This window comes from Ictalurus furcatus, chromosome 5, assembly GCF_023375685.1.
Source record: "Ictalurus furcatus strain D&B chromosome 5, Billie_1.0, whole genome shotgun sequence".
Lineage (NCBI taxonomy): Eukaryota > Metazoa > Chordata > Actinopteri > Siluriformes > Ictaluridae > Ictalurus > Ictalurus furcatus.
The window spans coordinates 20,031,981-20,319,067 of NC_071259.1; the positions used below are offsets into that span (position 1 = coordinate 20,031,981).

At 38.1% G+C, this 287,087-nt stretch overlaps 13 protein-coding genes and 1 non-coding gene across 23 annotated transcripts in view; 10 read left to right on the forward strand and 4 right to left on the reverse strand.

Annotated features, from left to right (window-relative positions):
- ythdf1 (YTH N6-methyladenosine RNA binding protein F1) overlaps positions 1-9,610 on the forward strand; it is a 15,541-nt gene extending 5,931 nt beyond the window's left edge. Inside the window, exons 3-6 of the mRNA XM_053625079.1 lie at positions 914-993; positions 1,454-3,082; positions 7,818-7,862; positions 8,023-9,610. Coding sequence (XP_053481054.1) covers positions 914-993; positions 1,454-3,082; positions 7,818-7,862; positions 8,023-8,049 — 1,781 coding nt within the window. The 3' untranslated portion in view covers positions 8,050-9,610. The remainder of the gene's footprint in view (positions 1-913; positions 994-1,453; positions 3,083-7,817; positions 7,863-8,022) is intronic.
- Positions 9,611-21,317: 11,707 nt separating this feature from the next.
- Positions 21,318-29,794, forward strand: gid8a (GID complex subunit 8 homolog a (S. cerevisiae)). 3 transcript variants are annotated; one of them, XM_053625080.1, is made up of 5 exons: positions 21,318-22,593; positions 23,145-23,298; positions 27,145-27,341; positions 28,277-28,474; positions 29,478-29,794. In XM_053625080.1, the coding sequence occupies exons 1-5, from the start codon at positions 22,261-22,263 to the stop codon at positions 29,649-29,651; spliced, it is 1,056 nt and encodes a 351-aa protein (XP_053481055.1). In that variant the 5' UTR covers positions 21,318-22,260; the 3' UTR covers positions 29,652-29,794. The 3 variants fall into 3 exon arrangements, with proteins under 3 accessions (XP_053481055.1, XP_053481056.1, XP_053481058.1); XM_053625081.1 differs by having other exon boundaries at positions 22,567-22,593; positions 23,112-23,298; positions 29,478-29,793; XM_053625083.1 differs by lacking the exon at positions 21,318-22,593 and adding an exon at positions 22,618-23,051 and having other exon boundaries at positions 29,478-29,793.
- A 2,731-nt stretch (positions 29,795-32,525) lies between these two features.
- Positions 32,526-45,791, forward strand: slc17a9a (solute carrier family 17 member 9a). Its single transcript, XM_053625084.1, has 13 exons — positions 32,526-33,213; positions 39,400-39,597; positions 40,181-40,320; positions 41,103-41,202; positions 41,633-41,757; positions 42,067-42,172; positions 42,259-42,355; positions 42,480-42,567; positions 43,490-43,524; positions 43,826-43,941; positions 44,192-44,247; positions 44,411-44,440; positions 45,001-45,791. Exons 1-13 carry the CDS (start codon positions 33,080-33,082, stop codon positions 45,168-45,170), a joined length of 1,395 nt encoding a protein of 464 aa, XP_053481059.1. The 5' UTR covers positions 32,526-33,079; the 3' UTR covers positions 45,171-45,791.
- Positions 45,792-52,387: 6,596 nt separating this feature from the next.
- Positions 52,388-67,274, forward strand: dnajc5aa (DnaJ (Hsp40) homolog, subfamily C, member 5aa). Its single transcript, XM_053625085.1, has 5 exons — positions 52,388-52,718; positions 61,363-61,494; positions 61,783-61,996; positions 62,386-62,557; positions 64,526-67,274. The coding sequence occupies exons 2-5, from the start codon at positions 61,385-61,387 to the stop codon at positions 64,633-64,635; spliced, it is 606 nt and encodes a 201-aa protein (XP_053481060.1). The 5' UTR covers positions 52,388-52,718; positions 61,363-61,384; the 3' UTR covers positions 64,636-67,274.
- Positions 67,275-67,621: 347 nt separating this feature from the next.
- tpd52l2a (tpd52 like 2a) lies at positions 67,622-83,213 on the reverse strand. 3 transcript variants are annotated; one of them, XM_053625086.1, is made up of 8 exons: positions 83,041-83,213; positions 82,522-82,613; positions 81,955-82,103; positions 81,675-81,734; positions 76,556-76,603; positions 71,087-71,188; positions 68,795-68,831; positions 67,622-68,692 (listed from the first exon to the last, which is right to left on the reverse strand). In XM_053625086.1, the coding sequence occupies exons 1-8, from the start codon at positions 83,057-83,059 to the stop codon at positions 68,651-68,653; spliced, it is 549 nt and encodes a 182-aa protein (XP_053481061.1). In that variant the 5' UTR covers positions 83,060-83,213; the 3' UTR covers positions 67,622-68,650. The 3 variants fall into 3 exon arrangements, with proteins under 3 accessions (XP_053481061.1, XP_053481062.1, XP_053481063.1); XM_053625087.1 differs by lacking the exon at positions 81,675-81,734 and having other exon boundaries at positions 83,041-83,204; XM_053625088.1 differs by lacking the exons at positions 76,556-76,603; positions 81,675-81,734 and having other exon boundaries at positions 83,041-83,205.
- Positions 83,214-88,853: 5,640 nt separating this feature from the next.
- trnae-cuc (transfer RNA glutamic acid (anticodon CUC)) lies at positions 88,854-88,925 on the reverse strand. Its single transcript has one exon. It is a non-coding gene; the product is annotated as a tRNA-Glu (tRNA).
- A 2,703-nt stretch (positions 88,926-91,628) lies between these two features.
- Positions 91,629-93,987, forward strand: ppdpfa (pancreatic progenitor cell differentiation and proliferation factor a). The gene is made up of 6 exons (XM_053625089.1): positions 91,629-91,804; positions 91,950-92,033; positions 92,967-93,073; positions 93,217-93,294; positions 93,430-93,517; positions 93,626-93,987. The coding sequence occupies exons 3-6, from the start codon at positions 93,019-93,021 to the stop codon at positions 93,750-93,752; spliced, it is 348 nt and encodes a 115-aa protein (XP_053481064.1). The 5' UTR covers positions 91,629-91,804; positions 91,950-92,033; positions 92,967-93,018; the 3' UTR covers positions 93,753-93,987.
- Positions 93,988-107,595: 13,608 nt separating this feature from the next.
- On the reverse strand, positions 107,596-153,769 carry nol4la (nucleolar protein 4-like a). Its single transcript, XM_053625090.1, has 11 exons — positions 152,658-153,769; positions 134,135-134,287; positions 130,369-130,480; positions 128,915-129,024; positions 120,062-120,215; positions 114,479-114,783; positions 113,999-114,184; positions 113,474-113,662; positions 112,840-112,959; positions 112,236-112,425; positions 107,596-112,139 (listed from the first exon to the last, which is right to left on the reverse strand). The coding sequence occupies exons 1-11, from the start codon at positions 152,997-152,999 to the stop codon at positions 111,922-111,924; spliced, it is 2,079 nt and encodes a 692-aa protein (XP_053481065.1). The 5' UTR covers positions 153,000-153,769; the 3' UTR covers positions 107,596-111,921.
- Positions 153,770-174,851: 21,082 nt separating this feature from the next.
- Positions 174,852-197,859, forward strand: dnmt3ba (DNA (cytosine-5-)-methyltransferase 3 beta, duplicate a). 6 transcript variants are annotated; one of them, XM_053625092.1, is made up of 27 exons: positions 174,852-175,824; positions 180,993-181,065; positions 181,378-181,512; positions 181,582-181,727; positions 181,885-182,089; positions 182,860-184,619; positions 184,771-184,930; positions 185,728-185,796; positions 186,064-186,128; positions 186,346-186,477; positions 187,767-187,847; positions 188,290-188,439; positions 189,066-189,173; positions 189,254-189,386; positions 190,492-190,611; positions 190,787-190,831; positions 190,922-191,001; positions 191,121-191,233; positions 191,329-191,512; positions 191,750-191,834; positions 191,939-192,084; positions 192,227-192,317; positions 193,199-193,347; positions 194,700-194,785; positions 194,873-194,942; positions 195,033-195,151; positions 195,328-197,859. In XM_053625092.1, exons 2-27 carry the CDS (start codon positions 181,020-181,022, stop codon positions 195,470-195,472), a joined length of 4,623 nt encoding a protein of 1,540 aa, XP_053481067.1. In that variant the 5' UTR covers positions 174,852-175,824; positions 180,993-181,019; the 3' UTR covers positions 195,473-197,859. The 6 variants fall into 6 exon arrangements, with proteins under 6 accessions (XP_053481067.1, XP_053481068.1, XP_053481069.1 ...); XM_053625093.1 differs by lacking the exon at positions 180,993-181,065 and having other exon boundaries at positions 181,368-181,512; XM_053625094.1 differs by lacking the exon at positions 180,993-181,065.
- A 2,304-nt stretch (positions 197,860-200,163) lies between these two features.
- mapre1a (microtubule-associated protein, RP/EB family, member 1a) lies at positions 200,164-207,052 on the forward strand. The gene is made up of 8 exons (XM_053625098.1): positions 200,164-200,384; positions 201,916-202,038; positions 202,213-202,358; positions 202,504-202,699; positions 203,423-203,461; positions 203,601-203,686; positions 205,731-205,883; positions 206,140-207,052. The coding sequence occupies exons 2-8, from the start codon at positions 201,918-201,920 to the stop codon at positions 206,188-206,190; spliced, it is 792 nt and encodes a 263-aa protein (XP_053481073.1). The 5' UTR covers positions 200,164-200,384; positions 201,916-201,917; the 3' UTR covers positions 206,191-207,052.
- A 15,116-nt stretch (positions 207,053-222,168) lies between these two features.
- si:dkey-16n15.6 (organic solute transporter subunit alpha) lies at positions 222,169-227,264 on the forward strand. Its single transcript, XM_053625099.1, has 7 exons — positions 222,169-222,551; positions 223,891-224,042; positions 224,155-224,228; positions 224,355-224,510; positions 224,645-224,756; positions 225,894-226,146; positions 226,234-227,264. Exons 1-7 carry the CDS (start codon positions 222,482-222,484, stop codon positions 226,647-226,649), a joined length of 1,233 nt encoding a protein of 410 aa, XP_053481074.1. The 5' UTR covers positions 222,169-222,481; the 3' UTR covers positions 226,650-227,264.
- A 4,239-nt stretch (positions 227,265-231,503) lies between these two features.
- Positions 231,504-234,393, forward strand: suv39h1a (SUV39H1 histone lysine methyltransferase a). Its single transcript, XM_053625101.1, has 4 exons — positions 231,504-231,706; positions 231,849-232,523; positions 233,650-233,796; positions 234,204-234,393. Exons 1-4 carry the CDS (start codon positions 231,530-231,532, stop codon positions 234,351-234,353), a joined length of 1,149 nt encoding a protein of 382 aa, XP_053481076.1. The 5' UTR covers positions 231,504-231,529; the 3' UTR covers positions 234,354-234,393.
- A 7,476-nt stretch (positions 234,394-241,869) lies between these two features.
- Positions 241,870-250,863, reverse strand: gpr173 (G protein-coupled receptor 173). Its single transcript, XM_053625102.1, has 2 exons — positions 249,610-250,863; positions 241,870-244,492 (listed from the first exon to the last, which is right to left on the reverse strand). The coding sequence occupies exon 2, from the start codon at positions 244,243-244,245 to the stop codon at positions 243,082-243,084; it is 1,164 nt and encodes a 387-aa protein (XP_053481077.1). The 5' UTR covers positions 244,246-244,492; positions 249,610-250,863; the 3' UTR covers positions 241,870-243,081.
- An 11,270-nt stretch (positions 250,864-262,133) lies between these two features.
- foxp3b (forkhead box P3b) lies at positions 262,134-272,627 on the forward strand. The gene is made up of 12 exons (XM_053625103.1): positions 262,134-262,449; positions 264,168-264,328; positions 264,609-264,711; positions 264,938-265,070; positions 265,307-265,405; positions 265,521-265,608; positions 267,159-267,221; positions 267,484-267,622; positions 267,815-267,891; positions 268,028-268,129; positions 270,589-270,710; positions 271,910-272,627. The coding sequence occupies exons 2-12, from the start codon at positions 264,179-264,181 to the stop codon at positions 271,959-271,961; spliced, it is 1,128 nt and encodes a 375-aa protein (XP_053481078.1). The 5' UTR covers positions 262,134-262,449; positions 264,168-264,178; the 3' UTR covers positions 271,962-272,627.
- The last annotated feature ends 14,460 nt before the right edge of the window (positions 272,628-287,087 follow it).

Sequence of the window (287,087 nt, forward strand, 5' to 3'; positions counted from 1 at the left end):
AAAAAATTACGATCAGAAGTAAAATACGTCTAAAGGCAGCGAGTAACAGAAACCACAAGGTGCAGAGAAAGTGAGTTTTTATTGTTAATTTAGGACTGTAGTTTAATTCAGTGCTTTGTGCATCCATAAAAAATAATGCTATCTATCTATTTTATATATATATATAGATATCATTTTAGTTAGTTTATATTTATATTATATATAAGTACTTATGCATTATTTTTTTATGGATTCAAAAAAAGCACCGAATTAAACTACAGTCCTAAATTAATAATATATATATTTGTGTGTGTATGTTGGGTTCTTCTCTGTTTTGGACAAACAGTTGTGTAAAGTTTTAGTCTGAAGTTTATATTTGTAATACTCAGTTTGTGGATTTTATTTTAAATAAATAAATAAATATATATATATATATATATATATATATATATATATATATATATATATTTTTTTTTTTTTTTTAAAAGGCACTGAAAGTTTGCCCTGCCCCATCCGATTAATCAATTATTCAAAAAAATTATCAGCCAACTAATTGATTAAGAAAATAATTGTTAGTTGCAGCCCTAGTTGTAATTTGTAATTGAGGGTGGAAATAAAAAGTTATGATTTATCTTGGTCACAAAAACCTGCTATTTTACCAGAGGTGTGTGGTTTTTTTTTTTTTTTTTTTATAAGCGATTTAAAGGGGCTGAAAGGGCATTCAAAGTGGTGCTGCATATCATTGACAACAAGAGTCAATGTTGATTTGAATTGCCTTCATCTATCATTCCGCAACTTAAAAATATGTTTATGCAGAGTTGGGATTAAGACACGCTGTGTGCTCAATAAATGCAAACTAGCAGTAATAAATAGTAAGTAACTATTTGCTTGTGACACCCTTTTTGTCTGTTTGTTTTTGGCTTAATTTTTTCAGTGCAAAATGGCTCACTCCACCAAAAGGAAACGGTCCATGACAACGACTTTGAACCATACCTCACTAGCCAGTCTAATCCGGTGAGGAAAATTGTGTGTGGGTGTATGCTTGCTTTCTGTATGTACCAAAAATTGTGTAAAAGAGAGGGAAATTATTTTATATAGGGCAGTCATTATGCTATATTACCCACGGATCTTGATGACAATTCCTAGAGTTGTCCTTGGTCCCTAATTTGCCCTAGATCAAAACCTTTCTTAGTTTTTTCAGCATGTGTGAGGCAGCTAAATCATTTCACATAAGCTTACATTATGAATTTCTGTTTCTAGAAGTCTTATGATGTTCAACAATAAACGTTGACTATATGATTCATCATCTTTACCAACGACTGCCGAGAAGCAGCTTTAGTTATTGGTTGAGAAGTTGATCTCTCATCTAATCATCTTATATATTACTAAATTGCTTTTTTTGTTGGTGTTGCAAGGATAATGCTGATTATCATTATTATTACAAAGTTCAAACTACATCCTTTCTGCATTCCAGAACAACAGCTACCAATCCATGACTGACCCCTACTTATCAAGCTACTATGCGCCATCCATTGGGTTCCCTTACCCCCTTAGTGAGGCTCCCTGGTCAACTGGCGGTGACCCTCCAATCCCTTATCTTGCCCCCTATGCCCCACTTAGCAACGGAGACCACCATTTCATGCATGACACTGTGTTTGGACAGCCAGGGGGATTGGGTAGCAGCATCTACCCCCACCGTTTTAACTTTTTCCCAGAGAATCCTGCCTTCTCAGCTTGGGGCACCAGCGGCTCTCAGGGCCAGCAGACTCAAAGCTCAGCCTATGGTGGCAGCTACAGCTACCCACCCAGTTCTCTGGGCGGCACGCTTGTGCCTGACGGGCAGACAGGCTTCCACAGTGACACCTTGAACAAGGCACCAGGTATGAACAGTTTGGAGCAGGGCATGCTGGGGCTGAAGATCGGGGGTGATGTTGTCACCGGCACTGGCTCGGCTGTCAAGACTGTGGGTTCGGTCATCGGTGCCAGTGGTGCAGTAGCCACTGGCAACGGTGGAACCCCAGTAGGCATGCCAGCCCCCAAACCGACCTCGTGGGCAGCCATCGCAAGTAAGCCAGCCAAAGCGCAGCAGTTGAAGGTCAAAAGCAAAGCTGGGATGCCTGTGGCAGGAGGTGCGCCTCCACCACCACCCATCAAACACAACATGGACATTGGCACCTGGGACAACAAGGGGAGCAAAGTGGCATCACCTTTGCCTCCCCAGCAACAACAGCAGCCGCCTTCGCTCTCACATGGTCACTTGCCCCCTCACCCTCAGCCACCCATGCCCTCAGCCCAGTCACTGGCACAGCATATGGCTCTGCAGGCTCCACCTCCTCCTGCTCCTCCACAGCCCTACCAGAATCATACACCGGTTCCGCCCCCTCAGACACGATGGATAGCACCACGTAACCGGAACCCAGGTTATGGTGGAGGGGGCAGCATGGATAGCACTGGCCCTTCCAGTGGTGGCGGATTGGGCAACGGTGGAGGAGGAGGAGTGATGGGCCCTAGCTCTAGCTCTAGCATGGGCTCAGGAGACCCACACCCATTGCTGGAGAAGCTGCGTGCATCGCATAGCTACAACCCGAAGGACTTTGACTGGAACCTGAAGCATGGCCGTGTTTTCATCATCAAGAGCTACTCAGAAGATGACATCCACCGTTCAATCAAGTACTCCATCTGGTGCAGCACAGAGCACGGCAATAAGAGGCTGGACGCAGCATTCCGTGCCCTCAATGGTCGGGGCCCTGTCTACCTGCTGTTTAGCGTAAATGGCAGTGGGCACTTCTGTGGCGTGGCCGAGATGCGCTCACCAGTGGACTACGGCACTAGTGCCGGTGTCTGGGCTCAGGACAAGTGGAAGGGCAAATTTGACGTTGACTGGCTCTTTGTCAAGGATGTGCCCAACAGCCAGCTGCGCCATATCCGCCTGGAGAACAATGACAACAAACCTGTGACCAACTCACGTGACACCCAGGAGGTACCACTGGAGAAGGCCAAGCAGGTGCTGAAGATCATTGCCACCTACAAGCACACCACATCCATCTTCGATGATTTCTCACACTATGAGAAACGACAGGAGGAGGAAGAGGTGGTGAGAAAGGTAATGCATTATTGTTTTTCTTATTTTTTGTGTTTTTATATGTGCATCATGCAAGGGTAAAATGTATAAAAAATACTTGGTTTTATTTATCATTGTCTAAATTGTCATTTAAATTCCTTCTCATGAGCAGGACAGTTAAATATAAATCTACATTTAATTGTATAGGTTGGGGGGGATGTTACAAGCACATACTGTTTTATTCTCATGAGGGCAGTCTTGAAGCCAGCATGACCACTATCATTTGATCATTTTCTGCAAACCTGCCAACCTTTAAGTATTTTGTGTAGGAGCTCTGCATTTTAACATTGAAGTATGTTGCTATGAGTTATCACTTAAAGATCCAAAAAATTGCTTCTCTTTTTTGCCAACTAAAATGGCAGATAAGCAAATCAGCATGTGAATTGAATGACTGATGTTTGCTCAGGTGTTTTGAACTTTCCGACATTAACAAACACCATTCCCCTCATCTCACATTTAGTAATCTCTCCTCTCCCCTCATCTTTCCTGCTTGAAAGATGCACTGATGCAATGTCCTAACTTTCTGTAAGGGTAAATTTACCAGTGTATGTTTGACTTGGCTACCATTAGATAAGTGTATATAGTTAACATCAGTGGGTGTTTTTTTTGGGGGTGGGGGGGGGCGGTTAGGATGAAACCAAAACTGTTTGGTGATAAATAGTCAAAAACAGCACTTTCTATTCGGAAAGCGATAAAGAATGAAATAGGCATATAATGATGTATAAAATCTAACATGCTACAAATAATTTTAATGATCATGGTAATTGGTAGTGATAATTAGAAAGTAATTGAAAACTGCTTCCTCTCATGCACCAGTCAATGTACCCATGTTCAAACAGCATGGCCAAGCGTGCATAAGCGTGTGTAAGTGTGTGTTTACAGAGTTTTACAGTTACCATCAGGCAAGCAGTAGCTCATTTTCCCTAGTGGTTACCGTAAACCTGCATACACTGTGTAGGCAAAACAATGCAGACACCTGTCCAGCACACCTACACTCTCAATGGCGCGAAAAAGCAAAAAAACTTTGAGAAAGTGACAGTCAGGGTCTGAAATCTTTTTTCATCTGGAACTTTTTTCCTTCACCTGCCACAGTGGCTGGTAATTATTTTTAAAAAAAAATTTTTTTTTACCGGCCACTCAGAATTTCTACCAGCCACCTCACAAAAACAGAAACTAACGGCGTTGTTTTAAATTGTATAATTGGTATAAACAAAAAAGTCATTTTTTAAAGTAATCAAATTAAAAGTCATTGTGGCAGCGGGGCGTGATCGCGTGTCAGTTGTGGAAGGAGAGGAGGCGAGGCAGGTCGAACCGGCAGGTAATGCGTGATGATTCTCACCTGCATGTAATTAGTGAAAGTTGATTTGTTTGTGTCTCTTTGTGCTTTCAGTTGCCTCCCGTAGCCGACAGACTGACAACCAGCACAGAGCTGTGTGTGTGTGTGTGTGTGTGTGTGTGTGTGTGTGTGTGTGTGTGTGTGTGTGTGTGTGTGTGTGTGTGTGTGTGCGCGCGCATGCATGTGTATGTAGAAATTAAAACCGGTGGAAAGTAAAAGATAAAGAATAAAGCGCCTTTTGAGTTTTTCCAAGCCTGCCTCCGGCTTTCTCATTCCCTGCCTGAACCTGGGAAGTGTTACACTCCTCTGCACACACGCATTCATTAAATTTAAATAAATGTAAAACACTCATACAAATATTTAATCATACATAACACATCAATCCTTTCCTTTTACATGCTAATGACTGTTTCTACAAGCCGTTAGGAACGCAACAGACAGTTAGCCAGTTTCACATTTCCGAGTTTTTGCTTTTTCTTCGCTTCCACTTTCAAAGTGATGTTTTATGTTTGTACAGCCAGGTCACAAACACTGAGGGAGGACTGGGTACAACTAAATTACGCAAATTTAGAAATCTATTTTTCTAAGACCCACTTGTGCGTGAAATGCACCCACCAACGTGGCGGATGACCAGACAATTTTACATGCCACTGCCGACAATTCACCCGCATTTGGCGGGTGCTAATTTCATACCCTAGTGACAGTTCTGTGCGTGGAAACGTTTTGTTGAGAAGAGAGGTCGGAGGAAAATGGCCAGATAGGAAGGATATAGTAACTCATATAGTCACTCTTTACAACCACGGTGAGCAGAAAAGCATCCCAGCATGCACAAAACATCAAACCTTGAGGTGGCTGAGCTACAACAGCAGAAGACCATGCTAGGTTCCACTCCTGCCAGCCAAGAACAGAAATCTGAGGCAATCATGCGCAGAGATCCCCCAAACTGGACTGTTGAAGATTAGAAGAAGGAAAAAAACCCCACCTTCTCTTTTTCAAGTCTCCAGCTGTTCAGTTTGGGTGAGTCTGTGCCCATGATAGCCTTGTATTCTTGTTCTTGGCTGACAGGAATGGAACCTGATGTGGTCTTCTGCTGTTGTAGATCATCCACCTCAAGGTTTGATGTGTTTTGCATTCTGAGATGCTTTTCTGCCCATGATTATAAAGGGTGCTTATTTGAGTTACTATAGACTTCCTGTCAGCTCAAAACAGTCTAGTCATTCTCCTCTAATCTCTTTCATCAACAAGATGTTTCAGCCTACAGACCCTTTGTACACAGGATGTTTTTTGTTGTTGTTGTTTTTTTTTTTTTTTTTGCACCATTCTGTGTAAACTCTAGAGACGTGTGTGTGTGTGTGGAAATCCTGGGAGATCAGCAGTTTCTGAAGTACTCAAAGCAGCCCATCTGGCACAAACAGCTATGCCACGGTCACAGGGATCACACCTCTTCCCGATTTTGATATTTGTGAACATTAACTGAAGCTTTTGACTTGTATCTGCAGGAGTTTATGCACTGTGCTACTGCCACATGATTGGCTGATTAGATAACTACATGAATCTGCTGGTGTTCCTATTAAAGTGGACAGTGAGTGTATATATGAGCCTGTCCCATTCTGAAACCATGGGCATTAATATGGTTGGCCTCATTTTACAACTATAACAGCCTCCAATCCTCTTGGAAAGCTTTCTACAAGATTTTGGAGTGTTTGTGTGCGCATTTGTGCCCATTCAGTCAAAAGGTCATTTGTGAGGTGAGGCACTGATGTTGGACGAGAAGACCTAGATCACCACGTTCCAGTTCATCCCAAAGGTATTCAGTGGCGTTGAGGTCAGGGCTCTGTGCAGGCCACAGGCGTTCCTCCACACCGAACTCATCAAACCATGTCTTCATGGACCTTGGGGCACAGTCATGCTGGAACAGGATGGCCTTCCCCAAACTGTTGCTACAAAGTTGGAAGCATACAGTTGTCTAAAATGTCTTCGTAAACAGTAGCCTTAACGTTAACCTTCACTGGAACTAAGGGTCTGAGCACAAACCCTGAACAACAGCCCCAGACCTTTATCCCTCCTCCACCAAACTTTACTTTTGGCACATGGATTGCACTAGGTAGTGTTCTCCTGGTATCCTATTCTATTTCCAGTGTTTGTCTATGAAGAATGTATGGCTATATGCTTGATTTTATGCATCTGTGAGGGTATGGCTGAGACACCTAAACTATAACAAAAATTAGGAGGGGTGTCCACATATTTTGGTCATAAAGTGTAGATCGGTTCTTACCTTATGCAAGTGATTTGTAAAAGGACTATATCAACAATATACGTGTTCTTAACCCCCGCCAGAACTACGCATTGTTATTCATCATGGTTGGCAGGTTTGTTTTTGTTGTTATTTGCCGAAACTATAGTGTAGGGTCACTGCCATTTGTTTTCTATTGGTTTGAATTCACATTAAATGTGAACTCCACACAAAGCAAACTTAACTGCTACTAAAAGCGAATTATTCTTCATGTCCTTAATTGGAATTTCAGTTACTTATTTGTTTACATTTAGAATTTGACTGAAAGGATGTATTAGGGAAAAAATGCAAAACTTCATTAAACTATATGATGCTAAGTAACGACAGAAGAGTCTCTGTCCCTGCAGTGATTTCAGTAGTATATGGCATTCTAGCTAAAAGGTGGGATTGAAATTTCTGTCAACTAAACAAATGGCTGGTAGTTGAAAACGAATTTTGTTTTGTTTTGGCCGATATATAAGTGCATCCCAATGCAATATTAACGTAGACAAAGGGATAGCAAGCAGACTGAACAATCTAGAGTTGTGTCTCAGAATGCCGACTTTTTAAGTACTTTGTTTATTTTTTAGCATGATTTCTTATAAAACAGTGTTCGAAATACATTCCACCAGGTAATCATTTGGATCTTCTAGATCTGTAAATACTGAGTGTATGTTATGAGTTGTAACTCAATCAGAGCAATGACCGAAAGAGACTAATTTGCATCCCAGAATAGTTTATGTGAAATCTCTAACAATTGACATGAAACCTGCCCACCAGGGTTGTTTTGGCCCTGACCTGCCCCCATTTCATCTTCCTGATGCAGAAATAGTATGCTGATGTGTATTTGAACAATGCTGATCACGTAGTATTCATGTGTGTACATGTTCGCATGTGTATAAAGTGAAAGGTTCAAAAAGAACCCTATGCAAATGTTTCTAAGCTTTTATTATTATTATTATTTTTTACATGTATCTTTAAAAAAATTGTTTCCATTGTAATTGCTGCCCCAAGTTGAGTTACTTACTTAAGATGAAATGTTTTTTCTTCTTTTCTGGGACACATTGTGTCAGTAATGCTATTCATACTTTCTTCATTTCTATTGACAGAACTATGAACCCACTTCCTCCCAGAATCGATCACGTCTGGATCAGGTAAACAGTTTAAATTGGGGGTTGTAGGGGGAGTGTGGACCTTCGTTGGTGAAATACGGATGTCTTGTATTGGTCATGCAGTACAAGGGCCATGATCTAATGAACTGTGTATGGCAGCCATCACCTTTGAACACCTTCCATCTTTTTTTCCTTCTTCCAGGAACGCCAAAATCGAAGTAAACAATAGAAGACTGCACCTCATCCCAATAGCTTGATCAACTGTTTTAGGACTGACCATTTGAAAATGAAATTTAAAAACAGGACACGAGAAGAAATTTTAAAAAAAGAAAAATAAACAGTTGTCTATTTAATTCTGGGGACTTGGGCCAGCATCAAACTCAAGGTTCTGCCCTACTGGTTCTGGTTCCAGCTCCTTTGGAGATGAAATCAATTAGCGCCTATCAAATGATGGCACCATGATCATCTTTGTCTCTCTTTGGTCATTTGGTTTGGTTTCTACATACCTCCCTCCTTCCTTACTTAACTGACTTTGGCCAACAGTTATCTGCACTTTTTTTTTTCTTTTCTCTTTTTTTTTTTTAACCATACCTGCTACTGGCTGTGAGCGTCAAAGTGAGTCAGTGACTGTTGAAAACCCATGATGCGTGTTTGTAAGTATGTGTTGACATGGTGGTTGGTAAAGTGAGGAAAAGACTAATTTGGAAGCACCGTAGACTCCTCCCCAGCATCAGTCACTGTACTTGGCCAGTTGAATTTTGTACAATCAAGATGTGCATCTTTGTTGTTGGTTGTAGGGATTTGAAAGGCGTTGACTGAGGAGTATATGTGCCACTGCATATAAGGGACAGAGAAATGTGTCTTGATACACAATGATGTTGCTGTAAAAGAAAACTATATTTTTGAATTATGTAACACTCAGCTTCTAACTTTTTTTTTGTGGTAAGTCCTATTGGTCAGATGATGTTGCTTTTCATTTACTTTTCATGCTCGGAGCCTTAACATTTTAAAGCTATTTTGTCATCAAAACCGTTAAATAATTGCTGTACTATACCTCAACAGCATAATCAGGGAAAAGACGTCCCGTGCACCCTCAACCCAAGGGAAGTCAACATCATCACTGGCTGAAGTGAAGAGGAAAAATATTGTCTGAGTTATGGTTCTGAGCCAAGTGCTATGATTTGTTTTACTCTGCTTATGGTTCGAAAGCAGCATTCTAACTGTACTGTTCCACTGATGTCCAGCAGAGGCTGTTGTTTCTTTACTCAAGCCAATTTAAGAGAAATGTAGCATTCACTGCTTACTGAAATCAGTTTAGGTGCATCACTTCCAGTAGGTTTGTTTCTCATCCTTTCTTAACAATTCAGTTTATTGATCTTTTCTTCCCCTCATCCTGAGTATAATGCTAAGCTTTAATGTAGGAGCATATAATAACTGAGAACGCCTCAAATGTGTAACCTGAAAAATTAATGTTACTGATTTACTGTTAAAAGTAGAAAAAAAAAGAAGCAAAAAAAGAGTATACGGTTTCTGTGCGTGATTTTTTTAGGACCTGCTTGCTGTTGTGCGTGTGTTTGTGTGTGAAAGAGGGAGTCTATCATGTGAGGACTTGAGATTTATATAATCATATTACAAATGATTTATGAGAATATATGAAATACTAAAAAAAAAATTACAAGGCAAACATTTTAGTCACCCCTGAAATGAATATGCATTGTATGGAAGGTCACTATCTATCACGTTCTTAGATTTGATCATGGTCATTATTAAAATAATACTATATGTTGTAACTCGTGTTTGAAGGTCTTGTTTTTACTGATTTGTCATTTGTAGGAGTCCCATCATCTCTTTTTACTTATTCTAAACTGTCGGGTGTGTGATGTAATCGTGTGCAGAAGAAGCTAAATCAGTGTGCATCTCTACAATGCTATGTGAAATTCCTTTTCCCCAAAGCAGCACTGAAGTCATTAAGTGTAACGTAAAGGCAACTTTAATGCAGTATCGGACAGACCAGAAGAGCATTACTCATAACGAAGAGGAAATACATTCCATTAGCCACTCGGAAATAATACAATATTTGTGTACCTCATTCGTGTCTTAACAGTTAATCAGATAAGCCTTAATGTTGGTAATAAAACATGAAATGTGATAGTGGTCAATCAGTGTTGTGCAAATAAGGTCATGTTAACAGGACTGCATTAGTTTCCTTTCACTTTTAGCTACATTAGCAGTTTGTCCCTTTTTAATATACAGCCAGCTCCAGAATTAAAGGCAGCCTTGGTAAAGATGTGTGAAACAATGTTACGAAAAATCATCGTTGTGGTTCATTTGTTTAACCTCACACTGAAAATATAAGAAGTCTAACCTTTAACTGAAGTAAATTTACATTATCAAGAATATATACATATATGTACAAAATTATTGGCACCTCTGCATTTAGTACTTTGTACAACCCCCATTTGTCTACCCAAGTCTTCTATAATGATTGATGAGATTGGAGAATACAGACCAAATATGGCTCCAGGATCCTGGACTCGTCTTTTCTGCTCAGCCCACCAGTAGTTGGACTGTAATGTCAAAAGATTGCTTCTGTGGCCCTTCAAAAAATTTCTGTGGTTTCAGATGTATGTTCTGAATCTGTGTCCTGCTGAAAGATCCAACCACAACCTAGTTGCACCTTTGTGGCAGAGACAGCTAGTTTTTCATTTAAAATCCAGTATTTCATGAAGTCCATGATGTCATGTATCCTGACAAGGTTCCAAGTGCCTCTGGACGAAAATAGCTCGTTCTGCAGATTCTTCGACATACTTAACATGACATATTTGGTTCTCTTTTTGTTTTGTGTAACCAATTATCCTTTTTACATCAAGCTGACCTGGAGTGTTTGTTGCCATAAAGATCTACGTTTGTCTCATCTGACCTGAGAATCTGCTTCCTGTCAAAGTTCTAGCAGACGCCATGGATGTGGCATCAAATTGCAGATTGGATATCTCTTGAAAATCTCCAACCTTAATCCTTAGAGAAATCTTTGCCCGCTAACATCCTTCTCACTGTATGTAGGGCGAAATACACGTGAATCCTGTTCCAGCAAGGTTCATTACAGCTTTGGTTGGTTTCAACTACTTAATTATTTTTCTCACAGAAGATAGGTGTATGTTCAGGCGTGTAGCAATTTTATAGCCATTGTTTGAATTTCCAGCTAGATATTCAGTGAAACAGGAAGTCATGGATCACTTAAGGGTTCCTAAACATTCAGTTGAACTTAAAAGGTAAAATTTAAATAGAAACAAGTGTCAATTTATTTTGTTCATAAGAATTTATAGGGTTGCCAATAAAAGTGAAACGTTTGGGTTTTTTTTTTTTCTTTTGTGTTTTTATTTATTTATTTTTAGAATAAATTTACTTCGATTAAAGGTTGGATTCCTCTGATATTTCAAGGAGAGATAAAGCTAATTAAAGTCATTTTTAATAACTTTTTCTTTTCCATGGGTGCCAATAATTCTGGAGCAGACTGCAGGTCAAATGAATATATATATATATATGATAAATCAGAAATCTTGTTTTTCCTGCACTGCATTGTCATGCAATTAGATTGTGCAGTTTGCATATTTATTGTCTTCCTAGATATTAGCAGGATCCTCTTTCAAGCCACAGCAGCCTGTCTGAGCATGTTATCCTGGAAATTATGTAATTATTTTTTTTAAATTAAATATTCCATATTGTCTCTTATTCTTCACCTCTTTGCGCACCGTTGAATCTGTGGGGTGTTAAACCAATTAAAAAAAAACCCGGATAGCTGTTGGGGGCGGGGGGGGGGGCAGTCGATCACACAGTCTAAGCTAATACTGCAGAGTTGCCATCATCAAAACACTGACCTTGTAAGCTTTTCTTTAACAGACATCAATTGCATTCAGTAATTGTATACATTCTGTATACAAAGAAAATGAAAGTGAAAACTCGATATTTGTGAGGTATTTCATTTATTTCACAATTTCTGTGCGACCTCTATCATGTTACGACCAACAAGAAGGTCACAGGCTTTTCAATGAGACAAGTGCATCCAAAAGACAAAGGAAAGTAAACGGGAATTAGAGAGGGCAGACAATCATTTACCACATTTTATTTACAAAAAAAAAGAAGACATTAATATTATGTGACACTGGTGTGCTGGAAGGATATTCAGTGAAATATTTTATTTAGAAGAAGAAGACCTTGATAGTATGACATTGGTGTGCCGGAAAGATAAGAAACACATTCAGCAATCTTTAGTCATATTCACTTAAATTTCTGGAAAGGTACAGAAGCAAAATGAAGGCCAAAGCCAAATATTTCATCACTGGACAAACTGGACCAAAAAAAATATTCATTAATGTATTATTATTATTATTATTATTATTATTATTATTATTATTATCATTATTATTATTACTGCAATTACAATGCGTTTTCGGGATGTAGCATTACCCTATAGTATTGAATCTATTCGCCTATATACGTATATTTATTCTCTTCTCCTGCATACGGTGAGAAAATCAGACAAAACGCCAGTAGTCTCTTTAGCCTTCTAATGGACGCGCACGTCATTATCCATCCAGCCATTTACTGTAAACCTAATCTCAGGCCATTTAACACAGAGCTATAGGGCTAAAGCTCAACCATCTGATGCTCATTAGCCATCTGATGCTCTATGACACGTTTTACTGTAATGTTAGCAGACTTTAAAGAGCAAAGCTTTCAAATGGTGGAGCTGGATATAGCTATCAAAGCTTCTATTTCTATCATGCATCTGCCTCAAACCCGCTCTTGGGCAACCAGCACCAAACATAAAAAACCCTGCTATCGTAAACGTGTACATTCGTCGCGTTATAAATGTCTACACGTCGTCTTCTCTCATTCCTGTCCAGCATCCCGCAGATGAATCCCGCAGTTTTCGAGGAGCCTCTCTTGGCATTCACCGCGTGCCTTAATTGTATCGGATATTAAATCAAGGTCCGCCGTGAACACGCAGAGCTGGAGCCCGGGGTCGACAGGAAAAAGCTGCAATCTGCCGCATTAAATCGCTGACGATTAAAAATCGTATCACTCCGTATCACTGCTCGGTCATATCCGATGCACAGCCCGTCGAATGCAGGCGCATTGAAAGCAGGCCGTCGGCCTTTTCTGATCACCCGTCAATTCACTGAATTGTGCAGCTCGCATCCAAGCTGCCACCGCTATTGTCCCTCAGTCAGCCAAGCTTTTTAGACACCCCTGACATTCCCTACTGCAAAACCTCAAATCTCCGACATACCAATTCATCGACGCGTTTTCTAAAGGCCTGAAATCGCAACTAATGTAAATACCCAATTAACATTTAAAGAACGCATTAAGGGCGCGCTATCCACTGTCGCATCTGCAACCTAATCACAGACATTATTAATATAATTCTCGGTCCCTTTGGTGTCTGTAGCTTGGACCCTTCTGTTCATTAGGGTGGTAAACACGAATGGCTCATTTCTTAGCACCCCTGTAGGCTATACATCCTTCTATTCTTCACAGATAAATAAGTAAGTAAATAAATAAATAAAACCCATTCAAAGCCCCTCCCCAGAATTTTATCCCAGAAAAAAAAAATCATAAAAACGTCACACGGCACAGAGTCGGTCCTCAAAAGCAGCTCCGTAAACAAAGGTTCCTTCGCCGAGGATGTTTTCCCCACAACCTGCCCGTTATCCCTTCATCCCCGCTGGATTTGCGCACTTCATTTGAAGCGAACAGACACAAAACGTAGCTTATTCCCTTCGTGATCAGCCTCTGCCGCAACGTTCAGCTCTGTCGTCTGTGCTCAGGTCCAGTGTTGCAGAGATTAGCGCTTCCTTGTGCGCTCACCCTGCTCTGCTGATGATAAGGCTCGGCGCAAAGAGGATTACACTGGGACAAGGTGACGTCATGACATGGACCGAGAGTCCCTCCCCCCCTCCCCCCCTCCCTCCTAACCCGTTATAACCAAATCCCCATCAGGAGAATATGCCCTTGAAAATCAGCGACACTGACATTCACGGAGGAGCAAAATCACTTGATTTAAAACAAAAATAAATATTTAAAATAAATAAAACCCAAAAAACGGGAATAGTAGCTAGGTTATACAGTCTCTAAATCCAAAACACCACACTGTCTCTGCTGCCTCTGAATACAGGCTACAAATAACCTAAATGTATTGCAATCAACCTGAGCTCATCAACTCTAATAAAGAAAATAAAGAAAAGTAAATATACGTTAAAAAAATCGTAAAATTGTGTTTTACTCTGTAATCATTTAAAAAAAAACAAAAAAAAACAGCCCATGATTTAAGCATATTGCGGACAGATTATAGGCTACATATAGGTTAGATTATGCAGCATTGATTAAACGACGCAGAGTCAACAAGAAGCAAAATGGCGCAGGCACCTGCTCATTCCTCAAACTGCGACCTGAGCTCATCCTTTTCCTTACACCGAATAACGAGCCTTGAGATGACCGCGCGAATATCTCTATCCCTCTATCCATCTCTCCGCCGGTCAGTACTACCTTATAGTCTACATGCTAGGAATATTCTTACTCCATTTATTCGGATTTTGAAGCGTCCCCACCATCACGGCCTTCTCCTATTCCGTTAGGAAGGTGCAGCTCGTTGAAGTGTCCGGAAATTTGCTAAAACGTGGTGCGGTTTCTTCGTGTTTTTAGGGGGGACTGTCCTTTTATGGGCGATGGAGGGAGGAGCCCCCCACTTCCGTCTCTCCCTCTGCATTACAATACGGCCGCAGCTCATTCATTTCCATTCATTTGGCCGCTGTGCTGTAAGGCTCTTTGAGTGGACAGTCCGAGCGGGGGCCTCTCCATTACAACGAGCCGTGACCACAAAACAGAGCTGAGAGAAAATGCAACAGCTCGCCTTTAGTCATGCAGAGAGATATGACTGTGCGGTATTGTTATGGACGAGAATAATAATTTTTTAAAAAACCGTTAACGAGACATTAGAAAGAGAGTTCAGCTGCAGTAACAACCGCTTTGACTTCTTTCTGGGAAGGCCCAGGTGTTTGACCTATCAGCTAACTTATTTGGTCAGAAAGACGAGATATTTTTTCCCCCACACTCTGATTGAATTATATGCCACTAAGCCGTTTCATGGAATTTAATTTATTTAATTATTTTATCTAAGAAACTGTGACTAAAGATAGCGTTCACTCAAAAATGCAAAATTGCAAAACAATACCCTGCATTTGCAATTACACAAAAATTGAAAATATAGGCTATTAATAAGAGAATTTAAGTCCCTTTCATACTATTCCAGGTATTATCTTCTAATTTTAAATTGGGTCAAATTGTCGACCCAATTAGACGAGATGACAATCCCCAGAAGTGGACTTTAAATCCATTCTGGTGTTCCACTCCTACTCCCTGTCCCTTATCACATCTCTCTCCCATCTCTTCTTGACAGACCACCCATCCACCCCCCCCCCACACACACACACACACCCCCCCCCCACACACACACACATGCCTTCCACCCTCTGCATCCTCTGTTCTCCAATCTTCCTCCCACGTGTGCATTTCTGAGTAGCACAAGACCCACTCTGGCCCACATGGTCTCAGATGATTGGCTCAGCTGCTTGATTCAAGTTTACTATGGCAACCGTGATTCAGTCGCCCAGCAACGGCTTTTCTTTCACCCCACTAACAAGTCGAAGACCCCCCTTCCCCATTGCCAACAGTCCACGGTGCAGCGGGTGGTGTGAGGCGTAAGGATGACTGGGCCGGTCTGATCTACACCCCAGTATGGATTATCTGGAGAGTGACATAAGAAGGATAGTAGCAGAAATGGTGGGCTCTAAATTATAAGACTTAGCGATTACATTAGAACCTGAAACCAGAAAGAGTAGAATTTTACATTTGTTACTCTAACTCAGAATTACTATAATGTTAATAGTGTCATTCAAAGTTAATTTTAGTCACAAACTTTTATGTGGGTTTGCATAACTGGTCAATAATGCACATGACTGTCATATAAAATTTGGCATCAGTTAGTACATTCATTGCTTAAAAAGTGTGTGTGTTATTTCTCCACTTCAGATTTGGACAAGCACAGATGCAGTAATGACATCATATGTCCTGGACATTCTTTTGGTCTTTGTTTCTTGGTAATTTGTACTGACATGTCTGCCTCACACAGATTTTTTGATGACACATTACGTTTCTGAACATTAGCTGCTTTAAAATTATCCAGAAATTCTGTGCATTTTGAGCATAGTCTGTGCTTTGATGCTCTGTTTTTATTATTTACCATAATAATGTTTTCCTTATATGAACAGATTACCTGCACCCTGCATCTTAAAGACATAAATTAGGCCAGGCACCCCCTCAGGGTGGAAGGTCATATGCAAATGTTACTCTGAGGGTGTGTTAGCATCTGTGTGTGTGTGTGTGTGTGTGTGTGTGTGCAGATGGGTGTGCCTGCCACACTTATTCATGCTTTAATTTCCATATATTAATATATTAGTTACCCTCCAACCCAGGGATCTACCCATCTATTTCTCTTATGCTTTGTTCTCTGACACCATCCCCCTGTACAGCACTCTTGATATGAGCAGAGCTCTTAATTGTGATCAGTGTGTGGATTGTAGTTACTAGTTTGTTCAAATAATACTATAATAGTATTTAAAAGTTTTTGTTTCATTACTACTTCATTTCTCTGTAACCTTCATGAAACAAGGATAGATGGTTTAAAATTCACTGATCACACTTCACAAAAAATGTGCAATGTTTAGAAACATTGTTAGTAGCAACAAATTGGAGCTTCTATCCCCCATTAAGCAGATGTGTTTCTTCAGAACGCTTGATTGCATTCCATCAACCCCCTCCTTATGAAGAGACAGTGAGGGTCTAATTTCTAAACACAGACATTTGCATTTGAAAATGATGACTAATTAATCTGGCTCATTTAGGGTATTTCTCACAAGTGGGAAGAATATAGTCATTTATTACATTGTCTATTCAACAGAAATCAAATCAGCATAAAAAGCCAATCAGCCTCCTGTTTCCCTTTTCTGTAATTAATAGAAAAATGAAAAGAAAAAAAGGGAATGGTATGAAGTGGACATCAAGGAAGCTCTGTAATCACATATTTGACACATTTCACTTTCACTTTCTCTCTCTCTCTCTCTCTCTCTCTCTGTCTCTCCATGTACTATATATATATATATATATATATATATATATATATATATATATATATATATATATATATCATATGTTCTTGAAGTTACTGTATAAAATCTAATCACTCAGATGTCTCCATTGTGACATGGTTGCACTGTTTTGTTTTGGGTTTTTTTTTTTTTTTTTTTTTTTTTAAAAACAAACATGTAAAGTATGCAGTATCCTACAGCAATGTTGCTAATGTGATATTTACTGTAATGTTTGTTCAAAGTAATGGCATGTTGTACTGCATTTTCATACAAAACATGACTATATACTGGTAGCAGAATATTACTCTCAAAACACCAATTTTACAGTTATAGCCTACTGATTTACTCTTTATTGCTCAATATATTTCTATATATTTTAAACACATTGCTTATTGCTGTTCTTACTCGCCTCCATGGGAAATCCTTCTCTTAATTTCAGCATTTACTAATTTTGACTGTTTAAGTTCTCTCACACACTACATGTTCGATCCATATTTAACTAATTATTTAAAATTTTCTGGTTACCCATCTTTTATCATATTCAATACAAGTACTTGTCCACACCCACTAATATAAGGCTGTGCCTGCTAGTGATTTAGATGGATGGGTTTAGACTTTTTGCCATGGATGGCTTGTTTTTCAGTGTCGTGGGACCCAGGCTTATGAATTCACTCTCACGGGACCTCTGTAAAATCTCACCTTCATCTTCTTATTTGAATCATAGCTCAAAAATGCAGCTTTCCTGTCAGTGCTCTTCTCACTGTGGAACTCACTACCCAGGTCTCCTATAGCTGGAAGAAACTCTCATGGGCCCTAAACTAAAACGATGGGAAGGGAATTTGATCACAAAGACTGCAGGAGGCCTAGAAACTTTTGGAACACCCCTTGGCTATCACACTTCTTAATGGTCTTCTTAATGCTGTATATTATCTTTATATACCACCTTTCTCTGTTTATGTAACCCCTATCCGTGCACCTTGCCACTTGAATAGTGCCTGTACCGGTGTAACTTTCTGTGCTGCTCACTTGATTTCATTATATCTTGTTTGATAAGAGGATTGATTAATTATTTGTTGTTGCTGGATTTTAAGTGACTTATATAAGGAGCTATATGAATACAATATCTATATTCTTCTCCTCCTCATTATCCTTCTTCTTCTTCTTCTTCTTCTTCTTCTTCTTCCTCCTCCTATTCATATGATTATTATTAGCAGTAGTAGTATTAGTATTATCTCCAATTTTAGTTAAAACCTTCTCAGGCTCGTTCTAACACGTCATGCTCCATCAATTATGTTTCAAAAAAATCTCTGCAAAGATAGAAAGCTGGTCTACAGACATCAATTAAGTTGCTTTGATCTGGGATGTTGTTTTGAAGCTAGTGAAATCCGTTATAATCTTTTTTTTTAGCCTGAAGACTTGAGCAATATGACAATATTTTTCAACGACAATAACAAATGTAGGTCACCACTACGACATCATCTAATCCCCTGTCCTATATTCCTCTGTATCACCTAGATGATCTACCCCATTAATACAGTGTTTAAAACAGACTGTTGGTGTTCACACCCTGATTTGATTGGGCAGATCACTAATCTCTGAGTAGCAGCGGTTAGCTATAGGCTATAGCGAAGCAGGACAGTGAGACTTTTAAAGCGCTCAGGTAGAGTTGACTGTTTTCTTTTGTGAAACAATGAACGCAGGTGGAAACAGTTTGCCCGGTTTCAGCCACTGATCAGCCCTTAATATGTGTTTCTTCAGGAACAGAACTACACACGAGTTCCACCGTAACGAACAACAACGAAATTCGTCTCCTGACGAATCTAACGAACGGATCCAACATCGTCCTGTATCCTCCACAGTAAATCCCGAAGGCTCGCGTCTGACCGTTAACGCGCGCGAGCGACCGCGCATGCGCGCCCTGAACGCCGCGCTAGAGGATCTAGCGATACAGTTCAGAGGAAATCACAGCAAGAAACTGTCAAAGATCCCCACACTGCTGCTGGCCAAGAAGTACATCCTCATGCAGGCTCACGCCTTGGAGCAGATGTGCGAGATAATCGAGCAACGAAACCTCGAATAAACTGTCGTATCATCCGTGTTTCTACCGCATGATCCGAGGCGAGAGTCTGTAGGTCCTGAGCGACTGGTTTCTGTTTTTCATGTATTTCTGTACATCTAAACAACTTTCATTATGTACGCTATATGGAGGAGAGCATATTCATTTTTATTATTTGATACATTTAATATGTGACACATTTTCAGTTGTGACAATTTTAATCTGTGACACTACCCTTAGGCTATATGTTTTAACCCCTTACATGCTTTGTTTATTTGTAGGCTACTATAAACAAAACATGAATAAAACATTCGTCTGAGTCATGTGTAAACCCCTTCTCTTTTTCCATGTGTGTGAATCAGTCTAATACTGATACAGAACAGATTATATCAGAATTATCTATGAAACAGATAGATTACAGCATATATATATATATATATATATATATATATATATATATATATATATATATATATATATATATATATATATATATAAATTATCGCTTACAAACATACCATTATCACTTGGGTAAGTGAAATGGAATCATAAATAGGCTTCTCTTTTAAGTCATGCTTTTGAAATTTTCATACAAACTTCACAAGGATTATCATTGTGCTTTTATAGACGCTTTTTTCTAGGCCTATTTATAAATGCTAAGAGCCCAATTTAAAAGCTTATGTGGATCACGTGGTAAACAAAACAACATATCCTGTCTGGTCTCCCGTTCAAAAATAGTCTATATTCCTGTCATTTATAACATTGAATGTGACTTGATAAAATATAGGGTAGCAATGTTTTTTATTGTTTCATCATAAGGTATAGCCTATATGCCTGCATTTTCTACAGAAAAGATTTTAATTAACTCATATTTCGTATGATTTGATTTTGAAACGGAAAGCAAATTAAAAACAACCGCATTGTCTCAGTGTCCGCGCCGAATTTAATAAATGCGAATAATTGGTTTTAATGATCTTAGTAATACCATGGAGGAATACAATATTAAAATAATTTCCTTTTGGCAGATCATGTGGCCAAATTAAAACAAACAAACAAACAAAAACTCATATTATATAGATAGCCTAATATACAATATATACAGTGCCCTCCATTAATGTTGGCACCCTTGGTAAATATGAGCAAAGAAGGCTGTGAAAATGTGTCTTTATTGTTTAATCTTTGGATGTTTTATTAAAAAAATTCACAAGAATACTCTGCTCTCATGAATATCAAACAATTGCAAACTGTTTGATGCAAAATATGTTAATTATAGGTTTGTAGCAATTATTGGCACCTCAATGAATTCATATGAGAAAAATATGTTTGAAGTACATTCCCATCGATATATTTTTAAAAAAATGTAGAACACCTGAGTGACGAGGAACAGGAAATTGTTCAACCATGATTTCCTGTTTCACAGGGGTATAAATATGAGGTAACACATAGGCCAAATTCCCTTAGTCTTTCATAACAATGGGTCAGACCAAGGAATATAGCTGTAACGTGCAGCAAAAGGTCCTGTAGGTTCATCCTTTACAACATCAAGAAAATCCGACCCTACATCACCGAACAGGCTACACAGATACTAGTCCAGGCTCTTGTTATCTCTAAACTGGGCTACTGCAACTCACTGCTTTCAGGCCTCCCAGCCAGCTCCATCAAACCCCTTGAGATGATTCAGAATGCTGCAGCGCGCCTTGTCTTCAACCAGCCCAAGAGAACACCCCTCTTCATCTCCCTCCACTGGCTTCCTGTAGCTGCCCGCATCAAGTTCAAGGCCTTGATGCTCACCTACAAGACCTTGTCAGGAACAGCACCCTCCTACCTCAACTCTCTCCTGAAGGCCTACGTTCCCTCTCGCAATCTGCGATCGATTAGCGACCGACGTTTAGCAGTTCCAACTCAGCGTGGCGCAAGGTCCCTTTCCAGAACCATCACACTAACTGTTCCTCAGTGGCGGAATGCACTTCCTATCTCAATCCGGACCGCAGAATCTCTCACCATCTTCAAAAAACAGCTAAAGACCCACCTCTTCCATGAACACCTAACCAACTCATAATAAAAAATTTTAAAAATAATAAAAAAAATTGCACTTACACCTCTACTCTGCACTTTGCTTCTTTTGGAATTCAATTAATGGATCTTGTATGGTAGCACTACTTGTACTGTTCTCTGCTTGATATATCGCTTTGCTTGTATCTTTCTCATTTGTAAGTCGCTTTGGATAAAAGCGTCTGCTAAGTGAATAAATGTAAATGTAATGTAAAAGGTTGCTGAGTTTCACAAAATGGGAAGTGACTATAAGAAAATAGCACAAGCATTGAAAATGGCCATTTCCACCAACAGGGCAATAATTGAGAAGCTCCAGTCAACTGGAAATGTTATGAATCAACCTGGAATTGGATGTGTGTCTATATTGTCTCAGCGTACTGTGAAGAGGATGGTTTGTGTGGCCAAAAATTTTTCAAGGATCACAGCTGGAGAATTGCAGAAGTTAGTTGCGTCTTGGGGTCAGAAAGTCTCCAAAACTACAAACTGAACCCACAGACATCACCACAAGTTGTTTGGAAGGGTTTAAAAATAAAAAAAAGCCTCTACTCTCATCCAAAAGAGAGGTAGCCATATGGAAAAGTACCTCATGCCCATGGTTAAATATGATTTGGGGCTGTTTTTCTGTCAAAGGACCTGGACATTTTGTTAGCACATGGCATCATGGACTCTATAAAATATCAACAGATATTAAATGAAAACCTGACTGCTTCTGCCAGAAAGCTTCAAATGGGCTGTGGTTGGATCTTCCAGCAGGACAATGATCCAAACCATACATCAAAATCAACACAAAAATTGTTTACTGAACACAAAATCTGCCGTGGCCATCCCAGTTCCCTGAGTTGAAACCAATAGAAAACCTGTGGGGTCAACTGAAGAGGAAAGTCCACCAGTGTGGACCTCGAAATTTGAAGGATCTGGAGAGATTCTGTATGGAGGAATGGTCTCGGATCCCTTGCCATGTATTCGCCAACCTCATCAGGCATTATAGGAGAAGACTCAGAGCTGTTATCTTGGCAAAGGGAGGTAGCACATAAGTTTTGACTAAAAGGGTGCCAATAATTGTTCCACACCTATATTTAACAAAGATTTTTTTTTGGATAAACCTGTGTTTTGTTTGCAATTGTTTGATATGCCTAAGAGCAGAGTGTTTTTGTCGAGGCTTCTTTGCTTATATTTACCAGAGGATGCCAACATTAGTGGAAGGCACTGTATACAGGACTGGTTCAGAATCCCTGTATTTCCCTACTTCAGCACGTCTGCTTTTAAACAACCATTATTCAGTGCGCTTGAGAAAATAAAAAGCACCTCACAAAGGATTTGGCAACCTGAACAGCTCTGCCACAGCAACCATGACATCACTGTCCTGGCCAATCACAGAGCTCCTCTGAAATCTCGTTCTGAACGACCTGTTCTATCGCGTGATTTCAGCCTCAGGCCCAGCGCCATCGCCAATACTTATTTTGTAAGTATTTTATCGGGAATAAACGTGCTTTTACATATTTAAGCAAAATAAATGGACTCTTCTCAAGATTATTCATCTGCATGAGCATTTTGTTTCAAGTCATCTGGGCGTTATCGTGTCGTTTCAGTGACAGGCGTTTTAAGTTTCAGGCTCGATTGTTTTGCTTCCTCTTGAGGCCGCCATTATTTTGTACACCACGGAGAATAATAACGAATTGATAGCTTTGTCGCATTTTTATTTTTAAAGCATTTACACACTTTTCGGCGATACTAATTTTGAATTTAAAAACGCATTGTCCTGAAATGAATTGTAGTTAACCAGCGTTTAAGTGATACGAGGCTGAAAACACCGCGAAAATCCGAAACGCCGCCTCACACTGCTGTAGCTGCCGTTTCATTCGTTCATTCACTGCTGACCAACTGTTGCATGTAGATGACAAGAAATCCCAGCTGTCTCAGGTCCTTAACAGGGTGTCGCATAGTTTTAAAGCAGAAGCATTTCTTCTTCTTTTCTTCAAGATGGCTGATTATCTCTTTCGACGTTAATTGCAGTTTAATAGGAGAAACTACTCCAGTGACGGATCCATGATGAGCTATGCGGAAAAGCCTGAAGATGTCACAAAGGAGGAGTGGATGGAGAAACTCAATAATGTGCACATCCAAAGAGCAGATATGAACCGCCTCATCATGAACTATTTAGTAACTGGTATGTAACTTTAATTTGCACATTCGTGTTTAGGAGTTGTGCCACAATTATGCATGGTTTCATAATTTATTTGATAGAGTTGCTGTGTGGCAAACTTGGAAAAGCCTTTACATAGCCAAGTTTTGTACAGTTTGTTGCTTCATATAGTTCTGAAAACTACATTACCCAAAAAAATTAAATATGTTTATCTTTTGCAAGTAAAACTGTAGCGCTTTGAACAGTCCCAACAGAGGACGCGATATTCAGAGGAGCTTGCAGTTTATCACAATTACCACAGAGTTTCCGCAGATTTGGGCCAGGAAGCGTCACGTGACGTTATCACAAGGCGCATTCAGCCAAAGCTCTCTTTGATTGACGTCCGTCGAAAATGAGTACAGCTAAAGGTCTCGTTTACCAACAAACATCACTGCAAAAGCCCATACTAAACAATTTTGTGCAATTGCAATTTCACTAAAAACGCACACAAAAAAACTCTGTAAAGTGCATCACACATTTTGATAAAAGCCGCCACAACAATCACCAAAAAAAACCCTCTGCGGATTCCTGTACGGACTGTTTATGGACATTACCCACCAAAAAATTAAACGTTACGTTCCAGTTCTACTGAAAGACGCCCTGCATGCCTCTACATTTATAAGCTAATGTACTTATGGAAAATTGATATTACTTCCAGATTTTCAAGAATTATACATTTACACCAGGAAAGGCATCATCCACAAAAGGAAATGCTTCTTCCGAATCACCTGAGTGAAAGTCACTCGAGGCATTTAAATACATTTCGACATTGCGATAAAATCTCTTTTATAAGTGTGACCTGGCCAAGAAGGCAGCAAAAAAACCAACTAAACAACAATTAGACACAAGAACAGTTAACACATTGAGAAAAAAGGAAAATAAATGAAACAAATAGAAAAAATAAATAGTAATATATTATAAAATTTTGCTGAAGCAACTTCCAATATTTCTATACTCAGTTATTTACAAGTGCCATAAATTCAACCAGTGACGGGAGCACAGCAAGTTTTAAGTGTGCCTGTAAGTTGTTCCACGTTATTGAGGCATTAAAATTAACCCCCCCCCCCCAGCTGAGACCTAACACACGGAACAGAAGTTGAATAATGTCGTTTGAGCACAGATTATAATTAGGGATGCACCGAATGTTCGGCAACTGAAATTAAGTGAAAAGGACGAATAAATTTGACCGAACAATGACGTGTTTGATGATGCGACAAAATAGCCTAGCAACCAGAGTGAGACGCGCAAATGTCACGACCTCGGTGAGGAGGCGCGCGCATGCACGAGCTACGTGCTTGAGCTACGTGCTCTTCGGATGTTTACTGTGGACACGTGCGTTTGTTTTGTTTCTGTTCTGGAGCATGTTTCTGTCACGTCGCGAGACGTAAGGGAGTAGAGTACGGAAGCAGGTAAAGACGTATTTATTTAAGGGCAGGCAGACAAATCGTAATCCAAAAAACTTATTCAAGACAGGTAAAGGGTTATCGGGCTATCGGCAAACAGGCATAAATGGGGCAAAGCAGGAATCAAAGTCGCGGTCACAGAAAACGGGGTCAAAACAAGAAACATGAACTAGTACTATGGACTGGGAGTGGAAAAACCAGCGGGGACTAGATGAACTAATCTATAGTTTAAACTAACTAAATCTATCAAGGAACATAACATTAACAACGTATCTAACTATACTATATCTACTATAATACTCTGCGAGGTGTACAGGGACACGAGCGGTATATATCCCCAATATAATCAGCTGTATATAACCGAATAGAACCATTTTTTGCACTTTTTAATACACTTTTTGTTGTAGGCTACAGAGTGTTGCATTCTTTCAGCAGTCAGTTATAGGCCTAACATAGGCTATTCAAGGGGGGTCAAAGATGACCGCATCAAAATATCTTTATTTTACTCATTTATTTATTTAAAGTTATATTGTGCCTTGTTGGTAGCCTATGCCTGCTGGAATGAAAAAAACAGTTCGGTGTTAAATAAATATTTTGAAATTGTAGTTTTTGTAATTGACTTTTCTTTGAAAAGCAAGACAAAATAGTAAAAAGCACATTTTGACTATTTAATTTATGCAATGGTGAAAAAAATGGCAAAATAAATGGAAAAAAACGTGTTCGGTATTCGGCCTTCGGCTCTTGGCCAAGTTTTTCATTATATTCGGCTTCGCCCAAGAATTTTCATTTTGGTGCATCCCTAATTATAATGTTAGTTTTTTACAGCGATGATGGATGACAAGTAAGTAGGTAACAATGAGCAGTGATGTGATGAGCAGGAGTACCTCAGACATTTTGACAGCCGGGTATCTGATCACACACACAATTCATTGTGTATGTCCAAAAATGTGATTAAATCGTGAGGAAAGCACACATGGGTAGCAGCAGCCTGTTTTTATCACTGCATTAAACTGATTGATTTTCTGATGTGATCTTTACAGGCAGACCAACAAGACAGGGTTTGAAAGTAGCCTATAAAATTAATTCCATGTAATTTTGGTTAAATATATTTGTTTTGTTAAAGTATGGATGTCAACATATGTTATTGAGAGAAAAGCTCAGTTTTTCCTAAAACCAGATTATTATGGCAGAATTCAGCCGTAGCAATAGCTGACGGTTTCTGCAGACCACCGCACGCATATGAAGTGTTGAGCTCATAAATTTCACTGTGACTGAAAGCACTGGATGAATTTGAGCTCTTTGATGTTAGCAGGCCATTTGTACATGCTATACGGGTTTTCCCTACCATAGAAAGGCTTAGGCTTTTCTAAAAAGTGTTTTTGCTGAGCGCCTTAAGCCGAACCAAAGTAAAAAGGCATTTAGTTGACATATCAGAATGCATTTAAAAACAACGGTAAGAGTTCAATGCACAGAAAAAAAACCCCGGAGAACTGGCTTGATCTCAAGCAGAAAGGTAAGCTCGCAACAAAAATGAGCAATCAGTGTTTGGACCCACATTTGTGTAATTGGTGTATGACAGATGCTTATCGGCAAGCTAATCAAACTGCTGATGGGATATTTCTCTCTACCGTCACTTTGAGATGGTAGTGACAACCATCGACTTGGATAATCAAGTTGCAAACCATCTATAAGGTAACTTCAGTGCATAATAAATGAAGTATAAGCTTTTTTGTTGTTGTTGTTGGGGAGTAATTCTTGTGGATGCAATAGCAGAGATAGCATAGCAAAAGGTATGATTAATGTTATGATACAACTAAACGAATCGCTAACCTAGCTAACTTACATAGGTATTCATGTACTGAATTAAGTTACGTTAGCCAGCGAAGCTAGTTACTTGACGTTAGAGAAAGATACCTCGACTGAACTAACATTAGTATCTAACGTGGCTTCGTAGCTAAACAAAGTTAAGCTGTGTCCACACGTAACGTATTGTTCTGATGAAAACCGCTGGTCAAAGTTACTTATTTATTTATTTATTTATTTATTTATTTGAAATTTATAAATGCTAGGATTATTATGTAAAACTGAAGGTAGAAACATAATTTAAAGGTGATACATATTTTAATGGGTCTACATATAATTTCATTAATTCTCAGACATTTTGGTTAAATGAATAGACTTTTGGCTGCAAGTACGATAAGCGTTGCCAGCTTTCCATCTCAGATATGATAAGGATAATGGTCAAAAGCAACATGGAGGAAACTTGAAACAACTTAAAATTTCCTTTGAATAATTTCAAAACACCACCTTTCCCTGGAGCTCAGACTGCACCTAAGCCTTCTGAAAACCCTGACTATCATCAGTTACGTCATATATTTGTGTGATGATAAACAGATGACCATTAGATTGATATGTTTGTGTTTCACAGAGGGTTTTAAGGAGGCTGCAGAGAAGTTCCGGATGGAGTCAGGAATTGAGCCCAGTGTGGATCTGGACTCGCTCGATGAGAGGATAAAGATCAGAGAGATGATTTTGAAAGGGCAGATTCAGGAAGCCATCTCTCTCATTAACAGCCTTCATCCAGAACTCCTAGACACCAACCGATATCTGTACTTCCATCTTCAGGTAAACATGTTATTCTTTATCATTAACAGCAAACTCGAGGACTATAGGCCTAATACAGAGCATCTTTACAAAAAGTAGTATTGAAATGGACTTTGAAAATAACCTTCCCTGTAGAGTATGGTAACAGCACATATATTTTATATATATATATATATATATATATATATATATATATATATATATATATATATATATATATATATATATATACATAATATATATTAGTATGTATATGTGTGTGTATATGTATGTATGATTTTGTTTGTTTGTTTGTTTTTGTTAAACATCTTACATTTTACTAAGATTACTGAGACTGAGCTCAACTGAAGCAATGTTTTAAAGAAGAGTGGGCCAAAATTTCTCCAAAACAATGTGAGACTGATAAACCCCCATAGAAAATGTTTGCTTCTGGTTATTGTTGCTAAAGGTGGTTCTACACATTACTGAATTATAGGGTGTATTTATTTTTTCCCCACTTGGTTTCTGAATGTTGGTTTACTGTTTTTTTTTTGCCGGGGGGGACAGGGCGGGACTAGATATTGAAATCTGTTTTTTTGCTGTCACCTGAGGTTATTTGTTTGTTTATAGAAGTTGGTGAGGACCACCCAATTTGTTATTTAGGTCCTGATAAAATTCTAAATATAAATAAAAAGTGTAGAATTGAAGGAGGGTGTAGTTTTTCTTTTTCCTGTGATTGTATGTATTTCTACTGTGTACAAATTGTTTGAGTATAGTAATTTGGTTCAAATAAAAATCACTTAATTTCAAAGCTTAGTAGTTAAAAATATATTGCACTGTTGTCGGCCAATATTTATGGTTTCAGTATCGGGAAAAAGTAACATTTGGCCGTCTCTACTTTAGTGTGAGCGTAGAGATAGGAGAAAGTGCGCTTGAGCTAGGTCTGAAATGCTGAAGTATGTTTTCCTCTCTTGCAGCAGCAACATTTGATTGAGCTGATCCGTCTGCGGGAGACTGAGGCTGCACTGGAGTTTGCACAGTCGCAACTGGCTGAACAAGGTGAAGAGAGCAGAGAGTGTCTGACTGAGATGGAGAGAACTCTGGCCCTGCTTGCTTTTGACAACCCAGAAGAGTCACCTTTCGGAGACCTTCTTAACATGATGCAGCGACAGAAGGTGTGTGTGTGTGTGTGTGTGTGTGTGTGTGTGTGTGTGTGTGTGTGTAAAAATATGGTAAATGGTCTGCCCTTTTTTTTTTTCTTTTTTTTTTCTTTTTTTTTTTTTTTTTTTTTAACCTTGGCGGTTCTACAAAGCTCTTTACACTGTGTCTCGTTCACCCATTCTCACACACTCGCACACCAACGGTAGCAGAGCCGCCATGCAAGGTGCTAACTTGCCATCGGGAGCAACTTGGGGTTCAGTGTCTTTCCCAAGGACACTTCGCCAACCCTACGATTAGTGGACAACCCGCTCTACCACCTGAGCTACAGCCGCCCCATATTTAATGTATATGTAATGTACACCATATAGCCAAAAATATGTTCACTTCACTGTTGCTAAGAGGCCCTTTCATGTTCCAGCTTGACAATGCCCCTCTCCACAATGCGAGGTTTATAAAGACAAGCTTTGCCAAGTTTGGAGTGGAAGAACTCTAGTGGCCTGCACAGCACCCTGACCTCAACCCCACTGAACACCTTTAGGATAAATTTGGAATGCCGACTGCACCCCAGACCTCCTCACCCAACATCAGTGCCTGACCTCACTAATGCTCTTGTGACTGAATGTCAGATTTCCACAGCCATGCTCAAATCTAGTGGAAAGCCTTCCCAGAAGAGTGGAGCTTATCATAACACTACATCTACTACACGTGGACTACATCTAGGATGAGATGTTGAACAAGAACATATGGGTGTGACAGTCCATTGTCTACATACTTTTGGCTATCAGTCAATTCATAGTGTTCCTGTAATGCTTATGCTACACATGGGGGACACCGTATATAAAAACCATGCTGTAATTTCTGTAAAAAAAAAAAAAAAAGAAAGAAAGAAATAAAAGACTGGGGTTGGGTCTGTTAATGGAATAGGTATTTGAGAAATGTGTTGTGGTTCTTATCCACAGGGGGTCATCATTTAGTGTAGAAAGTTTCATGCTGTACAAAACATGTCTTTTCTTGCAGGTTTGGAGTGAGGTGAACCAGGCAGTACTTGACTATGAGAACAGGGAGTCAACACCAAAGCTTGCCAAGCTGTTGAAGCTTTTGTTATGGGCACAGAATGAACTTGACCAGAAAAAAGTCAAATATCCCAAAATGACAGACCTTAGTAAGGGCACAATTGAAGACCCCAAATAAGAACTGGAAACAACATGGACATCTGTGCTATACTGTAACATTTCCCCCATTTATAAACAGTTTGTGAATGGACCATTTACATGTGTGTGTGTGTATATATATGTGTGTGTGTGTGTGTGTGTGTGTATATATATATATATATATATATATATATATATACACACACACACACAAACTAGCAATTTGTTTGCGTAAGAGAACTAACTTAACTGTATATTGTATTATATTTTGAATGCAGATATGCTACTTAAACTAAATATATCAGAAATTAATTTAGCTGGACACCCATTTTCAGATTGAAAAATAATTCTGTACTATTGACCTTTTTTTTTATTTGCAAATAGCCACCTCATCTTGTTTTTATGTACTGGCATTTTATTTTCCGTTGAACCTTTTTAAATTGACATTCATATAGTGCTGCTTTTAGGCCTAAATCAGAAGTGTAGCATCAGCTACGGGTTGATTATTAGGGGTGTAAAGCTCAGATGATTGGGATGAATGCGTCGATTTAAAGGCAACGACTGAGGATAAATCAAGGCAACAATCAGTTATTATTAAAATTGATTAGAAATCGATTATTAAAAGGAGAGAAAACTGGTGTGTAAAAAAAAAAAATTCATATTTTTTGTAAATAAGCTTGTAAATAAGCTTGCAATGGGATTTGTTCAAAGCACTGATACTTAACAGCCCTTACTCCAGGCTCTAAATAAATTGGCCACATATTGATCAGAGATTACTAACTCGAATCTTATTGAAGCAGTTTCAGTGGTATCATAACATCTAATCATAGCCTAAAGAACCTAAATCATATTGTATTGTGTGGAAGATTGAAGTTTACACCCTTAGTTGTTATGAGTGTTGAGCTTAAAATTCATATTCTATATAGAACGGTTCCAGGATTGTTCCACGCTGGAAATAGACACTTCATTTGTCTGAATTTGTGCTTTTTATAACTGGTGTGTTGTTAATAGGGACACGGTCTTCTGATTTGTCCTGTTGACGCTGTGCCTTGTGTTGGTTGGCTAGGTTAAGGTGTGTGTATGTATGTGTGGGTGTGTGAGAGAGAGAGAGTGAGTGATGCTAGCCTTGTATTTTCACTTGGAATGGAAATGTGCCTGCATAAAAGGTGAGCACAGGAAAATGAACATTTCAAGCAGGTGAATGGGGGTGAGTTGTTTTTTTTATTATTTGTTTTTTTCTTCTTTTTTACATTTGTTGGGTTTTTTTTCACAACATAAGCTATTTTTTATTTAAAATTTACATATTTTTAAATGGCTGGAGAATTTGCTACATCACCCTTTTTATTTTAGATTTGTACATGCTACTGAAGTTTATAGTTTATTTATAGTTGTAATTTCTACATTATTTATTCAACAGCACATTCTTTGCCCTCTCCTGTTTTTAAATTCAAATTTTCAGGTACAATAAAGTATTTCTTTGAAACAAAAATGTGTGCCCTGCCTCTTTCGCGCCGCATACTTCAGCAGTAATTAAGACATAAGTATGCAAATTTATGGCTCCAAGCATGTCCTACCTGCCATTCCTGTTCAGTCTTACTCGCTTTCTAGTGTTTTTCCTGTTCAAATTCTGTTTGAAAGCTTGGCTATTCGGCTAATCGGCTTAACGCACTGCGGCCGCACAAACAGCAAACAGCATTGCTATTGAATGGAAGGTGAAAAACATGAGCACGTGAGCGAGCCCGAGAGAACAGGAGCAAACAAAAGTCCAGGACTATGGCCCAGGTAAGTTGTAAAAGTTACATATGGTTTAGAAAGACTATAGATTTAGTAGCTATGATCACCTCAGATTCCTTTTCTTGACTGACAGGAGTGGAACCCAATAGCTCATCTAGCTCAATGTTTTGTGCATGCTGAGATGCTTTTCTGTTCACTATGTTTGTAAAGAGTGAGTTACTATATCCTTCTTGGCAGCTTCGACCAGTCCGGCCATTTTCCTCTGGCCTCTCTTCTCAACCAGGTGTTTCCACCCCCAGAACTGTCCCTCACTCAATGCTTTTTGTTTTTCGCACCATTCTATGTAAACTCTAGAGACTAGTTTTGTGTGAAAATCCCAGGAGATCTGCAATTACTGACATAGTCAAACCAGCCCATCTGGCACCAACAACCCTGCCATGGTTAACGGCACTGAGATCACGTTTTTCCTCATTCTGATTTTTGATGTGAACATTAACTGAACCTCTTGACCGGTGTAGGCATCATATTGTGCATTGTGCTGCTGGCCCCTGATTGGCTAGTTGTATAACTGCATAAATGAGCACGTGTACAGGTGTTCCTGTTAAAGATGGTGGTGAGTGTAGTTAAGCTGCCATTACATTGACTTTTGGCCTGTGTGAAATTGTTGGTCATGAATTGTTCATGATCAAAAACCTTGTCAAACTACTGTTTGTTTTTATGTATGTGCTGGGGCATTGTCATGCTGGAACATGTTTGGGCCTCTTAGTGCCAGTGAAGGGAAATTGTAATGGAAAAGCATACAAAGACATTCTAGACAGTCGTGTTCTAACAGTTTGAGGAGGAACCACTTGTGTTTGTGAGGGTCAGGTGTCCACATACTTTTGGCCATATAGTGTTATAATTAGCCAGGTTAGACTAGCACTAACAAATTGGCTAAGCAACAAGTCAGTTTCTAGCTAATGGTAAATATTGGTTATTTACAGAATATTTTACTTCTGATTAATTCATTATGAAACAGCATATCATGCATATATTATTTCAGGCAAAACGGTACTGTTGCTTAAAAATTAAAATCACCTTCTCACTGTTTTAGATAAAGTTATGTGTGACATAAAAACATGACATTAATTTCATCAGAAAAAAAAGGATTTATTTTAGTTTTTAATACTTCAGTACATTTAAAAGTAACAATGATTTTTTTTTTCCCTCAATGGATACTTCCACTGTTAATTGATTATGATTTTACTCATATCTATACTTTCACTTACGTATAATTTGTCTTGCATTTTCTGCTCTGCGTGATTCTACAGAAAATATGTGTATTAAAAAACCAACAGCAGCTATGCTATGAATACGTAGGGTTATGTACCCATCCATATAAATCAACTCTTAGCTGTTTAACTCAACAAAATGACTGGGCAGTTATATACTTTATAGTCTACTTGTATTTTAATAGGTTGTTATGTATGTACCAACACATTCTTCAACCTCTCCTCCCGTTTTTAAAATTCAAACTTTTAGGTATATTGTTTTTCTTTTAAACAAATATGAAACAGAAATGCGCGTGCCCTGCCTCTTTTATGCCCCATGCTTCATCTATATTTAAAGATATGCAAATATGTGGCGCCTACCCTACCTGTCGTTCCTGCCAGAGATACTCGCGATGTGATGTTTTCCCCATCCAAGATCAGTTTATTACCTGCTTTAATCGACTTAACTCGGTACCGCTACTAAATGGAAGTTCATGAAACTTTATGGATTAGAAATCAGAAAGGTTCACTTCACATCTGGTTAGAAACATCTGTGAACATGTGCGCGCGCGAGCTCGAGAGAACAGGACTGAGAGAAACTTCGGGAATATGGCCCAGGTGAGTTGTGAGCCAACCAAATGTAACCTGCTGCGCAATTTACGCTTGTAAAATACCGTATTTACGTTTTAGAAAGACTAGGGAGCGGATATGCTTTGTGATCAATTTTTTTTTTTTTTATCATGAATTGTTATAGTAAATATAGAAGCACTTGCCAGAGCGAGGTTTAGTTAAGATCATGTGGAATCATGTTAATTCTTATAGGCTGTGGAATATGTCTCACTACACCGAGGTTGTCAGTGTGTTGGTAGTGGAGACCGGGGTATAATATCTGGGTAAAATAAAAACATCTAAATAAGGAATATAAAGAACCCCAGTACATTTTAAGTTTGTAAACTGTACAGATGGTTTAAATATTTAAACGTTGTACATTTTTCAACACTGTAACATTATGTTGCTGTGTGTGTGTGTGTGTGTGTGTGTGTGTGTGTATATATATATATATATATATATATATATATATATATATATCTATATATATCTATATCTATATATATATGATATATATAGATATATATAGATAGATAGATAGATATATAAATTAGCAACCTAATATTGGCAACCTTAGTAAATATGAGCAGAGAAGGCTGTGAAAAATTCTTTATTGTTTAACCATTTGATCTTTTGTTAAAAAATAATAAAATAAACTTTGTTAAATATAAGTGTGCAACAGTTATCGATACCCCTATGAATTCCTATGAGAAAAATAGATTTGAGGTATATTCCCACTGAAATTTTAAAGGAACAGGAACAGGAAATTGTTCAACCATGACTTCCTGTTTCACAGGGGTATAAATATGAGGTAACACATAGGCCAAATTCCCTCATGGCTTCTACACACTTGTGGTCAGGTTGTGGTACCGTTCATATTAAACTCTCTGTCTTGTCATGGAAGTCGTAGGGTTTTCAAATTACACGAGCAATCAGTGACAGGGTTGAACACATGACAAAAGATTTCACTATTGACAAATCCCTGATCACTCTGCTTGGACTCCAAATTACGTTTCACAACAGAGAACACATGAGAAGTGATACAAGAATTACACTAGATCACGTGTGAGTGTACTTTCTCGTGCTGGTCAGGCCAGGGTTTTGAAAATGGCGGACCACAAGAAGCTTGTGATACACTTTCTTTGTGTGCTGATTTGCAGCGAGAAGTCAAAAAAGAATAAGAAAAGACTATTAAGGAGGGAATGGTTGGGGAGACGCAGGCAGCAAGGATTCCACAAATTTTTCCTCCATTTCTTCTGTCCAATGAGGCTTTCTTTATACTGCAGCCATGCTAGTTGATGTTCTATTCCAGGTACATCAGGACTCCTCCCACTGAAACTTCCCGGGCCATGCCCCTTTTCTTGCTCTCTCATTGGCTGTAGGTCAACGCTACAGTTATATTCAGTGAAAACACATTTCACATTACATGATTTCGAATCGCAGACAGGTCCAGATATTTAACATGCTAGATATCTCACTGACATTGGCGATGCTTTGGCACTTCTCTCAGATCACGTCTTTGATAATTCATACATTGCGTTTGTCATTCACGGGAGTGAGCTCTCTTGGCATTAGTCATTCATAACATTGGGTAAGTCCAAGGAATATAGCTGTGATGTTCGGTAAAAGGTTGTTGAGCTTCACAAAATGGGAAGTGGCTATAAGAATATAGCAAAAGCATTGAAAATGCCCATTTCCACCATCAGGGCAATAATTAAGAAGTACCAGTCAACCGGAAATGTTATGAATCAACCTGGAATTGGACGTGTGTCTATATTGTCTCAACACACTGTAAAGAGGATGGTTCGAGTGGCCAAAAACTCTCCAAGGATCACAGCTGGAGAATTGCAGAAGTTAGTTGCGTCTTGGGGTCAGAAAGTCTCTAAAACTACAATCGGAACTCATCTACAACACCACAAGTTGTTTGGAAGGGTTTCAAGATAAAAGCCTCTACTCTCATCCAAAAACAGACTCGAGCGTCTTCAGTTTGCCAGAAACTACTGGACCTCATTGTTGTTGATGCTCATCAGGCAGGAAAAGGTTACCAAACCACATCTAAAGAGTTTGGACTGCACCAATTCACAATCACAGATTGTGTACAAATCAAGGAAATTCAAGACCACTGTTACCCTCCCAGGATTTGTCGATGAACAAAGATCACTCCAAGAGCAAGACATGTAATAGTTGATGAGTTCACAAAGGAACCCAGGGTAACTTCTAAGTAACAAAGGCCTCCCTCAGATTGGCTAACATCAAGAGAACACTGAACAACAATGTTGTGAATAGCAGGGTTGCAAGGAGAAAGTCAATGGTCTGTTAAAAGAACACTGTTGCCTGTTTGCATTTGCTAAAGATCACATGGACAAGCCAGAAGGCTATTGGAAAAATGTTTTGTGGATGGATGAGACCAAAATAGAACTTTTTGGTTTAAATGAGAAGCATTATGTTTAGAGAAAGGAAAAAAAACTGCATTGCAACATAAGAACCTTATTCCAGCTCTGAAACATGGTGCTGGTGGTATCATGGTTTGGGCCTGTTTTGCTGCATCTGGGCCAGGACGGCTTGCCATCATTGATGGAATAATGAATTCGGAATTATACCAGTGAATTCTAAAGGAAAAAGGACATCTGTTCATGAACTGAATCTCAAGAGAAATTGGGTCATGCAGCAAGTCAACGATCCTAAGCACACAATCGTTCTACCAAAGAATGGTTAAAGAAGAATAAAGTTAATATTTTGGAATGACCAAGTCAAAGTCCTGACCTTAATCCGATAGAAATGTTCTGGATGGATCTGAAGCAAGCAGTTCATGTGAGGAAACTCACCAACATCCTAGAGTGGAAGCTGTCGGTACTGAGAAATGGGCTAAAATTCAGATCTCAATCACTCTTTGATATGATGCAGAATTCATAGTTGAATTAATGAATGCAAGCTGTCCAGTCCCTGAGACAGCGAAGCAACCCCAAACCATAAAATTTCTACTGCTTCTACTAAAAAGTTGCCTTTGGTCTGTGCCAAACATGTCTGCTGTTACTGTGGCCAAACAACTCTATCTTTTATTCGTCTATCCAGAGCACATTATTCCAAAAGGCCTGGTCTTTGCCTATATGCTCATTGGCAAACTGTAGTCTTGCAAAGGCTTTTTCCTGGCATGTCTCCCATGCAGGTCAAAGTTGTACAATGTCTTTCTGATTGTAGAAGCATGCACTTTGACACCAAAGTGCATGCTTACTAGCAGTTCCTACTACTTACTAGCAGTTCCTGTGATGAAATTTTGGGGTTCTTGGATACTTCTTTTTGCATCAGACAATCTGCTCTTGGGCTGAATTTACTGAATCGTTTGAAATCTGTGCCATTTGTAGATGATTTTCCTTACAATGGAATGATGTGTTTCAAATCATTTGGAGATCTTTTTAAATCCCTTGCCAGACTCATAGACATCCACAACCTTTTTTCTGAAGGTCTTCCAGAACTTTAGATCTTGGCATGATGACACCACACACCTCAATAACAAAGGGAACAGCAGACACTAGATATGAGAGCGGTTTAAATAAAACAGGTTCCACCTGCACTCCCTAAGCAGGTTCTAATCACTGGAACCCAATCTTGAACACCTGATTCTAATTTTATGGATTTGAAGGTGTGATAAATGTAGGGGTGTACTTACTTTTTCCATGTGACTGATCTGTTTTTTGTTGTTTAAATTGTGAAAATGACTACAAAAAGTTAATTTTATGTTTCAATTGATAGTGTATCACCTTTATTAATAGACACTGTTTCAAAGAGGGTGAAATGTTTGCCCAAATATGACAAAAAAAGCCAATTTCCATGGGGTGTACTTATATTTTCAGAAGACTTTAGCTACTTGAATGTAATTGATAATAGGAACTAACTCCCATGTTAGGAAACTTGTTACGATGTTATGACACTCAAGACTCCTTCAATAAATGTTAAATAAATATCTCCTAAAAGAAAACTTCACAATATCAATAATTATAGGCTTTTCTTTGTTAAACAATAGTGTGTGTGTGTGTGTGTGAGAGAGAGAGATGTGATGGTGATGGACTGCTAATGATCAATGATTTACCAGTGATAACAGGAATCAGCTTGTCTTCGTTTGACAACTTTTGTGTTATAGTCATCTGAGCAAATATATTTTACAACTGTTTGCTTCATTCTCATTTTAATTCTAAACTGGTTTTTGAATATTCTAATCTTGTTTTATTTTCTCTAGCTACTTGTTCTGATATTTGTGGAGTAGATGTACTGTCACATACTGTACACTACTGTACATAAGATAACATGCAGTGGCAGTTAATGAAAATGAGAACTGAATGTATATATAAATTTAATCTAATCATATTTAAAGAAACATGAATATTATTTTAATAGTTGAGCCATTGCACTACCAGGGGCCAAACACACAGGCACAGGTAACTTGGCAGAGGGTGCCACATCTCTCTGGCCATTTGTTACAAGAGATCTACTCAGCGGGGAATTTGCCAAGGTGTTCAGACCACTAGTGAGACCAACAGTGGTAAATGTCTTGCTGGCCATAACAGAATTAATTGCCTTTTTGTGCCATACCTGAGGCAATGTAAAAAGATCTCAACAAAATGTCAAAAATCACGATAATCGTGCATGGTTTTAATGATCATTAAATGTGACACGGTAATACTAACCATTGGGAAATTTGAGGGTTTATCGTGAAACCAGCAACCGTTTCATCCCTAGTATCCACTACCTGATTTTTGCATCCATCTCTTTTGTGTTGAAAGTTCTTTGTGTTTTCTCATGGTAATAGATTTTCACATGGGTGCAATCTCATATTTAAACCTCAGGGGAAAAAAGGCATAAATAAAGGCAATAGCAGTGTATCTGTGGGTGTATTAGAAATTACATTAAATTATGTTTTTCAAGAAATACTATATAATACTAATTATTAGAGCTGTCGATAATTTATCCACATATATTTCTGAGAGAAAAGGCTACAAACAAACAAACAAATACTAATGTAAATAGCTTTTTTGTTAGAACAAAGAAAAATAGTTTCTGCTATTGGGAATTTTTAATGATTGTGTGTAATGCTTTAAAAAAATCTTATTAAATGCTTATTTTACTTTTTATAAGTTTTGCTATTTTTATGAAGGGTACCAGTAAGTTTGGAGTGCACAGTAGATGTTCATTGTACCTGATAAAATGGGCACTAAGTGTAAGGATGTATATGTACTAAACTCAGTGTGTTACATACTGTATGTTATCAGCACCCTCTGTATTGTTCCCTACATTAAATCTTTGATTCATTTTTATCATTTAGTGACAGGTTTCACTGTCAGGAAAAGCAGATTGTGACTCAGCAACAGAATATACTTAATTCATGTAAGCTCACTAGAAGTTGCCAAAATCTAGGAAGGGCTTTGATTCATGCATGAACTAATACACTTGTGCAAAGGAATATTAGAGATTGTCTGAATTGATAAAGGTAAACCCTTCTCCTTATATGAACTGAGAAATGCAAGAAAATTACAGATTTACAGAATCACAGAATTGATGGTTACTCACAGATGGGTGGTTACTGTGTTTCAACAACACAGAGGGGCAAAAGCTAAAAATCAGCTAAGCTATCAGTTCTTTTTGCTAAAAATCATAAAACATCACTTTTGAAACTGTCTAACTCTTAACCTGAACAGGTTCTGAGTTCATTATTTATGGATGTTTTCAATACTGTCAGTTAAACACTACAACTTCTGAAACAGTCAGTGTCAGGCCTCTCCCTGAAATAAGCTGACTCCTTTGTGCTTCGCAATTATAGACTAACCTACCTGGAATACTTTATAATTACTGTAATATCTCTTACTGCCCAACACAAGAGCTATGTTACAAACTAACAACGCATTCGGAATGAGGTTAATTTCATGAGGGCTCACATCAGATAATAAATCTCTTCTTTTTGTGTGTTCTTTGCTGAATTTTGAGTTTATTTTGCCCTTATTTACTAATAATATTGAACTAATAAACAGTAACAAACTACTATTACTACTAGTAATAATAATAATAATAATAATAATAATAATAAATGTATTATTATTAGTAGTATTAGTAGTAGAAGTAGTAGGAAGAGGAGGTGTAATGGCATCCTGTTGTAGCATTACAGTTCATTAAAATCAGTCCATTTGTTTTCCACTGCTGCTGTAGGTCACTTGTGCGGACATGGACTCTGATGCTGCTGTTGGTCACCTGCCTACTCTATTGGGCACGGATGGCCATGTCAGTTTGTGCAGCTACTATGGCTAAGCAATTTGGTTGGAACAAGATGGAGTCTGGATTGGTGCTGGGTGTTTTCTTTTGGGGCTACTGCTTCACACAAGTGTTAGGAGGCCATGCCAGTGATAAGTAGGTAACATTAGCCAGTTTACACATGGTGCTTCTGAGAAAACTGGATGGTGCTCTAAATAAAAGAATCTTTTTGACTAAATTGAGCTTACAATAAATAAAAAAAAGACATTGCTTTTCACATGTTTTCATAGTTCAAGATGTTTTTTGTTTTTTTTTTAAATTACCGATAAAGTAATTATAGGGCATTCAATTTAGCATAATACACATTTGGATAGTTCATCTCAGAAAATATTTTAGGCAATTCCTTGTTGTCTAATCAGTCTTATTCACATTCAGTCTATGACTGGTTTAATTGAAAATTCTACGCTCCACAAGATATTACAAGAAACAAATTCCAGTGTTTAACAATGTCCATTTGGGCCAAATGACAGCGGATAGTAGATACAGTACATATATATCCAAGCTAAACTCTTGTAGCCTTACAAAAAGGTAGCCTTATACACCAGGACATGCTATATTATTAAGCAGCTTAGAAATCTTAAATTTGGTCTCTTCTTAATGACACAGCAGATTTTGTTTCTGTCCTTTATCAGAAAGTACTTTGTAATGGTTAACACAAATGACACAAATGCTTTGACAGAATTGGTGGAGAGAGAGTCCTGATAATATCCACGTCTTCCTGGGCAGTTATGACAGCCATAACTCCTCTTCTGGTCAAGATGGGTCTCCCACCACTCATCACCATCATACTAGCCAGGTTCTCCATGGGTGTGCTGCAAGGTGAGCAGATAGAAAAATAGATGACAGTCAATGAAGAAGGAGAGAGAGTGTGTGTATGAGTAACAGTGTGTGTGTGAGAGAAAGAGAAACATTCAAAAGTATTGTAAATGTGGGAAACTGCTTTGAATACTGGTTTCTTGAATGTTGGGGGAGGGGTTTATGTTAGCCTAATGGGAATTGGTGCACAGTGAATTATTTGGTCCTAAAAGATAAAATTATCTGTAACTTGTTGTATGATAAACCATATTTATGGAGTCCCACCGACTGATTCATGAGGTCAGAAAGTAATTTGTCTGTCAGCAGGTTCAGGTTCTTGCTCTCTTAATAGTAGTTAGTGAATAATATGCTTTAAGATGAACAATTACCTAGGGCTATACTTCATATTTGCAATTTTAGAACAAACATAAAGTACATATATTATGTAAGGAATAAAACATGATGGGGCCTGCTGTTATAGGAAAAATAATCCTTTCCAGGGTAGCGTGATAAGGATTGATCACAAGCATAAGCAGATCCTTTCTTTCTCCATCACTGTGGTAGAGGTTATTTGTTTATTTCTTTGCAAATTCCCATCTGATCATCTGATTTTTATTTTATATATAGATATATTCATATTATACTGTATATAAGTGTAACATCTTAAGTAACACAATTATTTGTTTGACACTGTGGTGAACTAATACACAGCAAGTCCAATTAGTGCTGAAGGTTTATTATTAGAATAATGTTTTAAGGTGTGATGCTGTAACTGAGGCTACATCTGACCATCTCCTGTGTTGTAGGTGTTCACTACCCCGCTCTAAACAGCATCTGTGCGCAGCGTGTGGCTGAGGGAGAAAGGGGCTTTTTGATGAGTACGTTAGGCTGTGGCAGTTACCTGGGGTGAGTGCACATTAAACACAATTATGACACACTCACAGGAAAAAAAAATGAGTAAGAAATTAAAAAGATTTATTTTAGTTTCACTATTTACATCAGTCAAACGCTATATAAGTGTAATTGGGATGGTTCTCCTAAGCAATGAAGCTACTTAAGCTTGGACAAATCTAGAAAAGATAAAAAAAAATATATAAAAGTCTTTATGATAAAACACATACTATAAGGTATACAATAACTGCAAATCGGCCAGTTGAATGTAGTGTTCAAGATGGGTTATACTGCTCCAAGATATCAGCAAGATATGCTAGAGCTGAATCTTTTAGGGCTTTAAACATGGTACGTACTTGTAGTCAATGTAGAATAGGTAGCCATTGTAAATGAAAAAATATGCTCTAAAGTTCTGTTAATGCTGTTTTTTTTCTTGCTGTATCAGTATGCTGATGGTCGGAGGACTGGGGTCTGTCATGCTGGAGTGGTATGGCTGGGAAATTGTGTTCTATGGACCTAGTGTCCTTTCCATGCTATGGGCCTGCTGTGTATGGATATGGGTACGCAGAGGTACAGTTCAGTATTAAAGTATTTGTGGCATGGTTTTTCTCATTTTTGCTCAGCATTTGAAGGATTTGAGGATCCTCTGAGCAACTCCAAAAAACGTGGATGCCCCCAAGTTTATTCACCTAACCCATGGCCTATTTATGTTTATATTAAGGCATTTTTGTTCTGGTATGATTGAGCTAATAGTGTCGCTGGTGAATGATTGATTGGTAATTAGTTGATCATTCATCAATAGCCAACAACACGTAGGTATAGGTGGATTGGTTTTCAGTCTTACATATATTTGTGTTTGTGTTCATTGAAACCATACAGGACCAACAGGCACATTTGATGCTTTATTGAGTAACTCTGAGTCTGCATTTCAAGCAACAATTTCAAAGACCTGTTGGCGTCATCTTTTAAAACAGCCCTGTGTGTGGTGAGTTAAAGTCACTAAGCACCTTTTTCTTGTTGTGCTCACGTGCTTGAGGATGAGACAATGCTTTCTGTCTCTTTTTGTCTCAGGGCTATGATTTTTGCACATCTCTGCCAAAGCAGTGCACATTTCACACTTCTGTCATGGCTACCAACATTCTTCAGTGAGACATATCCTCATGCAAAGGTAACTAAGTCTTTGAGACATTTCTTTGTGGGTCATTGTGTTTTAATCCTAAATTACCTTCAATTTCTGTTTTCTTTATTTACCTCTTGGCTTCACTACTTGATACTAATTGGGTATAATACAGTACTGGGTGTTTAATGTGATCCCCTGGCTTGTGGCTCTGCCTTCTTCCTTGTTTGGAGGCTCTATGTCAGATCATCTCATCAGAGAAGGTGTAATAGTTTTTCCTCCTTTAATTGTTAGAAAGTTTCTTTAAAGCAACATCTGTAGTACTTGAATCACTAACTTTTATATAGCATATAATTCCCCCACCCCACCCCACCCCACCCCTTATTTTCTCCCCAATTTGGTCTTGCCCATTCCCATCCACTATCTAACTTGCCCCTGTCACATGACAGCTACCAAGCTGGTACAGTGAAAGCTAACATGTGCTTCCTCTAACTCAGTGGTTCTCAAACTGGGGCCGCCAGATGGCGCCAGGGGGCCGCATAGAAATTCTAGAACATTATTTTAAAAAAAAAAAATAATAATTTTACCTGTATGTAAATCGGGATTGTCAATCTTTGAACTATGAAGTACATAAAAAATGAGAAATATTAATAAATTAAATAAATTATGCACAGCACACTAAGGCACACACCAAACAGAGACATCCGTTGATATACTAGTATACAGTACTGTTAGCCACACGCTGATAAAACCTAAGACTATTTAAAATGGATAAGTTTTTAGATTTTGAGAAGTTTTGAGAAAGTTAATACAGAAGAGCTTAGCATGAAAAAAATGAAATTGTATAAATTTGAAGACTCTAGAGGGCCACAAAGACAAGACACTCAGAGGAAAATGCTATCCATCCTGTTCCACATACAGTACATGAGCTCACAGATGCCCACAACTGGCTAGTGTCGTTGTGATTGGCAGGGGAAAGAGCATGCAGAGAATACGGACAATTTTATCCCTTGGCTCTCAGTCGCAGATGGCACTGGCATTCTCCCGATGATAGGATGAATATTTTTCTGTTGTGTCATTTGAGATCCTTGCGTCATTTTCTTAAATGCATTTAGAAATATATTACTAAGAAATATTGCTATTAAGTCATACAGCTGTGAGGTTGATGCATTTGTGTTTACATAGGTTTTGGTACAGCTACTGTCAGAAAATTAATGCAGGTAGGCGCAAGCAAACATTATTACCTTATTATACACATACATTTTTAAACATCCACATAATTATTTGATAATTTAATTATTTACTTCTACTACTACTATTGTTGATGATAATAGTAATTTACATAGCCCTTGTTGGAGTGGCACAGTGGCTTAGTGGTTAGCATGTTTGTAATTTACAAAATACAGGGGACTATATTTTGTGAATTACTGATGTAACTGATTTCTATGTTTTAATATCAAACACCAATGTTGTGAAAATTGTTGGGAGTTTTATGTTTTCTGTGTGTATGTGTTTGTTTAGTTCTGCTCAATGGGACTTGGCCCCATGTTCATTTATTTGTTGTGTAAGACTACCACATTTCTCCATGCTGTGGTCTTTATCTCAGCAGCCTTTGGCCTGTCCACCTTCAATAGCAGGTCAGAATTTGGTTCTGCAGTCATTTATTATACTTTATTATACAGTATATGCTTATATTGTTAGATATATTGGTTCTATTTTTAAGAAGTTCCCATAATAGCAATATCCAAAAATAAAAGTATAAAACTAAAAGTGGTTAGCGAAGATGAAATGAATTAATAAATGAATATTTAAAAGTGCATTGAAGCTTACCATTCACAAAGCACTAAACACTGAACATTAAACTGCTGAATGTCTGTGTCCATCTAGTGGTGTGGCTGTGAATGTACATGATTTAGCCCCATCTTGTGCTGGAGCTCTTTTTGGTCAGTCTGCCATTTACTCAGTTATTTCTGTACAGTAATTGTGTTTGTTAGTTATAGTAGTTCACTATATTTTATAATTCGATATTTTACACTCTGTTTTCACTTGAAATTTTTGTCCACATTGTTATGGTCTAAAAGCACAGCTTGTCTTTCTTTTTTACAGGTATAATGAACACTTGTGCTGCATTTACAAGTAAGTAAAGTAAGGTTAGACAAAGCATAAGTCCCTATTATAAACTTGAGTTAATAGTGTAGCATATCCTGAACTGGAAGATTTATATATTTCATATTTAACTGTTTAACTAATTAAGATAATTGAATTATATATTTATATTTGCCAAACATGATTTAACATCATGTTATTTGCCATTAAAAATATGTTTTTACACCAAAATATCGTTTAACATTTACAATATAGTCAAAAAGTTTTATCTGCTTTTATCTTATTGAGCATTAAGACTTTACAGATCAGTAAATTAAAATCACAGAGAGAGCCCTATAATTCCAAGGTCTCATAATATCTGAACTAAACAGATCAATTAAAAATGAGCTTGTCCAATGAATGCTTAAAAATATCAAATCATCTTTTCTGACTTCAGGGTCAGGCAAATATATCCCAATGAGTGAGAGTGCCTTCTGACTAACAGAAGTAACTTAAAAGTGTTAGAGTGTTTTGTGTGATGTTTCTTAAGTATGATTTATATGTACTTTTCTTTTTTCTTTTTTTTTACCTAATATCTGTGCACTTCACAGGTCTACTAATGGTTTACATCTCAGGCTACCTGATCGAGGTCACTGGGTCCTGGCTAACTGTATTCGGCCTCGTCATTTTGGTGAATTTTGTTGGGGTAGCCGTGTTTATTATATTTGGTGAAGCAAAGCGGGTGGACCAAGTAGATCTGACTCCTGTTACATGCATCTAAATACAGCATTGTCATTTGACTAACAGATATGTTAAATAGTTACAGTTACATTTATATAGCACTTTTCTAGACACTCAAAGCACTTTACATAGTATGGCGCGGGGGGATCTCCTCAACCACCGCTAGTGTGTAGCAGCCAACAGCAGTCATAGTGCGGCAGAACACCCACCACACACCAGCTATTAGTGGAGAGGAGAGAGTAATGTAGCCAATTAAGGGATGGGGATTTTTAGGGGGGCTATTATAGATAAGGGCCAATAGGGTTATACCCTTCTCTTTTATGAGAAGTGTCCTGGGATTTTTAATAACCACAGAGTCATGACCTCGATGTAACGTTGCATCCGAAAGACGATGCTGTTTTTACAGTATAGTGCCCCCGTCACTATACTGGGGCATTAGGACCCACACAGACCACAGGGTGAGCACACCCCCTGCTGGCCTCACTTATACCTCTGCCAGCAGCATCCTTAGTTTTCCCCAGGAGGTCTCCCATCCAGACACTGGACAGCTTCAGTGGGAAACCAGGTGAGAACTGCAGTTAGATATGGCTATGTGCTGTCTTATCCACATGTTCCAAATTAAAACAGCATTAAGCATTTTGCCTAGGCTTTTAATAGTGAATGCACATGATGTATTATCATGCACATTCATTATAATTTATTTGTACAGTGGATTTTAATCCATATAAAAAACATACATTACATTGTTGTATATTCATATATTCAGTATTTTTTAAAAATATTTATTGTAAGTGTGTTAGGTTTGAAATATACAAACTATTAAACCTATGTTGTTTATTAAAACACACGGGCATATCAAATCTTGTTGAGTTCAAGCTTCATGCTCTTTGCTTTCCACAAAGGGATCAAATTAAACATAACACCACATGACACCAACAGAGGGGATAAAATACTCATTAGACTGAAGATTAGATTAGATTAGATTTTTTTTTTTTTTTACCTGGTTTAAATTTCCACTGGAAGAAAGAACGGTGGAAATGGATGTCTAAAATGATATAATAAAGACAAGGCCGCTAAAAAAATGTCTCTACATGTGGTTATGAAAACACAACCATTTCTGTTTTGATTAGGGTGTATATTTTGGGTCATTATCTTGTTGAACTATCTTATATGGCCAAGGGGCTGTGGCAGACAGGTTTGGGGATCTTCAAAAGAGCCCTATGACTAGGAGTGATAAAGCCCCAAAGCATCAGTATATAAATATATCAAACACCACCATTTTACTACAGATATCAGGAACTTTTCCTTCTATTACAGTCCTCATTTTTCACCATGATTTTAGATTCAAGATTCAAAGGCTTATTTGTCACAAGCACATTCATAGTAGATACAAAGGCGCAGTGAAATGAGATGTGACACCTCAGACGACTGTGCATAGCAAAAAAATAAATACACTATACCACCAATATATCAATGGGTATAGAGTAAAGAAGAGTGCAAGACAACACACACAAGAGCATACAAATATACACATATGAAAAGTATGTATGTATCTGTCTATGTATTTGTATACATATCGATGTCTACGTATTTATGTACTGTACACTAAACTGTTCAGTGCATGTGCAAATGTGCCAGATGTGCCATGTGTGAGATATATGAGCTATGTGTTGGTGCCGTATTTGCGTGCATAAGTGTCACATACACAAGTGGCAAGTGTCAGGAGGACCAAACATACTGATGATGTGCACGGCCAAAAAGTTTGATTTTGGTCTACTCTGACTACAACGTCTGATGCCAGTTGTAGTTCTAATGAGGCTTGGTGAAGTTTAACCTCTACGTATTGTTGATTTTTCTCAGGAAGGGCTTCTATCCTGCAACCACACCAAATAGCTGTTGTTATTGAGATGGAATTTAAGGATCATTTTGAAGCATTAACTCAACAGTACAATTTCTAAACTTTTTGTTTTTATTTGGCTTAATAATAGTTTTAACTGCTTGTGTATTTTATATTACCTGGAATGTGCAGGTCTTTATGTTGAAAACTCTTTGGTTTTCCTCATGGTGGTGGATAATAAAGGGATTTTGTGTGTGTGCAACCTCTCAGCAGGATGCACCCCCAGATTCTCATGGAACAGAATTTTTTCCTGTACACATATAATACACTTCATGGCCAAAAGTTTGGGACACCTTAACATCACACCTATATGTGGGTCTTTCCCAAAATGTTGCCACTGAGTTTGAAGCACACAACTGTATACGATGTCCTCGCTGTACCATTACATTTTCTCTTCACTTGGAACTAAGATGCCAAACCTGTTCCAGAATAACACAAAGAGTGACCAATGAAGACTTGGTTTGACAAGGTTGGAGTAGAAAACTCCAGTGACCTGAACAGAGCCCTGACCTCAACCCCACTGAACTCCTTTGGGATGACTTGGAATGCAGACTGCATCCTAGGCTTCTTCACCCGTCATCAGCGCCTGACCTCATTAATGCTGTCATGGCTGAATGGGCACATCCCACAGCCACTCTCCAAAATCATATGGAGAGCATTTCCAGAAGAGTGGAGGTTATTATAACTGCAAAGGGGGACTAAATGTGGAAGGGGATTTTGAATGGGAATGGTCAGGTGTCCACATACATTTGGCCATATAGTGTACAATGTATGCATATCACCACCACTTGGTTCCTGTGAATGTCTACTGCTGTTAATCTTTTGCTGCTGTAGCACACAAAGGTCCCCTTGGGGGTCAATAAAGTACATATATCGCTTATTCAATCTGTCTAAATAAAAAAGAGAGAGGAAAAAAAAATCTTTTTGAAAGATTTCAATATGTTTGTATTTATTCAACATATTATTTAGATGTGGCAATTCTCCATGTTCTCCCCTTGTTCACTCTGGGTTCTTCAGTTTCCCCCCATCTCCCAAAAAGATGCCAGTAAGTGAACTGACTACACTAAATTGTAACAAGGTGTGAACGAGTGTGTGAATTTCATCTAAGGTGTATTCCCACCTCTAGTGTTCCCAGGATAGACTGTGGAATCTCTGACCAGGATAAAGCAGTTACCGAAGATGAATGAATGAATGAATGTTTATTCATAGAATGTACTATTGTTTAAAAAAGTTCTGATGAAAATTATTTTTGTTACAAGAGAGGAAAGTCCTTTCTCCAGTTGTTTGAGTGGAAGATTTGGATCATTTTTGAATCAACATTTACTTTTTTATGCAAACATTGTTTTATTCTCTTGAAGGGTGCCAATAATGCTGGTATGCTAGTTGACTTTATTTTTATAGCAGTGAACATGGGGCGATTGGCAAACCCCTGTTGGTGAGTTGAAGCTAAGAATACGAGTTTGAGGAGTTGTATTTTGGTATTTGGTATAAAAAATTACTCCATTGTCCAGTTTTCTCTCTGGATGACAGTGTGAACTACTATGGCAGTTCTTGATGCAGCAGCACTGCCCTACCATGGCGATGTTTTCCAGAATCATGACAGAAAATGAAAACGGACCGTCTATAACTCCTAGCTCCAACTCACCAACAGTGGGAGCGATCCTTACCAGATAGCAACCCCGTCCCAAACATCCAACTAGCTGGCTAACTGGTAGCTATCCAAACTTACAAGCCCGTCCTCCTCAGTCTTTTACACTACTTTGACCTGCTGTTCATCCCCCTCATAGAGCACGCAATTACAAAGACATTACATGCAAATTTTAAAATCATAACATGTAAATTTATATTGTCGCCAGTGGCGATCTCAGCAAAAATATCATTCGCAAATTAACATATGGAGCCCTGCAAAAGTTTCATTCCTTTGGTTTTAAATGATTTTTTTTTTAAATCCTGATAGTATTCCCATTTTTACTAAATGTACCTGTAAGCTAATTTTACTTTGTTATTGTTTTTTTCACTGTAACGGATTACAGTACTGGCATAAAGTTGGTTTGACGTTGGATGTTCGATATTTGCACATATACGGAAATTAAGGGACCGTCTCTAAAGTTACATATGATATTGTTATACACGTTTCTAACTTCAATAGCATTCGAAGGGAATGACGTACAGTCATGAAGCCAACTGTAAAGTGTTCATCTACGTATCAGGTATGACGCACACCTTTTAGATTTTTGATATTAAACAAAATAAGCTATTTTGTTAAAATAAATTATTAAATCACATTTAAATTTGACACGTACAGTGCATCCGGAAAGTATTCACAGTGCTTCACTTTTTCCACATTTTGTTATGTTATAGCCTTATTCCAAAATGGATTAAATTCATTATTTTCCTCAAAATTCTACAAACAATACCCCATAATGACAACGTGAAAGAAGTTTGTTTTAAATCTTTGCAAATTTATTAAAAATAAAAAAACATAAAAAGCACATGTACATAAGTATTCACAGCCTTTGCTCAATACTTTGTTGAAGCACCTTTGGCACCAATTACAGACTCAAGTCTTTTTGAGTATGATGCTACAAGCTTGGCACACCTATTTTTGGGCAGTTTCTCCCATTCTTCTTTGCAGGACCTCTCAAGCTCCATCAGGTTGGATGGGGAGCGTCAGTGCACAGCCATTTTTAGATCTCTCCAGAGATGTTCAATCGGGTTCAAGTCTGGGCTCTGGTCGAGCCACTCAGGGACATTCACAGAGTTGTCCTGTAACCACTCCTTTGTTATCTTGGCTGTGTGCTTAGGGTCATTGTCCTGTTGGAAGATGAACCTTCGCCCCAGTCTGAGGTCCAAAGCGCTCTGGAGCAGGTTTTCATCAAGGATGTCTCTGTACATTGCTGCATTCATCTTTCCCTCAATCCTGACTAGTCTCCCAGTTCCTGCCGCTGAAAAACATCCCCACAGCATGATGTTTCCACCACCATGCTTTACTGTAGTTATGGTATTGGCCAGGTGATGAGTGGTGCCTGGTTTCCTCCAGATATGACGCTTGCCATTCAGGCCATCAGACCATAGAATTTTGTTTCTCATGGTCTGAGAGTCCTTCAAGGGCCTTTTAGCAAACTCCAGGTGGGCTGTCATGTGCCTTTTACTCAGGAGTGGCTTCTGTCTGGCCACTCTACCATTCAGGCCTGATTGGTGGAGTGCTGCAGAGATGGTTGTTCTTCTGGAAGGTTCTCCTCTCCACAGAGACACGCTGGAGCTCTGTCAGAGTGACCATAGGGTTTTTGGTCACCTCTCTGACTAAGGCCCTTCTCCCCCGATCGCTCAGTTTGGCCGGGCGGCCAGCTCTAGGAAGAGTCCTGCTGGTTCCAAACTTCTTCCATTTACAGATGATGGAGGCCACTGTGCTCATTGGGACCTTCAATGCTGCAGAAATGTTTCTGTACCCTTCCCCAGATCTGTGCCTTGATACAATCCTGTCTCGGAGGTCTACAGACAAATCCTTGGACTTCATTAATCCATCTTCAAATAAGGCTGTAACATAAAAAATGTGGAAAAAGTGAAGCGCTGTGAATACTTTCCGGATGCACTGTATTTCATTACTGAATAGGCTCATACACAAAATATATCATGATTTAAAGCTCAATAATGTCACGTACTGTGGGTGGAAACGGAAGCAGATGCCGGTGACAGAATCAGGCAGAATAATCCAAGGGGTAAAGACAAAGTTCGTGGTCGATAAACAGGCGAGGGTCAGGCGATCAGGCAGGCAGGTAGGCAAACAAACAAAACGGGGCTAGGCAGAAGTCGAGGTTGGGGACTGGAACACTGGTCAACGGTAACTTCATGTAAATGCATGTGAAAAGGGCTTAGAGAATGGCTGAGAAACAAGTCAACAGAACAATACTTCGCAAAGTCTCTTCACTTCCAAAGTCTCTCTTATGCTGTGGTGTGAGTGTGTTTGTAATGAGATGCAGGTATGTGTGATTAGAACGCTGGGGAAGGTGAATGAATGCGTGTGTGGGAAGTGTAGTCCTCAGCGGCCATGTTTGTAGTTAGCAGTGCTTCCCGGGAAACCGAGTCGTGGCTGGGCTGAGATATGACAAATAGGATTTGAAGGGAGTGACGTACAGTCATGAAGCCAACTGTAAAGTATTCATCTAGGTATCAGGTATGACACACACCTTTTACATTTTTTGATATTTAATAAAATAAACTATTAAATCATATGTAAATTAGATATGAATATATATATATATATATATATATATATATATATATATATATATATAAATAATTAATAGGACATCTATAACTTTTTTGAAGAAACCCATTCAATCCAGTACGGGTCACTTTGACCCCCTTTATGCATCCGTAAAGGTTTTTTTGGTTCATGCATTGTAGGGTTAACAATCAAAAATCTAAAAGGTGTACCTGACATACCTGACACCTAGTCAAACACCTTACAGATGGTTTTGTGACTGTACATCATTCCCTTCAAATGCTATTGAGCTTTAAATTATGGTATATTTTGTGTATGGGCTCATTCTGTAATGAAATACATGGCAATATTTACATATGATTTTATATCTTATTTTAATAAATATCAGAAATCTAAAAGGTGTGCATTATAGCTGACACCTATATGAACACACTACAGTTGGTTGTGTGACTGTAAGCATGAGCGTAACCACGCATTCTTTGGGGGAGGGTCGTGTCCCCTCCAATGTTGAGGAAATACTAATCTGTCCCCCCCAATATACAGTACAAAATATTTTCTATATGCCCCCCTTTAATGAACCCTGCCAACGGATCTGTCTTTTCTTCATCTATTCTATTTATTTATGTCTATTCCTTTTTAAAACATTTCCGTTTGTTAAGGAAAATAGGTGTGTGCCCCCCTCCAATTGTACACTTGGTTGCGCCCATACTCAACGCAAGTTCGTTGACATATTTTAGCAGCTCAGTCTGTAAGAAATGGAGACAGCAGCCAACCGTAGAAAAGTGCAGCAGAGCATACGAGCTTTTTTTCAGACAGTAAGTTACTAGATACCTAAATAGTAGGTAACCTTAGTTTAGTATAGAAGGCATCATACCATGGCTTGGTTTGTTCTTAAGAACGTCAATTAACTTTTGATATTTGCACACCCACGAAGTAGGCTAGGCTAACGTCAGTTCCAGTTTTTGACCATTAACGTTACCTTCACTTGCATATCCTCCCCCATGTCCACACCATGGTTACGCCCTTGACTGTAAGTCATTCCCTTCAAATGCTATTGAGCTTTAAATTATGGTATATTTTGTGTATGAGCCCATGCAGTAATAAAATACATGACAAAATTTATATATGATTTAATAGTTTATTTTGTTAAATATCAAAAATCTAAGAGGTGTGCATTATACCTGACACCTAGATGAACACTTTACACTTGGTTACGTAACGCCGTTACATGTACTCCGTTATTCCCCAATCCTGGTTAGTACAGTCTTCACCGCGCTTTAGTTTGGCGGGTACGCGCACGCCGCTACGCGATTGTTGGTGGGCGGAGTCGCGCGAGACCCTTCTTCTGCTGCATTTGAGCGTTCACGTAGGCGCGCGCGGCTCACGGGGATGCGACCACGAATTTAACGCCACTGTTACTGCACTGAAATAAAACCGAGACGCAGTTTGTCGAAGCCGACAAAAGGGTAAGTCGCCGTCTTTTCTTGGCAGTTTTTATACATGAAAACGTAGCGTTTTCACAGTTATGGTCATGTATTGGTTCTGTAATGTCCTATAATATTGCTTTATCCCGTGCAGAGGAAGTTCAAGCTAACAGGCTAACCAATATGGATGCTATGGTGAGCGCTGCTAGCCAGTGTACTGTTCATATGATGCGGTGACTAGCAAAATGGAGATTAGCGACTCTGAATCTAAGCGTTGTAGTAATCCGTCAGAAAATGTCAATTTGAAGTCAGTTCTTCTAAACAGCTACAATACCCGGGGATATTTACTCACATTTTATTTTCACCACAATGACTGGTCGTGATTTCAGACCAGCGGCGCTCACTAGTCCGTGTCTAATGAATGGCGAGGCCGTTTCACGCTTCTCCTCCTCTTCGATGCAGGATAAAGGCGAAACGCGGTTTTTATCTTTATTTATTTATTCAGCCTATAATCTGCGCCTCGACGTGTAGCTAAACTGTTTTCTGGGTCTGATTCCACCTGAAACCGTACATCCGTGTTCCCTGATCAGAAATGTTGCCTTTAAGCTTTACTAGTATCCTCAGCATGCATTCCTGCCATTAGGGATTGTCATCTACATATATTAATATGGTGTAATATATAGATAATATAAAGACTTGCTTGGTGATGCTTATGGGAGAAATGTTGCAACAATTCTGGGGTCTTTAGTTTTTTTGTTTTTACAGACATATCTTGGGAGTTTTCCTTCAATACACACATACATTTATAATATGTATGTAATAATATGTAGACAGATAGGGTACATAGTGTTGTGCAATGAGCTAAATTTATGTTAATGTCTCCTGACCTGTATATCTGGGAGCTGGTCTCACATCCACACATTCATATCTCACTAAAACGCACGGCACACAAAGTATGGGAAGGTTTGCACATGTTTATAATTTCTCTCCTGTTAGTGTCTTGGATGCAGTGCAAATTTTTGAGTCTTGTTAAATTCCCCGTTGTCGAGGCTTCTTTTCCAGGCTCGTGCACCATCACGGTCATGCGTTGCATTGGTCAGAGGCTGGCAGTGCTGAGTAAACCAGCTGAAACAGGGGAGTCAGCGGAAGGCTGCACAGTGGACAGGCACGAGAACCTCTTGTGCCAATTGGAAATGAGCCCAAGCCATGCCAGACATGCAACTAGCGGCGTGGTACGGTTCTAGACACTAGATTTTGCAAGGACTGTTATGAGTTCCTAGCTACCTCAATGAGGGTTCTATATAGAGGGACAAATTTAAGTAACCTTATAGTGTTAATTGAAACCGTTCTTTCTCTATAACTGTATACAATCCACACTTAAAGGAACAGATTTTCAGTTTATCTCGGATATAGTCGATGAGCCAAGCCAAGACATTGTGCTTCTTTAGCTTTGCACTGGTGCTATGAGGCTCATGACCACCAGCATGATGTAAAATGTCACTAAACGCTCGGATCATACGCTCACTGCAAACTGCATTGATTTGCTAAGTAATCTCAAGTAAACTTACCAGGGTGGTTTATAATGGCCTTGCTTCACCTATGTACAAAAGTATGATACATACTGAGTAACTGTAGTGCCATCATCTTTCACTGCTGTACTTCAGTGTCAGTCTAGGCAGGCTTTAGGATTTTGACCTATTTACTGTTTAGCAATCTCAGAAAGAAGGCACCTCTACCGGGTTAAGTTCATATAGGGTAAAGTGATCTCTAATGAAAGGCTAAATAAACTGAGCAGTTCATGAGAAAAGGGTGAATCAGCAGATGAATCATGGGTAATTCTTCTTATTCTTCTTATCATATTGGTTGATCTTGGATTTGTAAGCAGACAGGAAAAGCACATTTCGTAAACACACTGTGGGAACTCTCTAAGGCTATTTGGACACTACACAATCTATTACTTTCAACAGTTTATCCATTTTCCTTTATTATTATTATTATTTTTTAATTAAAGCATCCTCCTGAACCCATTTAAACTGATTCTGAATGTTTTTGCTAGACCGCCAGCTAAGCAAGCCTTGATAAGGCATTTTCACTTACTTACTGATTATATGCGAGTGGCTTGGAGCTCCACTACAGTAGGTGGCTCTGTGCACCTAAAACACGAACTTGATAGTAAAGTATGCTGATAATAAAACTAAATAAAAATTAAGGTTAGGGATGCATCATTACAGATACTGCGAATGGGTTTCAGTCCTATAGTGATGTCTGTGATATTTAAAAAAAAATATTTTTTATAAAATGCTCCGGTACCAACGTCTGATACTATGTTTCATAAAACGTCATGCTAATGAACAGATGGCACAGAATGCCGGCAATCTGGACTTATTTCATGATTAATAATAGCAATCAAAGCAACACCAGCTACAACCTGTGTTCTGTAAAAATATCAAGGAGCTATAGCAACTTCTTAAAATACAAGTAATCTGATAAAACATCCTAAACATAAAACTCAAGCACAAGGAGTTAATTGCTAGTAGCATACAACAGCAATAGACTCTACCTTGAATGCTGGCTAGGAGAGAAAAGTGTCTAGGTGAATTAAAATTACAACTCTTAAACAGTGAGTTGTTCCTGATGATCAGCCACTATAGGCTGCTGACCTTGAGGGATTCTTACTTGAAAGCAAAACCTGCTCTTTACAACTTCTACCTAGCCAGTCAAATGTAACTAGTGAGGCTAGTGAATGCACTTTATTTATAAACACCTGGCTAACATTAACAAGCCTGGTTCATACACATGCGTGTCTTTCATGCCCACGATGTAAAGCAAGGAAACAGAGCTCAGTAAAATGCGTAATGTCCATGATCGAGTTGATTACTTATTTCTGTATCAATATTGGTATTAACAAGTACCAAAAATACATGTACTTGTATTGAGATTGATGCATTACTGTTGGTGCATTCCTGATTAAAATTGCCTTTAATTATTTTTGAATTTGTCATATTCTGTAAATCCAGCTATTTACACCTTTAACGCTATGTAGCATGCCACAGTGCGCTAAAGCACAAACCGTGCAGCACCATGACATGTCCAGCTTATCTTTCATAAAAACTGCAAGCCAGGGGCATTGCTAGATGGGCTCGAGCCCCAGTAAAATATTGCTGTGCCCCAGTAAAGCTTTCCTGATAAATCATTGACTGATGAAGTAGATTACAGTAGATAGGCTTTTCTATACATTGAATGTTATTTGCATTATTTTAATTATTTAAAACATGAAGGCTGATTGTAACACCAGCTGTAGTGAAAATATCCTTCACATCCTCTTCACTAATAAGCCCCACCCGCCTCGCTGTGCTCCTTCTCCTCCCTTCTCTTGTCCCTCTGTGGAAACCTCGACTCGCAGTCAATTATTACAAATATACTTGCAGTTATTGCCGTGTTAATGGGTAGTGTGTGAATTTGTATTTACTTGAATGAGGACATCCTGTTTTCCAGATCTAATTTATTTGGCAGAGATTTGATCAATAATGTTAGCTTGTTAACTGCTAAAAGATTGCTTGCTTATCTCTTCTAACTTGGCATTCTGCCACAAACCATGTGATTTAATCATCATCAGTGAAAACTTTTTGATGTGATTTGTTCATTTAGAGGGCTAGTTAGTTAGTTTACTCACAAAAATGCTAATCAAATACACCTGCCTGTAATTTTCAAGTAATCCTGAAGACTTTGGTTAGATTTTTCAGGTCTGTTTGATTAAGGATGGAGCTGAACTCTACAGGACAGTGCAGTGGCCCTCAGGACCAGAGTCACCCATCCCTGGTTTAGTAGCTAATTTCACAGTTTCAGTGGCCTCTTCCAGTATATTGTCTGGTATTTGTGTAAACAAAACATGATTAATTTGTTTTTGGGGGTCTGATGAACTAGGATCGGCGAGGGTGGATTTTAAATAAAATGAAAATGTTTATATATTTGTTGTTTTTATATACAGGTTATTTCACAAGTCACGTCTGTATCATTATGATGGGATTTCGAGTGCCAGCTTTGTGTTTCAAAAAATCATTTCTTCTCTTGTCTTTTTGAACGGAGTGTATAACTGTGTGTATTTATTTCAGGAATGTGAATAGAAATTAGATAAGTGTCAAATAATATGCAGACTTAATAACATGCACTGATGAAGTTAATGTTAGTAATTGTTTAAAAATTACCATAGTAAAACAAGGAATAAAAATATGGAGTTTGTCATCAACCAAACAGTAACCAAACAGTTTTGATAACTACAAAAAGTTTACGTAGGCAATTTAAGCAAAACCCTTTACAGTAAATGAAAATGTAAAATTGAACTAATGAAATGGTCTGCAGCACATACGTACATTAATGTTTGCTACATAATATGATTAAAGAAATAAACACTACTCCCAAAGTCACCAGAATTGAATGCTTTGGTGGTGGTGTTTTTTGCAAAACAAAAGCAAAAAAAAACAAGTGTTCTCACTGGACCCTCCCAGTACTTTTGTAAAATTCTTGGGGGCCTGTGCCCCAGTAGCGATCAAACTCTAGAAACACCCCTGCTGCAAACTAGTGCTGAATATACTGATAGTGGGCACAGGTGATGAATATATACAATTTTATTATGACCAGAGACTGAGAAGAACCTTCTGCTATAGTTTAATGCAGTATTGATCAGTCCTCCATTTAAACCTCTAATTAATGTAAGTGGCTTCAGTGTTTAAATCTCGCACCGATGTGCACTATATTGACGCTGCAAGCTGCGGCTTCTTCTCTGGAAATGTTGATTACAAAATACACTTTGGAGCTTTTAAAAGATTTGTTCCAGATTTTAGTAGCCTACACTGTTGTTTGCAGAGTTTGGCTCATGTAAGCAAGAACACTCAGAAATGCCAGCTGGAGAAAATTATTCCACTGTTGTTCCACTGATTTTTATTACGAAGAAACCGAAGCTGAATGTTCTCGTGCGGCTATAGTGGGGTTGAATCTTGCATTTATTTCAGGGAAACCCTCAGTAATAGCTGCCTTTGTCTCTCTGACAGAAAGGAGGACAGCTATGATTATCAGTAGAGTCTGTTATCACATTGCTGTTGATTTAGACAAATTGAGGCTTCGTGCTGTTTCATTCTTCATATTGATCAGGGAAAGGTTTGTTGGCCACATTGCATGGATGCTGTTGGAGTGATAAGCACACTCATCAGTGTATATAACTCACGATGGAGTCTTGGAGTTGTCTGTTATGCGCCCACATGAAATTCCCAGAGCTCTGGGGCTGTAATCGCAAAAAATATTACAAACAGTTCTTTTAAGTGGGACAAAACATTTCTTAGTGAGCTTCTTCTTAAAACATATTCATTAAAGAAACGCCTCTTGGCATTGATTATCAGATACGATACTGCGGGATAAATAGAAAATGAGTTATTAAATACAGGAAAAGAGATATATTCTTGCATTTTACTACACTTTAACCACTGTTGGCAGTGCTCCATTAAATCCCTAAATCGTTATGTTTAAGTACTTATTAATTGTCTGCACTCAGATTCTAATGGGAGATTATTGTTTTATTAAAGGGAAGTGCACATGGAGGGTGAACCTGTTATGTAGGCTAATACCAAAGCTTCTTTAGCAAGGCAGTGGTCGTCTTGGAGGTGTGTTTGGGGTTGTTATCATGCTGGAATACTGGCCTGCGGCCAAGTCACCGAAGGGAGGGGATCATGCTCTGCTTCAGTATGTCACAGTACATGTTGGCATTCATGGTTCCCTCAATGAACTGTAGCTCCTCAGTGCCGGCAGCACTCATGCAGCCCCAGACCATGACACTCCCACCACCATGCTTGACTGTAGGCAAGACACACTTGTCTTTGTACTCCTCACTTGGTTGCCGCCAAACACACTTGTCACCATCTGAACCAAATAAGATTATCTTGGTCTCATAATCCATGTCCTTAGTCTACTTGTCTTCAGCAAACTGTATGCCAGCTTTCTTGTGCATCATCTTTAGAAGAGGCTTCCTTCTGGGACGACAGCCATGCAGACCAATTTGATGCAGTGTGCGGCGTATGGTCTGACCACTGACAGGCTGACCCCCCACCCCTTCAACCTCTGCAGCAATACTGGCAGCACTCATACGGCTATTCATTGAGGGAACCATGAATCCCAACATGAACTGTGACATACTGAAGCAGAGCATGATCAGTATGCATTATTCCAGCATGATAACGACCCCAAACACACCTCCAAGATGACCACTGCCTTGCTAAAGAAGCTGAGGGTGGTGATGGACTGGCCAAGCATGTCTCCAGGCCTAAACCCTATTGAGCATCTGTGGGGCATCCTCAAACGGATGGTGGAGGAGCACAAGGTCTCTAACATCCACCAGCTCCGTGATGTCATCATGGAGAGGTGGAAGAGGACTCCAGTGACAACCTGTGAAGCTCTGGTGAACTCCATGCCCAAGAGGGTTAAGGCAGTGCTGGAAAATAATGGTGGCCACACAAAATAGTGACAGTTTGGGCCCAATTTGGACATTTTTACTTAGGGGTGTACTCACTTTTGTTGCCAGTGGTTTAGACGTTAATGGCTGTGTGTTGAGTTATTTTGAGGGGACAGTAAATTTACACTGTTACACAAGCTGTACACTCACTACTTTACATTGTAGCAAAGTGTCATTTCTTCAGTGTTGTCACATGAAAAGATATAATCAAATATTTACAAAAATGTGAGGGGTGTACTCACTTTTGTGAGATACTATATATATATATATATATATATATATATATATATATATATATACCTATGTAATGTAGGAGTTACAGTACTGCCATAGCAGCCACTTATTGGCTTTTTCAAAATGATGACAATTGTGTAGTTTTACTAACCAAACAAAATCAGTTTTGTTTTTATTTATTTATCCATACTGATGTTTTTTTCTCTCTTTTTAGCCAAATTTGACTAAAGAGTGCCATTCATAGCACTTATTCAGAGTTTTTCTCCTACATCAAATTAATCAAAGGTCATTTAGTCACCTTAACTACGAAGTGCTTGTTGGGGTTAAATGAGTCGGTTCATCATGAATAATTTGCATTGGAGGACATTAATATCATAAACATTTGAAAAGCATTTGAACTGTGACATATGTTCTAACAGCCGTCGTGTAGCTGACTAGCTTTGTTTGGGAATAAACATTCACAGCTCATTTGCCTGCATTATCATGCAAATTTAAGACGATGTTTTGTGTTTCAACATAAATCGGAGGTTCAGTTTTCTCAAAGGCAATACAGAGTTCCCGTTTCACTCCTCCTGAATCGGGCAAAACGCAGGCGGCTATAAATTGTTAGAAGGAGACACAGTGTAAAATGTAGACTTGATTGACTGAATTTGATATTGTACAAACTTACAGTATGTACACCCTATAGTTAGTATATATAAAATAGTATAAAATGTTCAGTAGTTACATCAAGTACAGCATTAAGTTTTTAATTTGTATGGCAGGCGTACATGTTACTCTACTAAACAGTGCTTTAAAATAAGTCAAGATTATTAACGTTAACCCCTAAACTGCTGAAGGACCTAATTAAAAGTATTAACACTGCAGTACTCTTTACCGTATGTGACACACATCAGATCAGTCCTTTCCTTCTCAAACCTATAAATGTGTACAAACAAGGCAGTTAGTGTAGCAGGAATGCATGTTGTGTGTGTGTGCACATATATAAATAAAATAAATGAATGAATGAAGACCACAATGGGAAAAAAGATCAGAGTCACATAACTTTTTTTTTTTGGAGTTGTGCATCCACAGTTGTTGATTGAGCATTGAAGAATGATCTCATAAATGTACTTGTATGATAGAAAGATCAGGGTCACAGAATTTTCCATTTAAAATAAAGCCATGCTATGGAAAAATGATCAGAGTCGATAGCCTACTGTGAGAAAATGATCACAATCCAGTCACATGACCGAAATTAGCCAATAGGGTTTGAGTAATGGCGGACGCCCAGCTGCGTGAATTTCATTGTTAACTTACTGTCAAATTTCTTCAGCATATCTCATTAGTAATTGTTCTCAGCAAACTTCAGTTCTAGATCAAACAACATGGATGAGTATCCTCAACAGACTGATAAACCAAAGAAGAGACAGATACATGGAAGTAAGGCAGAAAAAGCCAAGAAACAATGTGTTATGAATCACGTCATCGGTGAATTGTGGATAATATTCAAGTTGAGATTGATGTATAATGTAAATTCTGTGAGTTTTCAGTATTTAAGTGATGATGATGCTCAGTTGAATAAATTAGTATAAGTTCATCACTGTATTACTGTGAATACCCACAAAAGAAAGATCAGAGTCCGCACAAGCATTTTTTCATGCTTCACTTAGCACAATATAAACAATAATGGCTGGTAACTTTTGGTGTCTTCCTAAAGACTATGAATGGGTCTAGTGAACATATCAATATTTTCTCTGTTCTCAACTATTATGACATAAGAAGGTTCTGAAGTTCTAAATTCAAATTTTGGAAATCAAGCACAATGTGACTCTGATCGTTTTATCATTGGTGCCTTCAAATATATAATAATTCACACACACACACATGCATATATATGTATGTGTGTGTATGTTTAAGATGTATATAAATTATTAATAACTGCTTTTATTAAGCGGATTTCTTGTTTTGCAGATTGTTAAGAGCGTAAATCACCATGACTGAACAGCAGAGGCAGCGCACCCTCTCCACCTCTGGAGAATCCCTCTATCATGTGCTGGGTGTCGACAAATTGGCCACTAATGATGACATCAAGAAGTCTTACAGGTGAGTGTGAAATGTCTGTAAAATAGACTAAACCATACTTGACAGTAGGGATGCACTGTGCACACCCATACAGATAGCTGATAATGAGCTAATACAATCATTGTCTAGCTAACCGTGTCAGTCAACGTAACAGTTGTTCATGAAATAAAATGTCAGTGCACTGATTTGGAAATGATTTCAAATTCGAACCCATACCAGTTCAGGATTTCATACCAGCCCTACACTCCAGTTGACCAACATATATACAGTAGTTTGTAACACTAGCAATTGTCAACCTCTTTCTCAAAGGAAACTGGCCCTGAAATACCACCCTGACAAGAACCCAGACAATCCTGAGGCAGCGGACAAGTTTAAAGAGATCAACAATGCCCATGCCATCCTGAACGACCCTACCAAACGCAACATTTATGACAAGTATGGCTCCCTGGGGCTCTACGTGGCCGAGCAGTTTGGAGAGGAGAACGTCAACACTTACTTTGTCCTGTCCAGCTGGTGGGCCAAGGTCAGACTATGCATAAGAAATGTCCGGAAAGTTTATTTAGTCCCCTCAGAAAGTATTGGAATGGCAAGGCCAATTCTTTTGTTTTTGATATCCACTGAAGACATTTGAGAACAGAACATGATTTCAGCTTTCATTTCCTGATATTTACCATAATAGCGTATATGTATTTATTTTGCATGTTTGTTTGCTTATTGAATGTTTATTTCACATCAACAAAAAGGCAGTATGTTTAAGGAGCTTATAGTTTCACACCTTAGCTATTAGTAGTGCATCTTTTTTAATACATTATATACTTACTTAATACATCACCTGCTTATGGATGGCTCTGTTTCTGGTTTCTGGAATAAGCCTGCTCCCTGTTCTGTGGTGTTTTCTGTCTCCCTCTGCAGGCTCTCTTTGTGTTCTGCGGCTTGGCTACAGGCTGCTATTTCTGCTGCTGTCTGTGTTGTTGCTGTAACTGTTGCTGTGGGAAGTGTAAACCACGGCCACCTGAGGGACAGGATCAGGAGTTCTATGTCTCTCCTGAAGACCTGGAGGCCCAGCTGCAGTCTGACGAGAGAGGTTAGATGCCACACTGTAACTTGCGCTGTGGACACGTTCCAGTTTTGTAGTCTGTTTAAACTCTTTTATGAAATCGCTCAGTGTTAATTTTACAGCGTGGTAGTGGCTGTAATAAAATGTCTTCTTTATGTTAAAACTCTCGCATCTGAACAGATCCAGGCTAAATGAACACAGCATGACTGAGTTTCTACCAGGTTTCGTTCCTGTAAACCTAGATGTTTGCATCACAAATGGTGATATGATCATAGAAAACTATATTGATATTGTGTTGTATGTGGTGCTTTACACCAGCTGTAGATAACCTTGTAATGACCAGTTTAATCATTCTGCAGGATCTTGCTCTTTAACTGAGTGTGGGAACAGTATGAAGGTGACCTCAATCCTATGAACTAAATTTTAAGACGTTCAAAACATCACACCAAGTCTGGTGTGGATTTCAACACTGGTTAAAAAAAGAGATATAATTTGCTGATTGTGATATGTGCATAATACAGACAATTTAGAAAACTTTAGAAATGCCTTTGGTGCAAATTAATGTGGCCGTGTTTTCTCCCCCCTTTCCTGTCTCTCAACATTCACATGGGTATCTATTATAATGCCTTACCAAGTCATGTGTTTTTAGGGCAATAACACAGTATTTTCTACATGCACTTAGTCGGGGTTTCTTCGTTCACTACACTTGAGAATTGTGCAAATAGTTTTTGTTTTTTTTAAAACCCTCATAGTTGTTTAGAATATAGTACCTATGGAAGGAGGAATGTCCTGGTTATATTTTGAAATAACATACAGACGTGTGACAAATTAAAGGGAAAACACTAGCTCTGTTGTGCATTTTGCTGGCATGGAACATGCAAATCAATGCAAAGTTTTTTTTGGGTTTTTTTGTTGTTTTTTTTGTTCTCCTATGATGAAGCTTTTCTATCCTGATGAGAGTGGTCTCTTTCAGGATGACAGTGCCCACATCCACAGGGTACGAAGAGTCACTGAAGGGTTTGATGAGTATGAAAATGATGCAAATCATATGCTATGGTCTTCACAGTCACCAGATCTCGATTCAATTGAACATCTATGAGAGATGTTGGTGCAGTGTATTAGCCAACACTCTCCATCACCACATCACCATCAACAAAACACCAGCAATATCTTTTGGAAGAACGCTGTTCATCCCTCTTTATAGATCCAGAGACATGTAGAATCTATGCCAGGATGCAATGCAACTGTTCTGGAGGCTTGTGACGGCCTAACACTTAGTAAAACACTTTATGTTGGTTATTCCTTTAATTTGTCACCCATCTGTAGATTCATCTCAGTCGAATCAACAATGTATGGATGTACAATAGTTTTTCGTAATTTCTCTTGAAGGGTGCTAGTAGTACACATTATGAAGCAAGTCAGTTTCTGCTGCAGCACATTTAAATTCAAGCATGAACTGTAATCCTTTACATGTCCTATGATGAAGTAACACACAGATTTCTTTTCACAAAAGTTTTCCCCCCCATTTTCCCTCAATTTGTTCATCTACCAATTCCCACCCACCAGCCAGCTCTCCCTTATCATGCAACAGCTACTAAATCGAGAGGGTGAAGGGCTATCACGTGCTTTCTCCAAGACAATGTGAAGGCAGCCAACCACAACTTTTTTCAAATTGCTGCTCATGTTGTGTCATGGAGCGGCATAACACACGCTGAGGAAAGCGCTATTTGCCCTCTTCCGCATACATGAGCTCACAGATGCCCACGATTGGCTAGTGTCGCTGTGATTGATAGGGGAGACAGAATGTACCATCCCTCCAACCCAGAGAGCATGAGCAATTTTGCTCTCTTGGATTCCTGTCCATCGATGGCTGTGGCAGCATCAGGATTCAAACTCCTGATCTCTGGACAATAGGGCGAATGCTTTTCTATTGCTCTCGGGAGCCCCAAGTCTCAAATCTTTGCTATTGTAAATGTTCTCTTTGTGGTTAAACAGAGGCTGGTGGAGGCGAGCCCATTGTCCTGCAACCGTCAGCCACAGAGACCACCCAGCTAACATCCGATGGCCACCACACCACCTACCGGACCGACACCAGCTTCAACTAATTCCGTCTCTCTCCAGCTGCCATGCTTCTCCCACCCCTGAGTCTGAGGAACGAGCAGAGGAGCAACTCCAACAACTTAAAAGAAAAAGCCACCATTGGCAGGGAGAAAAGCCAGTGAGAGAGGAATGCAAGCTGAACTCTTTCAGACATTCCCACCCGGTTCTCATATCCACCACCATCACCATTCTTCCAGAGTGGCATACATTCACGTCAGTGTAGCTTGAAAATAAGGAGTTTAATTGGGGAAAAAAAAAAGAACACAAGATATTTTCTCTCTTGTTGTACTCCGTCTTTTTGGCCTTTGACTTCCAGACTTGCCTTTCCATCAGCCTCTTCTCCAGCCAAATTAGTTTGCTGTCCTATAGCATGCACTGTTCCCCAATCAGCATTGCATGCTTTCATTCTTCCCATTGCACTTCAGGGGGGACAGAAATCGGACACAAAGTAGGTTAAATCAATAGTTTTAGGCCTTTGTATATAGTATACTGTCCACTCTGTGTTAACTGTCTACACTCTGTGTCTGCGTCTTATTACGTCTGAACCTAAACACTAAATGCAATGCTAGTCTTTAGCATCACTGTTCCCCCCCCATCAGTCATTTGAGTTTAATAGACGAAAGTGATGCAAAAGATGCTGCCAAACACATGATATTTCCAAAATATATTTTCTTAATCTTTATTTATGCCATCTGGATTCTTCAGTAGTGTGTTGAAGCGTTTAAAAGGATGAACCAAAACGAGTATCGGTCACTATTCAGAAGTCATGCAGTGTGGGTGTTGGTGTGCGTAGCAGCCTGATCAGGCTATTGGGATCTCGTCTTCGTAGCACGTTCTGATTCTTAGCATCAGTCATATTATTTAGCTCACTTTGCTTTGGTATTGTCCCTGTACTCACGTTTTAAGGGATTTACAATTGAAACACGTTGTGTTCCATCATATCAGCCTGTACATCCCCAGTGTGTATGTAAAGAGGAAAGAAAAAAACGTTTTTATATAGATATACAATGTACACCTCCCATGCGTATGTACAGTATATGTATATTTTGTGCATTTTTACTTTGTAATTGTTAGCTCGTGTTTATTCCCGTGTGTTATTGCTCATGGTGATGTGTGATAATGGTTTGTTAGAGTGCATCTCCCCTCCCTATTTGCGCCAAGAGATCATGGTGATTGTGAATGAATTACCTGTGCTAGATGGAAGTTGTTTATTCAGCAGCAAGTGTCTTTCACTGCAATGTGTTCATCAGATTTAAAATAGGATAAGGATTTAATGTCAGCAGTGTAATGAAAAATTTCAATAACTAATTGTGTAAAATGACATCAGGCATCTGAACGCCATTACACCCTCTTTCTCTCTGTGCTTTACTGTTTTTGGAGCATCATGTTTCCATGTGTTTTGATTTCATCACCATGTTATTGTGTCATAACTCATTTTCTTTGTAGTTTGAGTGAAATGTCTGTTGGCAGTGATGGACAGTTTTTCACCCCTGTACAGATTATGTAGTGAATTTATCAGTGTTTTTACCAGATGTTCTTTGAGCCAAGGTGTGACATTCCTCCATTCTTAGCATATGAACAGGGTGATTTAAAAAAATATTAACATGCATAACACTACACCACTAACACATTTCTTCTTTACTCCTAAAGGAAAGTAAATTTTTACTAAAATGGCAACAGTACTGAAAACTGTATACAATTTAATAACCACTGAGTGTTAAAAATATTTTTTTGAATCACCCTGTACATTTTATGATAGAATCAATCCTAAGTGTAGGTAGTGCTCTGTTTACATTTTGTTGTGTAAAGTTCCTATTTTGGATTTTCACGGTTGCTGTACAGTAAAACACAGCCATTTGAAGTTGCCATACATGTGCACATCTCCCTGACCAGTCATGCCAATGCCAAGCTGCGTATCATTTCTACATCTCTATTTTTTTTTTTTTTTTTTTTATACACACCTTTATCACCTGCCAATCATGCACCCTAAATTCAGGGTGTTGTGCTATGTTTAGTGGCGTATGTTGCACTGCACTAACCACATCACCAGCCTTGTTCACTCTTCTTTCTTTGGATTTTAAAGGCTAAAAACCATTTCGCAATTGTATACACTGAGCTTTTGAGCACAGTTCTCTGCAGATGGATATTCTGTGTCTGACACTTTCCTCCCTTGTGTGTCCCTGCTCTTGATGGCTTTTGATGGTTGTTTGCATCTGTGGTCCTTCCCTGTGCATTTCCCTTCCCCTCCACAAAATTACACTGGTTTGCCCATTTAAGGGTTCTACATTGAAATGTTGGCAAATACAACGTTTAAGTTAAATGCAATGGAGTAACATGGGCAGGACACAGTTCCTTAAAATGTGTGTAATTATAGTGATATGGTAATCCGTTGTTTTTCTATTTTATTTATGACCTTATTTTGTCATGTTTTTAAAGACTGTCCTTGTTTCAGATGGTATGTTATTTGGATGTGGCTGTGAAACTATGCTACTCTTAGTTAAATGGTCAAGGTCTCATGTACATACACAGAATAATGGAGTATAACTATGGACCTTTTTATGTTGTAGCATGGTTATTGTCTGTCCAAAAGAAAACATACATTTATCTGATTTGCTGGTGTAAAAATAAATGTTTATGAACATTTCAAATGTTTCTTCTCTGCTTACATGGTATTTTAATCTAAAACAGAAACACTTTAGTTGAAAAGGTTTGCAAAGAAGCTGTCTTCTCAATGGATGTTGCACTCAAGAGTTGTAATTGACACCGCTCACATTTACACATCCACACACATTTCTTTCAAACGTGAGAGGAAATCAGGGCCTTAATCCCTTTGCTGGCTTAGATAAGCCGGGTGGAGATAAACATGGTCCCAGAGGGCCCAAAGGGCTCCAGGAACGGTCCAAAAACTGTCCAGAAGGATGAAAATTGTGTGTCGGGGAACTCCATATTGAAATACCGATGCCTTCAAATTAAATCACTACCACAGCCATGTGTTTTCCACCTCTAGATTTATTTAAGCATGTTTATAACCATGTTAATTTTAAATACAATAAAATCACATGTTACAAGCCAGACTTGTTCAGATCTGTGTATGGGATAAAGGTAACAGTCTCAGGATGAAGTCAACATCTTTGCATAATTTATCCAGGCAAAATAGACACCACCCAAAACATATTTCAGTTCCTCCTCCACCAAAATAACTCAACCTCTCAAGCACATCCTGAATACTAACTTCAGGACAGCCAAGCAAACAAACAGTTGTTTATTAATGTTTAAGTGTACCTAAATATTTCTTTTTACCATAGTAACACCAGAAAACAACACAAAAAAGTGATAAACATAATTTAACCAAATACCCAGATAAAGAAGCATAACAGAGTCTTTCATTTAACCCAAAAAAGACTAATTATTTTAATTAAATCAGAAACATTTACCTCATAGTCCATAAAACAGTTTATGAGGCATTCGTTCATTCATCACATTATAGTCAATGCACTAGCACCTGTTGCCCTGAGTTATAAGGGATGTAGTATGCATTCTGTTACATTCTCATTAATCATATGCAACAGGAGGGACATATACTACCAAGGAAGCGTTTTCATTTAATCCACAGTGTGTAGGCGTGTATACGATGCTGCATGGAACCACAAGTGAATTACATCAGTAGTAATATCAGAGCAGACACCATTCTGAAAACGTTTTTATACATTCGAAACGAGCAAAACAGTAGTACAAGTCGTGTGCCTCATGCATTCACACACTGTCACTGTGGATATTTTTTTTTTTTTAAATCCACACAAGGTTTAAGGTTTCTCCTTTTAAAGTAAGCAGCAGAGATGTAGTTGTAGACTTTAACAGCAGTTTGGGACTTTAGTACTGTTCAGCATTATTTATTTCAACGTTATGTCATCTCTTGGTTTTCAGCATAGCGCTTTAAAGGACTTGGGGTAGTTTGGGTCACAGAGGTCAATTTTGGTGATGAATCTGTGCTTCCTGTTCAGAACCACTGCCAGGTGGCGGTTATGCATCTTCGCCCTTCGTGCTTCCTCCAGCTGCCTTGGACTTGGAAAAATAAAGTAAATAAAAATTGCAACATGTCAACTAAGAAGATTCTTAAAATTCTTTCCATATATATTACATTACGAGTGGCTTTTTCATGCTTACCATCTTGTCCTCCATGTTTTTAAATGTTGGTGAATTCCTAAGAAAGGAAGAAATGTCAGAACAGCCAAATGCATGTTTGAAACATGTAAGAAACCCAGAATTAAGATAAATTTGTACTCGATAATGATATATAGATACAATGATACACAACTAATGCATTATGTCCACATAATGCATTTGAAGCCAAAAGTCTCCATACATGGGGAAAAATACTTTGTTATATATATATATATATATATATATATATATATATATATATATATATATATTCCAGATAGCCTTTAAAAATGCCTTTGACAAAAGAAGAACGTATTTGAAATCACTCTCATGGCTGGATCAGGAAGCTGTCGCAAGGTTGTGATGGACATGCAATTACATGCATAACACCATGAGTGGGAGACGACGCTGTATGTTTTTTTTTTTTTATTTACAAAGAAATGGCAATCATGCAGAGGATGTCTTCTAAATAAAGTTACATTTTGCTAAAAAGTGTTCATTTCCCCCATGTATGGAGACTTTTGCGACGCCCTGTACTTTCCAGTGACATGGCAACAAGTGGGATATTTAAAGAAAGAGGAAAAGGAGAGAGAGGAAGACGAGGTCTGGTATACCTGGTACTTTACCTCATAGTGGGCATACTTAAAGAGTGGCGCATGGAGTAGCTGTTACTTCAGACAGCAGTGAGAAAACAGAAGCAGAAGCATTAGAGCAAGAAGAGAGCGTTAACCAAGCAAGAGCAGAGGACTGAGCACATACTGTACAACACACTTTAGAGCAAAAACCCTGTTACAGCAGACAAGATCCAAAAATTGTGCTGAAAAGTCGTGTTGAGAGAAGGTGTGTGTGTTTTAAAGAATCAAAGAAGATATTGGGAAACATTCAGTATTATTCCGCAGTGCTGCTGAATTGAAATATGCTGATTAATTTTCTCTAACAGTACTGCAGGCTGTAGTGAATATTACAGGTTTAGATTAAGGTGCTCCTTCTAACACATGGTAACAACTTGCATGGCGAATGCTCACATAATCTAACAATGAACAGATTAAGAAACGATTAACCAAAAAAACGTATAGGGTGGAGCTTTCTATAACTGCTTTATAACAAAGTGTTCTGGACAGTAACATGGCAAGTTACATGTTTGTCTTATTAACCTCAAGAGAGAAAAAAAGGGGGGGGGGATGGTGAGAGGACGACTGTTTATAGTTTTCATAGCGTAAGTGATAATAGTAATGTCTTGTCTTGCTTTCCATTACATTAAATGTAACTATAAACGGTTAAAAAAAAGACATTATTTAATTATTAATTATTATAATCAAACTTTAGAATTTACTGGCAAATTGTTGTGGTATAAGCAAAATAAAACACTTTGTGCTGTTATATGAAATAATCAACTTCAGGGTGGGTAAACATCACAACACCCAGTCAACGATTATTTTCCTCGAACACTACAGCACATCATGTTCTGTTCATTACGCTTGAATAACAATACAAAATGTCTCATGCGACCGGTATTTGAAAATGAGTCATATCTACAGTGTTAAATGAGTTCTGTGTGGAATGTAAATGTAAAAAGGAAGTGCTATGACTGTAGTTTGTCAGTAAATTCTTACCCTGATGGAGGCATGTAAGTCAAAGCCCTGAGCATCCCAATGAAGCATTGAAGGAAAAATACAATCATGGACAAAGGACTAGTTTAAAAAAGTAACATTAAGCACAAAGCCGACACTTTACTGTTGGAGTGATCATTTCTATGGGTCAGATGTTGGGGAAAAGCTGCCTACGATCTTGGGATATACATCAGTGCTTTACAAAGTGAGTTTTCTCATCACAGGATATGAATGTGAGTTTTTAAATGTAGCCAGGAAATACAGATTAGATGTGAACTTTGAAACTTTCCTTGGAGAAAAGCATGCGTTGTAATGTTGTAATAACGATTCACTTGTAAATCTTTAGATGTTACATCAACCCCAAAGCTTATGCATAGGTTTGTGGGAATACATGGTTTTGGTGGTGGTGTTTTTTTTGGGTTTTTTTGCCTGTGTGCTAGAACATTTCATGAAAGTTATTTCTGAAAAGTGCCTGAACAATGCTAGGTTTAACATATAAGGATCTAAAAATTTAATATAATCTTAACCTGTAGAGGGAATACTCAATGTGATACTCAATCTACTGCCTTTATGCTGTGATACTTCAGAGAAACTCAAAAAGGCCAGATTAGTGACTAAATCCATCAGTGAGGTTTGTTAAAGAATGAAAAATGAGGTTAAGGAGCAAACAAGATAAAATATTAACCTCATATCTCCCAGTCTGCTTCTGATGGCTGAACCCAGTGATGAGAAAGCAGATGATGTTATCATACCAGCCTGGGACAGAGTCTCCTGAGTTTTCTTATACCTGCAGAAAGAGACGAAGAGAATTCATTTATTAACCAGGAACATCTATTTTTATATTAGCTATTGCAAAAAAAAAAAAAAAAAGACCCAGAATAAAACAACTGCATATGGTATATCTATCTATCTCTCTCTCTCTCTCTTTCATATATATATATATATATATATATATATATATATATATATATATATATAGTGTCCGAGTGCAAATAGTACTTGTGGTCTGTACAAACACACGTTCTGTCTGTTTATTTTACATATTTTTACCACTTATATTTACATTGTTTAGACCAGGAGTGTCCAATCTTATCCAGAAAGGGCCGGTGTGGGTGCAGGTTTTCATTCCAACCAAGCAGGAGCCACACCTGATTCCACCTGTTTAATCAGTTGATCTTGGCTTTCAATAGACTCATGTGTGGCTTCTGCTTGGTTGGAATGAAAACCTGCACTCACAGCGGCCCTTTCCGATAAGATTGGACACCCCTGATTTAGACATATGATAATGAGTCTTTATTGGTCACAGCACAATGAAGTTCTTTTTTTCGCATACCCCAGGAAGTTGACTCTTATCTCAGCGCTCAGTTTGTGCTAGAACACAAATGGTTTAACAACGTAGACCTAGTGATAGAAAAGTTTTTTTGTTGTTGTTTTTTCATAAAGATTTTTAATTTCATTTAAAAGACATTAACAAAAATCGGCAGCAAGACAATTCAATCTTGTACTCCGAGACAAACAGCCAAAGTGAGACAAAAACTATTTTAGATTCAGTGCTATCTGGTCTAAACTCGCCTTGAACTCAAAAGAGTGATTTTTAAATGATTACACTTGGATTACTGATTTCAGTTAATAACATGGTATTTGGAGCAAATTTGTTAACAAAGGTTTTAAATGGGAAAATGCAACTTTGGGATAGAGACTTTCTAAGTACGCCTGTTTTATTAAAAAAAAAAAAAAAAAAAAAAAAAAAAAAAAGGAAAAATACAGATCAGCTCAGTTTATGTGTCATAAAATGTGTAAATGTAAAATGGTGTCATGAAATGTGATCCATGGCTTTGGACTGATCATGTCTGACATTAGCTGCTGACATGGTATCTGTTTCTAGTGATGAACACAATGGTTTTAATTGTTGTGGTCCATTTTGACTGGTTTGCCTACGATATAGAGATGTTCCTTAGGCACTGGGCATTACGAACATTAAACAACGTGCTATTCTACATAGATTATAATATTTATAAATCACACGTTCAGGGGTATTTCAACATATGTGAAAGTGACATGTACTGTATAGCAGGTAGGGGACGTGAAGTCAGCTGAAACCCAAACCCCATGTGTTCCCTTCACTCTCTTAAATGGATACTCTTGGTTAAGAAAACCTGGTTACTCAAAACTAATCTAAAACTGCGGTCTGAGGGCAGTTGTTGCAGCAGGCAATAAACATTAATGCAACTTCAGTCAAAGGAAGCTCAAAATCTGTAACTTAATTTTTCATTTGCTCAACCAATGTAGGTCAAAGTAAACACAAGTGCCTTCATTTCAGCCCTTGTATTATATTTAAAAAAAAAAAAAAAAAGGGGGGGGGCTATCTCTGAAAGAACAAATTATACAGGTTTAAATCTTAAGTATAAAATACTTTTAACTGAATTCATGAAAGCATTCTTAAAATTGTTAATTCAGCAACTGCCACTTACATTATAAATGAGTTTTCAGGTCTTGTCTCCTTTATATAAGGCATTGAATGCATGTTCTGAAATGATTGTCTATGATATTAACCAGAGATACATTAGATTTTAAAATCCTAAAGGTTTTCATTTTTTTTAAACAATGCACAAAGAAACCCATAACTAACAGACACACTGCCTCTGTCTTCTGTCCTTATCTGCTATAATCATAGCCAATGAGCCAGAGTAAGCTCTCAATCCCATCAGGTGTCCCCTGGCCTGTTCCTTCTAAACCCTACTGAGCCGTGCATGCCACACGGCCTCTGCATGAACTTGACCTATTAAAAATCACACACCACTTTTCTCTCTTCCGTCACTTCAACGATCCTGTCATCCATCTACAAGATTTTCCACACTTCCTGATCCGGTCATTAAAGCAAGAAATAGTGTAATTTCATTTCGAAATAGGGTGTATTATGCATCTCTGGCTGCCGACGTCTACAGTTGACATCCGCAAAAGTGGAAGCAGCTGCAAGAGTTGGCTCTGAATCATATGCAGAAGACAACATCACTACTATGACACTTTTCTTTCCCCATGTTAATTTACATTAATGTTCATTACATTGTCTATTATTAGCTAGATTATTATTACCATTGTCGTAGTCTTAGGAAGCTAGTTAATGTTAGCCATCTAGTATTTTTCCTCTCTATTCTAAGCTCTGTTCATATTATAAGTATTTCTAATAGCGTTTACTTTTACTTTTCAGTTTAGTTTAATTCAGGCCATAGCTACAGCACCATGGTTAAGTCTACTGTTGTTCAGATATGTGTTGGTCTATGACCCTGCAGTCTCTCCTCACTTATTCGACAGACCTGTTGGAAGCAGGTAGACACACCAACACTGCAGGCCTGCACATTCGTGCCAAGCGTTTCTCTCCAAGTGATTAGATTGAGAATAGAAACTTTATTGATTCAGTCAGAGAAGATGCGTCAAACAGTTGTCAATTTTATGATGGAGTAGTTTCTATACATTGCAGGCTGTAATATTATTTTTGTTGTGAGCATGACAAATATTACATCAGCTAAATTAACTAAACCAAAACCTGGCTCCTTACTCCCTACATACAGTAAGTGCACTATATTTAGTAGGAATACTGGCTTCCACAATCAATATACAGTAGTGTAGTATTAGTGTAGCTGTTTGGGATTCAGCCTTTGGTTCAGTTTCTGTTTGAACAGCTGTGCTAGGATTTAAGCTGCATGTCCCTTATGTTTTGAAATCATGACCACTCATCACAGTTCCAAGTACATGTGTGTTTGACTTTCTTCAGTCAAACATACAGACAATAAAGCCCCTAAACACACACACCTGAGTGCTCCAGAACATCAAACTGCCAAAGGTTCTGCTTTTATAGAGACAATCACACTTCTTGATGACTAACTATCTACAACAACCATCATCATCATCATCATCATCATCATTCAGGGACGCAAACAGGTAACGGGCAAAAAAGGTGAGAACATTGCATGGATAGAGAAAACCTGCCACAACTAGTCCACAGAGAACTTGTGCTGTTGTCATGGTCACGCACAAGATGCATTTTTTTTTTTTAAATTGTTTTTTATTACCTTGCATGTCCAAAATGGTCACTTTTCATGAAATGAAAAAACAAAAACATATTGTTTTAACATTTTACCAAAATCAAGATTGAATACCCCTCCCCCCAAACATTTTCTCATCAGATCTACAAGAACCTTGTAGGTGACCCGTTTTGATCTCAAAAAGGTGAATTTTCACCGAAAGGTGAGGAGTTTGCATCTATGATTATTATTATTATTATTATTATTAGTAGTAGTAGTAGTAGTAGTATTTTACACAGCCATTATTTTGAGACAACTCTGAAAACTATTATGCCCCAGGGTATGATGCCAAAATGTAAAAAATCGTGAAATTTCATTATCATGCAGCTGGATTGCAAACATCATTGATAATTTATAAATGTACAAAAACCAAGAAAAACATGTCAATGACATTTTCAGATGATATACTGTAGTTTCTCCCCCGTTAATCTCCATCGCAGTCTCCTACGGCCCCCTCCCTTACTCGTGATCATATAACACCATTCTTAGAATAGCATGATGCACTGCTTTTGTCAAATAAATGGTAAACAATTACAGTTCTGCTGGTTATAAAATCTTGTACCTACCTCTACTGCATGTAAATTGAGCAAGTTTTTTTTCACAACTCCTAACTTCCAGGGTGGGGAGAATCACCTGGATACTTTCCTTTGCATGTGCGCATACATGCCAAGACTTTCAATTCAAGTCACAGGGTGACCATATGATTATACATACAACTGTCATGCGGTCATTGCTTCCCTTTCCTCTTCTCACACATCAGACCTCTTGTCCCTATCTGTTTAACCACGGTCGGACCATGATCTCCAAAGCAGGTGACAGACTCCTATCATGTCTTAACGCCTGCAGGGAATGCATCTTCATTCTTGTTAGACTCCATTTTGAGTTCCACAGCTACTAGCTTCAGCCGAGTATCCTCATTAGCTTACTAGCCTCATTAGCTTTGTGTGGCCCATGATTTAGCTATGAACTGTTCTGTTTTTCTGTTGACCATGGGGCTCCCTAATGGAGCCATTGAGAGGGGGAAGTCTGCATGCGTCGGAGATCAGCTTGCCTTGAATTCATTAGTGGCCAGATGATTCGGTGGTGACATTGTGGTTAAACCCAGGGTTTCTGCCCAAAGTCATATCACCCAATATGGGTGGTGACCAGTGTGGTCCTGCTGTAAAGTTTGGAATGAACGATGGTTATTAGATCTTCAGATCAACTGTTTATCTGCCATGGAGAGAAGACACTGGGCGCTCCCCTGTATGAGACTGGGCCACTAGATTGATGTCATCATCAAGTGTGCTGAGCACCAATCTTGTAGTTCCACCTCCTTATGTGCATCACTTTAAGCTGTGCTGCTGCAACCTGGATATCACTTCACCATCATGTGTGCTCGGCAGTGACATCATCACTGCTCCCAGTGGTGTGGGTGTGGCAGTCGTTTCTGAAAACATTTCCTGTCTTCACGTCTAAGGCGTGTCGGTTCCTCATGACATAGTGGCACAAGTTATCCAGGTGATTTTCACCAGCCCTGGGGATGTGTGAAATACAACATCCTACAATTATGTATGAACCAGAGTTCACTATTAGGAACCAGCTCAGATCCAGCAGGAACTTGACAAGAAGGTCCCAGGGAAATGATGGCTAAATATATCTATATGAAATATTTATAGCATGGCAAACATCATATACATGATAAACATGATAAAGATATATTTAATATACTGTGTCATATATCACTTTGTGACTTTGCTGAAAGGTCACAGCATGCATGCACATTCTCACTACTCCTGGCAGTTATCCAGTATTCAGAGAACCACAGTTACATCTGTAACAAGCGTTCAGTATTAAAGGGAAAATAGAGGTTTTGTCAATAAGCTGAGCAGAGTTTCTTTTTGTTTTTCCCTCAACTGCTCATAAAGAGTTACATGTAAATGCAGTTCTGGTGGTTAAAAATTCTTGTTAAGAAAAAAACCCTTTCACCCCACACCCTATTTTTTTGCATAATAATTTTTTATAAAGTTCATCATATTGATCATTATTACTCATGACGAAATCATTTGAAATAAAACAGATGAATCACTCACGCGTCAGAACGACTAATGTCTTCCAGAGTAGCAGATGCTGTAAGATAACTACACACACCCAAGCATGCGTGCGCACACACAGACACACACAGAGAAAGACAGCAGAACAGAAAGAGAGAAGCAGAGAGATTGAGAGATTTCCAGATTATCATTATAATGTACAGACAGTACTAAATGTACCACAGGTTATTGCTAATGGGCAACACACACACAATCATGTGAAAAAATAAGTACACACCATGGAAATTGTTGGCTTTATTTTTTTCTACATATGGACAAGCAAACATTTGATCTTTGAAACAGTGTCTATTAATAAAGTTGATACACTAACAAATGACACATAAAATTGACATTTTGCAGTCATTTCCATAATTTAAATAAACAAAAAAACAGATCAGTCACATGGAAAAAGTAAGTACACCCCTACATTTATCACACCTTCAAATCCATAAAATTAGAATCAGGTGGGTTGAAGATTGGGTTCCAGTGATTAGAACCCGACTTATTTATACCCCTCTCATATCTAGTGTCTGGTGTTCCCTTTGTTATTGAGGTGTGTGGTTTCATCATGCCAAGATCTAAAGTGTTCTATAAGGCCTACAGAAAAAAGGTTGTGGATGCCTATGAGTCTGGCAAGGGATTTAAAAAGATCTCCAAATTATTTGAAACAGATCATTCCACTGTAAGGAACATCATCTACAGATGACACAGATTTCAAATGACTGCCAATTTGTCCAGGACTGGCTGTCCCAGCAAATTCAGCCCAAGAGCAAATCATCTGATGCAAAAAGAAGTCTCCAAGAAAACCAAAATTTCATCACAGGATCTGCTAGTAAGTCTTGCAACTGTTGGTGTTAAAGTGCTTGCTTCTACAATCAGAAAGAGACTGCACAAATTTGACCTGCATGAGAGGTGTGCCAGGAAAAAGCTTTTGCAAGACTACAGTTTACCAATGAGCATACAGGCAAAGACCAGGCCTTTTGGAATAATGTGTTCTGGACAGATGAATCAAAGAGCGAGCTGTTTGCCCATAGTAACAGCAGACATGTTTGGTGCAGACCAAAGACAGCTTTTCAGGGGAAGCAACTCATACCAACTGTGAAACACGATGGTGGAAATGTTATGGTTTGGGGTTGCTTCACTGCCTGAGGGACTGGACAGCTTGCATTCATTGATTCATCTATGAATTCTGCATCATATCAAAGAGTGACACTAGCAAATCCACCAGGAAATGGCTCAAAAAGAAGAAATGGAGGGTTATGGAATGGCCTAGTCAAAGCCCGGATTTGAATCCCATTGAAATGTTGGGATGCAAGAAAACCCCCAAACATCTTGCAGCTGAAAGAATATCGTATGGACGAGTGGTCAAAAATTCCAGCAAGCCTTGTGGACAATTATGCAAAATGGCCTACAAGAAGTTATTTCTGCTAAAGGAGGCAATACAAGCTTCTGAGGTCAAGGGTGTACTTACTTTTTCCACAGAAGAATATCACATCTATTGATAATTCTCTTGAATAAATGACTGAAAAAGCTATTGTGCTTTCTTGTTCAAGTATATCAACTTCATTAATAGACACTGTTTCAAAGATGATTAAATGTTTGCTTGTCCAAATATGTATATAAAAAAGCCAACAATTTCAGTGGGGTGTACTTATTTTATATATATAATAAAAAAACAATGACAAAACGGTACAATTAAAAAGAAAAAGGATAACCAGGATATCTGTACTGTACTGACTTCTAATCCATGGAGCTTTATGATGAATATGTGTACACACAACTCTCAAAGTTGACAGACTTCTAAAACGGGTTTGACAACTTTTTCTTGGCCATTTGTTGTCATGAATAGTTCTCCTTTAGATCTATGCTCCACTGTTAAAAATGTGTTTTATTTCTATGGTACTTCTATGGTTATAAAATAAACAAGTTTCAGTAACGAACACAAACGCTGTTTCTCTTCTAATTGTGTTTTATTCTTTGAAGTGAAACAAAAATGCTGAACATTGAAACAGTCAACACCTGTTCATTGGAAACATTCTAGATTGGTCCCTCGGCCAAATAAAGCAACAGTGCAGGTTTCCGTTCACCACCGAGAGGTGTCTAACTGCAGGAGCAGAAATCTGTAACATTTAACATCATAGGAAAGTGTGGTTTGATTTTTCAAAATCGCTAAAAGAGCTCATTAGAGTCCCATATAAACCAGGCCAAGCTGAGTAAACAGGAAACACTAGGACACGGCCTCTCATGAGATCACTGCTGTCGTGTAACATAATTTCTAGTATTCTGTTGAGATTTTATTCAGTGTCATTTAAAATATAGTTCAATATGCAAGTTTTGAGGTGTCTTTCTGGCAGAAATATACAGTGTATGATATTTATTGATAGTAGTATTACTACAAGGCATACTACTTTCATAGGCATACTACAGGTGGGGGGTGGCTGTGGTTCAGGTGGTAGAGCGGGTTGTCCACTAATCATAGGGTTGCCGGTTCGATTCCCGGCCCACATGACTCCACACTTGCCAAAGTGTCCTTGGGCAAGACACTAAACCCCAAGTTGCTCTCGATGGCAAGTTAGTGCCTTGCATGGCAGCTCTGCTACCATTGGTGTGCGAATGTGTGTGTGAATGGGTGAATGAGACACAGTGTAAAGCGCTTTGGATATAAGCGCTATATAAGTGCGCAATTTACCATTTACTTTCAAGCTTATTTTTTTAGTCATTTTTTTAAACAACATAATTCAAGGGCACCAGCAAATTATAATTCCAGGGTATTTGTTGTTTATTCGTAGGTGCCTAGCTAACAAGTTAAGTAGGTTGCTGATGTAGCGGCCACTGGCATTTTTTTCATCTCTTGTGCAACCTGAGACAGAAACCCCCTAATCCTTACTGACTGTCACAAAACTAATGTTTCAATTTGGTAAGTAAGAAATAACACACGACACGGTGGTGTGATGCGTTACCACCACAAACTTGATTTTTTTCCAACAACAACAGCACATCCCGAAGTGTTTTATTCCTCCTGTAACACAGAAATGTGCCCCCTTTTTTATTTATTAAATAATGAAATGTCATATTTCTGATTTGATTATAGTTATGTTTAATGTAGTGGAACATCCACAAAATATTTTGTTCCTGCTATCACTTACGTTATATAAATTATAAACAGTCATTCCCTCACCAACTTCTCATTACTGAGAAGTCCTCGGTCAAACATATCTTGTGAAGGAAGATGTTTAATTAATCAGTACCTTCTGACTAATCAGACTTGAGAATTTTTATACCATGGTCTGTCTGAATACTCTATTCTCAACTACTCGAGTCCCTTTAATCACCGTTCTAAATTAATGCGCTGCCTATAAACAACTACAGTAGTTAAACTCATTGCTTCATTATTAGTAGAGATGTGACACAGATGCAGGTAATTCACACACGCACAATCTCTCTCTCGCTGATAATAATTTATTATAATTCATACAAATAAATGTATTCTTATCGCACTACTTTATATCTGTGTATGATTTAGAGTGGGCAAAATTCTAGCTCTAGCAACCCGTATATAAAACAACTAACAAAAATTAACTGTTATTTTTATCTTTTCAGTTAAATTTTGCACTGCAAACATCAATGACATCTTTAACTTGTCAGTGCTGGCAAGTGACCATGGTATAAGCGGGACAGTCCCTGGTTATGTGTGCGTTACATGATTTTAATACACTTAAGACAACCCTCTGCTTCACGTTGTGGCAGTATTACCACCTCGGGTGTGCATTATTTTATAATAATTCAATTATTCCTTACGTAATGCACACCTATCCATGGATTATCTCTACATAACGCACTTCATAGTGACCTTATTCGTTCTAAATTCCAGCACCTGTTGCAGTACATAGACAGAATAAGTTTTACTATGCAGATTAATTATCATGCACGGATGACATGGATGCTTTTCAGAATCAGCAGAGACACTGGACCAACAACCTGCTGAAGGTGAAAACACAATGCGATATATTTAAGCAATACTGCATGATCAAGAGTGTAATTACACTGAATATCAGTACGGCTGTGATTTGGCTGTAGGTAGAAGGCCGCAGGATGAGCGGCGTAGGAAATCACAGCCGTGCCGATATTCAATATACCCGCATAACTGCGAGTGCGATATTGCTTTTATACAACAGTTCTAGAAACAAGAAATTAATATTGAGTAAGTGACGTTTCGGATACAATATGGCCAAATTTATTTATTTTTATTTCTCCTCCGCTAGCGGAAATAGATCCCAAAGAAGCCATGCTCACTTTACAGCACGTTGGCTAGCTCGCTGATTTGTACATTCCAGTTAAGGGTGCAGCTGGTAAAATCTGCTTTCTTTTCATCTTCATATAACAAGCTTTCATGTTTAAAGTCAAAACTTATATCCTGAAAAGTCTCGTTTGTCATGTCTGCATATAACGTTGCTAAGACTACTGTAGTACCCATTTCAAACTAGGAAGTGGAAGTGATGCACACAGTGAACGTCCTAGTGCGGTTATAAGAAATATAAGCACTCCTGGAACGCCATTTGACCAAACAAATTAGTGGAACAGGTACTAACTGTTGTATAATAGTAACTTTTCGAGAAAAGTGTAATGACTGGCTACACTGGCTCGTCCCTTCCCTGGGGATCCTCTTGTGTTTCCCTTAGGCTATCTTAATGCACTTCACTAACTAGCTGGCTATACTATATAATAAAGTATGCTATATTACATTAGCTACCACTTTTTAGCCAAGTTAGGGTTCTGTGTGACATTGGACCTTAGTTGTCCAGTGGTCTGTCCAATGAATTTATGATTTGTCCACCCCTGTCTGAGAGCCTTAAAGTCTTCAGTATAGTTTTGTTACTCGTTTCATTCTTAAATTGCCACTAATTCAGTTAAGCAGTGGCGTTCGTAGTGTAGGCAATAATTCTAGCCAAAATAGACATCAGACAAGCTAACTCCTAAATCCCCTAAGGTTTTAGATCCTTCGGGTGAAGGGAAATTTGGAAATAGAAAGCAAACAGAAAGACAGACAAGTCAAATAAAGCACAAAAAACCCCAGAAACATAGGAGAAGACAGAGAAAGGATGTGAGAGAGAAAACTCACACGTTAGATGATGTAATTCTTTGATTCAAATCCCCAAGAGTCTGTGAGGTTTTCATATAACTAGAAGCAGAAATGAGTGAAAAACTGGTGAAGAAAAGTATATACAGACAAATCATTATGATGGAAAAAGGGATAAGCAGCGAAAGAGGAATCTGCACAGTTCACCACCAAACCACATCTCTATAACCAGCTAAATGGCATAAGTGTACTGTAGTGAAGCATGAGATGAAACAGGAGCACCAGAGGTGACATTGATTCACATAAACCTGGGAGTACTCACGCATTAGAAGTCTGGACTTCCTGCCAGCCTTTGGTGAGGCTGCCTTTTAACTCAGCCAGAGGGCTTATACCCAACCTCCTCCTCAGTTCCCCAGCATGCCTCTCTTTGGATGTCAGAACATGCCTCAGAGTCTGAATTTCATCCTCCACCTGCAAAAAGCAGAAGCCAAACAAGACTGTTTAGTTAGATAGCAAAATGCACTGCAGGTTTGCAGATCTTACATGTTGTTTGGGACTGCTGGCAAGTGTTTTCGCCCTTTTGTCCAAACATATATCCTTGCTATTCTTTAAATGGTCATTAAAATTGAAAAGGAAAATCTGAAATGTGCTGTGCTTTAAGGAGGCTGTATTTGGGGAGAAATAAGGAAATGTCTAAAAACAACAACAGGTCAGAAACCTTCAGTCTATGTTACTTTATCAACCGAATATCTGTTCATTTTCCAAAATGTTTCCTGATTTTTCCAGACCTTTCCAGTACTGTTAATTATTTTTCATTTCTTTTCCACTTCTTAAAGGGGGGGTGCAGATCAACTGAGGTATGGAGAACATGTTTAGGAGAACACAGTACCCTAGTAAGCTCCAGCTCCAGTTCCACAGCTTCCTCCTCCGTCAAGCCTGGTGGCAAACTTCTCCCACTTGCTCCACCCTCACTGAAGGAACCTCCAGACAAAACAAACGAGAAACTCGGGTTAGAGCTCATATCATGAACTACTGGCCTGACTTAATGACTTCACAAAACAGATCTCGACACTTTGTATGAAGTAGATCGTGTTTCAGCCTGGACATCGAGATTAAAGTTAACTAGAATGATGTTAATCCCTAAGGAAGGTCACTTAGTTAGCAAGGTAGCTAAACAGCCGACAAAACATTAGTTTTGAGACGCATTTAATATGAGACGCGTAACTATCTTCTTCGAAAACATGTTTTTGTTTTTGTTTTTGCAGAAATTGGAGAACCTAAATCTAACCCTAGCAACCAGACAAACTGCTCACTACTGAGGAACTCAGCTGCTAGCGGACAGCCGTCAGGGCGCATAAACACACCTGTTCTCCGGGTCTGTATACAGCTAATATCTCAGAAATCTTACCTCTGCCCTCAGCGTCCATCTCAACTGGAAAAGGTTGTTTAATATTTAACGCGTTATAAACTGTTCAGTAGTTTTATATGACGAGCACAGCTAGTAAGCAGACTGTTGACGTGTAGATATATTCGCTTGAGATTCACACTTCCGGAACATGACAGTGACGTAGCAGCAGGGGAAAACGCTGCTCTCTCTCTCTCTCTCACACACACACACACACACACGCCACGTTTGTCTTAATATACTTGTGAGGACTTTTTATAACATAATAATTAATGCAGCTAATGCTATGCACACACCTAAACCTAACCCTGACCTTAAACTCAGATATCAAAAGGAAAACTTTTGCTTTTATTTATTTATTTATTTATTTATTTATTTAGGACCAGCCAAATGTCCCCACAAGGTCAAAACTCTCAGATATTCCGATACTTGGGACAATTGGTCCCCACCAAGGTCTTAAAAACATATCTATACACACATAAATTTAGCAAACGTTATAGTATTACCTATATTATGGCACGGTCTTCAAAACAGTTCATGCAATGACAGTATAAGGTTTCATTTTATTTAATTCATTTCATATCCCACTTTCTTGTCACTGCATGTATGTGTATCCATATATTCAATCTCCTACTTACAATCTCGTTGATGAATTCTATTACCCTTTTTATTCAGTTGTATTTCACTTTCTTTCTTTCTTTCTTTTTTTTTTACTTGTCCCCAATAATACTTTTATCTAACTATTTTTACCTATGAGTGGTAGACAAGTTCAAGTGTCGCATTGATGGATAAAATAAACAAAAGATAATTCAGAGAGTCAAATTAAATGTCGCACCAACAATAAAATGTAATTGAACCTGGTATTTGAACCAATCCCTGGGGAATGACAGGTGCTACCAATCAACCAGGGATTGCTAGGACTGTAGAATTCTGTGCTTTTTGTGCCTCCACATATATATATATATATATATATATATATATATATATATATATATATCACTCAGTTTGAGGATTTTATTTTAAATAAATGAAAAAATGGTACTGGAAGTATGCCCCCCCCCCCCCCCCCCCCCCAATCCGATTAATTGATTAATCAAAAAAATAATTTTTAAATAAATTATTTAAATTTAAATAAATAACCGGCCAACTAATCGATTATGAAAATAATCGTTAGTTGCAGCCCTAATAACTCCGTTGTGTTTCATAATGCTTAAGCATGTTAGATATGTCTAATTAAATCATGCTATAATAAAGTGAATGGTCTTTTCCCACCAAAAGTTTATTTAAATAAAATGGAATGTGTTGGAATGTGGCTGACCAGAAACTGTCACATATCTGATGCCAGATCTACAGATACTCAATACAGAGGACTCAACAAATGATCAACTGTGCAACATATGGAAAAGTGGAGTCAGAATGAAAGGACTTGTAGAGGAGCAGAGGGAAATGGATATAGAACATACGTAAGTCATTCCTCTTATAGGGCATGTAAATGCCATGTACACACTCAGAATCACCTAAAGGCAATTTATATTAGCCAATCCACCTACTGACATGTTTTTAGACAGTGGGAAGAATCGGGTAGTATTGAAAAGCATAATAAAATGCGCAAACATACATGCTGCACGTAAGGCAGGGAATGCAGATAGGGTAATCACAAGGTTGCTGTGTTGCACGAATATTAGACAACATGCAAAAAAAAAAAAAGCTATGCAAAAAAATCTTGGTGTTATTTTTGACATAAAATTAAAAAAGCAGGTGAAATCAGTTGTGAGAGGAAGCATTTTTCAAATATTTCAAATATTGCTCCCACATTGATTATTGTTATTCTCTCCACACTGAACTTGTAGAGAACCCTATCCTGTCTTCAACTGGTCAGAAGTGCAGCTGCTTGGCTCCTCACCAACACCAAAAAGAGGGAAAGTGTCTCTTTTGTCCTACCCCTTCACAGGATGCCAGTCAAATACAGATTATTATTATTATTATTATTATTATTATTATTATTATTATTATTATTTTGCATGGCATTTTTCTTGGCTTAGCACCAATTTATATATCTGACCGCTGTACAATACCTCAAGAAAGTAAATTAATTCAACCTTTATATACAGTATATGTAGCACATTTCAATTATCAAAAAAGTGTAAAATGGGATAGAATAAAGTGAATTATATAATAAAATAGAATAAAAATGAAAGTAATTTGAAACGTACAATAAAAAGAGGAATTAAACTATGCACACAAGCACCCATAAACACAAACCATAATAATTATTATTATTATAACACAAGCACTTTATGATCTTTTAACCAGCTACCTTTTCTGCAGACTTGGATGAAGTGTAATGGTGACCAAGCCTTTTCTGTTGCAACAATAACAAGTTAACATTTTAAATAAATTAATAAACACACCACCCATGGTAGATATGTTGCCTTGTAGCTCTGACCATAGCCATAGTCTTTTGTGCTGATAGTTCAAAATGCTTGATGTGCATGACGTGAGAAAAAAAAAGTGAATGTTTGCCATTAAAGATGGCTTTTTCATAGTATGGTCACCACAAGACTTAGTGTCAAAAGGTCTTGACATGCAAGAAGATATCCAAGGTGTTGAAACACCACCCCTGAGAGTTAGAGGGAGTGAAACAGAACCATAACTTTAAAAAAAAAAAATTGTAATGAATTCCCACATTTACCCAAAATGGATCTGACAGCCCTGCAGTAGACAGTTAAAGCATACAGTATAAGCTAAGTGTTTAATTAAAATCATGCCTGTACAGTTCAGAACAGGTGTATAAATAAAGGCTATTGCTAAGAGCAGTTTCAGTCATTGTTGGTTGCCAATTGGCTGTGAATATTAGTATATAATATATGAGGGTGAGTAAAATGAAAACAAAGTGAAAATGAAATGAAGTGAGAGAATGAATTTCGTTTCTGTTGTGTAAAATTATACATGACAATGAAGTTAATAATTTTGATAAATGATAAATTTCTATAAACTATTTGCAATAAACAAGGCAAAATAAAAAATAAGGTTTTCATTTGACTTAACCTTGTGCATATATTATTATATAATCTACAGTGATTGTTTCTTTTTATCTGTCACACATTACCGGTTAATCATGATAGCCTTTTTATTTTTAATCATTTGGCCTGTGTTCTTAGGAAATATATAAAACACTGGTGCAGTTTCAGATGCATTGTCTGAGCCATTCAGCTCTTCTGATATATGTTCTCCTACAAGCATAGCCTGCAAGTATTTAAGCATTTAGGCATACTCACTAAGCTTCATCTATTTTTCCAATGTTCCACCACTTCATATATTCTTAATGCATTTTGTTACAATATGCCAAAATTAAAATATAAAAACCCAACTGCATAATCATAACAGCTTACCTTGAAGGTCAGGTGCAACCTTAAAAAGTAATTACCTTTTATTACTTGTTCTCAAATGCTTTAATGTTTAAACAATAAGAACAACCCCCTTCACAATTTAATCTTTAGTTCAGTTTTCTATTTGTGTTATATGGGTTTCATTAGTCCATTAGTCCTCCTTTCTCTGACTGAAGGGTTCCATGAATTATAAACATTGTACTAACTGAAACGAAACTGAAGTAAAACTACACAATAAAATAAGTTTTCATTTCCCCACCAATAACACCCCCTCCCAATTATTCTTTATTCCACTGTCCATGGTCCGTGTGATTGAATGTGATGAGCCTAGTTGAGTTGTTAGTTTACACTAAAAATAAAAACACTCAAAATGGCAGGGAAAAGGGAGAGAAAGGTAAGGAGTAGTGAAGAGGGGCCCAGAGACTTACAATTTTCTAACAGCACAATCAGTGTGGCCTCTGCTGACTGAGGCTTAGCCAGTTAAATAATTAAATAGTAAACCAACTAGATTAGCTATCTTGTTTTAGCTACTGGGTACTACTGGGTATGCTTATCATTATGCGATTAGTACGCTAGCTGTCTTCTAAAAACAGTTTGACATGCAAAGCAGCTCAGCAAGAATTAGAATGCTTAATCATTATTGCGTTACATTGAGACCTATTGTTATGTAGAAAACACTATTCCTTGTGTTTTCTACCTTGCAAAGCTAGCTAAATTCCATAGGACTGATGATAACACGTGCTAGAAAGCAACACATTGTTATTTAGTTTCCTAGCTAGTCAATTAGTTACATTCAGAGAACGTTAACTCTTGTTTGTAAACACTGTTGTGTTTTGGTATGTTCTGTTAGTGAAATGTCTTGGCCTTGTCTGTTAGTGAAATGCTACTGCTAATGTTTGCTGCTAATTAATTGTTCCCTCTGTTATAATTCATCAGATTCCCTCATCAGGAAAACATGGTCCAGTTGAAGTTCCAAGTCTATGATGTGGCGTAGAATGGAAATGTTAAGTGTAATGAGGATCATGTGCTTTGTAAAAGGGAATGTGATGTAGGGCTAAATCCACCTTTGGAAAAATATTTTGCCTGAGTGCCTGAAATTATTTATAAATCTTGTTATGTGCAGAAAGCAGATCAATATTTTTATATAGACACTACGCCCCAGCAAACATGCCCACATCGGCTCTTTACAAGCAAGTTGTTGGTAGTGTAGCCAGTGCTAGCCCATCCAAATCCTACTTTGGTCCAACACAGGTTTTCTGTGGGCAGCCCATACTCTGGCATGCTCACACGAATCCCACGTGGGACCACTGTGTTTTTTCCCCCACACTGAGCCAATGTTGTGGAGCCAATGTTTTACTGATATGCAAACCCCAGTGCCCCAATGTGGGGTGGGTGTCTACATCGGGCCCTCACTGTTTGCTCGGGTGGACTTCTTTAATGTCAATCATCAACTGACACGAATGACAGCCAACCAGGGCCCCCCTCCGAGCTCAGGCTCGGGGCTTCAGCCCCACCTAGCCCACCTAAAAATTATAGTCCAGCTCTGATGAAACCCAATCAATTCAAATGACCGGTCGAACTGGGTAATAACTATAAGAAGTCACTAATAATTGTAATACCTTTGATAAAGGGTTGTGAGAAAACATGGATCCCTGGAACCTTACGTATCTAAAAATGTCAAACTAACTAAAAAGATAAATGTGTTGAAATAATTTTACTGAATCTCTAAAATATATAAAGTATTATGACTTTTCTTAAATGTTAAATGTTTATGTGTGGTTGTGATGGCAGACACGTATGCCAACTGAACATCACTTTCTTTGGGTTGAGCATCACTCAGCTGAGAAATAAATGGGCAAATAATGCTGCACAGAGATTATAACAGCACATTTTATAATTGGTATTTTAATCTCTCTTACTCTTTAAACCCACTGGTAACAGTTCTTAATGATTAAGGTGCCCAAGTCTAATAAACCTCAGTGGTGTTTACATGCAGCTTTGATTAGCCTGATTCTGGCAGGCAGAGGATGATTTGAGGTCTAACATGTAAATTATTCTTGTCTCAGGTCTGATCTAAATTCATTATCAAGTTCTTGAACACTCTCTCCTTACATGACACGTAGGTTAATATTTGCATGTAAAGAGACTTCAGAAAAGGTAACTTAAACCAAAGGCTTAAACTCAAGGCACAAAACATGTGCAGCATGAAACAATACAAGGGCCCTGGCGCTAGGGGGTGCTGCATGCTGCAGATAAGCTGACCTCCAACCTTAGCAGGTAATGTTTTATCGACATTGTTTCTGGGAAATCGATATCGTAGACCTATATTCACTGCAATCGCACTGCTAACGTCCATGTTTTGCTCTGTGTAGCGTTTTCTCATTTACCATCGAAAACTTGTTTATTTGGGGGAAGGAAAAAGTTTCATTCCCTGACCGGGAATCGAACCCGGGCCGCGGCGGTGAGAGCGCCGAATCCTAACCACTAGACCACCAGGGATGTACTGGTTTGTGCTGGTCTGTCTCTAATGTGTTTTTGGTTTTAATTTTTTTAAATCTATTATTTATATATACAATGCAAGACCTTTATATTTAGGACCAAAATAACTACAGTAACGTCAGTGTGTATACAATACAAAAACAAGTTAGATTATATGGTTTATTATATTTCAGATGTACTCACTCTCTACCCCCAGGCAGGCCTTTCATCTTATTATGCACAGATATAGTGAATAATATGTTCCAAGCAGTAGAGCAGCCCAAAAATGAATTACAAAACTTGCACTATGTATATATACTGCTAACTTTTTTCCTGTTACTGTCAGCTTACCCCTTTTTTCTGCTGTCCCAAAGAACAAAAAAAAAAATCATTTGACTGTATTTTCATTATTGTCTTTTCATCCTTGACATAATGTCTCTGTAAAACGACATGATTGTGTGAGCAGATCAAAATTACTTACACTAAATAAATACACTAAATTATTTACTCACCCTCAAGGAAAATTTTGAAGAATGTTTACACAGCTATACAGAAAAGCAGTCCATATGACACAAAGCTCTCATATGGCCACTTGGAGTATTGTTTTTATGGTGCCTTTATAGTGTACTTTTAAAGCTCATGATCACTATCTTCTGCCATTTTATGGAAAAGAGCTGTAATAGAGTGGAAAAGAGTGTGTGGGGGTGGATAATCTTTTATGTTATTAAAAGTAACAGCATTTGGTTTTGGAATGACATATGGGTAAGGAAATGATAACAGAATTTTCTTTTTTAGGTGAACTATACCTTTAACTTTTTGAGCACAGATCTGACAAGGACATACAAATTAACATAAAAATACAGTGCTTGCAGACACTTGGGGGTTTATTGTCCAGAAAAGAGAATTAAAGGACTAAAAAAATAATTATAGAACTAGATTTCCAAAATATATATATATATTTTTTAAATACATGACTTTGTCCTAAACACAACCTAAAAACACACTTGAGTCAAATACAAACGTTTTATCACGTTCTAGTTTAAATCTGAGGATGATAACTCTCCCACTTTTAGTGTTATGAATCACTTTCTTAGATAAGTGGATTTACTGAAAGTCTACCAGTAAAGTCAGGTAACCACGTTCATTACATTCATTCACAATCTGCACACATTCATTGTCCATCTTCTGCTAATATACTGAAAACAGCTCTGTTAATGTTTCTTGTCTCGTCACATTGACAATAACACATTACATTACATGAATCACGTAAAAGTTTGCATCCCTGGATATTACTGTCGATTGTTTAATGTTTCTGTTGTAAACAAACTCACTGTAAAAAAAAACAACAACAAAAAAAAACCTCACTGCCTGGTGCTCTCACAACAATCTGGCACTTAACTCCTCAAAAACAAAGGAGTTGGTGATAGAATTTAGGAGGAAGAGGGAGAAACCTGTCCCTCATTACATCAAAGGGAACATTGTGGAGAGGGTCAGTAACTTTAAATTCCTGGGAATATACATCTCTCAGGATCTCTCAGTACCTCACATGGTGTGTTAACACCAATTGTGAAAAAAGCACAGCAGCGACTGTACTTTTTGAGGTCACTGAGGAGAGTCAATCTATCCCAGGAACTGCTGCTGTCTTTTGTTCTCTCTATTCTGTGCAGAGTATCATCACCCATGACATCCTGGTGTGGTTTAAAAGCTGCACTATGGCTGATAAAAAGGCTCTGGAGAGAGTCAGGAAGTCAGCACAGAACATTATAAGGACACAGCTTCCCTACAGCGCCAGATGCCTGTGTCATATAGTCTGTTCACACTGCTGCCTTCTGGGAGGCGCTATAGGTCCATTCAGGCTAGTACCTCTAGATTTATGAACAGTTTTTATCCAAGTGCCATAAAAGAATTAAACTCCTAATTATTTAAGGGACTGTGTAATACATATTACATGCGGGACTGTGCAATACATTACACATTGGACTATTTATCCATTGTACTGCACAATACATATTACACCTGGGATTGTGCAAAATACTTCCTACTGCTTATTTATTTATCTATTCTTGCCCCATGCCGAGCTTGTTTGTCGTGTGTTACTTTTACTCCACTTTTTTGTATTCTGCTTGTTGTGTTTTACTTTTACTAAACATATTCCAGCATAACAATGCCCCTGTGCACAAAGTTAAGTCCATGGTTGGTGGAAGAATTGGAGCGGCCTGCACAGAGCCTTGACCTCAAACCCACTGAACACCTGTGGGATAAAAAAGGATGCTGACTGCGTCCCAGGCCTCCTCACCTAACATGCTGAATGCTCCAAAATCTAATGGAAAGCCTTCCCAGAAGAGTGAAGGTTATTACAGCTGCAAAGGAAGGCTAAATCTGGAACAGGATGTTCAGAGGTCCAAAAACTTTTGGCCATACACATAGTGTATATTGAGGCTTGAAAATATGGTAGTCTATTTAAAGAAATTTGATAACAAATGCAATGTAATGTTATTTTGCTAAGCTGTTTGGCAGCCAAGAGCCAGTTCTTATCAGTGAGCTGATCCCATTGCTCTGACACGCTGGAAAAACCCACTGCCCCCGTCACTAATCTGTGTGTGCCAATGACTGGTTTGTGCATGCAGCATGCACTGGTGTCATGCACAGACACGTCAGAACAAACCCCGCCCCAGGGAGGAGCTTATGGGTGACGCGTTTCAGATAATAAAAGCTCAGTAATCCAAGCTCGACGACAGGTCGGTGCTATGACTAAAGGATTTGGTTTGGTATAACAACCCCTCCCCCCCAAAAAATATAAAAATACAAATGGGTTTCATTGCCTAGCGTTTGCTTAATCGATTAACATCAACCATCTCTATCTCTGCTGTCTGAAAATCGTCAGCCTCAAAATATTAAAGGTAAGAAAACAACGTTCTAGGCTGATTATGATCGTGAAACGTGTTAATATAGCTCGTGCATGCGTATATTTATATACTGTACTAATTAGATTTGGGCTCAGCTGCCCTATAGCCTGAAATCTGTTTGATTTGATCTTTTCTACAGTGTTCATTCATAGTATGAAGACCATCCAGCTAATAATATCAAGGCAAATTTCCTCATTCGCCACTAGGTTGTTGTGATAGAGAGGTAAGTTTCAAAATGGCTTGCTCTGTTCTAGTCTTACTTGAGTTTGCCAAATGTTGCTTGATCAAATTTCATGGCGTCTTTGCTCCATCTGGCTGACACAGTTGCTTTAACCTTGGGATAACTAACCCACTATGTACACACAGTAGGCTTCGCTAGAGTGAGATAGAAGGAAGTGCCCAGGTGCAATTAAATCAAAACAAAACTTGTTATTGTGTGTATGGTTTGTTTTTGTTTTTTTCAATGTTTCAAAATGACCTTCATTTGTGCAGATGTCAGACTTGTGGTTTCTATGCAAATCTGTATTAAAAAGTAAATCATGTTTTGACAGTTGCTTCTAGAACAAGTTAATGAAGTCCGTCTGCCACAATTACTGTACATGGTGTAATTAATGGTAATATGATTGCTCTATACGTCTTTGTGTAAATGCAAATTCACTGAGTCCTAGCAGTAAAGCAAATCCAGTACTTAACATGGACACTCAGCTGTGCCTTTGTACACAGACTCTGGCTTTGCCCGGAGCCCGTGCTCGTCACATAATGTATGCCAAGTAGATATCTGGATATGGAAATCCAACTCTACTGCCAACAGTTGTCAGGGCATGTAACTAGTCTTTGAAACACGTTTGTAGATATGGTTACAGTTTTAGTAATGCTCTCAAATATATTCCTTTGTAATTTATCGTGGTCTAATTCAAGCTGACTTAAATTAGGGTATTTTCCAGTCTCTTAAATAAATCAGTACATCACCTAGTTTTACTCACAGTTCAATGTTTCCACTTTTCTAAGGTCTAGGCTGAAAATAGTGCAGACATTTGTTGGACGATGTCTGTTGGATGCTTTGTGATCTGTGTTGAAATGCTGGGAAAGGCCATGTCATTCTGCAACCTTGCAGAGTGAGCATTAACTTGTGTGTGTCTTCTCTGATTTACTGCAGCCATTGCGGGATTTACATCTTTTACACAGTTAATGCACAGCAGTCCTCAAAAATGGCAGCAATTCCATCCAGTGGCTCTCTTGTTGCTACCCATGACTACTACCGACGTGAGCACCACTCCTTACAAATCTATTCAGCGATACTATGTTGCATTTGCCATTAATATTATCGCTGTTACAATTACCATGATAGTTTTATCTCCTATCCTCTTATTCCTTCTAATTTGATGTTGTACATACAAACGTTTCAGGGCGTATAGGATCCACTTCCAGCAACAGTTCCTGTGGCAGTTCGGATTATACTGGGGAAGTTATTCCACACCACCCAGGTACAAACAAAAACACATTCTTTTTTTTTTTTCAGTATATTATATATTATTCAATTCCAAAGTCTTTCCAATTGCATACAGATCTCTTGCATAAGCAATGGGCTGTAAATCCTGATTAGCACCATTTAATCACAGGTCTACCCAGACAAGACTCAGGCCACTGGTGGGCCAGTTTTTTCTTTGGGAAGCAGAGTACACCTAATGGACATGATACCCAGGCCAAGTGAGTCTAAGAGCAACCCAGACTTCGAGCTAAATCAGACGAAGACATGCATCCCTTTCACATCTTTACTAGTGTTTAACTGTGGTTTCTTTGTGGTTTCTGTGGCAGGGCTGGGACTTACACTGTAACTAATGGCCAGGTGACTTGCATTGCCAAGGAAATGCTGCAGAAGAGAAAGATGAGTGAAAGCAGTGAGCAAGGAAATCCCGAGCCCAGCACTCCCCCTGCTTCATAAATTCACAATCCATACAGCCACCAATTTTAAAACTACTTTGTTACACAAAATCAGATCCATGGGTAGACAACCCACTTTCCTTTGACTTGTTAGATTGCTTTTTATCTTGCTCAGGCTGCTTTTTTACATTTGACCAAAAAAAGTTTCATTAAAAAAAATTATATAATAATAATACTTTTTGACCACTTTTGTTATTGTATGCCCTTTGAATAAAAGGCTGCAGCCTATGGCTTCATGTCTTCTGTAGCTCATTCAGCTCATTTACATGTGTCTGAATTTACAGCATATGGCTATGTAAATTCTAATCAGCTACAGCAAGATTATCTGTAACTAAGAGGTTTAAGTGATAGTTTCTTAATAACATTTGAAAGTGAAACCGATGCAAACCACCTAAACCAACAATTTTTTCATTATTTGCTAAGATCTTCTCCATGTACTATAATGCAATATGCTCTTTTGAAATGCCTTCATAGTCATAATTGTATTTACAGTTACACATGGCCATGTTCCTGAGGTTATAGGTGGTAGGAGCCTTGTTTAGGGACACAGTGCTGATACAATAGCCACTACCCCACCCCTTCAGAGAAGGATGTGCTTGGCGCCATATAAAGTTACAGTTTGAGAGACTGTTAGTCACTCCTAAGAGAGAAATATATTGTGCAGATGTTCATGTGCACATCAACATATCAAAAATAAAACAATTTGACAAAACCGGAATATTTACGAAAAAAAAAAAGACAATAAAATGAGAGAACTATACAATGAGAAGAAAAATTCTAGCGAGTGAAAAATAGTGAGTAGTAAATGTGTAGTAAAAGTGTCGAATGAACGGTAGTAAATGTTCATCTTGGTATTTGTGACCTGATATGCACAAATGTGCTATAATGCGCATGTATCTGCAAGCTATTCTTTGATGCAATCTCTGTGCTCTTTCTGCTGTTCAGCACCCAGTTCCCTCATTACTGTATTTGGGTCACCATGATGCACTGAAATGTGATGGATTAGATGGCCTTATATTCTGCTCAATTATTCCCTGGCACGTGGAGGACATTATAATGGACCCACTACTGGAAAAGTATGAGTGTATGTGTAATTTAGGTTTGGCACCCTGTCCAGGGTGTACCCCTCCTTGTGCCCGATGCTCCCTGGGATAGGCTCCAGGTTTCCCAATGACCCAGAAGAGGATAAGCGGTATAGAAGATGGATTGATGGATGGATGGATGTGTATTTTGGTATGTTCTTTTATGCTGTACTGTTACCTACAAAGGTAATGGATTGCTTATTTTTGAAGCACTACTCCAGCTCCAGCCCTAGTATTTAGTAGTGCCTCTTTTTGTGCTTCCAATAAATACATTATATAGCCAAAAGTATGTGGACACCTGACCAGTTCCACTCAAATGTGCTTTTTGAACATCCTATCCTAGATGTAAATTTTGGAGAATGGCTGTGGAGTTTTGTGTCCATTCCATCCAAGAGCATTAGTGAAGTCAGGCATTGATGTTGGGCAAAGAGGCCTGGTATGCAGTCAGCTTTCCAATTTATCCCAAAAGTGATCAGTTTGATTGAGGTCAGGGCTCTGTACAGGCTAGTCGAGTTCTTCCACACCAACTATGGCACACCATGTATTTATATACCTTGCTTTGTGCACAGGGGTATTGTCATGCTGAAACAGGTTGGGGCCCCTTAGTTCCAGAGAAGGGAACTCAATGCTACACTTCAAGTGCTCAGGGACAACATTAGTAAACAGAATTCAAATGGACAAAGCTACAGAGCCACAGCAAAAAGCTTAAACAGCCATGTCACTACGATTGGTTTGATAATATGCAGGTGAAAAGTTCGTGGAACCACAACTAATCCTTCCCTGACAGGTACGCCATGCAAGATTTCACAACATGCTCTCAAAATAATGATAAGAAAGATAGGAGAGAAGCCAGCAGTCACTTTAAAAGAGTTGAAGGATGACCTGAAAGCAGCAGGAACAGCAGTTATACAGAGAACAATCGCCGCATCAATTGCACCACAATCATCATCTTTCCTAAACTCCATACAAAACTCCACTGTAAAAAAGAGATGCATGTCTAAAAGCATTTAGACATATTAGAATTTTTTTGGAACAATATACTCTGATCAGATCACCATACCCACAGTGAAGTACAGAGGTGGGAGCATCATGATGTGGGGCTGCTTCTCTGCAAAGGGTACACTGGCATTACATGCCATCAAAGGAGCGATGTATTGGGACATATTATAGGAAAATGTAGTCTCATTGGACAAGAAACTGAATTTGGGGAGAAGATGGATGTTTCAACAAGAGAAGAGCCCAAACATACAGAATAACTGAAGAAGGCCATGCATAGTCTGACTTGAATCCCATTGAAAATTCATGGCAGATTTTGAAAATGCAGCTTGTAACCTTTTGGAAATTAAAGACAATATGCCAAGAGAAATAGGCCAAAATGTAACCACAATGCTACAAAAAGCCAGTTTCTTCTTACAGTAGAAATGTCAAAGCTGAAATTTCCAGCTTTGCAACAAAGTACTAATACTTATGTCCAATGTCCAAATACTTTTTCCTTATGCTTATGAATTTACAAGTACAAAGTCAAAAGACTTTAAAATGTGTGTAAACCTAAAGTGGACATATGCACTGGAGGCATATCAATTAAAAGCGTTCAAATACTTATTTCCTCACTGTATTTCACACCCATACCCCGACTTTCATACCAAGATTTAAACCTATGATTCCTCACAGCCATGTATTTTTGTGTCCTCTGGCCCTAACCCTGCCTAAGAACATAGAGGTCAGGATTAAGCAGGCTTCAGTCTCATTAAAATAAGTGAGCTAAGACAGCCACAGCTAATGCTGCTTATATAACAGCACCTGTTTGGAAAAATAGAATCAGGACAGACTTCTACTGAAGACATATGGTGCCAGGTCAGCAAAACACACCTGATGAGCTCCAGTCTTTCTAGTCTAATCACTTGAGCTATGTCAGTCACAGCATTCCACAAACAAAAGCCTCATCTTCACTCGACTGATCACTGTGCACACAGCTTTTTTTGGTTATCATTTATGGCTGCAACGTGAATTCAATTATGGATTACTCTAGTTAAGTGTTGTCTGTCTGTGCTTTGTCCCGCACCAACTATGATTCTTGGATTTGCCCAAATAAAACACATTGAGTTTACATATTTGCTTCATGTCTTTAATTAATGCATGTTCCATTTTCCAGAATTCAGCTGCAGAGCGGTTGTTCTAGGCCACATGTATAAATTCTGTAAATTAATGTTTAATTATAACAATGTTTTCATTTATGCTGTACATGGTATAGCAGTGCTGCCCAATTTTACACTTTCAATTCTAAAAATAGAAGGCTGTGCGTCCTATTTTTGTTAATTTACAAAAATTACGTCTTAGATTCTCAAACCTGTAAATGCAAAAATTCAAGAATCACGGTTTGAAATTCAAGCCATGTGCTACTGTGATATTACTAGGGTGACCACATGTCCTCTCTTTCCCAGACATGTCCTCTTTTTCCCAGACATGTCCTCTTTTTCGGACAAAAAAGTGTCCGGCTGTGATTTCTAAATTTGAGAAAATGTCCGGGACTCGGCTTTAGTTTAATTATGATGTGCTTATGGTCTAATACTGCTTCATGTGTGCACATATTTGCATTGCTTTAACCCCTCTCCATAATTCCCACCTTCTCGCACACCACTCGGATGATTATAAAAGGCTTGCAGCAACTATTGGAAAATTCCTGCCTCTCAAACATTAGCCTACTCTCAGAGAACATTCGAAGGCGAAGCGTTGTTATGTACAGCATCAAACAACTGCTTGACAATAGCAGCAAATGAAGATGTTCTGAGTCGAAACAATGCCCATGGCCATGTAAGGTCATCTTTCATTTCCAGTTATCACATTACTTCGTATTTCATGGCCATTCAAATGGTTAAATGACGGTAGAAGGTTCACTCGTGGCATCTAATATTTTATTTTATTCCATGGACATTCAAAAGAATATAGGAAAAATTTTTTAAACGTGGGCAGAGTGAAACCAATTTAAGTGCTTTTAAATGCTATTAAAAAAAAGGTGTCCTCTTTTTGAAAAAACAGAATATGGTCACCCTAGTTATTGCACCTTTCACTTGCCATTTCATCCTTTCTCACTGAATATGAGCCCGCTACAGGCTAGCAACAGATGTATAAACACCACACGTCCTGAATACACCAAGCATGCTTTTAGTTCCCGACTACTGAGTTTACTGTGTACAAAGGTGAACTGACTCAGGCCAAGCATGCTAGCCATGTTTAATGTCCTTGGAGAAATGTTGTGATGTGTTTAATTTGGTAACAGGACATGGTTGTTTGATCACACCTATTCCAAAACTCAAAATGTTACTCCTCAAAGTATTGCTTATTGAAACTGCTAAAATGTTGCTGATTAATAACCATAACGTGGAATTTGATTTGAAATTAAGTCTAATTTTGCCTGTGTTTGTGGTCTAACTATAGGAAGTTGGCTAATCTGTCCTGCACTGCCCTTCATAGGAGACACAGTCAATAATATAGCTAATCATCAAGTTTGTGCAGCTGGTATAAAAATATATGGTGAGTAGAAAGCCTGGCTGGGGATTGTGTATAAGGGATTAGACAGCACAGACTCTGTAATCAGTCACAATGTCTAAGCGATTGCATGCCTTATACTTGCATACATCATGTGGAGATATATATACATAAACCTTGACCTACTTCCATTGCTTCTGTTGACAGTTGACAGGTTTAAAGGACAGCAATACACTTTCACATTAAGTATGACATGAATGATTATGGACAAATAACAGCTGGAAAGTGGGTGAAAGTGCATGAGGTTACCTCATGGGGAAAAACCTGGCCTCCCCTTAAGCATTATCCATTTGTTCATACCCATGAATGTCCATTTCACAAGACAGTGAATTGTGGGCACCACAAAATACAGTGGGGGGGGATATTGGACGTGTCAAAATTTATTTCAGTAAATATATTTCCAATGAGGCTATTCACATGAAATTTTCACCATACATCAGTATTAGCTCAAGAAATTTGGAAATATAAAGAAGTCACAGCATTAAAGTCCATAAATAAAGTTATGTGTATTAAAGTGGAATGCCACAGGAAAAAAGTATTGAATACGCCAACTGAAATTTATTTAATACTTAATGGAGAAACCTTTGTTTGTAATGACAGCTTCAAGACGTTTCCTGTATGAAGAAATTAATTGGCTGCAGAATTCAGGTGTGGTTTTGGCCCATTCTTCTAAACATATTGTCTTTAAATCTTGTTCAGTTGGATTCAAGTTAGGTGATTGACTGGACCATTCTAACACCTTGATTTTTTCCTCTGAAACCAATTGAGAGTTTCCTTTGTTGTGTGCTTTGGATCGTTATCCTTCTGGAAGGTCCACCCACATCATCCTGGTGGATGGCGGCAGAGGTAAAGGGCTCCGTTCATCATTCCTTCAATTATATGAAGTTTGCCAGTACGATGTGATGAAAAACAACTCCACACCATGATGCTTCCACCTCCAAACTTTACTGTTGGAATAGTGTTTTTAGGGTGATGTGCAGTGCCAGGTCTTCTCCAAACATGGTGTGTAGTATGACAGCCAAAAAGTTCAATTTTGCTCTCGTCTGATCAGACTACACTCGCCCAGTATTTCATAGGCTTGTCCAAATGAGTTGTAGTAAACTTTAAACGAGCTTTGACATGCCTTTTCTTTAGTAAAGGAGTCTTGTGGGGTGAGCATGAGCAGTGAAGTGCATTGCCTATTGTTTTCTCTGTGACGATGGTACCTGCTGCCTCCAAGTGTTTCTGGAGCTCTTTCCAAGTGGTCCTTGGCTCTTGGGCTACTCTTCTGACTATTCTTCTGACTCCCTGGTCAGAAACCTTGCGTGATGTTGCTTCCGCTTGTGGATAATGGCCCCAATGGTGCTTACTGGAGGTTTCAGAAGTTTTGAAATAAGTCTGTATCCGATTCCATCAATATGTTTTGCAACAATAAGGTTGCGAAGGTCTTGGGAGAGCTCTTTGCTTTTACCCATCATGAGATGTTTCTTGTAAGACACCTTGGTAACGAAAAGCCTTTTTATAGCCCATCAATTTACTAACCCAGCTGACATTAATTTGCACAGATAGGAGGGTATAATTACTTATGGATTTCAGCTGGTTCCTTGCCTTACCTTGCCTTGGAGAACTGCTTTTTCTTAGCGTTTTCAATACTTTTTCCCTGTGTCATTCCACTTTATTACACACAACTTTATTTATGGCCTTTAATGTTGTGAATTCTTTATATTTCCGGATTTCTTGAGTTAATACTGGTGAAAACATCATGTGAATAGCCTCATTGGAAATATATTTACTGAAAAAAATATTGACACCTTCAATACTTATTTCCCTAACTGTATATTCTTACCGACCACTTTATTAGGAACACCTGAACAGCTGCAAATTCATGCATTTATCTAATCAGCCAATCATGTGGCAGCAGCACAATGCATAACATCATGCAGATACAGGTCAAGAGCTTCAGATAATGTTCATATCAAATATCAGAATGGTGAAAAAGTGTGATCTCTGTGACTTTCAACATGGCATGGTTGTTGATGCCAGATGGGCTAGTTTGAGTATTTCAGAAACTTTTGATGTCCTGGGATTTTCACAGTCTCTAGAGTTTACACAGAATGGTGTGGGGGGAAAAAATCTGTATGTGGAGGGTCTCCAGGCTGAAACACCTTGTTGAGAGAGATCAGAGGAGAATAACCAGACTGGTTTCAGATGACAGGAAGTCTATAGTAACTCAAATAAACACTCTTTACATCCATGGTAAAAGCAGAAAAACATCTCAGAATGCACAACACATCAAACTTTAGGGTGAATGAGCTACAACAGCAGAAGATCACATCAGATTCCACTCCCATCAGCCAGGAACAAGAATCTGAGGCTATCATGGACTCAGACTCACCCAAACTGGACAGTGAAGACTGGAAGAAGATCAGGTGATTTTTTTTTCTATTCTTCAGTTGTCCAGTTCGGGTGAACCTGCACCAATGATAGCATCAGTTTCCTGTTCTTGGCTGGCAGGAGTGGAACCCAGTGTGATCCTCTGCTCTTGAAGCTCATCCACCTCAAGGTTCGAAGTTTTGTGCATGCTGAGATGCTTTTCTGCTCACCACGGATGTAAAGAGTGCTTATTTGAGTTACTATATCCTTCCTAGCAGCTCGAACCAACCTGGCCATTTTACTCTAATCTCTCTTATCAACAAGGTGTTTCTTCTCACAGAACTGTTGCTTATTCAGTGTTACCCATTCTGTGTAAACTCCAATGACTGTTGTGTGTGAAAATCCCTGGAGATCAACAGTTTCTGAAATACTAAAACCAGTACATCTGTCACCAACAACCATGTCACAGTTAAAGTCACTGAGGTCACACTTTTTCGCCATTCTGATGATTAATGTGAGCACTAACTAAAGCTCTTGACCTACATCTGCATGAAATTATATACTGTGCTGCTGCTACATGACTGGCTGATCAGATAACTGCATAAATGTGCAGTTGAACAGGTGTTCCTTATAAAGTAGACGGTGAGTGTGGTTTGGGACCATTGTCAATAAAGATTTTTTTTCATAAAGTTCTGGACATTTTCTCTCACTAACAGTCCTGTTAGATAGCATTTAATGTTGTCTATTCTTTTCCATAGCAGCAAAGTACTGCTCTGTAATCCAGCTGCACTGGAACGGGACATCCAAAACCAGCTGTTGCTTTATTAAGTAAGTGCTGGTTGGATAAAATTATATCCACAAATACCCTCTTGAAAGTGAAACATGCTTGCTCTAGAAGGTTCACAGATAAATGTATTACATACACTATACACTATGTATAAAATAATGTATTACATACACTATATTACATATTATGTGGACACCTGACCTTCACTCCCATATGTCCTTTTTGCATTTATATTTACATTTATTCATTTAGCAGACACTTTTATCTAAAGCGACTTACAAATGAGAAAATACAAGCAAAGCAATATATCAAGCAGAGAACAATACAAGTAGTGCTACCATACAAGATCTATTAATTAAGTTATAGAAGAAGCAAAGTGTGCAGAGTAGAGGTGTAAGTGCCAGAGTTTTGTTTTTTTGTTTTTTTTTTTTAAATTAGGGGTTGGTTACATGTTCACGGCAGAGGTGGGTCTTTAACTGTTTTTTGAAGATAGTGACAGATTCTGTGGCCTGAATTGAGGTTGGAAGTTGGAAGTTTTTGAACACCCCTCCCTTTTTTTTCCCTTTAGAATAAATTCTTTTGTGAAGGCTTCCACTAAATTTTTCTGTGACCCTTCTTCTGCAGTCTGAGCAAGACATCTCACCTACAAGAGGGTAACTATGGATATAATTCTACACAACCAGCACTTACTTAATAAAGCAAGAGTTGGTTTAGGGTGTCCTGTTCCTTTTTGGTGTCTCCTCAAATAGGCTGGCCAAGGATGGTCAGTAGCTCTAATTAACTGGCTGACTGACCCTGCTAAGCTTAAGGAAAATCACACAGTGTAGGCCTATACAACATCTGGGACAGATGTACTACATGTAACATCAACATCAGGAGTGAATATGATCTGAAAAGTAGGAGATGGCTATAGCCTACATACAACAACTTAAACACGAAACTACATAAATGAAAAGGTACGCCTATAATAGAGTTATATAAAGTTATTGTCATGATATCTAATAGATTGGGAATTATTAAAACAATATTTTTGCTTACTGGAATGGCTTTGTTTTTTCCTTGCATGGAAACAGAACAATTTCCTTCATAAAATTTTTGCTCATTCCTTTTTTTTTTTTTTTTTTTTTTTTGCACCATTCTGTATAAACTCTAGAGATTGTTTTGTGTGAAAATCCCATAAGATTAATAGTTTCTGAAATATTCAAAACCAGCCCATCTGGCACCAACATTCATGCCCCGGTTAAAGTCACAAAGATCACACTTCTTCTTCATTCTGATGTTGAAGCCCATGACCTGTCTGCATTATTTTTTTCATTATTTTACTGCCATGTGCAGTTGTATAGGTGTTCCTAATAGGTGTTCCTAAAGTGGACAGTGAGTGTAAGTGGTTTGGAACCACTGCCAATAAAGATTTTCTCATAAAGTGCTGGACATTTTCTCTCACTAACAGTCAGGTTACCATTCAATTCAAACTTGTTAACATTTGCATGACAAAATGAAGCCAGTTACTCACATAGCCTATTGCACATGAAACCATTCTACAGATAAAAGGTCACAGATTGACTTTAAATGATGGTGCTATTGCAAAGTTTAGTTATGTATGTAACTGTGGTTCTCTGAACCCTGCATAAACACCAGGGACAGTGAGAACCACCTGGAAAACTTGCACATGCATGCCAGAACCTTCCAACACAGTCATATAGTGACATATGAAGCAATCACTGCAATAAATACCACGGTCATATACCCAACTTTCCCTGCAACTGAGTTACTGCCAGTTCCAACTGACTCTGGCAGTTATCTCAAACCAGTGTTCTATTTCATCCCTCTTAACTGCTAGTGGTGATGCCAACAATGTCTAGAGGAATGGGGCTCACTTTAGAACTAACCAGAAAGGTGCTCAGAGACGACTGCCACAGTCGCCCCACTGAGAGAGGTGATATTAACTTTGTAGAACGTGCACAGTTATGCCCAGGTCGCAGCAGCTGGAGTAACACATCTCTAAATAATGTGCATTAGGAGGAGATCCTCCATGTACAGTGGAATGGCATGTTAGGAGCTTGGCATAAAGCCATATGTAGGCCATGGTGCTAACGTCCACCACATAGTGAGCCAGTCTCTACTTAGACAAGGGAGTCCCTGTGTCTTTCCTCCATGATAGATGAACAGTTGGTCTGAGGTGCGGATAGCCAAAAAAGATAATATAAGGATTACATTAAGCACAACAAGGAAATACTGTGCAGACTCACCCTTACTGAAGGCTGGTAGGTCAACCTATTGATTGACAATGCTGGGTGATATGACCACGGGCATAAATCCTGGTGTCAGCCACAAGGTCATGCTTTAGTCATCTGGCCAACAACACATGCAAGGCAAACTGATCATGAGAGCAAACTTAAGTGAAACCCACTTCAGTTTGTAATCCTGCATAATTTAAATGGCCTACAGAGACCGAAGCATAAGGGAGATCTCATAATGAGCTCTTAGGGGATCATGGCAAATAGAGGTGCGTTAGAAAGGCTATAACAAGCCTATGAGCCCCCAGAAAGATGCCATTACATGGCTGTATTGACACTGCAAAGGCTGCTACATACACCTTTACGTGTATGACCTAAGACGTGTTGTCTTGTGTGATTTTCATACTTTACAACCTCCCCAACAGGTTTTTTAAAACCAAAAGTACTCTTAGTGCATGACCAAGAGAACCTGTATTGAGGTGTATTTACTGTTAGAGATCTGGATACGAGCATCTGGCAGTCCCTTAAGTAAGCTGATGAGGTGCACTCCATTCTCAAAACAGCTGCTAGGGGCTAGTTGCTAGGGGCTTTTACATTCAGGAGTGTTTCCTGAACCTGGTATAGATCTGTTTTTGATTAGTGCATTGATAAAATATGTTTAGTGAATACTTTGCTTAATCCCCTGGGCCTACACAAGGCCTGGGTCCAGGAAAACTCCCCAGTCGTCCTCCTCTGACAGCTAGGTTATGTGCCACAACCAGTAATTCACAATATGTCCCAAATCTTTAGACTGCCTCTAGCAGCATATAAGAAATAGAAGCCTAACAGAGATGATTGCTTTAAGACTACATGGGAAGCCAGGCCTAAAAGCACTTGTCAGGATATCCCAAGCAGCTGCTGATTATCCAGGCACACTGCTGCTCTCTGGTGTACCAGGATGGTAGCTGTAGCAAATGGCAGTTCAATGGCAATTGGTATCAACTATAATATGTAGTTAATATTATAACACTTAATGCTTTTTTGGGAAATGTTTTATATATAGGAGCTATTTCAAATACTGCAGTACAGTGTTGCAGGTTTCTGATGTCATCAACCATAGAAAATGCATAAATGAATAATTAAGGCTTAACACAGATGCTAAGATGCTAAACAGGTGCTCATATGAAAATGTAAAATAGCATTTATGTCTTGATAGCAAACCTACACAAGCACATACAAACATACACTTACTCTTATTGCTATTTACATTCTCACTAACCAAGCTCACTTATTAACCCAAGTGAACAACCTAAGTGAACTTTCTCAAATATGCAAAGTAATTAGAATATTCTTTCGGATGTGCAACCCTTGGAAGACGAATCGTGCTACCTTGTGTGTGTTTTAGGTTTCTGTTAGATTATTAATATATGAATAAATACAGAAATATTTAGATAAGCACATGAACAAATGAAAACACTTGTTAAAAGACCAGTAAACAAATGTATTGTAGAATGGTCTGTGGCTGATGACATGCACTGGTCACAGCAGTTTGCCTTAGTAGTGAGCTGACCAGTAGATCCCTCACCAGTGAACACCCAGGAACACAGCGACCCCATTACATGGCGCCAAAAGCAATTTCTGGGTCTCAAAGCGATTTAGTATCCAAAAATACCAACCAAAAAAGAGCACATTATACATTCCCATCAGCTAAACTCAATCTTTGACTAGTGAATAACAGAGAATGAGCATCTTGCATCACTGGGGAATGGCATAGCCTACTTAACACCTGAAGAAAATGTCAAATTGATGTATTACTAATTGATAATTCTCCTGCCATTTCTACTTAATTGAGTTTGAACATTTTGTGCAACTATCTGTCCCTATTCCTTGTCCCACTCACCACTATTTAACCTTATAGAGATATTTCTAGGACTACAAAGGAAAGCTTATGTCCTATGGCCAAGCAACAAAAAACCATCTTTATCACTGACTTGTGGAGATGGCTTATGTGTCTTGCACCTAAGTACCCTTTTTTAGCACAGCTATTTTATTATTTATACATGAAAATGTTGGTTTAAAAACAACTTTAGCTAAGTTAGGAAATTAAGACTGTATGAGACCTTTAATATTAGCAAAAATGTTACAGGAAACTGTAGTGCTGTTTTTACACCTTGACTGTATGTTGGATCAAATGTGCTGATCCCTGGAAAGCGTGGCCAAAATAGGCAAATCTAGGTAAGGGAAATCTTGCCATGTTGTAATGCAATGACTAGTAGTGTTCTTGTGACCTCTAGAGTCAGCAATCTAAGGATAAGATCCCGATTCCAAATTTATCTTTCATTTTTAATTTCTGAATATGTAATTTATGTGATGACCTTGATAAATTCATATCATGCGTTTTATATATATATATATATGTGTGTGTGTGTGTGTGTGTAGGTATAGACTAATGGTGCATATGTGTCAAAAAAAACAACCAAGACCACTGTGCAGCTCACTGTTTTATTCAGCAACTCAGTGACACACACCTCTGAAAGAAAGGAACTAGCAACTTTGCAGCAGGTGGAAAACCCGACAGTTTTTCAGACTGTAACATCGACACCACATTGAAAATGTAAAAAGAGTCTTTTTCAGACAATAATGAGTCTCTCATCAAAGTGATATGTAAAAGGTGGGAAACTCTCCCACCCGAGTCTTTTTTTTTTTCTTCATCTTCTTTGTTTTTGCATGAAACAAACATAAATGGAATTACCTGCCATGTTTTCCATCTTTTAGTTGCTTCACATATATTCAGATATATATTTATATTTATCAACACTTTTCTAAAGAATTAAAATATTCAGCCACATGTACTGAAAAGAAGATTCACTTTTAAATCACAATAATAAATATAAAAAGGATATATAGCAAATTCGATATAAATGATGTGGTAGCTGAGAGAGAGCATGAGGACTGGTCAGTCAGGACATATTGGCCTGGATTTAAAAAAAAAAACAAAACAAAAAAAAACTCAGAGATTCAACAGTTCCTGAGGTTCCTATGTTCCCCATATGGGCAAACAACATGAGGGGAATGGCTTTTAAAATCACTGAGAAGCTTCTACAAAAGGTCAAAGTGCAAATTCAAACATAGCAGGCTTTAATCACATTGGAAATCTTTAGTTAACTGGACCAGTTGGAGGGAGGCTACGCTTTCCCCTATATCACTGGCTTTACTTGTAAAATATTTGTTTCAAGTCTTTGTGAAAGTAGTAATAAAAAAAAATCATTTGAATCTCATTGACCATTAACCAGATCCATTGTGTAACATTATGGGGAGGACAATTGGTGTTGCACTTTGAGCTGATAAGAAGCTCTCTCTCTCTGCTTTTTTTTCTGATCCAGCACCTTCATCCACAATCAGTGACTGAAATGTCGCCTCTCAAGGCCCTTGCACATGGATCCCAACCCTGATTCGTTCTGAACTAATGCTGAGGAAGTAACACACTTCTCAAGTGCAAAAACTGAACAGTGTTTAACAGAGAGGTAACACACACCTGCAAATGAAAACAGGCTGCTATAACAGTTGTACTAGACTCATGTCTGAGGAACAAAAGCACAATGAAAGTCTTCTCATGTTCTGGGACAATAACATGAACCACCGTGGACAAATGACAGTCACAAAGATTCACTTTATGCATTATAAGTGTGCAAGGACCTTAACAGTGGTTTATCCAAGTCTCTATAACTTTCTAACATAACATTGCCCCTCCATGCACAAGATTAAAGAAACAACTTAATGTCACAAACTGAGGCTGGATATGTGGGTCTTCAACAACAACAACAACAACGACGACAACAAAAAATTAAATAAAAAAAAAAATAAACCAACAACAAAAAAAGAATCTATTCCTCTGTACATGTAAACATCACACACTTCCACTGAGTCAGAACCAGAAAGAAATAATACAAAGCTTCACATTGGTATACAAAGAGAAACCAGGCTTCAGCCTAGAGTTTCCAGGCAAGTACAGGAGTAGAAACAAATCAAATACAATAATCATAGTAATAACAATAACAATAATCTTACAAAGCACCACAAATGAAAAGAACACAGGCAATGGTTGTTACCACATTTTGATTGCAGACCTCTGCTGCACTTATAAAAAAATAAGTCATGGTATTTCTTTTTTCTTTTTTACCTCCAACATTTTATTTTTCACTGTGTGTTTGTGAGCATGTTCGTGTTTATATGTGTGTCTTGCATTTTTCCGTGTGAAGAGTTACACAGCTCGCAGACCTTGTTTTCAAACAAATATGAACATAAACACATTACTAAAGTCATTTCACATGAAATCTTACTAAAGAAAACAGAACAAAACAAAACTATAATGTAGAGCAAGCGGACATACTAGCACGGTCGTGTGTTTGAACCACTCTACCTTACACTCCTTTTTAAGTACTCATGGGAAATCAAACTCATTCCCTCATCAAATTGTTCCTCACAGCGTCTAAGAATGGACTGAGTCCATGTTATGTTTGGATGCAGGTCTCAACGAAACAAGTGCGTCTTTCAGAAATAAGGACATTTCGCCTTCTCTGTGTTAAATAAATGTTCATCAAATAAATAAATTACTCTAAACATATGGCCTGAATATAGTAACATATACTTTTTTCCCCCCAATGTTATAATTTGTTATGATTCCAGATTTAAGACATTTATTAAATTAACCAAGCCATAAAGTGCTACAATATTTCATCTTAATTTAATTTAAGATGTAATCTGATGTGAACCCAAATGATCATTCCTGTCCAGCCTTTATCAGATTATTCTCCTGTGGATCTCCAAATTGGCTAAAGTTTGGTTTTGTTTCTATACAAGGTGACAGTTCCCTTTAGAGGCATAAATAAAGAACTTTATTAACCTTGCAGACATATAAAGTAATGAAAATAATCTAAAAGAATATAAAATACACATAAACATCAGATTAAAATAAGTGGGTACAGTTAACTAGTGGAAATGCATTGCTCCCCTTACCTGACACCCCCAGTAGGAATAGTTTTCTGGTTCATCGTAATTTTGTGGTTATGGCTACAACACTTGGAAGGTTGCTATACCACTTAAAGGCTTGAGGCACACAGCTCACGTAACTTTACACTGTTTAAATCAACTTCTCCAGGATTGTCTTCTGCTTTTTTTTTTATACAGTGCCTTTTTGTGTGAGGCCTGAATTTGGTGACATGTTTGAAATTAACATGGGGGCACGAGACAAGCAAAAGGGAGCTCAGCGTCATAGTGTGCAGTGTGAAATAGCTTTGTGCACTACATCATCGAACTGAATTTCCATGACAGGAATACGAGATGTAAGTGTTACACCTCCAATTGTTCTGAAAATCACTGAGGTGTCCAGCCAATTAAAAACCATTATCTGGTAAGACTGACATCACATAAATTATGACATAAGTAGTATGGAGGTTTTTTTTTTAAGCTTTGGCCTATTTCCACTGAAAATTAGGTCGCTTCGCTTAAACATGTATGCATATGTACATAAATAAGTCCCTCTGATGATTCTGATTGGTCCCCGTGCGGTATGAAAGTGACATAGTCATGAGGTTAGAAAACAAGAGCAGCATTCACAACTTAACAAAATTTGTTTGCAATGCAGCATGGGAAGTGCAGTCCTTCAAATTTTTATTTTTTAAATTTCTTTTCTGTGAACGCATTTCCCAGAAGTCATTGCAGTGCTGAGGATAAAGGGTTGCAAAGGCAATGGGGTGTGGAGGAGGGGTTGAGAGTAGGGTTTTAAGTATCTCAGCGCAGCTTCATTTGCATAATGTCCAACAGTCTAACATGCCCATTTGACAGAATTTAAACATCTGTAGTAGTCAAAATCAATCAAATTATTAAATAGATTTTTTTTGTTTGTAGGTTTTCTTTTTATATATGAGAAAGAATAAATGTATGTAAAGAATGGAACTATGTCAAAAAAAAAGTGTGTCTATGTTAAATTTTCAGACAATACACTAAAAATATTATCATATACATTGCACCTTATCCCCAACCACAGTAGCATTAATCAAATATTAGATATCTTACAAGTTCTCAACCCCTGCATCTTTGATGGTATCTCCATAGTGTATACTATGGGTTTGTCTCTATGGCAACTTCACATACTTATTGGCTAAGATTTTTTCTACCAGATATGCTATTTTAAACATTTAAAACAACGGTGCCAAATATATACGGCATTTGGGTTGTGACTGGGCCAATGAATGTTCTAATCCAGCCCACCAAGTGAACTTAGAATGCATGTGCTGAATTAAAATGGTCTTGTGGACCATAATTGAACTGAAATATGAAAAAGAGCTAGTCTCTGTTATTCCACTAGGGGAAAAATAGATCAAAAATAAGCTAATGAGTCAGGAGATTGGGAGTACAAATCCCACCAATGCCATAGCCGACCAAGCCCAGGGTCAAGGGAGCAGTATTGCCTGTGTGCTCTGGGTGGAAGGGACAGCATTACTGTACACCCCCTGTCAATCACAGTGACACTGGTGAATCGTGATGGTCTGTGAGCTCATGCATGTGGCAGGGAGCAGATAGTGCTTTCCTCCAAGACTATTATGCTCTCATGTGACGCAGAATGAGCAGCAACAGTTCAAAAAGATGCAGTTGGTTGGCTTTACGTGTCTCTGAGGAAACACGTTAGCCTTCACCCTCCCTGGTTGATAGCTGTTGTACAGTATGATAGGGAAAGCTGACCGGCAGGTGGGAATTGGTAGATGATCAAATTTGGGACAAAATGTGGAAATATTAAAAAGTGTGAACGATAGGGAATTCTTCACTACAAAATGTGGAAATGTTTAAGAGTGGTGAATAGTTATGCAAGATACTGTATGGTAAAACCAAAATTGTAAAATAATTTTGTTTTTTCGGGGGTAATGAATTGACGTCTGTCCATCTGTTATATAAGTGATAACGTTCAATCTATATGCGACTTTTAAATAGTTGCAGACAAATAGGATATAGACACATATAAGATGAGTTATTAATGTGTTATTGGTCTACTGAAGTGATTTTTTTGGTCTGGCCCACCTGACATTGGACTTAATGTACTGTAACCCATAACCCAAAATACACCCCTGGTTTAAAGTTTTAAGAATCTAACTAGGGCTTGAATATGCAGACAGTGCACCAGCAGCTGTTGGGAAAATTCGTTTTGTACCCATGCGTCTAGCTGGGCAAAACCAGATTGGGATGGTGTGGCTGATTTTCCAGTCATTTGACCCAGTTTGTACTTGTCGCATAGCTGACTGAGAGCAGATTGGAACAAGAAAAGATTTGGCTTACCATTGAGCACTATGAAATTTTAGGAGAATGTTCTGCTTGGACCTATAGTAGGTGTCCCTTGAATTTTCATTAAATGAAATTCTATTACATTTACACATCACACGTATGCTGCAACTCTCTATGTGGCTGCTAAGGACCCCAAACCCTATAAACACTCCAGCTGTGAAAATAATGGTCAGTGACAGTGGAATGGTGATGATCTAAACATGATGCACAGGAAATGACATCATCTGTTTGCTCTAGTCACACTCACAATACTGGGTTATACCAAACTGATTGTGTAGAATCGTGTAAATCTATTTCCCCACAAGTGCTGCAGTGTTTCTCAGTAGTCACCCGTTGGATGGCTTTTGCATCATGGATTGGCTCTGTACAGTGACATCATTTTAAAATCAAACCTGCGTTGGTCAACTAACACAGCTAGCTGCACAGCCTCACACACCAGGCCTTCTCAGATCATGGCCTTTGGCATTAAGAGAAAAGTAGTTTATCGAAGCCTTGTACAGAGAGTTGTTATAAATCTAATTGAGGGCAAAGGGAATAGGGCAAAGACACTATAATGACAATAAGGCTATCATGAAGAATGCTGTAGGTAGCTCTATAAAGAAAGGGGACTCTGTGCATGTGTGTGTGCATGTGTGTGTGTGTGTGTGTGTGTGTGTGTGTGTGTGTGTGTATTTGTAGTACATCTGTGCATCTGCTTGTGGCCATGTAGCTACATATACATTGTAATGTGCTGTGTGCATATCCCAATTCATGTACGCTGCACATCTGTGCAGATCTGCTCATGTGTTTTTTGAGTGTATGTCTGTGTATAGGTGCATAAGCACATGTGTGTGTGAGACCGTGTGTGGAGTTTCAGTTCTGCTGTAGAATGAGGTTTTCAAGCTCGTCAGCTGAGCGGAGCAGGAAGGCGGCGGACTCACGATAGCCGGCAATGAGCTGCCGCACTGCCGTGACTTCGGGAGGGCTGAGCTGAGCTGACGCTCCTCCGCCTCCACCGCCCTGACCGTGACTGTTAGAGCTAGTGGAGGAGGAGCTGGAGCCCACAGACTTCATACTCAAGTCAGTGGGACCTGCGAGAGAGAGAAAGAAAAAAAATACAAAAGGAGAGATGAGGTTTATGTCTTTTAGCTGAAAATACTTTGCCTCTAAAGCACTTAGCCACTAACCATTGCTCTGTGCTGTCGCACTGCTTTGCAGGCTGTTGCCTAGAGCTCCGTAACCACGGAAACTGTAATTGAGCCCCCCATTGGTGTACAGCTGGTCCTGGGAGTAGGCTGAAGCAGCCAATGAGAAGCCTGAGTGGGCCACAGCGGCTGGGTCTCTGGAGTTGGGTTTTTCTGCAGTAATTGACTCATCCTACAGAGGGCAGCAGCGGAAAAGAGAACCATTAAACACTTTGTACATTGTGTAAATACAGTTTATTTTCTACAAATTGTATAGAGTTCAAATCTACAGGAATACAGTTCAAATCTTGAAGCATTTTTTCCTCAAAGCATTCTTTATCTGCTTAAGTTTAAAAGTGTAAGGTACTCTGGAATTAAATGTTTATTTAATACTTTTTTGTTGTTACAATTTAGTTATCCATGTGCTGTATTAGCTGTAATGTGGGTGTTCAGTCAGGAGTTACAGGGGAAAGAAAATTATCATTCTTTATTCCTGCCAGCTTGCTTCTATTTTTTAAGTGAGTCTTGCAAAATTCCGTGTCATTTCTTTTCCCACCTATGTGTCTCCATCTCTCTGTCTCTCTCACACAAATACACGTCCACTCACATGGTTCTGGTAGATGTCAAGGCGCATTCTCTTGGCAGCATTGCGTGTCTCGCTCTCACAGGCAGCTGCCAGGATGTTTTCAGCCATGGCGGAGGTGAGGTGTGGTGGGGTGGGCCGTGTCTGAGCAGAAGTTGGTAAAAAGTAAAAGGACAGTCAACACACCAAGGATGATACACACTGCAATGCTGCATTTCCAGGGCAATCCATACAACACAGAAAAAAAAGTGTAGAGGTGTTCTTTAACTTTACATTCACAGTGAGTAGATAGTAACTGAGCTCTTTAGACATGTTCATGTTTGGTCCAATACATCATGAATAGATCTGAAAACCTCAGTATTTCTCAGAATTTCTATGCCTGTGCACAACATCCTTTAAACCTCACAAAAAGCGGGTTAAGAGTAACCTGACAGGAGCGTTCTCATCAAGGATTCATTTTGAATTTGGCCAAAAATTGATGGTTACAACACAAAGCAGCATCTACCAGCCTGATATCAGATACTAGTCAGTGAAATAGAAACCTCAACATTATGAATCCTTTATAAATCCTACATGAGCTTAAAATACAAGTGTGTTTATATTTTTAATGCTGTACAAATATCTGTTAAAAAAAAAAAAAAAAAAAAAAATTCTATACCTCAAAGCCTCCTTTCTTCATGCGTCTGCAGGATTTGAGGTAGGTGCGAATGCGTTTACGAGCTCGCTCCTGGAACTCTGGAAACTGGCGGCTGCAGGACTCAATGATGGCCTGGATCTTCTCTTTTGGCTGCTTGGAGATGGGCACCATCCTGTCCAGATTCTCATCCACAAATAACCGTACAAACATCTGGGAGTGAGAGGGTAAATGGCAGTAAATTTGAGTAATTGAGAGACAAATGAGAGACAGAAAGAAATTGCAGATGGAAAATCAAGCAGGAAAGTGGATGAAATTGAGTAAAAATGAAAAGAAAATTGGAACCCAGCTTCTTAACCATCTTTAAAAAAAATTGCACAAACATTTCGCAGTGGGAAGAATGAAAGGAAAAAAAGGGACTGTGTTACTGATTGAAAGATGTAAAAGCATAAAGGGTCAAATACAGGAAATCCAACAGTGATGCATAAATGGAGAAACTGCAAAAATATATGTAATCAAGAAAAGATGTGAGAAAAAAACATGTCTCACGTTGAAAGCTTTGAGTCTCTCGGGGTCTAGACCTTCTGTGTCATTAATCTTGTCGCTGTCGTCATGATCATCATGATCATCATCGTCGTCATCCATGACCTGAGTGCGTGTTGTATTTAAGTGTTCGGCACACATGCTCACTTCAGTCTTTACCGAGTCATAGCTTCCTGAGCTGTACTGAGGAGACTGGATTCACACACATATCAGAAAAAAACCAAATAAATTCGTTTATCTTCATATACAGAAAACACAAACTGGAGTCAATCCTCATTTCCTCAGAGCAATATTTCAGGAGTATGTGTATTTCGAACTCCTGTAATGTAGTTGTTACTTCTATGTCTACTGAAAACATAGTGGACAATATGCAGCACACTCTTGAAACCGCACAGTGCACCACAGCAGGTAATGTGGCATTTAGAAACAATGCATAGCCTATATGATGAATATTCTGTAAGTTAAGAGAAACGTTTTCTCCCTCACCTTGTTGCCGTACTCTGTTTTGATTATGTATTTCCTGCTTGGGTCAGCAGGGTATGGTGCAAGTGTGGGAGTAACCCCTGGCAACAATCTATCACTCAGGTTGAGGGGCTGTTGGCCTTCCTCTGAGGATGAGGAGGATGAGGTGGTACTGAAGTCCAATGGTGCTGTGGTTCCATTGCTATTCACCTCTTCAAATGGAATCACGCCATCTGTCACAGAAATGCCTCCAGTCACCGCAGCAGCACTGGTGGGAGGTGCGAGGGAAGGGAGCCCATTAGTGCTGGCACTCTCAGAGGAGGATTCATCTGTGAGAGGATAGCGTAAGCGAAAGGAAGAAGGGAAGGAGAAAAATGGAAGAAATTTTAGTAATGTTTTTTTCCCCCCTCACATATCCACTGTTACCAACTAGCCAACCTTACTAATATAATAATGGAAAACTTTGGCCAACAAATAACAAACAACATAAAAGTGTACTCCTCTAACCATGTTAGAATGATCAAAATTCCAATTAATTCAATTCCTTTAGGATGTTCTTGATTGATATGAAGCAGAACATGTCCATTCATTAGTCCAACATGTCTAAGCATGTTGTATGAGAGCATGAGTGTACGCATATGTGTATCTGTGCTTGTATGAGTGTGGGTAGTGGTCAATGTTCTATTTTGTCAATGTGTTTAGGTCAGTGCATGTATATGTACAGAGGGAGAGTCAGTTCAGGGTTAGATTACCGGAAGAGAGGGGGGTGGGGCTGGAGAGGATCTGGAGCCTTCATCAGAGAGGTGTATTAGAACAAGGCTTACAGAAACAAAAAGAACAGCGGATGGGGGAAGACCAAGTTGATGCACAGAAAAGTGGATGGGGAAGGACAAGGAGAGCAAAAGCACCCATGTATCTCCCTGTATCAAAAGAAAAGGCAATGGAGGAAGAGCACTTATCAAAAAGATAATGCACACTAACCATTAACTGTTTTAACCTTTAACTTAAACAATATAGCATTTCAGATTTTTAAAAAGTATAGCAGGTTGTGCACTAAAAGCTTCCCCTTTCCAAAAAAACCCCCTGGCTATATGCCCCCCCCCCCCCCCCCCCCGCTTTCAGAAAGGTGGCCAACATTCTCTCCCCCACCCAACAGGAACTCCCCCAGGAGACAAAACCATCAGTGCCTTTCTCTTTACACACACACACACCCTCCGGAGACTATGGTACCCAAAATAATACAGCAATCACACACAGACACTTTCTAAGACCATCTTTCTTTGTCTGGTATAGATACATACTTTGTTACATTTAGTTAGAAGATGGACACTGGTAATTTTTTTATAATTTTCTTGTAACCCCCATCTAATTATGTGACTTCCATTTGAAAAGTATGTATTTTTGTCTTTATTTCACAGAGAAAAAAAATGTATTCTATGCATTAGATTCTACTGAAAAATATAGTGTGAAAAACACTGGGGTGAACCATACAATCATACACATTAATGAAAGGAGTCAAGCACAGAAATCACATAAAAACTTATTTCAGTTCACTGATTCAGTGCCACCTCATCTAAATAGCCATATTCACTACAGTGGCTGAAATGGAGCAGTACAACGGTGTCTACAGTCCACATGCAGTAAATCTGAACATATCCAAAGCTGCCCACGATTAACAATAAACTGTCATTTATATTCTATAATTCTGTGGTTTATACTTATATTATGTGGTTTATACTTATATTTAGTTTTTCGGGCATAATATGTTTGAGGCATTTGTTCGATCAGTATGTGTCAAAACAACATCCAGTCCAAGGCTTCCCCCTGATTCTTACACATAATACATCGGATGTTCTATATATTGGAGATTTTATATATATATATATATATATATATATATATATATATCTGTATTTCTTCACTGATTTTTTTTGACAACCAAATCATGTGTCTATGTTTAGACTTGTGGAAAAAAAATAATAGTCCAATAGTCCTTAACTGTGCAGATCTTCCTAAGTTCCCATAAATAACTGCCACTGTGTGTATGTATCCTATAATGTAGTACATCTTTCTGTAAATTAAGTGTTTCACCACTTTGCGTGTTGACTATCCACTAATGCATGAATACACTCTTAGAAAAAAGAATGGTTCAAAGGTTCCAGCTTTCTCTTCTTTTTTAAATGGGCAATGCTCTGTAGTAAAATATTTAAGGGTTGACCAAAGGGAAGAAGTGATGATCAGGATCTTCATCTGTCTAAAATTTGTATACATCTGTCTCACAGTTATAACCACAAAAATTGATGATATAGTCTTATAGTGGCTTGTATTCATTCAAAGCACTGCCTACCTCGTCCCCCATATTAACAAGTCTGAAAAACAATATCTCTGGTTAAATAAGTTTAAACAGAGCAATTTTTGCCTACAGCCACATATCTCTTTAAAAATATTTTGGGTCAAATGAACATGTGCAAAAATCATACAATTTAGCTAAAACATTGTCTGTTATTTTCTAGAAGGTAAAAACAAATTGTCAAGGCCAATATTAAACCTCAACACTGAACTAAATCCCAGTAAATCTTATAAATGGCTTCACCATGATGGTCAGGACTGGAGGACTGTTGATTTACAGCTATCAATTCATAATCCACTGTATATTTGTTCTCCACAAACTCTTTTACTCCTCCAAAGGAAATTCTTGAGAACATGATCTTAAATAAAACTCTACTCGCTACATGAATCCAGAACATTATCAGCATAACCTTGTCCAGTTCAATTCACAGTGCTCCATGAAAAGACAGTTTTAATACAAACCTGAATCAGTATTGAATCAGTAGGCAATGTCTCACAGACTACTATCGCTTTGTCCATATATTGTGAATGAGTGCACCTCAAAATGTCTGTGTTAATATGTGAACAGAATTTTATTCTGTGGTCTGAAGCATTTAATACATCATTCACATCTTCTCCATCCACTGACCTTGTTGTATTGTTAATTTAGAGCACATACAAACACACACTTAAAAGTATGTGTAGGAGAAGTGGTAAGGAGCATAGGATGTTAGAGAAATACGAGAAATATTACTAAAAGGCGAATGAAAATGTGGAATTTGGTATGCATCTTTCAAAAATCTGGTATGCGTTTTTTAAAACAACTTGTGCATCTGAATATACAATATATACAGATATACTGTATATACATTACTGTGCAAAAGTCTTAAGCACCCTAAGCAGACTAATGATTTACAAATAAATGGGGGTTTAAAGGGGAAAAAACATTACAAAAGAATAAAGTAGCAGATGATTAGTGCAATGCTTGCTGTAGTATTGCTATGTGGGTATGTGGGCAGGGATTAGTGACCTTTAAGACAGCTTCCTGAAACCAAGAGGAAATAGGCCGTTCCATGCAGTTACAGTAGATGAGGGTAACCTGCTGACCTGGTGCTGACCCTTGACCATTCTTCCTAACACTCATCTCTCTTTAAGATAATTCCCCTCGGAACCTCCACAGCTCTATGTCAAGGGCAAGACAGCCTGAGCCCTATGCTCTGCTCTTCCTCCTCTTTCCCCATCCCTGGTTGCACAGTATTAACCCACAAACTCAGAAGTGCAAGCTGCTCTTCCTCTCCCCGACCTGTCTCTGAGTGACCCACCAGCCCCTCCCCAAGCGGCCATTTTAGAAAACCCTCGACTCTGCTGCAATCAGTCCAAGCACAGAACAGAATGGAGCCACAAGAGACAGAGACACATACACACAAAATGAAATAGGGGGATTGAATCCTGTATGTGTAGTGTATTTTTGAAAGAAAAAAAAAAAAAAGGCAAACGGAACAAATATACTTGTGGAAATTGAGATTTCTGTAGGCAGTGGAAAATTGGAAATTGTTTTGAGCACCAAGAGCTTACGTGCAATAAATAAATGAAGGTGCAATTATGTAAAAATAAAATATCATGGTCACCCAAATAAATCAGTGTATACATGCCAATTAGATTGCATTCATTTAAATCATCAGTGAGCCTGAAGCAGACTGCGTTATAATTTTAAACAGCAAGTCCAAACTAGCCTAAGTGGTATAGCAAGAAGCTTCTGAAAGCCTTCAATCTTCTCTTAATGGTTCTAGATAACTCTGGCATCCATTTAAAAAGCACCCATTCAGTGTATAATGGACAAGTGTTAGAGCAATGCACTGAAAATAGGTTGTAATGGACTAGCCATCAAAAATTATCTTCACAAGGCACTTACCTGACTTTTAACAATCTTAACTCATGGAGTAAGGTCCAAAAGTCTGAGTCCAGACTAACGCAATTTTATCGTTATATTTTTTAATCAAGATTATATCATACCATATTAATATAAATACAAAATGTTGTATTATTGAACACAGTTGCAATAATAATGCATGAAACATAGGTGGCATTATCTGTTAAGAGATTGCAAATATTAACACTTAAAAAAACTTAAACATTTTACAAAAAAATATATATATATTTTAAACAAATAGTATTAAGAGGTAGACATATTTGAACCATTTCTGTACCATTTTAATTAAGCCATTCTTAACATGTTTCAATTGAGTCAAATTTTCTATTGGTTTTTGATAAATGATGTGTGGCAAGTGTCGTTGGTTGTGAATGAAAATATTTTATTACCTCTCTTCATTTTAAAGTTTCACATGCTCAAAAATATCTGTGCATCAGAAAGAAAACTGTTTATTACATATTCATGTTATTCAAGTAGCATGCAGTAGTGGTAGAGGTGAGCTTGGTGCAGAATGTGAGTATTTGAGTGAATGTTTAATACACTGACATGCAAAGTATGCTTATGACAGAAAGTTGATATTGATATAGAAGGTGCTACAGATAAGTTGCATGTGAATGTTTCTATTTTTTTATTTATTAAATAAAACATATCAAAACATGTCACTAGTAGTTTAAAATGATTTTTCCTCCATGACCATTCATCATCCTGTGCATAAGGTAACTAGTTACTTTGCTAACAGAGTTCATTCAAGAAAAAAAAATCTTAGTAGCCCGGACAAATGATTAAAGTTAGGTTCAGTTCAACTTTATTGTCGTTGTCAGAGTACAACCCCAATTCCAAAAAAGATTCCAACCCATCTTTACTTCTAAGAGACTCTGCCTTTCTAAGATAGTCTTTTTATACCAAATCGGGTTGCTGACCTGTTGCCAATTAACCTCTAGCGGTTTCTTTTTAGTAACATTTATCTTTCTAACCTTTTGTTGCCCCGTCCCAACTTTTTTGAGATGTGTTGTGGCCATCAAATTAAAAATTTCCTTATTTTTTCCTTAAAATGGTACATTTCCCGAGTTTAAACATTTGATATGTTTTCTATCTTCTATTGTGAATAACATATGGGTTTATGAGATTTGCAAATCATTGTATTGTTTCTATTTACATTTTACACAGTGTCCCAACTTTTTTGGAACTGGGGTTGTATGAGAACACAGGCAAAGCCATTTTGTGTTTGTGTTTTTAAATTGAAGTCTATAATGGCATGCTCTGTTGTGCTGAGGCAGACCAGAGTTGGCAGTGAAACCTTACGGGACAGAAAGAGGAAATGAGAGGATTGATGGAGAGCACTGTCTAACCTTCCTCCTCTTTGATGCTGGGTTGTGGGGGCGTGGCTTTCCTCTCTGGTCGTGGCTCAGGAGTGCCGCTGGGCGCTGCTGCCGGAGCGCGCTCAGTAGAGCCCCATGCAGGCTCAGCCATATCCAGGTCTTCACTGCTCACCGAACTCTCATCCTAACAGGGTGGAACAGATGGAGAAAAGCGCAGAGGGAATAGATGAGGCGGGCAGGTGGAAGGCAAAAGAGAGGAAGAGGAAAAGGTGTATGAGGAAAAGACAAAGGAAGAAAATGACTGCTTAAAAAACATCCCCAAAAATTAATTCATGGAATTTCTCTTCAATGAAAACCTCATGTGCAAAAGCTACTTTAAAGCAACAGACCTAATATTGGTCTAATTTATACAAGCTTGCCTTCAATAATTTGTAATTCAATGCTACCTTTATAGCAACTGCAGAGGTATACAAAGTGAAATAAAAACACTGGGGCACTTTTCCCACTGATCTAGACTAAATATGACAATTATGACTATAAATAATAAATAATAAAAAAATAAATAAAATCTGAACCAATCCATACAAATGGCTGTGCCACTCGTCCAACAGTACATACCTTCCTTGCTTCACATTCTGGAAATGAAAGGAAGAAAAGTGAAACGAATGGCTGTGTGTCAAATAATGAGCGTTTCTGAGAAGTGCTATTTTTAACTTTCCCCCAAAGATGCTTATGTTATCATGACATGGAGATGAGTGGATGGGGACGAATGCCAAGGCAAGAAGGGGCTGGGGGGGGGGGAGCTCTGGAACAAAAACAAAAAATAACAAACTTATTTACAGTATAAAAAACTTACAAAGTCACCTTGACTTGATTTTACCATGTGTATGTGGGGGTACATTTTTATATCTTGATGGAGATCAAATGACCAAATGATTTTTGGTCAGAATGGTTAGAGATTTTGGTTCAGAGATACTTCCGGAGCTTCAGACAAGCTCCGCCATCTGGCAATGCTAATATTAGCATTTGTACTTCACTCTTGGCCGGAAACCTTCCTTTACCCATATGGTTCAAAAACCTTAAAATCAACTTATTCAGTGTGAATATGAAAAACCCTCCTCAAAGAACAGCCTTCCAAAGAAAGCACATTAACCTCTACACAATATATATCTGATATGTGCTTTAGTGTGTGTATACACATAATAGCCACTGCTGCTAGTATTCCCAAGCCACCGACTTAACAACACATGCATGTGCAATCCTCCATAACATTCCCGCCATCCCCTAACACACACACACAAACACAGACACACACACACATTCCCCATGTCCCGCTCTTACTCATTCACATGTCTACTACAAGCACACACTATATACACCAACATATCAGCTTGTTTTAACGTGTAGTGAACATCTAATCCAACATCCCAACCCCCCACCAACACCCTCACCCAAAAGACCACTGGCAGTCTCTCTACGCATACCCCCCAACCACCCCCTCAACCTTTTCCGTCAGTACTCCATCCTCTGCTGTTCCCATCAAACAACGCCTAGAGATGATAGATAATGGTTATACCAATTTCATCTTCAGTATGAATATGAATGAGTCTTGTACCTACACTTTACCATATCTGCCCCTCTGTCTCAATTTATCAATTCCCATAGTAACAGGCGGACGTGAAGTGGAGCTGTAGAAAGCGAAGGGTGTATGAGTGTGCATTGAATATAGAGGCATGTTCGGGAGAAAAAATACAACGATAGACGTATGGATGCACACTTATTGGCATTTGTGCCTATTATCACAACACACACCCCCTTTAGTGAGATACCTCACGAAAGCTTCTAATGTAATGCGACAAAGCACTTAAGAAAAAAGCTGACTGACACGGCTCCCCATTGCTAGGAGACGAGTCCTGAAAACTCTCAGCTCAAGTAAAAGTTGCCACATGGTGATTTCTCAAACATAATTGACAGCTCAACGATTTCAGTCATGTCTACAGTACATGAAATGATTTGTCATTGGCTAGGTGATACCTCAACAGCGAGACATCACTTTATCTACAGCCATTCTATTAGGTCTGAAAACACTGAATTCATAACATTCAGACTCACAGTTATGGACTTCAAGGAAGCAAGTGTTACGTTCACTCTCTCTCGTGTCTTTTTGAAATGTGCAGCTTGACACATAAGCTACAAACTGTCTCTGCATTTCATTTTATGTTTAAGACTTGACTGACGGATGTTGCATACTGCAAACTTGGGTTGTGATGTTAAAGCTTTGAGACAGAGCTTTGCTAATCACTGTTACATAGAAGTGCTTCAAACACAAGCACGTTCACTATTACCTTCCTGTGCCCTCTTACACGTTTACACACTCAAACATCACATAAAAGCTAGCCTGTTCATACAGCCACGTCATAGTCAGACGTAGCGCTCCATGTGAAGTTTAGAGGCAGGACGTGCTTCGTGCTTTAGGAAGAATGTAAAATAAAGTTACAAGTGAAAAGAGACAAGAAATGGATGAACTCCACACTCCACACAAAACTCACACTAACATGATCGATGATCATGGCATACCATACACCTCATCCAATCACACATGAGATGCAGAAACAAAATTTACAGCTTAGCCTATATGTCATTTCTTACTTTTCAAAAAGATGTATATTTCTCCAGTGGTAACACTGTAACTTTATTAACGTTCGTACCAATGAAGCTCACTGAATGAAACTGATTTAAATTGAATTAAAAGTGTTGTCACAGAATAGAGAAACAGAAACAGCCATCAAGACGCTGAACAAGGGGGTGAAGGGATAGCGCCACAAACAGATTTAGAGAGGAAGAAGGGAGCTTCTGGTAAATGTTCTAATGAGTTGAGAGAGGATTTAGTGCTGAGGGCTGCTGTCCAGCTGCTTCTGGCCTCACAGGATGGGGGATAAGGAGAGACACAGACAAGGATCAAGGGAGTAAGAGAGGGAGTCTAGTCATTCCAGCATGCTGGTAAAAGGATTAAACAAAGGATTTTAAGCCACTGCTACCGTGACTTGGTCCTCATACTTCATTCTACTTTTCACTAGGTTAATAAAGACTTTAGGAACCACTAACACATGCTGAACGACGACTGTCTACGAAATATTCTGAACTCAGTACAAGTAATTCACTGTGAGTACACAGTACACACTTAATAAAATTTGCATCAAAGAAATCATGCTTTGAGGTTAAAAAAAATAAAATACATAATGAGATTAATGCATATTTTCATTTAGGGCATTTAGCAGACGCTCTTATCCAGAGCAACTTGCATTTATCTCATTTATGCATCTGAGGGGTAAGGGCCTTGCTCAAGTGGCAACTTGGCAGTGCTGGGATTTGACCTCACAACCTTCTGAAGCGCAGACCATTACACCTTAACCACCAAACTACCACTGCTTATCACACAGTGCTTGGTGATATGACAAAAACATTATATCACTATAATTGAGGATATTTCTACAATACACAATGCGTATCACAATATATAATTTAGCTAACAAATTGTCTGTAAAACAGTTAAAAATCACCAGTTAAACTAAGTTTGATTAAACTTTTTTAATGCCTACAAAGGCAAAGAAGATTAATTTGTTGTTTTTTTCATTTACATCAAATCAACCACATCCGTTCAGTACCATTTAATCTGTAATTATTAAAAACACCAAAAAAAATACATCACCATACCAACGATATCTCAGAAAACTGTACCGCGTAATCATTTATCATGATATCGATAGTATATCGATATATCGTCCAGCCCTAATATCACATACTTGATTCTTAGATGAATTATTATAAAAATGTTTTTCATGGGATATTGTTGCAGAATATTACAATAAGCTGTTTACAAACATGTATTATATTATGTGAATTTTGTGAATATGTGAATATATCTATCTATCTAACTATATTATAGGTAATAATATTTTATATTTACATTTGGATCAATAATTCTTCAGAGCAAAAAAAAAAAAACAATGCTGTATTGGATTAAAACAAAACATTTAATGCTGTGAAAGCATATGATGTTAACTGAAAAAATCACAGATCTGGCATGTGAACACGGGATGCTGATGCACGGTGCCATCACACCTCTGCGGTTTCACATAACTTGGCAACAGAAGCTTGCAGAAAGTCGGCGGTGTGACTGGGAGAAAGGTAATATTGGACCAACATTGAGTTTTGATGTAGGTACTGTTACAAAAATAAGAAGGCGGGGGAGGTTGGGGGTTTGTGCATCCTTAGTATGTGAAATATATGTTGTCCTGCACATGTTATTTCTTTACTCGTATACATGCACTCACAGGATCTATTGATTTTGATATTGCACCCAGCATGTATCAGTATCCCAGAGTAGTGCACAACATGCTCTCCTGGTGCTTAACAGCAGTGCAGGCATACCGATATCTGCAGTGATGGGAAGGCAGGAATAATATCATTTTCTCTCTCTCTCTCTCTCTGTGTTGAAAAAGATACAATATCACATTAAGCTGTTTTGAATATATATATATATATATATATATATATATATATATATATATATATATATATATATATATATAAAGATCATTTCTCATCCAAGTCCCCAGCTGAAGAATGAAAGTTGCAACCTTTCGCTTTTAGAAGAACCTTTTAACCCACTGCAGCAGAGAAGACAGAATACTGTACATACTTAATTTTACACACACACACATTATATATATATATATATATATATATATATATATAGGGAGAGAGAGAGAGAGAGAGAGACATAAGACATAAAAAATTTAAATTCCAATATTAAGTCCTCACTTTAAGGTGATGTTCGTTTAAGAGAGGTTCGTTAAGAGTACAGGCTGGAAACGGTCCTGCCATGTGATTTAAAAATGTAAACAGTTATCCAAACTATAAGCTATTACACTAAAAGCTCTCGGAAATGTAATAAAATGCCTAGTATATACTCGGGTAAATGGGTCAGTACTGTAACGCTCACTCAGCTATCTGAGGGTCAAAGGCATAACGGCGTAACTTGAAGTCTGTCAGAAAGGTTAGCATGTGCTGCGCTACAGGCAATGGCCTAACTATGTACTTCTTCATGATTAATGAAGTGTATAAATCCGTTTATCTCCTACCTTTCTTTAACACCTCCAATATTTTCGCTTGAATTCCCCTATTAGAGGGTTATTTACCCGTTTGTCTTCGTGTGTTTTCCCTCACAGTGCCGGTGAATGCTGTGCCATCCTGCCTGTGAGAATCACGCTCGTGCGGACTCACAGCGAGGGGGCGGGGTCATCACTCACTGTTAAGCCACGCCCAGTCACAGTCACAGAGCAGCCTGATCTAGAATGATTGACAGCCGGGAGCCTTCCCACCTTCCTGCGCATCCACTCCGGTGTTCTTGTTTAATTGCACGCTGAGCCAAATTTAGCACCGCTTAGGCAGTAGGGTTAACTTCCACTTCTCTAAAGTAACACTATAATGTCCCAGTTTATTAAACAGATATTCATCCTTAATCATATTATGAATGGGCTACTATGAATCATCGTCCAACTACTGTACCTATGTAGGTATGAGGAATGATTGTCTAGACTCATCAGAGTAATCTCTTTTACACAGAGAAGGCAGTGGAATGATTTGTGTGTGTGTGTGAGAGAGTTTTAAAATACATAATGTAATCGTTACAATAGACTCTCATGACTCAGAAAACAATGTATGTTATATGGAGTACTTTTGTTCACATTGTCTGATGCGTATTAATCATAAAACATACTTAGAACTTGTTGAAATTTTGTGCTGATTAAAAATATATTCTTTTTTATACGATATGTGCTCTCAGAATAGGTGAACACTGCTCTCTGGTGTTAAAATGCTGTAATAGAATTTTATAAGCAGACAGATTACACAGGATGCAACCAAACAACTTAAACAGCAACAACAAATAATCAAATAATAATAATAATAATTTTGCCATACACTTTCAAATTTATGGTATACAATGCATTCTGGCCTAACTCCAAATCATACTTTATAACTGTTTATGAAGTATGTGTCTAGGACGAGCTCTATAGTAACCAGTTGTCACAAACTGTAAAACACTGCTTTTTTGTGTATAAACTACACACAGAGGTATATTAGTAACCCATGAACTGCTATTCCAGGCACACAGGTATATACTGTTGCTGAGGCAACCAAAGCTATAGACGTTTACCTTGACAACCACGTCCTGCAAATTATGACCCAGCAGCAGTTGTTGTACACAGTGCTCCTGTGGTAAAATGTACTGAACTGTATGGTTTTTACCTTCAGCAGAATTTTGTAGCCGACATCTATATGACTTGTTTTGGCCTTATGTAATATGTGTATTATGTATGTAAATCATTATTCCATGTATAATAATAATAATAATAATAATAATAATAATAATACATTTTAAATGAAGTAAGGTTTTTCTCACAATAACGATGCCTCAGGTAAATCTCATAGGCTATGGTATGAACAGGTAGTGAAATATAAGTAGTGAATATACAGGTAGTGAACTGGCATTTGGCCAGCACTGGCCAGCAAATACCCAATCTTTTCACACCATTGGATACCTCTATAATATCTCCCCATGCAAAAGTAATAAAAATGTTTATTTTTAATTTTTTTTTATAATACACTTTAGTACACAAATATTATATGCAAGAAAGTATTTGTTTAAAGATGGCAGAACTAAACACCAAGCATATAATTTCTATTTTTTCTAAATAATATTACAATTTCTGCATTGCTGCACTGTTGTGTCACAAATATCCAATATACAGATAAAGCTGAAGTAACACCAAATTGTTAATTCAGAACTAGATTTCATTTAACCTATTTTCCAATCCACGGACACATAGTATTTTATGACATAAATGCACGTAATTTGGCTGACATGTAATTTTCTTGCATCGAACATAAGCATACAACTAGCCTTAAGCAAGACATCATCATTCCAGAGTTGTCCCAGTTAGTAGAGTATATCAGTGTTGGATTAGTATTGGGATTTCAGCCAATATAATTTTTTTTATGCCAGCAAACTGAACGCTCCTTTTAGGGACAATAAATGTAATAAATCAACAGAAAGTTGTTTAGAAAAAGAGAAAGGATATTTGAACAAATAAGGACTGATAAGATTTACAACCCTAATTCCAAAAAAGTTGGGACACAGTGTAAAATGTAAATAAAAACAATGCAATGATTTGCAAATCTTATCAACCCATATGTTATTCACAATAGAACATAGAAAAGATATCAAACGTTTAAACTCAGGAAATGTACCATTTTAAGAAAAAAATAAGGTAATTTTGAATTTGATGGCCACAACACGTCTCAGAAAAAGTTGGGACGGGGACAACAAAAGGCTGGAAAAGTAAGTGTTACTAAAATGAAACAGCTGGAGGAACATTTTGCAACTAATTAGGTTAATTGGAAATGGGTCAGTAACATGATTGGGTATAAAAAGAGTATTTTAGAGAGGCAATTGCTCAAAAACTCTTAGAAGTAAAGATGGGATGGAATCTGGATGAACGCATATGTTGCTCTAAAACCTGTATATACCTTTCAGCATTGATGGTGCCTTTCCAGATGTGAAAGCTGCAGATGCAGGCTTTTGAACTGGGCGCTGATAAAAAGCCGGACGGTCCCTCTCCTCTTTAGTCCTCTTTAATTTAGAGGATGCGGCATCCACGGTTAACCAAAAAGAATTTCAAATTTCGATTCTCCTGACCACAGAACAGTTTTCCACTCAGTTTTCCACTTTAAAAGCTTTGGCCCAGAGAAGATGGCGGCATTTCTGGAACATTTTCACATGTGGCTTCTTCTTTGCATGATAGAGCTTTAATCAGCATTTGTGGATGGCACGGTGAACTGTGTTCACAGACAATGACAATGAGGTGTTTCTGAGCCCATGCAGTGATTTCCATTACAGAATCATGCCTGTTTTTAATGCAGTGCCGCCTGAAGGCCTGAAGATACGTGCATGCAATATTGATTTTCATCCTTGTTCCTACCTCACAGAGATTTCTCCAGATTCTTCGAATCTTTTGATGATATTATGTACTGTAGATGATGAGATATTCATAGTCTTCGCAATTCTACATTGAGGAACATTATTCTGAAATTGTTCCACAAATTGTAGATGCAGTTTTTCGCAGATTGGTGAACCTCTGCCCATCTTTACTTCTGAAAGACTCTGCCTCTCCAAGATACTCTTTTTATACCCAATCATGTTACTGACCTGTTGCCAATTAACCTCCAGCTGTTTCTTTTAAGTAACACTTACTTTTCCAGCCTTTTGTTGCCCCGTCCCAACTTTTTTGAGACCTGTTGCAGCCATGAAATTCATAATTACCTTATTCTTTTCTTAAAATGGTTACTCAGTGTAAACATTTGATGTTTTCTATCTTCTATTGTGAATAACAGACGGGTTTATAAGATTTGCAAATCATTGCATTCTGTTTTTATTTACATTTTACACAGTGTCCCAACTTTTTTGGAATTGGGGGTTGTGAATACAGACACTGTTTCTATACTATACATAGTGTATAATTGCACAAGAAGCCTATAGTGTGTGGCTGTCATATGGTACCAAAGTCTAAACAATTAGTTAATTAATCATAAGTATTTTTGTATAACTTTTTGTACTTTCCCCTTTGAGTCTACTGCGCAATGTACAAATTAAAGAAATGGTTTTTAGCCAGGTGTGACCACATACACTTTTTCAAGTTGTTTTAGAATATGGCTTTTTTTTTAAAGAAGTGAAAATATATATTTTTTTCTTTTTTTACTGCAATGAAACTGTGTGTTCCTCTCTCATGTAAGTGAACTGCACAACCCCTGTGTGCTTACCTGCTCATTGGTATTCATGCACTGCAGTTTCATCTGTTTCAGGTAGGTGGCAGTAAGAGGCATGTTGTAGTCGATGAGGTCTGGGACCAATGAGGTGGGTCGGTCATTTTCTGTGGGGGGTGAAATCAGCTTTAGTCTTTTAGAATTCGTGATTTGCTTAAAGAAAAATAATAATTCACTCACAAATTGGGTAGCTGAGTGATAAGCAGGAGACATCATTAAAGAGGCCATTATAGTCCCGAGTATATCAACATTATATATTAAAGCAGTATATTATGAGGGAAGAAAGGTTTCTACAAATAACATTATATACACATTATTGAGTCTATTCCAATACACAGTATAAGATACATCCTTTTAGCAAAAATCCACAGGTGGACCAGGTGAGTGCTCCATGAGAAGCTGTTTTCTAAACAGTCCCCAGCCTGTCCACTGGAGGGCAATGTTGAGAATCAGCAGTACCGAAATTCCTGAAAATATCTTGGGTCTTTGTTCAAACACAATAACCACTGAGTTGTCTTTGTTTCATACAAGTCTGTTGACTCTAGAGCGTCTGCTTACGCTGTCAAACAGACATAACACAAATCTGTCTACCGTCTGAAATGTGGAAAGTATGTGAGGGGACCGGTTTGCCACTATTTCATTTAAACATCCCCATCCAATGTTTGCTTCATCTGGGCTACACTCAAAAGGAGACAAGTCAGAAATTTCACTTCAATTGCAGCATTAGAGCATTTAGAAATAAAACCTCACAGAAAGTGTATTAGTCACTTCCTAATGACTAACAGCAGACAGGTGTCATTTCTCTGTGGTAAAGGGACTAAAATATACTATATGTACTGCATGGTAATATGACAATATACATCATACATGTAATCTGAAAACAAAACTAAGTCCATCACAAAAAAATATCACAGTCTACTGTAACAGGATAAGATGTATTCATAGTTCATTAACTATGATTTAGTTCACGTAAAAGAAAATACGGTTTTAGAAGATTTTAGAACAGAGATCTCTTCTCAAGAACTTGTGTTTTTATAGTGCTGAGCACTGGCTAAATTTGTACTGTTTCAGTTTTGTATATTTTCTAATTATAAATACATATAATTCATAATATTTAGTCATTACAAATTGGTATCCATGCACCAGTTTTTACTGCACCCAAATTGTATTCTTGTAAATTGTATGCTCTATATGGGATAGAATTATTACCTCCTTTATTTAACTACTGATTTAACTCCTTAATCATGAACTAGTGTGATAAGAGTCTGGACTCTCTGATGAGTTTAAGGGGTTAATCATAGCCTAATAAAGCACATTACGAAAAACACAATTGCCCACGAATTATACCAGGAAGGAAGACTAAACCTAAATCTGAATGAGTGAATCTTTATCTTCTTGTTTTAATAATCAAAAACTTTTGTTTGCTCAGGGGTGAGAATGAAGAGTCTGACCTTTGAACTCCGCAGTGCTGGGGTTGATGTGCATCCTCTTCTGGCATTCCCCACAGCTCATCAGGAAGCGGGTCACAGCCTCGCGGGGAAGGAAAGCGTATGTCTCTGCAATCTGGCAACCACAGAAGGAAAGAGAAATGGGGGTTAAGGAGACAAGATGAGAGGATGGAGGGGATTAGAGGCATCTTTATGGGGAATGGTGTTGATATAAGCTGAAGGGAAAAGACAGCTGCAATATTTGATTTTAATATTTGATTTATTTGACTGTCTGAACAATTGCATCCCATGTCACAGCAGAACCGGTTATCCTATGCTATCCTAGGCCTGGCCTTTTTTTACATATCCCCTCTCTGGCCCTCTCCTGCTGCAGCTGTTTTGTGTGCGACCTTCATGAAAACATGGAGCTAGAGAAGGGGGAGAGAAAGAGAGCAGAAGCAGGAGGCTCATCAGGGATGCTTGGTTCCCCTGTTCCTGCCTCAGGCTGCGCAAAAGGAAAAGGCCACCCAGGGAACAAACACATGCACTTCCCAGAATGCCACGGCCCAAGACAGCCCTCCCTTCACAGTGTGGCTGTGCTGGACTCACAGGGACTGCCATGCTATAAGACCTGACAGCAGTTCTCTCCAGGCGAGAGGATGAGGAAAGGAGATGAACCCCAAGTCCCACACACACACATACACACACACACACATCTCTGACTCTCTCTGTCTCTCTCTCTCTCAGTACATTCCTCACCTTGGTTTTGAGACACATTTTCATTTGTCTTTTCTCAGAATTTTGTAATACATATTGATATGATCCCTCAAACACAGAACAAGCATATCAGTTCTGCACAAATCTAGTCCTTCCACGGACAGCCTTACATCCAAACCTGTACGCTGGTAGTTTAAAACAAGATAAATTACCACAGCAACATAATATCACCACAAGAGGGCAGAGTTCACAGACAAGACAGCGGGTCAAAGGGACAAGTCTTGAATTTGTACTGTCTCATAGCAGAAGTGCTGATTCCTGTTTGTCTGCACTGCATCTTTAGATTTAGCCCAAATCATATCTAATTTCAGCAAATATTGCAGATTATAATAAATAATTTTAAACTCATACATGCAAAGTGTTTAGACATACACAGTCTCAACAAAGCATTTAAACTCCCAAACATAATTACATTAAAGCAAGTCTTTCTAAAACAGCTAGTCTTTTCCTTTAGTATCTCTGGCCAGAGGTGGAGTTGTGGTAAACAACCTATCAGCATCAGTCATGGCTGATTACAGCCAATCAAAGTCTGTCCGACCACAACAAATCACACCTATCACAGAGCATCTCTCCCATTCACACCTCATTTTAAAAGTCACAGCCAATCAACAAACGTTAAGGACAAGGAGATAGCATAGTGTTAGTGATGGACAGTTGAGCTGGTCTCTGTGGGACTTGGTGTGCCAAATGTCAAAAATAAGCCTATCAGGTGGCTAATAGTTTTAATTAGGTGATTAGCAAAGAGCTTGATGGGGGCGGAAACCTGACACCTGCTTTCACACGTTGCGGGATCATAGCTCAGAGACTACTGAACATTTTCACGGTATCTTTTTTTGGCATTTCTCCATATGACCGTAGTAGCAACGGAAAACTAATCCTCAATCAGCAGATACAAGATGACTAAATATATTACTTACATATCTGTATATATGTTGCAGACAGCATACTGAGCAGTTACACACACACACACACACTTTACAGTGTCATCTTCCGAACAGTAATCCAGATGTTGTGTGCTACATATGGTTTACAATTTGAAATAAATTGCATAGTTTTGCTCAGTGAACGCACGGTTATGCCAATTAATCCTCAACATACTTCTGCTCTGTGCGGTTTGTACTGCGTTTTTGTGTTATTAATCGGGTTGATCAACTTATTTACTGTATTGTGCCGCATTTGTCACACATTTTTGGTGTGACACTCTATATTTTGTTCTATGCTTCTTAATGTGTTGTGCATTACACCATCTTCCAGGAGGAACAACACTTTTAAGCATCTGTAACTTAACTTGACTATGTGACTTGTTTAAATACAGTATATTATATTCATATATATATATATATATATATATATATATATATATATATATATATATATATAAAATCTGTGACAAGAACAAAAAGGTTGGGTTGTAAATATATAAATTATCAGGCAACATATAGGTTTACAATTTATAAAAATATGCAAGGACATGAATATTTTCTAAATGATGAAGGACTTCTATCTCAAAATATGTGGCTTTAAAAGAAGCTACATTTAGGGCATGGATGGCAGGAGCTTAAATTAGCATTTAGATCTTTAGGAAGGATATCAATAGTTAGAAATTGAGATTAAAGGCACACATTCTATGATGGTGATGCGTGTGCATTTGGGAAATATGTAAGGTCATCAGTAAAATCATGTTACTCACCTGTTGCCAATTAACCTAATTAGTTTGAAAATGTTCCTCCTGCTGTTTCTTTTTAGTAACACTTACTTTTCCAGCCTTTTGTTGCCCCTGTCCCAACTTTTTTCAGACTTGCTACGGCCATCAAATTCAAAATTACCTTATTTTTTCTTAAAATTGTACATTTCCTCAGTTTAAACATTTGATATGTTTTCTATGTTCTATTGTGAATAACATAGGGGTTTATGAGATTTGCAAATCATTGTATTCTGTTATTATTTACATTTATTTACATTTTACACAGCGTCCCAACTTTTTTGGAATTGGGGTTGTCCTGGTCTTCCAAACAGTTCCACTTTCGACTCATCAATCCACAGAAAATTCTCCCAAAAGGTTTGAGGATCATCAAGGTGTGTTTTGGCAAAATTCAGACGAGCCTTAATGTTGTTCTGAGTTAGCAGTGGTTTTCACCTCGCCACTCTTCCATGGATGCCATTTTTGCCCAGTGTCTTTCTGATAGTGGAGTCACATGAACAGTGACCTTTATTGATGCATGAGAGGCCTGTAGGTCCTTTGTTGTTGTCCTTGGTTCTTTTGTGACTTGCTGGATGAGTAGTTGTTGTGCTCTTGGAGGAATATTGGAAGGTCGGCCACTTCTGGGAAGGTTCAGTACTGTGCTGGGTATTTTCCACCTGGAGATAATGGCTCTCACTGTGGTTTTTTGAGTCCCAGAGCCTTTGAAATAATATTTCAAACACCTTCTTCCTCATCATTTCTGGAACTTTTCAATCTTGCTGTTTACTCAGGTTGCCTTTGTTTTATCTTAGATTTTGTTTTCATTTCTGAAACAATTTAGTATGAGATATACACAAAAGCAGAGGAAATCAGGGCAAATACTTTTTCACAGCACTGTAATTATATCACACACACACACAGCCATATTATCCAAGATTGAAAAAAATACTGTCAGCTAAAATGAGAATGGTGCGAGAATTGGTTAAGGGAGATTAACATAATTGCACATCTCTCTATAATCATGAAATTGGGAGAATTATTTAGTCAATAATGTGTATTTCTTTCTCATTTGAAAGTCATACTGAAACTATAACTGGGTGTCTAAATCAACAAACACAAACTAAAATTTGCCTTAAGATTACTAACTTTCTTTCAGTATTAACAGTATTAAAGATTAATAGAATATTCCTTTAATAACTTTTTACTTTTATAACCTATACGCCCAAATAAATGACAACAGACCAAGTTTATGCTTTCGGCCCCTATCTTACTTTGTGTTTCCTGTGTACTTCAGTGTGAGTTAGTGTTAGAAACTGTGGAACTCTGCTTTACCGCTTTGTAGGTCTTTTTCTGGCCGGCGTGTTTGGGTGCTCTTCCTGGGTCTGCGCCCATCTCCACGTGCATGGCATAGATGATATCGAAGAAATCCTCCACCACTGCAACACGCTTCAGAGAACTGTCCTGTGTCTGTCCGCCGTCAGAGCACTGCAGGCCAAAGATGAAGACAGAAGACAAATGGGGACATTAGGATCTCCATAAGGATGAATATTGATGCTGCTAAGACCTGCTATCCAGAATGAAAATATACTGCAAGCTAACATATTTCCTTGCACAATCCGCAGGTCATTTAAATAGAAGGTTATATGTTAAGTGCTAGACTGCAGGAGAACTCTATTTTACATCTATCTACGTAAATATTGTACCTTTATTATATGCCAAATAAATGCGGTTATTTCTAAGATACAACCAGAAACATCCAAAGAGGTTTATATATCATCATGACTTTGGGATTTCTCACTGGGACCAGTAGATTTTGATAAACAGGACAATATAAGGTGGAATGTTTTGCTAGAACTTTTAATTCGCAAATATTAATCTCTATGCAGAAATGCATTTCTTTATGGCCTTAATCACAATAGACCCTAACTCTGAGATGCTAACCCTGAGATACTGAACCAGTGACATAATTAGAGGTGTTTTATGTATCTAAGAATAAAAATGACTACAGACTGCAACACTGAGTCAGTGATGAATTCCCTGAACATATCCCTGAGTCAAACTTGCCTCTCTAACACAAAGGTCTCGAGAAGAGGGGTTGCTGAACTATGCAATCCACTCAGACGGAGAAAAAGAACGAGAGTGAGAGGAGTGTGGTTTTGAATGTATTGCCTATTGCATTTTAAAAATAACACCATTGTGTGGCACACTCACCCACTGCCCTACCTCCTGCCACAGACCCCCTTTAAATACCTGAATTAGTTGCTATGGCAACTGCTGGCACTCTTTCAGGCAGGTGTGTGGGGCAGCGGGTCATGTGATGCCTGATGAAACTCTGATTGCTACAACAAGTGCCTGGCACCTCCGTCCCACACGGGCTACATTGTCACCTGCTTGCACTTCTGCGTATTTTTTCCCCCTCATGGTCGTGCTTTCTTTGTTTTAGTCCTTTGTTTCCTCGGATCGAATTTTTGTCCCAAATCCTTTTGAAGTCTAATTCACGGCTGTGTATTTACTTTGAGGTCTCAAATAATTGACATTTAGGCCCACATGTGTCTATGTTATGCTTTTAAGTCATTTGTGTGTTGTCCTTTCAACTCAGTGTACAGTTTCTCAGACATATATTATTTCAATGCTGGATTCGAGAATGATAGATGCTTACTTAGAGGAAGGATGCCTGTGCGCCTGTGTGTTGCATTCCTTTTTTTTGAGAGACTTGCAGCAGGTGTGTGTGTGTGTGTGTGTGTTTGTGTGTGTGTCTGTGTGATTATCCGGTGTAAGAGGATGCATGAAGAGCAGTTTCTTTCTTTCTTTCCTTCTTTCTTTCTTTCTTTCTTTCTTCCTTCCTTCCATCCATCCTTCCCTCATCCCACCTTTGTTCTTTCTCGCTCTCCTCCTTCTTCATGCCTCTCTACCAGATATTTTCTTCCCCTCTTTGCTCATTCCTCTCTATCCATCTCTCTCTTTGTCTGTCCCAGTACCTCTTCCCTCTCTTTCTCTCTCTTGCTCCTCTCTCCCAAGTGCCAGGTAATGAACGTTCCTATGGCAACTAAAACCAGTGTGCAGAGTGGGTTCGCTTTAATCCGGCCTTCTCTAGTCATTCTCCCGTGCATGTGCTTTTACTCCGAATAATAATTAGCACCGTTATTATGTTCCTATCAGTGAAAATATATGTGATTGCCATTGGCTTTAACACAGTGTTCAGCACAGCAGGACAAAATGTGATGTACATATTGCGTGGGTTTATGGGGTCCCGTCCTGGTTTAGTGCTCATTTGCTCTCTTTCACTCTCTTGTGCGCTCGTTGTTTCGCTCCCTCCCTCCCTCCCTCTCTCTTCCGCTCACTCTCTCTCTCAAATGCGCTCTCTCTCTCTCTCTCTCTCTCGCATGTGCTCTCTCTCTCTCGGCTACAAGAAACTGTTTCAGAAATAACCCCTCTAGGACATGATGTGATGCAGACTTCTGTTCCTTTGAGAAGAAAACCATAGCTTTAGCTACAAGCAAATAGTGTGTGTGTGTGTGTGTGTGTGTGTTTCAGCCCTAAGCTCTGACTCCCTCTGTCCTACAAACATCCCCATCTCAACTTAATTCCTCCATTCCGGTTGTCTAAACACACACACACACACACACACACACACACATACAAACATACATACACACACACCTGTTTCCTCAATCTGAGGGCGCTATCACTATGAGAGTGAGACGCTATGAGAGTGTGGGTGATGAAACTAGGCCGGGGAAGTTGACACCTCGGGTTCATGCCTGCCACAACCAATACTAACCTGATCTTGAACTTAAATGCCCGCTTGACAAACACATACTGACTAAGTGATGTGCTAATTTTGGTACAAGATTTTCTAACAGTTTAACATGGCCTAATATTATATCGCATGCTTATATGTACCATTAGGGCCAGTATTTCAAAATGCAGAAGATGTTTCAAATGCTAAACAATGCATATCAAAAGAATTCACAATTTTCAAAGAAAACACAATTTTATCCTCCTACACAAATATTACCTCCTTCTTTCCAAGCAGAGCATTATTTGTCAGTGCCTTGAACATTACGGGCGCTGTCGCTTTCTCTAGCATGGTAAATAACCCATGGCTGCAGCATGTATCCCAGGGCATATCTTGGAGTTTTCTAGTAATCTTGCCATGAGCACAAGCAGACATACGGGCTAGCTGAACAGGCAGTATCACTAGAAATGATCTACACACTGTGGTTAGACTCAAAGGTTATTATTTCTGTGTCATATAACTACATGTGTGTATGAATGTTTGATCATTAAACTGTAGTATTGTGGCACATGGTACATGTGTGAGTGTGCATGTGTGTATCTGTGTCTCAGAGGATAAGCAGCTGCTTTAGTGGGCCAGTGAGTGTGTGGTTTCGTCACTGTCACATCATTTTAAAGAAGCCCCATGAAATGTCAGCAGCAGCAATCAGCATTTTCATGCTAAAGCTCTCTCGCGTCTTCCTTCTTCCCATCTCTCTCTCTCTCCCTCTCTCTCTCTCTCATGCTGTCGTCTCTACTCATCCCTCTTCCCACCACTTTCCTTTTAAACCGTGCTTTCTCCAGATGTGCCATATTATTCATCCCTTCTATCCCCTATCCTGCTCTCTCTATACCTCCTATTCTTTTTTCTACATTTCTCTCTCTCTCTCGTTCTCCCTGTCCTGCTCCAAACAGCTCTGTTGCTAGGATACTGGTGGAGATGATTGGGCAAGCGGCCGGCTCCGACCCCCCACCCCCCTCTGGCAGTCTCACACATGTACACACACAGTGCACTGACTTGCTGAACGGTCCTACACACCGAGGTAATAGAGACAGGGGCCACAGTGAGGAAGCAGCTGGGTCACACTCACTTACTCACTCACTCACTCACTCACTCACTCACACACACACACACACACACAGTTGTCTTACTATTCTTGTGAGGACCTTCCATTGACATAATTATTAATGCAGCTAATTAATGTTATGCTACACCTAAATCTAACCCTAACTTCAACCTCAGTAACCAAAAGGAAACCTTTTATCTCTATAATGTTTGTTTTTTTTAAATGAATCTGTTATATATGTTTAGAAAAAGCACTTTTCCCTTGTGGGGACTAGCCAAATGTCTGTCAGATATTCCTGTTCTTGTGGGGACATTTCTTCCCTGCCAAGATATGATGCACACAATCACACACCCAGGGCACTGAAAGAAGATGTTTGGCTAATATTCTAATATTTAAGTCGAAAAGGGCAAAACATTTCATGCTGAGAGGACATGAAAGCAGCAAAGCATCCCACAGCATGGAACAATACTCAGCTCCTGTAACCATCCTGACAGTAATAGAAACCTCATGCAAAAAACATTCTCAACACACAACAGATCATATGAAATCATACAACAATCCAGGCATTATTAAAGAAACACGCACTGCAGCCACATACAAGATAAATCCAACGGTTAATAATAGGCTATAACAATTAATAAAACCAACTGCACTTTTTCACCTTAACCTCTATTTTCTGCCTCTGCAGTGTAAGGATTGGCGATATGGACTTAAAACTATATCACAATGTTTTCTGGTATTTATTGCGATAACGATATCAGTGACAATATAAATATAGTACCATGCACCACTGATATTTGGCTGCAAGTGATCGCTGTGATCTTGAGAGCCTCAGAAACACAAACATTGATCTAAAAGTAAAACTGATTTTCTGTAATCAAACCCAGTTCCAGATTGTAGAGGTAGCTCCTTGTTTAGCGATAAACTCCTCCTCAGCTTCACGTATTTGTTTTCGCTCTGCACGTGAGCTGAGAATGGGTCGCAGGCCGTCGCACACAAATACGTCATCAATTAGGCTTTATAATTAATATCATGGGAAGACTTCTTATTGAGGGGAGAATTGTTACCGGTATATCGCAAACGATAAGATATCAACCATCCCTAGTGCCGTGTATGTGAAATTACCATGAACAGTAATATCCCTGTACTGAGAAAAGAACCGAAAACCCGTTTACTAAAAACACGTCCATAATGGAAGTCTAAGAGTTGTTGTTAAATCCTGTCAATAAATGTTTACAGGAAACATGTTTTTCTTGTAAAACACTTATATAAATTCCTCCAGCAAAGGTAAATAAAGCTCTAAATCTGAGGAGTTTATTCTTTTGGAAACAGTGGGCAGAATTCATGGTGTTGACTTTCTAACATGGTTGTGTGGGGCTTTAATAAGACATTCTCTCTCTCTTTATAGTTAGAGTGTAAAGGTTATGGTTTTGACTCCCCGTTCCGTAGTTGGGTATTTGAAATATTTTGAAACTGATTGGCCAAACAAACGCTCATAGACTCCCATTATAAGTGTATCCATTCTTTTCTCATGCATGTCATATGTACTAATCTGAAAAAGAAAAAAATGCTGAAGTGATCCTTAAACTATGCTGCCCTATAATAAGCAAAACCACAAATATTTATACCTAGATGTGCACTTACCAACTCTTTATTTTTTTTCCCTCAAAACAATTTTGTTAGACCATCCAAACCTGTAACATTTGCACACAGTTGTTGTCATTTATTCATTTTATCTATTAAGTTTGTAGTCTTTTTTTATTAACTTCAGAAAGTAATGCCTAAAACATGAATCATTATATGCCTAGACATCAGTAATTCAATTTGTTTTTGTTTTTGAGTCATAACATGCAACATCAAACCGCAGGCGCTGGGTTGAAGCAGCTGGGAATGAATCAGAGAGGGGGCTGACAGGTATGTAATGCATGTTTGAAGAAGGTGCTGGGTTATGACGTGTGAAGCAGATGTGTCGGGGAGTGGGACTGAATTCAGCGTTGCATTCTGATTAGCTCCTGCAAATATAGCAACAGGTCACCTCTTAAAGTCCAATCTTCCCTAGTCAGCCCATCAGCACGGAAATGGAGCAAAACTGAAAAGCTCTCCTGTCCACAGTGGGGAGCAGAGAAAGCGTGAGGCAGGGAAAGATGAGCGTAAACTGTTTTTTTTTCTTTTCCTCTCCTCCCCTATCCTCGGGTCTCCCTCCTCCTCCCTTTCCCTGTTAGTTCATAAAGCCCCTTCATTAAATCCACATTACACCTCTGTCTCGCTCACTCACTGTCTCTGTTGTCCCTCCCACTTCCACGTCTCTCTATAACCCTCTTTTATTATCCCCCCCCCCCCCACCTGACTCTCTCTCTATCCCTGTGTAAAATGTTTAGATGTTGTGGATATCACAAATTCACAGGACCCTCAACACCACCCATATTTCCCATTCCCCATATTACTATCTTCATTTCATTCTAGTAAAAATTATCATTATCACAGCAACACGAACACTCACTTTCCGCCCCAACTATCGCTTTGTTCCCTATTGTCATTATCATCTTACTGTAACATTCATCTTCAGGGGCAATTAATCTTTTTTTAACCACTTAATCACAAGGATCTAGACTTACATTCCTCACGCATAAATACATTTAAATTTAATTTTACATAGTTAATTTAATAATAAGCGCTGATTCTAAACGGTTAATGGTACTGTGTTGTTATATATGTTATGTATATTTTCTTGTTATGTGTAAGAGATAATGCCCAACAAAGAGTTCTTAAATAATTAAATAACAGACAAACCAAAGGTTCAAAAACAGCACAAACTAAGTGGTGTTCTGATATCCCCAGACATCAGGACACTGCAGTTGACTTTATATCTTGTTTATATCGAATATAAAACATCTACACACCGCTATTACTGTAAACTTGAAAGTTTTTCTCATGTTGAAAAAAAAAGAAACCGAGCTAAATCACGTCAGATCTTTTCCCACATTGAATGTGATGTAGAAACCAGTAAAAATTTAAGTGAAAAAAATAGGAACATTTAAGCAAAAAAAAAAAGGAAAAAAACACAATAACGTGGTGGCACAAGTGTGCGCACCTTTATATAATGGGACATGTGACTGTGCTTAGAATGAACCAATCACATTCAAACGCATGTTCAAAAGCGATTATAATACAGCTGTCATCAGTGAAATTATTCTGATTAACCACAAATAAAGATCAGCTGTTTCTGTAGGATTTTCTTGGTTTTATCTGACTGCTGAAGCCATGGTCCACAAAGCATGTACGAGATCTCGTTGTCAAAAGGTATTGATCAGGAGATGGGTACAAAGCGTTTCCAAAACATTAGATGTACCATGGAACACCGTGAAGGCCATCATCAACAAGTGGAGAAAATGGGGCACCACAGTGTCATTACCAAGAACAGGACGTCCCTCCAAAATTGGTGAAAGGACAAGATGAATACATATCAGGGAGGCTGCCAGGAGACCTACAGTAACATTAAAAGAGCTGCAGGAATATCTGGAAAGTACTGGTCACTCCCTGCAAGTGACAACAATCTCTCGAATTCTTCTCTTATCTGGGCTATAGGGCTAGACGAAAGCATTTTCTCACCAAAAAAAGTGTGTTTTTAAAATGTGCTATGGTCTGATGGGACCAAGGTAGAACATAGCATCATGCTATCGGCCTGTTTCTCTTCAGCTGTGACTGGAGCTCTATTCAAGCTAGAGGGAATCATCGATGGTGCCAAATATCTATTTTGGCACAAAATCTGCAGGTCTCTGTTAGACAGCTGAAGATGAAGAAAAACTTAATCTTCCCCCATGATAATGAACCAAAGCACAAATCCAAGTCAACAAAGGAACTGCTTCAGAAGAAGGTGATCAACTTTTTGGAATGGCCCAGTCAGAGCCCAGATCTAAATCCTATCAAAACCTGTGGAATGACTTAAAGAGGGCCCTTGCAGTTAGATAGACCTGGAGCATTTTTGCAAGGAAAAGTGCAATTATCAAATCAAGATGTTATTAGTCTTACCCAAAAAAACACTGAGCAAATGTGCTTTAACAAGGTAAGGGGTGTGCAACCCTATGCAACCAGAATATTGCAAGTTTTTTTTTTTCCTTTTTCACCTTAAAAAGTTAAAAATTGTGTTTTTCAGTTGAAATCTGTTGGAAGCTATACAACATTAAAGGTGGAAAAAAGGTCTGACATGATTTATCTTGGTTAAAACCTACAATTTTAACAGGGGTGTGTAGACACATCTTCCTTATACCATGACCACCTATCAGTGTTTAAAAAAAACCCCAAATCATTCATGCATTTTCAGTAACTGCTTTATCCTGGTCACAGTTGCAGTGGATGCAGAGCCTATGCCAGGTGCAAAGCAGGAATAAACCCTGGATGGGATGCCAGTCCATTGCAGGGCATCAAACATACATTCACAAACTCATTCAGACCTAGGGACAATTTAGAGCAGCAAATTCACTTACTGGCCTGTTTGGGGAAGGTGGGAGGAAATTGGAGAACCAGAAGAGCAGGAAAAAACCACAAAGAAACTATACCCAATGCTCAGGATTGAACCTGGGAGCTGTGAGGCGGCAAAGCTACCCTCTGTGTCACCATACCGCCCTTTGTGTATGCATTGCTTACTTATAAAAATATCAAATGTCATTAAAAATAATTTTATTCTTCTACACACGCAGCTTAATGTTGTCTTGTTGATGCTAACGTCTATGTGCCATCCATTCCTACCAGGGTGCTACTGTAGCTGAACAAATGAATACGTGTTAAATTACTGTACACTGTATATTTTTCTTAGTAATGGCGAAAGCAAACCTGTCTAACCCAAACTGTCATCACAGCTCATTGTCAAAGTTACAAGCTAGCATTGATTTACATTTTATATTTTGCACCAGTTCTACTTTATTGATATCCTGATATAAGGAATTACTAAACATCTAGAATCCAATGAATAAATATCTAGAGTATACCTCTATTAGCTGTACAGGAATTATCACCAGAATATCCCGTATACTCAAGCAAATGCAAAAATGTCTGTTAATTAATCATAAAAGAGTTTTTATTTTTTTGGCATTTGTTGTAAGCTGTCTCCATCTTTGTAATGTTAACAGCACGTGCTGAGATGTTAGCGTTGTGGCCCTGGTGTCATGGAATAATTGCAGGGGGAACGGACAATCAGAGAGACAGACAGGTCCACAACGCTAATGAGAGACTGCAGAGGCTAATTATACACAGAGGACGATGAGGGAGAGATGGAGAGATCGGAGTGAGAGAGCCATGGGGGTAGGACGGGTAGCAAGGGAGTGAGATACTCTTTTGTCCCACTGCAGCATGCTCCCAGAATAGCGAAGAAGACATGGAGAAGGTTTTTATTTCCTCTCTGTCTTTGTCATGCATACAAAAACACACAGGCTGATCTGCTCAGCATGACCAACCATAAGCTGGCAGTTCGAACTGGGACTGTGTGTTTGATAATCGGTGTAGGTGCACATATGGAACAAGCCCCGGTGTGTGTGTTTTTGTTGTGTGTGCATGTGTGTAGGATTGTGTATGTGGAGCAGAGTGCCTTCTCTTCCTGGCAGGGGGGAGGCCCTGGAGCCAGTTAAAAATGGTGTTAATTTCTCCTCCTATGGGAGACAGGAACTGTCTCTCCATGGCAACAGAGATAGGGTGCTGAAGGGAGGAAAACCAGAGCAGCGACCCTCTCTCAGTACCTCTCTCTCTCTCTCTCTCTCACACTCACACACACACACACACACACACACACACACACACACACACAGGACTTAAAGACAGAAATGCATCCCGGAGCAACATACGCAGGAAAGGATTATCATGGTATAGTCATTAATAAATTTTCAGAACCTTGTTTTTTCATGCACCTTGAATGGCACATTCTCTTATTCTTCCGCCCACATCAACACAGCTTCCTCATCCATTCTGGAAGTATACACACTGAATGAACACTTGCTTGGCCCTGCTGCTTCAGATGGTACAAATCGAGGAGAGGAGAGGAGAGGAGAGATTACCCATGATCAGATCACCTACAGTAAAACTCTAACCACTTTCTCAAGCAGGAAGCTGCTCACTTACAAAAGATGAGACTGAAGTGGGTCAATCAAGCTCTGTGTGTGTGTGCGCATGTGTGTGTGTGTGTGTACTTTATCAGATCAAATGTCCATCACAAGGATAGGAATATCTCATGGTCCCCATTAGGAAAACTGCCTTTTCCCCCACAAAAAATAAGAATAAATAAACTAAACAAAACGAAACAAAAAAAAAACAACAAAAAAAACCCAAATACAAATAAAAGAGCCGAAATGTTTCCATTTTGTTAATATATAAGATTAAGTTTAGCTGCATGAATAATGATGTCAATGGATGGTCCTCACTTGGATAGTAATATCCACTTATATTTTCCTTTTGTGGTAAATACCAATACTTAAAATACAAAAATATACAGTGTACCTTATATGTTTAATTCTCTTATCTCAGAACAGATAGTTAAATAAACTTTGATTAGAATATTTGTCCACAAACTCTGTCAGCTTGAACTAAGATATACCCTGCTGCAACAGGTACTTACACTGCTCCTGCTAAAGAAGTGTTTGTTCTATATCCCTGGGCTATCTAAGGAATCCGGCATCACAGGACGGGGCACTAGCATGGCACTGACCTTCTCAAAAAGAAAACAGTTTGCTGAATCAATATTTGGGGGTTGCTAATGAATTCATTGCCACATTATTTATAATGTAAGATCACATTTACACACTGAAGGTGGATAGATAGATAGATAGATAGATAGATAGACAGATAGATAGACAGACAGACAGACAGACTTTACTGATCCTGTGAGGGAAATTATTAGATATAATATGCTCACAGGAAATTATGGGAAACATTAGTTGATAGAACTTTTTACAGTCTTGCTTGTCACATAGCACATGGCTTAATCTGTTGCTGCAGTCAATGATGTCTAATACTTATACTGTCCTGCTGTTGGAAAAGCAACATGCAAAACTGCTAGCTTTAATGCAAATGATTGTTAAATAAAAGGACAATGAGAAACACTAAGTATCCTGTTTATTCTGTGTACAGCATGGCATTTTGACATTTACCTACACTTTACCACACTGTAAATATACACACTAATATGATTATATACGTATTATAACGAGTCCTTTTTTTAACATAATGGACTCTAATGCTAACATTTCCTGATATTTACATCTAGATGTGGTAAACAACTTAGAACATGGCACATTTTGTTTGAACCCACCATTTTTCAAGTGATGAAAAATACTGGAACATGTGACTGACAGCTGTTTCTTGTTGCCCAGGTGTGCCCTGTTGCATTGATTGTTTAAAAAAATGTATAGCTCTGAATGTCTACTCTTGGTTTGAGCCTGCATTTGTTGTTAAAAAGGATAAACCAACATGAAGACCAGAGAGCTGTCTATGGGAGCAAATAGGGGAAATCAGTTAGAGCCATTGCACAAACATTGGGCATAGCCAGTGCAACAATTTGAAATGTCTTGAAAAAGTAAGAAACCACTGGTTTACTAACAACCAAACATGGAACAGGTCAGCCAAGGAAAACAACAGCAGTTGATGACAGCAACATTGTGAGAGTTGTAAATAAAAAACCCCAAAAACAACAGACAGTGTCATCACCAACAACCTCCACAGGGCAGGGGTGAAGGTATCACAATCCACTATTTGAAGAAGACTTTGAGTGCAGAAACAAAAGGTACCATGTTCTAAGATATTTAACACATCTCGATGTAAATATTAGGAAATGAAATCTGAAATACTGATCTATATTTTCACATTCATCTTTTGATCTTAAACCCAAATATCTTCAGTGTATAGCAAAAATTGACCTTTCAATACTTTCAGAGGAGACTGTATGTATATGTAGAGAGAGAGAGAGAGAGAGAGAGAGAGAGAGAGAAAGAGATAGAGAGAGAGAGGGAGAATGAAAGGGAGACACTGATTAAAGAATAAAAGAGAAATGTGAGAGATCTGAGTAGTGTACTGCATGAACTGTAGCTGTTTGTACCCTGAGCTTTGGAGGCAGACATTGCTCTTTGGCTTCACAATGCTATTCGTACTAACCATCTGTTCAAACTGCGCTACAAAGTTTAGTCCACCAGGGTATTAGAAACATTAGTTAACTAACATCGATCTGTTTAATATCACCCCCAGTGATCGTGTCTGCGTCTAGCTCTTCTTAAGGTTTCTTCCTCTTGTCATCTCTTTTTTCTTACCAACGTCTCCTCTGGCTTGTTCATTAGGATAAATTTTTTTAAAAATGTTAATTTTATATCCGGGTTTCTGTGAAGCTGCTTTGTGACAATGTCCATTGTTAAAAAGCACTATATAAATACAATTGAATTGAATTGAATTACATCATAGACCTAGATAACAAACAGCCGTGGATGTTTCTCACCTGTATTCTGTATCAGGGATACAGGAAGGCGTTTTAGACATGGGGTGCTGAGATTTTAAACAGCATACGTGTGACGTGTTCTGTGACATCACACCCAAATGATAGTCAAATCATTTTTCTTTTAACAGAGAATGACCCTGAGTTGATTACAATCATGTTAATGTACGTTAAAAGTAGTACTACTAAACTGAAGAAAGATAAGTAATCTATAAAAACAAAAGAACACTGCAGGGCAGCAATAATAATAATAATAAAAAAGAATAATTTTACCTTAATTTGACAGCAGTACTCCAAAGGTGGAATTGAGCTCCAATGTACAAACTCAACAAGTACTCAAAATATTCACTTTTAAAATCATTTTAATTTTTATTTGTTTGTCTAAATTATTATTATCCATCCATCCATTTTCTGTAACGCTTATCCTACACAGGGTCACAGGGAGCCTATTCCAGGGAACTTGGGGCACAAGGCGAGGGACACCCTGGATGAGGTGCCAACCCATCACAGGGCACAATCGAGCACACATTCACACACTAAGGACAATTTGGAAAAGCCAACCAGCCCACACTGCATGTCTTTGGACTGGGGGAGGAAACCCCTGAAGCATGGGGAGAGTATGCCAGCTCTGTGCAAAGAGGGCAGAGGCAGGATTTGAACACCCAATCCCAGAGGTGCGAGGCAGACCTGCTAGCCTAGTAATTTCTCCTGCACTATACATAAAATAAGCAAATTTTTGATTGCTGGAGATTATATTATTGTGCAAAATTCATTAAAACTTTTTCACATGCATCTTTACTCTCCTGTGAGCAGGTGTTTTCTCCCTAATGCCAGCCAGAAGTGAACATACTGTACAGGTTGCATTTACACCTGCCAGAGATCTAATAACAACACAAGTCAAACTACTGCCAAATGCTCTAGAGATGCTCTAGATAATAAGATCACATTTCTAAACACAGTGCATGCTTACATCTGGTTTTTTTTTTTTATTTATTGTGATCAGATTACCATTTTTTTTTTTTGTTAGTACAAGGTTTACAGGTAATCATATCCACCAATAGCAGTTCCTGATAATATGTTGTGCACCTAGATGAATGTAAATTAGCAGAAAACTGGATTGTCAGTTAATGGTTAGATATTAATGTTCCCTTCATGGCCAAGCAGAACACAAAACTGTGTGCTCTAGGGTGCATAGGGCCATGTGACTTGTTCGATGCGCACAATGGAACCCTGTGGCAATTTGACTGGCCTGCAAAATCGTCCAACCTCAATTCCATAGAAAACTTGAGGGATTATTTGGAACAGCAGGTGAAACACCACAAAGTCTAGCTGAATTGCGCACCATCAGTGGAAGAGTGGGCTAAGATTATCAATACACCGGTTATGGTTTACCAAGTATTAGGAAAAAACGTTGTTTCTGGAGCCAAGCTCAGGATCAAACTGGACCCTATGAACTGTGAGTTAGTAATGGTACTTGCCGCCTTTCCAGTATTTAGTCTGCTCCAAAGGAGCAGCAGTGAGGTGGATGAAAGGTAGCATGAGTAAGTCGATGGGTGATTTAGTGTTAAGAGTGGTGTTAGCAGGAAGCTTGAGTGCACTCTCCTCATCTGTAACTCCTTCATGTTGAACAATTCTGTGGACAAATCACATATGAGAATGGATGCTTCCCTAAAGTTTGGGCAGCTTTAGTTTGAATGTATGCTGCAGTCTAGCATTAAATATGAATAACAGTGGCATTTATGCATAAACATCATAGATGCAAAGAGTCTGTTGAACAGTATACAGATGTATCTATATTGTGGTTGTGTGTACATGTTTGCATGAGCAAATACACGTGTGTCCATAGTCCTCCTCTCTCTCTGTTCTAATCAGGCCATAATGAGAGATAAATGAGGTTGCACCCCCTCACTGGAAACAGAAAGCTCCTTCTTAATAGTCCCAATAGCAGAGAGAGAGAGAGAGAGAGAGAGAGAGAGAAACAAAAGGATACAAATGAAAATACTAGAAAATATAGTGTTCAAGAAGAAAACAGATAATGTGAGGAAGATAAGCATTCTTAGAGATAAGAAAAAATGAGTGAATCTAGAATCTAAACTTGTACCATACAATGATATATCAGACTGATTATAAATAGATATTTTATCATTTTATGAGTAATCTGCAATTCATTCTCTGTGTTTGATGCACAAGGAGGTGCCAGAATATCAAATCCGCTGCCACCAACTTCTCCTCTAGTCTCTTGGTCTCTCACTCCATTTCTCTACCTCCGACCTGTTTCCCTTCTTCAGTTGCTCTACAAGATCTAAGTCCGCATGCAGAAACATAAATAACTTCAATTCACAAGGGACACTTTTACTACTACTAAGATTCTTTATTCCAATCTTTTTCTATTTTTCCATACCATTTCTTATGAACACTGTGCCAGACATAACTCTCTTTCTCTTTTCATTTCCTTTCCATGTAGTTAAAAACCACACAGATGCCCTTTTTGCCCCCTCTCACCATTACCCATCCTCCACTCTGGCCTCAGTGGCACCCCATGCTGTCAGTACTGCCCCCTCCCCTTTCAGTGAAACTTGGCACACCCAAAGAGCAGCTGCATGAGAGATCACACTCTACCATTTCGCTGTGTGCCACACAGCACTGAAGCTTCATCTGAAACCATGGCGCCTGTAGGCCTCGCACCCTGAGCAGAGGGGAGCGGATAAGTCTGGCCTCACATGAGGGCAGGTGTCAAGGGAAATAAATTGGCATAGATGGAGGGTTGTGGTAATGCTTGAGTGGGTGAGGGCAGAAAGGAATTAGCGTTACCTATGTGCAGTCTGTTTGGTATTTCATTTTGATGTGGAGATGTTGTGGTGATAAGGATGGAATAGTGTGTGTGGTGGAACGAGAGACAGAACGAGAGCTCTGAAATGTGATCTGGCACTCACTGTATACAAAGTGTCGTTTTGCCACTAGCTAAAAGCAGAAACAGGAAGCACACATTCTCACACCCATCTGTTCTGATAGCAAATAGAAACTAGACACACGTTGTGCAAATACAGAATTAATCAAAATACAAGATCACTTTTTAAAAGGTTGAATACATTCACATGGGGACCACTGAATCGACGCACAGGGTCGTTTCATGACCAAAAACCTTTCCTGTCTCTTTTTTATGTAACATCTAGTTCCCTGTAGCTTTCCAATTATTTGGTTCTGTCTCTTTGTTTGTAATTTAATTTGCACAAACAGGGCTTGTTGGGGGGATCACCAACTGGTTTAGTCATTAATGATCTAATAAAACTGCACAAACTCTTATTTCTTCATGGATAGTTTTACTTCCTCCAGAAAGGCCTATATAGAGTGACAGTCATGCTGATTGGTAGGAAATGCTGATATGCCAGGCCTGTCTGTAAAAGAGGAAGTTAGCATACTGGACTCCCCTTTTTCACTCTCAGTGGGCCTTTTGAGGAACACTTCTGTTGGACTAACCCTTCACTTCCTTTTCATAATACAGGAAGTAAAATGAACCATGAGTTTTCTGATTCATGCTTTCATTGAGACACTTTTTTGTTATCATGAATGTTCGTCATATTCAGCGTAATTTCCAACATTGTTTGTACAGTCTTTCTATTTGACTGGTTTGGTATTATTACTGGTATTGTCTCTGTCATTAGTCCTTGTGCCTTTTCCCCAGCTGACTAACATACTCTTCTGTGATTGACGGTGCTTTTTCATGGCTCAGATGTAGCTTATGCATCATTCACTGACAGGAAGCTGTATTAGACTGTGTCACATGGAGGCTCTGCACAGGGACAGAATGATTGATGAAGTGTTAAACAAATTGGGGCATTAAGGAGGTCTCAGTAGTGCTAAATAATAACAGTGAATGGCAGTAGTGTACACAGCAGTATGTTCACCATATTCGGCCCTGATCTGAATGTGCTCAGGGAGTAACATGTCGAGCAGACAGACAAAAAGGTGTGTGTATGTGGTTCAGTGGGTGGTACACAGGCGTTAAAAAAGGGGTTCCCTCTATGCCGTAAAAGGGTTCTTCACTTGGTTGTTCATTTGAATCCTTTGGGCGTTACTGCAGAAATATAGAATTGTTAACCATCCAAAGAACCAACGAAAACCCCTTTTTCTAGGACTGAAGAGGTGGAAATTACACAACTGGTGGCAATAACAGATATGCAAAGTGTACAAATGCATTTTTAATTTATTACACTATAGTCATTTGTGTGGTTATTTAGGAAATAGGGAGTGAACATGTCACAAGCAACAAAACCCGTTTGTTATTCAGCATTATCCATTCTTATTAAGCGGCTGAAGAGGGTTGGGATCAAATGGTTTGTGGTTTGGGAATAATTTGTGGTTAGGGGACCTGCGGTACACAGTCACTCACTGTGGCCATACACTGCATCTTCTGACCTGTTCAGATACTCCACCTTTGTGCAGTGATAACTATGGTAAATGTTACTATGTTCACAGTTACGCCTCATTTCTCCTTGAGTCTTTTACAAATTAAAATCACGTCTGGAGCCACCTCTCTGAGGAGCTGTTAAAGGGTCGCATAGCAATTATCTGCTAACAAGGCTTTATCTACGCTAATGTACTTTTGCTTATTTTCCAAAAGGGAGAATGACAGATGGAGGTCTGTAACACAAAGTGAACAAAAGGACTTTTCTCACACACATGTAGGCAGCCTGTATTTAAAAAGCCATTTGAATTGAAGATATCATATATATTTTTTGGGGGGGGGGGGGGGGGGGGGGGGTGTGACTCTAAATTATTGGCTGGGGCAGGGAAGTTAACAGAGTCCTGTTACTAACTCACCCTCTGGCCAACACAAAACGGAGCTTCTTTTCGACACATGCATGGTGAATATGGAGACTGGGACACACGCAGGCCACTTCCGGGGTCAAGGGATGGCAATAAGCCACTATGAGTAACTTATTTGTTTATTAATGTTTTATTTTGTTTTTTTGTTTTTTTAACTTATGGCCAGTTTCAAATGAAAAAGAACAACCCCTTTCCCCTTTAACCCCCTTATAATCGTGTGTCAAACTGAATCAAGTGGATCTCTCATTAGTGTTTTCCCCCAGGAAGTCTATTCTATGCTGCCTTCATGTGCTAATTATTGTAAATATGACTCTCTTCAAGTCCTAATTACAGGTGAGCACTTTGAAAATAATTGATACACCTGAGTTTACTGGCTTTTAATCACGGCCGATAAAAGGACGATTTCAATGGTTAGTAATTCTTTATTTCTTTAAATGCAAATTAGATTTTAGTAATCACTGATTAAGCAACCGACACGTTTTTTTTTCATACGCGGTAACAGATGTATTATGTAGGGCCTCATTTCACAGTAATAAATAAATAAATAAATAAATAAATATCAGGCTAGCTAACCTATCACAATTAACGTCGACTTGAACGCACTGTGTAATCATGGCACCGCAAGAAATAGATTAGAGCATCTCGGGTGCATCTGAATGTAGCACTAGTCCTGGGATGGAGAGAAAGAAAAACCTCCCCGGGAGACATGGAAAGCGGAACAGGTAGGTTACCAGAGCAACGAGTGCCAACCGTCCGCTCCGCCCATTTCTCCACCAGGACAATGCGCGCTGTGTGTGTGTGTGTGTGTCCACAAAAAGAAACCACGAATGCTGAATCTCTCTCTCTCTCTATCTCTCTCTCTCTCTCACACACACACACACACACACACACACACACACACAGTCTGAGCGTCAACAAACAGACGTTGTAACGAGCAATATATGTGAAAGCAGCTAGTGTATCTTCATCGGGCTGAATCGGGTTTGATCGGGTCTAAAGGATGCAGGGTGTGTGACCTGTCCGCACACTCAACCCGCAAACAGTCCATATGTCTGCAAGTGGTTGCACAGGTGTTCTGTCTTTTTTGTTTGTTTGTTTGTTTTTTGTATTATCGTGTGTGTAACAAAAGTGCAAGCTATAAACATCTACGAATTTTCACATTACATAATGTTTATATATCACATATATCCCCTCTGCGCGCGCGTCTGTGCATGCACGCGTTCAGCTTTTGATATCACAAACCGCCTACATTTGGGGTAAAAAAAAAAATCTTTTTAAATAAATAATAATAATAAAAAAGCTTGACGTGTTGTTGCTCGTTGTGATGCTAGTGAGAGACGCGACCATGTTCTCGATTTCCTTGCCATCCCGTTGGCAGGACGAACGTGATGCTATCCGTCAAGAGGGGCGCGCGCGTGCGTGCGTTTGTGCATGTGTGTGGAGAGATACCGCTACTACCCATGCAGCCGAGTATTGCTCCGGCGTTGCTATGGCAGCAAGGGTCTCTGCTAGGGTCTGTGTTCTGGCCGGTCTACGTGATCGCCGTTCGATCGGTCAAATGATGGAGATGGTGAGGTGAATGTGCGCAAAGTTACGCGGGTGATGTACCTAAGATGTTCGGCTGGTAGTTTAGGTTGTCACAAAGCACACACAGAGAAGTGAGCCAGCGTGAGGGGACTAAACCCCAAACAAGTGTCAGATTAAAGAAAATGCACTTTACCGTTGATTTGACAGGGACGTAGAGCACGGGCTTTGCTGGAGTGCCTTTCTGGTTGTGCTCGCCCAGGACGTTGCTCCCGACCTGGAACCCTTTGGATTTCACCCAGAATTTGAATTTGGCGTTGATGTGGCTGTTGTCCACGTACACACCGTCCGCCTCTTCGTTCTGCAAAAGCGTCTGCATGATTTTGTTGTATTTCCTGCGCGTGACTGTCTTGGTTTTGCCCGAGTCGCCGTAAGTCCGGAGACACCACTCCTGAAATTCACTAAACATCTCGGCCTCGAGCACGACCGGACTTCGACTCCTTTTTGTTAAATCCGAGCACGGCTTCTTGGTGGCCATGAGCTTCCTCTTCCTCTTCACGAGCGAGCCGGCCGGGCTCCCCCTTGTTCCAAAAGAGAAAAGCTTGCTTTAAAAAAAAAAAAAAAAACCCAGCCGAAACTATAATAAAATGAAGTGACAAAAGCACTCCCTCCCCCTCCTCTCCCTGTCCCGCTTAGAAGATGATTACGAGGGCGAATTTTCACCTCGGAGAACGAACCGGGAAGAAAGAAAGAAAGAAAAAAGAACAGAAAAGGCGTGCGCGTGCTCGTTTCGGGAAGCCGCACACCTGTTTCTCTCTACCGTCCCAGACCGCAACGGCAAATGTCACCCGCGCTCATCATACCACTCAGAGAGCGAGGGAGAGAGAGAGAGGGAGCGAGAGAGAGAGAGAGAGAGAGAGAGAGAGAGAGGAGGGGCTGTCCTAACAGACGGGTTAGGTTATCTCCCACCTGTGCGTAAACGGTCTCCTGACCGATCACCGAGATGAACAGAGCGAGAGAAAAGCCGTAGCGTGGTTCAGCAAAAGCCCAAACAACAAAGAAAAGGAAACCAAGTAAAGCTGGAAAGGAAAACGTCTGCTTAACCGCATTTAACGCTCTGTTTTCCACACAGACGGCCCAGGACGTCGCATCGTCACTGGGATACAACCCGCTCCGGGTGTCCAAATCATCCTAAAGTGTCTATTCTGTGATGTCAAGTGTTGTGCATTAAAGCTTTGTTGATGATAAAGCGTTCTGCGTTAGACGGGATAGCCGCTTCATCCACCTGTTTGAATCAGTACTGCGCGCGCACTGTAAAGAGTGCATCAAAACACCGAGAACAGACACATCACTTCGAAATCTAGCCTAGATATGACCAAAGCTTCATCACACAAACAGAATACACTGCGTAATTAGACTAACAGGACGAACTTGGGCAACGTCCGAAAACCGTAAATATGTCACCAAAGATGTCGTTGCCGCTGGTGTTTTGAGGTTGCAATGCGGTTTTTAGACACAGCCTTGCCTAGGCATTCTGACTCAGAGCGGATTGTTTTTAAGGAAGTCCAGTTGATTTGAAATCGCTCTGTATTACAAATTTGCCAACTTTTTTTTTTTTTTGGACAGTTTGAACAGACACATGACTAAAATTTCGTCTATCTATCTATCTATCTATCTATCTAAAAGCGCTATGGAAATATGAAAACGCATTTAGCTAAAGAGTGCTTTCCAACATGTGTTTTAATTTCTTGTCTTTTAAAACGTGTCTTTTCCCCACATACTCGGGTAAAAAATATTTAGGAAATAACAGCTAGTTTGGTTTAATTGCAATAATTCACAGATGTTCTATGATGTTCATCACCTTGATAATATATATATATATATATATATATATATATATATATATATATATATATATATATGGAAATCCTCATAGAGTTTGCAATGGTTTTAATGGTTATAATGGGAATTGTATTGGGTTTTAATGGAAACGGTAACTTCCCCCGTGTCTCTCTCATGGCTGGTGCCATGTTATGTCTGGAAACCATTAAGGACTATTAATGGTAATGGTAAAAGGTTTCATGGTTAGCTGTTGGTTTGTAATGATATTTGTAGTGGAAACCATTAGAATTTCTGTGATGGTTTCTGTTCTATTTTTTCAGCAGGGCATAATATAAGACTACATTTTTTACTGTAATGTTTTTAATTTGTATGTTGCATTATAAATCATATAGTTTGTTACTGTGTTTGGTGAATGATTGATTTCTTAATCTGTTTGCTCCAGCAAAGAAGTTGACTCTGTTTGAAGCCTTTATCCTGGATGAAATATTGTATTTGTAGGATTGTTCATTTGTTTACAAACAAACAAAGCGCTTGGTGAGCAATATCAATGAAATACACATTGTCAATCCTGAATGTACTCATACACGCAGACAGCTGCGTTTATTTAGCTGTTCTTTAACAAATTATATTCCCTTTGCATGCTTGTGTAATCTGTTATGTGATAGGTAATCATGACAGAATGTGTGTGTCTTTGTGTGTGCATAGGTAATATGCCGTTATGTACAACCCCAATTCCAAAAAAGTTGGGACGCTGTGTAAAATGTAAATAAAAACAGAATGCAGTGATTTGCAATTCTCATAAGTCCATATGTTATTCACAGTACACGTCTCAAAAAAGTTGGGACGGGGGCAACAAAAGGCTGGAAAAGTAAGTGTTACTAAAAAGAAACAGCTGGAGGAACATTATGCAACTGATTAGGTTAATTGGCAACAGGTCAGTAACATGACTGGGAATAAAAAGAGTATCTTAGAGAGGCAGTCTCTCAGAAGTAAAGATGGGATGGAATCTGGATGGAAGCATATGTTGTTCTAAAACCTGTATATACCTTTCAGCATTGATGTTGCCTTTCCAGGTGTGCAAGCTGCCCATTCCACAGGCACTAATGCACCCCCTTAATGTCAGATGCAGGTTTTTGAACTGAGAACTGATAAAAAGCCGGATGGTCCCTCTGCTCTTTAGTCCTCTTTAGTTTAGAGGACGTGGTGTCCATGGTTTCCAAAAAGAATTTCAAATTTCAATTCATCCGACCACCGAAGAGTTTTCTACTTTGCCTCAGTCCTCATTTTAAATGAGCTTTGGCCCATATAAGATGGCGGCGTTTCTGGATCAAGTTCACATGTGGCTTCTTCTTTGCATGATAGAGATTTAACCAGCATTTGTGGATGGCACGGTGAACTGTGTTTATAGACAGTGAGTTCTGGAGGTGTTTCTGAGCCCATGCAGTGATTTCCATTACAGAATCATGCCTGTTTTTAATGCAGTGCCGCCTGAAGGCCCGAAGATCACATGCATGCAATATTGATTTTCACCCTTGTCCCTTGTGCACAGAGATTTCTCCAGATTCTCTGAATCTTTTGATGATATTATGTAGGCTACTGTAGATGATGAGATATTCATAGTCTTCACAATTTTATGTTGAGGAACATTATTCTGAAATTGTTCCACAAATTGTAGACGCAGTTTTTCGCAGATTGGTGAACCTCTGCCCATCTTTACTCCTGAAACACTCTGCCTCTCTAAGATGCTCTTTTTATACCCAATCATGTTACTGACCTGTTGCCAATTAACCTCCAGCTGTTTCTTTTTAGTACTTTTCCAAGCTTTTGTTGCCTCTGTGCCAACTTTTTTGAGACGTGTTGTGGCCATCAAATTAAAAATGACCTTCTTTATTTCTTAAAATGGTACATTTACTCAGTGTAAACATTTGATATGTTTTCTATGTTCTAATGTGAATAATATATCAGTTTATGAGATTTTCAAATCATTGCATTCTGTTTTTTATTTACAGTTTACACAGCGTCCCAACTTTTTTGGAATTGGGGTTGTACTTTGTCTGTTATTTTTTTTGACTGAGCAACTTTAAGTCGTGTGTGTGTGTGTGTGTATGTACGTGCATGTATGTATGTGTGTGTGTATGTGTGTTCTGGTATGTGCTCTGTGCAGTGTTAGTGCTCCAGGGCCGTGTCGAAGAAGACCATGCTGGGACTGCCGGTGATGTCGGCTGCTGTTGCTATGACAGCAGCTCGGCTCAGGCTCCAACTCCGGCTCTAACAGTAGGAAATGCAGAACAGGACAATCCGGCTCAACTTCAATGATATGTCTCCTCTCTCCTTAACAGATCTATTGGTCTTAGCACTTAACAAACATGGTGTATGTTTCTACATACTATATATGAATGAAAGTAAAAATTCTGTACTCTTAGAAAAAAATGGGCTTGGGTAATTAAGGATTTTTACATCTCAAAAGAGGGACAACTGAAGAACCCTAAGGGCATACTCAGGATGTTGCAGCTCTGCACCAGACCCAAAAAGATGATTTCATTCACTCCTATCGTTCATTTGAGCCTTTTTTCACAAATTACAAGAAACAGATTGGTATGTGTTGTCCAAAATTGCAGAGGCTTCATTTTTTATTAGTATTTGATGCATGGGTGGATCTTTTTGCTCCACTCAGGTGAGCTTGGATGTGTTTTCTTTCTCTTAAAGTCAGAGTGTTTCTTGGAGTTTCATCATTTTAGAGGGAAGGTAGATTAGCAGAACTGCCTTTGTTTGTAAGGGTTTTATGATTTTTTTTTTTTATGATGAACAGCTATGATTCACAGATTAACACCTTGTGCTGCTACTTAGCAAACTGAGTGGCCTTGGTACGTGGCTTATCCCAGTCCTTTCACATCACACCCTCGGGGCACGATTAAAAAATCCTGCAAAGAGAAAAAGATGCTCATTTTCTGCCTTTGTGTGTGTGTTTTCAGTTATATCTCACCATTTTGATCGTGCACACACACACACACACACACACACACACACACACACACACACACACACTCACATATACATCAACAGTCTTTGGCTTATTTGGGACATGGATTCTACACCTCCATTCAATAGCTGCATATGCAGTAGTGAATGGGATATGGCCGCAGCTGTAGGTTAGTGCAGCGCTTGCAGCTCCTCTTCTGGCATTCGTTTCATGTTGTGCAGTTGTGCTGATGCACTGCTGTTTATTTTTGCTAGTCGAACCAAAGCAGTGCATTAGCCCAAAAACTGTCATTCACATCATGCTGGGTTGTTCTTCCTAAGACCCTTTACTGCAAGTTCTCCTTTTCTTTCTTTGTGTGTCTCTCTCTCTCTCTCTCTCTCTCTCTCTCTCTCTCTCTCTCTCTCTGCTGTTCTATCTTCAAAGGTCTCTCACCTTTGCTTTTACCTCTCAAACTAGCTGTTATAATTATTGGTTGTTCCCTGAGCAGCAAAAATAAATACTGGGGTAAAAAAATAACCCAAACTGTGAACATAGCAATGAAATAATATGACAATATGATCCCTGGTGCTGTCTATTACTTCCCTTTCTTTCTGCGTGTCCACTTAATTAAACACAACATTGATACACACAAAGATGACTCAACATCAATCGTCTACCCATTGCAAGACAATTCATCCAAAAACCACAGGATGATCAGCTGCTAGCAGAAAGAGGGTTGCATGGGATGAAGAGGCACTCAAAGAGAGAGGGTTGTCACACTTCCCTACAGTTAATGAGCATCTCACTTCCTAATTAAATGCCCCTCCCCCAGCTCCAGCACAGCCGTTCAGAAAGTCAACCCATCATCTCCGTAGAACACTGACTGTTTGTACGTCAGGGAGAGCCATCTTCATCCTCCCTCTCTGGCTCAGTGCTCTAGTGGCAGGCATGATACTACACCATAACCAAGGTGATTACTGTCAAAAGGATGATTTTGATTTGCATCCCAAAGCTAATCTTAGAGTCAGAAGTTCCACTGGTTATGCAATGAGAATGGATGCGTGTGGGTGATGCTCTTGTTCAAGAAGTTCTGAGCTTGACAGGGTTAATCAGATCATGTCACACACACACACACACACACACACACACACAGAGTGAGAGCAGAGAGAAAGACTGTGTAGTAGAATGACTCAGATGAAGTTTGAATGTTGATGCATGGACAGTGATGTTTGCTGGTTGATGATGGATGGACTGAAGAGAAGAATGATGTACTATTGATTGCTGCCACCTATAGTTCTCTGCACAGAACTGCACCAGAGCTCTGTCCCATTACAATGTAATGTTTTTTTGTTTGTTTTTTTATTAGCCCATGGAGGGGAAAAAAAATTTTCACTCCTACTTCGATCAAAAGGTGCAGGCAATTTGTTGGTACCTTGAATAGTGAAAGCTACATCAGAGGGGAGAGCTTTTTCTTACAAAGTCCCACAGTTATAGAATAGCCTTCCAATTTGTGTTTGGGACTCAGACACAGTCTCTGTGTTTAAGTCCAGGCTGAAAACACATAGTTTGTTGATGGTGGAGTGGCTGGCCGCCTTATGACCCAGGGCCTTCTGGCTCTCCCTTTAAGTTATGCTGTCAGAGCGAGACTTACCGGATTCCCTGCTTGCACTCACACAAAGTACATTGTCCTTAACCATTATAGGACAATAAGCATACATAATAATCTCTCCCACTCTTTCCCTCTCTCTCCCTCTATCTTTCTGTCGAGCTACACATGTATCTATCCTTTGCCACTCAGGTGGGTTCCCTTTTGAGTCTGTTTCCTCTCAAGGTTTCTTCCTCTTATCATCTCAGGGCATTTTTCCTTGCCATCGTCGCCTCTGGCTTTCGCATTAGGGAAAAATTCATACATTTAAAATCTATATACTGAATTGATATATTTCTGTAAAGCTGCTTTGAGACAATGTCCATTGTTAAAATATACAATTAAAACTGAATTGAAAAATACTGGTGCTACAGAATGAATCTGTTTGTTCATGCATGCTTTGCGCTTTTGTGGAGCCAATGAACACTGAACAAGATTTCTGAGTAAATATTTTTGCCTGTAGAGAGCATATTGCACTTAACCACAAATCAAAAAGGAGGAGTCAACAGCATTAGATACTTATCTGTTGTAAATGTAAACAAATCAATACAAAGCAGCTACCCCAATATATAAACTATATGGCCAAAAATTTGTGGACACATGACCATCACACCCATATGTGGTTCTTTGCCAAACTGTTGCCAGAATGTTGGAAGCACAAAATTGTATAAGATATCTTTGTATGATGTAGCAGTAAGATTTCCCTTCATTAAAACACCAAAACTATTTGAGCAAACAAACAAGGTCCATTAAGACATGGTTTGACAAGGAAGAATTTGTGTGGCCTGCACCTCAACTCCACTGAACACCTTTGGGATAAATTGGAATGCTGATTGTGTGCCTGAGTACCTCAGGACTCACTAATGCTCTTGGACCAGATTAAGCAAATCCCCACAGCCACACTCCAAAATCTAGTGGAAACCTTCCCAGAAGAATGGAGGTTATTATAAGAGCAAAAGGAGGTTAAATCTGGAATGGGATGTTAAACAGCACATATGGGTGTGATAGGTGTCCACAAATTTTTGTCCATATAGTGTATCATCAGTATTTTCCATTCATGGGCTAATTAAAAAACACCCCACAGCTTGATGGGACAGATCTATGGACCAATATATCTATAGCTATCTGTCTACATCTATATTTTTATTTATCTAAACTATATAACTGTGATATACTTCACTAATAATGATTTAAAAAATCAACTGGTTTCTCCGACAGCTTCAGAAGCACAGAGGCTCTGATGATAGACCAAAACATCCTGTTTCTCTGAAAATTTATGTATATTTATGTATGTAAAACTCTGTTTCTTGTCCAAATGTGGAAGAATTTAGTCTGTTTGTTACTTGTTAGATCTGAATGTAAGCTTATTTGTCCATGCGTTACTGTATCTGAGCAGAGATGAAGCACTTGTTAAAGCAGGTGTTAAATTGCTGGTCTGGGGCGGTCGGTCAGCCATAGGAAGGATAAAACCATGGGGGAGGAGGAGTGTACGTAGAAACACATACACACATAGAGAAGCACATAGACAAACATACACAACTACACACACACACACACACCAACTTCTTCACACACACATGCAGCCTCACGGGACACCAGTGGGGTGGGTGGCTGTGTGATGGGGGGATGTCAGGATGGGAAAGCCAAGAGGCAGCCGGGAGACGACAGAATGGGCACAGTAGCCATGGCAACGTGGCCGGCCCAAGCAGTTCTCAGCAACTGGTAACCAAGTAACAGGAAACGACCGGTGAAAGGGGGAGCGGGGAGGCTGGCGGGTCTGGTTAATCATAAAACAAGAGAAAGAGGGATGAGAAGAGAGAGTTGAATTCAATCAGCAGAGGCTTGAGCTCACACTGTATGAACCACTGTGTAACCTGTACAGCTTTACTGACTGGGGGTTTTGGATTAAGCCTGAAATAAAGGTGTGTCATATATTCCGTCAGACATCTAACAAAGCCACCTTCAGTGGGTGGTGTGATAACAGGTCAGTGAGAAAAGCTAAGCGAGGAACAGTTTCTGGACTGTGTGCCATGATCCCTCTCCTGCCATGTGTGAGATAACCACTCTCCTCACACTGTCTTCATAATGGCAGACTCAATCTATACAATTCCTCTTCTGTCTGAGAATTGTGCCTATAAAGTGTTGGTCTTGTGGTGGATGGATATAAAAAATTTTGTGGTTTTTATGGGAGCTTTCTCTTTTTCTGTGAAATGTAGTCAGGTTTGAAGTGGTTTTTGTGGATATATATGCACAAGCAGGTGATTTCAGGTGTGAAAGCATTTTTCTTTAATGGCTTCAAATAATTCCATTAAATTTACGTTATCATATGATGCTCTCTATTTATATTATGCAAATGATATACAAGTTTTCAATATTTCTTTCCTGTCCAAAGGGCAATTAAAAAAATATATAATTAGGTTGTAAGAATAATTTATTTGACAAAAGATACATGGTAGAGTAATGTTTCAAAACTAGCAAAACAAATGCATTTTGCTTTAAATGATCAAATGTAGTGTATACATACAGCAGTTAACAACAGCCTTGAGTGAACAATTACATTTTTTTTTACAACTCTGAAATAAAAGCACCTCTCTATAATGCACTGTGAAATTGCTTCATAATTGTTATTATCATTACCACCATTATGCCATGCTATGACTTACTTTATCATTAAATTAATACAAAACTTGGCTTGCTGTTCATCACAATCAAAGCTGGAGGAGCTTAAGATTTACAAATGAAATGTAATTCAATTTACATTTTTCCCCTCTAACTCATCGAAATCCCAGGACAGATGCGTCTAGACTTTCCTTATTGTTGCAAATTCATAATTTTTAAATTAGTCTTACTGTAGCTATTGAATAATTCATAGCAATTAATAAATCATATTTTTCAAAATCAATTACTGAATAATAAACTGGGAATTTATGGGCAGCAGTTACATTACATAGTGATATAAACAGGATAAAGAAAACTTGGCAGCTTTCTGTGAAGTTCACAGCTTCAAAGAAATATAAAACCAAAAAAGATCACTGCAGCAAATTAATATACTTAAAGTAAAGTGAAAGAAATAAAGCAAGTGTGATGTAAAAAGTGTGTACTAAAAGGAAACTCAATAATACTAATGACCAGCGAGACAAATTATGCATCAACACAATGGCTGGACACAAACAGATCAACAGAAAACATCAAATAACTTTAAGAAGTCCGATAAGACACTTATTGATGTGCTTGATATATTTATAACTTAAAATCAGCTTCTCGATGCAACCTAGCAAGTCAAGGTAAACCATTGTTTATCCTTTCTGTATATAGACTGCAGAAACCATAGCAACAGTTCTGTCATCATCCACCCTAATAGAATCAATCTACTTTACTAACAAATTAAAAGATAAACTCTCATGAACACTGACAATTAAATGAGTCTATTTATATACCCCTTCCAGAGCTCTGTGCACAGCCCTCCATTATCTGCCTCTAATTTCTTTTCATTACATCTAAACTCTGCAGTATATAGCTATATGATAAACTGTAGTCCTCCAGTTTTGTCCACACCCAAAACACAATCCAACTCATGAGCTAATAAATCAGGCCCAGCTGATCCTCTGGTCTAACAAATGTACTGCTGGTTATATATGATTTGGGAAACTGAGTCTTCTATTATACTGTTGAAGATGAGGCAGTCAGTGTGCCAGGAAACCAAACTTTAGATGTAAAAAAAAAATTAAAAATAAATAAAATGGTGCATTTTAAAAATGTTTTATGTAGGTCCAAATTATTTGCAGCAAAGTGTTGAATGATCATATTTCAGATTTCGTGCATTGTTACATCAATACTATTCCATACTGTTTGCTGCATCCAATAATCCATACTGTTTGTAGTTTAATTGGCTTGACTTTAAAAGTTAGTGCTGGCCATGATAATGTGCTCAGTGAAGTATAATACATAATAGACTGCATAATAGACTGCATAATAGACACTATTTACATGTTTAAAAATGATTTCCTTTTTTGCTTCATGTAATTAAAGTTATTTACATTTTTTGCTGTTGACTGGACTTTAAAGTCAAATGGTTGCTAATTTAGTAGAATCTATTGAATGAGTAATTACCTTAGGAAAATGCCTTTCGTGTGAACAAAAAATTGAATGTATACTCACTGATGAAATACATTTCATCTGGTTTAATTGTGTTAAAGTCACTCTACCTCGTCTCCAAGCGTTTTCTCGTCAAGATGCGGGGTATTTATGTTAACAGGTACTTCATTAGTTATATGTTTCTGTGGCCTAGTTGTCTTGGAAACTGTCTTGCAACAGTTATACACAAAAATCTGTTTTGATTAAAAGATCTGTTGAGTTAAGAGAGAGAGAGAGAGAGAGAGAGAGAGAGAGAGAGAGAGAGAGAGAGAGAGAGATGCTTTAATTAAATCTTTGTATGAGTGTGTCAAGAATATGAAGGATATTAAGGTATGACAAAAAGTAAGGCATTGGTGGATGAATATTGTGAAATATGAAAGATATTGAAGATGTTTTAGTGTAACCACAGGTAAGCATGTAAACATGTGTAACTACAAAACACTTTGATGTGGACTAGTATATTTCTGTTTGTAGTATGATCGGTCTCTGTGTGTGTACATACATTTACATGACAGTAGGTACAGCTATGCATGTTTTTTTAAGTGAAGTTTCATGCGGCACCACGGTTACCATGGTAACTCAAGGTCAGCGCCTTAACTCTGCATGTGTGTGTGTGTATGTGTGTGTGTGTGTTATGGGGATATGTGACTCCAGGGGGTGGCCTGAGCATAAAATGGATGTGTGATCTTCAGTGATGGGTGAATGGGGGAAAGGTTTCATCAGAGAATATTTATTTCAGTGTGTCACTGTGCCGAAGAGGGTGGTGTTATTGTGGTACTGTTTCTGCAGACTTTCCCTATGTCAGCATAGATTTACTCCAGCTCGTCCCATCTCACAACAACTGGTAAGTGGATTGGCACAGTGTGACTGGTGACCTATCCAGGGTGCATTCCCATTTTGGATCCAGTGTTCCCAGGATAGACTCTGCAACCTTGACCAGGATACAGCGGTTACCGAAAATAAATAAATGAATATTTATTTCAAATTTGCTAAGTATGAGACAAACTGGAGGGATTCTACAGTACAGTACTACAATGTGTGTGTGTGTGTGTGTGTGTATGCATGCACAGTCCACAGTGGACTGGTGTCCCATCCAGGGTGTATTCCCACCTTATGCCCAATGTTCCTGGATATACCACAACCCCAATAAAAAGGTTACTGCAGATGAATGAAATGAATGCCATTTAACAACAGAATATCAAGGTGATATTCTGTTGGTCATAAACTGTTGTAATGACAGTTTATGACCAATAGATGGCAGTAGATTCCCAGATTCATGCCTTAAGACAGCAGAGAAACACAAGATAGTGAACCTTGAACTGAACAAACTGAAGTTGCTTTAGAGCCATGCTTCAAATAACTTAGCAATACTTTGTCATGTATCTTTGCACTTTATTGGAGAAATATCTGCCTCACATAGTGTTTCATGTAAGAGTAAGGTGTTTATTTGTTGATAAATATTACACTGTAAAAATGCTCTCTTCTGGCTGTAAATATAATTAAATCAACTGTATAAACTTAACATAACATTAAAGAGTTCTCATGTGAAGTGTTTAATTCACACTGTTACCCAATTCGTAAGAGTTACATATACACTTTAGGAAATGCATTAAATTTGAACAGATATTGTTCATCATATTTAGAAAAATGATTTAGGTAAGAACAACACCAGATGAAATTTTGCCCAATTACTCACCTTTTAGGATAGGTGTTTGTTTATTTATTATTTATTTTAATTTTTATTTAATAGTGCATGAGTTTTTTAAAGATACATGTCCATTTGCGACATACAACAAGTAGACGTCATTTGACCTTTAAATCTGCACATTATTTTAAATGGTTTAAAAATGTATTAATAAAACCTTCCCTTGGTGTTACCTCCTCTTGTGCTAGAACCACATGGGCCCCTCTGGAGAGGAAACACAAAGACTCTACACAAAGCCAAAGCACGTGTGTGACCCTGATGACCTTCATATGCCCTCCTCCCCCAACTACACACACCCCACTTCTCATAGCTTTTCACAAAACATGAACATACCTAGACTCACAAACTCACACACGCATACATACAGAGTAATAATAAAACATAAATATATAATACTGTAAATTAAAAAATGTATAACTATTGCACTTTTTTTCTAAAAGGTTTCATTTATAACTATAAAAGGAACACTTGAAGAAGCATTTTCCTAAAGCTCTACTATAATACTTTTAGAAAATGTAGAACCCATCAACAAACTTTTTCCCTCTATGAAAAGTTTCCATATAGAAGCTGTTTTTTTGGAAGCAAAGAACTCTTAAACAACCCCTGAAGAACTCTACTACTATATATTTTTTCTGATAGCCTTTAAGAATGCCTTTGACAAAAGAACGTATTGAAATCATTCTCATGGCTGGATCAGAAAGCTGTCACAAGGTTGCGATGGACTTTAACAGGAAACATGGCGAGCACATCACACTTGAGACTGTTGCCAAACTTTTTAACAAATTCAAAAAGACTGGAAGTGTTGTGAACCAACCGAGAAGTGGATGTCCACGAACATCCACCGACGAAGGCACGACTGACATGGTGCTGACATACAGTCCCCTATGTTTGGAGAATTTTGGGACACCCTGTATAATTAGATGTTTAATTAATTTTGTCCATATTGAAAGTTAAGATACTGTTCGATGCCATGATATTCCAAAGGTTCTCATTTAGCCTTCACATTAATGATACCTTCTCTAAAATCCACTCATCCCTGCATGTCAGATTCCTAATCAATTTGCCTGATTGGCCGCAACAGCGTCATGATGAAGAGACAAAAACACAGACCCAGTGTCTGCTGAGTAAAGCTGATTGGCTGTGACATTTGTAAACTGAACCCCCACAGTGGTTGTGAGTTGTGCCACACTTGCTGTGTGATGAACCTGATCATTTCAGGCACTGATCCAGAAGTATTGCATCCAGTCTCTGTGTTCCTGGGTTTTTACTAAAGAAGCAAACACAAAAACAAATTAACCATTTTTTTTCCTCATTATACAGTTGTGTTAACAATATTCAGGCAAGCTGAAAAATATATTGATGTGAAAGTACAAAATCCAACAGCTGCACCTGTGTCCATTCAAATTTGTTCCATTTCTTTTTTGGGATATCAAGTACTCTTTTTTTTGGTAATTTTATGAGAAACAAGTGAAATTCATAGGCAGTCCTTGAATGTTGCATGTTGTATATTATCCATAAACAATTGGTGTGGATATGATGTTTTGATTATATTTAATTATAAACAAAGTTTAAATTGTTAACCAGGCAAAAATATTTGAGATTTGCAGCAAAAGTAGCATGTAATTACTTTCAGTAACCGCATTATCCATTATCCTCGTCAGGGTCACAGTGGATGCCAGTCCATTGCAGGGCACCAGGACGAAACCAGAAAACCTGATGAGAACATGCAGAACTCCACCCGAGCTCAGGATTGAGCCAGGGACACTGGAGCTGTGATGCAGCAATGTTACCTGCTACTCTACTATGTAGTTTTTAATTATTTTCTCCCCTTTCCATCTGTGCCTAATACTACACTATATTAACACTTTAATCTCTAAAGATCCCTTGGGCTTTCTCTTCCTAACTAATAACCTTTTTAGTAGTTTCACTGTAGTTACTGTATAATAAGCTGTGTTTAACATCATGCAGTACTTTTTTAAAACATTATATGGCTTGCTAACTGAAAAATAATGCTTTTTAGTCAAGCTTTAAGCTAGACGTAATCATTAACCATAAATCACTGATAACTGCGAGTCTTGGGTCAGAATAGCGCTAACATCATAAGACACTTTGCGGTATAAGTCAGTTTGTCTATGAGTATATACCGGATGATATTCCCTTCTGTGCATGAATGTTAGTTTACCATTATTCATTTCTGTAACATTTATATGAAGATTTCACAATTTAGGCTCCAACTGTGGCATCCTGTTGTTGTTTGAAGAGTCTGACTGCATTATATGTTTATCATTTGGTTTGACCTCCAAATGACAGAAAATGCCCTTTAGCACATCACTAATGAGCAGTGAATCCTGCCGTCTTTCGCTCACCCCTGTTTTTGTTTAGTTTTAGTCTTACTGCCTGACCTTTGGCCCCTGGACAAAAGGTTTCTTCATACTCTATGTCCATCCACTTTTTCCCCCTTGCTATGATGCTGTTTTTCACTTCCATAATTAACTCACAAGAATCAACATATCTTTAATGGACATTAAACATTTGAACTTTTCAGCAATAAAAAAGCTCTGCCTTAAAACTATCATCTAATTTAATATATTGAAATGATATATCAAATCCACATAATTTCTAAAAGATCTAATTATTCTGTATTACTCTTCTGAATTGTTTTCTAGCCTTCAAGTTCTTTTTGAGTTTCATTTGTTTGTTTGTTTGTTTTTTGTTCTTTTTTTTTTTGCCATGATCAACTAAATATGAGGTTGCACAAATAAAATCCATTTACTGTATTAGCTTGGAAAAGAGCAAAGAGCTTTCAGCACAAAGAGACAGATGGCTGACGACTTGCACAAACCAGGTAATATATATATATATATATATATATATATATATATATATATATATATATATATATATATATGTATATATATACACACACACACAATGCAGTCAGATTCTTCAAACAACAACAGGATTCCACAGGTGGAACCTAAATTGTGAAATCTTCATATAAATGTTACAGATATTCATAATGGTAAACTAACATTGATGCACGGAAGGGAATATCATCTGGTATATATTCATAAACTGACACATGTATATCAGGGTCATAATAAAAACCATAAAGCCTACAACAGAAAACATTGTCCTGACACCCTGAACTATGAGGGGGATGGTGAATGTCAGAATTGTACAGTTTTTTGATTATTGAGTGGCATGGGTCATTTTGCTAGGTTATTTCATATTATATTAACCCAATATTTGTGTAGGTAACACAACATAAAGGCTTGATTGCCATGAGAATCTAGTATTTGGGTTGGGTGAAATGAAAATAAGGCACATGGTTTGAGGAATGAAAATAAGGCACTTGTTATGCTTAACTTAAAATATTAATCTGAGTTGCTTATCTAATGTTAACTTGCTCGCAGTAGTCTTTACATAACCTTGTAAATCACCAAAGTCAGCTATAGGTGCGGCTAATTTCATCAGGTAAAAAACGGAATTAAGATGCAAACTCACTAAACAGACACCCATAAGCTCACTTCCAAGACTGCAATTGCATTTGAGAAGACAATCACAGTTATTGCTAGCTATCACACCAGCATGCAGCTGTCTACCTATAACCAAAGGTACAAGGGACACTCATTTGAACACAACAAAGAACACATTCTGGAAAGGACTCCATTTGAGTCAAACTGGAGCATTAACAACAGCACCTATCACCTTCCTACAGTCTCATTTTGACATGTTTTCCCTGGTGGTTTCACTCCATGTGGCATCACTGGACATCACTGGACCCTGGTGCCATGTCAGTCTCATGATGCTACATGTGTGAGTCACCAAGTAGAATATCAGTGGTGAAACATGTTCAAGACTGAATAACAAGTCCACTAAGTCTAGTCTAGTCTAGTCTAGTAAGTCTAGTCTACTAAGAGAAATTTATTGCCTTGTTCTTTGCTTAGTTGATTATGCTTTTTTTCCCTATCGGTTTTCATCTTATTTTGTGGCATTTAGCTGATGATGTTAATTATGTTAATTATGTTAATCTAGCACATAATCCAATCCGAACCAAATGCTGGGTTCTCATGACAGCAGAGTTTTATTATGTTACATATGCAAATTTTGAGTTAACATACAGTAATAGCATTTAATTAGCATTCGTTAATTAATTTTCAGTAGCAGCTTTATCCTGGTGAGGGTTCCAGAGGATATGGAGCCTAGCGCAGGAACACTGGGCATAAGGAGGGATAATTCATCCTATTTGGGATGCCAGTTTATGCACACACAAATTCACAGATGTACCATAGAAATTCACATATGTTCCTGCATGTTTTTGGACAGTGGAAGGAAACCAGGAACCTGAATGTACAAAACTCAGCAGAGACATTAACCGAGTTCAGGATCTAATTGGAGCTCCTGGAGCTGTGAGGCAGCAACACTACCCGTTGTGCCACTGTGACATGCAGTATTTAATACTTTAAATGATATTCTAACATGCATAGTGTAGTTTTATATATATATATATATATATATATATATATATATATATATATATATATATATATACACACATACACACACACACACACACACATATATATATATATATATATATATATATATATATATATATATAGTTACATAGTATTTAAATGTAATGTAATGCTAAATAAATTGTTGAAGCAGAAGCAGAAGCAGAAAATCAGGAAGAACCAGGCAGATTTGCCAACGAGCGAAACCATAACAAGAGAAGTGTGTCAAGATCTGGACACCAGAACCACGTCAGGCAGCAGATGTATACATTCAGCTTGACATAAAGAGAGAGAATAGATTATTAGGTATGTTCCTATAATACAGTTCTATACAATGGTGTATATTGTAATGAGAATGAAAAACTAAAAGAGAGAAGTAGAATGTAACAAAGCCAAGTTAACACAATGTGTGTTCTTTTCTGTACTGACCAAGAACTAGGTTACAGAATTGACTCAAACTGGGTTAACCCAGCAGTTTCTAGGCTGTAAATTTCAAAGATCACCATTAATCTCCAGCTCCATCACAGAAAGCTGCTTGGAAGGTTTACACAAAATAAGCAACAATGACCCCAAACATACATCCAAATCAACACTGAAAAGGTTGCAGGAACACAAAATCAATCATTTGTAACAGCAATCTCAGTCTCTGAATTGAAAGCGCACTCAAAATCTGTGGTCTGTATTGAAGACAGAAGTCCACAAACTTAAGAAGATGAGGAGCTTATAATGTTCTGCAAGGAGGTGTGGACCAAGATCCCTCTAGAGGTGTCTCCACCTTGTTAGACCTCAGCATACAATATTCATTTTGGAACTGCCAATAATTCTCAAACCAGTGTTTTGTAGAAAAGAAATCACAACTCAGAAAACCTTTCCTATATAAAAAAACAAAAACTAATCATCAGTCATTGCATGTGTTGAATAATCCCAAGATACATTGCCATGCATACTGAGCCATGCATACTGTATTATTATGCTTTCACAGGGTTAAAATGGAGAAGTAAGTGAAATGTTAGGCTGATAGTTATCTTTGCACTCAAAGGTTTTGAGAATGTACAGAATCTCCTAGTCACAAAAACTTAAACAATAGTGAAACTAGTAAGAGAATATGGTGGTGGCAGATTGTGGTCAGCAAGCCGTTATCTTCAGTTACAAATATCAAGCGTGCAGGAAATGAGGAGGAAGAGCCCAAAGCCCCTTTACTTTTCAGGGGTGAGAACCTTGGAAGCACTATAAACCTCTGATCCCACAGTCAAACCATGTGGCTTGAGTCTTTCAGTTAAATGTAATCAAGTACTTGTCATTTTTTTTGGAATTTCTCTGTCACTGGTTGATTATGCCCAAAGTCAGCACATACTCTACATCATTACGTCAGTGCCTATTCTTTCTAGGTTAGCACTCTCCCTCCTTCCTGACTCACTCCTTTTCACTCTTTATCTCACTGGCTTTACAGCCGTCTTTTTATTTAGTTGCCGAGATCCACATGCTTCTCTGCCATTGTTAGTTCCTTCAGGAGGGTGTGGTTGAATAGATTACTATTATTTAAAGGGGGAGGGGACAGAAAACATTCAGGAGTTTTTGAGTCCTCTAATGCTTTATGGACCACCTCACATTCCAATCCACATCTGGGCTGACTTCCTTTTCAAAACCGGTATCTTTCAACAAGAATACTCTGCGATGCCTGCTTTTCACGATCAACGCAATCTCTTCCATTTTACATACATCCATTTTCCTTGTTTCTATCTTTCTATCAAAACAAAGAACTGTTTTAGACTTAATGTAGTCAACTTCATAATTACTGGCACTCGTTAATGAAACAGATCTCCTTGGTATGCTTTGGTTTGTGACTTCCGTTTTCATTACAGACCACAGGTGGGTTAAATCACGAGACTGAGATGGCCAGTGCAAAATCAACAACAAAAAAACAAACACACATTTTGTGATGCAGCCAGGTTTTTGGTTAATACATCATAATATTTATTGGAATTCATGAGGTCATCAGTAGCCACAAGACCCAATAGACCACCAGCCACAAAGCATAAATGGTCAACAATAATATTTTCATTCCACCATTTATGCACCATGAACAATTAAAATTTTAGTTCCAGTGACAGCAGGTGTATAATGCGCAGTATGTGCGAATTGTGTGTGTGTGTGTGTGTGTGTGTGTGTGTGTTTTATCAGGGACAATCTAAATAACTGTCCAAGGTGTGGCTCTGTAAATGGGAAGGTAACAGCAAAGAGGGATAATCCTTAATCAGGAAGAACAGGAAGTAAGAAACAGGAACAGAAAGTAATGCTCAGTAATGCACAAAAGCTTTTCACAAGAATTCACAGAGGAACAGAGACAAGAGGGCACAAATAACCAAATTAATTAAGGTGAAACAAATAGGGCCATAAACCAATGTTAAGACATTACAACAAGTTTTCATTAAGGATACCTCTGTATTTTGCTTCATTCAGCTTTCCTTCTGTTCTGACCAGTGCACCAGTACCTGCTGCTGAAAAACACCCCCACAGTATGATGCAACCACCATCATGCTTCACTGTTGGGATGGTATTGCACAGGTGATGGGTGGTTTCCTTTAGACATGACACTTGGAATTGAGGCCAAACCGTTAAATCTTCATTTCAGCAGACCAGAGAATCTTGGTTGTCTGAGAGTCCTTTAGGTGCTTTTTCCCCCTGCAAATTCCATGTGTAGTGGCTTCCATCTGGTAACTCTTCCATAAAGCCCAGATTGGTGGAGCGTTGCAGTGATGGTTCACCTTCTGCAAGTTTCTCCCATCTACACATGATCTCTCGAGCTCAACAAGAGTAACCAAGAGTGACCAAGAGTGACCTTGGTTACATCTCTTACCAAGCCCTTCTCCCCGATTGCTCAGTTTAGCCAGTTGGCCAGCTCTAGGAAGCGTCCTACTTGTTCCAAACTTCTTCCATTTAAGAATTATGGAGGCCAATGTGCTCTTGGAAACCTTCAATGCAGCAGAAATTGGTAAGTAAAGTAAGTAAGTAAATTTTATTTATATAGCACATTTAAACACAGCAAAGCTGACCAAAGTGCTGAATAGAGTAAGAAAAAGTTCAATAGAAAAACTGAATAAAACCAAATAGAAACCAACAATAAAACAATAGTAAAATTAGATTAAAATGCCTAGGAGAAAAGATACGAGTTCAGCCTCTTTTTTAAAATGATTATAGAAGGTGCAAGGCAGATGTCCAGTGTCAATTGATTCCATAAACGAGGGGCAGCAACTGAAAAAGCTCTATCACCCTTAGTTTTTAAATGGGTTCAAGGGACATACAAAAGAAACCTATCAGAAGATCTTAAAAATCTGCTAGATGAATGTGTAATAAGAAGATCTTTGACACAAGAAGGAGCTTGATCATTAAGAGCTTTAAAAACAAACAACAGAATCTTAAACTGGATCCTAAAATGGACCAGGAGCAATGCTAAAATTGGGGAGACATGATCATATTTCTTAGCCCTGGTCAACAGCCTTACAGCTGCATTCTGAACCATCTGGAGGCGAGCAAGAGATGACTGATAAATGCGATGTCATAAAAGCAAGAATAACCTTCTCAAAAATTTTGAAAAACAAAACTGTATTAAGTTGAGAAATAATCCGTAATTGATAAAAGCTATTCTTGATGACCGAATTAATTTGCTTTGTTAAGCATAATTCTGAATCCAGGATGATACCAAGGTTCCTAACTGAGAATGTTATCTAGGTAAATACTGATCTGATTAAATAAGTACTGATCTGAATGTGAAAAATGACAGGTGTGCTCTGCTTTTGGTTGAGCACTACAACCACCTGTGCTGATGCTTCTCAACATTTTCACTTTCATTTCTTCTGTTTTGTTTTTTTGCATTTGACTTTCAAATTGACCTTGGGCATATTTTTTGGCCAACGATTGAGTCACTCTCGAGTTTCAGTGGAGCTATAACAGGAGGTCTGAGCTTGAAAAGCATATTTTTGATCTTTTTCGTCTGCTAAATGTAAGTCAAACACATCCCATTAACACTATCAGGCTACGCTCTTTGTTTTGGTTTTGCCTTTTGAGTTTGTGCTTGTGATGTTTGTGTGCTCATTTGTCAAACATTTATATAGTCTTGGTAGGATGGCAGTAGTAGTAGTAGTAGTAGTAGTAGTAGTAGTAGCACATAATATACATGAGGAGCACATTCTAGGTGTGATTCTTAATGCTATTGTCAAAAACAATCTGATTTATAGGCTTAATGTTTTAACTCATATTTAGGTCTAGTGATTATGTTCACTACTATATGGAGTCATATATTCTTTATCAGATCTTCTTATATTTATAGCTAGTTTATTTATAGCTAGTTTATTTATAGCTTATATACATGAATCTATGACGCCTTTGTATTTTCTGTTTGTTGTCCAACAACAATAAAGATTTATTGCATCCTTTTGGTCCATAGACTGAAATAGGGGTTTGAAATTATGATAATTTAAGTTAGGTTAAAAGAAGAGCAATAATATCTGAATTTCTGTAAATTTCTTTCTATCTACAGCCTATGTGTTTAGGGCCTTCAATCTTCTCAATCGATTTCAACACTCAAAATTCTGATTTATTATTCCGAACAAATTGGCTTGGTATTCCAAAATAATTATTTATTATGTTGAATTTTAGATTTTCCTAACTTCAAAATATTTTTTAAAGAAAAGTTTGTAATTGGTTAATGGGAGAAACTCTCCTATGGTTTTACAGTATCTTCACACATTGACTGTAACTTCTATTCACTCAATGAATGGGAGTGATGTAGCTAACTGAAGAGGATTTTTTTGTTGAATAGTATGAAGAAAATGTGTAACAGGAATACCTTGTGTTGTGTACTATGAGTTCACCAAATAATACAAAATTTGAGCAGCTATCTATGTTAACTATCAAACTTGCAACCTATTTACCTGCCTACAAAGCTAGCAAATTAGTTTATGTGTGTGTGTGTGTGTGTGTGTGTGTGTGTACTACAAACAACATTCCTAATTGTTTATGGTGTAGCCTATCTTAAACTAGACTACACAGACTCTGAGGACCTGTTGCGTTTCCACACAAAGCTAACGAAAGGATATATTAAAACTTTGGCCGGTGTGTACTTCCGCATTAATATCCTTTTAGTGTTTGGGCATTTAACATCCTGCACACCAGCGTTTACCGACCTTCCATTTTCAGCTCACCAGAGAGAGTTATAGCGCGCTGCCATTTCACGTTGCACTTAAACCCTCAGAGCCCAAGCGTACGGACTTTAGTTTACTAATCAGTTTTAATATTTGCGTAAATTTTCGATTTCGCTATGTAGCCTAATTATGTGTGTATGTGTGTACATATATGTGTGTGTGTGTGTGTGTGTGTGTGTGTGTGTGTATATATATATATATATATATATATATATATATATATATATATATATATATATATATACGAACAGTTCATATATATATATATATATATATATATATATATATATATATATATATATATATATGAACAGTGAAATGCACATGCACTTTTACTCAGTCTTTTTGATAAGCAAAACATTATTGGAAACAGCCTAGTACCATGAGACGACTGAACATCAAAGCTAGAGAAGAATAAAGAACTCCATCCGCGGAATACGGTCATGGAAGTGGACGTAAATAGGTGTGCCTTAAACAGGTTATAGCTACACCGCAAGGGTGAAACCCGAGGCTCACTTTTTAAACAAAAACAATTGGGAATTACCATCGTCTCAGATTCAGCGACTTGATTGTCTCAGTCGGTCATGATTCATTTATTAGCCTATTTACTTTTACTATTTACTTTATTGGTCCTCCACCCATCACAAAGGCCAATGAGAGCGGATACGACAAACCTACATTCACGTATTTGTGCTGCATGTAGATTCATTCACGTATTTGTGCTGCATGTAGCTACATTCATTTTTCTATTATGTTAACTTAATAATTAGCAGTGGTGCGCCTTCCTTGTGCAATAGTGAAATAGTGAAACTATTTCATAATTCTGAATCCAGGATGATACCAAGGTTCCTAACGTGGGAAAAAAATTGAGGGGAAATGATTGCCATGCTCATTAATGAGACCATCTCTCAATCTCTCAACTGAACAATAGAAGTTAAAAATTCACAAAAATCTGGGTGGTCTATAAATCAAAGCACAGAACAGCGTGGAAGAGGTAGACTCCCTACGCAACACATTGTACCTCAGACTAGTGTCTGAATTATACAGTATGTTCAGTCTAATGAGAATGTTATCTAGGTAAATACTGATCTGATTAAATAAGTACTGATCTGAATGTGAAAAATGACAGGTGTGCTCTGCTTTTGGTTGAGCACTGCAACCACCTGTGCTGATGCTTCTCAGCATTTTCACTTTCATTTCTTCTGTGTTTTTTTTTTTTTTTTTTTGCATTTGACTTTCAAATTGACCTTGGGCATATTTTTTGGCCAACGATTGAGTCACTCTCCAGTTTCAGTGGAGCTATAACAGGAGGTCTGAGCTTGAAAAGCATATTTTTGATCTTTTTCGTCTGCTAAATGTAAGTCAAACACATCCCATTAACACTATCAGGCTGCGCTCTTTGTTTTGGTTTTGCCTTTTGAGTTTGTTCTTGTGATGTTTGTGTGGTCATTTGTCAAACATTTATATAGTGTTGGTAGGATGGCAGTAGTAGTAGTAGTAGTAGAAGTAGTAGTAGTAGTAGAACATAATATACACGAGGAGCACATTCTAGGTGTGATCCTTAATGCTATTTTCAAAAACAATCTGATTTATAGGATTAATGTTTTAACTCATATCTAGGTCTAATGATTATGTTCACTACTATATGGAGTCATATATTCTTTATCAGATCTTCTTATATTTATAGCTAGTTTATTAATAGCTTATATACATGAATCTATGACGCCTTTGTATTTTCTGTTTGTTGTCCAACAACAATAAATATTTATTGCATCCTTTTGGTCCATAGACTGAAATAGGGGTTTGAAATTATGATAATTTAAGTTAGGTTAAAAGAAGAGCAATAATATCTGAATTTCTGTAAATTTCTTTCTATCTACAGCCTATGTGTTTAGGGCCTTCAATCTTCTCAATCGATTTCAACACTCAAAATTCTGATTTATTATTCTGAACAAATTGGCTTGGTATTCCAAAATAATTATTTATTATGTTGAATTTTAGATTTTCCTAACTTCAAAATATTTTTTAAAGAAAAGTTTGTAATTGGTTAATAGGAGAAACTCTCCTATGGTTTTACAGTATCTTCACACATTGACTGTAACTTCTATTCACTCAATGAATGGGAGTGATGTAGCTAACTGAAGAGGATTTTTTTGTTGAATAGTATGAAGAAAATGTGTAACAGGAATACCTTGTGTTGTGTACTATGAGTTCACCAAATAATACAAAATTTGAGCAGCTATCTATGTTAACTATCAAACTTGCAACCTATTTACCTGCCTACAAAGCTAGCAAATTAGTTTATGTGTGTGTGTGTGTGTGTGTGTGTGTGTGTGTACTACAAACAACATTCCTAATTGTTTATGGTGTAGCCTATCTTAAACTTGACTACACAGACTCTGAGGACCTGTTGCATTTCCACACAAAGCTAACAAAAGGATATATTAAAACTTTGGCCGGTGTGTACTTCCGCATTAATATCCTTTTAGTGTTTGGGCGTTTAACATCCCGCACACCAGCGTTTACCGACCTTCCATTTTCAGCTCACCAGAGAGAGTTATAGCGTGCCGCCATTTCACGTTCCACTTAAACCCTCAGAGCCCAAGTGTGCGGACTTTAGTTTACTAATCAGTTTTAATATTTGCATAAATTTTCGATTTCGCTATGTAGCCTAATTATGTGTGTGTGTGTACATATATATATATATATATATATATATATATATATATATATATATATATATGAACAGTTCATATATATATATATATATATATATATATATATATATATATATATATATATAAACAGTGAAATGCACATGCACTTTTACTCAGGCTTTTTGATAAGCAAAACATTATTGGAAACAGCCTAGTACCATGAGAAAACGTGTAACAGGAATACCTTGTGTTTTGTACTATGAATCCACCAAATAATAAAAAATTTGAGCAGCTTTCTATGTTAACTATCAAACTTTCAACCTATTTACCTGCCTACAAAGCTAGCAAATTAGGTTATCCTGCTAGCTTTGACCACAGGTGAATGCTTTTAGACTTCAAGACGATTAAATGTTTACCAAAAAATCTATATTATTCGTATTCATGATTTTGCATAGAAAAAAAACATCCCAACTTTATTGGACAGTGCACTCTTTGCTTGCCTCACCCAGTTGCACTGCTTCTCCATATGATGATTGGGTGCTTTCTTGAAGGGGGCAGAACATTGTAACCAACTGACAGTCACTGAAACGGTAATGAACATGACATATTGACACCAGAAGAAATCCCTTGGAGATGCAGTCATGGTTAGATTAGTATCCTTATCCAGAACCATTCTACACACTTGGTTGTTCTAAACTTCTTCATTTAAGATGTATGGAGGCCAGTGTGCTCTTGGGAACCTTCGATGCAGCAAAGATTGGTAGACTAGTGTCTGAATTATTGGCTCATTGGCTGACAGGCACTGCAAAACCAACACCTGCCACTGACTTTGACCCATACCTTTTACATAAATTACAAAGGGCACTTTATTTGCAAAGCCTTAGCATATGTCTACATTCAGAGATAATGTTAGAAGTTTTTTTTTTTTTAAATCTAAATAATAAATCAAAACATTGAGATAACAAGGCAATAATTTTGACATAGTACTGCTGCCAAAAATAATAAAAAAAGAATATTATGCTTTTTTTTTTTACTGCCTGGTGGAAATAGACTTCCATATTCACTCTAATTTGTTGGTTAAAAGTAAACATGTACAGTGCCCAAAACGAATAACAATATTTTAGAATGTGCTCATGTTCACTAACACATACACAGTGCAGTCTTCAGGAAGAAGTTATAATTTGAATGACTTTATTTACCTTTTGTGTGTGTGTGTTTGTACTACAAACAACATTCCTAATTGTTTATGGTGTAGCCTATCTTAAACTAGACTACACAAACTCTGCGGACCTGTTGCGTTTCCACACAAAGCTAACGAAAGGATATATTAAAACTTTGGCCGGTGTGTACTTCCGCATTAATATCCTTTTAGTGTTTGGGCGTTTAATATCCCGCACACCAGCGTTTACCGACCTTCCATTTTCAGCTCACCAGAGAGAGTTATAGCGCGCCGCCATTTCACGTTCCACTTAAACCCTCAGATCCCAAGCGTACGGACTTTAGTTTACTAATCAGTTTTAATATTTGCGTACATTTTCGATTTCGCTATGTAGCCTAATTATACGTGTACACACACACACACACACACACACACACACACACAGATATATATATATATATATATATATATATATATATATATATATATATATATATATATGAACAGTGAAATGCACATGCACTTTTACTCAGTCTTTTTGATAAGCAAAACATTATTGGAAACAGCCTAGTACCATGAGACGCTTGAACATCGAAACTAGAGAAGAATAAGCAACTCTATTTAACATCGTCTCAGATTCAGCGACTTGATTGTCTCAGTCGGTCATGATTAATTTATTAGCCTATTTACTTTTACTATTTACTTTATTGGTCCTCCACCCATCACCAAGGCCAATGAGAGCGGACACGACAAACCTACATTCACGTATTTGTGCTGCATGTAGCTACATTCACGTATTTGTGCTGCATGTAGCTACATTCATTTTTCTATTATGTTAACTTAATAATTAGCAGCGGTGCGCCTTCCTTGCGATTACCCTACACACGAATTAAAGCATAACTGATAAAGACATTAATACCCAGTCCCCGTGTGTGAATGTAGCTTTGTCGTGTCTAAATCTAACGCGTACGACTCTATAGTATCCTACAACACATTTGTAATTCGAGTAGCCACTTGATACTAAATAACTTCAAGCCTTAAGAAGGGACCGCCCACTTCGCCGCTCCACCAATGACACACAAAATCGATCGCCCATGTTAATGGAGGAGGGGGTTTAGGGCAGATCTATGCATTGGGGTTTTAGCTTCTAGGGTATAGACCTAGTGGCCTTCGGGAGGGAAAGCAAGCAGAGGTAGGACAGAATCAGTTTTTATAAAGAAACGCGTGTTTACACATTTCCAGATCACTTTTATTACAGCATAGGAAGCGAGAGCATTTTGTATGTCACTGTCTGTTTGTAGCAGTAGTAGGATAGTATGGCCATATGCCACCCTCTAACACACAAAGAAACAGTTCTAACACAAAGGCTACCAAGCCGGCTTGATGCAATAAAACACAAAGTAGCCTACTGTGGGTAGTCATACTATTTATATTAGTGTGTGTGTGTGTGTGTGTGTGTGTATGTGGTTTAATAACGTCAGTCTTCCTTCTTTGGGTATTTATAGAGAAGGCTGTAGAGATATTAGACGGCAACTTGAACGAAAACAACGCGATTTTGGGTCTTTATGTAGTGTGAAAAACGAATAGCAAAACAAGCACTGTGCTTTCACGGAATAGCCTAATAATGCCCTGGTAATTCAGTGTCTTCTGAAATAAATGTTCCACAAAAGTGATTTAAAGTCGGAAAGTGTTTAGTTGTTATTAGAAGCCGGTGTGTCCAAGCTTGGTGCTTGTTATGTGTTCACTAACGTGCTGGTCGACTTAATTCAAACTCCGTGCTTTATTCCTCTCTGAACTCGAGCAGAAAGCTGTAAGTAAAAGACGCCGCCTCGGCCCGTACAACTTCCTATCAAATTGTGGAAACTTCGCGGCAAAAACTGTCTCGCGAGATTTTTTTTCTCCTCTTGGTGCTACTATGCATTGAAAGTGGAGGAGAGAAAGAATACGAACTCAAAGTGTAGGAACTGACGAGGGAGGGAGGAGGCCCAGTGTTCCTCCCCCATCCAAACCCTATGTTAAAAGTATCTCAAAGACGTGCCATTTATTACATTTGTTTCCAGATGTACTAAATACTCGCAGTTAGCCTAGTTTGGTTTCCTAAAACTAGATGAACATTACATTTCATACATTATATGACGTAATTTATCCCTCAAGGAAAATTGCCTGGCAAATTATAGTGCACAAATACGTGGATATACTAAATAAATACCCATTGTAGAAATATATAACATACCAGTTATGTTCATAATATAAAACATATATATTTATAACGGTCACGTGTTTCTTTCACAGTTTCAGATGTGCAGTATTGTAGGGCTACTGAAGGCAGAACTAATTAAGTAGTAAATACAGTAGATCAATCAAATATGCTTGCGATTACTATAGATAAAATTTTGATGTTTTGTGTGCACAAAATACATATAAAAATTACAATAAGTTTAAAACATTACAGACGGTATAGGGTAATGGTTAATTCGACTTGTATAAATGCAGCTTGCAACACAATATGTTTGTTGAACATGTATGTAACAACTTGTAATGACATAATAATTAAGCAATATGACACCAATAGGGGTACAACAGCATGACTGCATGTATGAAATTGCGTTTTACCCAGTTCTATAAACAAAAATTAATATTTAGTAGCTGACATTTCAGACACAGTATGACCAAATGTTTTGTTTGTTTTTGCTCCATCAATGAAAATAGTTCCCAAAGAAGCGATAGTTGGATAGAATGTTGCATGTTGGCAAGCAACGCACAGACCGAATGACAGCCCATAGTAAGTTTGGTAACGGTTTAAATGTCATAAAATATTACTAGAATTTGAATTATATGTAGCGAACGCAGACAAGGGGAGTGATCCAAACAGGGAAAAGTACCAGTGCTGTTATACTAAATATCAGCACTCTTGGAACTTCACTTGTCCAATTGAATTAGTGGACCAGAACTAACTGTGGTATAATAATCCTTATACTAAAAATGATAGATTAGATCAATATGAAAACAAACCATAGTTATTTCAAATTTAATTTTGTGGTTGGCTGCAAGTGATTGTCTGATAATAGGTCTAAATGCATTCAGTGTCTTACAGGATACCAGAAAATGGCAACAGTTGTTAACCTGGAACTAGATGACCTTCAGGACAAATCTAGCCGCTATGAACTCCTGGCCTGGCTTAACAATTTACTACAAACTAAGTTTACTAATATGGAAGAGATATGCTCAGGTATGTATTTTGCTTTACTTCGAAGTCATGCTTGAAAAGTAAGGCCCTTAATGATATTTTTTTTTGCAGGGGCATGTTTTTGCCAGCTGATAGACTGGCTCTTTCCAGGGTCCATTGACATGAACAAAGTGAAGTTTCAGTGTCAGGAGAAGGCAGACTTTCGCCACAACTATAGTCTTCTGCAGACAGGATTCAGAAAAATGGGTGTCACAAAAGTAAGGTTTCCCATCATATTGTCTGACCATGCCTTACATTTACTGTATATTTGTATTGCATCCAAATGTAAACCAGAACAGAATGATATAGAGTTGCATATTGATCTAGGTCTGCAAATAAAATCTTTTTTTTTATGTTCTCTGCCTCTTTTTACAGAATATCCCAGTGGAAGAGCTAATAACAGGGAAATTCAAGCCTAATTTTGCTTTTCTGAAGTGGTTCCGGAAGTTTTTCCAAGCTAACATGACTGGGCAGGTATATAACCCACTGGAGGCACGTAATGGACAAGCGATTGCACATGCACAACCTAATTTTCGGTCTCCCCAGAGATCAAAATCACCAACAAACCTCAGTATGTCTGGTAAGACTATATTTATTACAAAAATAATAAATAATCCCAATATTGGAAGTGACATGGTTAGATATTGTCCTTTCCTGTTGTGGCCTTCTAATTATATTATACACTCAGCAAAAAAGAAAAAAAGAAACGGTCTATCACATTCAACTGCTTTTATTTCCAGCAAATTTCTTAGCATGTGTATTAACATAAAAACATTCAACAACTGAGACATAAACTGAACAGGTTACACAGATATTTGACAAACAGAAATGGAATAATGAGTCCATGAACTGGGGGTTGGGGGCAACATCAAAAGTAACAGTCAGTATCTGGTGGCCTCCAGCTCCTTTAAGTACTATAGTGGATCTCATCCTCATGGATTGCACCAGATTTGTCAGTTCTTCCTGTGAGATGTTACTCCACTCTTCCACCAAGGCATCTGCAAGTTCTCGATCACATCTGGGGGGGACACATGGTTACAAGATATTGTAATTGTGACCTTAATTGCCTACCGATTGAAAACTGTTAGTATCTTAAGAACTGTTCCACAGGTGCATGTGCAATAATTGTTTATGGTTCATTGAACAAGCATGAAAAACATTGTTTAAACCATTTCTGATAAAGATCTGTAAAGCTTATTTGGATTTTACAAAATTATCTTTAAAATACAGTCTCCTGAAAAAGGGACGTTTCTTTTTTTTTGCTGAGTTTATATTATAATGGTGTATTGTCATTGGTTATGAAATATAAAAGCGTGTGTAATTAATTATCTTAATTAATCATTGGCTCAGGAAAAGGGAAGGAGGATACTGACTCAGATGTGGATGTCCCTGAAAAAAAGTCCATTACTTATGACCCCCAGTGGCAAGAAACCTTCAAATGGATCAAGCCCAGCACTCTGGGGGATATCTATGCATACTGTACAATCTGTGATTTAAATATTACTGTGTTTAACTCAGGATTGCTTGATTTAAAACACCACCAGCAGTGTAGAAAACACAAAATGCAAGAATTAAAGGCATCCAGAAAAGGAAACCAGGTCAAGGATTTCACATGCAGTGAACTCATGCTGCGCTTCATTCAAACCCACTGTCTGCGTACTCACACTAAGAAGGTCTCCCAGCGTACAGCTAGACATGTTCTTGGATTACAGTACCCAAAAGACATTTCTGCTGCTGCTAAGAAGGTCTCTTACTGTATCTACCTTTATGGACATGTGGCACTAGATAAAGAGAGTGAGGAAGAGAACTACAGCTGTGTAGTACTTCTGGGGTTCTTTGACGAAAAGGCTGCAAAACATCGCATAAGAATTCTTGATATCTTTCAGCGTGTAGACTCTGATGATGCTATTGTTGAATCTTTGAAGGACATTCTGAAACGATTTGAGTTACCTGTGAGAAACATGGCAGCTTTCTATGTTGATGACCAGGATGAGATGTCTGGGAAGGTTTCCCTGAAACTGAAGAACCTCAATCCAAATGCAGTGGCTCTTGGTGGGCTTTATAGTTTGGCAGACTCAGCCTGTAATGCTGGAGTAAAGGCCTTTTCTGACAAGGTTCAGCAGCTTATTGTTAACGTTTATGAACACTGTTCTACTTGTTGCACTAAAAATGACCATCTTAAGGGATTGTTTGCTGGTGTTTGTGGCCTTGATGGTTCTGTCCACTCTCTCTCCCAGAACAGCAAAACATTTTGTATCCTAATAAAGAAGGTGCTTGAAATGTGGACAGACCTGATCTCATACTTCACTTCCTGCAGTGAGAATGATGACAAGGTTAAACACATCTGCTCTCAATTGGAGGATCCCAAACTCAGGATCTCCTTCATGTTCCTGGACCATGCCCTTGGACCACTTAAAACCTTTAATGATCGTCTAGAAAGGCGTGAGGGTTTTGCTCGTGCAGACCTTGTTCAGATCCTACGGGAAGCAAGTGGCCTACTTCGCTCCTATGCCTCATCATTTCTCCATCCTCAGGCTGTGGTGCATTTTCTGAAAGAACAAGACCTAGCCATACTTGAGAACCCAAAGCTGCACCTTCCTAGCAATGAACTGAGCTTTGGTGGGAATGCAGTGGAGAAATTTCTGTCTGAGAGGGAAGCAGAGCTGACTGACTTTCTGAAGGCATTTCAGGATGGGTGTATGGCTTTTTATAAGGCACTTACAGCTTGCATTGCTGAGGGGCTGCCATTGAGTGACGGTATCCTGAGGAGTATGTCTCAACTTCTAAGCCCGGAAGGACGGTTAAAGGTCACAAGCAAAGGTGTCGTAGAACTTGGTGAACAGTTTGGCCTCGTAATCAACCCAGAGGTATCTGCCCAGCTCAGAGATGAGTTTCTAGAATATCAGCTCATTGAGGAAGGAAATGGGGAAGACAATGGTGAGAATGGACATGCTGAAGGACAACCAGTTTGCTTTCCTAGTCCTTCCTTGGAGCATCATTGGAGTTCTGTCCTCAAGACCACTGCCAAAACATCTGTCTTTAGGCAACTTGTCCTTAGTCTTTTGGCTTTGCCCTGTCCACCTCTTGAAGCTGAGAAAGTCTTTGCTCAGGTATGCAGAAATATGATGTTGAAATATAAACCTATTTGTGCTTTGCTGTATACATATTTGTCATATATGTCTTATAGTGCATGATAGATGTATAATGCAGTATAAATATTGATATGTACCTGAAGTTAATGTAACTGTCCATCATATACAGGCAGTGGAGAATGGGGACATTGGCCAATTGGATGACCATTTGACAAACAGTGAGTCTGATTCCCTCAAAGAAGTGGATTCCACTAATGACGATTCATCCTCAGAAGTCTCCAGCACTAAGGCAACGCCTGTCAGAAACGGGAGGAAAAAGAAGACATTAAGTAAGCAGAGGATAAAGTGAATTTGTCCATTGTAAAAGAAAAATTAGACACTCTAGTTTTACCTAGAGGAAGAGGAAACTCTGAATACGCTTTATGTATGAATGGGTGGAGAAGATAGCAGTTGTGAACATCACAATTTTGTGATATTAGTGGCAGCTCATCTGTGTAGAAAGGTATGGCACACCACCAAAAAGCTTCTTAAACAGTGCACACATTTTGTGGTCTCACATGCCACAGTCATTTATGGGTTATTGCAGTGTGTCAGTGATTAATTCCCCATAAAGCAGAATTGTTTTCTCAGTCAGCTTGTCACTGCAGTAGAGGATCTGTATATTTCAAGGATCAAATGGTCGAAAGTAATCTAAAACATGCAGATCTCTGACATTCTCAGCTTTCAGTTAAGGTATTTACATCTGGTACCCTGTGGTTATAGTTGCATCTGCGGAACTTGCGTCTGTGCCACTTCTACATTTTGGAGTACAGTGTTTAGAATACTTATTATTATTATTATTATTATTATTCCTACATGGTTCAACAGGGAAGTAAATCATTCAGTGTCTACACGACATTGGTGCAGTAATATGTGCATTAGCTCTGTCATTGATGTGAGAGATTAGCTCTGTTGCAACTAAAGGTAGATGCTGTACATCTGCAGCCACTAAAACAGGGTGCCCACAGATCCTTAAACATCTTGCTTTGTAATATATAACAGTATAGAATTAACACTTCCAATCACAGCCAGTTATCATGCTCATAGAAGTCAGTTGGATTGATAGAAACAATGTGCTGTTTTCCAGAGCTGAGTGACCTTTCAGTCTCAGTGAAGCCATGCACGGTGCGACTGCAGAAGATAACCAATAAGACAGGTTTGAGCAGGACACAGTAAATAAGTGCTTTACAGTCAGAGCATGTACTCTTCATGTTAAAGCACCTTATTTTCCACTCCCTCATTTATGTACAGGCGTTTGTTGTCTGTACTGCTCAAACATTTGATCTGTTCAAATGAAATGACAAACAGTGGTCTGTCTAAAGAAGTATTCTCTTATTGCTCTCATAGATGAATAGATGTTGAGCAGTATAGATGTTCAGAGCAGGTGGCTTGAATTTCTGTATCTCAAATTCCTTTCCTGCAGCAATGGACATAAACAAAGATGGGGACCAAGTGTTTACTGAAGATGATGTAGTTTGGACTAAAGAGGTAATTAGATTTTAGTTGTTTGTAGATCAGATATAAAATACATATCTCAACGGCTACCCACACTAATTTTCATAAAACACTATTAACCCTTCTTCCTGTCTTTCCTACTAGCACCTTTCTTTTCTTATTTTTCTTTGGGAATACTGCAGTCTCTGGTGCTCCTGCTGGAGGTGCCTGGCCTGAGTGAGGGTGTGTATGTTTGTTTGTCATCCCTCAGGACTCCATTAGGGGGATTTATGGTTGGGAAAGCAGTTTGCGACAGAAGCCGCAGGCCCGCACTGTCTTTCAGGCTGGGTCAGCCACATGGGCCAAACCACAGAGCCTCCAATTGGACAAGAAGGAAGAGGCGGTATGTACCTGCCCAAGCTGGAGGCAGGATTCTCTGCTGTGTCATGACTGTAACAGCAATCTTGGCTAAAGGTGCATTGGGCTCTAGCAGTAACAAGCAAATCAACAAAAACATTGGATCTGTGTTTTTCTTGACCCCACCTCCCATTAACACACATATACATATATACGTAATGCCTCACCTCCCAGAATCTATCCGACCAACATATTTTGACAAAGACCTACTCAATGGATCCCTTGAGCCTCCACTTGATTCAAGTCAGGGGCAACTTCCCTGCAGATCATCCTTTATTAGCTGGCCCGACTAACCAGTTTACAGTCATTATTAATCACTTTTTACTTGGCTATTTATAACAAAGTTAGCTATGAACATATGAAATACTGGCATGGAAAGTAACCGATTTGTTGCTATTGATCCATTTTACCAGTTTATATCATTTATGATCTGAATGCCTGCATAAGAAAAAATGTAGTTACATCAGCATCCAGCGTCAGCAGATTTCTCCATCTTGGAAAAACTGCTCTTAAACTTATTTATGTTTTACTTCCTTAGGGTTCATTACACTTTGTTGCAGAAGATTGTTTTGTTTTGTTTTTACCCCACAACAAGAGTATCTGGAGACACTGGCCATTTAGCACTTTATTCCACCATATTTGCATTTCTGAGCAGATGGGAGTGGAATGAAGGACCTTTGAAGGAAAATGCTGCAACATGACTGACAGGATGGATGTCCAACACATACCTGTATATTTTCAGCTGTTCTTTTCTCTTGCGTTAATCAGACTGTTAAATTTTTATAAATCATTTTCCCAGATGTTTCTAATATTAGAAACAATAACAAAATTGACCAGTGCACCTTTAAGTGGCCTGCTGATTAATTGGGATTAATTGGTCCTGAGCATTGGACCGATTCTGAATGAATTCATTCCCTCTTGTTGCTGTGTTGTCTTCTGGATGCAACTTTGGCTATGGACACATGTCTCTTATGATTCGCCCTCTATTTTAAAGCACCAGTACCTAGCTTTCTATCCTTCTTGCAGCTCTTTACTTTTTCTTTGTTTCATCCTTTCAGTTTCTGCTCATGTGCTTCTTCATATGTAGTATATAAAGCTCTACCTTTATATACTACATGTTTTCTTGGTGTAAAACAGACATGGTAAGGTTAGCATGATCTCTCTATATGGCTTGTGTGTTCTTTTCTTTTTTGCAAACACATTCCTGTCGTGTATATTGTGAGTCTCCATCTTCCCTGTTGTTCTTTACATAAGTTGATTTGCTTTTGGTTACAGACGAAAAATGATGGAGGCCAAGCTGTATCAAGCATCACTACACCAAGTCCCAAGCCTGGAAAGAGAGCACAAATGTACCAGGTAATTTTCACATTATTCCATTTTTTGTAGAAGTGCTAACGGAAATATTCCTGAGCTACTAATTGGCTCCTGATCTCAAATTGTTTAGTTTTTTTCAGGCCAGACAACCTATGCAAAAGTCTTGTATACTCTAAATTAGGCTATAAACTTTGTCTTAACTGTTTTGTGTATTTGCTATTACTATTAGTGTGTCATAACATGTAATATTAATTTAGGAAAAAATGTATGCTGTCTGGAATTACCTGCAAAAAAAGGAAGAAAGTTTCAATTAACCTACCAGTCATTTTCCTTATAAAACAACATAAGATTAGTCACACCAGATATTCATTTTATTTTGTTTTTTACTGTTTATATTAAATATAACATTTTTGGATCAGATGTCCATTAAGAAAAAGTCGATGAAGTTGATGAATTCACTGAATTCTGTGTCTCCTCCCTATAGGATGGGAAGGGTTTTAAGGTTGGAGAGCTGGTGTGGGGGAAAGTGAAGGGTTTCTCATGGTGGCCTGGTCTTGTGGTGGCCTGGAAGACAAAGACATCTCCCCAATATCTGAGACGTGTTGAATGGTTCGGAGATGGCATGTTCTCAGAGGTGAGGATCTTACCCTGCATTCCAATGAAAGTCAGTCTTGACTTGACTCACCATTTCTCCAGTGTCAATTTCTACTGCTATCTTAAGGGCATCTCAATATTAGAGTGGCTCAAGTGAAGCCAGTGGAAGCCATGACTATAGACATCAGGAAAAACACTTGTTTAATGGTGATCTAATGGAGTACTAAAAAGCATTTATCAGTGTAATCTGATTAAATAAAAGCAGTTAGTATTGAAAAACAATATCGAACATTTGGGCTGTTGAAATAGTCATTTATGTAGCCAATAACTCCATGTACACATGACAGCTGATGTAAACTTACCTTGCTTGATAGTTAGCATGTTAGCAGAAAAGCAAACTAGTTACCTAGCCAGTATGACTCCCTACATAGTCGCTGGGAAATTGACAATATGGAAGATGGCTTCAAGTACATTTTTGCACTGCTAATCAGTGGGTATTTGCACAATATATAGGTGATGTGCACTTCAGAGGTGTAAAGAAGTTGATTATGCTGTGATAAAGCAGTTCTGAAACCCAGGACTACTCATTCACGAGTAGAACTTTTTCTCTTTTTCCTCCTCTAGGAGCCAGTATGGTCAGCACTGACTCTTTCTTTATCTCTGCAGATTTATACAGAGAGACTAATGCCTTTTGCGGAATTTGCAAAGTGCTTCTGCAACAATTCATATGCCAGTCTGCCCACTTACAAAGACGCCATTTACCAGGTTCTTGAGGTAAACTAGAATAAAAGTCACACTTCCTATTAAACCTTAGAGTGAGTAAAATAGAGTGTGCTTATAGCCTTTGTGTGTAGTTGGCAGGTGAGCGTTGCTCACGGACCTTCACAGCCTCGGGGAACAAACAAGAGATAAAGGCCATGCTGGACTGGGCTTTTGGGGGCTTTCAACCCACAGGCCCTGAGGGATTTGCACCTCCAGGTACTTGTGGTAAGTACAACACTTAGAGTACTTAGCATTTTTATCCTTTATCTATATGTTTTATTAGCTCCATAGTATAGCATTCAGTGTATTAAAAAATACACTTTTAACTATAATCAAGTGGTTGTTCCCTAGTGGACCATGGTCCAGACTTTACAGATACTGTTATACCTACCTACATATACAATATCTCACAAAAGTGAGTACACCCTTCACATTTTTGTAAATATTTGATTATATCTTTTCATGTGACAACACTGAAGAAATTACACTTTGCTACAATGTAAAGTAGTGAATGTACAGCTTGTGTAACAGTGTAAATTTGCTGTCCCCACAAAATAACTCAACACACAGCCATTAATGTCTAAACCACTGGCAACAAAAGTGAGTGCACCCCTAAATGGTTATCGGTGCCAATTAATCAGTCGGTTGACCTCAAGTCCAATAGTGGACTAAGTTTATCAGCAAAACAAAGTGAAAAAATTATAGTAGCAGAGCAGATCAACATGTGAAAACTGGCTATAACTCATATATCTATTATACAATCATATGAAGTTATTTAAAGTATTTAGCTGAAGGCAGCTCACTGGGCCAGAGACTAGCTGCAGGGCTAATAGTTCAGAAGGGAAAAGGCATAATGGCTGGTTTTAGAAATTGTCAAAATGACAAAAACAGAACTTTTAAAGACGAATGGAGAAAGAAGTGTGTGTGTATTCTCCCTGCGTCAAATTCAAAATAAATGTTTAATCTATTCATGGCGCTAGTCAAAAGTAGAAATTTGAAGCTCCACTACTAAACAAAACATAACAATTTTAAATCTGTTTATATATTACAGTTAATGGTTAAACATGAAAAGATAACTGTTGTCAATTCAGTCATGTTAGTTGCTTATCCAGGGAATTTTAAGTAACTGGACTGTACTACAAATTTGAGTTGAATGCTCCTGCTCTAATTAATAGTTTGCCATTTAGAGTAGTTTTTGATGTTAAATGATTTTATGTAAACCCATGACTGTAAATGTAAAACTGTTGTATCTGTAAAAACCTATGATGGACAACCTGAATGGTGTAACTTGTATCTTAACAAACACTAAACACCCATTTTCACCACACAGCTTCATCTGTCAACCAAAAAGCTGAGTCTTCAGACTCCTCTGTGTCTGAGTATCAACCTCCAGCCAAGAGGAAATATGTCCACAGAAGCAGACCTTCCACAACTCAGGAGTACACAAGAGGTAGATGCCAATATATTTTTATATCCTAGATTTAACAAATCAATCAAATCAGTTTACTTGGACAGCAGTATATTGTCAACAGAATACTACAGCATGTTTGTGACTTGTTACTTATATTCTTCTTCTATTATTATTATTATTATTATTATTATTATTATTCATATATCTTCTTCAGAGCAAATGGTTGATCAAGTTTCAGTAAAAGGGAAAAACATTGAAGGTGAGTTGTTATAATGTTTGACTTCTTTTGCAATGTATATCATTGTGCATGTAAATATAAAAACCTGGTTCTTTTATGCACATTCTCTAGATTTCTGCCTCTCATGTGGCACTCCAGACATTGAGATTTTCCATCCACTCTTTGAAGGCAGCCTTTGTTTAAAATGCAAGGTAAAGCATTGTTATTTTTTTCCCCTTCTGAGATCACTGTGCAGTTGTGCACAGTTATTGATCTATGCATGTTTTGTGTGTGTGTGTGTGTGTGTGTGTGCACATGTTCAACTTTATAGGAGAATTTTACAGAGACTTTATACAGATATGATGAAGATGGATATCAGTCTTATTGCACTATCTGCTGTGCTGGCCTGGAGGTCATTCTGTGTGGCAATGCCAGCTGCTGCAGGTTAGAATTGCATAAACACACATTCTCTCTTTGTTTTAAATGCAACTAAACTGCTTATACCTTGTGGCCAACCTCACCACATCACTCCCTTTCAGGTGTTACTGTAAGGACTGTCTGAATATGCTGGTTGGACCAGGGACATTTGACAAGTTGAAAGACGTAGATCCATGGAGCTGCTACATTTGCCTGCCCCCTAACAAATATGGTGTGCTTAAGCTCAGGCCAGACTGGAGTGTGCGTGTTCAGGAGTTCTTCGCCAATAACAGTGCCTTTGAATTTGTAAGTAGGAAATAAGCCTTGTTAAATGGCTATCATTCTTTTCCTTGTTGATGACTGTAGTGTTTTAAAGAAAGATAAGACTGAAGGACTAGAGTGAGGTGTAAAGGCACACTTTCACCTCTACTGACAATATATCCATTCTTATTGAAGATTAATTTGTGATGTTTTGGTTATTAATACTAAAGTTCCATGTGTGCTGTGTGATGACCATAAGTGGCACCTTTCTCTGTGGTATAGGAACCACACAGAGTGTACCCCTCAATTCCCGCTCAACAGCGCCGGCCTATCAAGGTTTTATCCCTCTTTGATGGAATTGCGACAGGTCAGTTTCTGGGTTTTGCTCAGATATAAATCAGAAATAGACATAAAAACAAAATTAAATATCCAGATTAAAAGGATATAATTGTAATATGTCTTTTTCCATAGGTTACCTTGTTCTGAAAGACCTAGGCTTCAAGTTAGAGCGTTACATTGCTTCGGAGATCTGTGAGGACTCTATTGCTGTAGGGATGGTCAAGCATGAAGGAAAGATTGAATATGTCAATGATGTGCGCACCATCACCAGGAAACATGTAAGAACATTTGCATAAGTGATTCTGTGAGTTTGGTATGAACTTCACTACCACTCACACTATACATACTGATAACACTATTATAAGAGCAATGGACTACTTTATAAAGCCCTTCTAATACTTCTGCTAATCTGTACTACAGCTGGCAGAATGGGGACCGTTTGACCTTCTGATTGGTGGTAGTCCCTGTAACGACCTATCCATGGTGAACCCAGCCAGAAAAGGCCTTTTTGGTAAGACAATATTCGCCCTTATTTATATGCTTTTGTATTTCAGTGACACTAATTCCATATTTATACTACATGGTTCAAGTGACCCAATTCCGATTTTTTCCTCTCATGTGGCACAGATCAGATATGACCCATGAACGTGTAAGCAGGGAAAAAAGCACATGTATTCTGATATTCTCAGATCAGTTTCAGGCCTCATTCATATGTGGAAATAAATCTGACATGAATCAGATACTAATCGGTGCATTTGCGTCTGCCATGTAAGTGGACAGATCGGATATTCCCCTGTCAATGCGAGTCGTAAGTCATTGAAAAAGCGACAGTGATGGATGACGTCAACTCAGGTGGACACCAACTGCAAAAACACAACTCTCATGGCACAATGGAGGGCGAAGGATCAACCCAGTGGAGTCATGCCGAAGTTGTGTATCTTTTGAGTCTTTGGGGCGAAGATACAGTGCAGGCAAACATGCAGGGTTGTTACAGAAACAAAGTCAATTTTGAAGACATTTCAGGCGAGATGGGAAGGCGCGGTTTTAATTCCCCGCTTTAAGAGGCCAGTGTTTTGCTTACCTTTAAATATGGTGCGGAAAGTAAAAGTTTGTATTATATTTTCGTCTGCGTCCATTGAAGATTGTGCCGTTTTTACTTCCTTTTCGGCCTAAGCTTTTTCGATGACGTCTACCTTGGGTTGTTTCACGAAGTGTAGAGTATAAATGCAGATATTGGATATGGGTCACTTTTAAAAGAAGTTTTTTTTTTTCCAAAAAAAATCGGATATAGTCAAAAATCGGAATTGGGCATCAAGACCTGCAGTGTAAATGCAGCCTAAAAATCTGCAACCATTTCCAAGTGTTCCGCTTTTATCCCTATTTCTCTACTAGAGGGCACAGGCCGACTGTTCTTTGAGTACTACCGTATGCTAACTATGATGAGGCCAAAAGAAGACGACGACCGGCCTTTCTTCTGGCTCTTCGAGAATGTGGTGGCCATGAGCGCACATGATAAAGCTGATATTTGTCGCTTTTTGGAGGTAGGATTTTTATATGAATCTCACAAAATGTGACACCTATCACATAAGCAAAAAATGATCTACTACAGTTCCAGAAATGTTGTGCTTTAATTGTGCCTAATGACATTTTACCTGCTTATGTATTATTCATCAGTTTCTTCTATTGTTTGTGTGGAAAAATGTAATTATCATAAATGTAATCTTTTTGCAAATTTTAAAAAAGGCCAATAATTCTGGAGCTCACTGTACATGCAAGACATTACATTACATTACAGAAGTTGGTGATAGACAGTTGTTTAGCCAAAAGTAGTAATTACATACATTTTCCAGCTTGTATAATCTTTTTTTCTCTAGGTCTGTTGAATGGGTCTAGTGCAGGGGCCATGTTTTTTTCCAAAGAGCAAATGCAACAAAGGAATATTTTACTATTATGCAAAACATGTTTTTTTTCAATAACAATGACTTTATTTAGGTCCATAGACAACTCAAAAACAATAGGTAACATGTTGCAATATGGAATTAATTCTGCAGAGCTTTCACTTTGAGGTTGAGTTTCCATGTGACCAGCATAAAACCTCTTCTGTGTGTGTGTGTGTGTGTGGACTCATCCAGTGCAAGAGAAAAAAAATCTGTTGAATTTACATCCCTGCTCTTTTATTTTCTGAATGATATTCTCCTTCTTAGGGAAATCCACAGACAGTTCACTTGCCATACTCAACATGCATGACTTTACATCTCCTCTGTCAGTAAAAGGTTTTCCTTGTCTTAAAATCTCCAGTGAGCCTGCAAGCTTCCAGTTGCCCCTGTCCACACTTGCAGCTGCCGCTGTCTCGATTGCAGTTTCCGTTGGAGCTCTGCGCACGCCTTGCTTTTGCTTTCCCCCACTGGGTACATTGCTGAAAAAGCAAAATGGCTCTTAACATTTTTTAAAGTGAGGCAATAAGTTCTGTGAAAATCAGACACAGCAGTAACTGCTTGAATCTGAGCGCGAGAGGTTACCATAGAAGCGTAAGTAGTTTGCCATTGATTGGTATCGTAACGCGTTCGCACAGCACTGCATAAATGCACTGGCCGGAAGAATTTGAAATATATTATTGTAAACTGACTTTTCATTAACTTCAGTAGGCTGTACAACAAAGGAATTGTAATTGACTTTGCGTTGTATACAGGAAACTGATCTCTAGTCATGTGCTTCAGTTTTTAACAATCATATGTTGGTGAAGGGTGAGACACCTGGCGAGCCACATGATTTTTGTCAAACAGCCACATGTAGCTCGTGAGCCACTGCCCAAACACTGGTCCAGTGCATGTTGTTCATAGTTATGTTTTGTATATAAGCTTATATTTTACTCTCTTTCCTTTTCTGATGTTAGTGTAATCCGATCCTAATTGATGCTGTGAAAGTGAGTCCCGCCCACAGAGCGCGCTACTTCTGGGGCAATCTACCTGGAATGAACAGGTACTTAGACCTGAAGCTAAAATCATTCTATTACATTGAACACTAAATTATTATAACAAAATATGATGACAATATGTTTCTTTACAGACCACTGTCTGTATCACTTAACGACAAAGTAGAGCTGCAGGACTGCCTGGAAGTTGGTCGGGTTGCTCAGGTCAGAATGAGAAAGGAATGCATTGATACTAACCATTTTTAGCCATATATTGACTTAATGTCCTGACATTATACTGCACTCTTTCTACAGTTTAATAAAGTTCGCACCATCACAACAAAATCTAATTCCATTAAGCAAGGAAAAATGGGGCCTCTTCCTGTTACCATGAATGGGAAGGAGGATTACCTTTGGTGTACAGAGATGGAAAGGTGAGCATGAATAATGAAAGAGAATCACAGAGCCAGTCCCATATGGAAATCAATTCAAATGCGTTAGCATGTTATTTGACTGCAGAACATTTCGAAGCGTTGCGCATGTTCCATGTTATATCTTTGTGCATCATGCATTCATTTAGCTTTATTTAAATGCAGTCTTTTTATTGCAGGATATTTGGCTTCCCTAAGCATTACACTGATGTGAATAACATGAGTCGAGGCCAGAGGCAGAAGGTTCTGGGGCGTTCCTGGAGTGTTCCTGTGATTCGTCACTTATTTGCACCACTGAAGGATTACTTTGCATGCGAGTCTTAGTTATCCTTTAACTACTATGGAAGTATAATTGTGCCAACTGTCCTCAATTAAGGGACACTTGGATGATCACTTTACAGTTGGTTTTATGAACAAGTCATTCCCTTCGAATGCTATTGAAGTTAGAAACGTGTATACCAATGTCGTATGTAACTTTAGAGACGGTCCCTTAATTTGCGCATATCTGCGAATGCTGAACATCCAACGTCAAGCCAACTTTATGCCAGTCCGCTCGGTTCATCTTCTCTTGTGGCTTGTCAGCACAATCCCACCACTAGCGGGCCAGCCCACAGTAGCATGTTACAGTAGTATCGGCAATCCATTGCTCTTCCTGTGAGACCCGGATGTTAAGACCTGAATTTTTGCAGCCTGAATTTGTGAGGTTGAAAAATAGTGTGTTGAAATATTATCTGACAAATAATGAAGATGGTATTTTAACAACTGAATATTTTGGAACCGTATTTTAGGAAGGTGAATATGTGTGTATTGAATTTTAAATGCTGGAATTTTGTTTTCAGTCAAAATATACAAACCCAATGTATTGCAGAGGAAACTAATTCAAGCATTGTTATTGCTGTGGGTTTTTTTTTTTTAATTTGTGTCAAATTGCTGGGCAGAAAAATTCAAGTATTGTTATTGCGATAACTTTTTATTCAACATGCTATTTTGCCTTGAGGACAGTTGGCACTATTATACTTCCATAAAACTACTATCCTTTAACAACCTTGAGATTCAAAAGGAGAGGAAAAGTAATGCCTTGGAATTTTTTTACCTACAACCCTAAAATCTGTTTCTTAGCAATTTTTTTAATTAATGAATTTTTAGAAGATTTTTGGTGTTTTGCAAACTTTGACCTTTTAGAAAATCTGTTTTATGACACACTTTTATTATTTTAAAGTCACCTGGTCGCTTTTTTCAGCTTGAGCAAGGTCAGGATGCACGGACACTTTTTGGTTTTAAACATTCTATGTACTGTTGATCTAGTTTTGTTTAGACTGTCTTTTTTTAGTCTGTCTTAATGACAATGTTGTGCTAGGGAGCCACTGAACCCCCACCCCACTACCTCAGTTATAATTTGTGATTGGTGCATTATCTGGAAAAATGCTGTTTACCTATTTATACGTTAATGAATGACAGTGAGTTGGGCTTATAGGCACTCTTAATGCTACATAAGTTTATCAGGTCAGGAATTTTTTTTATAAATAATCATCAGACTGGTCATTTTAATTCATGCCATCATATATTTTTCAGAAATTTTTCTGCCTCAGTTTACATACTACTTTTACATTACCATCACTGATATTCTCGACAGTTTTAAATGTAATCATGTAATATATTTTTATAGTACAAATCCCAAAGCTGATTCGAATATGAAAAAAAATCTAATCAGAAATTGAATAAGCCTCGATTTGACAAGTTGACAGCTTTACTTTTTGAGCTTTTGGTGCTATCACTTTTTATTGAAGTTTCTCTGAATATAAGGAAAAGTTTTAAATTTAGAATTTTATACATGACTACTGTGATTCCTGAATATATTTTAACATGACTACCATTATCACTGTATTTTGAATGTAGAATCAGACCACATGAACAGTTTGTGCTTTGTTCACATTAAGAAATGCCAAAAAAAAAAAAAAACATTCTGTGGCTCCAATTGTCCATTCATCATTAAGATGCTATAAACATAGGAAGTCATATTTATCCAGGACAGTTTGAGGTGCTAACAAAGCAGCATTTGCTCGGTGCATGGTGCTTATTCTGTGGAAGTTGTAAAATTAGTATTTATTCTGTATACAAAATTATGTTAATCACGTACTGTTTACTAGCATGTTCATTAAACCTGTTAGAGCAATACTTCATAACAAATAAACAAAATTTCGAGGTCACACCTGTGGTGTAAACTGAAACGGTGATGCAAGATGTTTGAGGTCTAACTAGTGGTGAAGTCATTCATGTAAGCTATGTGAAATGTGTTTATATTGCTTTTCTGTAGCATAGTAAATGTTAGCACATCAGGAGAATCTACTAAACTGTTTACACAAGCAGGTCTCATTTCCATGGAGAATACTTGACAGGTCAGTTGTTGCTGTTGTTTTTAATTAATTCCTTTTTTTACTTTCTTGAGAGTGAGTTTTAGTGTTGTCCTCTTGAACTTTTCTACTGAGTGATTATGTTAACATCAAGCTTTTATATCTGGGTTCTCACTGTCAGAAGGTGATCATTGCTGTTCAAGCGAGTGATGGTCTCCTGTAGTGTCAAGCATAAAAGCCACATGAAATGGTCACAACTCATGGGCCAAGTTTACATTTTTATTTTGTAACTTGGTATTCCACTAAGTTTGATTGACATGTGATGTAACTGGCAACTAATAAATTGTTTGTTCCTGCTCAGTCTTTTAATCATTGTAGAATGTTTTTTCTACTCTACTCACTTTATCAGAGGTGCTTACTGATTATTATTATATACTTTTTAGATAATCTACAACAAACTATTTAGTCTACTTAACCATGAAGTTAATCAAACAAAAAGCTCTATTCATTAATTCTGTAGAAATACTACAATCTGATCTTACTGTTCCAGCTCTTGCACGCCAGTCCTGCTGCCTTATGGTATAGTGCAGTGTCCACTAGTTCCCTTCGGCAGAAGCAGTAGGTTATCCGGGTATTTCTCACCTGAGAATTCGGATATACTACTCCTTTGGCATACTGCTTTTCACCTACTATATATTAGGGTAGTAGGGATATTCGGAAGCAGCCACACTGAATAATTATCTAAGTGCACTCAGTGATATTCTGATATTCCCAACCCTGGTTCTGGTGTATCGTATGTCCTGCACATTTCAGTGTTTTCTCTGTTCCCAAGACACCTGATTCAAACACTCAGATAATTAACAGCCCTGAGTTGAAGTGGATGTGTTACAGCAGGGAAAATACTAAAATGTGCAGGAGAGTTGGTACTCCAGAACCAGGGTTGGGAACCTGTGATGTAACCTAGCAGGTGAAGTATACCAATAATGTCCTTTGATGTTTTTAGGGAATATGAAATAGGTAGGTTGTATAGCATGTACTTTCTGTCTCACAGGTTCAAGGTAAAACCCTTCCAGTTAAATCCTGAGCTCTGGTTACTGTTTGTGCAGAACTTCTGTGCATGTTTTCCCTACGTCTCTGAGGGTTTTCTCTGGGTTCTCCAGTTTCCTCCCGCCTCACAAACCAGTAGGATGTATTCAAGCCTCATGCCCAGTGTTCCCAGGATAGGCTCTGGATCTACCTTGACCCTGACCAGGATAGCGTGCTTCCTGAATGTGAATGATTTAGTGATTTTTATTTTTAATGAGATAAAGAGCCTTTTCAAACATAGGTTGTGTATTATTTAGCCACTAAAGATAACTGTTTAGTCACTCACCCATTGTAGTACATTGTGGGATCTCGTAAGTTTCAAGGTTTATTGTCATTGTCAAGGACATCAAAATTGTAGTTGCATCTCAAATGAGTGTGTGCACACACACCCTCCCAACAACCCCCATAGTACACAACATACACTCACCATCCACTTTATTAGGAACGCCTGTACACCTGCTCATTTATGCAGTTATCCAATCAGCCAATCGTGTAGCAGCAGCACAATGCATAAAATTATGCAGATACAGGTCAAGCGCTTCAGTTAATGTTCACATCAAACAGAATGGGGGAAAAGTATGATCTCTGTAACTTTAACTGTGTCATGGTTGTTGGTGCCAGACAGGCTGGTTTGAGGACTTCAGAAACTGCTGACCTTTGATTTTCACAAACAACAGTCCCTAGACGTTACACATAATGGTGTGAAAAACAACAAATATCCTGTGTGCGGAGGGTCTGCAGGTTGAAACACCTTGTTGATCAGAGACTGTCTGACCTGACAAGCAGTCTATAGTAAGTCATATAAGCACTCTGCAACTGAGGTAAACAGAAAAGCATCTCAGAATGCACAACAAATCAAACCTTGAACAGGCTACAACAACAGAAGGCCACATTGGGTTCCACGTCTGTCAGCCAAGAACATGAATCTGAGGCCATCATGGGCACAAGCCTACCCACATTAGATAGCAGATGACTGGAAAAAGACCAAGTGATATTTTTTCCTAATCTTCAGCTGTCCACTTTGGGTGAATCTGTGCCCAGGAGCCTCAGATTTCTTGGCTGACAGGAGTGGAACCCAATGTGGTTTTCTACTATTGTAGCTCATCCACCTCAATGTTTGGTGTTTTGTGCATGCTGACATGCTCGTAACAGTTCGTAACAGTTGTAAAGTGTTATTGAGTTACTATATCCTTCCTGGTAGCTTGATCCAATCTGGCAATTTTCATTTGACCCCTATCAACAATGTGTTTCCAAACACAGAACTGTCACCCCGTAAATGTATTTTGTTTTTCTCACCATCCTGTGTAAATTGTAGTCTGTTGTGTGTGACAATAACAGGAGATCAGCAGTTTCTGAAATAATTCTGAAATACCATGTCACGGTTAAAGTCACTGAGATAAAAAAAATTTTCCCCCCATTCTGTTGTTTGATATGAACACTAACTGAAGCTCCTGACATGTATCTGCATGCTTTTGTTTGTTTGCATTGCGCTTCTGCCACATGATTGGCTGATTAGACAACTTCATGAATGTGCAGGTTTTCCTAATAAAGTGGACGGTGACTGAAAAAGACAAAAAGACAAAAGACAAGCACTTCCATCCCGCCCTCCCCATGTAACCTCCCAACAACTACAACGCTTTCATATGTGACTACAAAATGGCAGCGTGTCTGATCTTTGACTGGAACCTTTAATTTGACGTAGGGGTGATCACGTGACTACGGGGACACGCCCACAGTAGTAAATGAAGGCTGCGTGGGTTCAGCGGTAGGAGAGGCGGCAGTTTCCAAACTAAGTGACGGTGAGCCTGAGTTTACTCCAGTTTTAACCCGGCGTGTTATGGTGAATGTTATTTAGTACGTGTTTTTAAAATGTGCCAAAACTCGAGCTTGGTAATGGGTTGAGGTTAAACTGTATCGTTTGTTTTAATTACCTACCTAAGGAATGTGTTAGTGAATTAATTAACATAGGGCGTACATAACATAGCGCGTGAGCATAATTATGTCACCTGGCTGATTTAGTTAACTTCCATGGCATAGTTAGTTTGCATGAGGTAATATTGTGACCTAAAATAAACTGATCAGGAAAAGAGTACACGTTGTAGAACATGTTCATGCAAGTCCTACCTACAGTACAAGATTGTATCTAGTCATTTTTCTTTCCTCACAACCCAGTCAGGTGGAGTTAAAGGAAAATTCCATCCTGAAATACATGTAGGACTTAGTTTGTATTAAACAAATTAATTTGGTGCTAATTTGTTGGTTGCATTTTTAAAATGATTTCTTTGTGCAGTCGTGCTTGTGAAAACAAAAGAGCAAGAGCTTCTTTTCTTTCTCACCATTTTCAAGCAATATTCACATAGACTATAGAAGTAGTGGAGACTGCAAACATTGAACTCAAAGTTACAGAATGCAATGCAGCTGTATGAAATATAGCAGAAACTCTGCTTGATTAATTTGCAGTCTACAAGATGGCAAGCATGATGATGAGGAAAGCAATAATAGAACAGAGGATAAGCGTTGGAACCTGATAATGTTTGAATTGAGTTTGCAGATAAGGAGGTGAGGGAGCTGGACAGATTAAGGACTAAAGCACTGCTGAAGCAGTCTCTTTGTGTAGAGATGAAGGAATGGTTAAATCCCACTGGCACCACGATCAGCAGGTAGTCAACCAACACTGTGGGTAATGTAGGAAACCATTAACTGTAGTAGTCAAAGAGACCAAAATGTCAGTGATAGATGTTTAAACTAAAAGTCAAGTCAGATTTTTGTTTACTAAATAAATTTCAGGTGCCATTGAAGCTCGCATGAACCCTGTCCAGGGTGTCCCCCCTCCTTGTGCACTGAGTTCCCTGGGATAGGCTCCAGGCTCCCCCGCAACCCTGTGTATGATAAGTTTTGGGGGAAATGTATGGATGTAGCCTGCTTGCTAATTTACATTTACATTTACATTTATTCATTTAGCAGATGCTTTTATCCAAAGCGACTTACATATTAGGAAATACGAGGAAAGCGATATATCAAGCAGAGAACAATACAAGTAGTGCTACTATACGATATCTTTAATTGAGTTCTAGAAGAAGCAAAGTGTGCAGAATGGAGGAGTAAGAGCCAGAGTAAGGTTTTTTTTTGTTTGTTTTAAATAGGGGTTAGTTATGTGTTCATGGAAGAGGTGGGTCTTTAGCTGTTTTATAATTTTAATTATAAAAATTAATATACACATTGTTCAGGGTGGATTTTGGGAATTTCTTTTGCATGTCTGTGAATGAAGGAATGATGCACTTTCTTACAAGGCCCCCCCTCCCTCCCATCACGTTTTACCCCCTCTTCCAGTCATGGCTGTGAACGTTTACTCCACATCAGTAACTAGTGCCAACCTCAGTCGCCATGATCTGCTGACCTGGATTAACAGCTCCCTCCACATGAGCCATGCCAAGATTGAGCAGCTTTGTACAGGTCAGTCATTTTACACTGATCCATTGCACTGCAACAATCTCCATATACTTATCTTTAACAAGATGAGGAAATGCACTCAGAAAGATGATGTATTAATTTCAGAGCAGTGATCACACTTGGTGTAGTCTAGTTCCCTTCTCATTGGAGACTGTATTGCTGCTGTGGTGTTCCTAGGTGCTGCCTACTGTCAGTTCATGGATATGTTGTTCCCAGCATGTGTGCCATTGAAGAGAGTGAAATTCCAGGCCAAACTGGAGCATGAGTATATCCATAACTTTAAAATCCTTCAAGGAAGCTTTAAAAAGCTAGGGGTGAATAAAGTAAGTAAAGACTCGTGCCGTTACTCATTTGCAAACAGTGCAAATCCAATATTCATTCTTTCTGCAAAAAAAGAAGGAATAAATATAATGAACCATGTCTAAAATTTTATTTTGTGTATTTAACATATTCCAATGTTCTTCATAGATTATCCCAGTGGACAAGCTTGTGAAAGGGAAATTCCAGGACAACTTTGAGTTTGTGCAGTGGTTTAAGAAATTTTTTGATGCTAACTATGATGGAAAGGAGTATGATCCAGAAGCGGCTCGACTGGGGCAGGAGATCGCTGCCTCCCAGTGTCCGGCTCCAGGTTTGGCCAGTAAACCTCAGAAAGGCAGTTTGGGTGAGAGGAACTAAGTTAACCATTGCAGAATTCAGTATAACCTCTTTGATGCCCATAATTCTCAAAGTGGGATCCAGGGACCCCCACGGTTCTGTGAGGCATAGCCAGGTCCACGATTTATTTTGTTACAGTGGTGGATATCACAGCCCACCATTTCTTGATGATGTATCCATTATTTAGTTATTGTAACGGTTTGACTTACTTAAATTGAATGGTTTTAATCCATACCTCAATAAGTCAAATACAAGTCAGCCTATAAATATTGTAACGTCAACTTGATCTGAGTGGAAAGTTCAGTAAATGCTAGCTCGGTGGTGCCAATAAATAGCCAAAATATTATTGAATGCATTTAAATAATAAAACCTAATATTTGAGTAGTTTCATTATGTTAATTAAAATATGTACTGAGATGGTCTAGGGATTTATTTATTTATTTATTTATTTATTTATTTATTTATTTATTTTATTTTAAGATAAAGGGGTCCCTGTCTAAACAAAATTTTAGAGCCCCTGTTTTGGACTAGTTCTGTTACATGGATATTTCCATCTAATATAATGTGGACTGTTGACGTATTGACCCATAAAACCAAAGCATATCCTTATTACGCATTCCAAAAACTGCTTTTAAATGTACCAATTAATAATCTTTTGGTAATTTTTCTAATATTTGCTTTGTGTCTGTGCCTGAATAACTTGCAGCCTATTTATGTTTCTTAATCACAGAGACACGGATCACTTCAGTGAAGCCCACGGCTCCAGTTGGTAAGATGCGTAACATGTGAATAGCTGAACTGAAGTAGTTATTTGCAGCTTTATTCTGCTTTACTGTTTGAATGATGCTCTTATTATGATGTTTTATTGCACATTTGAATCATTGTGCTGTGTACCATGTGCTCCCCAGCTCCGCAGCGAATGACCGCAGCTTCTCCCAAGAGGGCAACTCCACTGAGAGCAGATCCAGAGCATGGAGAAGAGCTCGTTCACATGGTTAGATTTTGCTAAAAAGAACATTTACTCCATGATATTTTATGCACATTTGAAGTAATGCATAAATCTCAAATGTAATTATGTCAGAGTTTACAAAACGTAGTTAATGATCATAGAGTATTATAATAGTTTTACAGGTTCTCCCATGCCCATGTGGGTTTCCTTCGGGTTCTTCGGTGTTCTCCCACATTACAAAAACATGCTGGATTGGCTACTCTAAAGTGTGTGTGCACACGCACGTGTGTGCATTTGCCATGCGATTAACTCAGATCCTGAGGCAGGTGTATTCCTGCCTCGTGCTCAGTGTTCCTGGTTGGGATGCACCAGAACCCTGATGAAGATAAAGTGGTTATTAATGAATGGGTCAATTCATTAGAAATCACTGAAGGCCTCCAATATAATAATTACATAAATAGTATGCACAATTTCAGGCTTGTATCAGTGTTGGTTTCGGAGATATCGAGGCCTTTAAAAGGGGTTGTGGCCCTAATTATTCGGTGAAAACAAGTGCTAAACAAAAGGTTAGAAAGTTCCATAAGTCTTTTTTTAAACTATTTATGCTAGATGAATGACATTCTCAGGGATTGTTACCCTGTATAAGATACCTTTAACCTCTAAAATAGATAGTCCACAATTGCATATTTGCCAGTTTATGGCTTGCTGTATATTGAACAAATCAATCTTTCATGCTTTTAAGAAACTTTGGCCCTCTATCTTCACACTAAAGCACATCAGAAATGTAAAATTTTCATATGTCACTCAACAGATCAGAATTCCAAAACTTCTGTGCCTTATTTATATGATTTTGAGCCGACTCTTCTTGTGCTTTTGGGTCAGTAGTGGTGTACATCTTGGAGTTCTGCATGTTTAGTACGCGTCTTACTGTTCTCACTGAAACCTCACTGCCTTCTGCCACCAAGTCTTGCTGCAGGTCTTTTGCAGTCACTCGAAGGTTTTTCACAACCTGCCTTTTCAGAAATCTGGTTGCAGCCATTGATGGATTCCTTTTTCTGCCCCATACAGGTAGTGTACACTTGGCAAACCCCTAGCCAGTTCAGGTATTTCATGAGTTCCAGATCAAGCACATCTGGTGCAACTAATGAAACCCTTGATTAGTTGCATCAGCTGTGCTTTAGACAACACCTGTTTTGCATATTTGTGCTGTTGTGAGGGATTCTGTTCAGGGGTTGAATAATTTTGCGACTGGAGAAATGAAGCATTTGTTGTGTTGAACTATTTCAGTTGCTTTTGTTTGATTTTGTTCATTGCAAACGGATGAAAATCTGTACATTTTGACAATAAACCTGATTTGCAATAGGGATTTAATTATTTTGATTGCAACTGTATTCTTAATTTGTTTTGTCTAGTAGAAAAAGAATTCCGGAATCAGTTTTAATTAGCAAATGCCAAAAATATGAAGTTGTTTCCTGGAACTAAACTATATTTATTAAGGTAATATGACATGTTTTACTACAAATGGAAATGCAACATGTTCTTTCAAAGCATGAAAGTATATTTTATTTTTACAAAGTTCAGCAGGCTATACATTAGCAAATATGCAATGGCAGACCTTCTATTTTATAAGTTAGACAGCTTACACTTGACAATAATCCCTTTCAATAATTCCCCATTTCTTGCATCTAGCATGACTAGTTCAAAATGAATGAGTTTGTCATTTACAAAGACGTACGGAATTTTGTAACTTTTTCTGTAGCACTTGTTTTTACAGTAAAATTAAGGCCGCACCCCCTTTAAAGCCTCTATATTTCAAACACTAATGGAGATACAGGCCTGAAATGTTACTCACTATTTATTGGGAATAGTGACATTATTTCCAGAAGGTATGAAGCAAATCCAAGAATGTCAGTCAGGAACTTATTTATTTATTTATTTATTTATTTATTTATTTATTTATTTAATCTGGTGATTTGAGTTGGATTTACCTGAATGACTTTTCTAATTCACACTGGTAGCTTATTGAATATAGTTTGAGTAAAACAGCTTCCACTTGTACCACAACTTGTTTCACTTGTATTTCCACCAGCTCCATGATCTAAAAACCAACATTGCTGATTTGGAGAAGGAGAGGGACTTTTATTTCAGCAAACTGAGGAACATTGAGCTCATCTGCCAGGAAAAAGAGGGGGAAGCTGATCCCATACTGCAAAAAATAGTTGACATTCTGTATGCCACAGATGTAAGTGTTACTATTTAAGATGTACAGTGCCTTCCACTATTATTGACACCCTTGGTAAATATGAACAAAGAAGGCTGTGAAAAATTGTTTTTAATAATTTGAGCTTTTGTTCAAAAAAATTCATGGATTCTTCAGTTTTCTTTGCTCATATTTACCAAGGTTGCCAATATTACTGAAGGGCACTGTATGTATAGAATCTCGAACAGTATTGTTTTTATCAGCCATTATGTCATTTGTGTTGATTTTCTTTCTGCAGGATGGTTTTCAGAACCCTGAGGAAGGTGCTGGTGAACCAGACGAGTTTTGAACAATCTTTAGGCAGTTGCCTGATTTATTGTTCAAGTGGGTGTGTTTTGCCCATGCACAATGCCACATTCCTTCGGTCAGGTGCCTTTTGATTCTTTGCTTTTGCACACCGATGTTTGAATGTTCTATTTCTGTGACTTCAAATATTTATATTTGAATTGACAGATGACTGATTTTGTTGTTGTTGTTGTTGTTGTTGTTATTGTTATTATTATTATTATTATTATTATTATTATTATTAAAGATGTTTGTCTCACTTTCCACAGAAGTGGCTTATTGGGGTTTTTAATGTTGATTCTAATACTGAGGTGAGGTTGCTTTAAAGCGTGTTCTGCAGCACTGCTACATCTGCCCTTAAACAGGTTTTGTTGCTACATTATGATGCTGTTGTTCAGTTCTAGCTTTTAATGTTACTTCCTCTAACTTATACATATAATGTGTTGTAAGCTTGTTTCGTGGTCTTGCCTCTGACAGCTTCAGTTTTTTTTTTTAAACACTAGTTAAACATGAAATAAAGTACAAGCACCCTGTAAGTTTCATACAAAGCAACAATAAAAACAAGACAAATGTGAATCAAACTAAAACTCAGAACAAAAACTACACTGTACCAGAAGATGCATGGATTCTTTAAAACATAATGAAATCATGGGGTGTTGCTCAGATCTGTGTTAGCTTTACAGGAACACAAGTAATAACATTTGGTGGATCTGTAGCTCCCTAGTAGGTGGTGCAAACATAAGTAATGAACCGACAGATCCATGAAACCGGTAACAACCTGTTATGCAAAGGTTTGTACCACAGAGTGAATGCACAGTACATGATCAATGGAAGAATATTTTCACATTTAGTTTTGTGATATTATAAAGAATCAAGTGGTGGTGCTCAAAGTTTTTGGTTTATTAAAACGTACAATAGCAGGTAAGTTAGACTATTAGCCATAACTTGTGACGCTAGCTGAATTTTAATCTAGCTACCTTTTAGCTAGCAAGCAGTGAGCAATACCAAGGACATTGTGATGTACTGTGCAAAAGTCTTATGCACCCTATTTTATTTAGTACAAACTTTGTTATAGACCAAGCAGGAGACACACCTGATTCTACCTGTTTAATCAGTTGCTCTTGGATTTCAATAGATTTAGGTGTGGCTTCTGCTCAGTTGGAATGAAAGCCTGCACCCACACCGGCCCTTTCCGGATAAGATTGCCCACCCCTGTTATAGATTCTTTATTTTATGACTTCTACATTATTGAGTCAGTATAAAACGCTTTAGATTTCCAAACATTAGTTTTCCAGCACAATATTTTAAATTTTACAGAAAAATGTTTGTCAGTAAAGAAAGCAGCATATTAAGTGGTAAGAAATGACTTTTCAGACAAAAAAAAAAACCATAATGAAGGCTGCTGGATTTTGCTGCAAAAATAAGAAGTGCGAAAGTCAAAGTGTCCAGAAGAACTATGGCTGGTTCTGCAAGATACTCAAAAAAAAAACTTACAGCTCATTTCCTTATAAAACTGCACAAATTCTACCCGAGACTACTACTTTTTTTAAGCAAAGGGTCATCACACCATCTGTTGCCTTTTTCATTTATTACTGTTTACTGCTCTGTATAGTATTTTTTTTAAATGGAGAAACATTTAATTATTTTTGAAGGCATCTTTGCTCTACAGCATTTCTTTGCATGTGCCTAAGACTTTTGCACAGTACTGTACATGGATCTGCTGCATTTGTTCACAAATTAGCCCACCTAAAATTGAGGTAACAGTGCTGTTCAAAAAACAGTGGGTAATTTAGTCTTTCATTTTCTCCAGCAAGAAGAGATGGAAATAAAATCACAAGCACACCTCATCTGAATTAGTTTAACATGACCTTCCATGAGTAATATCTGTCAAGAATATGTCATGTAAAATGTTGTAGATTTTCAGAAAAAGAGTGGGATCCATATTTCCAATCTGTCTTTATATGCATCATTCCTCCCTCTTCTTACTCTTTGCATAGACACTTCATAGATTTAACAGATCCACTACTACCCTGAGCTGAATGCTATCGCCACCTTCTGTACTACAGATCAAATGACCATGCTTTAGACCAGTGGTTCTCAAACTGGGACACCGGTGTATCACTTTGAGGCCCACTTGAGTTGTCAAATTTTCGCAGTTTCTTTTTTTTTCCCCCTTCACACTAGGCTCTTCTGTATTAACGTTCTCAGCTAAGAGACTGCATCCTCTATCTAAAAACTTATCCATTTTAAATAGTTTAGATTTTATCAGCGTGTGGCTGTACAGTACTGTACACTAGTATATTATTGGCTGTTTGGGGTGTCTTAGTGTGCTGTGTATAATTGATTTCATGTATTAATATTTCAAATTTTTATGTACATCATAGTTCAAAGGTTCACAATCCTGACTTTACATACAGGTAAAAAAAAAAAATAATAATGTTCTAGAATTTCTGTGCTGCCCTCCTGGTACCATTGCAGCCCCCGTTTGAGAACCACTGGCTTAGACTTCAGCACCATGCTTAAAAAAATGCATACTCAAGTATGACATGCAAACTTCACATAGTTCATAATCGTGAATATCAATTCAGGAATGTTTATGACAGCACCTCACACTCCATTTTCTTTTCTTTTTACGTTTTTGCACAATCCATTTAATGTGATTTTACAAGCCTGAAAGTCACTACCAGAACAACAATTGCACAAAATAGTATGACCAGTGAGCATGTATTAAACTTGTGGAAGCCCATTTCTTCCTGTGGAACACAAAATTAAAATATTTACTAAGTCTTCATAATAATTAAATTAAGCCTTTTTCAAATTTAGCAATTTTCCCTCAAAATGATAACATAATATTCATATAAGTTTTAATATTCACCTCATGTTCACAGCTTTTGAAAATGTTTTCAATAGCATTTATCACATTGCCATAATGCATCCTCATGTCTAGACTCTTTTATTCATTTATTATCATATTTTCAACACAGTTTTTCAGTACATCTCACTGCTTTTAGTTGGTGTTATACTACTAGAGGTTTAAGTGAATACTCTCTTCCGAGAGTATCTTTGATATCCAAATTCGCAGTGACTACCAGAAACATTTAGAACATGCAAAAACATAATTTACATACAGTTTCCTCCCTTGACCCTCTTTGTGACACAGTTCACATTATTATTCTTTATATCAACTGCAACATGCCCACTATTTGTGTGTGCAGTTTATACCATTGCACATGCAAATTATTAAATTATTTTGGATCTTGGTAAACCAAGGCCTTGTGGGTTTTATGACACATAGAACAGTACATTTGGTAATAAGCAGGGTTGAGTACTTTTATATTTTGTGAAAGTGAATTGCTGTACTCAGTCTCCTACCACTCATGCCCATATATGTAATAATACAAAACTATATTAGTACCTTTAGAAAAAGGTAGTGGTTAATCAGGTAAATGCATACCTACGCAATGATTTTCTATGTAATTTTACAGCCCTATACTGCCACCTGCACAAAATTTGAACTAAGTGCATTGAGCTCAGACAACTCACATGAGAGGCTGCTCATCTCCCATTACTTAGCAAATGGTGAATGACAAACATAGCAAAATGATCAGCTTCTCCAAAGACAAGGTTTTTAATTTTATTTTTAATGCTTATAATTTCAATGTGTATATACCACACTTATAACTTCTCTGTGTTTTTTCCTGCTCGTTTTCATTCTTCTAAGATTTTATATTAATGTTCTGTTTTGTGATGCTCACTAATTTTTATGTGTGCAAGTAGAACGTGTCCTTGTGAGATTTGCATGACTGCATCTGCTTGCAAAACATTCACTCAGAAACATCAGCATACGCCCATTCCCCCTCTACAGTATACCAGCTATTACAACCGTATCAACAACACTGTGGTTGTTGATGCATACAAGCCCACATATGATGCAGAATTCTATAGTTTGTGTAACATACTTGATGCAGATTGGATTTCTCCAAGGGGTCACAGGTAATATGCACAGCGTTTTTGCGGGCTACTTGATGGTACCTCGAATAGTAAAAGCTACAGCAGGGGGAAGAGCTTTCTCTTAAAGAGCCCCACAGTTATGGAACAGTCTTCCAATTAGTGTTTGGGACTCAGACACAGGCTCATTGTTTAAGTCTAGGCTTAAAACGTATTTGTTTACTCAAGCCTACCATGAGAAGACTTTCTATTACGCTAAGCACAGTCCTAAGAATCTCTTCTCTTCCTCTTGCCTTCTGTCGAGCCACAAATGATTTTATGGAGATACTAGAGATCCTGATCCTTTATGTTTTATGGACCTGCCTGATCCGTTCGGATGCCCTACCACTAGATGGAGCTCTCATCTACTCCAGTTCCAGATTGCTGGGACTATGGTTGCTTCTAAGGCCAAACAGACTTCATATTAAACCATAATGAACTTTCCTTTACTTTTACACTATCTGTTGTTACCCAGATGAGGATGGGTTCCCTTCTGAGTCTGGTTCCTCTCAAGGTTTCTTCCTCTTAACATCTTAGGGAGTTTTTCCTTGCCACTGTCGCCACCGGCTTGCTCAATTGGGATAAATTCGCACATTTAAAATCTGTATACCGTGTTTATATGTTTCTGTAAAGCTGCTTTGAGACAATGTCCATTATTAAAAGTGCTATACACATAAAATTGAATTAAATTGAATTGAATCTTATGAGCAGCCATTCTGTGCAACTCTGTACAGTGCCAACTTCAGGCAGGTCAGATGTGACTCAATAACACAACTCAGTAGAGTCAGCTTGGCAACAGCTAGGCAGAGGACAGCAGGAGATTAGATCAAATAGAAGGAGATGAAGAGAAAAAGACAGCAAAAGCAATAGAAAAGAGTTGATATAAAGCAAAATCACTATCAACTTAAATCAACTTCAGTAATAAGCTGTTAGAATATGTATACATTTATGTGTTTCCATTTTCCTTTTAAAGACTTACAGTATTAAACATACGGAAAGGATAGAAAGGTCCTTTTTGCCTTTATCCTCCCACACCATCCATGCACTCTGTCTATATATCCTCTCCAATCATTTTTCCTGCTGCAGGTGGTGAGTGGATGCCATGCTGGTGAAGTGAACATATGAGATGTGATGAACAGAGGTAATACAGTAATGAGATGGTAATGCAATTCCAGACAAATGCCAAGAAGCCCATACAGGTGACTGCAATATCCTTTCATGGTGGCAAAAGGAAACAGATCTCTGCTTTCAGAGCTCCCTCTTGTTGTTCATGGTTAGGTGGGACCAAAAGTCAAGTTTAGAATCACAGCTAAATGCCTTACAAGATGCTTTACAGATTAACACATAAGAAGCACAGTGCCAATAATCTATAGTTCCCTCCACTAATATTGGCACCCTTGCTAAATATGAGCAATGTAGGCTGTGAGAAATTGCTTTTATTGTTTAACCTTTTTAAACTGGGGCTCTAGAGGCTTTTTTCTTGAAACCCTTCCAAACAACTGATGTAGGTGACTTTGGATTGTTGTTTTGGAGACTTTCTGTCGCCAAAATGCATGTAACTTCTGCAATTCTCCAGCTGTGATCCTTGGAGATTTTTTGGCCACTCGAACCATCCTCTTCACAGTGTGTTTAGACAATATAGATACACGTCCTCTTCCAGGTTGACTCATAACATTGCCAGTTGACTGGAACTTCTTAATTATTGCTCTGATGTTGGAAATGGGCATTTCCAATGCTTTTGCTATTTTCTTATAGCCACTTCCCATTTTGTGAAGCTCAAAAACCTTTTGCCACACATCACAGCTATATTCCTTGGTCTTACCCATTGTTATGAATAACTAAGGGAATTTTGCCTATGTGTTAGCTCATATTTATTCCCCTGTGAAACAGGAAGTCAGGGTTGAACAATTTCTTGTTCTTAGTCACCCAGGTGTACTAAAAAATTGTCTAAAAATTTCTGATGTGAATTCATAGAGGTGCCAATAATTGTGGCACACGTATTTAACAAAGATTTTTTTTTTTTGGATAAACCTGTGTGGTGTTTGCAATTGTTTGATATCCATGAGAGCAGAGTATTGTGTAATTATTTATTTTATTTTATTTTTTACATTTATTTACATATACATGTATTCATTTAGCAGATGCTTTTATCCAAAGTGACTTACAAATGAACAAATGATCTTTTTAAACAAAAGATCAAAATGCTAAACAATAAAGACAATTTTCACAGCCTTCTTTGCTCATATTTACCAAGGGTGCCAATGTTAGTGGAGAGCACTGTATGTGTCAGGCTAGAGCAAATGTATTATGTCTTATTTGTGAGTATTTCATTGAAGTCAGAACAGTGATGAAGTCAGAACTTTGATGTTTGATGTATCTCGAGAGTTAAAGTATTACGTATTAAGTATTCTGAATTGCAATTTACTATATTTCAACCTTACAATGTCAAAAGAATTATGTCTGTTTTCCTTGTCCTCTTCCATACTCTCATAATCTCTTTTTTCTCCTTCCCTCATTCCCCTTGGATCATATCTACACCTCATGGCTCCAAGATTCTGGTTGACTCTGGCTGACCCTTCTGCCATATAAATGTTAATGAGAACCCAGGTTGTCTGGTATGTTAAGAGTATGAGTGAAAATATTTCTTGGTGTATTTTCTGTAATTTTTTTTATAGCTTGCAAAAAGACTGATTGGTTAATTACTGTAAGTCTCTTATGAGGTTGATATCCCTGATCTGATGACAACCATAAAAACTTTCCTGCAGAGCATTAGATGGCCACTTTCTGGTCTAAATAGCACTAATGTGTGTGTAACACTGAAGGGAACCACAAGGAATAGTCTGCAGGCTCCTCTGCAAGGTCATTCGATTTTTATAGAAAGTGATATGACCTTGGGCCAAGAAAAAAAATTATGACAGAAAAAATTCTGTCTGGGCCCCAATCTAAAGAATCATTATTTTTCTTTTTTCCTGAAAGGTGAGAGTTCAGAGGCTTTGCAATATTTGCAAAGCCTTTAATTAATTCTGTACAGAATCCAACTATTCCTAAAATGACCTCAGAGCTGTCACTGATACAGGAACTGGAAGTCTCTAGTGGAAGTATAAATTCCACCTTGTGCGAATCAGGTGTGCGCCTCCCTTCATTTATCTTGATGCCTAGATAAGTGACCTCTGACTTAAGCAGCTGGACTTTCTTTGGATTCAATTTGAGTCCTGCCCCTTCCAATAAATGAAGCAATTCTGCCAGCAAAGTGAGATGTTCTGACCTGGTAGTGGTCTGTAACAACAAATCATCCACATACTGAATAAAACATTCAGGCTTAGAAAACAGTTCCAGTATTTTTTGCTAAACACTGGTGAAGAGTGGGTGAATTCACAAAACCTTGTGAGAGGACATTCCAAGTGTTCTGTGTGTTTTTGAACTTAAAAGCAAACTTATATTGGCACCCTGAGTGTAATATAATTAACTAGAAACCATTGGACACATCAAGACTGAATAATATTTAACCTTTTGCAAGAGAGATGCCAATACCTCAGGGGTAGAGGCCACTACAAGTGCACAAGTGGGTGTGCATTTGTTAAGCTCCCTGTAGTCCATACACAATCTCCAAGAATTGTCTGGTTTGTGAGCAGGCCAAATTGGGGATAATAATGGAGAAAGGCAAGGCCTAATAACACCCTGTTCTAACAGAGAATCCACAGAACGCTGTATGTAGGGATTTGCCTCATCTGGATAATTATACTGTCTGAGGGAGGGTGGATCACATCCCTGAACTTTCACTTCCATCACATTAGTATCAACACGGCCACAATCATGCTTTCAATGTGCACAAACTGCTTTTTTTCAGGAATCCCTAACTGGGTGGCTTGTCAATGTAAGAAAAACAAAATGCTGAGGACGTCGAAGATCACAATGTAAATTGCAGTGTAGCAATGACAAAGTAAATGAAGCACTTTGAGTTCATCAGAGTCAAAGTGAACCTCAAACAATATCAGCTCAGACATTTGATACTGTTTTTCAAACCAGTTTCCCACCTGTAATGTCAATGAGGTCTCACTCTAAATGTAAATTAAGGGTAACAATTGAAGTGATCACTTTCCATTCTCACATTGTTGATGTCATTACAGGTGTGCCCAAATGGTGGGGTGATAAGAATGTCTAGATTCATCTGCCCTCCAATCCATTCAAGGTGAGTTCATTGATAGAGCATATGGTTCTCCCTCTCTTTCTGAAATGAGTGCTATCAAAAAGGCATTTGAGAAGATGCACAAGTCCAGAGTGACTTACAAGTTTGCTTTGTAGTCTCTATCAAAAACCCATCCTCATGCTAGTTCACTAAGTAAGGGACTAAGTGCAATCAGTCTAAAAAAGTATGAAAAGAAAACACAAGACACAAGGTTTTTAAAAATAGATCAACAAGTGCTAATTCAAGTGCTTAGAGAAGAGTTAGGCCTTTGGACTTTCTCCAGCCAAGAGAATGCCATTCCACCTCCTATGTACCAGGACAGAGAGCAGCCTAGATGTATGTCTTCATTGTGCCATGAGAGATGGTAGGTCCCTGCTAGAAGCCCAAAGGGAGCATTGTTCAGAGTTTTTTGCTTTGTAGGCAAAGCCTTTGTTTTAAATCTGATGTGGGCAGCTACAGGAAACCAGTGTAATGAAACAGCAAAGGGGATGGTTTAGGAGACCTTGGGAACCTTGAAAAAATGGGCACCAATCCAAAAAAATTGTCCATAGTGACTCCCAAGCAGGCCAAATGTCTAGTTTCAAGTTTTTGTGTCATTTACATTTACGGCATTTTGGCAGACCCCCTTATCCAAAGTGACTTCCATTTATCTCATTTATACAACTGAGCAGTTGAGGGTTAAGGGCCTTGCTCAAGGGCCCAGCAGTGGAAGCTTGGTAGTGCTGGGATTTGAACTTACAACCTTCTGATCAGTAATCCAACATCTTAACCACTGAGCCACCACTGCCAATTGTCATGTGCATAAAGATAAAAATAAGTTCAATTAATAGTAAACAGTAACCATTATAAACATTGTATGCAGTCAAAAAGTGACACAGTGGTGGATATTGCACATGATCACACAAATTTAAACACAACATATGGAAATATCAAAGGATTAAATATTTTTAATGACTTTGTTAGAAACTATTTTATTAGAAAAGCCATATCAAGCTAGGACCGGTACCCCTCTTTCGGAGTTCACTGTGAGCACCTCAATGTGTACAAGGAGGTCTGGAGCACCCTGAATGGCCTGTTTTTGGGTGGGTGTGTATAGGCATCAGTTCTCCAAGTACCCAGGTATCCTGATACCTCTGGCTATTATGGGAGATAAAGCAGCTTGCACACAACTTGAAAACACCTGTGGCATTAATGAAAGGCCAAAGGTTAGAATTTTGAATCTGAATGCTTGTCTTTGGAAGGATAGTCCAGTCTTATGGTTGCATAGCATGGATTACTGGTATGGATCTAACAACCTTAGCATATAGAAAGAGAGTGTCTTTGGGAACAAGTCACTGGACAATGGTCGTTCTTTTTGCCTGTTCCATTGCTAGCCCCTACCCTTCATTGCTGTGCTCCTCGGTGCACTGTAGTGGTCGGCAAGGTGCTGTTTAGGGCCTACACCATGGGACAGATGAGGCCAATTAACCTAAGGCTTGTGGAAGGCAGGTTGAACCTTTGTGGGAATTGGAACACAGAAGCTATTGCATAGATTCTCTGTTTGGCCATGCTGGTTTTGTGATTCTGAAACCTGCACTTTCCTATCCATGGCTTCTTGGGGAGGAGGCCTAAATGACAGATTTCACAGGGCTGATTTGCACATGTCTGGCAGAGTGGATTGTGCTATTCACACTTGGCACCATGTGTAAACCAGGTTGGCATAGAGTCACCCCATATCCTGGCCTTGGTGTACCACAGCTAGGAGCAAAGGTGTTGATCAGCTCCCTCACTCAGAGAGGGATCTACGTTAGTTTGATTGTTCCAATGCTAACAGTAAAATGGATTTTCCTAGTGCATGCCACATTCTTGCTAGTGATATTCTAAGTCCTAGAATGTCACCAGTACATCTACATTCACACATATATAGTACTTCATCGAGCACTGTGAGAAAGAGCACACTTCGGTGTTGTGGGTTGTATAGCACTATCCAGTCCCATTTGAGCCACCATCACATCTGACAAGTGTACAAGGTGAAAAGAATGGGAAATATGGCTTTATAGCAGCAGTATTCTTTGAAAATATCATCATACATCACTTTGTGATATTGTTGGAGTCTCCGATCCATTACACTTTTCTCAACTTCAGAATGGCTTGCTTTTCTCCCATAGACAGGTCTCTGGTCTTCATGTAGGTTTATCTTTTTTTAACAACAAATGCAGTCTTCACAAATTAAACCTAGGGCTCAAACTAAGAGTAGACATTAAGAGCTATTAATTATTTATGCAAGCAATTTAACAGAACACACCTGGGCAGCAAGAAACACCTATCAGTAAATATGAGGAAATGAAAGCTGAAATTATGATCTATCATCTCATATTCATCTTTTGCGCTCAAACCCAAATGTCTTTGATGTATAAGGAAAACAATAGAATTGGCCTTGCTGTTCCAGTACCTTTAGTGGGGACTGTACATCTCATAAAATATTGCATTAACCGTTTAGGAATTACAGCCATTTTTTGGCTGTAAAATGGAGTCCCTCCATTTTCACAGGCTCAAAAGTTATTGGACAAACTAACAATCATAAATATTAAGATTATATTTAATACTTGTTTCCTCCCTTGAGATGCTTTGCCAAGCTTATATTGTAGCTGTCTTCAGTTGCTGCTTGCTTGTGGGTCTTTCTGCCTTCAGTTTTGTCTTCAGTAAGTGAGGTTTTTTTTAGAAAAGCTAAGTCGATGTTCTAAATTTAATTCAGGTTAATGTGGAAAACTTCAAATGTTGGCTCTCCCAAGATGGAATGGTGTCTATCTTAACCTTTTTATTATTTAAGGGTTTGTCAGCTCAAGACAGCTGGAGTCAATTCCAAATTGTGTATTTATAAAATCTGGACTTCTTGTTCTTTTTATTTACAAAAATAATTTTGGTATTTAAAAGATGTTTTGGGTAACACCAAAGTATACATACATGGTTTTTGTATTTTTTTCACTGAAGCATTATGAATTCAGAATTATGGTTGTCTGGTAATCTTATTTAGTATACTATACTATAATAACTATAGTTGTCTTGGTCTAAAGAAACACTAATGAAAGCATGTCTGGTTATTCTCTAAATAAGTATGTATCTATACTGGCTATCAGTTTGTCTTTAATTGCCGCATTTCTCAATTGTGAAGCCGTGCCAAGAAAATCTTGGCAAAACTGGCATCTCAGAGATGGCACCATCCTTCCATGGCTTCCTTCAGAGAATCAGTTAGTCAGCAGGAAAACTAGTAGCTGCAGAACGAAGCATCACCACCTCCAGTGCTGAGCAGATTGAACACACCTGGGAACTCAGGCAGGAGAAGGGCAAGCCAGTGAAGACATCATGTGCACCATTTGTATCCTAAATCTTTGCTGATGGCAATATAAATTTGTTAGTGTGCTGATGATAATGTGTTTACATTAAGTGCAAGATTTTCTTTGAGCATATGTATTAACTACTCTATTTACTTGACCTCCTAATTTGGATTTGCTCTTTGCAGACCAGCAGTATTTAAGACCAGGAACATAAACTGAAACATCACCGACCATTCTGTGCTCCTGATCTACTGAAAACCTTTGGCAGCAGAGGACAGGGAGGACAGGCAAGTCACAGAACAGCCTCTTACATATACTGTGTATACCACACTTTCACATACAGGTAGTAAAACTCTAATGATACAATAGTCTGAGATGTATCATGGTAGCTACTGTTGACAAAACTGCTTAGAACAATGAACAACAATGGATTATTGGTCAGTGTTGATTCCACCCTACTTTATATGGCATAACAAGCTTTTAGATTGGTGTAAGGGAGTGTGCAGCTACTGATTGGACATATAGTACTATTAACCTTGTCTACTAATACTGACACCGATTATCAAATTTGAAGGAAGGATGACACATATGACAAAAGGTATGGTCTTCATTTCTGTGTACCAACAACAAAGGGAGAAGCCAAACAGGGAAAAACTAGATCCTACAAGCATGGTTCCAATGCATGATACATCAAAAGCTTGTTTTTATCCTTTATAATATAAAGCTTTGAAATCCAGAAGAAAGCTTGGGGAAGGGAGCTTAGAATGCATTTGTTAAGCGAAGAACTATAATATTCAGACAAGCGTAGAAGTTATATTGATCCTAAAAAAAAAAGATTTGGGTCAATGAACAGTAATACAATATAGATACATAGAATTATACAGGGTGTCCCAAAGGTCTCCACACACAGGGAAAATTAACACTTTTTAGCAAAATGTCTTCCAAAATTTTTCATACTTATCTTATCTGTACATCTATATCTGTATATACACAAAATATCTATATCTATACAGATAAGCTCTCTCTCTCTCTCTCTCTCTATATATATATATACACATACATATATACATACATTATATATATATATATATATATATATATATATATATATATATATATATATACACATACATATATATATACATATATACATTATATATATATATATATATATATATATCTTATGGCTGAATCATGAACCATATGTGTTCACACAAGTTCATCATGAGTGTGAGAGAGAGACTCCGTTTGTGTTTAAATAGAAATGGCGATCATGTAGAGGATGTTTTATAAATAAATAGATACATTTTGCTAAAAAGTGTTAATTTCTCCTATGTATGGAGACTTTTGGGACACCCTGTAGAATAATGTCCTGATATGTGTTGTTAATCGCTAAAGACAAGTTTTACAATTAAACCTTTATTACTTAATATTTACATTAAATTAACACAAAGAACACACGGCTAGGAAAGGCAAACATAATTTTTCATTGCCAACATTTTACCACCCGGTTCATTATTCCGTGATTCCACTTTTAGTTACTTCTCCCAAGGTTTTAACTTCCTTGTCATTTGCGATGATGTGGGAAGTTGGTTACAAGGTTTGATGTCCAGCTTTTGGAGTCCAGGAATCTCTTCTCCTGCTTGAATCATTTGAAACACTTCTGCAAAAGAGAGTTGGACATTTTGTGCTGACTTGGCCTCGACATCTGTCTGGGGAAGAATCATTTTCTCAGAATCACTTGTGCCAAAGTCATCTTGAACACTGATCTCCTCGGGAACCTGGTGTGATCTATCAGGTAGAGCACACCACTGCTTATAACCACTCAGGTGAATTGGTTCAACAAACCTGAAATGAAAAAAGTAATCATTTGTTTAGAAACATGCTTTTCTCTTCACATTATCTGTTTACATTTTGCTTTTTATTTCCTTAAAATCTGGACGTAGTGACAGATTCAACCCCAAAATTACAAAGATTTTCTGCAGTGTAATAAACAACTTTTTTGCTTTGCTTTGTAACTTTTAACTTAACCCGGCATGACGTACTCGTGTTCAAACATTTCCAGTCTGGTATCAGAGATGATTAAGGTGTTTACACGAGTCACTTTTAGAATATTCCTTTCATGTTCCTATTTTACGTTATAAAACATTGATCGATTAACAGCACACGTCATTATGTCACCGCGCCACGTCATCCGACGTTCCCTCCAGAATTTCACGTATCAACATACAGTTCGTCCGTATGCAGTTTTGGGTGTTTTTATTTTTAATTTTTACGAACACTTCAAGTGCAGTTAATTATTTGTCATGCTATACGTGCAAATAGACGACTGCTTGAAGCCATGGGCTGTGTCCCAAATCGCGTACTTACCTACTATATATAAGCTAAGATATATGTATTTTGCCTACTATATATATGTATTTCGCCTACTAATGTAAGTATGCGGTTTGGGACGCAGCTGTACTCTCTTGTTTGCCGTAAAACGGTTGAGCACTGCCGTGTGTGATCGTGTCCTGTCACAAAATGCGGTGAAAACTCCCACATGACATTAATAGTGTGATTAAGGTGTGTACATGTCTGTAATACACGTCGATAATGCGACTAAAACAGGAGTACTCCACACGTCTTAATTCGATTTGTGTTTACTTCGAGTATGACTTTAATCAGATTAAGGTAATAAAAAAATTGCTGTTTACATGGTAGTTTCTTAATCAGAGTATTGTCTTAATCTGGTTAATATTGGATTATTGTTGTCCATGTAAATGCACTGAGTGACTACGTTTACATGGACAGCAATAATCTAATTATTGACCTTATTCTGAGTAAGACAATATTGTCATTAAGGTGTTTACATGAGTTTCTTTTAGAATATTCCTTTCATGTTCCCGTTTTACATGTTATAAGACATAGATTGATTAGAACGTCACACGTCATTACCATCGTCTTCGTTATGGTACCGTATACATTTTTGGGTTTTTCATTTTGAATTTTATGAAAGCTTCAAGTGCAGTTAATTATTTGTCATGCTATATGTGCAAACAGACGACTGCTTGAAGCCATGGGTTGCGTCGGAAACCGTGTATTTACCTACTATATAGTAGCCGAAATATGTGTAATTAACCTACTATATAGCAGGTAAGTACGCGGTTTCAGATGCAGCCGTGCACTCTTGTTTACCGTCAAACGGTTGAGCACTGCCGTGTGTTGAAAACTCCCACACGACATTAATAGTGTGATTAAGGTATGTACATGTCTATAATAAACTCAGATAATGCGACTAAAATAGGTATACTCCACATGTCTTAACTCAATATTATGCTCATACTGAAATAGATAAAAACCCGAACAGGTACAAATCTGCAGTAAGCAATACACACTCAATAATACACAAATGTTGTATTTAAAAAGTTGTATTAAAAAATAAATAACTAGCCCTTTTTCTTCTTTGTTGTCCTGTTCAGTTATTTTTTCCCCTTTCTATTAATTTTTTTCTGATTGTTTTGACAACATTGATAACAGGTCAGTAAATCACACACTGAACTTGCAGGTTGTCGGAATATATTCGACTTGAAATTTAACCACACATTATTTTGTATTGAACTCCTTCAGAAACCTTAAAATGCTCCACTAATTTTAGACAAATTAGTTTTTTTTTGCTCATTATCTATCTCCCTCTTACGTTAATATCTGATTTACATTATATTTTGTAGATGTTGTTACTATTGGTGAACCAAAATAAAACAAACAAACAAACAAACAAACAAACAAACCCGGAGCCTTCAGCACATTTACCTGTTATAAAAGTAGATCTTTAGTTTCAGCAAATCTTCTTTAGATGCTGGTGTGTTTACTTTCTTCAGACCGTCTTGAAATCGAGCATCGCTGTAAAAGTCATACGAGTCAAACCTCCTGTACAGAGACTCCATTACTCTGAAGCAGGGAAGAGGCAGTGTAACATGGGTCAGCTGAGGACAAACACGATATTCGCGGAAATAAATGTTCTAATATCGTATCATAACCAAACACAACGCTCTTGTTATTTACTTTAGCCCACCAAGTTAATTGCCCACATGTTTATTTCCGCCTACTAGCCAAATCTCAAATGACTCTTATTGCACTTTTAGTGAATTTGAGCTCCCTTACTTGCTAAATTTCAAAATAAAAGTCTCGCCATTACGGAATGGCAAATTCCTCATCTACATCCATTGGCCTGAATGCTAAATATAACAAAGTTATTTTAATACATAACACTATGTATGGAATAAAGTTGTAACTATGTGTTTTATTTATGATGTTTTATTTGATAAATTTGCACAGTTACTTGCAGCTCTATAATTCAATATTTAATAATTGTTATTAATTTTATATTTTGGTTTGTATGAAATACTTCAAGTTGTTGTTGTGAGAATCACTGTACAGAAAGATGAATTTTAAACGTATTAAATATTATGTTGTTACATGACCCATTGCAACTTATTTAATAATTAGTAAATAATCACAGCTTCATATTCTGTAGTGTAGATGATGATTTATCCAAAGTTGTTCCTTTGAGAGATAGAGGGATAGATAGAGAGAGAGAGAGAGAGAGAGAGAGAGAGAGAGAGATGTACTTGCAGTACATGCGAGTGGATGGACTTGGCCCCTTACCTGTAACTCTACCTGTATTTGTCAATCATTAATTTCTGAGATCAGGAAGACATTCTGGAACTTCCTTAACACAGAGCAGATCCAACTCACTGACCATCTTTTGCTGCTGTTTTTCCACCTAAACCCTGTTATAGAGCTGCTCGTTTCCTGAGATCAGAGCAATGACCAGGAGAGTAGACAACTGCAGCGTGATGGGTGTTGAGATCCCACTTTCCTCAGAGTTCTTTAAAGGTAGGAAACACAACTTAAAGCTCCTGCTCAGCACTTCAGCCTTGTTTTATCTGCAATTTAATTCTTCAGCAATCTGTAAATGTATGATGTAGCATCTGAATTATGTATGGCTGAGATTGTTTTTAAGAAAAGGATTGTTTTCAAGCATCCATTAATATAGCTAAAATGATATAAACAGCATATTTCTAAAAGACGTTTTCTACGTGTGCATTTGGCTGTTTTGGTCACTCTTCCCAAATACGAAGGCTTTAGATGGATGTGATATTTATGTTATAATGGAAAGAATATGTCGTTGCCATGTTCCATTATTAAGGTTATCCAACTTTATACCACAGCACTGTTGATTTCTATAACAGTGGCTCTGGCAGTTGAGCCTTTTTCCAGACAAATCATGGGTTTATATTAATGTTCTCTTTCTAATGCGTTATCATTTCTATAGTAAGAGCTCATTCATCGGGACTTCTACAGTGCACACTCCACATAAAAATATATATATGAAAAAAACATGATGCTTTCTTAAAGGAGTATCCACTGTCTGCACTTTGTAACATTCAGGGGTAAATCTGTTCCTTAAAGTTTTCCACCATTAGGGGGGAGGGCTGCGGGTTCTTTTTAACGTGACAGTCTTTAGAAATTAAATCGAATTGAAAAACATTCAGTGAGCGACAGTTCGGGGGATGTAAATACCTTGTGGATGAGAGAGGTCAGAGGATAATGGCTGGACTAATTTGAGCTGCCAGAAAGACTACAGAAACTAAAATAAACACTCTTTACTACTGTGGTGAGCAGAAAGCTATCTCAGAATTCACAACATGCCAAAGCTTGAGGCAGATGGCCTACGACAGCAGAAGACCACTGTAGCCTCAGATTACTGTTCTTGCCTTACAGGAGTGGAATCTGATGTGGTCTTCTGCTGTTGTAGCCCATCCTGAGATGTATTCTGAGATGCTTTTCTTCTCATCACAGTTGTAAAGAGTGGCTATTTTTATTATAATATAAAACTGAATTTGTTTCCATGTCTCAGTTTTAATAAAATTTTTGTAGACATCAAACTCAGTTTTTCATAAATTTTAAATGCAACACTACTCTTTTGCTGGCAGTTTGTTAGAATACCTATATATCATGACATATTGTGTATTGTAGAAATGTCTTCAAGTATTCCCTAATGGCTACAAGCTGTTTTGTTGTGTTTTACAGTGAAAATGCCAAAACATAATCTTTGGAATAATATTGATTTAGATAGCATTAACTGGGTGATTTCTGGCCATATTGGATTTCTACATAATGCAATTTTGTTCCTAATTTAAGTAGATCTTACTAATGTTTTCTTTATGTGAAGTGATTAAAAATGAGCTGTGGTTGTACCTCGTCCCAGCCGCACTGGCTGTCCTGCTACTGGCTCTCTTCCTGGAGGAGGTTGGCTTCTTTCTCCGTCACGTGCCTCCGTCCAGACGCAGGTGCCTCAGCCTGTGGATCCTGGGCATGTATCCGGTAAAACAACCACGTGTGATGGGTCACCGTCAGTCAGTAGATGGTTTTGTAATATGATATGCTTTGGAAGCTTGATGATATTAGTTTACTTATTGCTATCCTTTCATATCAGGTCTTTGGATTGACCTCCATCATTGCACTATATGTACCTCGATCCTCCTCATTGTGCAATTTTATAGCTTCTTTGTAAGTGACTTTAAATTCTACCGTACTTTCGTATGTATTAATGTATGAATCATCAGAAATGTATTGTTGCATGATTCTGTGAATACTCATAAATTGCTCAAAAGTATACTCATTTTTGTCCTAAAGATATCACTCCATTACTCTGTTGAAGTTCATGGGTCTTATTGAAAACTTCTTTGGAGGGAAGGCCCGAATGTTTGAGGTGCTGGCAGGGGAACAGGTTTCTCCTGATCCTTTTCCCTGCTGTTGCTGCTGCTGTTTGCCCCTCATCAACATCAACAGGTAAAGGGGGACACATCCACATGCTCATTTTGGAGTGCATTCAAGTATATGATTTTAAGCTATCTGGGTTACATTTTAAAAGCTAAATATTTAATAAAACCATCTTGCTGTAATATCACACCCCTGTGCTACAGGACAAGTATAGGATGGATGATGGCTGCAGTCCTCCAGCTCTCTGTGGTCAGAAGTCTCGTGTTCTTCATCACACTCGTCCTCTGGACAGATGAACAGTATGACTATGGGGATGTGAGTCCGCCACCAACAAGTCTAGTCGTCCTTGTTACTAATTTGTATGCCAGAATATACCCTTAAAATAGACTTCAAACATGAACAAAGCTATTGAAAAAAATTATTTGACCTAACATTTGACCTTGTTGTGACCTTGAATCTGTTTGGATCAATGTCAAAAGCTAATCAGTTCGTCTGCTGGCTACAGTTATAATTCCATATAAATTCTACAGACATTCAGACACTCACAATATTGTGAAAATCAAGAATTTTTTACAGACAGTGGGACAAACTGAAAACATAATTCCTCCACCATTCGAGCATAAAAGGTTTTAGGCTCCTGATAGGTATATAACTGTTGTAAAAATTCACAGTATGATAATGGTACAACTATTCATCCTTAAAGAAAAATAGGATGGTTTTCTACACGTCATGTGATGTCATTGCAACGTGCGTTCAGCCAAAGCCCTCTTCGATTCACATGCGTTGATTCACGAGGTCTCCCCATCATACGACAGCTACCCAGGAGGGTGATGGCTATCACGTGCTTCCTCTGAGACATGCATCTTTTTGAAGTGCTGCTCAGGTTGCATCATTAATATGACATTGAATGTTGCTGAAGAACCATGAGTGAATTTGTTGTGTGTTTTTAGGGGTTAACAACAAAACCTGACCATTATCCGTTATGTTTTCTCCTATTTTGTACCATTGTAACTGCATGAGCAATGTCCCTCCTGTGATGTCAGCACAGCTGGCAATCACCAACTTCTCACAGGAACAGTGAGAAGACAGAATTGTAGCATATCACAAATATTTCAATGTAAACATATTTATTGTGTTTCAGGGTGGAGTTTTCCTATAAGGACTTTGCATTTAAGTATTCTATAATATCACAATATCTTCTTATAACTGCATTTTCATAGAGGACAGCATCAACTAGCATATGAACCATTAGCTGCAGCATAAATATTACATAGCTGCTCCTGATAAGACATTTCTGTAAGCCTTTTTTAAATGGTATGTATGAATTCTGGCTATTTTGATGTGCTTTAGAATCTAAAACACTAGTTTATCCAAATACTTTGGTAATTCAGTTCAATATATGGCATGATTATCCAACATATTAACTAATTTTTTTTGTATTCTTTATCCCAGGTTGATTCATTTGATCCTAACATTTATGTAAATGCAATCATTGGCGTATCCACCTTCATGTCCTACTACGGCTACCTGCTGTTTTACAAGGCAACCAGGAGAGCGCTGCACGGCTATGGGCTTCGAGCCAAATTTGTTTGCATAATTGTTGTCTTAGTCCTGTGTGGACTTCAGAATGGAATTTTGGAAACTATGGGGGCGCTGAAAGTTGTGCCCTGTGCACCTCCCTTCTCTGCTCTGTTTCGCTCTCAGTGTAAGTCTTTGCATCAGTCCTGAAGTTATTATATATTTGCTGAAATTTTTGAACCCTTAATTTGAATTCTCTCTCTCTCTGTCTCAGTAATCTACCACTATTCAGTAATCGTGGAAATGTTCTGCATCAGCCTCTTCGCTCGCAACATATTCCGTAAAGTGGAGCCCAGTCCAGAGGATGCTTATGGCCTTGAGGAGAGAATCATCAGTCATAAGGCAGTTCAAACAGAAGCTCAGTTGCCCCTTGCAGTTCAGCTCAGCTCTCAGGCAGAGGAGCCATGGTGCTCTAACCCCGGCTACAGCAGTGATAGTGAAGACAGCCTTTGTAGAATCGAACATGCTCCGCTGGACTGCTTTCCTTTTCCCCTACAGTCCAAGCCTCTGAATGTGTCAGAGAGAGACAGTGATAAGCTACCTGAGGAGTGTAGGAGCACAGAACCCACAACCATAACTGTTAGTGCTGAGATCAACTATGTGGTGAATACTGATGTCACTGTTGTATAGCAGCAGATGTATTAAGCCAGATATAACCAAAGATGTTATCTCTCTACACTCAACTCATGCTGTGTTAAGGCCCAAAATGTCAAAACGCATGGAACCCTGATAGCTTTCGATCTCTGTGCTTCAATCTGTAAGCCATTGCTTTAAGTTTAAGCAAGTTTTATATGACTTGATTTTATATATTGTATGTCATTTTGCAAGAAAAACTACTTTTCTTGCAAACTCGATGAGGTATTACAGTTGTTTTGTATAATACAGAAATTATTTGTAGTATTTATAAATATTTCCCATAATGATGTAAACTCATTTTGGTCTATCCATTCAGTATAGAACATACACTCACTAATTCACAAACTCAACTAACAAATAAAGAATTTATTGCAGAACGTATATATCAGAAAGGACTCAAAAACAATAACCTACCTTAATGCAATGGGCAAACCATAATTACTAGAAGATATACAGTGTGCCTTAAAAAATTTTGTGCCATGAATATATGTAAACAGTTCTTACAAAGAAAAGGAAAGGGGGGGAAATACCTCAATATCTAAAATCTATGTAATAAATAAATAAATAAAATATGAAGCAGCAGTATAAAATAAACATACTGACACTATGTGGGAAAAATGTAAAAACAAAAATGATGGGGGGGGGGGGTAAAATTGTAGTTTTCACTGTAATATATAGAAGAGCACACTATTTGCATTATTTGCCATTTGCCATTGTGGAATTATGAATAAAGTCCATTCTCCTACAAACAAACTGTTTTAAATATCCTTGGTTTACATGTATATAAAGAATTTGCCATAGATAATGTAAAAAAAAAAAATCCAATATTTTATGTAATGAAACATGTAATGAAACATGTCCTTGAGTGACAAAAGAACAGTAGCATCCATAAATGTAGACAAGTGATCAGAGCATAAAACTGCTCCAACATTCATAAAAGAGATGTAAAATGGTTCTTCTATTATAGTTACAAAACAACGCTTGACTCGGGTAAAGAGCCTGCAGTTAATGATTCATGATTCAGTCAGGTATAAATCCATAGTGCAGTAGTGTACACTGGTAAATAATTGTGCATTTTATTAGTCCTGATTTGTGAATTCTGATGAAGTAGTACTCGACTACGAACACTACACAAGACAATCAATCTGTTTTGTGAAGTATTTCACATTCATATTTTTGTGCATCACATTTACAAATAAGTAACAAGGAGGACTGCATGAAAGGTGAAAAAGAGTGGTTTTTGAACTTGGTGTCCTCTTTCAAATACTAAAACTTTCTTTAATCATGCAGTTTCACATGTTTTAGGCAATATGTGATTTTTATTAAAACATTCACAAATAGAGTTTGGTATATTTGACATCTCAGTACAGCTCTAGACCCACTGCCATGTGAGGTAATAGAGTATTTCAGTGAGGGGACCAAGCACTGAAACATTAATGCATTTCTACTGGTTAACCTTTGGTTCATTTTGAGTTGAGAATGCAAAGTTTTGATTGTGGAATTCTTGCAATATCCAATGCAAATATTCTAATGCAAAACATTATAAATTATAATGTTTTTTGGCATGACTGTTTTAGTTTGATTACATATGAAAATGTAAATAAATGTAAGCTAACGAAAATGTACAGTATGTTCACAAGTAAGAAAAACTGTACTCTATATGAATAATTATTTGTGGACACCTGACCATCACACCTATATTTGGACCTTCCCCAAACTGTTACCATAAAGTTGGAAGCACAAAATTGTATAGGATGTCTTTATATGCTCTAACGTTACAATTTCCATTCACTGGAACTAAGAGGCCAAAACCTGTTCCAGTATGACAATGCCCCTGTACACAAGCAACCTCCATGAAGACACGGTTTGCCAAGTTTAGAGAAGAAGAACTCGAGTGGTCTGCACAGAGACCTGACCTCAACCCCACTGAACACATTTGGGATGAACTGGAATGCCGACTGTACCCCAGATCTCCTTACCCAACATCATTGCCCAACCTCACTAATGCTCTTGTGGCTGAACGAACAAATCCCCATAGCCACACTCCAAAATCTAGTGGAAAGCCTTCCCAGAAGAATGGATGATAACTTGTGGAATGTTAAAATAATTAATGGCTTTTTTTTATATATGAATAAAAGAAATATAGACAGAAGTTCCAATCAAAACATTATCTTTACATTCTCAACTTAAAACTAACTCAAGGTTAACTGATAAAAGTGCATCAATGTTTCAGTGCTAGTTCCCTTAACCTGTTAGTTCATATGGCAGAGCTGTATTGATCTATCAAATATGCCAAACTCTATTTGTGAACGTTTTACCTAAATCATAACTGCATGGTTAAAGACAGGTTTAGTATTTGAAAGGGCACACCAAAGTAAACAAACAAACAAACAAACAAACAAAAACCACAGGCTCACCAATGCATGAGTGAAGGACAAATATATTACTGTGAAATATTTCACAAAACAGCCTGGTTGGTTTGAAACTGCTTTAACACCTGTAGATGGTCAATATTTTGAGGTTTTGTGTATTAATGTTTCAGTGCTTGGTCCCCTCGCAGAAATACCCTGTTACCTCATATGGGTCTAGAGCTGTATTGAGCTATCAAATATGCCAAACTCTATAAGTGAAAGTTTTCATAACTCGAGCTCTGTCCAAAAAAAAAGTGGATTTTCATTGGACATTGTAGTCTCAAAGTTAAAAAGAAAAAAGAAAAAAGAAAAGAAAAACGCTTATATGTATTGTTCCCGCCTGGCAAGCTTGCCTACGACAACAGGACTCTGACAAATTTCACAAATCAGCCTGAAACAACGTTTTATTCCTCTGAGTGGCTAGCTCTTCACATTATACGCTTTAGGCTATAAAGACCGCAAGTACAATATGTGCGGTGATCGCAGTAGAATTACTTACAGGTTTACATTACTACACTACCGCGGATTTATCATGAATCACTAAACGCAAACTAGCTTGACCGCGGTCAGAGGGAAAGGAATTGACCAATGAAAGTTGAGTAACTTTCTCTTGGCAACAACTCGATCAATGATGAAATGTGTACACCTCACTTCCGGTATATTTGATCTACGTTTGGGAAGAAGCGTGGAAGGAGAGATGGCGCAGTATTTAAAAGGTAAGGAACAGTAGTGCAGCCCAGTGGCGTAATCTGGTTTGGTCATTGGGGGCTGTAGCCGCGGATATTTTTTTCTTTAGCCCCGAATAATTCTCCACCTGGAGCATTTTGTCACTACATAACTGAACGTCAGTAAAAGAAGACGGTGGTGTTGTAATTTTATATCTTAAATGAACAGAGGCGAGATCAATCAGAGACGGTTTACAGGAAAATACATGCAAATACTCGTGTCTTATTGGCTGACAGCTCTCAACTCCGCCAAACGCTAGCTCACACAGTGTGAGGGAAAAATGGATATACGCTGATTTTATTTAATTTTTGTTTAACCAGTAAAGGATTTGAAATGGAAACGGTAACATCTTCTGATGCTGTGTAGGAAAACATGGTGTGTGAATGTCTATATGAGTTCCAGTTTACATGAACTTGATATGCGCAGAGCATGAGGAAAGATAATGTAGTTTGCATGGTACTGTAGCAGCTAAACCCATAGCTTAGCTGTGCCTCCCCTTGGCTAGTGACACTAAACTAGCCTAGTTAGAAAAGTTTTATATTTTATCTCTCTGGTAGTTCTACAAACAGTGACAACACCCGAGGCAAGTTTTATGATAAATCCCACTTTTTCCTGATCTTGGCATACACTGACTACGTTTACATGGACAGGAGTAATCTAATTATTGACTTTATTCTGAGTAAGACAATATTGTGATTAAGGTGTTTACATGAGTTGTTTTTCGAATACCCCTTTTTCATGTTCCCCTTTGACATGTTATAGAACATGGTTCAATTAATGGCACACGTCATTATGCCGTCTGACGTTCCCTCCAGAATTTCACGTTTCAACATACAGTTCTTCTTCGTTATGGTACCTTATACAGTTTTGAGCGTTTTTATTTTTAATTTTTACGAACGCTTCAAGTGCGGTTAGTTATTTGTCATGCTGTACTTGCAAATAGACAACTGCTTGAAGCCGTGGGCTGCGTCACAAACTGCATACTTACCTACTATATAGTAGCTGAAATACATGTATTTTGCCTACTGTATAGTAGGTAAGTATGCGGTTTCAGACGCAGCTGTGCTCTCTTGTTTGCCATAAAACATTTGAGCACTGTCGTGTGTGATCATGTCCTGTCACAAAATGCGGTGAAAACTCCCACACAATGTTAATAGTGTGATTAAGGTGTGTACATGTCTGTAACGCACGTCGGTAATGCGACTAAAACAGGAATACTCCACGTGTCTTAATTCGATTTGTGTTTACTTCAAGTATGACTTTAATCGGATTAAGGTAATAAAAAATTGCTGTTTACATGGTTGTTTCTTAATCAGAGTATTGTCTTAATCTGGTTAATATTGGATTATTGTTGTCCATGTAAACGTACTGATTGACAGCTAAGTTACCTCAGCGTCCATAAAACAAAACTTAGGCTACTAGCTGAGCTGGGGGTAAAAATGCATGGAGAAGAATCTGGGCTCAGCCCTGGATGATTAACATTCCAGCTAACGCCCCTGGTGCAGCCTGTGATCATTACTGTAAGCACATCCTTAAAAGTCACTGGCACTTTATGACCAGCATGCTTGTAAGAAAAAAAAGAGAAGAGATAAGACAGACCTGAAGTGTATCACTGGACATTAACAGTCATGAAAGTGACAACTGGGATTGTTAAAAAAAAAACTACTGCCAATCTACAGTTTCATTTTCTTTTTGAGGAGAGAGCACTGTTTTCTATTAGACAGGCATCAGTACCTAATGTATTTTTATGCATTTTTACCTTCCTGCTCTGAAGACTGCAATGTGTCTTGCAAGTACTCGTGGGATGAGCTGCAGTCTCTTTGTAGGAGACAGAAATTAGTGTGCAAGCAGCTGGCTGTGACTGAGGACAACTTCAATGACTATGTTGTGGACTATCTGTGTAATTATAGAAAAATTTAGGTGAGCGAACACTAAAACTCTGTAATGGTAAAGTTTTCATCTCAATTCTTATTATTCTTATCATTACTAAATGCACATCTCAACATTAGAATAGAGATTCATCCATTTATATATTGCATTTTCTTTTTCATATCACATACGTACTATGTCCCTGTGTAGGGTCAGGAGTTTTTCCTGGAATGGTTACTCGGAGTCAGAGAATACATGGGAACTGCACAAAAATATTAAATGCCCCAGACTCCTCCAGCAGTTCTGGCAGGATATGCGTTTAGCACTGCTTCGTGCTAATATGCCTCTGGACTCAAGCTCACTGGATGCCTCTGCAGTTTCCTTCATCCACGAGAGGGCCAAGCAGCGGATGAAGCTGCGGCGCTGGGAGGAAGAGCTGAACCGAACCTGTCAGCACAAGGGGAGCATCTTTGTTAGGAATGACGTGGACCTGGACAGCCCTCCCAAAGACTTCACCTACATCAACAACAATAAGATTGCGGGAGGTGTAGAGTTCAATGAAGCAGCAGTAGGGTGTGAATGCACAGACTGTATTAAAGCGCCTGTAAATGGCTGCTGTCCTGGAGCATCCGATAACTGTACAGCGTATAATGAAAACATGCAGGTGAAAATCAGGCCAGGTATGCCCATCTATGAGTGTAACTCACGGTGCCAGTGTGGGATAGACTGCAGGAACAGAGTGGTGCAGAGGGGCATGCAGTATGACTTGTGCATTTTTAAAACAGTTAATGGAAGAGGATGGGGTGTGTGCACACTCGAGAGAATTCCCAAGAACTCTTTCGTCATGGAGTACCTTGGAGAAGTGAGTGCTCTGAGTTTCATATGCTCATTTTTGCCCAAAGAAACATACATCAGCTTGGCAGAAACAAGTCAAAGTTGTAGGAAGAACATAGAAAGCTATAACTAAGCACAAGGACTGGTAAGTAAGTGTTAGTAAGCTTGTGGCAATATATATCTCCTTCATCACTGAAATACTGTAAAATTCAACAAGTGGAACCAGGGAGCCAGGGGAAATATGTAGTATTGTACTCACAGCTCCAGGGTCCCAGATTCTTGAACTCGGATTACTGTTCTCTCCTTAGCTTTCCTCCTGGTTCTCCGGTTTCCTCCCACTTCCCCAAAACATGCCAGTAAGTGAATTGGCTACACTAAATTGCCTCTAGGTATGAACGAGTGTTTTAAATGTCTGCATGCATGGACAATGTGATAGACTGGTGTCCCATCCACAGTGTATTCCACCTCATGCCCATTGTTCCTGGAATTCACCATAACCCTGACCAGGATAAAGAGGTTACTAAAGAATGAATGATTGAATAAAAGCATAACGATCATTTAAAAGTCTCTGCTGTCTCTGAAGAAATGCCTTGTAAGATTGGTATAAATCATTTATTCCTAGTCAGATTGGTATAAACGCTGCAAAATTAGAATAATCACCCTGATCTATTATTATTATTATGATTATTATTATTATTATTATTATTATTATCGTTATTAGAATTGCATGCTGTTTGAGGTATTTTTCCATGACTTTTGAATACAGGATCTGCATTCCCGGGGTGAGGGAGGGGATGTGAAATATGATAAATTATTAATGGTTAATAAAAAATTTCCTTGTTCACATGTGCATGATATACTTAAAAACATTTATCTACTCAAAAACAGTCAGTGGGCATAGGTAAATGTATTTTGGTGGAAGAAACAGGGTTTTTGACTTTTAAATGATTGACACTTGATTAATTGTATACAATATGCCAGGAGACCTGAACCACCAAGGTGAGAAAGGTCAGTAATGATTTTAGGTTGTATTTATTTATTTATTTATTTTTAAATAACTACTTTATTTCTTATATAGATCCACATAAACCACATCTATAAGAATTATTCTTGCATTGCCTTCCGTTGCTGTCTGTGTGTTATGTGTTTTTAAGGTCATCACCTCAGAGGAGGCTGAGAGAAGAGGACAGATGTATGATCAGCAGGGTGTCACCTACTTGTTTGATCTGGATTACGTGGCTGATGTCTTTACTCTGGATGCTGCCCACTATGGAAATATTTCCCACTTTGTCAACCATAGTGTAAGTGTGACTGATGATGTGCTGATTAGTTGTCAGTTTGGCATGTTATAGCAGACCGTAACAATGCTAACAATCAGTTAAATCTTATTTAATGGAGATAATCTAATTTGTGTAAATGGCAATCTCCTGTGATATAAAAAACTAAATGCATCATGACTTTATATCAGTCATGGTCAAGATTTCTTACTTTAAATTACCTGGCCTTTGGCATTCCATGCAGTAGGTATAAAGTGTAATGTCATTACACTGTCACTGACATTACATGTCCTTTTTCCCTTTTGTCATGTTGATCTTGTGTTCTCTTTATTGGGCAAAAAACTGAGCATTATGTCTAAATTGGTATATCCCAGTGTCCCACATATAACTTAAACTACAAAAATCATAGTATGTCCTCAACCATTTTGCAGTGCGACCCAAACTTGCAGGTGTATAATGTTTTCATCGACAACTTAGACGAACGATTTCCCAGGATAGCTTTCTTTGCAAGACGAGCAATAAGAGTGGGAGAAGAGCTCACTTTCGACTATAAAATGAGAAGTAAGCATGTGACACTTTAGTAGCACTGCACTTGTTGGATTTTTCATAGTAAACATATCTAGACAACTATGACTTTTTGTAATACTTTGAAAGCCTTCATTATTAACGAGTTTGTGGTTTATTCCTTCATCTGCTATGGTGTCCTCTGTGTTTATAGTTGATGAGGTAGATGTAGAAAGCTCCAAAATGGACACCAATTGCAGCCGGTCAGGAATGCCAGACACTCCTATCAATCGCATCCGCATGGAGTGCAAGTGTGGAGTAGAGAGTTGCAGGAAATTCCTGTTTTATTCCTGCCTGCAAAGAGCAAATCTGTATGTTAATTTGTCCACACTGATTTTCTGTTTGCATTTTTACAACATTGTTTTTAGCAAAAGTTTTCACACTGTTGTGTATTTGACGATGTACTGAATTGTCTGTTATTTTAAGCATTATTTTTAAGTAAATTTTTCTATGGTAAAAATGCATTAATTTATTCCTTCCTTCATTCATTTTAAATAACCACATTGTCCAAGTTTGAATTGCAGTAGCTCCAGAGCCATGGGCTCCAGATCCACCATGACCCTGATCAAGATAAAGTGGTTACTAAAGAGAATGAATTAATATTCTACATTGTTTTAATACCTTTTGCTAAATTCCTGAACTTGTGACGCTCTTAGAAAACTCAGCAGTGTGGATTTGCTTTCAGTCATTTGGCCACTTTGTGTTATGAAACCTTTTTAGACATGGTTTTACACATATCTTCCAATAAAAGGCCACTACAGTGCATTATAGTGTTTTTGTCCTAAAGAACCCTTTTACAGCCAGCAGATGGTGGTACATGCAAATGAACCAAAGCTACATTGTTTGTGGGTCATTTTACATGAAAGCTTGCTGGAACTGCATCCAGGCGAGAACAGCTTGCACAACAAATTCTAATGAAGATGTAATCAATCTGTAGTGCTTTCTATACTTTGTTGGTTATTAAACATGAAGGTCATTGTTTTATCATGCTTAACATGTAGGTAGTTATTTGTATATTGACAAATTGCACCACGTATTCGGTTAAACCATGTGTCAAACACAAGGTCCACAAGCCAAATCCAGCCCACAGGCTTGTTTCATTTGGCCCGTGTGAACTTGGAAAAAGTAATAGTGAAGCAGCTTGCAGTAGGCCTACACTACTGCTCAACCTCACACTATCCAGAATTCACAGCAGAACTGTAGCGTAGTGACACAAACACCATGCGCACAAACGCATCTCACACTGCTTAAATTAAACCGACGAGTGGTAGCTTTTTATATATGCAAATATCCAATGGGCACTTACTGTAAACTGCTGTATATACATCCACTCTGGATTCTATCATGGCCGGCTTGACTTTGGTCTAAAACATAGGTTAAAATCAACACCTGTGTGCTGTGCTTGATGTAAGTCTAAAAATGATTCAGAAGCATGTTGTGTGTTGTGCTGGCAGTGGTGTAACCAGACATTAATTTTGGTTTGATGAGGAAATGTACAAAACTAAAATCATGATTGTTTTTCCTCATCTCTACCATTAACTTGCTAAGAATTATGAGCTCATGCATTTCAGGTGGATATCGGACATCAATAATAATTTGTTATTTAATATTTAAAAGCACAATCTACCACCAAACAGTCTTTACATATTAATAATTACCATAAAATACCTTTATGACAGTTCCACAGAAAATGATTAAAATGGCATGTTAATAATCTGAGAAAATTACACATTATATTATAAATCCTGATCTACTTTTCTTTTGCAGTAAACACCAGCAGGCTACTTCAGGCTTCTAGCTATTTGGCTAGTAGCTTTCAAACAGAAAATGCATCAACCAATTGGCTAATCCTGTTTCTCACCACAGCAACTGGTATCCAATAAACCATGATTAGTCAAACAAATACAATCTTTTTTTTTTTTTTTAAAAAAACACACATTTAATACAATCAGGGTAAAAAATGTTATCATGGGCACAGGCTCACACAAACTGTACCGTTGAAAATCCGGGGGGCAGACTCCCACCCCCCTCCCCCAGGCTTCAACTGTCCAGTTTCTGTGAGTCTGTGCTCATGATAGCCTCAGATTCTTGTTCTTGGCTGACAGGAATGGAACCTGATGTGGTCTTCTGCTGTTTTAGCTCATCCACCTCAAGGTTTAATGTGTTGTGTGTTCTGAGATGCTTTTCTGCTCACCGTGGTTATGGTGAGTGCTTATCTGAGTTGCTATAGACTTCCCGTCAGCTCAGACCAGTCATTCCCTTCTAATCTCTCTCATCAGCAAGGTTTCCAGCCTGCAGACCATCCACTTACAGGATAATTTCTGTTTTTCAAAACTTCTGTGTAAACTCTAGAGACCGTTGTGTGTGAAATTCTCAAGAAATCAGCAGTTTCTGAATTGCTCAAGCCAACCCACCTGCCACCAACAACTATGTCATGGTTAAAGTTACAGAGATCACACTTTTTCCCCATTCTGACGTTTGATGTGAACAGGTGGCACCAGGATGCCCTATGGGTTGAAGGCAAGCCGGTGGAGGAAGTGTGATGCTCTTGGCAATGTTCTGCTGGGAAACCTTGGGTCCTGGCATTGATGTGGCTGTTACTTTGACATATACCACCTACCTAAACACTGTTGCAGACCAAGTACACCCCTTCATGGCAGTGGTATTCCCTAATGGCAGTAGCCTCTTTCAGCAGCCTGCCACACTGCAAAAATTGTTCAGGAATGGTTTGAAGATCATGACAGATCCCTTTGGGGTCTGAGTTTAGGTCAGTCAGCTCAATTCAGCTTTGTTTCTTTCCGAAGGTCTGCATTCTCTGACCTCCATCTATCTTTCTGTCTGTTCATCCCCCTCTTTGATCTTTCTCTTAGCAGATCTATACTTACCTTCTTCGATGTCCTGTCCAAACTCAGTACTTCGCTTTTCATGCTACAGCACTTCCACAGCATGCTTTTAACTTTGGCTGAGTGCAGGCTTCTCTCTGGCCACTATTAGATTTGGTGGATTTATGGTGGATCAGGCCTGTGATGCTAGAAGTTGAGCTCAGCCATAAGGCCACTTAGCTTGGAGAACACAACTCTTACACAGATGGCACAGTGAATTGGTGTTGGTTAAAATCACGTTCAGATTTTTGTTCTCTATTTTGTCATAGATTGATTTTTTTAAATAAGTGTTTAACAGCATTTTTGAAGCAGAGAATTCTAATAGCACCATATGGTTAAGTTATCAGAGTTATCACAAAATAGTACAAGATATCACTATGCCAAGTCACGTAATATAGTGCTTTGCAGAATTATCGCAATTTAAGAAAAGTGATGGAACTCTGTATTGATGATCAAGGCAATTTCATGTTAAAGAAAGCCAGTATGTTATTCATTCATTCAGTCATTCGTTCCTTCAGTAACTGCTTTATCCTGGTCAGGGTCTCTGTGGTTCCAGTGTCTATTGCACAGTGAGAATACACAATGTGCACACAAATTTGTGGTCATACCTAAGAAAAAAGTATGTGAATACATACATAATTCATATGTTCAGATCTTCTAACAGCTAAAAATTGTATTTGTACCACTGTTAATAATGTATTATTGAATAATAAATATCAGCTTAGTTACATTTTACATACATTTTTTATAAATAGTGAAAAAATGCTTTAATAGAGAGTCAGGGGTTTAGTTCTTATAAGCAATAACCGACTGTCACACTGACCAGGTTTACACTCACCTCTGTATCTGGTTTACTGCTGAGCAAAGCTAAGAATCTGCTGCCCTTATTCTGACAGTGTTAACAAGAGGCATCTGTGTGTCATTTAGCATGATTCTAAATTCCTTGTGGGAAAGGAAACCAGGATGATAGGGGAAGAATTCCTATTGTTAAAGATCAGCCATGTCTGAACTCTTTGGTGGTAAGTGCATCTAAGCTTCTGCTGAATAAAAAGTCCTCTACGGTCATATGTCTCGTTGATGAAATAACATTGTTTGCAACTATGTGGCATATCATTGTAATACAACCCCAATTCCAAAAAAGTTGGGATGCTGTGAAAAATGTAAATAAAAGTGCCTGTGGAATGGGCAGCTTGCACATCTGCATCATTTCATGTTCATGAGATTTGCAAATCATTGCATTCTGTCTTTATTTACATTTATTTACACAGCGTCCCAACTTTTTTGGAATTGGGGTTGTATGAGCAAAATGTTTTCCATTTACTGTTTTCCATCCATCCATTTTCTGTACCGCTTTTCCTACACAGGGTTGCACAGAGCCTGGAGCCTATCCCAGGGAACTCGGGGCACAAGGCGGGGGACACCCTGGAAGGGGTGCCAACCCATCACAGAGCACAATCTCACACACACACACACACACACACTCTTACATACCCATTCACACTACGGACAATTTGGAAATGCCAATCAACCTATAGCACATGTCTTTGGACTGGTGGAGGAAACCCCTGAAGCACAGGGAGAACTTGCAAACTCCGCACACACAGGGTGGAGGAAGGGAATCGAACCCCCAACCTCGAAGGTGCGGGTTCAGTATTGTAGCACCTAATGGGGCAGCTTGGGTCTGGAAGCACAAAACTCAGATCCAGCCTGCACCTTTCCAGTTACATACATGTGAACACATAAACTGCCATGTCATTATTATTTTGCATTGTGAGGTATACCATTAAACTCTTCTGGAGCTGGGCAGATGCATTGCCCATGGAACAAAGGTTACATCACATTAACAGTCCAAAACGCAACAAAAGTAAACTTTTATTGTCAGGGGGGAAAACCTTTTAATTTACAGAACAAGTTATCTGAATCTGAAATCAAACTTGACATTCTCGCTCATTTTTTCCCCTCTCATTTCTTTTCATTTATCATACACTCATGAAAATTGTGACTCCGTGGGTTGATCATAGAAATATTTCATTCAGTGTGATGTTATCACTGAGCTTTCTTTTTTTTTTTCTGTGTCGTGTCATTAGTTCATTCACATTTTCTGCCTTTGTGATATACAAGCTGCTAAAATCTCTTTGAAGTATATTTTTGTTATTTGAAGAGAAAATGATTTCACAAGAAATTGTGTATTTGGCACAATTAAGAAAATCAAAAGTGTGGTGAAACTAATATAATAGAAGTTTGGAAATAAACCCATCAAGACAGGCACTTAAATCATACTGATATGGGGATATGCTGAATTTCAAATCAAGTTTGAGATATATAAATTAAGGAAAATAGATGTCATATCTCAAGGTGAGCTTGACAAGCATGTCAACAGCATGTTAAGCATTTGCGTTTTTGTTATACACCTTGTGCAAAAAATGCTCACCTAAAAATCCAAATTACTTTTATCAAAAGGGCAAGACTCAAAAACACAAGCTGAACTTAATCCTAGACTGAAAATGAAGCTTAATAGTGAATCATTATGATAATTTAGACCCAGAGAATGTTTAAACTGTGTTCACAAACTTTGCACTAACACTATTAAATTTAACCACTATAAATATTCATTTATTATTCATATTCACTATTCAGTTACACTTCAGGTATTCTTTCATTTAGTTCCTGTAATCAGTGTGACAATGAAATTGGCTGACAATTATACATAACAGTTGTGGCAATAGTGCAGTTTACAGCCTTGAAGCAACTCAAAATGCCACAGACTGGATTAAGATACTGCCTTTAAGCAATTATTTCATACATGTCATATACACTTATAGAACGGTGTTCCAAGTCACTGAGCTACCACTTTAGTTACCTTCCCTGGGTCCTTGTGATATTTTAAGAATCATTAAGTAAATTACCCTTTTCATCAGTTAATACTAGTCCTACTATTTTAAAACCCTCTTCAAATGGAGAGCGAATGAGAGCTTTAGGTTAACTGCTTTAGGTTTTTATTAACTGCAATCCTTAATTTCCTAAGCACTACCATACCATTTTTAGCTGTTTTATCTAAAATGGTGTTGGAAAAAAAACAAAAAAAAACGTAATTTCCTCTTAAGGTTACTTATTAAATCAATAATATAATTTATCCATGTAAGAGAAAGTGAACTTGATCAACTGTAGGAGTGACATTTTTCATTAGGCTGTCCATCAATGACCATGCTTGAGTTCGCTTCATCCCTAACAGCCCCTCCCCCCTTTCCCAAGTCCTCTCACACATTCATACTTGGCATAAACAATCACTCACACATGCGTGGTAAAAAGATGATAACCAAGAGTCCATCCCTTTCCCTCCCCCTAGTTTGACATTAGTCCATAGTCCATATAATACACAGGAAATCACACAGAGGTCACAGTTATTTTACAAAAGATAGAATGCCTGAAGCAACTAAAAATGTTCTACCAGGCATTTTTGCTTGTTACAAAAAATCACTCCCTTTTCACCCACCCACATGCCCTCCCTCCCAAACACCAATATAAGCACTTGTTCTTTTTTTCTGATCCTTTCAACATGAATACACACAATATCGCCAACCTTCACCTGCATCATTTCTCCCACCCTGAAAGATAAGAAGAAGGAAACAAAACAAAACAAAACCCAAAAATGTCTCAAAGAATTCCACAAGGATGAAGGAAGTTCCTTTTAATTCCACTTGGAAATCAAGTTTTGGAATTCAAGTCTTTCCATTGAACTGTGCAAAACTGTACACATTAGTGTCACAATTTGGCAATTATTTTCCAGCTAGTTTAGTGCCCTTTTGATGCATTTTTCTTCTTGACCTCAGTTTGTATGGTTGTGACGGGGAGTGAAGAATGTCCTCCAATAGTCAGCAAAGACACAGTGTTGTTTTCCCCCAGCATTCATTTCTCTCCCAGTAGCGTGTCCCCCCCCCCCCCCCCCCAAAGTCTTTAGAGGCATAGAGCTGTCAAATCCTCCTTACATCAGTAATATTAATCCTTCATAATAGACTAAGGCAATAGATGCAAATAACAATAAGAATTCTCCCCATTTTAGTTGTGGGGGGGTGGATTTAGCTCTTGGTGTAGATGTCATTCATTTTCCTGATATTCTGTTTTTGTTTCTTTTGTTTATTTGATCTTGCAAAAATTGGAGCAGAAAGGAATTAGACCATCCCAAGCTGAACCTAACTACCTCATAAAAAAGTCAATTTTCTGCTCTCTGTAACATTCAGATAAATATTACAATCGCTGTGTCTCTGTCTACATCATTCTACCAATCAAAATCCCCCCCATCCCACCCCCACCAAATAAATAAATAAATAAATAAACCATTTCACTGATCAACACTTTCTGAAACTGTGTGCAAAATATTATTATCAGGCCAATTAATCAGAACATCTCCATTCCCAATTCCTTATCTCTACTAATACTTACACTTATTTCTGGAACATTATTTAATAAAACAAGGTGTGATGTAAAATCAGAATTTTTCTTCATACAAATGTTGCTGAATATTGAAATAAATGCATATTATTTGAATACACGAGTTTCATATTTTGTTGTGCATGTTATAACACTCCTGTGGTAGGTCAAACAAGCACAACCTAATTATAAATCATATTACATGTTGTTTACTGAATATCTGCTAACTCGTGGTCTTCTTGGATGTCACTCTTAACATTATTTTTTATAATAGAATATCACTGAATTTAATAATGTATGTGAACTATAGGTATACATATTTCTTTTTACCTATAGAAAACTGTTATGCACTCAGTGATATGACTTCAAATTGGATTCAAGTAACTGGTAATTTTGTACTCTTAAACGTCATGTAGGATCAACCAAAAAGACTGATTCAATTCAGTAACATCTCAGTTTCAGTACTTTTAGTACATTCATCCAATTAGGGGATTTTTTTCTAGAACATCAAAATCAGGCAAAAATTTTAAATGCTTTCAAAAATGGTGAGTTGTGTTATATAGACTTTGCAGTTTTAAGGTTTCTGTTTTGATATCAACGGATGACTCATGGATTGTGCAACCACATCATATGGGGACTCATTTTCAGCTTTAAAGAACTTTCATCAGTGGAAAGTAATTTATAAATATGGCAGGGAGACAAACATGGTAGGTCATGAAAGATGAGAGCGAGTGCAAATGTGATTACAGACTATTGGATAAACCTTCAAAGATTAAACTCTAACTTGTTTTCAAGTATAGTATAGTTCTGTTCTATACACTAACTCGTGTTCAAAACTTGCAATAACATACCAAATTTGCATTTCAAACTCTCATGTGTTTGTTGGCCTTTGGCACTTTAAAATTTAAGAATACATGCTTTTTTTTTATTACTGTAATATATGCATTTTTTAGCAGTTATAATTTCAAATAGAAATTACTATGCCAAAGTGAACTTTGAAGATTAATGGTACATGATCAGTGAATTAGTGAAGTAATGTTAATGTCAAGTTTAATTATTTTCACAGATCAATCCATTTTCTGACCCTCACACACTCATTACCAACACTGGTATTTTATGAAAAAATTTTTGTCTTTTGAACGATAGCATGGTCAAGGCTGTATTAAATAGCACTGTTTCTCAAAACACATTTGTATTTGATTTAGTGCCTCTCATTTTAGCCCTGAACCATTTCCCTTAATAGCAAGAAAAAGAATACATAGCATTTAGATGACAGCAGATGTTTTCCCCCATGACCTCCCTAACCTTACAACAAAAGAAACCATCCCTCATGCCTCCATCTTCAAATAACTTTTAAACCATATTAACTGTCCAATTGTGACCCACCCAAAGAGAAACAAAGGAAATTATAACAGAAATAAATAAACACTTGTCTTTACATGACACAGTAAGGCTCACGGGGTAGTTGAGGTTTAGTTCTACAACAGGGAGGCAAATGGGCCAGCAGACCCTTTTTGAGGTCCTTGTTAAGGAAAAAGCAGATAATGGGGTTCACCCCCGCTTGGGCAAAACTCATCCACACCGTAGTGGAGAGGTACCGGTGTGGGATGGTACATGCTTTCACAAAAACCCGCCAGTAACAGGCCACAATATATGGTGACCACAGCACCAGAAAAAACAGGGTGATTACGTAAAACATCCTGCCAAGCTGCTTCTCTGCCTTGAATTCCTCCATGCCTAGCAGCCTTCGGTTCTGGTTGTGCAAGTTCTGCCTGATACCCAACAGGGTAGGTGGCATTGGGCCCCGGCCGAAACCTGCAATCCAATTGGCGGCTGCCTGGCCTGTGGCTCCAGGCCCATGAAAGGTCCAGTTTTGGCTGATGGCGGGTACCATCTGGACGGGCTTCATCTTGCGGTGCTTGTACTCGAAGAGCAAGAGCTTCATGTAGACCACGTGAGTGGCTAGGATAAGCACGGCCAGCATAAGCATGAATCCCAGTGTATCATTGGCCTTAAAGTAACGGTGCTCAAAAATGCACTGATCTTCTTCACGGATGAATTTATAGGTGCCCACATCAAATACAGGTGGAAAGGCCATAGCAACTGACAGTGTCCAGACCATACACACCACAGCAACGCACGTCCAGAAGGTCATGCGCTTAGAGTAGAACCGATGGTGGGCAATGGCCATATACCGTGTGACACTAATGCAGAACAGCATGAAGGCTGCATGGAAGCAGAACAACACAGCCATGAAAGCCACCACCTTGCAGCTGAGTACACTGTAGGTCCAGGTTGAGCCATTCTTGATGGACACTAGTACAAATGGGAAGCAGACTGCTGACCGAATTGTGTCAGCCAAGCAAAGATCCAACAAGAAATAGTATGGGGCCTTGTGTAGGGCTCTGTCCCTTAACACTAGCAAAGATACCACCAGGTTGCCCACTAGACTGATGCATATGATCAGCCCTAGCAGGACAAGCTTGATGTAGGTAGACACTGCTGATGAAGGCCCTCCATTCACTGTGCCACCCGTTGTAGCCACAACTGCTGCCAGGGGGTTGTGGGACCCATCACTACTCTCATTTCCGTTGGCCATACCTCTTGCTGCTCTGATGGTAGAGCTTCGTCTTCTCCTGTAGAACCAACACCTCCTTTACTGTCACCTCCTCCACCACCACCTCCTCCTCCACCTCCTCCGGTTGAGCTGTTTTTCGTCCACGTGGTTGCCTCTATTTGTTGTCTCACATGGAACAGGAGAAGCTGGTTCTGCATAGCCTCATTTTGTACAGTTCTCTTTGGAGCTCCCTTTCAAAAATGTCTCCCCTCCTGACCCTTCACAACACCTATAAACAAAGTAAAATAATTGTTATTGTTCAAATTAAATGTTGAAAATTCATAGTCTCCTAGAAAACCAATTTTGAAGATAATTAATAATGTTAATTATCTAATGAACCCTTAAGAACCCTTTTTCTAAGAGTGTACACATACGGTATAAATGCATGTTTCATAAAATGACACTTATGGATTGAAAGTCTGATACTGTTTAAAAATGGGACTGATTAGCAACATGATGGCCGATATTGTTTCTTCCATTAGTGCCCTATGATATGTGGTCAATTGTGCTAAGATCTTTTGATGGCTACATGGAAAATATGCTGAGGAGATTATGTCCTGAATATTATTAAAGAAAGAAATGCTTGATGAATGACAATGTGTGTGATAAATGAGCAAAATACACATACTCTTAGATTTACTTGACTGCCAAATGAGTGCCCTTGCCCTCTCAGACTGTTACCCTCCATTATATCAGGTCATACTTTTTAAAGATTTTCTCAATTTCTTAACTTCAAATCAGCACAATTCTGGTCTGTACTACATCCCTGGGGCCCATACATTGCCTTAAACCTTTATTGCTATTTTCCGCTCATCCACCTGAGATCTAACATAATATGTTACACACTACAAAGTAGGCATCAGCCACAGTTGTCGAACTGCAGTTCAAAAACTTTCATCAGCTCTTCAAAGCAGGGTGCCTACTGTGAAATCACGCCATTCACCCCATTCAACATATGGGGATGGATCATGGGTCAAGACTAGTGATAGGTATATTGTAAATGTAATTTTGCAGATGAAATTGATCTTCAAAAGCCCTGTTTCAAATGCTAAAGAGTGTTTGGTGTCTATTGTAAAACATTAATGAATGCTATTGCTCTGGAGCCTCAACTGGCACATTCTAACCCCCAAGCCTTATTCAGCTTGTGTAGACCTACTGTAATGCTGCAAAATCTAGACAGGATAATTCACTTTCATGCCAATTCTTCATGTGTACAAACAAAAGAACATACAGTGGGGGAAATAAGTATTGAACATGTAAAAAAAAATTTAAGTAAATATATTTCCAATGAGGTTATTCACATGAAATTTTCACCAGACATCAGTATTAACTGAAGAAAGCCACAAATATAAAGAGTTCACAACATTAAAATCCATAAATAAAGTTATGTGTAATAAAGTGGAATGTCACAGGAAAAAAGTATTGAATGCGCTAAGAAAAATCAGTTCTCCAAGGCGAAATCCGTAAGTAGTCGTTGTAAGGTGAAAAGTAATTATATCTCTTATCTGTGCAAATTAATATCAGCTGGGTTAGTAAATTGATGGTCTATAAAAAGGCTTTTTGTTACCAAGGTGTCACACAAGAAACATCTCACGATGGGTAAAAGCAAAGAGCTCTCCCAAGACCTTTGCAACCTTACTGATGCAAAACATATTGATGGAATCGGATACAGACTTATTTCAAAACTTCTGAAACCTCTAGTAAGCACCATTGGGGCCATTATCCGCAAGCAGAAGCAACATCACACCGTCATCAACCGGCCACTCACAGGAGCTCCTCGCAAGGTTTCTGACCAGGGAGTCAGAAGAATAGTCAGAAGAGTAGCCCAAGAGCCAAGGACCACTTGGAAAGAGCTCCAGAAACACTTGGAGGCAGCAGGTACCATCGTCACAGAGAAAACAATAGGCAATGCACTCCACCGCCATGGCATCTATGCATGCTCACCCCGCAAGACTCCATTACTAAAGAAAAGGCATGCTTCTCCACTAGGTATTAAATAAATTTCAGTTAGCATGTTCAATACTTTTTTCCTGTGTCATTCTACTTTATTACACATAACTTCATTTATGGACTTTACTGTTTGGATTTCTTTATATGTGTGTATGTCTTGAGTTAATACCAAAATCTGGTGAAATTTACATGTGAATAGCCTCATTGGAAATATATTTACTGAAAAAAAAATATTGACACATTCAATACTTATTTCACCCATTGTAAATATGCTATTCTTGTTTCATTTAGTAGTCTTTAAATTATCTGTATATGTAATGTACCAATATGTATATACAAATATGTTGTAAAAGTTTAATTTAGGGGTATATCCAAAAGAGAAAGACCAGAATATGACATCACTCCAAAACCTAAAGGTAGGGTGCTACACATTTGTACATGTCAGTTGTAAACATAAATCAATCAATAGTCTCCTAAAAGGGAGAAGCAGGGCTCCAATAAGCAGCTGCTGTAGCATGCTGAGGAACATCATCTGCCTTGCTCTCTGCACAGATCAGATCAGCTGTTCCCACCACATGCAACATGGCATGCCAGCAACTAGTCTGTCACAGTGATTACCTCACTTGTTGCTAGGCTACAACACCTAACATCACGTTTTGGGTATTTGCATGTGGGTATCTCTGTGGAGAGAGAGAGGCAGAGGGATGGGGAGCAAGGAAGAGAGGTGGGGGGAGTTAATCGCTCATGATCTACACTGAGGCTGAGAAACCATCAAGTTGTAGCTAGATGCAGAGATCCAACAGAAAACACAGTTTAACAGTTAAATGCACATATAGAGAAGGTGGATTCTAACAGGTAAAAATACTGGCCTGTATACTGACATTGCTATCCTTATATGCTGACACATTGACCATTTCTATGAATGGCTAGCAGATTTTACCTCAGAGATGTCTGAGATTATTAAAAACCTTATGTGAATGTCAGACTCCAAAAGGACAGAGAACAACCTATTGTTTTAGAGCAGCCATACTAATATACTTCTGTTACAGCAATTACAGCAGCTTGTTGCTAAGCTACAGGGTCCTTCTGCCTCGTGCAGTGTGTGCATGTGTGTGTGTGGTGTGGTGTGTCTTCCTACAACTTAATGCTTTCGAATTTGTATGTGCTGAAGCGAGGTGGGAGGGATTGCTCATCAGAGGCAATCAGCTACCAAAGGAAAAAACAGTGAATGTTTTGTTTTTGTGTAGTGGCAGATTAGTCATTTAGCATTACCTGAAATTATCAGTTCTGTTAAGAAAAACAATATTAGTCTGAAATAGATGGATGATGAATAGTGCCCCCTTTTTTAAGCGAATGCAAGATGAAAATATGCAAATGTGAACTGCAAGGATAAAACTCGTGTCATCAGTAGATGCATATCTTGCTTTAGTACTGTATACTTATTAAGTTGCCTTTACAAAATCTGAAAGAGATATTACATTTTGTCAGAAACGCAGACAGTGGGAACCGTATTTTTGTGAATTTTGATGCCATCGTTATGGTGACTATTGGATATTCCATGCTGCATGACCACTTAAGTGATCTTACTTATTAAATGGTACAGTCTTAGCAAAGAAGGTTCTTCAAATGGTCTCTGGACAGTTAAGGGTTCTCAGCTTGCTAAAAGGGTTCTACTTATAAGTCTTTCTTATAAGCAAATATACTTCTAGAGAGAACCTTTAAGCGTTCCCTCAGAAGGACAGCCAAAGAACCCTTAAGAGTTCTAGATCTGGCCTTTTATAATGATACCTAGCAGATGGCATCCATGCTATAAAAACTGTTATAAAAACTGTTTGCAACAGGTGTGGCTGCCATCCCTCAACGTAGGATAGAAAACATTATCTTGCTTATCCAAATCCATTTCTTCTCATACTTCACAACAGACAAATGGCTTTTAAATTTACATCAGAGAGTATAAGAAACTAATCACTTTTGGACTGAAGGTTAAAATCGACTTTTAAAAAAGTAGACTCCAGTTTTGATAATATAGTATTTTGTTACATGGTTAAGAAGACTTCGGTGTATTGTTCAGTAAATGACATGCACATCCTAATCTTAAAATCAGTAAAAAAAAATAAATAAAGAAAGAAAGAAAATCTTACAAATATTGTTGGCTTTCGTAACCACAGAAGGGGTCCAATGATTCACATCCAGGACTATGACTCTTATGTGAGTGTTTTTTTTTAACAGCTATATGAGCAATGCAATAGGAAATATTAATTTACTGGAAATGTTTCTGGTCTCACCCAACCTCACAAGTGACTACTGGTAACAGCTCTAGCTACATAAAGGTTCAGTTTAATCTACGCTAAATAATAGGCGAATGTGAGGAAACTGAGGCATTACTAATTCAACTAAAAAGTCTTAGCCAAACCATCGGTGAAATATGTAAATAGGCATCCGACACCTGCTCGTATCCGCGCCAAAACGCATCATCTCCGCAAACACACGGCTACTTGTAGACTATGTGGCTGTGTATTCTGGTTAGTCTGTCATTTGTGGTAGTAATACCGGCTAAAATTGCGTGTGTCGCTTCAGGGAGGAGTCGGATGGACTGGTGTTAAGTCGGTATGGAGGCAGAAGGCCGCGCTACAGTTAAAGGCTGGATAGCAACAGCAGAGAGAGTGCGGCTAACGGCTCTCACTATGGGAGGAGCAGGCGACACGGAATTCACCAACCAAAAGCAGACACAATCACTCCCACTGTCCCATACCTACCGTTCGGCTACAAAACGCTGAGAAAAAAAACCAACCTCATTAGGCCATTTTGCTGTATCTTGGTGTGTACTATGGTTTTGTGTGGGCATTGCGCTTGATGCGCCATTTAAACATTTATGCCGAGTTTCTAGTGCGTCCAACCTGCGGCTGATGCTCGATTTCATTCAGGCTGAATGTGATGATAATGATTCATTTCTGAAAGAAAAGCAGACAGTGCTGATGTACCCAAATGCCTACGCAAAAGTGCAAGCGACATATAAAAGCGCCTAAAGCGAGTCATAGCCTCCTGTTCGGGTTTATGCTGTTTTCTCCCGGGTGTAATATAGATGTGTAACTCCATGGGCCTCCTTTATCCAGGTACACAATACAGCAACGGTGTGCGTATCACGCTGATATAACAATTAGCCCATACTTATTTATTTTCAGTTAAGCTGATACCTTATATCATAGACTATGCGACAAGAGGTGAGGCTACTTTGTCTATCCTTGAAGGGTTAAGACTTTTCCCTCCCCAACATTGTAGCATAATAATGCATAGGTTAAAAGGTTATCCTAATTAGCCTAGCTTTATTAAAAAAAAATTAAAATGTCAATTTTTCAGAGAACAGTGATGAATGTGAGGCCGAGATGGAGCTTCTACCTGGAAATCTCCAGTTTGTCCTCAACACAATGGCTTTGGCTTGGACAGCAGGCCTGAACGGGAGCTTGTTGCAGTTGTCAAGAACCAAAAACACACAAAAGATGCAAAAATTGTTCTTTTCCAAATGACACCCCTCGCTCAGAGAATCAATCATGAATCCAAACCTGCGGTCCAGTATCGACTGTCAACTCATTAACCCGTAACAGAACCGGAAAAATATATCAGATGGATGGGGGAAAAACGAATTAATAAACAAAATGGTTACGTCTGAGGGGGAAATAACGCAAAAACCGGGTTCGTGTCGAACAGCAAGCCCCGTTGTTTAGCCAGCGGCTCGTTAGCTTATGTAAACACGGGATTTAAAAAGCAAAAAATGTCGTTTCCTTTTTTTTCGTGTGCATGTCATGTCTTCGGGTTTTCCATAAACGCTAGCCTAAGCCTCAGCCGGATATTCCCATCGCACTGTGGTAGAATAAAATAAATACATAGGCACTGCCAGACTGTTATATTTCGTTTTTATGGTAGCCTAATGTAAAATCCCGTGATACGCGGCACTGTCATGTTGAGGTACGCAGCACTGTGTTCATAATGCCTCGGCGCTCCCTAATAGCATTCAAGCTCAAGATGATGCTTCCTCACAGTCTTCATTTTCTTCCCGAAATTTTAACCGGAGCTGAAACCGTTTTCCTCCGCCACAGCGACATCCACACAGCTCGTCTTGAAAGGGATTTAATCTGTCTGGCGAGTTAAGCATCTCCGCGTCTCCAGCGCTATGATCGTTGTCCTTTCGCCCAGTGCACTCATCCTCCTCCTCCTGTGTGTGGATGTGGAGGCTACACGGCGCAAACAGGCGCCCTATTTAAAACACATAGACGCCACATACTGCCTTGGATTGTGTTTTTTTTTAAAGGCAAAATATCCAACTATCATGGTTGTAACTATTATGGTTCGCAAATCGGTGTAAGGAAACGCGCCATGGTCTTTAACAGCAAAGAGTCACAAATAAACTGAGGAAAAGTGTAAAAGATGGACATAATGCACAGGTTCTTTGCTCTACAGTGAATAAGAAAACGCGACTCGGCACCAGTTCGGGTCTCTCTCGGCTTTTTACGGAAAAAGCCGAAAGTAACTCGGGAAGGTTCGGGAGTATATCGTGCGCTACTGCGTGCTACAGTGAGCGTATATAAAGGGGACCATGTAACATCAGCCTTTTCTTTTATTGTAACGTTGGAGTGGCTCTTTCACCTGACCTGGTTTTATATTGGCCTAATAGATACATACTATATTATATTTTTGTTGACCCCCTGACCGTTACACCTGTATGTGGTTCTTCCCCAAACTGTTACCACAAAGTTGTACAGGAGCACACAACTGTACAATATGCCTTTGTATGCTGTAGCATTACAATTTCCCTTCATTGGAGCTAAGGCGCCCAAACATATTCCAGCATGACAACGCTCCTGTGTGCAAAGCAAGGTTTATAAAGACATGGTTTGACAAAGTTGGAGTGGAAGAACTGGAGCAGCCTGCACAGATCCCTGACCTAAACCCCATTGAACACTTTTGGGAATGAACTAGAATGTAAACTAGGAACTAATAGACCTAAACAGGACATAAAATAGCATTAAATTAAACAGGAACTAAAAAAACACTAAATTCAATTTCTCCTCACTCACCATCTATTCACTTATATCTGTCCGGCCACAGAATTTCATCAACCTCATATTAGATATTTTGTCTTGCAATGTAAAGTGGCAAATTTTGGGGTTTTTTTTTAGCATGGCACAACCATCCCCTCCATGTCTCTGCTGCAATGTCCTCGCCAGCAGCATCCATTGTGACCAGGAAAGTCATGAAGTCATGATGTTGTGTGTTACTGTATATGGTATATGGCCTAATGATGAGGTTGTGGGTAATTACACCATTCTCTTTCACACTGTTCTAGATCCTATATTATTTTAGAAATTCATCTCAATTAAATTTGTGTAATTACATTTAAGAACACTTGTCAGAGACATTGTTATATTCCTGTAAGCATATACAGTACAGATCATACTTAGCAATACTATAAAGATAAAGACATTATGCAGGTAAAAAAGTAACAACAGTGCACTTATGAGGTCTTATGCACTGGTACCACAGTTTCCATATTCACTCACTGTCCTTCTCAGAAGGTACATTGTAAAGTTGTTTCATGCTCATGAGATTTCTCTTCAGCACCATGTCTACAGTGAAGCTGTCAATTCTAGTCAATTCTAAAAGATACCTTGTTTGCTATTACCATATTACAAATTTTTGCCACCAGTATGGGGTTCAATCCGATACAGTAACTAAAGTACAGTAAAAAACAACAACAACAACAAGTTGAACAGATGAATAGTTACAGTTCTAAAAATGTACATTTGCTGAGTTTAATGAAATACCATGAAAAATGTTTAAGGATGACATGCCTGCATTCCCTCCTTAATTCTGAATTATTAATGATACTGTGAACTGGCTCACATTAGGCCTCATTCTCTGACCAGCCTCTGTCATAGTTAGGCCGAGGTTGACATCATGGTCTATAATTGTGTCTCGTATGTCGTATGAAATAGCTCTGCATTTATTATTATTTTTTTGCCTCACTCTGTTTCTTCATTGTGTGCAATGACTCTCTTAACATTCCTGTCTAATGTCTGCCTGTTCCATGGTTTGCACAATTCAGTTTCCTCTCTCTGCCTTATGTGTGTGTTGAGAATTGATAGTCCAAAAGTTGAACTTGTAAGCTACATGTGTCATTGGTTTGTCTAAAACTTGAGACAGTGCACTTGTATTATCAATTTGCTTGACTTTACCAGACTAGAGCAATACCAGTACAATGCAGAACAATGCAGTTTATCTAATGTAGCATGTTGCCATTTTATGACTGTTAGCTGGTTTGTTTAACATTTAATGATTTATATAATGAGCATATGGATAAATGTATCTGAGTGGAAAAACAAGCAGTGTTATCCATTGTGATCACAGAGACTAACTAAATACATATCTGGGTCAATTGAACATAAATGTACTATGAGAATGTGCTGTAACATTTCAACTCTGTATGAAAGCAATGAGAAATGCACACACGCACACACGCACACACACACACACACACACACACACACACACACACACACACACACACACACACACACTGTAGCCTTTAAGAGCACACATATGAGAACCCGTCAGACTGAGGAGGTATGTCATACTCTAATATGGCATATCTAAATAATATCTCTTTGGACAAATTTCATCATAATAACTGACCAAATCTGAGTAAATCTTGAAGAAAACCTCTGAAATCATCATATATTTTATTGTATGGTATATTTTCATAGGTTTGACCACTAAAAATATAACACTCCTGTCTGTTTGGGACAGAAGCATTTCCAGATTTCATACTCATGTATATTCATGTATTTATAACATTTTATTAAGAGTAAAAGAGTAGAGATGTGCTTAAGGAATTTTAGCAGTTCCGTTGGGAAAAGTATTAATAATCGAAAAATTCATTAATTTATTTAATATCATAAGAGAGAGTGCCCCCTGTAGTGCAGTGTTAGCAACTTCTTCTATATCAACCTCTTTAAGGTGAATTTGAAAGTTATTTGGCTATAAAAACAAAATGTTAATGTTATAACATTAAGGTTATATGTAATGCCAGTCAGCAAAGCACACATTGTGTCTGTCTTTTACCTGGTTTCCCTTTATTCCTGAAGAAAAGCCATTTTGCGTAATATTGTATTTCTTCACCATGCTGACTGTTTACAGTAACACATGCAAAATCCACCTGGCAAGCCACTAGACCTACTTTGTTAAACATTGATCCTTTGCCACTTCTTGGAGAGTGTTTGATGAAAATGAGTGTGTTTGGTAAGCCAGCTCACTCAGTAGGCCCTTGTTGCGAGAGCATTAAGTCTATCTGTAAGTTGCTGGTAAAAAGGTGTTTTGTCTCTGCATGACACAGTGCCCTTATGTCTGCCAGAACAGCTGCTTGAACTGCTGGAAGCCCTGAGAGCAGATGGCCGCATTGCACAAAAGGAAAAAGAGCTTAGGACATACAAGCAGCCACTCAGTAGCATTAATCATTGATGATGCAGTGGCCGGTTACTTTAAGAGAGTTAAGTGAAACACGTTATATATTTGTGTATATATTTGTACATTATGTGTGCATATACACTCACCGGCCACTTTATTAGGAACATGCATACACCTGCTTATTCATGAAATTTTCCAATTAGTCAGTAGAATCATGTAGCAGCCATGCACTGCATATAGTTATGCACATACAGGTCAAGAGCTTCAATTATTTCTCACATTAAATGTTCATAAACATCAGAATAAAGAAAAATGTGATCTCAATGAGTTTGCATGGCTGTTGGTGCCACGCAGGCTGGTTTGAGTCTTTCACAAACCGCTAATCTCCTGTGGTTATCACACATAACAGTCTCTAGTGTTTACACAGAATGATGACAAGCTGACAGGAAGACTAAGTTAAATCAAATAACCACTCTTTACCAACACACTAAGCAGAAAAGAATCTCAGAATGCACATCATCTCAGGAAGGGTTACAGCAGAAGACCAGGGAGAAAAAATGGATATGTGTGTCACAAGGATTACAGACCTACTGATGTGATATGTTTTACAATAATACTGTCTAGAAAACACGAATACAACTCATTTATCTTGGATGAATACATTTATTAGCTTGGTTTAATAATATATTATGCAGTAGCATATTATCTTCATCAAAAAATGAAGACAATGAGTGGTTAAGTGGTTCTATTTTACATTTGACTGCAGTCTTTTCTATTTCAGAATGTTTACTTCAGCTGTTAGACACCAGACTGACTGGAATGACTTTTTATTATATTGCTGGTACCTTTTGTTAATTTGTTTTATTTTATTATTTTATTAGTTTTCTTTATGTTGTCTGTTTTGTTATTTTGTAAGAAATCCTTATTAGGTTACTTGGCACCATAGTTGTGGACCTCCATGCCCATAACCTCATACAATATATGATATGGGTGGAGGGCGGTGGGGGCCCACATCAATATTTATTCAGGGGGCCCATAACTCCCTAGCTATGGCCCTAGAAGACTGCACTGGTTTCCACTCATGTCAGGCAAGAACAGATCTAAGTTATAGTGGGCACAGGTTCACTGAAACTATACAGTTGAAAATTGAAAAAAAGAGCAGGCAATTTTTACCAAACTGTCCAGTGTCAGTTTGGATTTTTCGCATGTATTCCTTGTGTCTGCATGGGTTTCCTTCCATCTCCAACAACATTCCGGGAGATGGATTAGCTACTCTAAATTGTCTGTAGTCTGATTGTGCAAATGTGTTCATGATGCCCCTGTGATGGACTTGTGCCCCATCTACAATGTATTCCCGCCAATGTTCCTTGTGGGATAGACTTCCAGTCCACCATGGCCCAGACCAGGATAAAGTAGTTACTGAAGTACTACTTAATGGACAAAAGCTCACAGAAGCGGCTCGCTGCAAAGGGAAAAATGACATGAACCTCACACAAGATATGTAGAGTTTCAGACTTTTCTTTGTAGGGTTTCCTGTCACCTTCATCAGTTAAAACCTGTTTTCATACTGTAATTCTAGCACGCATAAGAGAATTCATGACTACAAACAACCTGCACTTCTTTTGTAGACAGGCATACTTTTGAATCAATCTCAGTCAATCTCGAAAATAAGGACACGTTTCTGAATAGTTTATGATTCCTGTAAACGAAAGTGTTTATCATTGCACATTTGCCAGCACACAAGCAGAAAAATGCAATGTTTTGACAGAAATTAAAATGCACGAGTCAACTTACAGACACTGTGGTAACATTTGCCAACCACAAAAATAAAAAAAAACTAACAAAACAGCATGACAATGCACGTCATTTGCCTTGTAAGGACAGTCCCACAATGCGATGTTTTGAAGACTTTTGTTGCCTTTCCTTTGTGGTTTATTAACACCTACAAGTGAATTTAAATTGCAAACCTATTTACTGTGTTCCGTAAAGAAATCACTAAAATTACAAGGAAATTTCCCTTAAGGAAAAAAAACTACCCAAAACTGCTATTCAAAATACATCTTGAAAATTGTTGATGACCGTGACAGTGTTGGTGATGACAGCTGTGGTGTTAATAAAAAAAAAAGCATGAATGTCACGAAGTGTGTGGTGTAACACGGTCCCATGTTTCACAAAGCATGTGAAACAAAGTATATTTGCTTTGACCTATGTCCTGATTCACACACTCACGTGAAGGAATAAGTACACTCTACTAATAACCATATTGTTGTGGCATTGGCTTAAATATACCCATATATTGTAACTGAAAAGCTTAAATGAGTCATTGAGTTTCAGACAACTACAAAATCTTATCAGCTGAATCTCACACCTACTAGGGAAAAAAAAAGTCAGAAACGCATGAGTCAAATAGTAAATGTAATTAGATGAATCAGTACATAAAATGTAAAGGATCAAAAATTATAGATACATTTTACACATTTTAGATAGTGACACCCAGAAACTGAAATGGGATGATATTTTATGAATCTACACAAAATACCCCATAACACTGAAGTGAAAGGATCTTTTTAAATAAAATTAAAAAATAAAAAAATAAAAAGATTTTACAAAGGTCTGCAAAATTATATTTAAAAAAAAATTATAAAAATGATTTTAAAAATTGCTCTGAAACCTAAATTAATTCTGCTGCAGTTACCAGTTTGCCATCGGAAGTCATAAATAGATGAGTAGTTCACCTATATGCAATTAAAGTGTCATGAGATATCAGTATAAACACAACTCTTCTTGGAAGGTCCCAGAGTTTGTTAGATAACATACCAAATCAAACAGCATTGGGATCATCAAGACCAAAGCGCTATTACAAGAAGTCCAAGACAAAGTTCTTCAAAAGTATTAATCAGAGTTAGGTTATAAAATAAATATCCCAAACTTTGAACATCCCACGGAGTACTATTTAATCACTATTTTTTTTAAAAAATGGTGACACCATCACTGCAGTTAAGCATGGTGGGGCCAGCTTTCTGGTGTGGGAAAGCAATTCATCAGCACGGACAAGGAAACTGGTCATGATTAAAGCCAAGATGTATGGGTCCAAATACAGGGCAATGCTAGAAGCAATACTTATGCAACTAACCAAAAATCTACATTTTATAATTTGGAATTAATAAAAAAACAAAACAAAACAATTATGTCACACAATAAAGCTATTTTGCAGCTTGCAATATTAGACACATTCTGTAAGTCAAATAGTAAAAATATCAAATAAGTCCATTTCAATTCCAGGTTGTACCAATATCAAGGGGGTGAATACTTATGCAAGGCATGATAGACAGACAGACAGATGGACAGATAGGTAGATATAATATAAATATAAATAGCATGACATTTATAATAGTATTAAAGCCTTTGTCATACACTCTTAAAAATAAAAAGGGACATAGAAGAGCTACACCAATCAGCCATACAATTAAAAGTGAAGTGAATAACATTGTTTATTTTGTTACAATGGCACCTCTCAAGGGGTGGGATGTATTCGAGTGTATCCCTCTGTGGCCTGCCGGATCACAAACCATGCTCTTTACAAGGCACACCCACAATTAAAAATTTCACCAACAAACAATACGTAAAACATCCATCACCACTGGTAGTGTACTTCTTTGCATATAATCTTTAGATGAATGATAATAAATGTAACTTAAAGTTATTATCATTCATCTAAAGATTATATTAAGATATTCTTATATATTGTACTCTTGAATGTTAGGGCCAACTGTTGATATTTTTGAACGTTTTTTTTTTAAAAAAAAAGGCATACATCCAAAGACCTGTGACCACTGTGTTTGTGCATGAGTGTGTGATGTGTATGTGCATACATGTTGACATGAACATGTTTATAAATATATGTTCTAAAATATCTTAATGTCAATTCATATAAGCATAGTTGTTGAAATATTACAGAGAAATATAAGTTATTGCTGCAAACATGTTCTTTTAGAATTAATAATTTTTCTTTAATCAATTTTCATATGTATTGTTGTATACGGCAGATTGAATGCATCAATTTGATTGTAGAATTTTAGTAAGAATTGCATTCCTGATTCAAGAGTTGTCTGATACAGTAATACTACCTTATAGCTAGGTGGTGATAGTGATGCCAAAAAAGTGAGGAATTAATGTAAAGAAGTAGACAACCGGCAGTCTTGATGGATATTTTACGTATTGGTTGTGGGCATTACTTGTAATAGTGGATGTGCCTTGTAAGGGTGGGATTTGTAATCCTGCAAGATACAAATAGACCCTTCTCAATGTATTAAGCAGCAAGTGAACAGTCAGTTCTCAAAGTTGATGTGTTGGAAGGAGGAAAAATGGGCAAGCATAAGCATCTGAGTGACTTTGACAAGGGCCAAGTTGTTATGGCTAGATGATTTGGTCAGAGCATCTCCAAAAAGTTTCCGGTATGCTGTGGTTAGTATCTACCAAAAGCGGTCTAAGGAAGGACAACCGGTGAACCAGTTACAGGGTCATAGGCACCCAAGGCTCATTGATGCACTTAGGGAGCAAAGGCTAGCCTGTCTGGTTCCGATCCCAAAGAGTGCTGTGTATGGGGTTGCGTAGCCATAAACCGGTCAGAGTGCCCATGCTGACCCCTGTCCACCACCGAAAGCACCTACAATATGCACATGAACATCAGAACTGGACCATCGCACAATGGAAGAAAGTGTCATGGTCTGATGTATGATATTTTCTTTTACATCATGTGGATGGCTGGGTGCCTGTGCATCGCTTACCTGGGGAAGAGATGGCACCAGGATGCATTATGGGAAGAAGAAAAGCTGGCGGAGGAAGTGTGATGCTCTGGGCAATGTTCTGCTGGGAAACCTTGGGTCCTGGCATTCATGTGGATGTTACTTTGACACATAAAATCTACCTAATCATTGTTGCAAACCAATATGCACCCTGCCACACCGCAGAAAATTTTCATGAATGGTTTAATGAACATGACAAAGAGTTCAAAGTGTTGACTTGACCTCCAAATTCCCCAGAGCTCAATCCGATCTAGCATCTGTGGGATGTGCTGGAAAAACAAGTCTGCTCCATGGTGGCCCCAACTCAGAACTTACAGGACTTAAAGGATCTGCTGCTAATGTCTTGGTGCCAGATACCACAGCACACCTTCAGAGGTTTTGCGGAGTTCATGCCTTGATGGGTCAAAGGTGTTTTGGTGGCACAAGTCGGACCTACGCAATATTAGGCAGGTGGTTTTAATGTTATGGCTTATCAGTGTATATTGGTTCCCTAAATAACTGTTTGAGCCATGATTCTTTAACTATTTATGTTATAAAGAAATGATGAGGAAATACAGTACTGTGCAAAAGTTTTAGGCAAATGCAAAGAAATGCAAATCCAAAGAAATGCTTTATGTATAGGTGGTTCTCTAGGAGGAGATGGAGAATCTGGCAGATATGAACCACATGCTCCTTTAGTGAATTGCTAAAGATTAGAATGTCATTGAGATAGACGAATGCATAGTGGTTCAGTGTCTTGCGGAGGACCTCGTTAATGAAGTGCTGGAAGAGCACAGGCGCATTTATCAGACCAAAGGTCATTACGAAATACTTGTAATAACCTGACGGTGTGATAAAGGTGGACTTCCATTCATCCCCTGCCCTGATGCAGACCAGGTTGTACTTGCTACGTAGGTCTATATTAGTAAAAATCTTGTCCCGTTGAAGTTGGTCAAAGGCCAAGTTCATCAAAGGCAGGGGTTGTCGGTCCTTCTGCGTTATCGCATTGAGGCCGCAGTAATCAATGCATGGCCGCAGGCTCCCATCTTTCTTTTTCTTGAAGAAAAACCCTGCACTTGCAGATGAGGTGGATGGTGCATCAATGATAATGGAGAACCCTGCCTGAAGGTACATTCAGGTTGGACTGCCCTACTTAACCGGTGCTCCAGCCGTCGCTCTCATAGCTGGTTGTCTAGTTGGATGGCTAAAGTGTACAGGGCCTCCAGGTCCCCTGGAGGGTCACAAGAGGCCAGCTTGTTCTTCAACTCCTCTGAAAGACCCTGTACATATGCTGCCTGGAGAGCCTGCTCATCCAACCGGAACTAGCCACCACAGTTTGAAACTCGATCGTGAAGTCAGCTACAGAATGAGTGCCCTGGCACATCCGGATGAAGGATGAGTTAATACCCCCACCTCCGTAAACCAAACACAGAATTCCACAAAAAGAATATCATACCTACGGTCAAGCATGGTGGTGGACGTGTGATAGTGTGGGGATGCTTTGCTGCTTCAGGGCCTGGGCAACTTGTGATAATTGAGACAAACATGAATTCTGCTCTGTACCAGAAAATCCTAAAGGAGAATGTCCGGTCTTCTGTCCATAAGTTGAAACTCAAGCGCAACTGGATTATGCAGCAAGACAATGATCCAAAGCATAGGAGTAAATCCTAGTCCTAAAAGTAAGTGAAAGACTGATCTCCAGTTATCAGAAGCGTTTGGTTGCAGCTATTCCTGCTAAAGATGGCACAAACAGATTTTATGTTTAAGGGGACCATTTGTTTTTCACATTGGTCATAGGTTTGGATAACATTTTTTTGCTTCAATAAAAATAAATAAATTTAAAAAACTGTATTGTGTGCTTATGTTGTAATATGTTTTAAGATCTAAAACTATTTAGTATGAGATACACAAAAACAGAAGAAATCTTTTTGAGTTTTAGTGGGAATATTTGTAATGTACAGTACTGTGCAAAAGTTTTAGGCACATGCAAAGAAATGCTGTAGAGCAAAGATGCCTTCAGAATAATGAAATTAAATGATTCTACATTGTTTTTAAAAAATACCATAAAGAGCAGTAAACAGTAGTAAATCAAACAAAGTCCATATTTGGTGTGATAAATAAATAAATAAATAAAAATAGTAGTCTCCAGTACAATTTGTGAGCTGTAAGGAGATTTGTTAGCTGTAAGTTTTATTGAGTTTTATTTGTTATATCTTGCAGAACTAGCCACAGTTCTTCTCGAGACTTTGACTGTCGCACTTGCTTCTTATATTTACAGCAAAATCCAGCAGCCTTCACTGTGTTTTTTGTCTGAAAAGTGGTCTCTTACGTAATATACTGCTTTCTTTAATAACATGCAAACATTTTTGTTTGGGAATCTAAAATGTTTTTTGTAATGACTTGACAATGTAGAAGTCATTAAGAAAATCTCTAACAAAGTTTGCACTAAAAAAAAATAGGGTGCCTAAAATTTGCACAGTACTATATTTTTGCGGCATCTGTTGGATTGACTAAAGCATAGGTTACTTTTGCCATTAAAATGTTTGTGGTCATTAAATCACATATAAATGGTTCATAAATGTTCTCATGTGTCTCCTTAAAATATAATATATAAACATGTGAAACTGACACATTTATAACTGATTGTGAACAGTGGATGACAAATTGCTTTCACTGTCTTACTACATTCTTTTTAATCCATTGTCAAATTCACAATTTTTAATAGATTATTTCTGTTGCATTCAGATAGTTCATTATATTACACATAACTGTGCACTGTATTCTAAATTGACTAGAAAATTTCTGTAGTAATTTCCTTAGATATTTTGAGACATAGATATTATAAGGTTCTCTCAAAAAATTCAGTTAATTAAGGATATTAAATCATAATGTTTTGACCCGCAATAAGATTCAATCAGATACAACTATTCAAAGTTATGTTTTTTTAATATTCTAAACAATAGTTTGGTGTCAAAGACACACATTAATAACATATTTATGACAACGACTCATTTTTGCCTGCTCAAAAAAGTCAAGTATACCATTGGACTATAAATACAGATGGACACAGAGATCGCGCTGCATAATTTTCTTTGAAGGAGACAACTTCAGGTGAGTCACAGAAAGCTACATCTTTCCACAGCTACCTTGTTCTACAGGTTTAAAAATAACTACACATTTAGATAAATAATGAGATAAGAAAGTGAGAGAATTTCCTTTCAGTGATAGAATACATTATTATTAATTATTTAACTGTTTATAGAAATTCTATTTACAACTGACCAAAGGTCTACCTCTTTAGTAACAGTGGCAGTAGATGATGACATAACACATTACGTTTTATGGAATGGCATTTGATAATATAAAAATAAACAAGTAAGAGAGCTGATATGTCCAACCTGTGGAAGATTGGTTGATAACGATAGCAGTTTTTCGTAAAAATAAGCCAAACATTCAACTAGAAATAAAATTATTGCATCATTCTTGCAACTAGCAATTATATAAATTCTTTATGTTAGATGAAATTTACAGAGAATTAAAGAATGCTATCTTGATGAAAAAAACACATTGATAATCTAAATATTGATAACATTATTTATATCAATAATCTTGTTTGATAGTAAATATGCAGAAATAATGTGTTTTTCAATTACGAATATCAAACTTAGATAACTGAGGTTAGGGTGAATTTTTCCATTTACATGTTTCTTAACCACACAAAGTGTGCATATCTTATGAACACCTAGGTATGCCACAGGTACACACGAATTTGACATGGAGCACTGTAGTCTTTTGAAGTGATGCATTTACTTGTCGACAAGAAAGGATCATATTCTATGCCGGTGACTGGCTGTGGCCTTCATTGTGGAGCTTTAACAGCTTGGATGACTAAAAATAAGATTTTACCTCATTCTGATTTATTCTGTTCAGCAAGCAAAAGACAGGAAGAGAACAGGAGGTGCAAAAAAGTATAAAGACGTCTGTTCTTGAGCAGGTATTTGACATTCTAAACAATTAGAGAATATGGATAAAAATACAATAAATCATTTGAGTATATGCCTTCAACTATGAAATATAATTTTGTCTTGTATAGCTTGTGATTGTTAAAGTGTTTTTTAGTGTTTTATATGTGTTTGTTTCAGTTGTAATAATACATGGCCTTGTACTGTATGTTTAAACATTAAACATCATGCATTTTTCTACACTGCAACGAATATAGTGCATGTCTGGGGCTATCTTGGGGTTCCTGTATTACAATTGAAATGGTCCAATTGATTTCTTCATCACTGAAGATTATTTAAGTTGCTGAATTAATTCTTTTATATTCTTATTAATTAACTTAATTAATTAATTAAAATTTCAGAGTTTGTGGAAAGTTTAAAGCTGTAGGAATGCATGTGTTGGTTGTAACATATAGTCATAATGCTGCTTTTTTGTGTTATATCACAGTTTAAATTTTTCATATTGTATTTGGCTTAATGTGTATCGACCTGAAAATGAGAACAACCCAAAAAGAGTATTGCACAGATAGTACTATTTTGTTGTTTCTATAAACAATATGTGGTAGAATGAGTGGTTAGTAGAAACTAATTCCAGGATAGATTTGTACTAGTTTGATGCACTTTTGAACAACTTTGTGAGAGAGTGGTTTGTAATAACGAAACGTTCCATGGTGTAAATAAAAAAAAGAATTGCTTTTGGCAGTGAGTAATTTTCCATACCTGTGAAGTTATGTCAAAAAAAAAAAATGCTTACAGCAATATGTGTATTCACAAACCAATACTATAAAGCACTATGGTAGCTATAGACTGAAGTATTACCATACACTGTAGAACTATAAAGGTGGCTGTTATAGCATTAAGCATAGTGCGATTGTTCCTGCTAATTGTAATGCAATTATTTTATTTCATGTGTGGTTGATATTTCAAAGATATTAGTCATATTCATTGCCACACTGTGCAACTGCAGTTACTTTATATTTAACTGCATTTACTTTATATTTAGTTCTGTGATTGCACCTCAAGTGTTTTTCGTACACAAGTATAACATCAGAGACCGCAAAGGTTGCAAACTTTCTCTTTCTATTTACCCATATCCTATTTCCTTTTCCTGGCCTGCTTATCTTGTGCATGTTTTTGCAAAATGCAAAGTGAGCGTACATGTATTATATGTAAATGGTTATTCATTTTATCATGTTTGTCTAGTGTTTATGGTTTTCTGGAAAGATAAATAGGTTGATGTGCTTTTGAAATAGAAGCATGTTTGCTTTTTTCTTCTTCTCTAAAACATGTGAATCCAACAAAACATTGTATACCCTATCGCTTTTTTTTAATCATTATTGTGAAGCTGTGCTCATTCTCTACAGCTTTCATTTAACTTTCATATCTTTGCTTCTCACCCTCATAATGTTAATGAAGGAAAGGGGAAAAAACCCAGCGATGTTGTGGCTGGGTCTAAGACAGTGTATTTAAATTTGGGCCTCTTTTCTATTCTTTGGAGCATTTCTGCGTGTTTAAAGGTAGCTAACAAAACTATAATGGTGGAGTTTCTCTTCCAGGTAAAGCAAAGAAATAATCACCAGTAACTAGATGTCTTCAAGATTATTTGGTTTAGTGCCTGACCTCCTCTCTGTATAAATCTTATTTAGATTTATGATAGAAATGAGGAATAAAGTGCTGTAAAACTTTTTGCAACTTTTTTTTTCTGTTTCAGAGTTTTACAGTATGTCACAGATTAACAGACAGAGTGGCAGGACTAGGTGTGTAACGGATGGAGATGTGCCTCCAATTCTGAAAGAAGAGCAGGAGGATGAGAATTACATACCAAATAAGTGTGACGCCTCACTTCATTCTGAAGAAAACTCACCCTTTCAGGTAAGCTGTAGTTTATGGAGTGAAACTCAGTTCACGCCAAAGAACAGATCAGCTTAAAAATGTATGTTTGGAATTTCCATAATGTCATTTTCTTCATTCAATTTTGCTCATATTTCCCAATGAAAAATCATTGAGATTATCCACATAAAGCAGTTTATAGTCATTAACAGTCAGACACAATCTACCAGTTAATTAAAAATTCACAACTTTCTCTGTGGTGGTGGTGGTGGTGGTGTGTGTGTGTGTGTGTGTGTGTGTGTGTGTGTGTGTGTGTGTGCAGAGTGCTGCTAAAACAACACACACAAACCTTCTTTTGCTAGAGAGTCCTCAGCCAACCCAGAACAGACCATCTGTGCTCTGTTCCACCTCTCTGCTACCTCTTGGTCTGTGCCACAACATCCATTATTACACATTGTTAACTAAACTATCCATCTGAGTGTGCTTTATATATCAAATAATTTTTATTATTTTAAAAGACATTGCTTGATAAGACATGACCAACAAAATATAGTTCCTTAAAACTTTAATATGTACCTTTAATATGTAAAAATGGGTCTGGAAATGCATAAATTACTCATCATCCATCTCCTGATCCTATTCCTTCACCAGAACACACGGGTTTTTCTCAGCTCTCACCTAAAAAGTGTGAGTCAGCAGTAAAAAGTGGCAGAAAGGAGAGTTCTGTCAGTTCTAGTCAAGCACAAACTAATCAGCACAAAACCCCCAGCACTCACATGAACAGGTAAGACTCAAACAGGAAACAGAATGTTAGACTCATTTGAAATCAAAAACCTTGTATGAGCTGAGCTTCATTCGAATTTTGACACCTCTGGAGTTGACTTCACTTGAAAAGTCTAAATATAGATTGGATTAAAGAAAAAATTCAGGTGTTTACTGAAATAGTTCAGACGATATATGACAAGAAAGGTTTCAACTACATAGGGTGTTGCATTAATGTACACTTACCCACTTATGCAGCCTTATCCAGTCAAATGTGATAAGTTCTCTGTTTGTCAATGGACGATGTCGCTGGCCTGATTGTGACGAAGCCTTCAAAGAGTATCCTGTTTTCCTGAAGTGAGTCTTCATCAGTTTTTGAAGCATTTAAACCAAAAATGTCAAATATATGTCTGCCATTCCTCTCTTGACTTTCTCTTTTTGTAAATTAAATCATTTTTCTTAAATTGTGTAGACACCTGAACAACAGACACAGCTGGGGAGAAAAGACAATCGCACAGTGGAGAGTGCAGGAAGAAAGAGTGCGCCAAATGGAGAGTCAGGTAGATGAATATGTAATAGCATTAAAACAAATAAGATGATCGGGTTACTTTTCAGGTAATGGATATTTCAATGAGAGGCATATTAACACTTTACCTAAGAACGGTCATTATGAGTCTACATGACACCTTACATACATGACAACTGACAAACCTGTACAAGCATTAAAGCATAAAGCCTTATTCTAACAGGCATCAGATGTTGACCTCAAGCTAATTTCTATTCCCTGTGAAAAATAATTCTGATTACAGTAGCAGTTCTTAAACTTACTTTTTATCTTTATATTCTGTTGATGACTTACTTTGCTGAAAAAGCTGCACTGTTTTGTTATGTTGACTAAGAAAGTAAAATTGGCCCTAAATAATAATGCCTTGTTCAGCTAAAACTTCTTCAGATCTATCTCACTGACATAGAAATTTAATCAACTTATTCGGTTAATGAATATAATTATATTGTGCAATCTTAAAATTTTAAAAATGCTTAGAGCAAACTGTATTACTTTTAATGAAAAGGCAATGATTTTATCAGAAAGTGCTTCAATCTGCTTTTAGCAGAAAGTGCAACATTTCTTCATTTAAAATTATTTTTTCCCTTAAGTTTAAGCAAAAATAACAATTTCTTTACACACCAATAGTCATATGACAATTTTTTTACACTGTTGTTTATATTGAGAAACAAGACCAAACTGCATCTTTAACAATTTATTTAAAATATCATAAATTCTGTTTTGCTTTTATGTAAACTTTCACAAAAATATGAATGTGTAAATATCAATATGAATATAATATATATGAATAATATAATAAATATGAATTTCTGTGTTTCTTTTCAAGAACAATAACAAAATCATTTGACAGTTAACTATATATTGAATTGACAATTAAGTGACAAAAATATTCAACTTAAATTCACTGGATGGCCAGAAAAGGCCGATTCTGTAGGCTATGCTTGTGTATCCTCTCATCCAAACCACAAGGCAAAAAAACATGCACACAATACTTTCTCACCATAACAGACTAATCATTGTTCACAGAATTCAGGATGTCATGTTTAGTTCAGAAAGTAATGAAGAATTTCCACCATTTCCACCTAATAAAGGAAACATATCAGACCAACATTTTGGCACAAATGTAATGTAACAAACTGATATTTTTACATTTTGGCAAACGATTGCTTTAGTAGTTGTTGTAAAAAAGTTGTTGTAAAAGACTTATGTGGCCTTGGCTGTCTTTATGATATATATATATTTTTTTTACACATGTTAGAATTATAAATTATTGTACTTCTGATTATTTCACTGGTCATGAGAGGGTTATGGTGTCATGAAGCCCTGTCAACACCACATTTGGGTGAACTGCATATAGAACTGTTTGAGGTTTACTTTGTTCCAGATAAAATTGATGCACTTTTTTTTAAAGCAATTATAAACTAATTTATTGGATTATTCTTGTAATAACATTATGATGGCTACTACTTTTTTTGCAAACTGACCAGGATATTGATTCTGATCCAGTGCAATACTGAAACACATTCACTGCAAACTGTGTTTAAGCTTGTTCAGGAAAGACAGACGCTCCATGCCATGCAGCTCCATCTAAGACTGACTGTACACCCAGTAAGATGAAAATCACTTCATCACTCACTCTCCTTTGGAAACTATTTATGATAAAACATCATACAAATTTTCTAAATAGCCTAAAATATCAGTATTAATAATTTATCATAGTTTAACTTATATGAAAACTTTACCATAATGTTTGATTAGGAACAGTAAATCTATTTCATGCCCTTTTTTACCATTCAAACAGTTGGTGTTGTTGCACAAATGTTTTTGCTTTATGAAGTGTGTGAGTGTGTGTTGTGTGCCGCTCTGTCAGAGAGCAGCTCTAGGCTGGTGGAGTCCGCTGGCACTGCCTGCACCCCCGTCTGAGGAGGCAGATGGAAATGTAGAGTGGGCCATCAATGCCACAGGGGGCCACGAATACTGGCCCACAGCCACCCCCCACCTACTGACAGGTAAAGCCTATTCACACACTGACTTTCCCAGGCCTGTCAGATTTGATAATACACACATGTGCTTACATGCTTGTGCAGACCATTTTTGTGTACTTTTCTTTTCTTTTCTTTTTTTAATTATTAGAATGAATAGAACTTCATTTGCAACCAAAACTTGTGTTATGCAAAAACATTTCTTCTTCTACATTATAGATTTTGTCAACAGTATGGAATGCTACAAATATGTCAATATCAGACCTCCGTATACTTATGCTTTTCTTATTAGATGTGTAAGTAACCAATTTATGCAAATGATACATCCAATTATATTCTATTTACTTTATGTGAATATAAATAACTATATTTATTTAATTACTATATGCATATATCTATATTTATTTATATTTATGTCCTATTTTTTCATAGTCAATACTGGAGGCACCCGATAAGCAAAGGGCTCTGAATGAGATCTACAGCTGGTTCATTCAAAGGTTCTTTTACTTCCGTCACAACACTCCCACATGGAAGGTATTGTATCGTGACAGAATGCTCAGCCAACGCACTTCAACATAGCCAATTAATATCTGACATGATGTCACTTGACATATTTTTCTTAAACAGTTAAGTTCCTCGTGTATAAACATAGGATGTATAGGAGTCAAATTGTAGATTGAATTTTAGAGCATGATGTGTGTCTTCCTGGCGTAAGACAGTGTGTGCAGGCTTTATTATCAGTCCACAGGCATAGACAATCCTCCCTCAACTCAGTACAAACTCCCTCAACTGTGGTAAATCAGGCTTATCCATAGTTGATGCTTTGGCACGAGTTACAATATTTTCATCTGAATCGCATTGTAGGACACCCTTAAAGGTCATCAATTCTAATTCACTTTGCAGGTGACATGAGTTTACTTGCAATTACATGCTAACTTTGCAGCCTAAATAAAGTCACAGTTTGATCTTTTAATCAGAGTTAGTTCCAGTAAGTAAGAGTTACTTCTGGCAACCTACAAACACAAATGATTTTTTATCAAAATATTACAAAATAAAAATAAATAAATTAAAAAAACCAGTTAATTTGCACTTTTAAAGGTGTCAGCCAACAATTGTGTTACTCATTTGTTTTAAACTTTCATGGCGCGCTTGTCTGGTGAATAAAACTATAGGATCGCTGGTGCCTTCTTATATGCTTCTTTATATTTATCCAAAATCTTAAAAGATGGTTTTCTTACTGACATCCATATAGACAGCCTTTGTCTCAGGGGTGTGCAAATGCTTCCCAACCATGCTGTCTACCTAGTCAACTGTCTCTTTAATGTAAGGTATTGGTATTGTCAATATTTTAAAGTATCCTTATATGATATACACTCACCAGCCACTTTATTAGGAACACCATACTAATAAAAAGGGGGTAAGACCCCCCCTTCTTTCCTCTCAGAGAGCAGCCTTAATTCTATGTGGCATTGATTCCACAAGGTGTTGGAAACATTCCCTTGAGATTCTGCTCTGGTCAAAGGATGCTTGATTCATATTAATAGGATTAACGTATGACAAAAAACAATCCCCACAACCTTACATCACTGCCAGACAATGGCGGAGCCCCACCGCAAGAGCAAGGGCAGGACGCGTGCTGGGGGTGGTGTGGGAATTAACAAAGGCAAAAATATATCACAAAAATGTCATTGACGTGCATGTTACAACACAAAGGGAAAGAACATCTTTCTGTACCTGTCTGATTTTTAAGGTGGCTAATAGTAACACAAAATACTCAACATTAACTGTAATCGAAACATCCTTTTGTTCTCTCTAATGTGTGGGGTCCAAGTGTATTATAATTAAATTTCAATTATTGTTCTTTGTTGTTCACTATATTGGGGCCCCCCCACCACCACAGGGGCCCCCCCGTAGAATGTGTCTGGCACGCTACTCCTCTACACCACTGTCTCCAAGCCGAAACTCGAGATGAAATCAAAATACATCAGATCAGGCAATGTTTTTCAAATCTTCAACGGTTCAGTTTTTGTGAGTCTGTTGCCCACTGTTGCCTCAGATTCCTGTTCTTGGCTGACAAGAACCCAGTCTTGTCTTCTGTTTGCTCATCTGCCTCAAGGTTCGAAGTGTTGTACATTCTGAGATATTTTTCTGCTCGCCATGTTTGTAAAGAGTGGTTATTCAAGTTATTGTAGTTTTCCTGTTAGCTCAAACCAGTCTAGGCATTGAAATACTCAAAACCAGCCTATTTGGCACAAACAAGCAGGTCAAACTCAGTGAGATTTTCCCCCCATTCAGTTCATGTGAACATTAACTGAAGCTCCTGACCTGTGTCTGCATGGTTTTATGCATTGCGCTGTTCCCTCATGATTGGCTGGTTGGATAATTGCATGAATAAGCAGGTGTTCCTAACAAAGTGGCCGGTGAGTGTATATTGCAGTACATCATAACTGAGTATTAACACACTTACAGTAGATCTGTATAGTGGCTTCCCCTTAGCCTGGACTATATCCACTAGATGGCAGCACCGACATGGTGAAATCTTTACCATCATCATTTTCTGAACGCGGCGCACGGTGGCTTAGTGGTTAGCACGTTCGCCTCACACCTGAGGGGTTCGATTCCCACCGTGACCCTGTGTGTGCGGAGTTTGCATGTTCTCCCCGTGCTGCGAGGGTTTCCTCCGGGTATTCCGGTTTCCTCCCCCAGTCCAAAGATATGCATGGTAGGCTGATTGGGATGTCTAAAGTGTCCGTAGTGTATGAATGGGTGTGTGAGTGTGTATGTGATTGTGCCCTGCGATTGGCATCCTGTCCAGGGTGTACCCCACCTTGTGCCCGATGCTCCCTGGGATAGGCTCCAGGTTCCCCGTGACCCTGAAAAGGAGTAAGCTGTAGAAGATGGATGGATGGATTTTCTGAACGCAGGAACATTTTCTGTTACATGTTTCTGTTTTTATTTCTAATTTTACATGACACTTTTTTGTGCGTGCGCAGAACGCAGTCCGTCACAACCTCAGCCTCCATAAGTGCTTCGTGCGGGTGGATGGAGGAAAAGGCGCTGTGTGGACTGTGGATGAAAAGGAGTTTCAGAAGAGAAAGGGCCAAAGGTTTAACAGGTAGCCAGTTTTTTGTTTACTTCAATACAATTCAAAATATTCTTGATTAATGTGTTACCTCAGTTAAATTCCTTTTAGTTTAACACTGTACTGTTGAAGGGAAGTGAGAAGACTTCATTTCAAATTGACCTCAGTTCAGTTTGATTTGCTTTACCTGCTCTTTACAGGCTTGGCTACTAATTATTGTGAATTTTCACAATCCCTCATCAACTTTCCACTATCGCAACCTACTTTTCAGTGGAAAGTAGCTAAAGCCTTCTCGAAAAGTCGCTAGGTTACGTCATGCGCTAATTAGCATATACACGATGTCATCGTCATTCATTTACATATGTTTGCTTCTCTCCTACACTTTGTCCTTGCATGCTGTATTTTAATATAGCCCAATTCCCAATAAAGTTGTTATCCTTATATATTTTTCTGTTTCTGTTGTCAGACAGCGGAACAAGTATGAAATAGCAGCTCGTTAAGACTACATGTTAACCAACACTGCTAAAATCATGACCGTGGTCGTGGTCTGACAAATTCTGTGTGTGCTGTGATTTCAGCTCTATCTATATTTAAAATGGTCACTCAGGGACAAAGAAGTGACAGAATGTCTTATTTATTTCTCTCATAGAGAGCACATCCTCCATCTCTACTACAGAAAGTAGCTAAGATTTGTCGCTAGGTGTTTTTTTGAGGGGAAACAGTGGCTAAAGGGCTCTGAAAAGTCACTAAAACTATCAACAAAGTTGCCAAGGTGGCAACAACGCAAGATTTCAGTCCATAACTCTAGCTATGTCACGCTGTTGTTAACCGAGTCGACTCTTTTTGGTGACCGTTGGGAACCGATTCACCTTTCTTAATAACCTTTTTTTTTCATGACAACAAGACAAATATACCTTATGACACTCTCACTGAAATGTCACGATTCAGTGCCGTTAATAACATACTGTACGTGCAGCATATCTGAGTTGTTTGGTACAGAATGTTGAGACAAGTGTTTAATTCATTGACCCATTGTCACACGAGGATCCACCTGCATTACTGCATATTGTGGTGCTCCTGTTGAACTGAGTGCACTGCCTCACTGAAAGAGAAAAACATTGAAAGAAGTTGATGAGGGCATGTTAAAAAGTACTAGAGCAAGGTCTTGGTTTGGAAACCCAGGTGCTGACACTGTCTAAGGTCAAAATGATTACTTTTTTTTTTTTTTTTAGGGATTCTTTGAAATGGATGACTCATTTCTCTCATCCCCCCAAAGTGCCCTAAGCTTTCCTGACTGCATCGACTGAGAAGCTGTTTCACACAATGTTGTTGGAAGGAATAGTTCTTTAACTGTTCATCTGTTTTAGTGAAACAGACTGATCATCTAAAGTCAAGTCTGTTTCTGTCAACTAGAAATGGTGTTATTTTCACTGATAATATCTTGAACATAGTCAAATGTATTTCCTATTATAAAATTACAATTAACCAAATATATGACTATTAAATCAATTTCTATGCAGTTTGTTGCTATTTTTTAGCTTGAAATAGTCTTGTTCTACTGGCACATACATTTTCTAATTTTAAGCATTTATTTCTAGAAAGAAACAAACGTATCTGCCAAGAGAATAAGAACATTTAAAGCTTAAATTTTGTACTTTAATATTAGCTAAATATCTCATATTCAAGATATTTTCACTTGCTAAGATGTCAATTTTTTTGCAGTGTATTTTTATACTTTGTGGTGTAAGGTTATTTACTATCGTTATTTACTGTATTACTATATAATTTCCTTACTCTTATTTTAACAATGTTTATTATGGGTGAATCTTTGAAGAAGAGACATTCTCCTAAAGCCATACATTTCTAATTTTGTGATGTAATACTAAGAATTTTCAATATTTATTTGTCATCATTGCATTATGTTTAAATACTGACATTAAAATGTAAGATTGTTCTAACATTGGTCTAGAATCATCCTTGTTGACATTATAGCTTGTAGATGTTACTTGGCCAGAAGAGGGCACTAACAGTGGGCTCAGTGTGTTTGGGCGTGGTAACCTCTTCCCCTTGGAGCACATTCATGCACCGACACAGATATACATCAAATAGATATAGAAAGATGGATTAGACAAAAAAGCAGTGTTTATATTCAGCAGTCGGGAGACTTGTATTTAAAGTAAGGGCTATAATTATAATGAAAAACTGTCTATGGACTGTCTATGTTTTGTTATTAATTACATGGAGATAGATGGAGTATATTAATTACATTAATTAGATACTTAATTGCCTTCTTTAGCAGCTGAAAAGCACAGTACGTGAATCAGGAAGTACATGCATGAGAAACAAATGAATAAGTGAAAAATAAGTGCAACACAATCTACAGACAGTATTTGTATACAGGTCCGTGTTGTATATTGGCCAATAAAAATGCCAGACAAGCCAGCCTACAGCAAAGTGTAAATAAGTACAACACATCAACACTACATACTCGTATACTTTTGATACATATTTATTTGCAAGTGTGAAAACATGTACATATGTGCAGATACACTCATATATAGATTTTTGGTGTGTTGCTGTAATATATAGTCAGAATATAAAATACAAAAATGTGTCATCTGATAACACAGAGTCTATGCATTTATGCAAGCAGTTGTTAATAAATATGTACATTTTTTTCTTGCATTCCCAATCATTACAGCTAACCCTAAAATTGAAAAGAAAAGAAAAAAAAGGTTCAAAACTATATTACAGCACATACTCCTTCACACACACATGCTTTTGTGCTATAGTTAATCGGTGGGGTGTAAATAAATCCCTTTATCCCCACACCTGTTTTGTCTTCCAGCATAGATGAAACGAACAGATCCCTCATGATTCCTCTGCGTGTGCCTCTCTGCATATCCTCCCCAGCCTCCTCAGTCCCCTAAGCCTTTTGTTCTAGTCAATTCCCACAATCACTACTGCACACAGGCTGAAAAATCATTTCTTGCTTTCACTGTAGGATTTTGATTTGAAAGACAGCTCTAAATGATTTAACTCCTAGTGCTATTGATGAAGCTCAAGGACATAAGAGACCTCAAACGTACTCGATAACATTTTTCTACTATTAGACTTAATCAAGGTCAAGAATACCTGTCATACATGTATTTTATAGCTGGAATTCTCCATGTCAACCGATCATTTTATCCTTGCCCAGTGTTGTAAATGTTGTTTGCCCAGATCTGGCCATGTATCTTTCAATTTCACAAGGACATTTTTTTTTTCCTGATAGCCTTGAGATGAGCCTACAGATGTATCACGTCATAAAAGACAGCCGCTGGCACTGAATTTTCCTGCACCTCAATTATCCTCAGGGGCATTTCCTTTAGAGAAATCAGCCTATTATATGGGCTTCTGGACAGCCTCGCAAATTGTGACAGTCTTCTCACCTTGTCAGGTGCTTATTACATGCTCTTTCTGTAGCATCAACTCTGGCTTCCTAACAGGTGTCTCAGCCCCAGATCCTCTGTGTTACATGGCTGTGGCATTTTCATTATCCAACATGGGATAGGAAAGCAGTGGAAATACAGGATGGTATGTACTTTCTGAACTTGTTTATAGGTAGGGAAAGCATTCTGCAGTAAATGGACAGTTGGTTTCTATATTAATAACAGTTGTGCCAAATGTCAGTGCTTTAATATTTGGACAGGTATGTGCTAGAATCTGTTTAGAAAATTATTCAGGATATGCTGCAGTTGGTGTTGTCTGAGGCATATTTATAAAGAAGTGATGATGTTATTGTAAAATAATCAACTATGAAATGGTGTGATATGCTATTTTCCCATAACAGTATGTCTTAAAGTCTTTTATTTCTCTTATGCTGTAGCTATTTGCCAACATTACAGTTCTTATTTATTAAAGAACAACATGCCCTACTTTTTGATCAGTTTATAGTCTGCAAGACAAGTTAGTTCCTGCTGTGACTTATGCTATAGCAGCCATAAATGTTATAAACAGCTATTCCCTCAACATCCTCTCTTTTTTCTCTTTTTAATAAAAAAAATACAATACTTGTCATGTTACTGACAAACTGTGAAGAGCACATTCCTCTCTCCTGAAGACTTTCCTGTGGTAGAAAACTTTTGACTGTTACAAAAAGCTAATACTGGGGACTCCTTTCATTAATGTTAAATAAAGTCTCCATAGAGAAAGCTTCACCATATCAACAAATATAGGTTTTTCTTTGTTAAATAGCAACACATTTTAATCAGTTTATTATTAGTCTTTAATTGTGTGGTGCATGCACCATTCAGGTCCCTGTGAATTAGCTGTTGCTATAGAAAAGATAGCATATAAAGCATAAAGCATAAGAGAATGAGTGCATCAATATAAACACTGTTGAATTCTCCAGTGTGATTCGTCAGAAGGTGTTGAGTAATGTTCTATATTAGTGCCGCTTGCCAGGCAAATCCCAAGTTTATATTAACATGCTCATTCTAAAACATTATCATTTATATGTTCTTTCATGTTATTTAATGTTAAGCTTTCTGTAAGAAGCTTTAAGTTTTCTGCCACAGTCAGAGGACCTTGCATTTTTTTTGTCTTGGGGGAAAAACAAGCCTTGGGCAAAATTGCTGTGGTATAAGAATAACAAGACACTTCAGGATGTGCTGTTCTATGAAAATAATCAATTTCTCTTCACACCAGCATGTTGTTGATTTGCCCAACATGTTTTATTCCTTACTTAATTTATTGGTACCTTTTTAATGTGTAGTATAGTACATCCATATTTAACAGTGTATTGACGAGCTTTGTTAGAGCAGAGGTAAAGCTATTTTATCAAAGCTCCCTCAGAAAGTTATCTATTTTGTTGTCAGTTTCTCCCCATTTTTTTCGGAGCTATTAGTGAGAATGTGCTGAAACCAGTTTTGGTTTCAAGTCTGGAAAAAGACAGCTTATCATCTCAATTGGCTATCACAGAGACAGACGAGCTCTCAGACAGAGCTGAGAACCTTATATTTCTGACAGGTCTAAACAGAGATAAAGAATAGTTGAAAAGGCAACCCTGAAACCACAAGTCTACACCATAGTGAAGGGCTAAATCTTATCTGAGCAAGACAGTTTGTAGATTACACACCAAACAGAATATCTGATGCAACCAGTGCATAAAACTGAACTCACTCCATTAATAAAGCTTGAGACAGACTTTCTTATTGTGCACGCTGACACACTTCTAGAGAGGATATGTCACAGTGATGAGGTGTGCACTTTGAAAACCACAATAATTCACATTCTCAAGGTGTTTTCCAGAGTGAAATTATACTTGCTAAATTTGCATGTTTTTGATCATCTTAGTGCTCTGATCAAAGCATACAGGCATTTTCATCTTGCACATGTAGGTGTATTTCAGTATTCAGTCTTTGAGGTCGTTTTTGTGCCAAATCATACGTTTATTATTAAAATTGTTAAACTTTCCAGGTACTATGTTCACTCTTAAACAAAGGTCCTAATATTAATCCCAGGAGTGTCATATTCCACACATGTCTAAGTGTGTGACGTTGGAGGCATTTGGCCAAGTCGACTAGCAGGTATTCATATGAATCTCCCTATCTCAATGAGAACCGGACTGACGCGGTTTCATTGCTGACACAGTATGATTATTCATCCCTCTCTCACTGTTTTCACTGAGATTATGGGGGCTAAAGGCCAAGCTTAACTCACAGTCTGTCTGACAAAAGCTAAACTGCCCATCCGTTAGGAACCACCTGTATACACAAGCCCAGACAAGATAACTCAGCAAAGAACATCAGTCGCCCATGAGATTACACGCTTCTGCTGCCACTGCCTTTTTAAGATGTAGACTTTTTATACACTTAATTACACCCTCAATATGAGCATATATTATAATTGCAATGAAACTTTAAAAAGAGCTTTTAAAACCTCCAAATAGTTTTTCTTTCCCTGATTACTTTTATGTCTCTAATTACTTTGACTAGGACTGTCACAATTTTGAAATTTTGACTTATGATTACTTGGCCTTCTTGTCCAGTGGTGTAAAAATGCACATACATAGTCATTTATCAACACTTAACATATAAGTAGACATGCACAAATAATAAATATAGTATATAACCTATAACAGAAAAATACAAATAGATTATTGGACAATAAACAATGTTAACGTATAATGTACTATATAGTAATTCTCATCCTCCGCAGTTAAGTTCCAACTTTTCTGAATATTTCTCGCTGAAATGCTGAATATTATAGGGTTCCTTGACAAAACATAATGATAGATGGTTCATGGTTCAAGGCCTAAGGATTATGATGGCTCAGCAATTTTGTTATATCAAGAAACTAATTGAGGATGAAGGTCAAGTTTAATGCCTACATACAGTATATTTAAATGATTGTATATTTACATTAACATGTGATTTTGGAATCTAACTGTTCAATCAAAGCGGTTAGATAATAATTACAACAGGCTTAGCTATGGGTGTTTCTTTTAGATACTAAGGCTGCCTTAAAAAATTTCTGAAGTATCGTAATTACAAGATGAATACACATGTACCACGAAGGGAGCTAGTATTTTTCTAGGAGACCTGACTTTCCAAGTTGGGGGCATGTCAGTAACATCTGCAGCAGACGGTAAAATTGAAGTTGTAATTTTGCACATTAAATGTTCATTTCTTAAGTACACTCTTAAAAATAAAGGTTCTTCAATGGTTCTTTACAGCACCATAGGGTCTGCAAATAACCATTTTTCATTGTATACAGAGCAATGTATTGGTTCTTCAAGGTATCTTCCCTTAACAGGTTAAAGAGAACCCTATAAAGTTCATTGTGGGACTGGAAAAGGTTCTCCTGGCATCACTCTTAATAAAATTAATTTGGTTCCTTAAAGCACTAATTAAGGGTTTTTTTTAGAGAATTTATGATAACATGGTTCCTTGTGGCACTGCTATGAAGAACCATTTTTGGGGTTCTTTGAAGCACCAATAAATAGATAGTTCTCTTAAGAATTTGAGAGTAAAAGGTTTTTTGTGCAACCTAAAAGGGTTCTCCTATGGCATCAGGCTGAAAAACCATTTTTGGTTCTAATTGGAACCTTTCTTTTTAAGAATGTAAGGCAAAGTAAACCTCTTGGCATTGTGATATGAAAAAAAGAAAAAAGAAAAAGAAGTTTTCCAGCCATTCTGTCCATTTTTTGTCCACACCACATCTTTATGATGACCTCTGAACTCATACACACAAACTTCCAAGCGTGGCATAAGAACACCAATATGAAGATGGTTTTCTCTTTTCCTAATAATGACTGCTGAGGTAATAATGGGAAAGTAAAATTTTTTTTTGCTATATGCTGTTTTATTTGCAGCTTTTCTTTAGTTCTGCTTTATCAGTTAAACAGTAAATATATCACTCAGACAAAACATGCAGCCAGAACTAGTGATTAGCACATTATATAATTTCAGAATGATAATTTTTTTCAGCTTTTGTCATTTTTTTGTAATGCGAACTGCTATTATATCCTAATTAGAATCATTTGGATACAATTAACTGGCTGTTGCCCGAAGCAGGAATCTTTAGCTCTCCAGCACAGCATAGTACATTGCATGTCGAAATCTCCATGAGGAGAGAATGAGTGCTCTTGTTCTCTCCTAATAGATGTGGATGATGATTAATATAATGCCAGCAGGGCTTAGAGCTGGCAAACACAAGGATTGTTCTCCTTGATTCTTAAGAGGCTTAATAAAATGATCACATAGTTCTGTAAATCCCTCTTCATTTGATGACCTTGTGGGGACAACCGTATTGAAGAGAGAGACAAATTTCTCCAGGCACAGCCAGACCTCATTAAATTCTTTTTAGAAGTGGCCTTGTTCAAACATTCATTCAATCTGTCAAGGAGAGGAGTGCACCCCAAATTCAGACATCAATATAGAGTGCTGGAATTAATTCCAGGACAACCCACAGGCTTGTTTGTTCATAGGAATAGCTATAACACATCCTCTGTAGTTTCACGGTCATAATAAAACCTGAGCAATGAAGCATCTCAGTTGCAAAGCAGTGCTTTCCCTGACTGCACCCATCACTCCTCTCCACCTTGATGTTTTCAGATATGTCAGCTGTGAGAGAATGAAAGTGTATCTTCCAAGAAGAGGAGATAAAAGGGCTGTGGTTTCCATTTCAGCGTGGGGAGACTCGCACCGCGGGGCACGACAGCTCTCTGATGCCTCCTGACAGCCCAGGACTTTCCACAACTTTCATGTCACATTGCAGGAGTTAAATAGCTTTAAGGGAGAGATGGGTGATAATGGAAAAGAGAAAGAGGGCCTCTAGGCTTTATCTTAACGAGTGTTGAGATCTAATTACCACAGGCTGTGGTGTAGACATCTGGCAAGGTGAGGTGCGTAACTCTGCAATCAAGAAAAGTCATTACATTATAAAACATTATAAATATTATTATATTTATCTTTGTGATGTTAAACTGCCCAGATGAATCACAACCAGAACCCCTGCTAGATGAAATATAAGTGCAAACACACACACACACACACACACACACACACACACACACAGAGGCCCTAAGCATGGATTTGAATTTGCATGGCCATTAGATTGACCTCGCCATTACAGACACAAACATGTCGTGCTTAATTCTGGTCCACGGGTTTCCAATGAACTCAAATGTGCCAGAATGTTGTTCCTGTCTATAGGACTTTAAATGAGACAGTTGAGTAAAAATGAGATCATGATACCAACAGCCTTCCAATGACCAATCTTACATGCATGAAAACACACATTCATGCACAAGCACGTACTGTGAAATCCCATACACACACATGGTGAATGTGTCCAAAAAAAAGCCCATGTATGCATAAACAGTGAGGTGGAGCAAGGGATGGGGAGATTAGGATAAATAGGCAGAAGATGAATAGCTGGATAATTAGCCTCATCTCCCAGGACCTGACAGAAATATGCAGCCTAGATGGATGAGACTCATAGAAAAGAACAGCCTTGTCCGACCCCCCAAACGCCCCACGACACACACACACACACACACACACACCCACACCCCTCTACTTCTCATATACACCCATCCCCCTCATCCTCTCTTCCCATTCCACCATTCAGACAGGAGGAGCAGAGTGAAAGAGCATCCCCTTTGGGTTCAGTATCAAAACCCTTTCTCTCATTTTCTCATAGCCTCTCTCTGTAAAAATCCCCTTTGCAAACTCAAGAAGATGATTCCTAGAGAGATTGAACTCTAAAATGCTGAGAAACTGCTTAAAAAAGGATGACAAATAATTTGAAGGGAAAAGGGGAATATGTAAGCAGTTCAGGTCTGCTGCCCTGACACACTTGGTAATTATGAAGTATGGGATTATACTTACATTTTAAAGGACAAAGCAATGCCATTAATCCATGGCACTCTGGAGGAATTTTACTTAAATGTGATTTAAAAAGGTACCTTAAACAGTATTAAAGCCAATAAAACAGACTTTATAATTAATCAAATTTTAACATGCTACAAGCAGAGATGATGTGTGTAAAATCAAAATATAATGGAAAATTGAGCATATGTCCTACACCATAATATATTTGACCTGTACTGTCACTTTCCCTGTAATAGCATCTTTACATGTAATCAGTCCTCTATAGACGTTGACAGCTCATCATAGCTTATAATGTCAATAGCACCTCTGGTGTAGTTATTTATAAACAGAAAACGACTTCTGACATTTGAAACTTCAGTCCATGTATTGTGTGTTAATGTACAAACAGTTAAATTTTATTTCTATAGTACTTTTAACAATAGGCATTGCCTCAAAGCAACATTAAGAAATCTGGATATAGATTTAGATCCCTAATGAGCAAGCCAGAGACAACAATGGTGAGGAAAAAGCCCCTGAGACAACATGAGGAAGAAACCTTTAGAGGAACCAGACTCAAAAGGGAACCCATCGTCTGCTGGGTCACACTGGATGGTGGGCTTAGACACATTGCACACAAGATTTCAGTTTATCTAAAGATTCTATAAGGGGCATATTTGAATCATGACTATCACAGCATTTGTGTGTATTCTCAAAGTCAGCGAAACCAGAAACAGGCTTAATAAAATCCCATAAGCCCTCACCTGGAGGATTGTTCTGGGAAATGAGAAGTTACAGGTGGGTCTTGTTGACTCTGTGTCATTGCCTTTTCCTGCTTCTCATTTGATATGGGAAGTTGCTCTTTTCTGTAACAGGAAGCGGATTCTGTAGCCATGAGCTAGAGGTGAAGGCTTCATGGAATCTATCCAAATGTTAAAACATTAAACATTGACTATTGTTTTGCTACATAAATTACACAAATTAAACCCAGCAAATTCATGTATGTTGAGTATTTTAAGGTCCCTCTCACTTTCTGTTTCCATCTGTCTCATTCACACATTGGAGGGTTTTGCCGAAAGCCTTCTCTTTGGGTACAGGGATAAAGAAAAGTCTGATTTATGCGTGGATTTTAAATTGTGCCTGAAAATGTCTCAAGGATACACTAGTAACTTTAACTGCTCTCTCCTTTACAATAATATTATGTATAATAATACAACATGCTTGAAGATGTCAGTTTTATCAATGTTCTTGTTCTTTGGCATCTAATATATTAGAATTAGAGGTCCATAAGGTCCAATCAACTACAAGACCTTCTACTATCTTTTTTATTATTTTATATAGATAAAAAGTATAATACAACAATATTCAGTTCAATATTATATGAATGTTGCTGGTTGCATGTGCTGGATTCAAGTGCTGTTTATAAAGCATAAAGCTTCAAGGACCAGGACATTTATATTTGGGACTGTCCCCCCTCCCCCCTTCTGTTACATTGAATATCTTTCCTGCAAATTTGATACAAACAGAAATAATATAACCTTAGCTGCTTGCACAACATAGTTTGCCCAAAAATAATGATGACTCATACACTAATTTATGTAGTAGATCCATCTACTTGCCCTGACAAATTTCAGAAAGATCTTCTCATAGATTGTGGTTGCATGTTGTTCACCAAGCAAAGCAATGATGCAAAGCATCACTGGAAGACTTGTCAAGAGTCAAATGTAGAGTTGAAAACAAAAGCCTAATAATCACAGGGTGTAACTCTGGGACGAAATTTAGGATGGAAATAGTTGTGTAATATTTTATAACATAGATTTAATGCACCTACACTCAGAGTAAATGAACAAAACAGTCTGATCAAACTTTATTACAGATCAACAACACCAAAATCTCATATATATATGCTGCATCATGTCCTGTTGAGGTAGGTGGGGTGTTTCCACCCACAGATATGTACCGGTGTGTCATATCACAATGTGCGTTACAAGGATATCCGACAGGCACTGTTCCCAGGGTGGGTAACCAGGCTATATCCTGACACACACACATGACTGAAACACACACATACACCAGTTTTCCTGTTCTTTAACAGCACGTTTGAAAATAAATAAATAAATAAATAAATAAATAAATAAATAAAAACCACTGACATTGAGGGAAAGTTCTGTGTGAACTGTTATTATAAGACTGTATTTCTCAGTGACATTCACACTTTATTTGGTATTTTGAAATAGATGAGGTGGGCAGATGTGTAATCAAATAAGACACACACAAAAATGACAGCACAGCCACCATACAAGGCACTAGCCTGCCATTGGGAGCAACTTGAGGTTCAATGTCTTGCCCAAGGACATACTGACATGTAGGCTAGGAATTGAACTGCCAACCCTACGATTAGTGGACAACCTGCTCTACCCCCTGAGCCACAGCCACCTTAATGTCATCATGCCATTCGCAGGAATGATAGCTAACCACATTTTATGTATTTGTTAAATCTATGTTTAAAAAAAACAAAAAACCTCTGTTAACGCAGCCATTGTCAGCAAAGAAACCTTATAAAATGACATTTTTGCCTTAGATTTTCTGAATGATTAAATGCAGATTTTCCTAGATTCAGTGTTGGAAAATCATTTTTAAAACTATTTAAATTTTTAAGAGATACAAGGGCTAAATGTCACCCCAATCATGAACTCATCCAAGAAACGGTAAAGTTTGTGACAGAGTGTGTAGAAAAAAGTGTGGATGGAAATATGGAAATATGTAAAGAGTAAAATGGACATTAGTTAAGGGGATAAATCAAAAGATAATTCAAAACATGTCTAAGCAGTGGAAAAATACAGTCCATAAAAATCCAGTGATTGACTAAGACTGACTATATAACCATTTTATGGTCTGAGACACCACAGAATTCATCCTCACTGAGATGGGCTGATGTCCAGAACCTGATAATAATATCATACACTTCTAAGTAGTGTTATGTCCAAAGAGGCCTCTCGATAGACCACCATAGACACATCACCATCATCTTCTCTGACAGTAGTTTCTTTCACCCAGCAACAAATAAAGCACAAAACACTGTCTCTTTTGAAGGTACACTAGGTCAGCTACATGACTGTCATAGCAGGTAGAGGACCCCCACAGTGTGCGTCAATGAAACGCGGAGCATCTATAGCTATTCTAAGACTGAATGGAGAGTCTAAAGTGAACAGGCTTGTGATTGATTGACGCCTCTCAGGCGGAGCTGGGGAACACAGTGACCTCCACACAAAGACCTGAGTAGAGACACCCGGTTTGTTTTGGGAACAGACAAGCTCTGCACACACACACAGGAGGGGAATGTGAGTGTGCCCTGATGTGAATGCTGTTTTTAATCCCTCTCCTGGTCACCCCGCTTCACTTGTTGTGCGCCACCAGGGCGGACTACACGGAATCCCAAGAATTCTCATAACACTTTTTCTCACATTCACTCACTGAGGCACAGAACATAATAATGGCTCATTCACTCCTGTTGAGTAGTTTAAGGTCCTTCTCACTCTCTGTTACCATCGCTCTCATTCACACATTGGAGTGTTTTGCCAATAGCCAACTCTATGGGTACGTGATTGATGCATGTATTTTAAATGGTGCTTGAGAATGTCTCAATAAATACAATGTTATCTTTAACCCCTGTCTCCTTTACAATAATATTATAATAACACACCATGCTTGAAGTTATCAACTGAATCATGTTATTCTTTTACTAGAATAACATAGTGGCTAGACCATGAACTAAAAGAATTATGAACGTCCTTAAAAAGTGTAATAAGACAATATTCTGTTAAACGTTAAATGATTTTTATACGCATGCGGTTTATGTAATTTCAAGGAACAAGAGATTGTTATTCCTTTACTCAAAAATGTGTATGCTTTTGCATCTCCAGTGACAAGTTTCTCAGAGTGAAGAAAAATTCTGCTTTTTAAAGTGTTTCATCACAAACTTTAGAAGTATTCAGAGCTGAAAATGTTGCCAGAACTCAACAATTCTCTAAAGGCACAACGTGAAGAAACATTTTTTCTTTGAAACCAGTGACACCAAAGACTTCTCTGAAAATTACAAGCTTGAGAGCTGATAACTGGAACAAAGGAAGGTTTACAGATACATATACAGTAAGAATGTAACTGAATACAAATGCATTATTCATAATGAACAGATAATGTATTCTAAGTGGATACAAATACAGCAATGAGTAAGAGGTGCCCTATTCCTTTTTTTCCCCCTGAAGTTAAAGTACTGTCAGAGCCAGAATTCACAAACCATGCTGAGAGTTCTGGCATTTCTTCTTCTGTTTTTTAACTCCATTGTTTCCAGTATTAGTTTGTTTTTTTTTTAACCAGGTTTAGGCCATGCCCACTTCTGGCTTAAATCTGAATACAGATACAGATACAGATATTGGAAACAGATACAGATAGGATCATTGTGTTACACCCCTAATATACAGTGTAACCTGTAAGTAATTGGACAGTTTGTAGTACAGCCCATTTGAAATAAAGTATAATTTAGATGTGCCACAACCAAAATACAACAAATATCATGGTAAAATATTTTTTGAAATAAACAACTACCATCCATCCATCCATCCATCCATTTACTGTACGGCTTATCCTACACAGGGTCACAGGGAGCCAGGAGCCTAAACCCGGAAGACTCGGGGCACACTTGGAGGACACCCTGGACGGGGTGCCAACCCTTCACAGGGCACAATTGCACACACACTCACACACCCATTCATACACTGTGGACATTTTTTAGACATATGATTACTATACAGGAATAAATATAGCACCATGTACTGTTGTAAAACACTGGAATGCCTCAAGGACTGGAAAGACAAGTTACGGTTTGCTTAAAGGCACAAAGAAAAGCCTTTAGAGACAAAGCGTTTTGGACAGGTGAAATGACAATTAATCTGGACCAGAGTGGAATGAGGAAAGTCGAAAGGAACTTTAGATCTGTTAATGAACCGAATCATAGATTACCACTTCACTTTATTGATTAAGTAAAAGCGCACAGCATGAGGTGCAAAAACATAGCTGTTAAGTCATTCTTTCCACTTCAAGTCTCAAGTCTCAAGTGTCTGAGCTGAAGTCTGAATCAAGTCTCAAGTTGTATACTTTACTCATGTGTTTTAGTTAATACTCATACTGTTAGCTGTAGGCCTTTTATTGCATATAAGTGAAACACTGCTATATTATTTCTAGGTGCTAATTGTGCAAGTTACAGCCTATTTAAATATCAGAAGTCATTTGTGTTTTTATGTGATAAAATAACACTTACAATATTTGCATGCATTGAAAGCATTTTAAAAAACTGTATAGATATTGCTATTACTAGATGGTATGGGACTAGATGGAGAACAAACCATTCAAACTAGTCAACATATCTGGGTGTGTATTAATATGTCTTAGAAAACCTGAAGGTACTGTGTTGATGTCCTTATTTTGATGCTGAATTTATTACACATACGGTGCCATTACATGTGATGCCCTAAAAGCACAATTTCCAGATGTCTATTTTTCCTGGTACTGCACTTTTTATTAGTTTACCATGTTGTTTTGGCAGTCCTAATTTATTCATATTTTATTCATGTTTTTATCAAGGCCAAAATTTCATGAGTCTTGAATCTGAGTCAAGTTGTGAGTCAGACCACATGCAACTCGTAAAGTACAAGTAAAGTTTTTTTGACTGGCACAATCATCTATATCCAGCTGAGCATGCATTTCACTTACTAAGGACAAAACAGAAGGCAAAAAGCCCTTTAAACAAGAAGAAAAATGTTGCATTGGCATAGTGCATCACTATGGAAAATATGGTGATGTGTACAGGTCACAGACTTGAGGGAGCTATTATTGGCAAGGAATTACAATTGGATACTAATGTACTGACAAGTACTGACATTTTATTTGAAATTGTGTTACCACCTATCAATTAATTTATCTTCAGCAACACAGTCCACTGCAAGGCACCATTCACATACTCATTGACAACTAAGGGAATTTTAACATTACCAATCCACATACTGGCATTTTTTTGGGGGTGGGAAAACCATAGAACCCGAGGAAACATGCAGACACAGGGAGAATATGCAAAACTCCACAGAGAAAATAAGCTAACACAATCTCAGTATCAAGCTGGGGACCTTAGCGGCATCATTACTCGCTGAGGCACCTTGCTGCCACAATCACTTTTAACCCCACTTAAGTAAGGGGTTATGTATAATAAGAGTTCCTATTCTCACAGCACCCCCACTGTGATGTCCTAAACCACTGGGGCCCTAGTCTAGCCCTGGAGGCTGGAGTCCAGAACTGCTCTCTCAAACTTCATAATGCAGCCAGCCGACCTGCGGGATGAAATTTCATTAAAGCAATGCTGCTTCTCAGCTCTTTGCATTTGGGGAAACTAGAATCATGGGGCAAACTATGTAGACTATGTAAAGTGGACCTCTGTCTTATAGTAGTTCTATTTAGTTATTATTTTGTCTGTCTGGTTCAATCTGTATTAACTAATGCAGTAAGTCAAGACAACTAGATTTGTGGTCTAATTTTTATTAGTTATGATGAATTTCAAAACAGTTAAACAACTTCAACATTGTATAATAAGCAGTCCATATGCTGTACGGTGAGTTTTTTTGTGATTGTTGTGGGCTAAACGCTTGGGTTTTTTTTTTTTTTTTTTTTTTTTTGGAAATCTACTTGAATTGGCAAAATTGCAATTGTCTTTCACAGTAATGTTTGTTGGTAAATAAGACCTTTCATGCTTTCATGTTCAACGTACGTGAATCAAAGAGGAATTTGGCTGAATGTACTTTGTGATGAAGTCACATGACACCTCTTGGACCAAAACTGCAGAACGTCTGCAGTAATTTTGAAAATTGTAAGCTCCTCTGAATATTGAGTTAATTTGCATTAATTTCTGCGATTGCAAAATTACAAAATCCTGGAGGGACTGAATAATCCAGCCACCTTGATTTATTCACACAGGTATAAGCAGTGCCATCATAGCTACCCAAAGTTT

What these genes read in the sequence shown, in the direction of transcription:
- mapre1a (XM_053625098.1), top strand. Translation starts at nt 201,918, where the DNA reads ATGGCTGTGAACGTTTACTCCACATCAGTAACTAGTGCCAACCTCAGT. An exon ending in GATTGAGCAGCTTTGTACAG is followed by an intron (nt 202,039 to 202,212) that starts GTCAGTCATTTT and finishes TGGTGTTCCTAG; the next exon opens with GTGCTGCCTACTGTCAGTTC. An exon ending in ACCTCAGAAAGGCAGTTTGG is followed by an intron (nt 202,700 to 203,422) that starts GTGAGAGGAACT and finishes TCTTAATCACAG; the next exon opens with AGACACGGATCACTTCAGTG.
- gid8a (XM_053625080.1), top strand. Translation starts at nt 22,261, where the DNA reads ATGCCTAAGAGCAGAGTGTTTTTGTCGAGGCTTCTTTGCTTATATTTA. An exon ending in CCATCGCCAATACTTATTTT is followed by an intron (nt 22,594 to 23,144) that starts GTAAGTATTTTA and finishes CGTTAATTGCAG; the next exon opens with TTTAATAGGAGAAACTACTC. An exon ending in ACATGATGCAGCGACAGAAG is followed by an intron (nt 28,475 to 29,477) that starts GTGTGTGTGTGT and finishes CTTTTCTTGCAG; the next exon opens with GTTTGGAGTGAGGTGAACCA.
- dnajc5aa (XM_053625085.1), top strand. Translation starts at nt 61,385, where the DNA reads ATGACTGAACAGCAGAGGCAGCGCACCCTCTCCACCTCTGGAGAATCC. An exon ending in GACATCAAGAAGTCTTACAG is followed by an intron (nt 61,495 to 61,782) that starts GTGAGTGTGAAA and finishes TCTTTCTCAAAG; the next exon opens with GAAACTGGCCCTGAAATACC. An exon ending in TGTCCAGCTGGTGGGCCAAG is followed by an intron (nt 61,997 to 62,385) that starts GTCAGACTATGC and finishes CTCCCTCTGCAG; the next exon opens with GCTCTCTTTGTGTTCTGCGG.
- si:dkey-16n15.6 (XM_053625099.1), top strand. Translation starts at nt 222,482, where the DNA reads ATGACCAGGAGAGTAGACAACTGCAGCGTGATGGGTGTTGAGATCCCA. An exon ending in TTCCTCAGAGTTCTTTAAAG is followed by an intron (nt 222,552 to 223,890) that starts GTAGGAAACACA and finishes CTTTATGTGAAG; the next exon opens with TGATTAAAAATGAGCTGTGG. An exon ending in TGCTCTGTTTCGCTCTCAGT is followed by an intron (nt 226,147 to 226,233) that starts GTAAGTCTTTGC and finishes TCTCTGTCTCAG; the next exon opens with TAATCTACCACTATTCAGTA.
- slc17a9a (XM_053625084.1), top strand. Translation starts at nt 33,080, where the DNA reads ATGGAAGTTCATGAAACTTTATGGATTAGAAATCAGAAAGGTTCACTT. An exon ending in ACTTCGGGAATATGGCCCAG is followed by an intron (nt 33,214 to 39,399) that starts GTGAGTTGTGAG and finishes CTGCTGCTGTAG; the next exon opens with GTCACTTGTGCGGACATGGA. An exon ending in GGAGGCCATGCCAGTGATAA is followed by an intron (nt 39,598 to 40,180) that starts GTAGGTAACATT and finishes ATGCTTTGACAG; the next exon opens with AATTGGTGGAGAGAGAGTCC.
- suv39h1a (XM_053625101.1), top strand. Translation starts at nt 231,530, where the DNA reads ATGTATTTTTATGCATTTTTACCTTCCTGCTCTGAAGACTGCAATGTG. An exon ending in ATCTGTGTAATTATAGAAAA is followed by an intron (nt 231,707 to 231,848) that starts ATTTAGGTGAGC and finishes TTTTCATATCAC; the next exon opens with ATACGTACTATGTCCCTGTG. An exon ending in TCATGGAGTACCTTGGAGAA is followed by an intron (nt 232,524 to 233,649) that starts GTGAGTGCTCTG and finishes TGTGTTTTTAAG; the next exon opens with GTCATCACCTCAGAGGAGGC.
- gpr173 (XM_053625102.1), bottom strand. Translation starts at nt 244,245, where the DNA reads ATGGCCAACGGAAATGAGAGTAGTGATGGGTCCCACAACCCCCTGGCA.
- ppdpfa (XM_053625089.1), top strand. Translation starts at nt 93,019, where the DNA reads ATGGCAGCAATTCCATCCAGTGGCTCTCTTGTTGCTACCCATGACTAC. An exon ending in AGTTATTCCACACCACCCAG is followed by an intron (nt 93,295 to 93,429) that starts GTACAAACAAAA and finishes ATTTAATCACAG; the next exon opens with GTCTACCCAGACAAGACTCA. An exon ending in GGACATGATACCCAGGCCAA is followed by an intron (nt 93,518 to 93,625) that starts GTGAGTCTAAGA and finishes TTTCTGTGGCAG; the next exon opens with GGCTGGGACTTACACTGTAA.
- foxp3b (XM_053625103.1), top strand. Translation starts at nt 264,179, where the DNA reads ATGTCACAGATTAACAGACAGAGTGGCAGGACTAGGTGTGTAACGGAT. An exon ending in CACCTCTCTGCTACCTCTTG is followed by an intron (nt 264,712 to 264,937) that starts GTCTGTGCCACA and finishes TTCCTTCACCAG; the next exon opens with AACACACGGGTTTTTCTCAG. An exon ending in GAGTATCCTGTTTTCCTGAA is followed by an intron (nt 265,406 to 265,520) that starts GTGAGTCTTCAT and finishes TAAATTGTGTAG; the next exon opens with ACACCTGAACAACAGACACA.
- tpd52l2a (XM_053625086.1), bottom strand. An exon ending in AGCAGACTGGGAGATATGAG is followed by an intron (nt 68,832 to 71,086) that starts GTTAATATTTTA and finishes TTCCTTTCTTAG; the next exon opens with GAATTCACCAACATTTAAAA. An exon ending in AAAACATGGAGGACAAGATG is followed by an intron (nt 68,693 to 68,794) that starts GTAAGCATGAAA and finishes TATTTTTCCAAG; the next exon opens with TCCAAGGCAGCTGGAGGAAG.
- nol4la (XM_053625090.1), bottom strand. Translation starts at nt 152,999, where the DNA reads ATGGCCACCAAGAAGCCGTGCTCGGATTTAACAAAAAGGAGTCGAAGT. An exon ending in CAGCACTGCGGAGTTCAAAG is followed by an intron (nt 129,025 to 130,368) that starts GTCAGACTCTTC and finishes CACCCCCCACAG; the next exon opens with AAAATGACCGACCCACCTCA. An exon ending in AAACAGAGTACGGCAACAAG is followed by an intron (nt 114,185 to 114,478) that starts GTGAGGGAGAAA and finishes GTGTGAATCCAG; the next exon opens with TCTCCTCAGTACAGCTCAGG.
- dnmt3ba (XM_053625092.1), top strand. Translation starts at nt 181,020, where the DNA reads ATGTTGCATGTTGGCAAGCAACGCACAGACCGAATGACAGCCCATA. An exon ending in AACAAACCTCAGTATGTCTG is followed by an intron (nt 182,090 to 182,859) that starts GTAAGACTATAT and finishes TCATTGGCTCAG; the next exon opens with GAAAAGGGAAGGAGGATACT. An exon ending in AAGTTGGTCGGGTTGCTCAG is followed by an intron (nt 194,943 to 195,032) that starts GTCAGAATGAGA and finishes CTCTTTCTACAG; the next exon opens with TTTAATAAAGTTCGCACCAT.